Below are 273,079 nucleotides of genomic sequence, written 5' to 3'. Positions count from 1 at the left end.
AAATGTACTGTAGCTAATTTAAACTGCATAAAATAGACACAACTAAGGGAAGGATGGAATGCACCTTTTACAGTAAATCATCACTTTTCCCTGCTCCCTCTTTGCCCACATCTCAAAGATTTCATCTTTCAAAGTATGCATAGTCATGGTCTGACTTCTGAGGGACACTATGGACAGTTATTCATATTAATGGCATCATTACACCTTCAGCCTTTGCTAATCTTGTGTTGTATACAGCAGTAAGAATGCTCTTCAAGAACAGGCTAACTACACAATCAAATGCACAAGCAAGAATGTGAAGCTCAAGAATGTACCTCCAAATGCATCAATAATTCAGCTGTTACAAGTCACAAATGCACTACCCCATCATGGATATTTCCTTGAGTTTATTCAGTCTTTCTCAATCGCTCTGCTTTAAACACCATCAGTTTTGGCCAGCACTTAAAAAACCATCTGGTGTGTAAATATTCTTAAATTAATTTATGAGAAATACAGTCTCCTTTCACTGCTTCTCAGGTAAACATCAGGTGCAGCTTTAAAGAAGCAGCAGCAGTACAGTTTTAAAGCAGCAAGAACTGTGTATGTGCTTTAAGATTTGACAACTGATTAGCAATAGTATTTCTAATGCTGATTATACCTTAAAGCAGGAAGGAGGCAGGTGTTAAGTAACTAAACACAGTACAACAAACAAACACTTTGGTGTTTAACAATTTAGTGGATTTAGTCTTTCCAGAGGTTTAATGTTGTTGTAGAAGTCTTTTCTCTTTGCCATATGTTTGCAGAGCCATCATTAAAACTGTAATTTTATTATTGGAATGAGCCTCAAAAATACTGTGTCTCAGCATTACCTTCTGGAACCAAAGGTCACACCAGCATTTTGTTCATGGTATTAAGCTCAGATATGCCTCAAGGAAGACAAAGTGGTCCATTAATTCTGGAAGGCCAAAACCCCATCAACCTGTTAGAAGAATAATTAGTAGGTTGAATTCTACAGTCCATAATAATGCTAGTGACCACAAAGTTTTAAAGGATAAAACTCACTGATATTTCACAAGAGGTAAAATTTAAAAAATACACAAAGCTTAATTATGGAATATTAAAGCATTTTTTGACACCTGACACATTCATATGTTCCTATTGCCAAAATGACTGCATTGAAATCTGAAAGCTTTCAACTGCATTTTCTGTGTTTAGAGATCACTGTGAAAGCTATTTCTATAACCTGTCCATTTATCCCTGCTAGCTCATTCATTTACTGATAGGACTGTCATTTGTTGACAGACAGTAATGAAGGTATTAGTAGCTGGTTTATTCTGCTTTGTACATTTTACATACCTTTCCTCATTAAAGAATATTTTGACACATTAGAACAAGACAACATTATTCTTTATGCTTCATGCACAGGTAGCATCTTTTTATTAGCATGTGCCTATGTTAAAAAAGAGCAAAGATTTTTATCATTAGAAACTGCACTCTCTGCTTTTAAGTTATGTCAGTAAAGGGCTTTAGATGAGATCTGGTTATTCATATATGCAAATATGACTTTTATACCATGAAAAATAATAACAAGATTCAAAACCTACCTTTGTTACTCAAGCAAAGTATGTTGCAGATTTTTTTTTTTTTTTGCAACTCCGAAGTTGTCTGTACTGTTTTAAAGTAAATCCTCTGTTCTATATGACTATTGTTTCTCCTTGTATTTTGAGTATTATGCTTTGGTCACTTGCTCAGGAACAGCCTTGTAAATGAAAACACTGGAATGGAAATTAGGAAATACTTTGTTTCTACAAAAGATACTATATATTCTCTGATTAATCTGATGTTCATTGTGGGCTAATTTTAGCCAGTTGCTTATTCTCCATATTTCAGACTTGGATCCATTAAAATCCTTCCTTTCTCCAATCTCCCACTGTCAACTTCCTACACGATTTTTTGTTAACTAGGTAAGAAAAAAGTATACCATGGTATACTCTTTTCTTACCTAGTTAACTCATCTATACTGGGTTGGGCTTCTGCATGCAGCTGTGAAGTGAAAAATGACAATAAGGGGGGTTGGAACTGAGTCCCACTGTCAACTTCCTACACGATTTTTTGTTAACTAGGTAAGAAAAAAGTATACCACGGTATACTCTTTTCTTACCTAGTTAACCCATGTATACTGAAAGGCCAAAGTTGCACAGTTAAAACAGCAGTGTTAATTACCAGTTCTCTAAGTAGCTAAAATAAAGCCAGGGCAGACTAGAAGTGATTTTGCTCAGATGAAGTATTTTACATCTTTTACTTGCATTACTGTTTTTTTACCCACAAAACCATAGATCAGTTACTAAACTATGGAAGTCTATCCCTGTCTTTGTCAACATCCAAGTGCTTAAGTACCACTTCATCACAAAAAGGGAGCCATGACTGATGAGAAAGCAGCCTCTCTCATATCCAGGCTGTAAAATCAATTATTATCATGGAATCATAGAATAGTTTGGGTAGGAAGGAACCTTATGGATCATCCAGCTCCAGCCCCCTGCATTGGGGGAACACCTTCCATGAGCCCAGGCTGCCCAAAGCCCCAGCCAGCCCAGCTGTGGCAGTGACAATGCTGCTCGGTTTCACAGCTCAGTGGGACTGTTCAGCCACCCCTCCTCAGCCTTCCCACCATCTCACCTGAGCCATCTGGAGCTCACTCACGTGCAAACACAAGGCTGGCATCCTGAGCTGCCTGCACTGGAGATGAACCAAGGCAGGCAAGACTGGTTCAATAGGAATCTCAATCAGACATAAGGTGAAAATATTCATTTGCACATCTATTTCCTCATAATTTGCAGAACAAAGGCCCTGGCATTAGTGATCCTTAAAGCAATACAATATTAGCCCAATATCTGGCTAAACCCTCCAGGAAAATACAATTATCAAAATGCAATTCCAAACAAATATAAATCCAAAGAGAGGAACTGGAAGGTCAGGGGAGGAGCCCATGACTGGTAGAAAAACACCAGAAGTATAAATAGCATTAATTCCTCCATTCCTAGAACACAGCTCAGTGATGAGGGGATAGGGAAGATGAAAATCTCAGGAGGAGCTTCAACAAGCTGCACCTTCCTGGCCACATAAGAGAAAATGTCTTTTGTTTTAAATAAATGTACAAGGATTATAGTCCTGTATTTATCTTTGTCCATCTTCTTAATCACATGCAAAATATCATGCTCTGTTCTTCTGGGACAAACATATGTGTGTTCATGTATCTGGGTATTTTAGTAATATATATAGAACTAATCCAGTGGTCTGATGAGAAATGCACATTACATTTAAATGAGCAAAGGGAATAACAAAGAAAACAGATAAATCCCATTACAGGTGTCTGTGAGGAAGAGAATACTGATGTGAAGCTCCAGTTTGAGAATTTTAACAGCTGTCAACATTAAAATACCCCAGTGGGAATTAGAACAGTAAAGCCTTTAACAAATCTTTCAGGTTACTGATGTTTGGCCTGTGCATCCACAGAGGGCTGAAATTAATGGAGCACGGTTTAAACTCAGTGGTTTAGGATAATTTTGTATTCTGGTAAAACTCATCTTTATCAACCAGAATGAATGCCTGTCTTTTACAAAGAGAAATCTAGTAAATGTAGCATTTTCAACCTTCTGAATGCTCAGACCAATACAGGCAACCAGAGGACTAAAAGTATTGTGTCACTCTTAAATGCAGCAAGATTTAAATTGTAAGTTACTGGTAGCTTGCTATTCACTTGCTTTGGTTACCCCACTAGAAATGTGAGCTTGGCTCAACAATAGAGCATACAATAATGTTCAATGAACTTAATTTCTGTTCATAATAAAACAAACAAACAAAACAACAAAAAGAGAGACCCTCCTTAAGGAGAGATATTTGTAAAGAACTATGCAAAGAACTAGATGGTTTCTGAATGCTCACACCATTACAGGCAATCAGAGGACTAAAAGTATTGTGTCACTCTTAAATGCAGCAAGATTTAAATTGTAAGTTACTGGTAGCTTGCTATTCACTTGCTTTGGTTACCCCACTAGAAATGTGAGCTTGGCTCAACAATAGAGCATACAATAATGTTCAATGAACTTAATTTCTGTTCATAATAAAACAAACAAACAAAACAACAAAAAAAAAAGAGAGACCCTCCTTAAGGAGAGATATTTGTAAAGAACTACATGGCTTTCTGCAATATGAAGCAGTACAATCAATATTCAAACAGAAAATAAACACTACAGGATCCAAACCACAGCAGGATTTGGCTTTCAAGATTCAGAGATGCTTGAATTTTAATGCTTGGTGCTTTACTGAATTCACTTCAGTATTTTAAACTATACACTATTCTCAAAACTTGTGTAAATAATGGACAGCTGAGACTGAGAGTTTCCATCTGCTCCGATAACAAAGAAAATTCTTTCTAGTCACTTGGTAAAAAAGGATTCTGATATTGTGTTCTTCTTCTATTCATTGATATATCCAGGTAATTTTCAATTAGTAACAAATAATTACAGGTTCCAAGAAGACAATGCTTATTAACAGTTTGCAACCCATTAGAATACTCACTGTAGAACAAAATGAGCTCCTCGTATGCTCATTTGTCCTTAAAAATTATAGAAATAAAAATAACAATTTAAAAAATTTAAAACAGTTGTTGTTAATGTGTTTGTGACAGAAAGAAAGAAAGAGTAGCTTTAGCTTTCTGTGCCAAAGGTGACAAACTAATCCACTAGTGAAGTCAAGTCTGTTAATTGTTATTTCGAAGGTAATAACCACAACTATTGCAAATGTAGGGTCATTTTTAATCACTTGTGTTTTAGACATCCCTTTTACTACATGTCCAGAAACAGGTTAAGAACCATCATACAAATGAAAGGTAATTTGCACACACAAAATCTCACATTTGAGTCCAGAAATATCAGTGTTGTAAACTGATATTTAAAATTGAGAATATTTAAAACATAACAAAACTTTTACAAAGTAAATGTTTTCCCAATTGTCAACCATCTAAGTGAGCAAGGAAAACTGAATCCAAGAGAGACTCTCTTCCTAGAGTCCACCTTCTGCAGTGAAATCTAAACTATGGTTAAACCCACAACACAACAGTATTTGGCTAAGCCTGCAGATCTCCCAGCATTATTAACCCCTTGCTAGTAAATGTAACTATTAAATTAATTTTTTGCAGACTGAGGAAAGCAGAAAATATTAAATTGAAGATCTAAGGTGAATAGAGCACTAGTCTAATTTCTTAAACAAGCTAAACCTATCCAGTGGCTGGAGCACAGGGAGCACATGCTACTCATCCCAGAGCTGTCTGAAGGTTAAGTGAAAACAGGCTACATCCTGCAGCACTAACTCATCAGCTGCCATGGAGAAATTTGCTTAAGTACAGAGTGCTGGGAGTGGTCTGCAGTGTGTACTCTTCAGAATGTTGCTAGAGAAATGAGGGAGTTACAAATGTATTTGAAAGAGAAAGGACCTGACTGTAATTAGGCAAGAAGTGAGCATTAAAGGCTTTTAAAATTTAATTTGGATACCAAATTACATCTTATTTCTCCTTCCTTAAAAAACAACAAAAATCTCATTATCTAAAATAAGCTTCTTTTAAAACTTATAACAGCAGCTATTACTCTGTGGCTGTATTGTACTATCACCCTGAAAATATCACCCAATAAGGTCTTGCTACACTTGCCCTACAAATACATGAACCAATCCCTATCCTAAAGAGTTTGTAGTTTGCATGTTATAAAGTCTAATTATAGTGTGAGCATAAACCACAAAACCTCCTACAAGTGGCAAAAATCCGAAAAATCAAGATAATTACAACCCTTGCTCATCCTGATTTTTGAGGCTATTTTTAGAACAGCATAGGCTGATGTGCTCTGAGCTTTTTTATATTTGCATTAAGTCCTCTGTGATTCCTCCTCTGAAATGTGTGCATATGCTGAGTCCATGTGAGATGCTACCACTGGCGCTTGTCATAAGAATTAAATCCCTCTCAAGCTTGTTTACAGCTCAGCACTTGTCATACTGCTCCCCTGAGCTTCATGCCTGGTTGGGTTTTTTCTTTCTCTTTGGCTTTGTGAAAGATTTAATTTCTTTTTTGTTTATGTGTGTACTTACACTTGCAGGTGCAGAAAAGAAAAAAATCACTGTACCCAGATGTTCTGAAGCTGCAGTAGCATACATACAGCTGAAATTAAGGAGAAAAACTGTAGCTGATAAAACCAACTTTCTCATACATTCTATAGCATATTTAATAAAATTATCATGTTTCATTGACAAGAAGACTCTCAAATCCATTTCAGGAAGACCAGAATATTTTACAGTTGTTTTCTTTGCCCTTTTGCAAAGAGGTTTTAACATTTGAACATGGTCCAATTACTTCTATTTTCAGTTTCACTAATATCCTCTTGCAATAGTTAGACTCCATCACCACCACAGCAAACCAAGCTGTCTTAGCTCACTACTGAGTTTGCTGAAGCTCACAGTTACACCCAAATTTTCACTCATAATTTGAAAATTATATTATATTGTTAAAAACCCCAACAAACACAAAACAAAAAAACCAAAACAAAAAAAAAAACCCCTAACAACCCTCTTGCTTCTTAGTAATAGGAGAAGTCATTGTCTGGATGGCCCATAGGGACTGCAGATGTGATCTCTCATATCATGTCTAGGTAAGCATGTCTCCATTTCACAACTGGCACTGCCTAACCCTGCCATTCCTGTACCCACCACATACTGCACCAGCCCATGAAAGGGTGAAAATACCAGCAAGCTGTGGCTGCACAGCTACTGCAGCCACCCCTGTACACACAGAGCAATGGCTTGTCTGCTCCACCTTCCCAGCAGCTGCAGGCACAGCCCTTCCCAGGCAGTGATCTGGCTCCACCTCAGCACCTGCATGGAGAACCTTTCCACACGCATGTTCCCAGGCAGTCCAGTTTATTCACACAACTATGCGTGGAACAAAAGAAATCTTCTGTGGATTTTTTCTGATCAACTTTTACCTTTTGACTTTTCTAGTCATGCACAATTTGCAGCACAGAACTTGCTGACAATGGGAATAACAAAAATACAAGCATCTGATGCAGAACCCACTGGAATTTTAAAGGGCACTCTTGTGAAACCTAAAGAGATGAATCTGCATTTTTTTTAGCTGTTTTCAGCTTCAGTAACCTCCTTTAGAGCTTTACTGGACACTGTGGAAGAGCCTGATCAATGGTTCTGTGACATGACCTCTACAATCACAGCATTCTGCCTGCTGGCACAGTGGGAAAGTCAATTTTTTTACTTTCATACCCAAGTATTTGCTGGGTTTTCTCTGGATTTCCAACAAGCATAAACATTTTCTGCTCTACATGTTCAGCAGGGTAAATAAAACATAAGAGACCCTAGTGGATAATACAGGTGAGGTCCAGAAAGTGCTTTTCACCTCCCCACAGCCAGATACATTGCAATGATATATATTTCACATGATGGACAGGATCTGTGTTTGGACCAAGTAAACTTCATCATTGATCTTTAACTAATTGATGTACATTAAACTCAAGAATATCAGTTTACAGTCAGGTCAAGTCTTTGTGCTGTGAAGTGACTGGTAACAGTTTTGTCTGATGCTGCACAGAATCTCATGTTTCCTAATAGAGATGTCTACTCTCATTAACCAAACCCTTATTAAATAAAAGACTAAAAGCAGAAGCATTTTGCTTGTACATGATCTATATTCCACTCACAGTAAAGTTCTCATTTTCTGCTGCTTCTTATTGATCTTTTATTGCAATGAGGCATCTTGGTAATCCAATAACATCTCTGTTTGCTGCTTTCTTTTTTCTCTGGAGATTCTGTCCAGAATTCCTATCACCTTTAGCATGACCTATAAAGAAGAGAATACAGCTATTATGACAGGGAGTCAGTTCAGAGTGGATATATTTTACCCACTCTAATTAAGGATAAGCAAAAGACTGACCTTCTAAACATTTTTTTCATACTTCGCTCTCCTCATTCCCTCTATGTTTTGTACATCACAAGAGATGTGACCAAGAAATTCTCACAACAGTGCAAGTAGATTGTAAGCTCTCTCAAGCAATAGCCTTTTTTGATGTAAAGAACCAACACATTTGTAAAGACTGTGTAAACACATTAAATAAAGAATACGTTAATATAAACCAAAAATTATGTGAGAGGACAACAGGTAATTTTAGCACTGTCAAAATATGAATAGCAATTAATTGGCAACAATATGTTTAAAGCTTACAAGATAGCTGAGTAGCTCACCTAGTCAAGAAGTATGCTTGGATTAGTAAAATGCTCTAATTCAAGTATAATGGCAATTTTAGAACAAACTCTTTAGACAACTTTATGCTCAAAACAGCCTAAGGAGTGCTGCTGAACTCTCGTTTTTAACATGATAAAAACAAGATCCTCTTTGTGTTTTATTACTCCATTCAGGTACATCAGGGAAAATAAAATCAAGTTATATTGTCATTATAGATGCACATAACTCCGTGTGTGTGTGCACAAAGGAATGAAGGAACAGTCCAATGCAGCTAAGGCTTCACCTGACTTCCTACACTACCACCATTTATCTATCAAGTTCTATGTTTCTAAAGTTTTCCTTTAGGGATGAATTATTCCTAATTACTCAAAATACTGGGATTCATTTTGACTGCCTCTAGTCTGTCCCACTTAAATGATATCTAACAAATATACTGGATTTCATTAAATAACCTGGGAAATGATACTATGTGCCTTCAACTTGCTAACCTCAAGAAGCAGTGAAGTCTTTCCAAAATTAGTTGGAAAGACAACTCTTATCTGAAAACCCAATAAACTGGTATACAAAATTCAATCCTCATTTCAGACAGTAAATACACAGGTAATTAAAATATATACAATTTAAAAACTATTAAGCATTCATGTTCCAATTTTACAGCATTAAAAGAGAGGAAAACAAGGGCTTCAATTTGTTGCTAGACTATCATGACAGATCCATATGAAAAACTCCCAAGAGGTTGTGGAACAGACCCACAGGTGATCTTCCTTTAATCAAAAGGACTAATTCTTAACTACACTATTTATGAGCAAACCATAGGTTACATTTTCAAGGCTACCACACTATTAATATGAGACAACTTCCTTCTTAAAGAAACTACTTTATTCACAAAAATTTTGGGAGAAACCAGCTCTTTTGACTTAAATGCCCAAAATTGAGACTTTAGTGAACTAAAGTAGGAAATGCAGTTTATTTACATTGGATTCATAACATAAGCAACCTAGCAATGCTGCTTAAAAATGGAAATTGCTTGCTGAAAAGCTACTGGTTGTGATCATGGACTTGATCTTATTTTGGCCTGAATACAGCCCACGCATGTAATTTGAGCAGTCAGTTTTCCTAATATGAAGATAAATTTGCCCAAACAAACGCAAATACAGATATAACATCAGAGTTATCTTTCTGGTTGGCAGAAAACACTCAGCCACTCTGATGTAATGGTTTCACGAGGAAAGAGCCTCTCAACAAACCCAGCACATTTTGATGCCAACAAACACATTAGCTTTATGGCACCTTGAAGGCACAACCACATTCACCTCCCTCAAAGTATTCACAGAAAAAACACTTTCCACTTTTTTGTATTCTTTAATCTGGTGCAAAAAGGAAATATCAACTTTCCAAGGTTAATTTGGGTCAATGAAATGACTGGGTACAAAATTTTAATTAGCTGTCTTAGAGCTATAATAGTGATACAAATCTCAAAGAACCCTGCATAGAGCCCATGAACTTGTAAACTAATATGAAATACCAGACAACATGCTTTCCCTTTTAGCACAGAATTAACTGGGAAGATAATCAAAATCCTGCATAAAAACAATGTTCAAAAGAGATAACATGCCATCCTTCATTGGCGGACTGAGAACTGTCCTTCTGAACTACATTAAAACTGGAATAAACATTTGCTTCAAAGCAAAAATCATTCAGTGTAATCATAAAACATACTTACCTTTTTCCTTTATTAAGGGCATATGAAGCATATATCAAAATATACAGGATACAACTAGACAAACTAAGTTCACAAGCTGCAAAAACCAACACTAACGAAAACAAAAAGAGAACAATTAGGTAAATATTTCCCAACCCCAAAAAAATCTCTGGTCTGTAACAAAATTCTGCTGTCATAGCCTATGGTCACAGTCTTTAGTGGAATATTTGTGTATCTGATAATATAATAAAGCCTTTTCTGCATGCCAGCATATAAATAACAATGCTTAATGCCTGCAGAAAAGCTTTAAGATCTTTTATTTAAGATGCTGGAGAACACAAGCATTTCTCAAGATTCTTTAGCCTGACAACATTTAGTTTCTGATTCCTTCCAGAAGTAGTACAACAGAAATGAGATTTAACACGTATTGCCCAAGGTTCTTCTCTCTCTCTGCCCAAGGAAAAGTAGGCAAAGTTTTTTATAAAAACTGTTTTCTTTAAAATGCATCAGCCAATATGTAGAATTCAGTGTGTGCTGCAACTCAATTTTTTTTTTTTTTTGTATTTACTCAGCCATTCCATTTAGAAAATCTGAACCACAGGTGAACCAAAGCTTCTCTCCCAAGCTGCACAAAGCAAACAGACACTGACTGCATTTGAGGACAATCCAAGTGACTGAATGTTCCCTGATCATCATGATGACTGCAGTTTTCTAGTAAATGTCAATAATGTACACAGCATACACGTGGGACACGACTTCCTTAAAAATTAGCACTGTGTAAACAAGCTGCAGTGATTATTCAAGCCAATATGATAAAGCTCTTGACACAAGAGAAAGGGTGATTTTACTATGGACACCAAGAATTAAATGACTGGTTTTTGGTAAGGCAATAAATGAAAACTGGAGGTGAAATGTTTTCTCCAGGACTAAGAGAGGTGACACACTGTAAGAACTACTGATGGCTAGATGGAAAAAACAACTTTTAAATGACTCAGAAACAACAAACTGAATCATGTGCAATTATGTTCAATGAACTGAAAATGCATTAATGAAACTGGATCCTCCACAGCAGCTTCTCCCAAAGTACCAATTCAACTTATCTTTTCTTTGGGAAACCTCCCAAACAACATTGTTGAAATTTATCTTTGTACTTGTGCAGTTTCCTGCAGTGTTTATGAGCAAATCTATTACTTCATATAGGAAAAATAGTAATGAGTTTAATTTTCCTCCTTCACAAAAATACCATGCCAGTGTTTTCATATTCATTCCCTGCATAAGAAAAGCTGATGTTTTTGCTAGAACAATCAAGTTCTTTCACCTCTTTCAGAAAGACTGGAAGATATTTGAGTAGTTTTTACCTAATGTTACTTTTTGCATAAGCATTGTCAACATGGTTTGAAACAAATGACATTTTATGTAATAAGCAGCTGAGATGACATGGATATAATTCTGTCATACAGGCAGGTCTTTGAGTTCTATTTACCACCTTTTCTCAACAGTATGTGGCCAAATCCTTCAAAATTCTTATTAAAATGGTAGATGTTTTAAAAGTTTAAATGCATAATAAAAGACACATGTGGAACTTTCAAGTATTGCAACTGGTTCCAGTTGTACTTTATCTTTTCTAACACCACACATCAAAGTACTACTCAAAATATACAATTTGCATAGAAGATCACCAACCAGATGAAAAACACTACAGATTTCCCTGGGTTCCAACACAGATGCATTCAGAACTCCCTTGGTAACACACACATCCAGTTTTGTAGTTGATTATCTGCTTTAAACTGCATAAAATAAAGCATCACATTGAGTAACCTTGCATGTGTAAAAGCATGAAGACAGACTGGTTAACCAAAGCACTATTTAATGATTTCACTAAAATTCTTAAAGAACAAAGGAATAATGCAACTTATTCTTCTCTGCTTTTTCATGTATTGTGGTATCTGAAGTTCTTCAAGAGGCAGATCTCAAAGAGCTGTGAGTACATAACCTGTTGCACTTCTATTTTTTAAAAGTCTTCTACATGTGCATGGATGACAACAAAGATGCAGTCCAAAATTTAAATTATACATCTCTTTAGAGCTTGAAGGAACTTTTGAGGCTGTTGTGATCTGTCTTATTTAGAGATTCCAATAGTAAGCAGGATGGTCTCTAGATTTTAATACTGTTACACTCACTTAGCAGCTGAGCTCAGTGAACTTAAGAGGACAGAGGAAACTTAACCTGCAGGCTGATGGGCCAGAAAAATACCTGTATAGTCTGGAAAGGTTAGCACATCATATCACAATATGCAGGTACAAAAAAATGTTTATGCATAGGCACTTGCTCATTTAATTCTAAAATAAAACAAACAAACAAACCAACGAAAACCTAACAAAAATTCCCGATGAAACATAGGTCTAAAATTCACAATAAAGAAGTTATTTTTTGGGAACTGTCACTAATTTTTTTTTTAAAAATAGGAGAAGACTATGCCCAAAGCTTCAAGTTGAGCATAAAATTATACACAAAGACAAATTTTTGTTGCAAATATTTACTCAAAAAGTAATAATTTACAGCAGTACTTTAACAGCTGTTCAAAACATGTAACATTCATTAAAAACAAAACTGTAAGTCAAAAGCACATTCTGAATGTTTCAAATGGAGCAATGAAATCAAAGGAGCAAGCTACTGTTAATCATATGCATTCCTAAATCTAGCTAATTAGAAGACAAAAATAACCCCCAAAACCAAAAAACCAAACCAAAACAGCAGCCATCTTTCTGTACATAACTTAGACTACAAAAAGTCCTGAAATTGAACTGTACAATTCTACTTTATATGCCCTTGTATCCTATTAAGTTAGCAAGTAGCAGCTGCAAAATGGCAAAATGCATGCCAGGTGGTGTTTCCAGTTTGGAGTTTTCCTTATTTTTGCTTAAAACCATTTTTACATCAAACCATACTTTGGTGTGACTTACAGACCATTCCTACAGGTCTACAGCTAAGAGTAATTAAACCAATGGTAAAAGCCTAAGAGCTACAGTACTTTCAGCATTATGTCCTACTTTATACAGCTATGTTCGGTATTTCTGCACAGCCTGCACAGTGAAAACTCCACAAATATATTTTTTATTGTAATAATTTCACTTTCACTGAAAGTTTATTAAGGTAAGTTTACAGCCTGGCAGGATTACACCTGTACAGAGGTGCACAAATTCATATACTTCTGTTTACGTGCTTTTACAGACAGGAATGTGACACCAAGTTCCAAGGGTTATATTCACCTAAACTATCAGCAGACCAATAACCTTCATTGTAAGTGTGCTCCATATCAGCATCAGAAGCAAATTCCTACTCAATCCCCAACCACACTAAAGAATTTAGAAAAATACTTTCTGGGCGAACAAATCACCTTATCCTGGGCTAGTTAACTATAAAAAAATTAGAATTTATACCTCTTTTCAAGTATCAATCTAATAATATATCACATCCAAAAGACAGGAAGATATATTTTAACATGTTACCTTTTTGAAGCTTAATGAATTCAGTCATACATACACATACATGCTACCTCCATATGCAAACTTCCCTTTGGTGTCTCTTTCTCTTCTCCTCCCTTTTAAAATTTTTAGTCTTTAGCATCCATGAGCACACTCATCAGGAATGGTCCATGGTACTCTTACCATAGTTTAAAATAAACAATAAAATTAACACAGTTTCAGCTTGCTTCATTCTCATCTGTCTTGTTTGCAGTTGTTTCCATTCTGCTGGGATTGCTTTCTCTAGAAGTCTCATCTGTTTGTTCAGCGAGCTGTCCCGCCTTCTTTGATGAAGGTGCGACATTACCTTTTTGGAGAATTTCAGTAGCTTCATGCTCCAGTACTTCTGATGGAGTTAAAGGCTCCAAATGAATACTGCCTTGCTCACTTATGTCTGAACTAACAGATTCAGGTTCATCCCTCTTTCTCAGGAACTGCTCAAAACTGACATCTTCACCCAGCGTCAGCTTTAAGTCCCTCACGTTCTTGGCTGAAAGCGCAGTTTCGTCCCAGGAACGCACTTCAGTCTGCTCATTCAGAACAACGTCAGTGGAACTTTGGCACATTTTCATCTCACTTTCATCATGAGTACATTTTTGTTTCTCATCTACTAACTGTTTCCTGCTAGCTGAATCACAGTATGCTCTTTTCTCATGCAAAGAATTCTTTGAGCTGTTGCCAGGGAGTTCCAAACTACGATCGTTTTCTGTATTTGACAGTGATGAGTCTTCCCTCTTTTCAATGGATGCAACTCTTTTAGTTTGATTTCTATTGTGTTCTTTTGTTTCATCTGAAGAGTCATGCTCTTGTTTGCTGAAAAAAACCAAAACAAGTTACTTTTAGATATGATTTTTATAATTTTATGTCATAAATGAAATAAAGCAATGCTCAGCTATATTCTGCAAAGTGACACTCGGAGGGGTATTAAAGATTTCCTCTTTGGGATTTGTCATGAGGCTTCATAGCAAGAAAGGCAGAATTTAACTAACAGCTACATTTTCCTCAACTCTTTACAAACTCAGCTTTGTATTTAGCAGTCAATTAATACTCTAGGTTCTTGCATTTCAGCTTCAGAAAGGAAGGCTGTCTTTGTGTGACACATGGAATTTCCCAAAATAACACCTGTAGCTCCTCTACCTGCACAGCCTCTTTGACACAGATGAAGATAAAATTGCTTTATACTTTTATACCACTAACTGATTCTGCAATACTCATGAGCATAAAGCTAACAGCTGGAAACCTAAAATTAAAAATCCAAAATTTATTTGAGCAATCACAATCTGGATTCACTGAAAAAGTAAATCTGTGAAGCAGCATTTTCAGTCACCTTTCAGAGTAAAGCTGTGTGTTTATAAAAAGGAAACACAAATAGAAAAGCTCAGAGTCTGTCTGAAATCAGGACTTACAACCAGACCAAGGGAGCAGCTGAAGCCACAGCTCTGAATGCAAGACATGAGTCTATAGAGTACAAACACCCCTACCTCAGGACACAGAAGCTGAAAAATTAAAGCAATTTAGTTTTCTTTTTTCTCATTGTACAGAAAAAGTAAGATTTAGGTGCCAAGTGAGGCAGAGGAAAGCTAGGCTCTTATCACTTGGTGTTTCAAAATCCTACTAGCTCAAGCTCTTTTGCTGCATTATTTAGAATATTTTATTATTTTGTATTGGTTATTTCATATTAGGATTTTAAAAACATTTCAGGGAAAAATTCTACAGGAAGAAAGAAAAAACCCCAATCCTATTAAACAAGTGACATTTACACATCTGCATACAGAGTAGTTGCAAAGTGTGTGCAAACACTCCCTTAGACTGTGGAAGAGGATTCTCCAGGTAACAAAACTTGTATTACAGCTGCATTTACATTAACAGTTCGGTGTGATCCACTCCTGGTTGCTCCCACATAACTAGTGGGATGATCTCCACACCAGAAAGGCCTTTTAAACCATGACTGAAGTATTTTAAGATCTGAAATGCTAAATTAAGTTCATAAAGCTACCTGACAATATAAGCTCAGATTTCTTTCATTTGCCTGCCATAACCCAAACACCCAGAAGAGAGCTGTAGTTTATTTTAGGACAACAGTAAAACATTTCAGCTGACCTCCAACTACTATCTGGAGGGGGTGCTTCCTGCAAAATACCTTTAGTCCATACATTAGATGAGCTATAAATTATTTAAATTTATTGACTCTGAAAACCACATTAATTAAATAGCTTATCACAACATCACCAAAATTGATTTTCTGTGTTTCTGTAAGAAAATGTTATCGCACAGATAGCAAGAAGTATCTCCTACAAACTTGTTAAGTCATCAGTTCTAACAAAATCTAACCTTTCAAAGGTTTCTTACAGAAAAAAAGAAAAAGCAAACAAACCCCTCAAAACTGCTTATGCCTAAATCTTCTTTGTCGATGTTGCATTAAAGGCAAATTTAATCTGCTGAAGTATGGTGCTGCCTCTATTATATTTAGATAATGTTATTAATCATAAATTAAATTATTCACAACCTCAGCGAGTCTTAATGGTTGTCTACAGGGTGCAAAGTACTTGACATAAAAAACAGCCTTACCACTTAAATTTTATGAAAACTATATACTAATATTAGATTGATCAACCACATGTATTCTCCTAAATCCAAAAAAGCAGTCTAACCTCAAAACTTTAAAAAAATTTAAGCACATAGTATCAGAAGCACACCATGAATACTTTCTAACATTCATGTTCTAGCAGCTAACCAGCATCTTAACCTGTAGTATAAACAATCACACATTATTAATTACATCTTAATCTGCAAATAGATGGCAAAAATATCTACAAAAAAGGATTGATTTCAGTAGCACTGTAAAAATACTCTTCTAATTAACAGAGAAATAATCAGGATAAATCAAATGAGAACACATTTTTTGGGTCAGGACTTCAAATACTCTGAAGTATTTAATCAAGAGAAGCCACACCAGTGTAAGATGATGCAACACCAAATATTTAGCATTACTGATTTATATGCAAGAACTTAAAACAAGTATGTTGGAAATAGCCATTTGTCATAAAACAGTCACTCCTGTTAGATTCACCGACTTAGACATGAAGAGATCAGATATTGCACATCTAAGGACAAAATATACTGCTCTTCTTGTCTCAATAATTAAAGTTGTGCCACTAAATTAAATGTGTGTGAATTGGATCCAATATTATTTTAAATCCATTATAAATGTTATTTTACATGATCAAATTTGAGAGATTTTTGTGTTCATGTTTTATATCTTATAAAGCAGATACCAACTGGCTCATTTATCTTGGTTTGGAAATGAGCAGAGTTTGTAATATTTTGTTGCAACCACATCTTTGCTATTTTGGTTTACTTTGGATTCATGATGTACACTCTCAACCTTCATTTTGCTCAGGTGTAGTTTTAGAAAGCAGTCCCTTCTAATTTGTGATTGGCAGAAGTTGCATGAATAGACAGTAAACCACAGAAAATTATCACCTTGTGATGTTCCCCACACTTCTATGATGCAAGAAATCTTAAATCCCATACATCTCAAACATCAACAAAGGCAATACTTTCTCACATCTCTGAAGTCAGAGTGCTTCTGGATGCAAATACACCAAAGATTGTGACCACCTCCAGGAAGTACAGCCTGTTGGTCCAATAGCTTGAGCAACTCTGAAACCTTTCTAGAACTCCCCAAAAATTCTTCACTCAACATGAACTTCTAGTTAGGAAGAATGAAAAAATGCCCTTTTATTGTCAATCCTTAAAAAAAAATTGCCCATAAAAAAGGAGCAGCTGAGCACAAAATTTCACCTTGAGATAGCCAACAGAATGGATCAGCCATAAAACCAAAGTGACTCAGAGTAAAAGTGAAGTAAGAACATTAATTCAGACACCTTGAAGTCTACATTCAGGTTTATCTGAAACTTTGATAGATGCAGACACCTAGGACTAATGGAAGAGCTCTGGAGTCAGTAACAAAAGCTAGACTCTAAAAAGCCGTTAAGCACAAATAGGAGTATCCTCATTCCTGAAATTCAGTCTCATTGCTTGTGCTGCTCTCACACAATAAAACTGTACATATTTGCACACATACACAAAGCTCAAACCATGAGCCACTGTCTTCCCAGCAATCTCTCATGTTTTCTTATAATCAAAGGCTCACTGGGTAAGCAGAACGAACTCAGCTGGAATTTTTTGCCAAACATTTCTTTTTTGTCCACACCTAACCAAAAGTGACTTTTTCTGGGATGACTGCAGTTTTAAGAATTTCTAGAAATCAACTTTAAGTGGCTCACGGTATCTTCCAGATACTCAACTGAATCACAGGCAGCATTAAGAAATTTAAATTTATTTACATCCAAAAGAATGGAAAGGTCATTGGATTTGGGATTTTTAGGTGTTGGTTTGTTTTTTTTTTAATTAATCCCATCTTCTTGCAAAAATTCCCTATTTTGACAGATGTAACTTTAAATGCTGCACAGTTACATTTAACAGAAAACCAGGAACAAACATTTACTTTGTTTGTATGACTTTCCAAACAAAGATAAAACATAACTGGCTAGTCAAACAGTGACACTCTACGTCCTAAAAATAAAAAAAGATAGGTTAAGCTACATGCAAATGAAATTTCAATTCTCTGACCATAAGCTAAACTGGTTATATCATGCATATTCATGCTCTGCCCTTGCAGGTATGGTCCAATATGTTGTATTATTCATATAAATTGTTGAGATCATAAGAGAGATTTAATACTAAGGCAGGCAGGTTTATTTTATTGATTTAGGTGTGCTTTTATGAGTTTTCCACAAGAGTAACTTTTCCAAGATCCTCACACAAATGGAAACAGCATGTCACAAGGCAAATTGAGTCTACATGAACCATTTCCACAAATCTCTTGTATAAGTAAGTACCCTGAGAAGCATTTAAAATGCAAGTTTGAAACTTAAATTTCTGTAGCAAAGCTGCAAAAGAACAGAAGGACAATATTCCAAATAAGCATTTAAAAGACATAGAATTCACATAACTTCAAATCCAAGTTTCTATCTAGTGTCACCTCTGGGAAATTCTTAGAAAATGTTTCTGAAAGCCACAAAAACCTGCAATCACATTGCATTCTTCTTGTTGTCAGAAACCTGAATGAAAGCGAAGTAAGAATTCAACTTCCTCTGAAATGAACAGCATGCTCACAATGAAAACACAAAACCACTATGCTTTTTTGAATGCTGCTGTGTCAAAACAAAATCAAGTCCTGCAAGAAAAGCCTGTAGTAGGTAAGTGATGCTTGAAGCTGAACAGCAGCATTCAAGATGGAACACAGCTTCTGTCAGAAGGAAAAAAAGTAGCAAAAAGAGTAAGACTTTAGGGTACTGAGTAAGTGTGCAGATGCTCAGTCACAAAATATGTGGAAGAGACCATGGATGACAGGATCCTTGTCATTATTAGCAATACTAAACAGCTGCAGAAGCTCACTATCACCAGACCTGTGATTGAGTACTAAAAGTCAAGAGGACAAAAAAACTGGTCAAAATGAATTAATCTCAAAGAATTTGATTATTCAGAAAAAGGAAGTGCTGCAAATCAAGAAGCTTGCATTCACCAAAACCAAACTCTTACAATTAGGAAGTTGTATCAGTGAAGGATCCTTAACTGAGGTAAGCTTTATCTATTATGCTGTTTTCAGGCTAAGAAATGAGAGATTTAATCAAAACATATCCACTGTAAACAGGAGACTGGGTTTGGAGGAACATTACAAGTTGACCATGGCAAAAGCAAAGCTCATCAAATATCCTGATGGATAAATTTGCCATAGATAATCTAGAACTGAAGATGAAATCAGAAGCAGTAAAATCAAAAGCAGCCAATGTCCCAGCAGCTTGAGTAGAGCATCCTTGAAGATGAGAGATGATCCCAAAAGAACAAGGTGTGAAATCAACTGGAACTGTAGCTGCTCCACCCTCAGAATCAAGGCTCAATAAATGTATGTACTTCCATTACATGCTTTCCTCCTCTCACAGTATTTTGGAGCAAAAAGCAGCTTAGCTACCAGAGAGCAAAACAGCTAAAAAATTTCTTTGGCCAAGACTCAGTTTATGTAGTTACATGCAACAGAAGACATTGAAAGCATATTTTGCCACTATATACCATAAAGTCACTGGCAGAAAAAAAAAAGTAACTTACTTGAATATTAAATTGATCAGGACTCTTGTATGTTTTAGTGAACACCCAAAAAACAACAAAGCCTTTTAATTTCAGAAGGGATCAAGTTCAGAACAAAACGGGCTTTGATGTCAGCCCATATACATCACCATTTACTCACTACTCTAGCCTGGGATGATACTGACAGACTGGAGCAGGGAAGAAAGGCTGCACATGAGCAGCAAGGGAACACTGCACCACGTAAGTGACACTCCTGGTAAGCCTCTCTTCAACAGAGCACAGCCCCCAAAAAGCTGCCAATCAATGCTGTAAAGCAGAGAACATTATCAAAAAAGGCCTTTGACTACAGTATTTGGAGAAAAGACCAGACGTGCTGTCTAAAAGATGCAAGAAGAGAATACCACAGCTTCAATGCATGAAGAAAAAGGAAAAGGTCTGGTCAGATCCTTGTTTGCTTACATACCAAAATAATCCCAAGCTGGACTGGGTTCAATTTTCTGGTCCACAATGATGTATCAGTGAGCCAAGGCAGTATAGGATACCTGCTCACTTTCAACTGCCCTGCAACAAAAATGTCTTCTGTCAGTTCATTTAAAAATATGTTAATGGTTGTGCAAAGCAGAGAGTTGAGCAATTAGAAGAGTACTCGCATAGTTATTAAATCTTACTTCCTCAGCACAAGGTGGATCACCAAATAAACAAGGAGACTTATGTAGAATAAAAATTTAGAGAACAAATTCTGCTGGAACATCCCCAGCTAGGTTATCTGTATTACTAATGGCAGGATTCTGGTCCAAAGACAGGCTCTGTGTAACAGTACACAGAGTTCATGGAACACATCTGATCATTAGCAATAAAGATGAGTTTTAAAACGCATACAGACAATCCAATATATAATAAAAGACACCCAAAGACACCACCTGAGAGATGCAAGAGAAGATCCAAAAGTGTTCAAGATCATAACTGAGTCATTGTTTCCAATGATGAAGTGATTCTGAAGAGTCCCATTAAAAAGTCATTGAATTATAGGTCAAAGAATTGGAAGAAACATTCAGAGATCATTGAGAAACTACACAGCAGAAGTTATGAATATTGTCTGCAAGTTCCTCTTTCTCCAAAGCAAAGAGTACCACTAAGAACCAGCCCACAGAAAGATCAACTATTTTTTTGTACTCTGTACAGCAAATTATTAATTAAAATATCTGCTACAGAGGCATACTCTTCAGTTTTGCAATGATAATTCTTGTCCAAGTATCAGAGAACTAGCATAGGGAACAGGACAAGATTCACTGAAATTAATGAGGTCTGTGTGTCTAACGGCTTCAAAAAGCACTATCATTGATTTTCTATCACTTCTTATGGTACCACTAACTAATTTTATGTCAGCATCAGAACTCTCAAAAATAATGGCTATCTGCATCTGTCCTACTCTAACATCTTGCAGAAACAAACCTGCATATAGTCTTGACTTTACTTCAAATCTTTTCAGTGCTCACCCATCTGCTTCTGAGTAATACATCTATGTATCCATACATTCAACATTGCTACATATTTCCATCTGTCCCTGTAATGCATTCAAGACAGCAAGATCCTTTTGCAGTAGTGATGACAGCCTGCCACAGCTGTATTAGTGGATCAGCTGTACATCTTCAGCCACCATTCAACATATCTATAACCCTTCCTTCCATACATTTCAGCAGGCATTTATTCCCAACACCTAGTGCCAGTTCCAAATACAAAAGTTAACATTTCCACAAGTATCATAGCTCAACGCTTGATTTTGTCATTGTTTGAGTTTCACTGAAAACTAGACTACTAGAGGACCCCCTCTTACCAGCCACTTTATGGAAACCAAGAAAGAAAATACTAAATAAATATTAAATAATCTATTTGGGAAATCTCCAAAACTCAATGAAGGTTGTTTTATGCTTATAGGCCTAAGAAATTATCACTCTGTTGGAAGAGATCTCACCATGCATGAGACTATCTAAACTTCTTTTACAAGCCTGCTAAAGGCTAGATGGGTTGTCAGGATTAAACCATTTTGTTTTATCTTGTAATGTATTTCTTTGCAGTCAGACTGACATTTTTCATTCTGTATCTATTCTGAAATGGTATGAAGAAAACACAAGTGTTTGATTTAACTGACACACCTTTAAACCTTGAATTAAGGCATAAACTACACTATAAGGCCTCAGAAGCTGTTCCAGGACAATCAGGGAGAGCTTGGCACCTCTGATTCTTCCAAGGTTTAAAAAACCCCAAACTAACAGAACCTGAAACACAATCTCCACAATACTGCAGGTTTTTCTTCAAATCATTAAAAAACCCTGATTAATACATACTAATTCCTCTGTGAAAGTCAGAATAAAAAATCTAATACAAAGCAATATGCCTTGGTCATATGAAGAACATAATATTTAAAATAATTCCTAAGTATTTTTAAATATTAAGACTGAACTTGTCCTACTTCAGTAAAGGACATTGCTTTTTGTATTCATAGTCATATTACATAAAGAATATAAACCACTAATTTGATAAACCTAGTGCTAAGCAGAAGGTAACAATCTCATTGTATATAGACAGGTCAGAATTGAGAAGTTCCAACATCACAACAATTATTTATCTTTCTTCAAACTGATTTTGTTTTAGCTGCAATAGGTACTTGTTTTATCTCTTCATTCTTGCAGTTGTGGACATGGTAAGATGAAAAAGCACTAGTACAGTAAAGGCCTGTGTTCATCCATACATTTCAAATTCTACGGAATTCAAAAGAAACCCAAGTTCAAAGTGTAAATTTTGGCCATCACCAAACTAATAGAAAGAAAACATTAAGCAGTAAAATAAAACTTACTGAGACACTTGTGCAGCAGTTGCATTATCTGTGGAAACTGAAAATAAAAACAAAGGATTTAATTAAGACTATTTTAAAATGTGGAAATACAGAAATACTCACTGTTAAATGCATGTACAGAAATAATGCAACTCAAAATAGGACTGTGATAACACAAGAGACATCCACACGTAAATATTTATATACTGTATAAAGAAGACACCACATGTACTCACCTTTCTCTACAATAACTTGACAAGTATGAGTCTGGTTCTCACTCAAATGTGTGGCCATGTTATCCAAGCCAGAAACATCAGCCAGGAAATCACAGTTAAGACACACTACAGTCACACCTCTAGGAAATAAAAATCAAAAAGGAAGTGAAATTACAACACAGTCATAGAAACACTTTTCTTAACTTACAGCAACTGGACAGACTATAAAAAAAAAACAACGTCAGATGATTCACAAAAACATAATCTTACTTTTTCTACTGCAATTAGTATCGGGAAATTCCCATCAATGAGCAGGGCATCTCCATGCTGGATATAGTACAAAGAACATGACTTTAGACAGAAATTTATCTGTAGAGCATGAGTTTCTCTGATTGGATGGTTGTTTTTTTTTCTTTCCCTGAACCCCTCCCCATTTTGCATTTTATAAACAATCAAAGAATACTACTAATAAAAAAATTAAAACTGCTCAGAATTAAGTTCATAAATGTGGACAAATAAGTATTTGTCACTGACCAGAACACTGCTATTGGAAAACCTAAGAGTTTCATTTCTCAACTCTAAATTGTGGAAATGCAAGAGGTTATAATCTCAACCTAAGTTATCAGTTCAACATCAGAAAGTAAAACCATAATGATCTGTAAGTGAAAAAAGCTGAATTACCGTAGCTTTTCTGAATGCTTCTTGAAGATCCAAAACCTTTTACTTGGACAGGCACTGTGAAAACTGAATATATGAAAACGTGACCACTGAGACTGGTTTTCTTGAATACATTATTCTGCATAACCTCTTCACTAGTCATGGTACTGCAATTTGCTTAAGACAAAACATGAAAATAGAAGCCTAATACTGAACTGCATTATTCTTAAATGTTAATTTGCTTACAGCTTACGAACTTGTGAATCTCAGCTTTAGTTTAAACCACTGGCTCCCTTGTAAATCAGCTTGGGAGGTGAAAAGCTAAACTTTACTGGCACAGTCCTGGAAGAACATACTTTTATTGTTTCCACCAGCAATTCAGCTTTTGAAGAACCATGGCTGTAGCTACAGAGTGCACCCTAAAAGAGCTAAAACTTAGCTGCATTTGTACTTCCTAAAGAGATGGCTTTCAACAAGACATGAAACTTTTAGATAACCTGTAAGTTGTCTCTTATGCAGCTTAAGTATGTGCCAACACTGTTCTCTGCCATGGAACAACGTGCAGGCAGCCAAGTACAGGGGCTGCTGCTCCACAAACACCCTCCCTCCCTCCAAGTCCTCTTCACCATCACTTTTTCCTTACACTCACCAAAGAGTGTATGGTAGGTGCTGCAAAGGATCACAGTAGGAGATGCACTAGTGCATCAAGGGGACAAAGGACAAAAGATTGGCTATGTTATTGCACAGATGAATTTGGCCTGCTACCCAGGCCACTGGCAACAGGAACCATTTACCTTAGATCACTCTTTCAGTAATTTTTTTAATTGTACAGTTGGAATTAAGCACATTATTTCATTGGTTTTTTAAGCATGCCAACAATAGATTACACACATAAAAGCACACAAACTATTTCAGCCTAGGACTTCTACAAGCATTGAAATTGGTATAGGTCAATACAGAGTGTATCTAAAAACTTGGATCACAGATTCAAGAATCCTAGTGTTTACAAATGCCAAGGAATTTCCTATGTATATGAATTCAGACAGAAAATCACATTCACTATTTGCCACAATACAAGTGGCTTCTTCAGGCCACAGGAGTAACAAGCAGGTTTTTAAAATTTTGTTTTACTGTCATCTGTATCTAATTATTGTACAGTATAATTCTATGGCTCTGAAAACGATGCATTTGTTTTCTTAACAGGCTTTTTTACAGCTATCACCACTAATGCCCTATGCTGCCCCAAAACTGCTGACAAAATGAAATGTTATTTCTATGGATGAGCAGAAGTAGTGTAAGAAAAAGTATCCACTTCAGTTTGCTATTTGAGATATCCTTCAAATCTGAGCACAGACTTCACTAGTGAAGCTGTGGCCTGTATGTATTCAGCACTTGTAAAATCAGATCAGAGTCATTCAATCTGAAACCCAGAAAACAGGAAAGTCATTATTTGCCAAGTCAGGCTGAAGTGACTATGGAATATACCACAGAAACTAACGTGAAGCAAAGGTGCAATACTGCCTGAACCATTGGATTTTTACAGCAAAACAAGCATGTGGAGTCTATGCCTTTGCTAAGAAATAAAAAATCCAACCTTATGCATTTCCCACCAGTCTGAGGACCCAGTTGAAAATTCACCTGACAAACACTTCACACCTTACACGAACTTGAGAAGTATTTACTAAGCCAATAAAAACTTTGAAGAGTTCTTACCTCATCATGTGATTCACATAGGCTTTGCTACAGCTGGTGTTGTATCTGCATAAACTACAGTGGACGTAAGCATGGAAGTGATTCGCAAAATCTTTTATTTCTGAGAAACACTCAATGCATTTGTGAGTTCCCCCATGATACCTAATAGCAACAAGAAAAATTTATCAGTTAATAGCAACACTTTCAGAAGAGATAACTATTAAAAACTTTTTGCTCTAAGTAAGCAGCCAGCTTGTCTATACTAGGGAGAAATGAGGAACTTAAAAATGCATCAGCTAAATACTTAAAGTTACACTATCTCTTGGAAACCAGAGATAATGCAATGGATGAGAGCCTCCATCTTCAGCTGCTGCTGTTGTCTCTGTGTACTTGACAAGTATTTCCAATAATTATTTCCATCCATCACAATGCATAGAAAAAGACTTTGGCTTTTCTATCACCCCAATATTACCCACAAGCTTTGAAACATCTACAAAGCAAGAATATAATCCTGCTCTTCCCCAGTTTCGCTGTCTGGTTTTGGATCTCTCCCAGAGCTACACACTGAGAAAGTTAGAAACTGGAGGGGTAACATCTTCCATCTCTTGACAAAAAAAAAAAAGTTAACTCATCATAACCAAAGAAACTACACTCCAGTGTAATAAACAGTCCATAAAACACCCATGAAAATTTTAACAAAAGGATAGCAAACCCCAATAAGTTGTCAAGATAAGGACAGCATTCACCCAACAGCTTGCTTTTACTTCCTTGATTTATTTTAATTAGCCCCCCAAAATGCTCTCCTAGGACAGACAGGATTTCTCTTTTAACTAACAGGTTCAAATCAATAAAAGAAAATTAAAAAATTTTAAAAAATTAAAAATAAAAATAAAGGCTCCATGCAGTGAAAATTTCTAAATATGACACAGAGAAGTTCGCAAAACACTTGTTCTTCCATCTTAAAGTAGTCTGCCATCACCACAATCAGTGAATGAAGATTCAGAATTACAACCACAGTAATAGTATGTGGAAAGTTTATGCATCTGCTTTCTTGGCAAACCTGAGGTGCCAGAGCTTCTATATTAAAGCATTAAAGTTACTGAAAGACCATTAAATGATCAGTTATGTTCAAAGTGCACTTAAAGACAATTTTAATGCTAGCATTTTACCTTAGATTATGAAAAGCTACATTTGTAGGTTCTTTTTTTTTCCTGCTGTTCGTCCATGCATTTTGTTTCCTTGATGTAGATTGTTTTGATTTTCCTCTTGATTTACTTGTATTAGATTTGTTATTATTTTTAGTGGTTGTATTTTTAGCTTTAGGTGATAACTGAAATGTGGAACTGCTTGTACTAACAGAAGATGTAGCTGATGATCCTGACTGATGAGATCCCAAAGATGCTCGAATAGTCACCTACAAATGAAATTTTTAAAAATTGTTTAGATAGAAGTTCTCCAAGTTCATACTTCTATTTGTCTCAAAGTTTAAGCCACTTTACAGCACAAATCATAGCATAAGAAAGTCAACTTATTAAAGATTACTTTGAAAACTACAAAACACTGGATTAGAGTCAACCTTTAATAGCCAACTGGATGGTTAAAAAGATCACTTTGGTTGAAATAGTTAGTCATGGCAAAACACATTTTCTTTCCAGAGCTGCAACTGGCTAGATCCTGCTTTCTTAAACGCAAAAAATGTAGCAAAAGTGTCAGGCCAAATCAGCCCTGCTAGGAAGAATATCAAACACTCACCTTTGTTCCAGGAGGCAAGCCTTCTAATTGCTTGGGTTTCCTAAATGTTCGGTGATGCTGAGTCTTGTGATCCATTTTTTCTTTGCATGTTAAAAACTGCAGTCTGCATTTAGTGCAACGGTATATTCCCTTTTTCTTTTAAAGACAAATGACAATCTATAGTAAGCATGGATGGCATGACAAAACTCTAGCCTAGGTTGTCTCAAGCAATGCTCATGCAGTTCCTAAAACATTAACAAACAACCTCCTAATATTATACAAAGATAAGATACCCTGTAGGAATTAGGTACTTGCAAGTGCAAGGCACTACAGCTGCTAAGAGGAGGAGGAATCAGATTCCCAGTTACAAGACACTTCATTATGTTTTTATTTACTTGAACTAGTGGCAGGTTTGCTAGTAACCTCAAGAAAAGCAGAATCAAATCACTAAAATGTAATGAAGAAACAGCAAGAAGATTCTTCCAAGGATATTCAGAGATTACTTTAAACAGGAAGCTGCTATCACACAAAAACAAGACAATTCCCTTAAAGATTTCTGAAATTCTTCTAATGCATTCTTACCAACTACTCTTACCCAGTAACAACCATACAAATCAGTAATGTTTGTTTTTTCAGAGGGAGATGCCTTAAATTGTTTAGCATTTTTCTAGCATTAAGGATTGAAAAGATCTGCTTACCTGATGCCTCATGTAATGATGCATATATGGTGCTCCAATTTTAATAACTTTGAGGCAAAACGGGCATAGTAAATGTTTTGTGTTCTCGTGAACCGTTCTAAAATGTGTTTCTACATCTGAAAAAGCTGAGGATCTGTAGCTGCACACCTAAAATAAGAAGTTGGGCTTTTTTGTTACAAGTTTACTGATAGGGAAGACAGGGGAGTGGTGTAATCTAAATACAAAAGTCACTCTGAGATACCTGGCAAACATACGGCATTTCACCTGGCTTATGATTGTCCTTCATATGCTGCAAAAGAACTTGCTCTGTTTCAAATGATAATTCACAGATTTTACAAATCGCTAGAGAAAATGAAAAACAAGAAAAAAGTAAAAATTTTATAGGGATCATATGTACATAAATTATAATACATATATATAAAAATATATACATACATACATGAAACGTATATATCATTAAAGATAAAGAAATCAATTGATTATTCTACTCTTTAGAAGAAATTCCCTGTACAGTTTCAGAAAGCCAGGAAGGCAAGGGCCTTAAACATGAGGTCTTAAAGTAAATGTTTCAATTAAAAATAAATAAACAAAAAATGCAAGGAAAAAACCTAAAGGCTTTTAAAAATACTTTTTTACATATATATTGCTCTCAAAACAAAAAAAAGTGTTCTGTTTCTACATTAAATCTCATGATTATTGTTATTCAAATACAATAGATTTATTCTGAAATTACAATCCAGGAAATAAAAGTTGGGAATTTTAAAAATTTTTGGCTTAGAAAAAAATTCAACTCACTGGACGACTCGTAAGGCGTGTGTGTGCTCTCGATGTGGCACTGCAGCTGGAACGGCGTGGGGAACTGCCGGTAGCAGTGCTGGCAGGTGGTGTGGCTTTCCCAGCTTTCATTGCTCTGCTTCTCAAGCTCCAAGTGATGCTTCATGTGGTTCATAAACCTTTAAATTACAGTGAGCAGGTGCAAAAAACTACATTTGAACATTCCCTATACACATCATATGCAAGATGTATGGGATTCTTTAGAAATTTTACTCTGTAAGGACTTCTCAATTAAAAAGAAAAGTAGTGTTTGCTAAAAAAACCAGGCAACAAACTTAAAGCTGACGAGAAATCTTGACTTCAAGGAACACACATTAAATCTAAAACATGTTCTAAGACTAAATCTATTACATTTCTCATGTTTGCATAGACAAAATATTTGCCTTGAAATATAGGGAAATAAAGACAACAAGAACACAGCAACTGTTCACACTTTGTTCCCCACCAGCAATCTCGAAACCCCATTCTGAAACACATGTAACTTTAGCTCTGCTGAAAACTATTACATAGCAAGAATGTATCTGAATTTGGACACACAGCTTTATGTGAAACCATGGCAGGAATTCCAGGAACATTCTTTGTCTAACACATTTAGGCCTGACATTGAATTATGAAGGACGGTTATCAAAAATGCCTCTGTGCAGCCAACATTAAGACTGGCAGAAACTGGTATGGTACTACTTTAAGTTACCAGCTTTTCCTCATTGATCTGCCCACCTGTCTGAAGTAGGAACCTATTCTGGCTGAGAAGTCCAGGCACCCATGACAGCATCAGCAGATCACTGTTGCTGGTGGAGCAGCACAAGGACAGGTTACTGCAAACCCACTACAGCTCAACTTCCAAAATTCCTGTTCTGAATTGATTTCAGTATAGCCAGAGGAACTATTAAACCTAAGTCACATTCACAAAAGGAATGCAGACCTTGGAATTGGATAAAACAAATGAGCAAAGAGAACAGTCTCTTGAGCTCAAGCTTGTACTATCATTCAATTGCTTAAAAAACAGAAACAAGAAAACCAGAAAAAGCCAACTGAGTCTCCCCAGTTTTCTAAGCAGACAAAAAACTGACACTATTCCTGCATAATGCCTTAAGAGAAAATTATTGCAATGGTATGTCCAACCACAAATCTTTTAAAGAAAGCAGTGGATTACCATGATGAATCTCTCTTCTGCTTTTCTGAACATAAGTCAAAAAAGTTATACTTTAATTAGGATGGTAAGATGTATTTATTTTGTCCACTATACATAAAAGTGCAAAATAGACCATGGAATAAAAATTCTTAAGTTATAGAACTATGGAATAAAGCTACAAGGTTAGAGTCAAAAATTAATATGGTTAAAGTCAATGCTACAGAAATTAAACAAAAAAAAAAAAGGCTTGTACATTTTTAATGGCTTGCTGTGGAACACATAGGCACCACAGCACCAATTGCTTACTATATAATGCTGAGTAGAAAACAGTGCCTATTTAATGATTAATAGCAAATGTCATTGTTTTAATTACAGAAAACTTGTTTTTTTCAATAATATGTGTCTAATGTTAGCATAACCCTGCTCATTTTAACTTGCAGACTGTGCCCTTTGAAACAATAGTCCATTTTTCAATTTTACATTCTGCTATTTCAGCTTCCCTTGAAGAGTGCATGTAAAAAAAAGTTCAGTGACCTTAACTTCCAAAGGAACGATGACACAAACTTGTCTACCTACTAAAACAGCTTACTGGGGTTTTATCAGCATTTGGAAGTAAAATTACTCCAACAAAATAACAGATGTTACATAAGTGAACTACTGACTATTAGTCATTGTGTGTCCCTAAAGGGAATTAACACTCGCATCTACCAATATCGCCATCAATCCAGATGGCAAACTGAAAAATCCTTTGTGTTGCCCTTTCTAACCCCGAAGTCCTACAACTGCTCTTAGTAAAACTCTGTGTTTATGTTAAATACCACTAAAATTTACACTCTAATCTCTAAAAACTTCTAAGTTATGGCCATACATGCAAAGTAAAAATTAATTCAATTTCTGTTTAGTCACGCAATATTATCAGTTTTCAGTACAAAAGGAACTCTGCTCCAGAAACACAAAATTTTAATACATGAGACTACTATGGACTGTGATTAACGAATAATTAAGGAAATGAGTTCAAATACCTTATGTTATTTTTAAGAACTTTGAGACAACTGATGCATTTAAATGTCGTGTGAGTCTTCTGCTCCTGTTGTACCTGCTGGAGGTCACCTTCATCCTTCCCATAATAAAAGTCATTAACTAACATAATCAGCTTTCCTTTCTCAGATTCAATGGTCTTGCTTGTTGTGCTCAAACACTCTGTTTTGACCATTTCCGAGAAAAAGTTATTTACCATGTCTGGACAGCAATACTGGATGCAAAGAGGGAGAAGAGATGAGACACAGAAACAAAGGTATCAGTCTCACCAAACCACATCAATGACAACAGCACTTTAAAAAATGAAAGCACTAATGAGAGATGCAAAGCTTAATTCTCTGACACACTGAACTAAGTCATATTCAATTTTGAACAGTGTTTAACTAGTGTTTACGTAATAAAACACTATATATTATAAAACTGAAGAAGATTCTCATAGGTTCATGTAAGATAAATTTAATCAAGAAAACAATACCAGTGTTGCCTTATTCTGGCAAAAAAAATTCTATTTCACTTACATTTAATAAAACAAACGAAAAAAACAGCTTTCATGCAAGTATTTTGCTGACAAGCATAAATTTAGTGAGAACTTAATGGGAAGTTTTGTCCTTTATTTCTTAGGGAAGAATGTATGTTGAAACCTTCAAAAATTCTTTCCAGCATTATTAAAAAATTCAGAATTCTGAGTCATATAATAGACAATGTTCAAGCTTCTTTATGTTGAAGTATACATAAAGAATGCTAAGCCCAAGAGCCATTTCATGAAACTTATCACTTAAAGAAGTACAGCATACTTGAAAAAGAAGATGCTAGGAAGTTTCCAACAAAATTAGCATGTTTCAGAGGACAATTTTTTCTCCTGCCAAATAATGGTTCTTACCATGCAGGACTACTTTCCGTAAGCCTACTAGTAAGGAGCAATTTCCTGCTGTGGAATTGTAACTCAGTATCCTAAGTAAACACACTTCTTCAAAGGTTCCTTCATTCAGTTGATGTACTCAGTGCAAAAGCTATTCTGTACAAATAATGATTAGAAAAAGTTAAAACCCTTGGGGTTTTTTCCACTACTATATGTATTTCTTAATTATGTTTGAGAACCAAAGAAGACAGCAATTACTGTTTAGGGTATTGTAACCCTGTAAATCAGAACCATCTGTGAGAACAGTAACTCAGATCCTCACAAATTTGTGGCATACAGTAGCTTTTTGTTGTTGTTGTTGTTTTGGATATTCACATTGCAAAGCCATTTCTCTGTCCTTGAAATGAAATACATATGCCTGAGAATTGTGAGGATCTTTGCCAAATGATAAATATTTTCCAGGAAACAATATTTCCAGAAATAGTAGTAAGTAGTTTCCCAATCAAATTAAGTGATGCTCAGTTTCTGAGTTTTGTTTATCACAGTGTTTGAGTATGAACTACAAATGAAATTCTTCCCCACAGCTTAAAAATTCTTATCTGTTAAGTATAAAGTATTTTTATCTTGCTCTACCAAGTGATACATCAAGATAAAACAGGAAGTTTACATTGTCATCTTTGTGTCAGCTACAATCTTAGACAGATGTGGGTCACCTGGCTGCCAATTCTCATAGACACTTACCTTCAGCACATGGAAACATGAGGCAAAAAGTAGCAAGATTAAGAACTCCTCTGCTCCTATCTTGCTCTCCATGACTGCAAGACCTTGAGCATTTGGCTCTGGTTGACAGCAGACAGAAGCCAAACCAGCTTCCTATCAAACCATGACACTCTTCCATAACCAAAGTGAAGCCCACAAAGTTTGTTCTAATGCTTAGAACATTTTTTTATTTTCCCCAATTATTCCCCAAAATATTTTACCTTCATATGATTTTTTAGAGGATCCATAAGATTGAAATGTATATTACACTTTGGACAAGCTCGTGGAAAAGGTCCTCCATTTTTAATGGTGCTGGAGGCAGCATTTGTTCCTGTAAAATTTAAAACACATAAATAAAGACTCAGAATTCACAAGCAGAATACTCAATTTAGTAGCAGTGACAGTATTCTGGTGAAATATGCTCCTTCAAATAAAAACTATTACCATCAACGAAGCTGTAGTAACCACAAGCAAGGCTTTACAAATATCTTTTAACTATTCTTCCTTTTTCCCAAAATAACTTGGGAGTTTGCTCTGCTTGACTCAGAGTGATAAACATATGTTACAAAATCTTATCAACAAACAAAGAAAAAACACATGAGGAGATGAAGGCAGCTTGATAGGAAGAAAGCATTTCTTCTGTGCACTACAAGCCCACCCCATGCTGGATAGGATGGATTTTTGATGTTTTTGTTTCACAAACTTTTCAAACGAACATGTAAAGCCTGTATTCTGCCACAATCTGATCATCATCACAAGAGGGCTCAGATAAAATCCTATTGGTTTGGAGAGGAATTTCACCATTTGGTTCTCAATGATGAGGCTATTTCTCTCTGGAGATTTGTTGGAATCTTGGCTTATTCAAATGCATTATTTCTGTTAAGCAAAGGTGTCTTTGGAGAACCTAGAGAATAAATCCTCTAAATTAATAATTACTCCCAGTTATTAAAGGAAATAATGCTACTCTGATCAACATAAGTGATTAATACCTTCTGAGCAAAAGGGATATTAAAGCTTTGCATTAGCTTAAACTTTAATGATAAACTAAGCTTTGAATTTTCTTCAAACTGTCAAAAAACATCAGAGCAAGAGCTACTTTTCCAAATGAAATTCTCTGGCATTCTCAAGTCATTTGGAGGACAGATTTGGAGGACTACACTAAGCAAGTAGTTTAGAAGTTAAACACACGAAACAACACCTCAACAGTAGAGTCAACTGTTCCCTGCCAGGACGATGAAATGATGTATAAAAACAAAAACATAAATACAAGGGAATGAATAGGTGTACGACTTAAGAGATGACCATGCAATAGTGTTTTACATTTTTACATTAAAATAGTCCTGCCTAGACCATAAATAAACAGTAATTTTCTTTAAGATAACAGTTTTGCTAAGAACCATTATTAAGCAGAAAGTCTTTCACGGATGGCCATGTAAAAGATGTACCACAAAACAGTGCTGCAAGTCTTCACTATTACAGGTGGTAAAACATTTTGACACATCACAGCTAAGTGCAAACTGAGTTGAAGAAAGCCAGTTCTGCAGCAAAACCTTGTGTTCTGCAGTGCTTCAGTGCTGGATTCTGTGACAGATTAGAAATTGCTATGCTAGCATGGGATGGCTTAGAGACAAACTCAGCAAAATAAGGTTCTCAGTGAGTATGATCTACTTTTTTAACTGAATTTAGCAAGATCCTTCAGTTATCTTCTTTTATTATAGGCTGCAGCACAGTATCTATTTCACTCGAAAGAGGGTGGAGGAATTTTTTTTGCTGAAATGTTCCTGTTACAGCCACATCCTTCTGGTAGCTGGGAAGAGCAAACAACTCTAAACAAGAAATGCAAAAAACCCAAATCTGAAATTACTCCAAACAATCATTTTAACATTATAGGACAAAGCATGTCTTGGAAATGTCTCAAAACTCAAGAATAAATCCTGGCCTACTGCAATCACTAGAATGCATCTTTTAGCTCAGGACAAAAATGCACCTAGTAGTTGATACTCTGAAACAGCCAGACCAGCTCTCTTCTTGCAGGGAAGGAAAAAATCTTTCCAATAACATGGTCTATTTCAAAGAAACATTCTCCATTCCCACTACTATTTCAAACTGTATCAGAAACACTGATGGGAAAAAAAAAGGGGCACAACTGCAAAACACACTTTGCAATAATTACTCAAAGTACAGAATCACAAATTTAGGTTGGATCTTTGGAGGTGGTTTTCTGCAACTTCCCAGTCAAAGCAAGTCTAATCTTATGCTCAGAGCATAAGAGTTCAGTCAACTTCTGAGTATCTCCAAGGTCGGGGATTCCACAATCTAATTTGTTACTGCCTTGCCTGGCATTGCTAAAATGATTTTTTCCTTCATCTAATCAGAATTTGTTCATAAATTCAGCAGTCATAGAATTAAGTCAAGAATTCTTGCAATCTTGATTTTCTGGTTGATTGCGTTTTGAAGTTTCAACCCCCTACTCCCTTCTTTGACCATAGAAAATCTGAGCAAAAAGAATGAGGTCAGGGGCATTTATTTTTATCATCTGTCTTCAAATGACTAATTACTGCTCTACAGAATTCAAACCTACCTACTAAATAATAAAGGTCTAAAATCTGAATGGGGTAATAACCTCAGGTAAATTAATTTGTGAAGGTATATAAATCCTTGCATAGAATACCTATTTTTATTTTACAGCATAAGAACAGTTACTTACTGTTACTTACACTGCCTTAAGAGCATTAAAAACAACTGAAACACTACAGATGTGTTAGGTTTTTCCATGACACAGAGCCAGGACTGCCAGCTAGACCATTCCATCTTCCTACTGTTTGAAGATGCATTTTGTGCCTGTGCAACTGTTGGACAGTTAACTATAGGTGAAGCAGCCAAATTGCTTCTAGCACTGACCTCAATAAGCTTGGCCTGTTTTGGAGCTACACTGTCACCTTCAGAAGTAGCAGGTGGTTTAGATACAAAACCACTGTCATTTAGACCTACAGTACTGTAAATTAAAGAACCTCAGTTTTTTCCCATAGTAATTAGAACACACTAATGATGACTGCAATTTAGAGTCCAAACAAAGCAGTTTAGATACTTTGCTAAACTAATATGCCATAGTGAAGTTAAGAAAATATCAAACTCAGACTGAAGGTCCAGGCCAGTGAAGCAGGCAAGGGTAAACACAAGAGATACAGACCCATCTCTGAAACCCCAGTAAATCATACTGTGGCCACCTGAATCCATTTGATCTACTTTTCACATTTGACCCACTCCAATCTGAGACAAGGTGAGTTCACAGTAATAAAGTTAAGCTAAGCAGCTGGTTTCTGCAATGCCTGCTATCTGGAACAAGCTCTGCACTTCTGATGGAAAACACCTCTCCTTTTTCTCTGGTTCTGCCTCAGTGCTGTTTTAGTTTCTTATATAACTCTGTAAACTTCAGTTTGCAAGTACACCTCTCCTTTTTCTCTGGTTCTGCCTCAGGGCTGTTTTAGTTTCTTCTGTAAACTTCAGTTTGCAAGCAAAATGAAAAAAGTGTTGTAACTTCTAATGATTAAGCACAGCACATCTATCTGCTCTCTTCTTCTGAAAGAACATTACATGTCCTTATGGTTTGCAGTATTTCTTCAGAAGAAAATCAGTAAAACCAAACAAACAACAACAAAAAAAAAAAACCCCAACACCCCACAACAAAAAAAAAAAAATCCACCAGCAACTTGGAAATTTGGGAGTTTTGGTGGCTGATTAACATGCCCATAAACACTCAGCTCCATCTGGTCAGAAACCCATGTTTCTGTCACTGGAAGATGACCCTTGATGATATGAACTCAACAGAGATCAGTCCTCAAGCAGACCTGAAAGACACAGCTACAAACCAAGAAGTCTGAAGCTCCAGCATGTCTTGTAACCTCTCACAATGACAGAATGCAAATAATCTTAAGACTATAATAAAATATGTCAAAGGCTTCGGTTCTGAACACAATGGGAAAACATAATTCACTTGATATATAGATACCTAAACATCCAAACATTCTCCATTGTAGTACACCTTTCCTTCTTTTTGGCATAAATAAACATATTAAGGTCAAATATCTCGCTCTATGCATTGTTTGCCTAAGGTTCATTCATTCACACATTCACAAAATGATCAGGTTATTAATTAGCTACTACTACTTCCTATGGGGTGCAATTTACTTACACTGTGTTCAGTATATGAGCTGCTTACATGGACATATGTCCTGTTCAGCAAAGGCTTCCATAGAGCTGGCATGACCTTAGCATTCATCTGCATCACTTGAGGCCATCTGAGCATCTAACCATCAACCTACAGCAGGAGCTGCTGCTGCTGTGAATTAAACTATGTGTAGCTCTGCAATGAGGGCTAAGGAAAAGACACACAGTCTGACTGAGTTTACAAGGATCTTCAGTGAAATATTTTATTTGACTGCAGAAAAGCCTATTTGGAAACAAGGACTACTTTCATATGTTAAAAATACTGTTCATAATTCCCATTTTAAAAGCTTAACACATCTGTGATAAAAATTTTGAGGATTCATATTTATAAAGGCGATTAGTCTTAGTCCATACAACTCTGACTAGTAAATTCTATTTCAGAAGAACTATAATAATACACAGGTTTGCATTTTAGTTCTGTTGGTCTGTTCATGTAAAAAAAAATTAGGCCCATTTAAAAAACTAATCACACCATCTCAAAGTATTATTTAATATCTTGTTGGTATAAATCAGATTGACACCTCTTATCATAGAAGTGCCTCTCTCGGCTGGAGTGTGGACACAAGAATTCCTTGAATTAACCACATTCCAGGCTTGTTTGTCCAATTCTCTACACAGCAGGTTAGAGGGATTCCAAGTACTCGGGACAGCAGGGAAAAGCAGTAGCCAAATTATTTTTTGGTCACTTTGTGCTATTAGTGAACACTTCTGTAGCTATTACCCAGGAGTTGGCTGTGCTCATACACACAAAATTCCTGTGCCATGATGGCAAGGAAGGAGCAAAGTCTACTGGCTGCAGCACCTTGCTGACAGGTTTCTGTTGAGCCCACAATACCACTGTAAACACCTTAGTGCTGCTCTGTGCATCTGTGCTGGCTGGGCCTGATTTTATACATGATGGAAAAAGACATCAGAAATAGTAACCTAGAGTAAAAGCACCAAATGTACTGTGATACCAGAATAGGCATGGAAATGAAATACAGGAAAGGAAAATTGCTTCAGGCCTTTTTAGTTTGTCCAATTCTCTACACAGCAGGTTAGAGGGATTCCAAGTACTCGGGACAGCAGGGAAAAGCAGTAGCCAAATTATTTTTTGGTCACTTTGTGCTATTAGTGAACACTTCTGTAGCTATTACCCAGGAGTTGGCTGTGCTCATACACACAAAATTCCTGTGCCATGATGGCAAGGAAGGAGCAAAGTCTACTGGCTGCAGCACCTTGCTGACAGGTTTCTGTGCCCACAATACCACTGTAAACACCTTAGTGCTGCTCTGTGCATCTGTGCTGGCTGGGCCTGATTTTATACATGATGGAAAAAGACATCAGAAATAGTAACCTAGAGTAAAAGCACCAAATGTACTGTGATACCAGAATAGGCACAGGAAAGGAACATTGCTTCAGGCCTTTTAATGCAGTGTCCTGCAGCAACACCTCCCTTTAATCTGGAGCTATGGATTTGTGGATGCAGTCCAGTCAACTCCACACAACAGGTCTTTCATGGTCACAGCAATGTCTCGTTCCTCCAAGTGAGTGAACTTTGTGGGACAATGTTCTCACAATATTCTCAGAAAGCAAGCTACATTTTACACACATGCCCAGTGCCATCCTACCTGCATGCAAGAGTTACCAATGCCATTTACCCAAACACCACCATCTATTCAGCAGCCTACGAATATGCTTGGTTAGTGTCCATTAGCAACCTGCCATTTCCCTGCTTAGACCTCAGAAATAAATATTGATGCTATACTGAGCTAAAAAATGTCTTTCATGATCCACTTGCATAAGTTATATTGTCCTGCAGAGCATCAAAGGCCAGTTCCCAAAAGGATTCTGCTTTTAAATACCATATTCCAGAATGTCTTGTGCCCGGTGTATATGAATTAGGGAAGCATAGCACCAACACAGGCTTTGGCATACATGAACATGAATTTAATTTCATTACTGGCCTCACCAAGGAAGCCAAACCACACAATACACAGACACTTCCTTTCTGCAAACTGAAATTTATGCTAAATTTGCCTTGCGTGTCAAAAATATTAATGTTTCAAGCTGCAATAATAAAACTTTTATTTTAACTTTCAAACCCTATTGTCATCTTACAGAAATAAACATAGACTAAGTATGGCACATTTAAAATGCTTTGAATTGCAAACCTCAGTGCTTTAAAGCATTTTAGGTTTTCTCAATGAGAGACTAATACAAGTGATTTTCAAGTATGCAAGCAAGTCTCTGAAGTTCAAAAAACCAAACCCACAAGCAATTAAACTCTAATAACCTGTCCTTTGGACAAGGGCTGGAATACTGAGCCATTTGCAAAAAACCAAACCATTTTCTTATTTGACAAAAACTATTTAACCCAAGATAAGAATGATGCCAACAGAATGGCTGGACACAAGCAAGATAATACACTGCTAACCCTTCACTGATATATTTCTGGAGTGAATACCTAAACTAAAAATGCAAAATCATCATGTGAAGCTGAGCAAACTAGCTACCTCTCTGTCCTACGTAACTTCTTTACATGACCAGTCAGGCCATTCACTGTACTGAACCTGTAACCTCAGGGAAGGATCAGAAGTCATTGTCACCCATAACTTATAGACAGAATAATGGCATTCTGGTCAGTTATTACAAAAGTACAATCCTTCAAAAAGGAGGAGGAAAACCCCAAGTTGTAGTCTTCTTAAGACTGAGTACACTGCATGCTTCAAATCTACTTCATCTGCTGTGACACACACACACAAAAAGGAGCTTTTTGGCTTCATTTTAAATTAAAAACTTACTGCTGAAAAGCTAGTTCAAAAAAAAAAGGCTTTTGTTGTCAAATTACATACTCTCTCCCTTCCCCTCCTTTTCAGGAATGAACCTTTTGATCCCATCTACTCCAACTCCTGCACACAGCAGTCAGAAAGCCAAGATCATCATTACAGGGAATCCATCCAGCAGACTCAGTTCTTCAGGTACTGTTCACAGCCCCTCTTTTGCTAACAGTCTTTTCCTATTCCCACAGGCCAAAGAGTGATTAGTATATTGAAAACAAACCTTTACCTGTCAATAAAGATACCGTGGATCTGGCAATGCTTTTTCCCATATAAATGAACATTATAAGAAGACATCAGTTGATTTTATAGTCAGTCTAATGCACTGAAAAGCAAAGTCTGACAACACAAGACTCCAAAGTTTATTTTATTAAACATTATACAGTGTTATGTAGAGGGGAAGAAAAAAGTAGCTACACTATATTCTAGAAATCCTATTTAAAGTTATAACCCACAGATCTGCACTAGAGTTAAATGACATTAGCTTGATTGTTTCTCTTATCAACTACTACAGTTATACCCACCTGTTACATTCACTGCTGGCCCAGTCTGGTACTGTGGAACTCCCGAGTTCTGTCTCACACCAAACAGTATACCAGATGGATCATCTGGTGCATCTGGTGGAGAATCCATAATATAATCCTGATAAGATATTTTCAAGAGGGAAAAGAAATTTGAGATTTAATTTTTTTTTACTTGCAGGCTTCAAAGGGTTTATTTTAAAAACATAAGATTGCTTTAAAAAATACTCAGCTGAAAATCAAGTTCATTACAATCTCCCCAAAATAATTTCTTTTGACATTTTAATAAGGCTGCAATTCTCATCAGTGCTCGTTAGTTTTTATAGCTATGTATTCAGAATAGTAAAAACAATCATAGGACCTGGGAAAGACCATTTAATGAAACATCACTAATCTGTTTGAACTGCTAATTGTAAAGGCTTTTGCTCCAAAAAGTCTGATGATGTTTCAAATTATACTTGATTATTTTTCAAAAAACCCAAATGCTTTCTTCCTTCAACCTAAACTCGGGCATTTGCCTGTTACCCCTGCATAACATCTTGCTGCATTTCAAAAGATCAAAAACCAGAACTCAAAAGCAGTACAAACTTGTAGTAGAGTAGAAGAACAAGTAGAAGCTTCTCAAAGCAACAGTAAGGTAGAAATGGAAAAGTATTGGCAATTTCAACTCTGAAATAATTCAAATGGTTACACTTCATCAAGCTGTACTGCGAAACAAAAAACTGACAAAAGTAGGGCTATCTTCCTAAAATAAAAAAATAAACAAATTTTAAAAACCATCCAATACACAGAGACCTTGTCATCAGCAAATCCATGAGACAAAGGCCAAAATACATTTGCTGAAAAAACCCAAAAAACCACCAAGCTCATAAACTGCTTCCCATTCACAACTGTGCTACTTATTTGAAAACATCCTTGTGCGAGTTATCGCATCTTTGACTACTATGATGTAACCCAAACTTAATGGAAAGAAATCTAAAGAAGCACAAGTACATAAACAGGTAAAATAATCTGGTTTAGGACTCCTAAATACCAGAACAAAAAGGAAGATCCTGGTCCCCATCCTACCTTTTTATTGTACATCTCCTTAAATGAAGACCCTTCAGGACCTTAATAAAGAGCCACTCATTCTTCTGGTGAGTGACCTAATCCACTCTAACCAAATTAAACACAGATGTTCAGGAGTAGCTGTGGAAATAGTTACTGAATTTCTGTGCTCTATTTGCTAAAAGTAACAGCCACATGAGCTGCAGTCAGAACAGGGCAGGTGTCACCAGAGTCAACAGTTTCAGAAGAGCCAGTGAAAGGACAGCAAAGCAGTGCTCTATTTGCTAAAAGTAACAGCCACATGAGCTGCAGTCAGAATAGGGCAGGTGTCACTGGAGTCACAACAGTTTCAGAAGAGCCAGCGAAAGGACAGCAAAGCACCTCAGCCTGCAGGCCACACCTCAAGCACAACTAATGCTCAGGGGAAAAACCTGTGACAGGCTCTGAGTGCAGAGCCCTGTGCACACCATTCACATTTGAAATATGACCAACACAACAGCTACATGCAAACACTGCATCTCTTACTAGTCTGTAGTTTCTATGTTTTTATGTCCTGCCAATATTTTAATTTTCAACAAAGTCATAGTTTGGATATTTTGATGGCATGGATACATGTCCCCAGTATATACTAAACATATCCAGCAAGCGAAAAAAACCCCATAAAAATAGACACACTGATAGTTTCATTGCCTAATTTTCAAAAAGTCCTTTTCTGCTAACAGGTATCATTATTTTAACATAATTTGGCTGTATCATTTTACATACAAATCCCCGAATGTTGTTCAATGCTTTAGAAAACAAAATTGTTTAAAAAACCAAAACAAAACAGCTTTACCACATTGGTGAAACAAAACAAAAACAAACAAACAAACAAAAAAAACCAAAACAAAACAAAAAATCAAACTAACGTGTATAGGTGCTCTCACATGCAGAAAGGAAAAACCCTACATCTTTGCAAGGCCTCAAGTGTGGTAAAAAAAAAAAAAAAAAAAAAAAAAAAAAAAAAAAAAAAAAAACAAAAAACAAAAAATCAAACTAACGTGTAGAGGTGCTCTCACATGCAGAAAGGAAAAACCCTACATCTTTGCAAGGCCTCAAGTGAAGAGAAGCATTACACACAACTTTTAGTAGTGTTGTCTACTACTACTAAATACTACTACTGTTTGTCACTACTACTAGTGACAATATTGGGTTCATAATCTGCATCCTAGATTTTCAACTGTGGAAGCCTATATGGCAACTGGTAACTAAACCCACCCTGAAAAATTAAAATGTATCATACTGGACCTTTGTTCTCTCAAAATTACCTAGGAACAACCAGAACCTGAGTCACACTGACTGAGAAAAGTGCCTAGTAAGTAAGAGAAAGACAGAATTGGTTGTGGCTTAGTGGAGGGCATTCTGAACACTGAATCACAGAACATCATCACTGCTAAGAACAAATGTTTCTTTAAGAAAAGGATAGTTCTATGCTATGAAATGCAACAGTAGCTCTGACTGAATTAAAATTGTTGCAAACTGTATGACTGAAATAAAAATCAGCTCTGAACTTCTATCTGGAACTGCACAGCAGTTAGCAGTACACAGCATGTAGTAGAGTAACAACACGAAAACCAGACTGTCTTACTTAGGAAGTCAGCAAATCAAGCTCATGATTGGAAACGTGAAAAATGTTTTTGTGATCCTTGTCAATTGGCAATGGAATCAGCAAATGCTTCTATCTGCTGTGCTGAGAGTGGACGTGTTCCCTGGGATAACCACAAAGAAGGGTTTTGAAACTTTCTGACTGAATGGCCAAATAAAGCATGGAACAAGAAAATAGAAGTAAAGAGATGAGGTAGCAAAATGACTGATGATTAGAATACAATAGAGGAAGTTGTGGTAAAGCTAAGGGATATTGCAACAAAATGACTAATGCTTATATATAATAAAATGGTTGATGCACTTGTACCAGACTAAAATTATTTAGCGGACACTGGTGAAGGGCCTCCCTCCAGACAGCACAAGAAGGACAGGAAGCCAGTGACCACCTGGAAAGATGATGAAATTGCTGATCCCAGCTTATTGATATTTGCTGATTTGGACTAACACAAGCACACTGGAAAATACTTTGTAGGCTTAAAACCAGTATATATACTTTGCCAAATTTGTAAGTGGTGTGTGCCATGAGTGGAGCAGTGACTCCCCGGCCACCCAGCACTTCTTGCTTGCTTTCTTTAAAATAAAAGATATAAAAATGAAATTCAGTTTGGCTATCGAAATTTTCTATCAGAAAGAGGTATTTCAATGATAAAACTGGAATACTAAACATTGACAACAGGCAAATTTATTCAAAAGTAATTATACCTTTTACATTTTAAATTAATAAAGATTTACCTGATTGAGTATTACAGGCTGTGCTGCTGCAGGAGTCTCTGGCCTGGACACAGGTTGAGCCACTACAGGAACTGTAATATTTCTTGATACTGGCTGTGTTGTCACTGGAATGGTTACAGGTCTGCTAACAGGCTGTGCTATTCCAGAACTTGACCCAGGCACTTGCTGTGTCGACAAACATCCAGCAATTGGTCTCTGCAGTGTTTGTGCAGTTCCTGAAACATTCACTGCTACAGCCAATGGCTGAACTGCCACCGAGCTGCTCGCAGGTCTGGGCACAGCCTGAAACACTGACGGGGCAGGCAGGGCACCGGGGCTGGAGGCAGGTGTCGCGTAATGCTGACTCTCAGACTTGAATGTAGTGACTGGACCTGTTGCAAAGGATTCCAAAGTTATCTTTATGTAATTTTACAGTCAAATGTTTCAGAAGTGTTGTGGATTTTTTTTTGTAATTACCATATTAGGACAATAAAGTACCTCTACTGGGTGCACCATTCTGTATCCCCCTTCGTGGTGAGCTGAGGTTGACTCTGTTCAATATATCTGTCAAAAGTTACATTTATCTTAATTGCAAATAAATTAATAGCTTCATTGCTTTTGAAATTTAAAAGCTGCATTTATATACACTTATTATGCCAATTAGGATTTGGCTTCTAAATGAAAATATTATTTCTAAAACAAAAACCTGGCAAACCAAGTGTCATTTGTACAAAATTATGATATGTTCTTCCACTCCTCTTTGGTTAAGCTAGTTCACTTAACAATCTTAATGTTTATTCTCTTGGAGACAGGTGAACACATATGAAGAATACAAACAACAACAAAAAAAGGACATGGCATTAACATTTCAATTTGCTGATTATAGTGCATTCATTGACATCTCTTTCTCACATATACATAATGTTTCCCAAATACTAGAACTGCCCTATATTAAAGGAAGCATTTTCTCTAAACCAATAATGATATATTTGGCTTCTGTATTAGCAAAACACAGCACTTACAAACTGGATTTTAGACTTCACGATATCAGTTTTCCAATGTGAAAGGAAAATCAACAGATCAGCAACCAAAGGAGCTGTATTAGAATTGCATTACAAGAGCACTGAATTTCTTACATATCCTGCATGGTAATCTGTGTCCTGAGTTCTAGCTCAGCAGGAGCACATGCAATTTCTTAAATTACATTTACTCCCTAACTAACGCCACTCATATTCCTCGACCTTTTGTCTTAGTCTGGGATTTCTGGCAATTTCAGAAAGTTTCAAAAATATTCATCGAATCAAAATACTCTTCTACTCCCAGATTCTCAGTTCCATTAGTGTCGCTGACAAGTTGCTTGCTCTGACCTGTGAAAATATGCATATGAAATTAGATTGATTCTCCTAATATCTAACCCACAAGGCTTGAAGTAACTTCTCAAACCAGGGTCAAATGACATCAAGTTCTCAAACAGCAGATCTCAGAGTATCTACACACTGTGTTTAATAACCTTAAGGCTTTAATAACCTTTCCACCAACAATGGCTCATTAGTATACACTTCACCAGTTGATAAATATATCAAATACCAGTAGAGCTCATAACACCACAGCTTTCAACCTGCCACCTGCATTTAAATCACACTAATAAAAAAAGCAGCTGCAACCAACATATTCAAACAGGTTTGCATTTTTTAAGGTATGACGAAATTTGGTCCTGTAATAGTAATACTATTTTTACTTCAACATAACAGTTACTACAAACCAGGATTAAATTAGTATTTAGCTGAATACATACATTTTGTGAGTGTTAACAAATCTATACCTCATACATGAATTCCAGAGTGAAATTAAAGTAAAGCATCATCTATATACAAAAGAAAAACTTTTATACAAGTTACGTCTTACAAAGCATAGTCAAGATATCTGATGTGCACACATTCTAAATTACAAAGGTAGATTTTATTGCTTTTAAAAAGAACATTTCAGAAAGCCAGTTAATTGAAATATAAACTACATTTACAGGACTCAACTGATTCATCACAGACTTGATGCGCGCTTTCCCCTCTTCCATCAAAGCGTTACTTGCCCCGTTTAGGTAAAACAGCCCTGAAGCACAAGCATGCTGACATGCAGAGGAACATTTTAAAACAGTAACAAATTACAGGTTTGTATCATTACGAAACAGGAAGCAAGAACAAGCGGTAACTGTAGGAAAAATGAGCAGTTGCAGAAAAAGGTAAAGTGTGAATTACTTTTCATCTCAGCCAAAACAATCCTCCAGTACATCAGAAGGGACACTTGATACCACACAGCTCTCTGACAGCAGGTCAAAGGTGGGGTATTTACCATTTCCTTCGAGTTTTCCACACAGTCTGTACAAAAACTAGTAACTGTACTGTCAGGAAAAGGCTAAGAAAATGCAATGCATTGTAGAAACTACACCTTTCAGAAAAATTAAGACCTATATGTGAGTTTCTATTTGTCATCCATTTTTCATCTGATCAGGTGCAAACTAAACAGTGATAAGCAAAGCTGGGCTCACCGTGTCTTGCCTATCACCAATAACAAACTGAAGCCTGACTAGTGCCAGGTAGTACTACTTACAAGCCAGAGAAGAACTGAGGTCATTCTTCCATAGCTGTTTTTGATAGTGAAGTAGAAGATTAAAAAGAGAAAAGTTGAGGAAAAGGAAGGAAAAAAGATAAAGTAACAAGTTACAGTATAAGTGATTTTACTTGTGTCAGGACCGAGTATGGACAGCACCAGAATAAGAAGCCAACATTTTAAGTCTCTATCTTTTACCAAAGTTCTTGAAGTTCACAGAATCATATCAAAATCATAGTTTTCACCTGAATTATTTCTATCCTTTCTCTACAAAAAACTTGGAGGCTACAACAACTGCAATCAAACTTGCATGTTTATTGTTCCAACACATGCTAGTGCCTTAATAGTTGTTGTATGCCATGACCTACTGCCAATGGCCAACAGCAATCCAGAGGTCTCTGGACCTTCCAAGAAACAGGCTATTTTCAGACATTCCATATGCTTGTAGCTGCAGAAAACTTAGGAATAACTTTTAAATATTCTTCAAATTTTTCAGAGTATCCAGAGTATTTTTTAAATATTCACTCTTAAAAAAATTTCTGTTGAGAGTACTTAAAAAGCAGATTCTGTATTATTCTCATACTTGAAATCAGTTTTTCACTTTTTTAACCTTGTGTAAGAAGCCTTAAACTTGCTATCCTAGTGAGCAAAAAAGTAATAGATGCAAGATGAAAGTATTGTGAACTAAAATGACTGAACAGCTAGTAACAGCTCTGAAATCCACGCAGCAGAGTGTGACAAACAGCCTCATGTAACATTTTGTCTTGAGATCTTTTACTGCAAATTATACACCTTCAGAAAACTACTATGGAAATCTTAGCTACAAGCATTAGTAGCGATAAGGCACAAACTGTGAGGAGTAAACCTCACCACGCAAATCTTAGGTATGAGACTGCTAGGGAGACCTTAGGTCACAGCTCTTAAATACACACTACAAGATGGATACACAAAAAAGTATCATTACTAAAGTTAATTAAAATAACAAAAAAGTCTGCTTTACTTACCTGCCAAAGCCCAAGTATAGGACAAACATGGAATCCTGACACATCTGTCATCACAATCACCTAACCTCACTCACTCCCTGCACTTAGGAGAAAACTAAGGAACTTGATGAAAAAACTCAATTTCACAAAGGATTGGTAAATTTATCAATAAAAATCTTGTACTTCACAGACAGGCTTTCAGTATTTTCACATTAGTCACTTTCCAGATTGTGCTTTTATTACAGACACTGAAGGCAGTTACCTCGATTTTCTCAGAATGATGTTCACCAACATATGAAATGAGGGGTGGAGAAAAAAAAAAAAAGGAGCGTAACAGGAAGACTTCAATTCATGCACATTCTTTTAGGAGGGAGACACTCCCAAATACATAATTAAATTTTAACTGTATTGTAAGCAACTGCATGCATGATTTCAACATTGTATATACTGGCTGTTAAACTCTGTCGCTAATGCTAAAAACTTCAAATGTCCTTATTTTGACCTCAGAGATTTAAGGTTAGAAGTAACCAGAGCTGTGCATAACCTAGAATTTAAGACAGAATTTCTTAAGAATTCTGATTTTCAGTAAGACAGAGAACTACAGTTTTAAGGTGTGGAATATCTTAAGTCATACTATTAAGAATTCTATACTTCCAAACTAAGTTGAACTTTCTATACCTTGAAAGATCTGTTTTAAATTATGGAAAAGTGTTGTCTTACATGTAGTGGCTGGCTTTGAGCTGGAGATTTCCCCAACAAAGATTGGCTCATCATCATCGTCCTCATCATCCTCTTCCACTTCTCTCACTCTCTTTTGCCAGGGTTCTAGCTCCTCTTCTTCACATTCCATAAATAATTCTGCCATCTCGAGACTAGACAGTAAAAAAACCCAAAAAACACACATACAAAAACATTCAGTACTTTCATGAAATACTTCACTGTTCAATAAGGAAAACTGCAGTTGTCTTTAATTCCCACAGAATGGTCTCCCTCCCTCCATGTTCTTCACAGACTGAACATGATCTGACACAGGAGATCTTCAAAGACTGATGCACATCACCATTCTGACAATTACTTGGATGCTCATCTTTGCTATTAAAGAGAAAAGACCAAAGATATCCTCCACAGAATTTAAGCTATTTTTGTATAAAACACCAGTAACTATCAGAGGAAGCCTCTGACACCACAGTGAAAGAAAGGTATCTTTTAAAAAATACTCCTATTCCAGGTAAGTGATTCACAAGAAACATGAAGGGCCTTCTACAAAGCACATAACTGAGTTAGTAAAATACTGATTACAGCTTTACTCTCTTTGCATCTTAAAAAACCCAACACAAACAAAACAAAACCCCACCCAAACCCAAATTTTCTAAGATTTTGCCAGGGCTTCCCATAAGGTCACATTTTCTTTAAACCGCAACAAAACCTACACAAAATTCCCTAAAACCCACAAAACAACATCAACAAAAACAAGCAAACCACCCACAAAAAACACTTCAAACAAAGAACTCCACAACAGCAAAACCCCCATGCCCACCTACAATGCATTGCTTACTGTTTCCATTAGCAATTAAGACATGATAAAAATTTTGCACAGATCTCATTAGATGGAGTCCCTCACGCCTGTAAGAGGTTTTCTTGCATTAAAAAAGTCCTGTATAAAACTAGTTATGAAAAATATGTACTTTTTGGAACTAACCAAATTTACATCAGCATACCTTATCACACCTGATTTTCTTTTTTAAATAAACAGAGATGGCCAATAAAGTTTTCTTCTTTTAACTTTCTTTAACATAACCTTGTGTGTATTTCTGATCAACAAAACAAGTAAGAAGGTTTGCTATTTCTTTACATGGAGTACCAATAATCTAAAAAGACTGCAGAAATAATTAGTCTGTAACAGCTTATCACAGGGGAGCAGACAACCATCCTCTACTTGTATGAGAATGGGGCTGCTGGTGTCACCGCCTGTTAAGACCTGAGATGAAATAAAGTAGCAAAGTGCCCTAGGGTGACTTTATGGAACTTGTATCCCCAACTGTCTGCTCTGTTTATGCTGGATTTATGCCTTTGGCCAGCGCCAGACCCACTACACAGAGCTCAACTCCTCCTTTGCTTCCTCCATCAGCTGAAGTCAGACATGGTGCTAGGAAAGAGAACTGGACACTAAACTAAATTATTGTATGGGGGGAAAGAGGTACACTCCAAAGTGAATTTCCACTTGACAGAGACAACACGGGCCACATGCCAGGTCTTGGAAACAGAATCACACCTAACCGTAACTTTTTCTTCTCTGTACCACATTCTTTAGAACACTGTTTTTGGGGTTTTTTTTAATAACATTGAGGCAAAGTTTAAAGGCAAAATAAATTACTATTTCAGAGACTTCTTTTATAGAACAGACAACACAAATGATCAGTGTTAAGATTTTAAGAATTTAGTATTACTAGACCTGAGGGGGGGAAAAAGGAATAAATTATAAAATGTGCTCAGAGGATGCAATGCAATTTATACTAAAAACACAAAATAGGCACAAGCAATGATATGTTAGCAGAATCCTGACAAGATACCTGTGATAACCTCACCTACACTATAAAACAGCAAATTTTTTTCTTAACTGCAGTTAAAAGAAATTTGATAACATAGCTATGGGCTTTTAGAAAGTGACACCAACTGGTGATACCTCTTATGGATATTTCATTTTATGCATCAGGATATACACATTAAGTCACTCTTAAAGGTGACTCAAAATGCAGAGCATCTTTTAGAAGACAAGTATCATGATTAATTTCACAACTTAATTTTTTTTTTTTTTTATTTCAGTGCTATGATTTGAAGCCAAGCTTTCACTTCTTTTTTCCTGGGAAGAAAGCTGGCCTAATGAGTTCCTGCCCTGCTCCTGCACTGTGTTCTCAGTTGTGCCAGCCCAACTTTGCACAGAACTATGGTGTGAAGCAGGGCAGGTTAAAAATAATCTGGCCTAGTAACAGCTTTATCTGCACAACTGAGAGGTCAAAAATCTGTAGCCTGAACAATGAAAATTGCAGTAAGGGGTAATGGACTGGATTAGAGGAGATGGGCAGGAACAGCCCCTGCAAGTGGACTCCACTGCCAAAGGAAACATCTACATCCATTTTTAGAGTACAAACAGCTTCCAAATTTTTAGCTTATTTAACTACATTAACACACAAAATGTATTCTAGGAATCCCACTCCAGTGCTCTCAAAGACAAAACCAACTGCGAATCTTTCCCCCACTCTGCTGAAATATTTCCCAGTGGTCATGCAGACACCAGTGGAAAAAAAAGTAAACCTACTGACAACAGACCTTATCTTCCTCATTTTTCAATGTGCATAAGCATATAAATTCATGTTTATACACACATTTCCTTAAAGGTAGTCCATGGAACTGAGAGGTCCAGAACTCCAATGCAATGCTCTATGCATAGACTCAAACAAAGTGTTGAAACCAGTGTTGTAAGGTAAAGCATCGAAATTGTGAACAAGTTCTTTAAAACACTTTAAAAACAGCATTACAGACTATATCAAGATATTGCTTTAAAAATCAACTGCCCATCTAAAACTAAGCATAGCTACGGAAATTCATTAGGCAGGCACAAATAACCAACAACCTGCAAAAACACAAGTCCCTGGAACACTATTATACTTACTAGAAAAGTGATGAACTAAAAACCTGATACAGGACAGATTACAAAATGAGAGTTCATTGCCCTAAACAGCAATACGCCTTTGATGAAATAACTGTGTTAAAAGCTCTATTTTAGCCATCTTTATCATGGCAGTAAGGATTAAAAATACTATATTAAAAAACTTTATTAAAAGCCAGCTGTATTTGTAACCTCTTTTTCTTGAAAGCTAGGATTTAAAAGGACTTGCATAGAAATAACAAAAATTATCTAACTTAAGTAAATGTATCAAGAGTGTAACAACTGGAGTGAAAACAGCAGAATGATTTGTAGAAGAGCACCATAAGGATGGACGGAAATTGGCACTATAGAAAATCAAGGTAGATGCAGCCACAGTAAGACTTAAGAGTTATTGAAAATCCAGTTATCACTTCAAATGGGAATGTTGTTCCACTGTTAATCACAAGTGAGCCTTCCAATACTCAAAATTTCCTTGGGCTGGCTTAAAATCAAATAACTAAAATGAAATTGGTAGTGAGCAAGAGTGAGGACATTTACATTAACCAGAAATTTTTCAGACTAGCCTTGTCACCTTTTCGTAATAGAATCACAGAATATTCTGAGTTGGAAGGGTTCCACAAAGATGACAGTGTCCAACTCTTAGTCCTGCACATGACATTCCTAACAATCCCACCACGTGCCTGTGAGCATTGACAAAACTCTTCTGGAACTGTATGGTGTGGTGCTATAACCACTTCCCTGAGGAGCCTCTTAAGAGTGCCCAACCACTCTGTGGGTGAAGAATCTCTTTCCAATGTCTAGCCTAAATCTCCCCTCACACATTGAAACCATTCCCTCGGGTCCTGTCACTGGTCACCACAGAGTTCAGTGTCCTCCTCCTCCCCTAATGAGGACTGCCATGAGGGCTCTCCTCAGTCTCCTCTTCTCTAGGCTGAACAGACCAGGTGACCTCAGCCACATCTTGTATGGTTAAATTATAATTTTTCCCCCACTTTAAGAGCTGCATTTCAAATGCCCAGAGAAGTCATCTTATTTACAACACACATCACACAATGGACTACATGATGTATTTCTCAGATAACATCCCATACAGGCTTATATCTTTCCACCATATTAGTTGATGATGGGTGTACAAAACACAGCTCCTCCAGGACTGGGGACAAGCGGATTTTAATTGAGGGCTGCATTTGTTTAGTAGCAAAGAAACAATGATCAAGCTGAAAATGCACCTGAAAATTGTAAAAAAACCAAAGCGTAAACCCCCTTCCCTCAAACACAAACCTCAGCAGCCAACGCTGCCCTCTGTGCCATGAGAAGGGACAAGCTCCGCCTAGGGAAGGGCAATATCGGCGGTGCCAGCCCGCCAGCAGCTCACGCCGCCGAGCCGCGGCGGTACCAGGCCGCGGGAGCAGCCGAGTGCCGAGGGCGGCCGAGCAGCTGCCGCTGCAGCCCGGCCGCCCCGCGCCGAGTGACCGCCGCCACCCGGCTCGAGCTGGGGGCTCCGCTGCGGGCGAGGCCCGCACGGCAGAACCGCGGCCGGCGGGGAGGAGGCCGGGCTGAGCCGCGCCGCCAGCACCGCTCTCGCTGTGAACGCCCGGGGCCCACGGAGGGCCCCACGCGGCCAAGTGCGGGCGGAGCGAGCCCTGCCCGGGCCGCCCTCGAAGGCAGAGCCATCCGGTGCCAGCGGGGCGCGCGGGGGCCCTCACAGCGCGGGGGCCCCGCTCGGGGACGCCAGGCCACGCTCCGACCTAAGATGGCGCCGGTCTCGCCGGCGACAATCCCCCCGCGTCCGTCCCCGCCGAGCGCCGCTCCCGCCACCCAGGGAGCGCGGCGGGGCGCGGCGGGGGCACGGAGCGGGCTGACCTTACCGTGCCTCGCGTCCGTAGGGGCCGCGGCGGGACCGCCACTCCCTGCCGCCCGGGCCGGCGGGGGATGGGGCAGCGCCGGCTGAAGCGCCTCGCTCACCTCACCGGGGCGCGGCGCCACCTCAGCGCCGCCGCTGCCGCCGAGGGAACGCGCGGGGGCAGCCGCGGCCCCGCGCGCTGCCTGCCGGGAACCGCGGGTCGGACACATCGCGGTGCCCGCGATCGGGGCGGGGCCGGGCCGGGCCGGGGCGGGGCCTGCGCCATGTGCTGGGCCTCACACCCCGGGACGGCGCCGCCGCCATGTGCCGGCCTCACAGGGCGGGGCCGGGCCGGGCCGGGGCGGGGCCTGCGCCATGTGCTGGGCCTCACACCCCGGGACGGCACCGCCGCCATGTGCCGGCCTCACAGCCTGCTATAACATCGCCTGGTATAACACCACCACCAGGTACCGGGCCTCACAGCCTGCTATAACATCGCCTGGTATAACACCACCGCCATGTGCCGCGCCTCACAGCCCGGTATAGTGCCACCGCCACTTGCTGCACCTCACAGTCCTGCTGCCAGGAACTGGTGCTGGTTTTGGGCCTCATGACCCGGTACTCTCCTGCTGCTGTGGGCTAGGCCTCATGCCTAGCAGCCCCAGCCCAGCCTCACGCTGCTTGCTCTCTGCTTTGGTGAGGGCACACAGGGCCACTGCCATGCTGTTAGGTAAAGCAGCCAGTGTCAACAGATGCTGGGGACTGAGCAGATCGAGCAGCCCTGCCAAGAAGGACTTGGAAGTTCTGGTGGACGCGAGACTTAACATGAGCCATCAGTGCTCACTTAAAGGCCAGAAAGCCAATCGTGGCCTGGGCTGCATCCAAAGCAGCATGGGAGGGAGAGGATTCTGCTCCTCCACTGTGGTGAGGCTCCACCTCCAGTACTGCATCTCTTTCTGGGGTCCCAGCACAGGAAGGACCGGTTGGAGCAAGTCCAGAGAAGGCCACCAAATTGATCAGAGGTATGGAGACCTCTCCGATGAGGAAAGGCTGTAGAGATTTGGGATTGTTCAGCCTGGAAAAGACAAGATTTCATAGTAACCTAATTCCAGCCTTTCAGTAGGTGAAGGGCCAAACTATTTACCATGAGCATGCAGTGACAGGGCAAGGGGGAATGGGTTCAAATTGAAAGAGAGTAGGTTTGGATTGGATATTAACGAAAAAATTATTTACCGTGAGGGTGGTGCAGCTCTCTAACAGGTTGCCGGGGGAAATTGTGGCTGTCCCATCTCTAGACATGTTCAAGGCTAGGTTGGATGGGTCTCTGAGCAACTTGGTCTCATTTTACATGTCCCTGCTCACAGCAGGAGGTTTGGAACTAGATGATCTTTAAGATCCCTTCCAACCCAAACCATTCTAAGATTGTATCCTCCACTACCTAGGAACCACTCTAGCTGTCACATTCCCACCGCTTGAGCTGGGACCAAAGCCCCCTTGCAGCTGCACCTCCCACTGACACAGACCAGATTTCCTTACAGGTTTCACATAGCAATGCTTCAGATGTCCCAATCCTTAAAATAATGTCATCATGGTGTAGTAACTAAACAATAAAATAGCAGCTTGAGCAGGACGCCTCTCAGGAGGGCGCCCTGGGTTTTTATATCCTCACAGTCCAAGGGTATGAAACTGGGGTGGTTGGCTGCTGCCACGTCTGTGCGTGTCCCTCAGCTGGCCGGGCCGCTGCTCCGGAGCCCTTGGTTGTGCCAAGGGTCGGCAGTTTGTGCCTTCTTGCCAGAGCTCTCCTGCGCGCCCAGGGCTGAGCCTGCAGCTGCCCCCGGAGCTGCCAGCTCTGCACGGGCTCCTCACAAGCGCGTCCCGGTGGCGGGCGGGCCCCAGGGCCCAGCACGGCTCCCTCAGCGGGACCCCGCTCGCCGAGCCGCGGGGCAGCCGGGCGCCAGCACCGGGAACTCCGCACAGCCCTGTGGGCGAACAGAGCCGGGGACAACTGTGCCCGCAGTTCACATCGAGTGCAGGCAGCGGAGAACACAGCACACAGCGTGCTGCTGCAGCCAGTGGAGCAGCACGGATACTAAATGCTGTTCGGACTGAAGGCTCGTTGTGCACCTGTGTTCTCAATTACCCGCTGGGTTAAATATCAGTCAAATATATGATCAACTCTTCTAAAGCTTTATTGAGTAAAACATTGCTATTGCTTTCAGTGGGATGTGGCAGAACTGCTGGACACAGCCTGACAGTTGCTGGAGAAAAGCCCTGGAGCACAGGACCTGCAAGAGCTGCGGTTTCACTCGCCTCAGAATTTGCATATGAAAATCTCTGAATTGAAAGGTGACATAACGTAATGAAAAGTAATGCAGTTTTCTCATGCCTTTTTGTCTATAGTGCGGTCTCACCCTGGCCAATAACTAAGAATGCTCCTGAGTTTGAATTTGGGGTTTTTTCTCGGGTTTTCTGTCCATTATTCCCTTAATTTAAAAACTCCAAAAAGGCCCGACCATCCAACCAAACAAAATTTAAAAAAACAAAACACAACACCAAAGAAAACCCAACCAAAAAAAGATTTTAAACCCCCCCCTAAGAAAAACAAACCCACAAAAAAAAAAAACCACAAAAAAACCCCAAAAAACAAAAAAAAACCAAAACAAAAAAACCAAGCAAACCCCCAAAAAAACCCAAAACCACAAAAAAACAAAAACCATAAAAACCCCACCAAAGTATGATCGTTTGGTAAAATATGAAAATATTTCTGGAGATTTTTGGAAATAAATAACAGGAAAGTAATCTAAACATGTAATCTATATTGTAATATAGGTGTAAGTAAACATGTAATCTATATCTCAGCTTTTTCAGGCCATACTTCTCACAACTTATTGTACTATCTGCCATAACAACATTCAGAAATACAAAGTTTATTTAGTGTAAATTCCCTCTCAAATATAGGTATTTTTTTCAGATGAATGAATGAAGTCTCCCTATCCTTGTGAGCTTAAGCACTAAAGTTTTGAGTACTGTGTTTATCCTGGAAAATATTCTGTTCATTTTAACTAGTAACTTTAGCCTTGAGATGCTTACAGAGTAGATTGGAATCTTAGAGAAGTGGAGAAAAAATTCATTAGTAATTAAATAATTTCTGTTTAGTGATTATGTCATTAAATCATTTGGTTATTACAGTTTAGTAGTTAAACAATTACTAAACTGTGCCCTTCTGCCAAAGAAGGATGAAAAAAAAAGAAAGAAAGAAATATTAATATTAGGCAGAAAACAGAGCTAAGGAATAGGAACCAGAGTTGAACTTATTTGAAGCAAAGTGACTGGGAAATAGTCCATTTACTTGAAACACACATTTTCAACTACTAATTTACCTAATGAGAAATCATTGCAGGTGTTTATGTTCCTTCTCAAGCAAGATAAACATAAAGAGACTATGAAGATTGCAAGGTAAAATATTGAAAAATTGTGAAATAACAAAACCACAATGCACTCTGTACATTTTTGTAATTAAATTTGTGCATTCCAATGGTGCACAATTGCATACTGTCTGTTCTGCAAAGCCTTGAGTCCTTGGACAAATTGGACAAATACACTCTGAAGAAAAAGTTGAAGCTGATAGAACAATTGAATTTCATGCAGTTGGGCAGCATTCATGTACTGTAGACTGTAGCAGTGCAGCTAAGCTTGCAAGTTAACTAGTCTGAATTACTCCATCTGTTATTACAGTCTACTGGCCTGGGACTCAGTTGCTAAATGTCTCAGTTGCTAAAGAGACATTCCTTCACCTAGAAAGGTATTGACAGCAATCTCTCATCAGTTTCTGGGTTTTGCCTTAAAAAGCACAATCTGTGCCAGAGAAATTGATTGATTGCCATATCCTTCAATGGACCAAACTGCTTCTATTGCTTGTTGCGGGTTAAAAAAACTGGGGGAAGCACTACTAAATTACTGTGACAAATACACCTAATTATGTTTTTTTTATTATTATTTTTATTTTAAACTCTCCTAAACTCCATCTTGTGTCTAGTCACTATTTGAATGTGATCTGGGAGTGAGAAGCAATTGTCTAGTCCTGATTTTGTACGTCAGTAAAACACCTGGAGCAGAGTGGGGAGGTCTTGCTCATTAGCACTGAAGTTTGGGTTTGTTTAATATTGTTTGTTATTCTTTGAGGTTCTAGACGCAGACAGCAAGTACCAACCCGTATGACATTGCAACTGGAGCTGCTGCCAAAGCTTCATTAGAATAGATGTGTTCAGATGGGAAGCCTGTAACTATGAATGCACAAACAGATACTAAATGAACATCTGCAACACAAACACTATTCAACACATGTATGCTTTACTCATTTATTCCATAAGGTACACTTGTAAAATTGATTGCATTTGGTCTGCTGTGGTTTGTTCTTACAGGATCATACCTTCAGGAATTTGGCACAAGTATAAACACTGAGGGGTGATCTAATGTGTTTATAAGATTATTTTGTAATGCTTGTTAGGCACATGGAACATGTTTATAGTGTCCTTTTCAAGACAATATGAAAAGTCTCGAGTATGCAACCCTGAGGAAAGCATAAGCTTCCAGTCTTTGGAAGTATGCTTCTGTAAATGAAGAAGAAAATGCCAACCCAAACTATAATCTGCCTTTTTAAACACTTCCAACATATCATTATGCAGAATAATAATAAAAAATTAGCATCTAGGAGAGCCAGTGCCTCATCAGCATGTGTATATTTCTCCTGTCAACGTTACCCTAGCTCACCAGCTGAAAACACAGTCTAAACTGCTTGAAGTTACAAGAAATGTGTGAGTTGGATGAGCTGTATCAGAGTGAAAATGGCTACAGAGCCATCACTATTAAAAATCCAGTTTGTTAATTTGGAAGCAAAATATTTTTTTTTCCCCAAAACAGTTTTTCATGGCAGCTTTGGTTAAAAGAAGTTCAGTAGATTAACATAAATTGACATAATTTAGTTTTTATTTAAGAAATTGATCTTGAAAAAATGATGCTATGTACATCTACTTACTGCAGCTGCTCACCCAGTTCTTAGAGCAGAGGCACAGGGCATACACCTTGTCTATTGGATTTTTATCCTTCCTATTCAAAGAAATTAAATCCAAAACGTCTACTGCTGTATGTAATCCACATAGTAAAGAATATCCAAGGAAACGGCTCTTTGGTTTATCCTCTGCATCCACTTCTACTCAATGAAGTAATTCAGCAGTAAAGAACATTGTTCCACTGAGGTGGTTCCAGACTGTCTTATATTGACAGAGTCTTAAAGAGCATGAAAGGTGACATAACACCAAGTGAACAAATGATCTGGACGTCTTGTTGAAAAATTACACTACTGGGTAATGTTTGCAGTCATATTTACTGCTTTAAAAAAAAAAAAAGTGAGTAATATATATTTATTGGAGCAGTTGTCTTATTGACAGCAATTGTCATACTGACAGCAGCTATACTGCAAAAATCCTTCAGCTAGATTGGTTTCCTCTCTCACAAGCCTTGTCAGAGAAAGAAAGGGTGTTGTCTGTTACTTTGCCAAGATACTGTAGTTCATTAAAATATGGTGAACAGATATTCAACAGCATGTGCCCTTGTTAACAGGAAGTGAAAATTTCTTCTATGATGCTTCCTTTTGTTGTGATTTGTAAAAATTAATTAACTCATGCAAAATATTAACCATTGCTTATATAGGATTGCATAAGCAAACCACATCCTTTTGAGCAGACAACAGCAGGATAATTCCTTACAGAAGGGAAGGGAAGGGAACCGCACTCCAAAGAACCAGTGCCAGTGCTGGAACTGCCAAAGATCTGGAGAAAAGGAAAAGAGAAAAGAGAAAAGAGAAAAGAGAAGAAAGAGAAAGGGAAGGGAAGGGAAGGGAAGGGAAGGGAAGGGAAGGGAAGGGAAGGGAAGGGAAAAGGGGCAAAAGGAAAAAAGAAAAAAGACAACTCCAAAAAAGCAAGATAAAACTTGTAGAAGTGCTGTGTTCCAATGCAGCTTTTAAACAGATAGTACCAGAAGTGATAATTGATGAGGCTACTTTGAAATCATAAAAATAACTCACATTGTCTCACAATGAGTTGCGATTAGGACAAATTTGAAAATACCTGACAAATACACAGAGAAACACATTACTAAGCTTCTAAGCAGAATTTTCTCATCATCCAAAACCCCCAAGCTTATAATAAGAAATAAAGACAGAAAATCTGTTACATGTAATATTCCTTTAGCACAATATTGTTCAAAACCTGCTGAGGTATCAGGAACTCTGGATCAATCACTGTAAGAAGAAAGTGACACACCTTTAGATTGTTAAATTTCTTTATGTTTTTTAAAAGTAATCATGTGTTTGCTTAGGAGTTTCTGTTAAGAAAACTAGAACTGAAGCTAATTTCTTGCCATTATCATCACATCTGTAAAACTCGTCAATGAATTCTGAGAAAGTCTGTGCCAGTAACTGGTTTTTATTTATCAGACTGGCTGCCTAACTGAAAGAAAATATTAGGATAACAAAACAGAAAACAATGGGAGTTGCTGTTTTATCCAGTAGCCAATCAGTTACAGTTAAGGGGATGTGTCTTATATTTCATAAGCTCAACACTTCCCACAGATCTGATCTAACCAGAGTTTCACAGGGTGTTTGGGGTGCTCTTCTCTGATTTATCTGTTTTACTTCAAGAATGTTAAATGTCTATCTGAACTGAGATTAGAAGTCTAGAATGTCCCATCTCCCCAATGTGTGGTTTACATATCAGACTTGAGTCATTCTGACTCAGTGTACACTTAGATGAAACAAAACAAGGAGGTTTATTTCAAAATCCCTTCTGAAAGTCTCCTCAAACAGGCACGGGTCTTCTCTGCCTAGTGCCTTCTCCCAGATGAGTGCATTAGTGACTGGACTTTTGGATGAAAGGTGGCATCACTTCCAGTTTTCTTGCCTATGAATCTAGCCAGTCGTGTCCTGGGGTTTTACATTAGTGCTGCTTTATGAAGTTTAGGAACCAGCAGAAGTATTGCCCTCTTAAATACTTTATTTCATTTGACTACTGTATTGTTGCCTTTCTTTGAACAGCTTTTTTTACCAGGCTCTACTAAGAACAGTCTCTAGAATACAAACATATTTCAGTTTTAGAAACTTCTTCTGTAGCACATGAATGATAACTTTAAAATAGTAGAATTATATATTTTAAAAAAACTTAGTAAAATAAAGATTGTGCTGTTTTGTTTGGGGGTTTTTTTGTGATCCACTGACTTCTATTTATAAAGCTGTCCAACAGGCCTCGTATCTACACAGCTGTTTCCTTTTTGCCTCAGTATTCAGCAGCCAACTTGTTTATCTTTACTTCAGGCTCCTTTCTTTGGGCATACAGTGTTTTTAGGAGAAGTTTTTGTATTCTTCAAGAAAACCTACAAAACAAAATTGTAAGCAGCAACTCTGAAACAGAGTTGATATTGTCAAGGCTCTCCATCATCTCCAGATTCTTGAATATTTGGTCCTCAACTAAAATTTAGCCAGTTTGGAATTCTCTTGCCAAAGTACAAAGCAGAATGCATGCATCCTACCTGGGCTTCGTGTGTCTGACAGCCTGGAGTGGTTTGTTCTTCAGTCAAAATGCAAAATGCATCTGAATGTCATGGTGATGCATGCCTCATTGGTGTCAGTATTGACTGGGCTCAGACAAGGCAGTCATTTGTTGGGGAATATCTCAGGTGTTCTAAACAGCTTGATTGAAAGTTACTTGTCATGTAGAAGCATAAAGGAAGAGTCAAAAATTCATGTAAAGAATATAATTTCTTGTTTATTACTGCACATTTGAATAGCAGGATTAGCATGATACTAAATTCAGTAGAATTGTCTAAAGTTTTTTTTTAATGTCATTTCTAAAAGATTAAACTTTCATTTGGCTTCTAAGAGGTATTTGGCCTAGTTTACTAAGGAAAGGAGATTTAACATAGCACACATGTCCTGTTAATAGTTTTTGAGCACATAGGCTGATTTGAGATAAATTTAATAAAACAGTAGATACTCCTTTAAAGTAATTAAGAACTTCAAATTTTTGTTGAAGAAAATATCCAGGATGAGACTCAAAATGAAGAGATGCACATTCTCTCCAGGAGAGGTCTGAGAAATGTTACAAATGTGGCTTCCATCAGTTTATATACAAGAGTCTAGTTCAATTTGTTGTGATTCACAACACTCACAGACCTGAGGTAAGAAAAAGAAAGCACTGTTCTATCCCAGTAACTCCTGAACTGAGGGCATGGGATGGCACGTGAGTGATCAGTCTGAGCTGGCTCCCAAATGACAGCTGAAGTTCCAATGACACTCTGTGTGTCATTCTGTCAGTTCTAACATTTCTTAGCTGTTTTCCACAAACAGAACTATTTTGCTGAATATCTGTGTATTACTTTTCTGAGTCCTACAAGTATTCTTAAAATAATAATAGTCTTAAGTTTCAAACTAGGAATGACATCTCTTTCTTTTTCTGAGAATTTCTGTGCTAACCTCACTTCAAGCTCAGTATCTTTGCTCTGTTTTCTTTATCTCAACACTCCATAGTTCTCCATTTCCCCTCAATATGCCCTATTATTATCCCAGTTTCCAGGGTTGCATAAATGCATAAAATTAGGTAAAATATCCTTTAATTTCTGTCTTCAAATTCTGTGTCTGGCTGGCCAATGTAACTTTTCAGCCCAGCTACAGTAAAGTTGTGTGTAGTAGACTCACATAATGGGCTAGTAGCAATGGAGGCCAACCTGGCATCAGAGCCTGTGGCAATAAAAGATTGTAGAGCTACATCTTAAACAGTAGAGTTCCAGGAGAACAAAGTTTGGCAGATGCTTGTTTGATCTCTGAGTAAGGATCTGCAGAGAGAAACTGGAATTTCATATGGCATTAACAATTGATAGTATTGCATAGGCACTGGCTGAGAATTCTTGTGGCTGAGGGCAGCAAAAATGCCATTCTGGTGTTAAAACAGCTATAGATTAACTTTGCATTTTATGAAAAAGCAGCATTAAATCACAACAATGCAATCATAATAAAATTCATCCTGACAAAAAAATACAGGTGAACAGAATCTGCACAGAATTCTTTAAGGGATCTTGATCATAACATTCTGCATGCCACAGATTTCAAATGTTTTTCATGTGCCTGCAGCAGACATTTGCAGGGTGATTTCCTTAATTATGCTACTGTATTAGTACAAATCTGTATGCAGTAAAAAATATTTTTTTCTAGACCTTGAATATCTATCAACACACTGAAGCCCTAAACAATTTGCGGTTTGTGGTTAATTTTGTTGTCACAAACAGAAGATGTCAGACTAGCTGTTTTCTCCAGTGTCCCACTTCTAGTATACAGGTTCCTTGGGAAGCATTAACCATGAATCAGTCAACTCCTCTGCTTGTTTAGACAGGTGGAGTACAGATATTAAACTTCTACAATAAACAAGATACCTATGTGAATATGACAGAATTTTAGAAAGCAGTATTTTGGCATGTTTTCTAAACCACTGTAAACACTGTGCATATGCTTTGCTGTAAGCCAGAATTACTCACCAGGTCTGCCAGTCCCCAGAATCAGTGTTTTAAAAGGCCGTGTACAAGTCAGTGAAAAACAGCTCATCACTTTGGTGGTTCAAGAGAGGGTAATATATTTTCAGGAAAGAGAAGTATGAGTTGCCAAGAAGAATATCAAGAAGTGGTATATATGAAGCAATGATACTTAGCCTTCTGTTCAGAGCTGTTATTATAGAGAAGACTTATTGGCATTGACAAAAGGTTAATTTTTAAATAAAATAATCTTTCTGGAAGTTAACCAAGTGGAATTCACTTACAGATTTAACATCACACCTTGCTTCTATCAGTATGTGCTGTGTGGACCAAAGCTGCAACTTTCAGACAAAATGCCAATACCCTGACAAAATATATAAAAAATGCACCTGTGAAAAACTGGGCATTAATTATAAACTGTCTCTAGTGGCTTAAACTACAGGAATGCTCTTGTTCAGTGGCAAAGTGCTCGCATGGGAAACCTGTGTTATTATTTTAGGCCAGTTTCTCAGATGAGTTTTCTATTTCAACAGCTAATTGAAAATGATTTGCAGAAGCAGCCACATTCATTCATTCACATTGTTAACCTCCTAATGATCTGTAATAGGGGAAGAGATACTGTTCTCAAGGAATCATGTAGTCATCTAATTCTTCTAAGCTACTTTCAATTTGGTATTATTTTGGAGAGGAATAAAATGTACCCACATCATAAACTGATCATTTTAAACATTAACCTCCAGATATTCTTTTATCCATTAACACAGCTTCCTCACAATCTAGAAATATAATATTGTGCTGATTTGCATAACAGTTATTTAACTTTACTGATTTCTAGTGTAGCTTGTTAAAATAAAATGTTTTTAAGTTAGAAAGGCTTCTGCAGTGTCTTTGGTCAGATATTTATTGCTTTGGTTCCATTTCTTATGAATTTTAGAGAATACTAAGGAAATTATAACAGATAACATAAATTTTAATTTCCTGTTTGAAGAGGAGTTAAACAACTAAATTAAGCAACTGGAAATTAGGCAGATGCAGAATAGCAATAGTTGTTATGACATCAGTTTTAAGTTATGCTTTTCTTCTGTGATCTATCCCATACAGATAGGACACAGCATCTTCAAAGTTTTTTCATAGCAAAAAACCAACCCAAATTTATTTGACACTCTTTGTACCTAACGGGTTTTTTCTTTTCATGAGTCATTAAGAAGTCTAACACCCATGTGCAACCTAATTCCATTTCCTAATTCCCAATAGTTGGTCAGTGCTAAAACCACCCTGCACCTGATTTCCCAACACCCATGTGCAACCTAATTCCATTTCCTAATTCCCAATAGTTGAAGTCAGTGCTAAAATCACCCTGCACCTGATTTCCATGTTTTTATGAGAAGCCAGATCTTAGACTTCATGCTCACCATTTGAAAAATACATTAATTCATTCGCCATTTTCAGAGAAACCACCTCTCCAATGCAAGTATTATGCTTGATTTCTGATTATTCTTGTTGGACTTTTTTATAAGGTAAAGTGAGAAAGTGGGCATTATGAGAATATTAAGGAATTGTCTGAATAAGTCTTCTTTTTAACTAATGGAAGGGTTAGATACTATCCTGGCTGTCTCCTGGACACAGCCTCAATGTGAGGCTGAAGTGAGGAGGAAGGACTTCAGTTAATGAGAAAAAAGCTTTTTAAAAAGCCTCTGATTTGCTTTATATTTGCAGTAGTCAGGATCCAGAAGAATGGGAGCTGGCGAGATGGCTGAATAAGTGGACATGTGGGCACAGGAGACAGCCTGGTCTGTGACAGTGCCTCACAGAAATGAGAAGAGACCCAAGAGAGATGAAAATTAACTTTTGCATCAGCAGACTCAGGTGGGACTGCTGTGACTTACAGTGCAATGAAAGCAGCAGGAACCAGTGACTGACACGGGCCTGATCGTTGTCTGTGGTGGCCCTGAGATCATTTGGCAGCAGAAAAGAAGGTGGGTAATTTATTGCTGTTTTGGCAGAACTCTTGCTTTTACTACATGAGATGAACCATGTATCTCACTGCACTACAGCATCTCAGAAATAATGCCATTTTGTGTTCTGCTTGGCCACTGTATAACAAATTTTAGTTCTTAATGCAGCCTATATCAATGGCTGCTGCAATTTCTCTGTTGTATGAGTAACTCTGTTGGTCTCACCAGGTGTTCTATAAAGGAAATCTGACTTTGTCATGACTTTCCTCTTCCCACAACTGATTTAACATTGGTAGAGCTTGACCTGTAGCACAGCCCAAAGTACTTTGAAAGCTTGTCTCTGTATGTCTTCCTACAAGCAGTGAATGTTTTGGTCTGCTGTTCCATATTTATGTCTTGCTTATATCAAAATCTGACACAAATTTTCTACATTTTTGAAGTAAGATTTTAATTTCAACCATTGCAGAGACACTGCCAACCTAGAATTAGTTCTTTTGGAGGGAAAGGTTTACCACAGAAGCTGTAAAGCACTTGTCTTACTTTTTGCTATATCCCCTTTAAACAAAAATCTGTTTTTCTGACAACATGGGTTTCTCTTACAAAAAGCACCAATACCAAGTGAATAATCAGGGCTTTCCACACCAAAGTTCTTCCACTGACTACAAGATATTATATTCATTTTCATTCTGTGGGTTAACACATGAACCAGAGGTCTCACTACATGATTCTCAGTGTAAAACCATAATGTTTTGTACTATTCCACTTTAAATGACAGTATTGCTCTATAGACCTTTGTGTGAATCTGACCTTTCTCAAAGAATAGTAGAAGAAATTAAAATGTGAACAAGAACCAAAATAACCTGAGGGTCATTGTAATCTGCAAGAAATACATCCCATACAGTAAAATATTGGATTATAAACTTACCATACGTTGCACACATCCAAACATCCAGGGTGCAATCAAACTGATAATTTTGTACCAGTGTATCTTTGAATAATATGTGACTTACTGTATTAAAAGAAGATGGGCAAAGCCTTTTTTCACCAATGCTCATGTATAATAATCTGAAGAACCTGTACGGAGGCCTTGAGAATAACACTTGCAAACCTATGACTGCTTTAGGAATTCAATTCCATCTGTATGCTCTACTAAGGTCTCTTTTCTACAGGTACATCATCTATTTTACAATACTAAAGAGGATAACAATGCAGCATGCAACAAGGGCACATTGGTAATAATCCCATTCCCATTAAATATTTAGAATTCTGTCATATTTCATAATTGGAACGTAGAAGTAACAAATTACAACAACTCCATGCTGATGAAAATGACTAGTTAAGAATTAAAAGCTATTAGAGGAAGCCATTGCTTGAAAACAAAATCCTCAAAGGGCAAAAAAAAATTGTAGTTACAATAATTTCTAAATGCTTTCTCCCCTTGATTTTTTGTTTTCCTGTTGCAGTGTTAGGGCAAGAACATAAATCTCTGGATGTCCTGGACATATCTGTAATATCAAAAGAAATAATTTCATCTCTCTCATCTATAAAATTGAAATATTACAGCTTGTATAGGCTCGGGATGTTCTCATGAGAAATGGAAAACCTCAGTTTGCAGTGATGCTCCTTAAGTTTTGCACTGAGTCAGACCCTGACACAAATCATAGCAGCTCTGATGCTGTTCCTATTGAAGCAATGGCTACAAGTCTCTGGCTCTGTAGCTGTTACCACATAATGAGATTGGAACTACTAATGAAAAATTGGAAAATACAAACAGGGAGAGCTGCAGCCTCAGCAGGTTCCAACAAAGTATTTGAGCTTCCCTCAGCTCTCAGACAGTTTTTGAAGGTTTAGGCAGAGACCCTGACAAGCAGTGCAGAGCTACAAAGCTACGTACACTGGCAGCACCTGGATGGGAGAAGGGCAGCAGGGCCTCAAACTCACACAGCAATGCCAGAGATTTCTGCTTCCTGTAACCCACCCAGATTTGTGTTTGCTCTGTGCAGTCAGATCAGAGCAAAGCAGATGGGCTGAGGCTGGTTCCCACCAGTACTGAGTAATACTGGTTATAGCTTTGGATGACAAAACATTGTCCATTTTTCTTTTAGGGAAAACATAGGAAGAGAAGCACCCACAATTTCACATTAAGGATGCTTTCTTGTCATCTTCTCATTAAAAGGTAAGTCTTCAGTAATCATGTTTGCACTATTTCCTTACAAAGTAATTACACCAAAATCTGTCACAGTTCATCTATGCCTTTGTAGGAGTTTATAAATTCAATGAAAGTAAAACATCTCCAAGTATAGTAGTTGGATATTCTAAAAGTTTAGGAATATTCTAGCACTTACATTTTAAATCTTATTACAGAAAATTCATATTTCCAAAGGACAGCACAATTTTTATTATCAGATATCCAATGGATTTCACACTGTATTAGCAAGTTGTGGACAATTAACGAGATTCAGAATTTAGCCTTTTTCAGTCTGGAATACCAGTGTTTTAAGATTAGTATTTTGTATCTGAACATGAACAGTAGAACTAAAAACTTAATTTAAAACCTGTTAATATCCTTTAAATTAAATCACAAATCATACCCAATGTTAAGTTGATATGGTGCAACACAGAGAAGTCTGTGGGGAGTGACTCAGTAATATTCATAACATGGTTTTATCATAAGCTTCCTTAGTCTGCATATGTAGATGGCATGGATTTCCTGGAATTTTGATGTACACATTAAGAGTTTGGTCTAGAGTAACTTTCAGAATGTTTACTTGCTTTGCTTAATATGATGGGAAACATTTTGAATTTAAGATTTTCTGAATAAGGCTCTAAATGTCACACTCTCAAACAAAAATGACAACTGTCTTAGTCACTCATGTCATGTAAAATACCTACTAGATGATGATCCTCAGGAACAACCCAAGACATCCCCTCCTTAGCAATACGTTCAAGTCCCACCAGCCCCTGAGTAGTGTAGGAATTTCAAATATGGACTCTGAGCATTTGTTCTATTGGTTGATCTGGTTATGCCTGTGGATGGCATATATAGTGATGGAAGATTTATAAATGCTTGTATAACATAGGAAAAAGGCTTCTGAGAAACAGGGAATCTCTGGGCCAGCATAGGCAAAGCTCCAATAACATGGCCAAGAAACTGCCAATTAGTTGTGGTTGCTAATCAACTGAATTATATTAGCTGTAGGTGCTAAAACTAGAACCTTTGCTAGAAAAATGTAGATAAAAAACAAGAATGCATCATAGAGCCTTTTTTTAAAGTAGGTATTTCAAAATATCTGCAAGATGTTATATCTTTCTTTATCACCTGCTCAGTGCAAGAAAGAAATGTGTTTCATGCTGGGATTTATAATCTCTGTGGACTGTACCATGGTATCAAAGATTAAGTCAGCTACCATCTGCTTCATTTTATGCAAAATGGATGTGGCCCTTGAACTTCTGGCAGTTTTCTAATTCAATCCTCCACGCAGATTTCTAACACTCCTGCCTTACAGGGTATCCTATTATTCATCTCAGACAGTAAATTTTACCAGTCAAGGTCAACTCTTTGCTGACCACGTAGACAGTGAGAGAGTGGGAGGGCAGAAAGACTTCTACTCTTGTTTTTCATAAAAGCCCTAAAAGAATGCTCTGAAACAGTATGTATATGTACACTTTTCACTATAATTACCCAGACTCATTCTTTACCACAAAATTTCTGCAAGTGGCACAGAAGTACTTGATTACTAGGTTTTACTCTTTTGAACTTTTTTCTTGAATACACAAATTCTGTTAAAATTCAAGATTAAAGACTGAAAAAGATCACAATTCAAGAAGCCTCATGCAAGCAAATATTTTAGGAAATTCAGCCATGCCATTGCAGTAAACATTTTGATTTTGAGGAAAACTTGCAGAATCCGAGATCTTTCTTGAGGTATCATTCATCTTCAATAACATAAAAGTAAAATTTTTCTGCATTGTCAATACCTTTTAAAAATCTTTGTTCAGTGGTTAGATTTTTTACATTTATCTTCAAGATAGCATTTTATTACATGAGGCTGAACTAATCCTTTGTAGTTACTATTAGAAAGAAACCTAAAATGTTTCTATCTTCAAGGATTCCAGATTTGGTGGAATACTGTGGTTCTCTGTTCAGAATACACTGCAAATTAACACTGTAATTGTTACATTTCATGTGTGAAATTGCTATGACATTTCCCTTCTTTTAAAAAAATTCACTCTTGCTTAGTTTTTCATTTATTAAAAATGAAATAAATTTTTCTATTTTTCCAAAAGTCACACCCGGATCTGCCTGTAAAATATTTCCTTTTTTAATTTTAAGATGTTGAAACAGGAAGTATAGCTCCAAAAAGCAATAATTGTTTTCAAAGTGCATTTTGAAATTTTACTATTTATTATTAGGAAAAATAGAAATCAAGAATACCAATTGCACGAAGGTGAAATTAATTCACCTTTTGAACTGTCAAGGTACACATATCTAGGATTTGATCCTCATAGTCCTAAAGTTTATCAAATCCAGGGACCCATTCATATTCAGATAAAGGCTGTGATAGCAGGGATTTCTTATCTTCAAAGAAGGAGAAAATTCAGAATCTCAATAGAAAGAAAACCTCCATGCTGCTGATAAGAACTGTAGCTGTTTCCTTTGAAAACTGACACTATGAAGGATTCCTGTTCAGAGAAACCTGAGTGATATCTTTAAGTAATAATGTCTGGACTTAGATGTCACACACTGCAAAATGCAAACATTTTGACAAGATACCATGCTAGAAGTTGGAGCTTACAGGAGCTGCAGTGGGTACAGTAGCAGACTGAACTAGAGCAGTAGCATCCTGGAAGTGGCAGTCTAAACAGAGCTCCCATGGTTACCAGCATTTTCCATTTGTTGTCATTTCACTCTCATCAGAGAGACATTTATGTCACAGTGACTACTGATAAAGGAGTCTGTGGCACGCCTGCAATAGTGACTCCAGGTTTCAAGGACTGATGGCTTTTCAGAGACATTCCTAGTTTAGCTCCTTATGATGGATTTTGGCATGATGCCAAGACTTTTAATTTTGCATTGCATTAAATAAAAATCCAACCAAATAAAAAGAGCAAAGTATTAACTATAGTACAGATAAGACCTCTCTTCTCTATGCAATATTTTGGCAGAATGTTTATTTTTCAGGCTATTATCTTGACCAACAAGAGAAATCTAAGGCTCAGGTAGGTCCAGGTGCATATTCACTGTCACATCCCTCAAAAGCTGTTAGTCTATTGTTCCTTTGTTAAATGTTAAGTCAAGAAATCTCTAAATGCCATGGGGCATGGAATGTATATAAACTGTCTTCAGGGCCAGAAGGAGATTATGTGCTTCCTATGTGTTACCTGGTAGATTCTGGGACAGAAAAGGATGCAGCAGAAAGCATTTGGGAACTTTTGAAGGAGGCTATATAATTTTCCTCAAATGTTATTCTCATGCTATCTCATTTACTTCCAAATTGTGCAGTTTTGACCTTCTAAATTTTCCCCAACTTCCTTCCAAGAAATGTTTGAGCCCACAGGACAATTTTGAAGATGTTTGTCTTCAAAACTTACTAAATGAACTTACTTTGAAGGGGAACAAGGCTGGCAAACACAACAGAGAAGTTATTTTTCCTCTATAATGATTTAGCCTTTGATGCATAGACAGATGGTCATGATCTCGTCCTCCTCCACCCATGGATTTTTCTAAAATGACACCCAAGTTTTTCTTGGCAGCAGTTAGAAAGTCTGGCAAACAGCTCACTTCAGCTCCAATTATATTGACCACATTAATGCAGAAGATCAGCAAATGAAATGTTCCATATTCATTTGGAAGAGATGAACTAGAATTTGCAATGAAATAAAATAAACATGAATTAGAAACAAATGCCAGCTACTTACCTCCACCCTTATATTTAAGGATTTCCTGTGGCTTGTTTTTTTTACAGAACGAATGCTCCTTAAGGCAGTAGCATTTAATAGAATTAGATTTCTGAGAATGTCTTCATGGACAGAATAAAACCACTTGCTCTGAGTGTTTTAAGGAATATTAGAGAATAACACTTTCCCTTCATTCTCCAGGGACACCAACTCTTCAGATGAATGTTATCTCTAGATTTAATATCAAAGCTTTTCACACTTCTCTGTGCCTGTCACAAACTCTCTGGAGCATGGGAAAAGCAACCAGGAATGTGACTAATTCCCACTTGAAGGCTTCTAGCTGAATATTTTTTTCAAGGCAGTACCTACCATCCAAGACACATTTCTTTAGCAAGGCAAAAATGAGGAAACCATGCTGACAATTCTTTTTACATGCAGTTACAAGTTAACTTCTTGCTGATAATGTATGCTGTAACAAGTGTAGGTTACCTCCTTCCTGCTTGTAACTGCTGGTCAGGTTAGTACTTTTCTACCAGTATATGGCCCTCACAGAGAGCTTTACCTGTGGCAGCTAAATAATATGGACAAGGTATATCTTAAGATAGTTATATTGTAATTATTTATTCACCATCTCTTTAGGAGGGACAGTAGGTAGAGCTGTGCAATATCTGGTAGGTAGACAGATAGATAGATAGAGATATGAATGTAAATATACATATATATAGATATAGATATGTAAATATAAAGAAATCCCATTTATAAAAATCCTGTTTTTTTTTAAACAAAACTTTAAATACTAGCAAGTTACATCAGTGAAGATAGCTTTAAGATACCTGATGATAATTTGTTATTCCACCCAGACCATCTCCGAGTCTGATTCATTGGCATGAATAATATAAAATTAATTGTACTCAAGGTGTTCACAGTCCCATGCTATCGAAAATAAGTTTCTAATTCTTAGATACTAAATTATCAAAACCTTCTGATCATTCTACTTAGCAGGAAATCTCTTGTGCCTGTGTAACTATGTTTATAAGAATACCTGGGCAATTGTATACTAATTCCCAGCATTGTATTTACACACACTAAAGCAAGTTTGTGAATCAAATCTCTTCTTTCGGGTCTGAATATTTTAAGGAAATGTCCAGTATTGAATCACAGACACCAGGATTTGAAATGCCATCTTAAACCTCAAGCACGTACAGTCCTACTTTTTCATCAGTTCTTATCTTTGCCATAAATCACACCCTTCTCTGCTGTAAATATTCATTACACAGCTGCAGCTCCTCCTTTAAGCTTGCTAGCACAGCTGGAGCTGGAGCGTGCAGACCAGATGGCCAGTCACACCCCTGCTTCCTATTGTCTGCAAAACACAAGAACTGTTGCCAATAATCTCTGCTTCTGGGCCCATATCTTGTGTGTTTTAACTAATCATTCTTCCCTCAGTTAAAAACTGGCCTGTATCACACATTCAACACCATCATACTTCCTTAAGGGCTTCTTCTACTATTTTATTAGCATCCTCAACTCATTTTTTTCTTTTTTTTTTATTAGAAAAGTCTACTTCTAAAACAGAGGCTTTTCCCCCTGGTTTAACCATTTTGTGCAATGGAATTCTATTGTGCATTAACTCCAATATTTGTCTACTTCAGCAAAAGAGCAAAAAAGAAAACAGCTTTTTTTTTTTTGCACCACACTTGACACATCATTTCCACAATAACATATACATAATGAAATATCTGTGTATGTTGAGAGCAAATTCACAAGGAGTTAGAGAAAGCACCAGACTTACAGTAGGAAACAGGTCTGGCAGTTCCTCTACAGCAGTTTGTGGAAGTGTGGCCATCAGCTTGAGTCAACTGTCAAGACTCCTCAGGGAGAACAGTGGCAACAGCAGCTTGTAAAAGAAATGGATGAAAAAGCTTGCTATACTGGAAATAACAAATGAGATCATCTTTCTGGTGGTATAGGGAAGCTAGGTCTTTGTATATTAACATCTCAGTAACGTTATACTGAAAGGGCTGGCTAAATATATATACAGTTTTTATTAAGGCTTTAACATCCAAAATGGACAATACTTACCAATAGTTCCAATAATATAGAAACAATATTTAAAATTACTAATTATTTGTTTGTGTGGATGTTTGGGATTTTGTGCAGTTTTGTTTGCGTTTTTTTTTAATTACTGTCATCTGAAAGGAGTTTGAAAAGCATAAATAAAATTTTTTAAAAACCAAAAAAAAACCCAGCAAAAACCCAAAACCAAAAACCCTCAAAAAGCCAATCTGCTCACCTTGGGAAGTATAGCATCAAAATCTCTAGTTTTATTCATCAGCCTTTTTAAGTGAGCCATTTTGATGGCAAATTTTTTGTTAAACAAGTACACTCCTCCAAGCCAGTACAGCTTTCTCAACAAATATGAAGTCTCTCTGCAAATATGTTTAACTCCATGTGTGCAAGTTTTATTGCTAATAATCTGGTCACAATTCATGAGTCCAGCCTTTCTGCTGTACCTGTTGTTCCATTTTCACAAGTATAAACCCAGTCCCCCACTCATTTTAAAGTATCAATCATTTTCAAGTGCAACTGTTGCTAATCCCCGTGCTCAGCAGTTCTTTCTTTTTGAACTGTTCCATTTGAAGGGAAGCCAAACATTTCTCTATGGGTTGCTTTTGAAAAGGGGGGAAATATTCCAGCACATTTGAATGGCACTTAATGTCTAACAGTTAGGGGGAGAAAACAGAGCCTGAAGAAGCTGAATTTTAAACTGTTTATTCGGAACATAGAAAGACAAAGAATGTTTTCAACCAAAATACTCATGATCTTTCTCATTCTTTAAAATTACCCTTTCATAAACCAGTGATGCCTACAAGCTTGGTGCACTAAACAGCAGATAGTGTTTGTCCTCAGAACGTTTGAAAGAGTGAACCCACTTCTAATTCCGAAGAGAATCTACTCAGCAACATCTCTCTGCTGTGAAATTCCTGCAGCTTTCTAGATTTGCTTGAGTTAGCAACACCTGCCAGTTAAAGATGAGAGAGGAGGATGTGCCAGTGGGGAGATGCTGGCAGACAATCCTGCCAGTGCAAGGCAGCTCCCTCTGTCACCTCTGCTGCTCACTGTGGAGCTAAGAGCAAGAGATGAAGTCCCTCATTTAGGGCAAATCCAGGATGGTAACATGTAGTTAGCCCAATTCTTTTAAGACTCCTCCCCAAACACAACCAAGTCGGGATAAACATGTGATTGGTTTGATTTTTGGTCTCTCGTTTGCACTGTTAGGTTTTAACAGCTCTAACAGCTTCATTCTCTCAGAGGTCACGAGCCCTTGCCTTGTTCAATCAATTACAGTATTCCAGTTTCAAAGTAAAAGGCATCAGTCATGGTCACTGCATTAAGGAAGGTAGTCTGCAGAATCACAGAACAGTTGAGGTTATACCTAAATAGTGTCATGAGTTACACTTAAATTCTATAGTCAAATATCCCTGCTCAAGGGGCAGCAGCTAGAGCAGGTTGTTCAGGGCCATGTCTCCAAGACTGGGGACTCCACAACCCTCCCAACAACCTATTCTAGCATTCAGTCACCCTCAAGGTGTTTTCTTATTTTTAGATGGAATTTAACGTGTTTCAGTTTATGATTATTGCCTCTTATCCTGTCATGAGCACCACTGAGGAGAGTCTGGTTATGCTCTCCTTGTTAAAAAAGGAAAAATATATTCCTAATAATTTTAAATTGTAATTGTTTAGTAGCACCTGGAAATCAAATCTACCTCCAAAATCATATAAACATGGGTATGAAATGATGTGGTAAGCCTTCAGTCATGATTACAGGAAACATCTTCATGCTCACCATCCTGAGCACTGTTTAGTAGTGTCTATCAACAACTCATGAAGGACAGTGTGAAAGACACTGTGAGCCCTGAGAGGAACCTTCTCATAGCCAGGATAGAGGCATTCCTTAGTGCAGGAACTGCAAGAAATCTTGTTCAATAGGTACATAATTCTTTGCTGTAGCAAGTTACTGCTCAGTGGGGAGGCAAGAGAAACTAGTACAAATTATCTACTAGTTGTAGTTATGTTTAGACTATAACAGATGTCAGCATCCTGGGAAATGCTCTAGTCCTTTCTACTTACCAGTAGGACTGGGGTCACCCTCACCACTGCTCCCAAGGGTGCTGTGGTTTTTTCCCCTGTGAAGACTGGCAGCTGTAGTTGGTGAGCTGTTGCATCCTGTTTCCCTCATTCTGTCCTCACTGTCAGCCCTGCATCTGCCCTTTCCTTACTGACTGAGGAGCACAAAATTCAGAAACACAGAAAGTCTGTCCCTTTGAACTAGTTCCCTATACTCAGTGAGATGTGATTTTTAAGCCATAGCTTTATTTTACCATTATATAATATAAAGAGAAGGTATGTGTAGAGAAGACAGGAGAATATTTACATGCAATTTCCATCCCCAGTTTCATTGTTACCAGAACAGCCTTTAGATATATTTCACTGTTCTATAGGATACCCAGGATCATTCTCCTCCTTTTGTAATGTTTGGTGAGTCACTTATGAACTTTCTGATACATGGTGCCCCACATGCTCATAAGCTTTTGAAGACCCTTCATAAGTGATAAATTGTCTTACAGCTGCCTCCAGAATGTGACAGAATCAATTTCCTTGATTTCTCTTGCTTTTGTGTCTGTGGGTGTCTTTAGGAAGCTCATTAAACTAGAGCTGTATCTAAATCTATAGTAAAGAGACTGTACTCAAATAAATACTTCAGATATCGGTTGAAAACAAGCATTGGTTTAATTAATAATATTTTACAATATGTCTTTTCAAATACCTTGTGTTGGAGTTAACATATGTGTATGTAGATAAATACGTATTTAAATAATTGACAAGTACAGTTACATTCTCATGTATAAGTGGTCTGCCACAAAAATTTTTGTTTGATGATGAAGACTAAACAATTCTAAGAACTAAAAGTCTATTGTAATCACAACACACTATGAAAAAAGAAGGAAAAAATATGTAGAAATGTGAGAAGATGATAATAGTTATCTCTATATACACAAAATATGGATTATTTTCACATCCTCTCATGCACACATGCCTAAAGCTTTAAACATATTCAAATTGTGAATTCTGACAGCCTTCCTGCACACAGTGATAGCTGTTGAGTCCAGCAATGGCTGAAAGCAGAGGGAATCCTGTCTGCATCAAAATGGTCACCTGTTAGAAATACTGTGTACTGATACTGAATGTGCTCCAGTGCAAACTTGGTACCTGCAGTCAGAGCCAGTGCAGCTCTAGAGACCATTCATGAAATGCTCTCTGGTGCTGAGACAGCTTGGCCTTGTGCTCCTTGAGGCTTCTCACTGCACAGAAGAATATTCTGTTGTGATTATCATAGGAACTTACATGGTCAGTAGTCGTGTATCAAGTGTAGTGTGCCTTTCTGTACAGATTACTAGAAAGATGCAAAAGCCACTGGAAATAATGTTTCAGAGATAATCATAGACTTGCTCAGTGTGGGTTGAAATGACGAATTCTTCTGGAGCTGGTGCCTCTAGAAGCAATTGACAGACAGGTAACCTTAAATAAAGTGGGCAACAGTGGGAGCCGGTTTGTCAGTTCTTGAAGAGCTAACAGATATCATTAAGAAAATTAAATCCTACAGTACAGGAAATATGTCTCTGAATGCTTAGCTTCAAAATTGGAAAATATTTTTGCTCAGTGCCTCATCTGTTTCATGTCAAACTTCACTGACTTTGTAAAATGTATTCAGCCTTGTGAATTGTTCTGTGATGAAATTTGTATACAATATTTATGCTGTAATACTGATAAAAGTTCAGTGAGTGGGATCTCCTGTTCTGCAGAATTAAACTATAACTTTACAGTGATTCTCGATGTAGTTTCTCTAAAGAAACAACTCCTTTTAATCTTCACAGAATACATACATCATGCCCATAGGAATAATGCATAAAAATAAATCACATTGACACATTACATGATATTTTGTAAAACCCTGCAGGGTGGCAGTGGCAGCAGCCACTTTTATTTAGCATGTGTCTATTCCCCCAAAAGCTTTTTGTCCTACTTTTAATTTGGCTTTACATCCTGCTAAACAGTCTCTCCAATGTAGAAAAAAACTCAAAACAAATTATCTCATATTTCCTTGCTAACCTTCCTAAAGGCTGACTGTAGGTCAGAGACATCAGTCCATCCTCTGTGGTGAAGTTTTGCCTATAGAAGTTTTTCATGTGCAGTTTCTCTGCTGGTCTGAGGTTTTAACAGAAATGTTAAACCAATTAATATGAAGAATCATGGGATCACAAGGTCATGGGGTGATTCACATTGGAAGGGACCTCAGAAGGTCAGTGAATCAAATGGTATGTGGGGATGGCCAGCTAGCCGGATAAGCAGAGCTGAGTCAGACCCAAAAGGTGGCACTGAGCCGCTCTCAAGCCCAGTATCATGACAGCCATGAGATAAATGTAACAGTTCTGTTATTACCTTGTTCCACTGCAGTTGTAGTCCCTTATGTACCAAAGTATCACTGCTTATCCTTCACTGGTAGTTTGAAAAGCAATGCCACTGGAAATGGTTCTTGTCTCAAGAAATCTCTTCAAGCTTCTTAAGACTGTTTTCTTATTGATCAAAATTAAGTCTGTACCATAGGGAAAAAAATTGGGGGTGTACCTCTTTTTAGGAAAAAAAAACCCAAAAACTGTTTAGGTATTATGTATTCTGTAGTGGAGAGGTAGAAAATATGCTCTGAAAATGTGAGATGCAAGTAAGTAATAACTCACAGCAAAGAGCTAAGTTTTATTTTATTTCTAAGCTACAATTGCCTAAATAGCTGTAAAATGTATATGAAAAAAAAAATCCTGCTTGTTTGGAGTTGCTCAAGGAATGGTCTTATCTCATAGACTAAGGAGTAAAACATTTTTATTTTTAGATATATATACCTCATGCTATTTTATCATTTCAGTTATCATTTCAGTTTTATCATTTCAGTTTAACCACCACAAATGCAATATAAACTTACATAGCTGCAGCTTAAACCAAAAAGTACCTAACAAACACCACCTCTTCCCAGCAAGCAAATGATACTCTAATAGTTTATCTTCTGTTATTTAAGGACAGTTTAAAGGCTATATTGATATAGAGTTGCAACCTGTTTGACAATGTTTTTATAATATCAGGTAGAAGGTGGAAACATGGAAACTGTTTCCTATTGAAATAAATACATATTTTAAAATTTGATGAGTGAAATTGGGTGAGTGAAATTCTGCATAGAAAAAGAAAGTTAAATTCATGATCTCTGCATTAAAAGAATTTAGAAAATAATTGCTTTCACAGGTAACAGAAACTTAAGTATTCTTTAGCTATTGCATGGGTGATAGGAAGTGCAGATCATATGTATAAATTTTAATAACACATCTAAAGGCAGTAATTTTTAAATGTATTTCTCATAAAGTTTGAAAAGATATTTAAATTAAGTGTAGGACAGAATGTCTTTAAATATTTGTGTATCAAATAGCAATAATGAGGGGGTTTTAGATTAACATTATTAGCTTTTCTAAATGAAGGTAGTATATCCCTAGTGGTAAAATGTATAAATTATCTAATATTTTGCTTGATGTACATCCACCCTATAATCCAAAATTAAAATACAGTCTTACAGGTATGTAGAATGTTACCCAGTTCTAGTTTTAAATGTCAAATTACGTAAAATCTTTTTTATTATGTGTTTCATTTGAAGATCTTATAGTTTGGTTCTTCTTGGCAAGCCTTTAAGGGAGGTTATTATCTACTCTTATGTTACATGTGAGGCAGCTGAGATAAAGAAAATTAAACTGACCTATATGAAGTTACTTGATTATTGACTGAGTTGAAAGCCCAGAAAGAAAATCATAGCTTCCCTGAGGAGAAACCTAAAACTTTGATATGGTTCAGGAGGGCAAGATTCTGCTGCAAATCTTCTATTTGTGCTGCTAAAATGTTTCCCTTAACATTAAAAATAAGATCAAAGATCATAATATTTAAAATTATGAAGTGGAAGGCAGTATTCAAAATTATTTATACAACAGTAGCCTTTCAGAAACCTTAAACTGAGTCTGACATTGAAAAAAAAAATTGCAAACTGTACAATAATTCTTGCCTCCCAGAGATAAAAGTATGTTCTGAACTTGAGCTTGGGCTCAGCAACCCCTCAATTTTCAGTTCTGAGCAGTACCCTGATAACAATGCAGCTGCTTAGGTCTCTAATAACCATCACTTCAATCACCATCAGCAATGAATGTAAACTTTGGAATTGCCTTGAGCTATATGATCAATTTAAATTTTTTGTGCAGTTTGAAAAAGAAGGGATTAATACAAAACAATGTTAGAAGAAAAATCTCTTGACTTTGAAATAACCATTTTTCTTAGAGAACATAATGAAAAATTTCCACATGTAATATGAATTATTTTGACAGGCTGTGACATTTCTGCTGGAAATAGTTCTGAAGGGACAGTGGATGGGCTATACTTTGGTCCTCCTTTGAAGCCAATTGCTTCATATCCATTGACTTCAATCAGAACAGAATTATGGCAAGTACCTTTTATAACTGCTTTATTCTGGTTTTTGTTTACAGAAGATAAATTTCTGCAATTGCACTACCAGTTTATCTGTTTGTCTTTCCATTAACTTTTAAAATGTATTTTCCAATTTTTATTCAGTTTAACAGAGAGTACATGTCTCCAACATAGTAAATCTCTACAAGTTTCATGAACATAAGAATTTGGGTAGAAGACCCCGAGCCCTACTAAGGCAAATGCAGAGGGACACTGACCTTTAACCATTTGGCTTGGTCTGCCCAACAACCAAGAGGCAACAGCTTGTATATAGCAGCAAACTAACCATGACATCCTGGGCTAATCACAGTATGTTCCATACTGGAAAACCTCGACTTTACAACTAAAGATAAGGTGATATAGGGAATGTAAAACAACTGACTAAAAGTTCATATTTTAACTTGGCACTTACAGCTTTCAATGGCAATATATTGATGCTGTATTTGTTGCAGAACAATCACAAGTCTTCACCATCAAGACTTGGATCTCCTTTAATGATTTTCAAAGAGTCTTCCTTATGGTGCATATTTACCCTATTGACAGTATTAAAGAGTTTCACTACTTGATGACTCTTTTGTCACAATTTCTATAAATATGACTACTGAGTAGTTAAAATAATTCAACATGAACCAAAGAAATTAATGAAGGATGAGCTCTCAATAGCCACTAAAACCAATAATCAAATGCAACTTCTTGCTTGAGAAATTATTAATTTTCTTATTGGCAGGAAGGGGAATATGTCAGGTACAGGATTACTCTGCTCGTGCCTGATTCTTACATGCTTCCCTGAGTATTCTGTACTGGGTAATGATTGATCTTTCTCATTAGTCTGGAAATGATGCAATACCAAGAACGGGCACTGGGCCAAACCCTTTTCTGTTTTCCAGAATCCCACTGATTAGTCACTGCACTGAGAACATATGAGAGACTAAACTGAAAAGAGTAACTCTATACTGGGCTGTTATTTTGCAAATAGGTTACTGGGATAGGTGGACATTTGGTCTGAGCAGCATGGTTTTCTTATGTTCCCTATTCTTAAAAGCTGTTGAATCTTGATTTAAGGTTGTATTTCATTCAGAAGCCTCTTTGCTATAAGCCAGCTCTCCAGGACCTGCAGCTGTGGTAGAATTATGGCTCTGGAGGTGATAACTACTACTGCATAAGCAGAGAGGAACAGAAAGCATAAATAGGCTGTTTAGAAAGTAAACTGCTCTTAAAAAAAAGAAAGTAAAATCTCAAAAATTAATTTTCTTTGAAGTGTCCTTTAGCTCTAGACTTGAGACCTGTATACCTGTATAGAACAACCCTCTACATGGTATAACATTCACATTTTCCATGTTAGTTTCTAGTTTAAGATCAGACTCATAAAATTTCTGGACATAATCTTGAATGGGATGCTGTACTGTTCTGTGGCATCTGGAAACTAGGTAGTTGCAATACGTATCTGAATGTGACAATGTCAAAATCATGTGAATGTATAAGACAGTTAATCTGCATATGATAAAAGAGGGGTTCAGATGAAAGAATAACCATGATAACCAAGTATCTTCAGTAACTGAGACAACTCCCCCAGATTTTCCTATGTTAAGAGCCATATAAGGGCAAATTATGCAGGACAAGATATATTTTATGAAGCTTAATCTTAAATGGTTCATGTAAAAAGAACATTAAATGTAGTTAATCAATATTCTCTGGGCAGAGCACTTGCAGTACTGTCTTTTATTTCTAACAGAAATATTTATGTTAATTACAAGGAAATTATAAATATGACAAGGAGACTGCCTACAATTGCATTCCCAAATGAAAATTAATCTGATGTATGCTGCAGATATTATTGGAAACAATAATATTGATTATATATGAGGAGGGAAATACTTTATATTGTCTTCATACCAGGGTCCACCTATGATGTGGCTGCAACAATGTTCAAAATAGAACTTCAACTCTGAACTTTGTTTTTCTTCCTAAAGCCTTAAAAACTCCACATTATCACTGTACTTACTTAAGAAATGAAGCTTCTTTCAGTGTAGTTTGAAGTGTAGTTCTATATGTGCTTGCTGTAAAGAGTTCCTACTATTCTTCCAAGTTCTGATTTTCCTCTGTAAATGTGTTCCTTTCTGTTATCCATTAGTTCCCCAAAGTGCATCATCTGATGGTCCATTAGGTGTGTGAAGGACAGAAACTCTTCCCATCAGTGCCAAGCAGGGAATTAGTTTTGGGTAGGAATCTCATGCATGAGGGACCCATCTGGGACTGGCTGATGAACGGCTGTAGCCAGACTTCAGTTAAATTCTTCCAAGCAATTTGAGAATGTAAAACATTATCTATGGGTTATATGGCTTTTGATTACATTAAAGCAATTATTTCCTGGCTCCTGTGAAACTTTCGAGATGAGGAAATGTTCATAAAGTTCTGTGTAAAACAGATGGATGATTCCACTTCCTGTGGTACACAAAATACCAGAATTTTGTCTGTTGGAAGGGAACTGCCTGAAGTTACCTTTCCCTGGGTTTGCATCCCTGGCTTCTTTGGTCACTAACAAGGATTGACCTTAACTACTCATTTCTTCAGTAGGTGTGCTAAGAGTCTCCTGTTTTCCTCTCCTTTAGTCCTTGTTTCCATGACATGCATGAATGTGATCTAATTTTCCTTGGTTGAAATTAGCAAGTGAATTTGTGATTTATTAAAAAAACTCATTCATCCCCATGAACACGGTGTGCAAGTGATTTCTCCAGGAAACAAGGCTAAAAGTGGTGATACTCATGTTTTATCCTTTCTGCAAATTAGCTGTATCCTGACTACCCAGCCAACATCGTTCATGGTGAGAACTTCCTAGTGGAAGACACTTTGCCCAATGGCTTTCACCAGTAATGATCATCCTGGAGGTCTTTCAAAACTGTTCACGTTGAACTGTGTGGTGTGATCATCATAAAGAATGTGTAGTGAAAGGCATATAGTTCACATAGCAAACTTCAAACATTGTATTATTTCCTCACTGAAAATAAGTCCCCTTTTTAACCTCAGTTACAGGACTCTGTTGTAATCTGTGTTTTCTGACTTTATAAATGGCTTCTCTTAAAATGAAGTGCTGCAGCTGCCCAGCCCCTGGACTGCTGTTGCCGGCAGTCTGTCCCTCTGGTGCGGGGCCGTGCTGCATCCCTCGGGCCGGCAGGACTGGCTGGCTGCGACACCCGCTGCTGCCCGCGGTGCCGGTGTCACCTCCCGGGAGCCGTAGGCAGGGCCGTGCTGAGAGCTCCTGAACACCAAGGTTGAGATACGCTGAAAAAACGCAGCTTTCTCCAGGGATATCAATCTGCTTTCAATGTAATGGATGCTTTAATTAAACATCTAAACACGTTTCTATTAAGCTTTAGATCATACTGATTTTTAAAGCCACCTTTAAAGACAATGTAATTTAGATTAATTTTATTAAGCTTGTGTAAATCTCTCGTGACTACTTACTTCTCTGTAAGTAGCAAAGTACTGTAAAAGCAAGTAAACATTATGTTGCTTTTAGCATAAACTTGTTGATTGTTAGAGTTAATTTAAGAAATATTGGCTTAAAACGAGTACCCAAGCCAGAGCCTGTGTGAATTTAATTTCACGTCGTTTATTTATTTAAACTGCTTATTTCTTCACTGGTGGTGTTCAGGTTCGTTTCTTGAGCTAGGGGAAGATGAGGAGTGTTCCAGGCGCTGATGGCCACGAGCAGCGCCGCGCTCGTACGGAGCCCTCGTGCTGGTGCGTAACTCCCGCAGGAAGCGCGGAGCGCCGGGCTTGGAGCGGCAGCAGGGACTGCGGGAATTCAGACTTTCCTCTCGGCCGAGCCGCTCGGAGTTCTGCTGCCCCGCCAGCCCCTCAGTGGCAGCCAAGCCGGCAGGCGCAGGGCGGCAGGGACGGGACGGGACGGGACAGACAGGGCAGAACGCGGCGCTGCTCCGAGCGCGGCTCTCGCAAAGGCCCGCGGCGTGCTACAGTCCCAGCCAGCCTGCCCCGGCATGGGCGGGACGGGATGGGGCCGGGCTCCCCGGCATTTCGTAACCGGCCCCGGGGAGGGCTCAGCCGGCCCTGCCCGCCCCGGGACCTGCGGCGAGGAGCGGCCCCCGACCCTCCCCCGCGGCCGCCGCTCCCCTCCCCCGGCCGCGGAAGGACAAATAGTCCTCGCCGCATTGTTCGGCCCCGCACAACTTCGGGCCGCTCTCGGCCGGTGGGTGTTGGGGCGGCCCCGCGGAGGGGCAGCGGCCGGGCGGGCACGGGCACGGGCACTCCGGTCCCCCGCGGCGGCCTGGTCGCGGTCACGGTTGGCGAGTGGCCCCGCTGTGTCCGGCCCGGTTCTGCTGCAGGGAGGGGGACCAGGAGGAACCATCTCTGATGGGGCCTTCCCGCCGCGATTTCTCCTTTCAGCCGCCTTTTTTTTTTTTTTTAACCTTCTTCCCCCGACAACTTTTGTAGGAATTCCTCTTGAGAGGCGGTCCCTTACGGAGAGCTAAAGCTTTTACTCACCCCCTCCTCAACCACAAGCACTTTGTCAGCGGCAGAAAACAAGTGAAGTGTAGCTGTCAGTGCCCCACAGAAATAGGTTTTGACTTAACAATGGTCACTCTGCATATTTTCTCTGGTCACCTCCTAAGTAGTACTCTTTAGCGACAGGTTTCACCATTGTAGCCTCCTGCAAATGTTCTAAATCTTTCTGATTGTAGAATATGTTACATAATATATATGTTATATAATTTTAATTACTGCGAGGTAAATATAGCAGGCAGCAAATTCGGTTATCTGTAAGATGGGCTGTACTGATAACAGCAAGCACTGCGTAATCGTGAGGCTTGGGCATAGGAACACAGCTCTGCTCTTTCGTAGGATACTTTTCCAGTCTGTTTTGTAAGATGTAAGAAGAACAGAATGCCTCTCCAAGAATTCCATCCAAAAGTTTCATGCATTACAACAAAGATATTTTAATTTTTTATTGGCTCAAATCAGTTTCCAGGTGAAGGAACATATCAGTGAGAAAATGGAATTGCTGTGTCCATCTGAGTGCAGGAAACAATGTTGTCATCTCCTTATTGCTGACTCCAAATGAGCATTGCTCTCTGTACAGGGATGTTTACTAGGAGCAGTAGAAAGAATTCAGTGATTTAGGTAAGGGTGGGAACTAGTTGTAAGAAACCAAACAAGAACAACAACAAACTGGAGCAGGGAAGAAGGTTTGCTGACTTTTCTTCAGGGCTACGGATTTGCTGAGCAATAGCATTTATCATTAATAAATTGTTGGCTGTGGATGCAAGCTGACCACATGCATGTTGATTTAAAAGAGCCATTCCAGTGAAAACTCCTTCCTTGGTCAAGTTCTCTGTCAGGGATCACCCTAGGAGTTGGTAGAGTTTGGGTAGTGATGGTGAATTAATTCAGCATCTGTAAATTTGAGATTAAATAAGCCAAAAGGAGACATGCAAGCTTAATGATTCTATTCACACAGGCATGATACATTAAATAGTAATACAGAATACATTTTCTCACATCCCTGAATGCACAACAGCTGTCTGCTGTATCAAATATTTTTCCTTTAAGGAGTGGGTGGAAAGCAATTCATGAAGGCTGTGAAAACTGCATATGAGTGTGATTATTTTCAGGGAGTTGTGCTCAAGTGATTTGGGTTTTATATTCCTCTTAATTTTTTTATTATGTTCTGTATGTAATTCTTCATTTTCATGGTCACGTTGAAGCATGTGGAAGAACGCTGCCATCACCATCTGGCAAGTAGCAATTCCCTGATAGCTCTGGTTGGTCGCTGACCATATTGATGTTGGTAGCTCAGCTGTCAGGGCAGTTACCATAAAGATTTACAGTTGTATTGTGTGTTCTGTCAGCGTCTGGAGTACAGCGATGACTTTGTGTGCAGAGGTTTTCCTTCCTATTACTTGCACTACTCCATGACAGACCGAAGATTTCTCTAAGGGAAGGGTATTTATCTACAACACTGATACTTTTCTTGGTAGAAAATTCATTGATGAAAATATTTTTGGGAAAGCATCTACAGAAATACAGTCCTGATTGCTGGAGTCCTAGCTTGTCAAATCACCAGTAAAATTATTAGTGCTTATGATTGCTCCTGTATTTTCCTTCCATCCATCTGAATTGTTGCTCCTTACATAGTGAAGGCCTTTTATTTTTAATGAAGTGAAAGAAAAGAGGGTGTAACAGTAACAAAAGGGGGTAGCATTTTAACCTGCTACATAATGTACAAGAAAGTTACAGTCATGTCACAGAGCAGTTGGAAGTTTTTGATTTTTGTGTGATTTATATACGAACTGCATTTGCACATGTGCAAGAAAAGAACCATATCTAGGAGCTGCAGCAGGAATGAGACTGAAAGTATTTTCTTTCTTGCAAATGGGAAACCATTGTACCTGTTTGAACCAGGTTTCAGATGCTAGTTTCTTCAGATCTTTAAAAGTGTTTACAATGTATACTGTCTTGGGTTTAGGTTTTGTTCTTTTTAATGTTGACAACATTGGTTTTTGTTTTATTTTCTGTGTGTGGCTATGACAGAATAGGGATATGAAATGCATTTTTAAAAAACCCTTTGCAGTAAACAGGAATAATTTATAGGTAGTGGCAGAGCTGAAAGGATTCTAACACCTTGAGCATGGGGTTGGAGATCCTGAGAATAGGTAGAAGTATTGCATAGACACAGAATATCATGCCTTAATGTTTTGAGTGTACATGTTAGTTCTGGGCAGTGTTACATGGTAAGGGGTTAAAAACTGAATACATTAAAGATTCCAAATCTCACAAATGTGGAAGAATATGTTCAGTACCTAGGAAACATGAGATTAATTATCTTTTGAATTTTACTGTAACAGAGGATGTGATAGTTACTGATCTTCCACAACAGTTTTAGTTGAGCTACCTGCAGAAGTATGTTCTGGAATTTCTAACTTGGGCAGCTCACTACAATTTTGTGTTCCCCAGCAATCTTCTTTAGATCAGACTCACAGTGTATTTTTGGTCAAAGCATACCTTCACTGAGGCCTTGTGTACTTGCTAAATTGTCAGGCATAATTTCTGGAAAGTTCATTTATATTCTGATAATTTTTCTCTAAGTGCCTTGAAATTTTTTTCAGAGGGCCGCCAGGGCATGGAGGTGTAACGCAGGAGAATAGCTGCTACAATGCGACTTTTGGCAATGAACGTGTTTACTCAGCATATGCATGAGAAAGTGGCATGTCATTGTGGAGCAAATAAAACATTTTATGGTGTTTTGTGTAACTTAAAACCCTGTGCCATGGATTATGTGGCTATATCATCTTCCACTCAAAGCTTCTAGCTGCAAATAAAAGCCTGTAGATGTGAACCTTAAAATCTGATGTCAGAGGGCAAATACAAAGTATTTGTATTAACGAAGAATCTATAATTATCTCTATCTTAACAAAAATAAGTTATAATTTGAATCCAGTTACACATCAGTACAAATAATTGTTAGCATTATTACTTCCACTTTCTTTACATTTAGCCAGCTTTCTAATCAATGCTTATCAGGGTTGCAGCTGTACTGACTGGTACTGAGTGCCACTACTGGTTAAAAGTAGTGCTTCCAGAGAAACAATATCTTCTCAGTAGGTATATGAGGGATCTTTTAATAAAAATATGTTAAAGAATGTTGCTCATGAAATGTATAATGATCTGTGTCAATGGGCACTTTCCTCTAAAGTGTAGTATTATTTATACTTCAAAGAGAAAAAGTACATACTTATATCCCTCAGGGGCACAGAGAATGGAAGTCATTGTGTTAGTATTTTAATACAAATTGCTTCCTGCATTTCTAAGTGGCAAATATATGAATATTCATAGAATCACGAGGCCAAATGATCATCCAGCACAAGGCATGGAACGGAGAAAAATGGAGGAGCATCTCCAGAATCTCCAGTCTGTCTTTGCCTGGGGGTGGTAAGTTTGTTACCACATTCCCGTTCCTCCGGAAGATGTCACAGGCAGGGCCTGGCTGGGAAGAGCTGATTTGAACGGGAAGGGTGTGTGGCTGGAGAGCCCTCGGTACAGCCTGCTGCTTTCCAGAGCTGGGGGACTGCCAAGCAGCAGCCTGGGAGGGATGCGAGCTCCTCCACACTGCGAGCCCTTCCTCCCTGCGCTTACCGGCTCCCTGGTGCCTTTTAGGTTCTCCGCGATTTTAATGTCCTTTTTCATTCTCTTTGTGTTTCCTAAAACTCTTGCTCCAAAAGAATAATCTGCCCGTAGCTGCATAGATTATTGCTTTATAACTCTCACTTTCGGAGAGAATGGTAGCCGGCCCTCGGTAGTGGGGTCAGCAAGGAGCAGGCCCAGGCCCAGGTGGTGGCAAGTAGGTGCCACCTGGGGGCTCTGCAGGCTCGAGAGACGGGTGCGCTCCGGAGCAGCGGCTCCGCTGCGGCTCCGCGCGGGCTCCGCTCCGCTCGGCGGCGGGAGAGCCGTGCGCTCGCCTCAGGCCCGTTCGCTGCTGCGTGGGGCGGCTCTGCAGACACGGAATAAACTTCCCAGCAGGACGGGCTGGCAGTGCGGTTTTGTGAGAAGGAGCACAAAAGAGTGGTTTGTCTGTAGCAGTGGCAGGACCCAAATGAGGGCGCAGGTTCTTCGCAAGCTGCTTCCCATTCCTGCAGGGAAGCCGTTGGGCTGGTTCACATTCAGCATCACCTGTTTCAGAGAGCTGCAGAGTTTATTTGAATGTGTGTTCTTGTAGTAACAGCCATGTTCTTGTGCTTTGACACGTTACATTTTTTAGGAAGCTGCTAATGAATGCTTAAAGATTTATGTAATTTATATGCCATTTTATTTTGAGCAGTAAGACTTTGTATTGATATATTGAAAGTATTAAGACGTATTTTAGGGTATATGAATTCAGGGTGAGCGCGATAATGTCTTTTGGGGCACGTGCATTGCCGGCAGTGCTGCATGTCGAGGTTTGCTCTCGGTTTGGCTGAGTTGGGGAGCGGTGGGGAGGGGTCTGTTCCCGCGGGGCGCGTGTTTCCCTGAGCGGCCCGAGGGGACTCGCTTCTCCCCATCTGCTGGGGCGTCCCGGCGCTGCGTCCGGGGCGAGGCGGGTGCCGGGGCGGCTCCCGGGGTGCCCGTGGATCCCCGCCCGCCCCGGCCGGGAGCGGCGCGGCGCGGCAAGGGTTAAGGCGGCGGCGCTCGGCGCGGAGGGATACGGAGCCGGAGCCGTGAACGTGGTGCTGAGGCTCTGTAAGCAAAAAAATGTCCGCCTGAGGGAACCCACAAGTTCCTTCCAGCGGGGGGGGAGCGCTCGGCTCGTCGCCTCCCACCCAGCCCGCGGCCCGCGCGCCGCCGCCGGCCCGGCCCTGGTCACCGGAGCGTACACGGGCAACGGGTAAGTGCGGGCGGCCGCGAGAAGTTGGGAGAAAGCGGCGGGGGGAGGGAAGCGGCGGCCGGGCGCTCGCAGGGGCAGAGGCGGCGGCGAGGGGACGGGGCCGCGGGCGCGCGGGCGGGAGGCCCGCCGCGGTCCCGAGCGCGGAGCGGCGGCCGCGGCCCCCGGTGGGTGGGTCGGGAGAGAGGGGGAGGGGGAGCCGGCACCGGCGGCGGGCGGTAATGCCGGGGCAGAGATGGCTCTGCTGAGGCTCGTCCGGCCCCGCTCGCCAGCCCCATTGTTGCGGGGACAGTGAGTCACTTAATCTCTCGCTAATTCTCCGGACCTCGCCGGGCCGCGGCTGTTTATTTGCTTTCCCTTGCCTGGGGGGGACTTAATTCCCGGCGGCCGCCCTTCTGCGGCGTGACCGTGCCTTGCTGGAGGTTGGGGGAGAAGTGGAATGAGGGAGAGGAGGGAGCCCGAGGAAACTTGACGAGAGTTGGGCAGTTCGGGGGAGCTGCGGCTGCCGATCCCCTGAGCCCGCCCGGCCCAGCGCGGCTCCCCGCGAGTCCCGGCGCGCAGGGACCCGAGGCCGCTCTGCGCCTGGGCCGGGGTCGCGCCGGGAAGTGCTGCCCGTGCCTCTCTCCCTGTGCCTAGAAAGGTGATCGCAGGAGCGGAGGAAGATGAATTCCCAGCAGCAGAGGATGGCCGCTATAGGAACTGACAAGGAATTGAGCGACTTGCTGGACTTCAGTGCGGTAGGATATTCTCTGAGGTCTTCTCGTGACTTACTCCGTGGTCGTGCGAAGTGAGGAGCAGGGGCAGCAGCGTGCAGGGCTTGGCTGGGTCTGCCTCAGCCAAGTTGGACACCTGAACTTTGATGTAATGTCTAGACTTCCAGATTTAATACTGTAATACCAGCTGGGTCAATTGGTTTAACTGGTTAAAATCAGGCTGACCCAGTGGTGGCATAATCTAATAATTAACATTGGTTAAGCTGGCATGTGGCACTGGTACCTTGGCTCTTGGGTGGGTTTTTTTTCCTTATTTAAACAAAAGAAAAATTATTTCCCATGATTAAAAGAAGTTATTAATTGATGGTCTTGGCTAAGAAAATTGTAGGTATTTTCTGTGTGTTGCTTTTACCATACCAAATAGGCTCCTGATTTTAAATATAATGGAAAACTACTGCATCTTAAGTGCTTTGTGCAGTGACTTTATACTTGCAGATCAGTAAGAAATATAATTTGAGTAAAAAAATGTGAGTCATGTAAGTATTTGAAATAGTCACAGTAGTAGTAGGTGTCCTTTTAGTTTGAAGTTGTTTGTGTTCATGTAGAAATGAGGTTTTGGTCCTATTAATAAATTGCAAGGAGTACTTCAGCTTATTGGTTTGGTGTGTCTAAACATGCATCTTGCATTGTTTTCAAGCAGAAATAGAAAAAAATTGTTTCCTATTAACCTTTTTTTCTGTTTGCATTAATAATTCAGCACAGACTTTGAAAGCCAACTAAAACATGTCTCTTTTTTCTTGTTTTGCAGATGTTTTCCCCACCTGTAAATAGTGGAAAAACCAGACCAACTACACTAGGAAGCAGCCAGTTCAGTGGATCAGGTAGGATGCATCCGAGATACAGTGTTCATCTCATGGCTCTAAATGTTTCAGTGTAGTCTCCATGTTCTCAGAGAATTGTAATCTCTTATTGGTGCATATTCTCATGAGATATTCAGATCAGTTAGAGATGTGCTGTTTTGATCTTTGTAGTGCGTTTTGTGAACTTTAACCATGGTTTTCCTCTCTGTCTTAGGCTATTAGCCACAGTACAGTGAGGTGTTGAGTGTCTCTAGCCATACTGATGTGCAAATTGTATATTTGTTGTATTAAAAATGAATGACTGTGTTGTTTTTGTTTAAGAAAATCAAGCCTAGATATTCAGTTGAAGAATTTCCTAGCCCCCCTGTATGAAGGGAGAAAACTTCTGTAAAATGCCAAATAGTTAAATACTCCTGACTCAAGGACATACTGTTTTTAAATGTAGTACTTAAGGAAAATGTGAGTTTAATACCATTTTCTAGTACTGTGTACCTCTCAAAGATTTGACAACTGGAGTTTTTTTGTGTTGAAACTTTATCCATCTGGAAAGCAAGTAACTGTATATTTACATGTTGCATGTGTTTTGTGACTTCAGTGTATTATTACATTATCACAGGGTCCACCTAATAGCTGTGTCAGAGACCTTTAAGCTAAGACTGTAATAGGAAATAAGTGCAATTTTAAAACAGATGCTTTGTGTCATTCCCTGAAGAGAGTACTTAGTACAAAAGACAAACCAAAGTAAGTTTTTTGATAAAACTTTTTATGTAGGTTCATCTTGTTTGAATACAGGTAAATGATATTTGCGATCCTATGGATACAACAAAGTGATGTTTGTGTTTTAGTTAATTAAAATAAGTGTTTAGAATGCCAGTAGAGAAGTGAAGTGTAGTGGCTTCAAGTGTTGCAGTGACATCCCCTGTTAGCCTTTAGGTTGTCAGGGCTGTTACTTTGAGAGTCCAAATGACACTGCATTTTAGTAACACTCAAGGATTTTTATTTTTAAAAGCATCCTAAAACTTCTCCATTGAGTAATTTTTCAAACTTTCCAGAGACTATCACAATTAATTTAATGAATGAAACTGTGTAGCAAATGTAATTGTTACATACTTGAAAAAGTCTTAGGTTTTCTCCTGAAATAAGTGATTCTCTTCCTCAGTGAAAGTACATCAGGTGTAAGTTAATGGCAATAGTAAGACAGCAAATCTGTCTTACAATGTAGTTAGTATTTAAATTTTTAAAAATAGAAATATTTAAGATAGTTGTTTCCCTGAAGCTTGTCTTAAAAGACATTTAGGCACCTAAAACTTAATTGTGGAGAGCACAGCCTGGGCATCTCATCCCACTTTGTCCTTGCTTTTCCTGAATGTGTAGAATGATTTTCTGTTGAATAATAAAGCTTTCATTTTTATGTAAGGTCTTAGAGCACTGCTAAGTAATGTGGCATGTCCTATTTGTAGTTAGTGCTTCCCTTTCTTCCCTTGGATATTTTAGAAAAAGAGAGAATGCCAGAATAGTTATTTCTTTGAGAGAAACAGTGTGACTCCTCGGATTTCTTTACCAATATGGTGTATCCTTGTATAAATACCAATCCTCAGTAGAACACTGCAACTGTCAGACAAGCTACAACCTCAGCTGAGTTCCCCTTGGAATGATAGTAGTATATATTTGTGGATTTTCATTAAAAACATTTCTACTTGTAGAAATTTACTAGATAGTGGATTATATGCCCTAATTCTGGTAATGTTATGAGCTGAGACTTGACCTAGGGTGATTACTCTGCAGGAGTGAGAGGTGACAAATTTCTTTATTAGTTGTTCTGGGACAGTGTTAAGTATTGTAGAAAAACTATGTCAAGATCAGTGATGAAGTACAGGCATTTAATTTCTAAGTACTTTGATTTAATTGTGGTCTTGGTATAATTTCAAATGTTTTGTGACTTCTAGGACAAACAAAACTTAAAGCTTTTTTTTTTTAGCTGACCAGAGATTGCCTTGTAAAGGGAAACGTGGAAAGAGGAGGTACTTATTCCTTTGAGCTATCTAGGACTGAAAATCACACAGTGTCCAGATTCCTAAAAAGTAGTTCTTTTTTCCTTTGGGCGTTGCTGCCTCTTACAGAGATTTTCAGTGGTTTTGGTGGCAATTAGAGAAGTGAAGCTTGCTTTAATATCTTTCCCATTAAGCTCAGTTTTATTTTTGTGATGTTTTTACAAGCATGCTAAAGGAAAGTGCTTTTTTTTTCTTAGATGGAGTAAGACTGTTTCATTGTTTTTTATTTTAGAGCCCCCTCTTTCAAATTTAAACTTAAAATAAACATCTGCAAAAACCTCCCCTCCCCCTCCAACCTGTCAGTGATTTGAGATTCAGCCTAATGGCCCCCATAAGTAGGTGAAGATCAATTGTATGTCTGCATGGCTCTTAACACTGTATATATCTGGGAAATCTGATTTAGAAGGAAGGAATGCTCATGATGCTTTTTTTCTCACCACCCAATGGTCCCTAGTTTAAAAGGACAAATTAGTTGCTGTTAAAGAATGGATAAGTTTTGGTTGTTTTTCGGGTGTGGCGTTGTGAAGCGTTGGAAATACTGGGGTGCATATTATTAATCCTGATGTAACAAGCTTGATTTGCTATAATTCTGCAAGACTTCTGTTGATTTATATTTTAGAAATATATGTGTAGTTGGATTGCATGAATAAAACAGCTAATACAACTGATCTGTAATTTGTCAGAAATTGCTGTCTTGGATTAACAGATGAACATTGTGTTTTGATTAAAAGATAGCTGGGGCAGGCTTGCTTTCTGCAGGTCAATCAGTTATGAATGAAAGCTGCAGATAAAATAAGTGAACTAATCTGATATATTGTAGTATATTATGACAGTAAGTCGTGTAAGCTGCTGATAAAGTCAAATAACTTGGTCAGACTGCTGGTGAAAATAAGCATATTGGAAAAGTAACCTGATATGTGAGCCAGTGAGTTAACCCACAAAACCCCTTGTCATACCTGCTGTACTTAATTCTTGTTTGAAACAGAACTTGTTATTCTTTTCTCCTCCCAAATCAACTTCTGAAGATGAAGCCATTTCTGTCTTAAAAACTGTAGTAGAAGGTGGCAAAGGTCCGAGATTTGATCTATTGGACTTTTTAATCAGGTAGTTTTCTTTTCTTTAGATTTTATATAAATTCCAAATCTTCTGTTGCTGCTGTGGCTGAAGGTAGTGTTTGTGATTTACAGTGACATTTTGTTGTTTTGCCTTTGTCTAAGCTACAACACATATACCAATACAAACCTGGATGGTTACTGATTTTTCCCATCACCCTTTATTTAATACAGTAATTCTATTAACAACCAGTCACAATATGCATGTGCCCACCATAGGCAATGGTAGTGCAATTTTCTTATGTTTTTTAGTAGATTTGATCTCAATCTCAGTTTTTCCTGTAACTGATTTTTTTTTTTTTAATCTCAGGTGTGGTACCTGAAAATAACTCCCTTTGGTGTTTTTTTTTTGTCTTTGGCAAAGAAGAGTAACTCCGAGGCAGTATTTTTCTGTGGCCTACCATTTTCAATTTAGTACCTTTTTTTCAGTGTACTAATAGCATTATTTATTGTTTTTGCACGTGGCTGTGCACAAGCATCAGTGAGGTATCAGTCAAAGAGATGAAGTAAGGTATTGTGGATGTATAGCAGAAAAGAGAGGTAAGAGTTCAAAGTAAGAGGTACAGTTTAGGAGCTAAGTTGTCAAAATATGACACCTCTCTTGCCTGTAAGATTCTTCTGAAGTTCATGAAAACTAAGTATGCACAATTGGGAGTGAACAGCTTGGGGCACAAATCTTGTGTCTACCCAGACGTTCCTCATACATGCAAAAACTTCTGAAGGTATCTATTTAGGTACTGTTTGTATTGGTTTGGTCCCTTTCATACAAATTCAAGAGACTGGCTGCCCTTTCCACGTGTCTCTGCTAATGTACTGAGTTTGTAAGGGGTGCACTGGATTGGGAGAGGCTGCTAATTAGTGACTTGATGCAAAGACCATTTAAGTTGATAGCCTGCCATTAACCTGAGTGTCCTTAAATTAGGGCCATGTGTCTTGAGAATGGACACAATGGGCAATTCTTGAGCAGGTCTCTTAACACCAAACAGTGTTTCCAAAATTAACAAAACCTGACTTTGTCAATCCTCTGTGCTGGTTAGTCTTCTGTTTAGAGATACATTTGACACCATTAGTAAGGGAAACTGAGTTTTGCTGTGTTTGCATGTAGAAAGGATTCTTTGAAAAAGTTAATCCTGTATTTCCAGCAACTTTTTCCTTAGATGAGAGCAGCAGTGGTCACTGTTACAGGCACAGCATCCAACCTCCAATCCCCATATAAATATTACTGGTTTGGGATGCAAGGAAGATCCTTGCTATGTTATTTCTGGATGGCTTCAGAAGATCTGGGATTGCAGTAGTGCCTTGTCCTTTCCTGATGTGGACCTAAGGATGGGGTACCTTCCACCATCAGCCTCCCCTCAGCCAGTAACTCTGGGTCTTGCCAAATTTTTCTGATCTACTCTGAGTGATGAGGAGTATTCAGATGCTTTGGATAGTGGTCTTAATGGCATGTGGAAGGAGCAGGATTTGAAATTTTGTATTTAGCCAGAAAGCAGATTTGATAGAAATGGAAATGTGAGGACTAAGGGTTTGGGAAAAGAGGAGGAAGAGCAGTATGAAGGGGATTCTTATGTATTTCTATGTCCTTTAATGTCAGCTGAGCTTGCAGTCTCCTCCTGTAAAACTTTAGTGTCTGCAGCTTTTGCTAAGTTTTAGCTTTTTTTGGGTTTATTTGTTTATGGTCTCTTTTTGATCTTTAGCAAAGGAATTTCATGTTAAAAGCTTATCATTCATACATGCTTGCCAAAGTTCCCCTTCCCCTCACTTCTTTCCAGCTGTCACACAAAGAGGATTTAACCCCTTAGGTGTTTTGCTGTCAAGTTGCTGTGACAGCTGTTTGTCTCAGGTAATTCTGCTTTATCCATAGCTGAGCCTGCAGATACCATTATATGAGTTTTTGTTAATCTACCCTATACTCTACCATTAACTTGGTAAACTATATTTTCCTGAAATTGCTAAAGGTATAGTGTAATTTTTTCAGGGCTGAGCATTATATGTATTTATGAAGAGAAGGTTGTTTAAGGCAGTAATATAATACCATACCACTTAGTAGGACTGAAGTTCGTGGAGGCTGTTTTTAAAATCAAAGCTGCACATAAACTGAAATAGTTTGCTAGGCTTCTTGAGCTGACCTCTCTTGACCATGGAGATGCAGTTCTGTTTGTTGCTCTATTGTGGAAGGTTTATCTTTTCAGGGAAATAGCATTGAGCATTTTCAGAACCACATAAAATTTATTTAAGTACCCGCAGAGTCAGATGTGATCTATGGGATATAATAAGTCTTCTATCTTAAATTTATTTCAAAGTAAATACTAATTTTCATACTTAAAAATGCAGTTTCAATAAATGACCGTATGAAATAAAGTATCTTCTCTGAAAACCTTTTTTTGCAGGAATTATCCAGTTCAACGTGTTAGCACTTCTTCAGGAAAATGTAGCAAAACTTGATTGGTTTTGTACAGTCTTCTGTGAGGAAGTCACTAGATTTGAAATAAAGAAATAAGCAAAGGCAGTATTTTTCTTTTGCATGTGAATTATTTGGAGATTGTTATTGAATATGCATAATTAATTCTAAATATTGTATTCACCTTTATCACTTTTCGCTATTGAAAATTATAGGAAAAGGCAGGAAATATTATCATTCTAAGGATAGGAATTTTATTTTTAATATCTGAGTTGTTTTTTTTTTCCCCTACATTAGATTGTAATGGGTACTCCTGCATTTTGTGGGTTTTGTTTACTTTTTGTTTATTTTTAATTAATTTGAAAATTTAGCAGTCCCCAGATCTATTGTATACCTCAACCTGATGATTTGGAGGTACTTTGTGGTACTTGATGGACTTTTAAAATGCTACAATGCATTATTTACTAGTTGTTGCAGGGCAAAGTTGTTTGTTTTTATATTTTTTTGTATTATGAGTCGAAGATGAGATAATGATAATTTTTTTTAATGTCTTGAATGAATGCCTTGTTTTTTCATCTGTAAAACAAAACTGTGTTTGTAAACACAACATTCAAAAACATAAAGGACGTACTTCTTTGGTGAAGATGTTAACTGAATACCAAGAATGACCAGAAAGAGTAGCTTTTGTTATATTTATAATATCTCACTGTTTTCAGAGGATAATCAGGCTAAAAAGTACCAAATCAATCTTCAGGACTTTGTTAGATTCTTGTGTACTAGAGATGTGATTTCTTATTTTTTTTAAGTAAAGGGCTGAAATTGGTTTGAAATACATAAACTTCATGTAATGCAGAAAAATCTTGCTTGACCACACCAGAGTAATTGTTGCTGGTGTGTTAAAGTAGTATTTGGAATGGAGGGGTGAAAAAGACTTGACTAAAAGTGTTTACTTTGCAGCCCTGACAAATGCTGTCTGTGAATGGTAGTAAAGCCTTAGCATAAAACTAAGGAAAGTTTATCTTGGACAGAAAAGTTGTACATTTCATATTAGCGCTATGGAAGTGCCTTTTAAAAATGGTCCAAAAAATGTACATTTTTATTACAGTAGCAATTTCTTGCTAAGTGGAATACAAGTGTTTTGTTGTTTTGGTTTTTTTTTAATGTAGAGCTGACAATTTGCATTTATTTTTTTCCAGAAGTAACTTTTGTTTATTGCAGTGGATTTCTTGCTCCTGATCTTCTAGAGAGGTTGTCTATATTTGTAAGCATGTGAGGTATTGGGTACACTATTCAAGTTTGCTTTGTTTTGGTAGCAGATTTTGTTGGTTTTCTTTCTGTGCCAATTGTAGTTACAGAGCCGGTGGTGTCTCTGTGTCTTGATCAGGTTGTTAGTTGTGTGGACTTCTAGTAAAAGCTGAACCACTTCTACTTTGCTTTTCACGAGCAAAACTGTAACACACATTTTGTGGTTAGGTTGTCTCTGGAGGAGATCTTTGCTGTTGCTGAAGCAGTGGTAACACAACAAAACTTATGTTAGGCTGAGCTGGACTTTTATGTTGAAGTGTGTTCTCAGCCATATTTGTGAAAGTTACATTTTAGGTGGTGTATTCTTTTCCTCCTTTTTAAATATAAAGATGAGTATGCTGTGCTAATGGTTAGAAAAACGTACCTAGTTAATCAAAATCCAAATTTGGCTGTTTCTAGTTGTGTACATTTTGCAGGTGAAATGCAATGACTATTGGACCATAAATGTGTAAGTTCTGTGTGTTAAATTAAATTGAGTTTAAAACGTATTTTACCCTTAATTCAGTATAAACAAAAATCCAGAGGTATTTTTAGTCTTCTGTAGGAGAATGGAATTCACTGTGTATATTTTTATTTTTGTTTACTTGAATGCAAAATACTATTGTCTTGGTTGTTATCCCAAGAGCGATTGTGGCTACCCTATGAAATGATTAAATCAGACAGCTTTGCTTGTAGGACAAACATTTTTCATATTGTGGTGTTGCGACCATTTCCAATGCGACACCTATCCCGTTGCAGTTCTTTATGCAGCAACTTCATGAGTCATAATCCTTGCAAAAGAACACAGCTTAAAATAATCACTGATTGTTTCTTTGCAATTCTATTCACTGCCCATTGCAAATAAATAAGAGCGGAAACTACAATATCATTTAATCCTTCAGTGTTTGCTTTTGACGTGCAAAGTATTCTCTTGTAATAGAGAAGTAATCCATGAGGAGGGTAGCTGCTCTTTCATCTTCCTGAATGCTAAATGAAGCCAAGGCTTTTATGAAGAGATGGTGATTTAATGAAGATGACCGAGTTTTTGAGTAATGAAAAGCTTTTGTGTATTTCTAAAAATGATGTCTGGTGCTTACTACTGTAGAGCTCAAATGGCTGTATTTTGTAGTATGTCTTTGCAAGATTAGTGCTTGTGATGCTTAATGCAAGGGGATTGAATAGAATGGTAATGCAAAATTTTTTCCCTTAGCTGGATTTTATAAAACAAATGCACATTTCTGCCAATTTGTATATAAATGCATGTCATGTCTGGCATGTGTTCTCTACTCTGTGCAATACTTTTATTTTGGTAACCTTGAAAATATCTCTGATATCATATTCCCTTGCCAGAGGACCGTAATAAGCACACCAAAAAAAATGGAGCATAAACTTTGTCAATGCTACTTATGACAGGAACATCTGAATTAGATACTTGTATTTGTAAGATGTTGAATTTAAAAGCTCCTCAATTAAAAAACTCCCTCCAAAAATACCCAAACAAAACTGCAACAACAACATGAAAAAATACAAACCAAAAAACCCAATACAAAAGCCTAAAAAACCTCACAAAAATGCAAACCCCTATAAATGACAAACTAAACTAAACCTCCCCATATTTCTTCCTCTTTCAGCTGTTTATTTTATTAGTTTATTTGCAATACTTTTTTAACAATCTGCAATATTATGACTTGCAAAGCAAGTCAGATAATGCTCGATACTTCAAAAGAAAGAAGAGAGCGGCTCTAAAGAATGCAAGACCATATCTTCTCCAGCATATACACCCAACAGTCTTACCAGGCCTTCAGGATGTAAGTGCTGCACAGTACAACCAGAAGGAATCTTAAAAGGGGCTAAACTATTTTAGGCATTGTCAGAAACATAGAGAATGCAGCCATGTTACAGTTTTCATTGTGTACGGGAAAGATAGAGCTGATCACCTGGGGTGAATGAACTTAGGTGAGCAACAACAGGCAGGGTTTTGTCTGTTTATGCAGACAAAGTGTATGTAACTGTCACAATAGGTTTTGAAAACAAACGTTATAAAAGTGCAGAAATAGATAAATAACTTACATTTCCTTCTGGTGTTTTTTAATGGCTTGAATTAGTGGCTGGTCCCGGTGTAGTAGTATACAAATGCTCACAAGTGTAAGAGTGATGTGTATGGGGTGTTTAAAACTCGACGTGTTTGGTGATTAAAACTCAAGATGTCAAGGATAGTCTTATGAATACTTTTCTGGGTAGGAGGTGAAGCATTGTAAGAGATTGTTTGGGTTTTTTTGTAGAGCAATGTAGTAAAACCAGAGTTTGTAGCCACTTGTGTCTGTTATACTTATTAAACTCACTTTATTTCAAGATACTTGCTGCGTACTGAATAATAGTTTCAATAATTTGCTTCTTTGCTATGTGCTGACCTTTCCCTTTTCCTTTATCCTCATCCTGTTAGGGGAACTTTGCACCAGAAAAGGGGTAAATGCCTGAATACAGGAGATGGTGTTTAATGCAGTTCATATTCTATGCTAATGACAATACACTTTTTGGCCTTTGAATAGTCTAAATTTGTTTAATAAGGTGAATGGTAATTTTTCTCCCAGAGGCACCAGTTTATAAGCAGGGAACTTAAGTGAACTATCATGAACCCCCCCTGCTTTGTACCTTGCATTCCTGCAAGTGCTAACTGGCATGTGTGTGACAGTGCCACTTGTGCTGCAGCGAGCGCTCCGGCGGAGTTTGGCCATCTCTCATGAGTGTGTCACAGGTTGTCTCTGAATTGGATCCTGGAGAACATGCTGTTGCCATAGCAATGGAAGTCCTTCTGAAGGCAGGATTCCTGGCAGAGCTTTTGCATCTCCTGAAGTGCTTGGTGCATTGATCTGAAAGTACCTTGTCAGTATTAGCACATGGCTGGAGTAAAAAGAGCGGGAAGCAGAGATTTCCTTGAAATACATTATTTGCTTCTTTGGTTGGTTGACCCCAATATTCATAAAGCTACAGCTTTTTAAAATCTTATTCTGTGAACTTTTTGTGTATTTAACATATGTAGCTTGAATGCACTAAGAGATTGAATGGTTCTAACAGCTAACCAGTGTTTATTGCCAAAGTATCACTGTCTGAGTTTCCCACACTACTCCTCCCTTTTTGTACCTGGAAGAAATATTTTTTGAAATTTCCTCTGTTGGTTTGGGTAGTGCAAAACAGTTAGGAAATTACACTGCTTCATTCATCATCCTTTTCTCATTAATGTTTTTGTTTTTTATAAGTAAAATGGTTGTCTTGCTACCATATTATTTATAAATGTGACACTAATGGGGGAAAATCACTTACAGAGGTGTAAAGTTCTGTACTTATTCAGAAAATATACCTTACATACGATCCCCTTTTCAGCAAATTTAGCTATATCTTTGTATATAAATACTTCCTCCCCAGACTGTAGTTACCAAATGTTGTTTTCAAATTAAGAAAAGTTATTAATTTCTTGTGTCACCTTAGATAATACAGTTTTTGGGTTTTTTTAATATGTGAAGTTTTCCATCAAGATGAAATGTGGGAAATCAGAGACAATTTTTAGAGCTCTAGGCAGCCATAATATCAATTTCTGCGTGTGCTGTCAGGATGGAGTTCATTAATTTTTTGCTTATTTAAGAAGATAAAAAAAAATTAAATCTGAAGAATTGAAAAAAGTGGATTTTTTAAAGTTTGGAGACAATGTGATTAACACCGTACAGCGTATTATTTTATGTGGACTGGGACTTCCATGTGTAAGTATTTCTTTTTTACTGAAAGAGCTTCTAGAGGAGATGAGTTCTGAAGTTATCCATTTAGCTTGCTCCATCCTTTACATCTGTTTATGTAACATAGTCTTTAGCTGCATCACTTTCTCTGAAATAGATAAAAGTGAAAATTAAGCAGAAACTTCATTCTTCTTTTTTCTCCTTCCAAGTGAAATTAAGGAAGAATGAAATAAAGAATACTTGTACTTGAGAAGAACTTTCTGCCGCTGCAGCAGATGTTTGCATGTGCCATACTCAAGATCCCTAGACTGGGTCTTGTTTTTCAGTCCCTGTCTGGCCTTGCCCCTTTGTCAGAGCAGGAAAGCAGCATAGCTCCAGGTTGGCTTGGCCTTGGGAAGCGTTGCTGAGCTCTGAGCAGTTCAGGCAGGACTTGTTACTTACAGTTTCTACATGGGTTTGCCTAAGCTGCATAGACAAGCTGTGGTGTGAGTGGCCTTGGCGTGGGGACCAGGTACTGTACCAAGGAGAGGTCAGCACTGATCACAAGGAGAGCATGAACCAAGGGAATCAGACTCTGCAAGGTGTCTGCTCGTTGTTGTTTTCCCCTTTTAAGCAAATTTAATGCTGCCTCAGCAGATGTGTGTCCTAAAGCTCTGCACTATCCTGGGGAACGCACATAGCATTAATGACCCAAGTATCCTCTGACTGTTGTGCCAGTTGGTCTCAAGTCACGTTTGGGAATAAAAGATCTTTCACAGCTCCAACAAATGTTCTATTTGTGTGTCCTTTTAGCCTTTGAGTCAGTACTGATTGAGTAGGCACTGTTTTTGGGATTGTGGCAGTAGGGTCACTGGCATACATTGAGATAAGCTCATTGTGTTCTGCTCATATGTAAGTGTGTATAAATACTGGCCTGATTTTGTCAGGCTTAACAAAGATAGCATTTTAAATGAGTTTAGTATGAGAAGTTAGGTATTTATCTTTTTTAGTTCTGAATCTGAAATAGTTTTATACTTGTGTGACTAATCCTTGAATGAAAGGCACAAATAATTTAATTAATATAACAAGCTTCCATATTGAAATATTAAATGCTTTTCAATATTCTGTGGTTTTATAATCTATGCTATTGTTGTATTGGATCTGTTAGATTATAGCAGCATGATATACTGAATAATGAACAAAACACATAAATTCTTGAAAAGTGATTTTATTTTTGTCTAAATGACTTTTAATTAATATCTAAAAATTCAATAAGAATAGCAGAATCCTAGGAAATGTTATTACTCACCTTCTACTTAGTGCTGTTATTTTTGTAAAATTTTGTAAAAAGTTAAAGCAGGCTTTTAATCTCCATTAAAAGCTTTTGTCAAGGTTTTATCATTGCATAGTGAAGAGAAGATATTCTTGAGTTTTAGAGGATGTAACAAAGAGGCAGAATTTCTGTTCCTGTTTTGCTACATCGTTGAGGAACTGGCTTTTTTCCGATTTCCTCAGCTCTAAAATGAGGGCTAGTGTTTACACTGTAGTGCAGACAAGAAATGTTTTTGAACTTACTCAGTTAATGCAAATGGTGGTCTTGGAATGGGTTAATATCAGTAACCTCATATGACCTAAGCAGAGTTAAATTAGCTTGCACTGTTTTCAGTGTCAATATTCACTCCCTACTTTTGTTTTTAGTTTGATGTCTCTGCTTGTTTAATTCAATCTTTTACTTATGTTGTTCAAATTTTGGTTGGCGGTTTTTTTTTTTCAATTCAGTTCTTGCTGTGTCTACTATACAGCTTCTTTAATGTAGACTCTGTTATTTAAAAATGTGGAAATGCAAATTTCAGTCTGGGGCTCATATCAGCATTACAGAAACTGTTTCAGCACACCTTCACAGATTACATATACGTCTCATTTCTGTAAATTTTATTTGAATCTTTTCCAAATAAGAAAACACAGATACATTTGCCGAAATTTCTTCAAGGAAGAAAATTTCTGGTCTAAAAAGGTTTCCTGATACATAAACAGAAAACAACCCTGTCCATAGCTATCCTTTGCATTTAATGGATTAAATTCACTTTGACAGCTGGATATATGTACCAGTGTCTAGCCTATGGCCATGATCTAATAATCATGGATATGGTAACAAGTCGTCGAAAAAGATTCAGTAATCAAGTGGGTTTTTTGACAAAACCTACTCTGACTGAAACAAGAGATGAGGCTGTGTTAAATGTGGCTGCATTTGCTACCCTGTCTGGATTCTAAGTACTTAAAAAATATCCTTTGTGTTGTTGTAGACAGAACCTATGCTCTAACAGCAATGGAAAAGCTGATTGTGCTACAACAGATTGTGTCTTAAAGTTAGGAAACAAATTTGATTTAACCGAATGATCATGAAGAACTTAGTTTCAAAACAATAATTTCTGCTTCCCCTGAAGTGCTTTTTAACTTGTTTGCTTCTTCTGCCATAAAAATGGTTGTATATCATTAAATGATATATGGAGCCTTTTGTGAAATAGATGATTTTTATATCATAATTCTGGTATGTGAGGGTAAGTTTAAGAAGTACTGATGAGTAAATACATGTCAAAGGGAAAGACTTCAAGCGCTACAGATATTTTAGAAACAAATACTTCACATATTAACAGTGTACTTTGGTCTCAGTACCATTTGATTAGTGAAACCTGTTTTGTAAATAAATACTCTTTAAGAGCAAAACAGTGTCTTGGCCCTCAAACAATTCTTTGAAACTCAAAATTCAACTACCATGTTTTGCCAAAGTAGTCTGTTGTGACTCTTGTTTATATTTGATTCTAGCTTTCGGGGGAAAAAAAAAAAAGCTGCTTTACATCCTGTGAACCTCATGAAAATCAACCAGGTTGGGACAAAAGCAAGTGATCCAAATATTGTAGCTTTGTTACCCCTTCTTTTAATCTTAAATGGAATTTCTGATACAGCTAGTCGTAACAATATTTTAGAAAACACTGAAAGGGGAAAGAGTGCACATGAATTTAAGGAATTAAAAATTTCTTTAAGAAGGTGAACTAAGTGTTGACCCCAATTTATGGATTTAATTTCAGCAGCTTCTGAATGTGATACTGTGTGGGTTTTGGTGTGTTTTTTTTTTTTTTGTTTGTTTGTTTGTTGTAATTAATGTAATTAATCCCATCTCTTTGTAATTCAAGAAATTTGAGGTACTTATTTTAAAACTTCACTTTTTTTTTTTTTTGTTTGTTTGTTTGTTGTAATTAATGTCTGGTTTCCCATCTCTTTGTAATTCAAGAAATTTGAGGTACTTATTTTAAAACTTCACAGCAGCCTTTATGAGAAGTAGGATGTTTACACTGAAGCAAGTATTTATGGAGACACAGAAAGCTGGGGAAATCAGGAAGCACAGGTATTTTTCAGGGAAGCCCATAATATTATCTGGTTGAAACTTAGTGTGGGAAGGTTATTTGCTTTGTGCCTGATGCCCAAGAAACTTTGGAGTTTCTTATCTTTTCAGTTCTTGCTAGTGTGCAAATTATACATTTGATTCCTGCCTGTTATTATTGTAGATAGGATTTTTTTTTCTCCAACTTGTTTTTGAAGAATATGTGTCTTTAAGTGGTAGTGAAACAGAATATGAAGTCAGCTTTCATGTTTATTTTGGTATGATTGTGTTATCCAAAAATGGAAAACAAATCTTAAGAGCATCAGCATGTGTAAAGAGGAGTGTCCACCTTTGAAGCTGGGAATAAAGAACTACTGTGCTCTCAGGTTCTTCATGCAGATGGCCACATCCACTCCATGTGATTACTTTTGTCCACAAACAGATTTTGTAACTGGTTAAGGTCGTTGAGGATGTCTTTCTTCTGAACTTGATGTGAGTACTTCTTAATTTCTGAATTAATTATTTTAAAAACAAACTTACTTTTAAATTCAAAGGCAAAAATAAAGAGGAGGTGTAAGAATTACTGAGTTTCATAGCAGTTTGGTGGTGGTGCTGCTTCTGCTGGTGTTAGTATTGATAAAATGGCTAATCTAATTGCCATGGGGTAGCAAGGAAAACAGCTTGCTTTACTTGGGGTAGATTGGAATTTGGATGTTCAGCTGAAGTTTGTTAATTTTTAGATTTTATTTGGTCATTTTCATTATCCAGGGTTTAGTTTCATCCATATGGATAATACAATTAGCTGTTTCTAGGTGTGTGTGATTCCTCCAGGCGTTTGTAGGGGATGAACCAAAGGAATGCCAGTCCTGAGCACTGTGTTTTGTGTTGGTTTCCAGTTAGGCTTTCTGACATCTGTTGATAGAGAAATGCCCAGGGACAATTCAGTAATTTTCTCATTCATTGCTGTTGCTGGTGGTGTAACTTTAATTTTTTTTTTTTTAAATGGAGATGTCTTGAACAAGGGAAGAAAGTGGGAAGAAAAAAAAGAAAGTATGGGGACATAAATATTAAGAATAATGTCTGTGTTCTGGAGTACAGTTTAATTCACTTTTACTGTAAGGACATTCTTCAAGAATCCCTCAAGATTGTTGTAATCACCTTTGAGTTTTAAATAGTTTTCCTTTTAAAAATCACTTGTCTTAAAGTTTCTTCTCACACACATGTATTTCTGGAAATGTTTGACTGAAAATGTGAGTTGGAGGCACAGCAGTGTCTGCAATCACCCCTGAACCAGTAACAGATTTAGTGTTTTGAGACTTTGCATTCCCATGGGACTAGGAATAGGCTTTTGAGTTGTTTTAGCCTGATTTTTCCTCTGAAACCTCATGATGGATTAAATTTCAATGCAGACAGATTAAAAAAAAAAGATATTTTTTGTCCAGTCCTTTTGGAAATGATCTTTGAAATATACAATACATAGGACTAATTGGTGTGCATCTGGGATGAAACTCTTGAGATTTATATTATTATTTCTTCAGAGGAAGTTTGTTGAACTTATTCAGATAAAATTTAGGACTACATGGAAGGACTTAATTTCTCAGCAGTCTGATAACTTCTTTGGAAGTATGGGCCACCATTATGATGAAATAGGAATTTGGTATCTGTACCTTTCTTGTGAAGACTGTGCCTTTGTTGGTTTCCTTTATGCATTTTCTGTTTTCCTTTAAATGAAGCAAAGCTAACAACCAACTTAATGTAAAGCATTACTTACACATGTGAAATTATGTTCTGTAGCAGCAGTAGTAATGAACATGGTGCTAATAATGCCAATAATGCAGGTTAGATTCCCATATGGACCATTCACTTAAGAGTTGGGCTTGATGATCCTTTTGGGTCCCTTCCAACTCAGAATATTCTGTGAGTCTCTGAAAAAGCACTAGAACTATCTGATATTCTACTTCTGTCAGCACTGGAATATCTGGCTATTTTTTGAATTCTTTATTCTTGGTTACTTTTTTCTTTGATCTTAAGGAATCAATGGAATATGTTCAGTTAGTACTTTCTTTGTTAGTTTTCCCAGATTTTAGATAATTTGCATTTCTCCCAGTTCAGTTAAAGATGTAGGTTTCAATTAGTGAACATGTCAGTGATATCTAAGTCAAGCACTTGTATACCTGGTCTACTTGGAGGAGTTCATCTTAGTCCTGTAGAGTGCAAGGGAAATATTGATATTGTAAAGTTCCTGTGAGATGAAGTATTTTATTCCTGATATAATAAAGTTGTGTCACTACCTTTATTATGACACTCTTTTGCTATTGAAATGTAGTTTGTATGCTGGTTTAATAATCCTGTGCTACTGAAGTCACTTGCATGCTGGTAGCTTTTACTCTTCACTTTGTATGTAAATTCACATAGTCTCAGACATTTTGGGACTATTGTGAATTCTAGTTATCTCTGTGCTGTAACTTTTCCCTTTCAGGATCTCTGTGAAGGGTGTTAGTGAACAGAAGTTATTGGCATAATGGCTCCAATTGTGCAAATAAATCTTCTGTTGCTGTCCCACAGTGAACAGGCCTTTGCTTAAGTGGCCTGTCTGGTTTTCTTCCTGCCTGTGAGTGATAGGAGTCAAGCTGGCTGGGAGCCATTTGTGCATACAGCCAGCATGCACATGTGGTGGGGTTTGGTTGTGGTTTATGTTCTGCAGTGAAATTCGTTCTGTGCTTACTGCCAGCCCGTGCTGGAGAGCAGAAAGAGGCTGTTAGCATTTGTCTGTTTGGAAGCAAAGAGCTCAACAAGGATGCTAAGGTCTTCTGAGGTGTGCCAAGTAGGGTTCAGAAACTGTTATCTGCCTATCCATAACTGTTGTAACAGCTTGGGGCAATGCCAGCCATTTGGAAGTTGTCTCTGACCTTTTAGTGTTTGTCAAGTAGTTATTCACTCCTTTACAAGATTATTTGTAGGGAAGTAGAAGTCCAGAGCAGGTGTGCTTTCATAGCCTGTAAAATCTCTGCTGGGTTTTGGATGTGAATGTGGCCTGATACTGGAAGTGCCTTGCAGAGGAGAGAGCTGCTCTGTGCTTTCTTCTCAACATGCCTCTAACTTAGGACTTCAGACTGGAGCTCTGTTTTGATATGACTGTTCAAGTATTTCTGTCCTGGATATGACACATTTTGGCCTTTTTGTATTTGGCTTTTCTAATTTGACTTTCTCTTTGGGGATTTTGATGATTTGTCTTAGCGCTTTCCTCTTGTTCTCCTTAGTATTAGAGTTTGACAAAGTAGTCCTAAGAAGGGCTGTATGCTCATTTGTTTCACATAAAATTTGGTGTTGCACGTCCTTAAGACATATTTCCTGTAATATGTGTCTGGAGCTGAGAATGGAAAACTTTTGAAGCAAATGTCATGGTAACACAGGGTGCTCTGCAATGAAGGAAGTGCCTTGGTAAGTGTGGAGAGCTGGCTGAGTGTGCCTACGTCTCTGTGAGCATCAATTCCCTTTCCTATGGCCAGTGCTGACAGTGGAGGTACTGACAGGAGGTCAGTTGCTTCATATTATTAAAAAAACCCAGTAACAACCCCTCCTTTTTTCTTGCACATCTTCTGATTCAGCTGGATATGTCTGGATGTCTGTTATTAATCTGTATTCTTTAGGAGTGGCAAATTAAGAAGTTTGTCCTTTGGTTTTATATCGTGGCTTGCAACCAAGTTAGTTTTTAAGGAAAAAAAATCCTCTCTCAGAAAGGACCTCTACTTAAAACTCTGCTTTTATTATGAGGACTATTAGAAATGGACATGTGGCTGTAAGCTGTTATCTACTCAAAGGCTTGCATGTATTTTGATCAAAATTAATTTATTTTTTTTTTTAGAATTGAGTTTTCCTTGTAGCAAACAGAAAAAATCTTTTAGGTGCTTCAGTTAACAGAAGGGTTTAAAACAATATATTTTTAGTAAATGATGGCAAGAATGGGTGACTGGCTTGTGTAAGAGTATCCTTATTTTAGTTCTTCCTCCTCAGCACACTCTATGCATTGTGCATGCACAATGAGCTCCTGGTAACTCTTAGAAATAAAATGCAATTTATCTGTGTGTCTGTGGTTTGAGATGTCATGTACAGAAATAAAGACCTTGACTGGTATTGACTTTACTGAGGTTTTGATTGGACAGACAATGAGGTATGAAGTAAAAGGACGTTGACTTCTATGTTTTATACTTCAATATTTTTTTCCCCTGGTCCTGGGAATGGCTCATAGTGACATACTAAGGAACATGGCTTATTGAATGCTGAAGTACCATTCTGCAGTTTTTAAAATATAAATTCAGTTACTGAATCTAGTAAGGGTGAAAAGGTAAGTAGATACTGGTAGAACAATTTACATGCTGTTTAACATTGCTGTTGACAAATCTGCTTAGGCAAATTTCTATCATTACTAGTCTAGGACTGTAGGAGTGTTTTCTGAAGGCATACAGATGATAGAAGAATAGCTGTGTCTGTGTGTGCTGGACATGGGATTAAGCGTGCTCAAAACTGCAAAGGTGAGGAAACAAAACCAAGTCTGCCTGATGCTGTAGTACTTATTTCTGTGTGCTGGTAGAGGACAGATGTGATTGGAGTGCAGGGGTGATGGGTTTTGATTTCTTGACTATTTTTACTTAATGAATTAATGCTTATAGTTCTTGATACTTATTCAGTCTGACAGCCTGCTTTTCCCACAGAAGATCATAATATCCCTCTTTCTCTGCATTTGAAAAAGAAACTGTTGTGTACTGAGTTAAATGTACATATATTTTTACTGATTTCTTTAAGTTTGTTGGAAAACGTGGTCTTTAAATTTTCCAAACATGTGCCATTACACTGTAAATATACTGTTATTTTGAGAAGTGAGATTAGCAGGAAGGAGTAATACACTAGGTAAACTCATTATTATCTGCCTTAAAATTGTTACATGGATCATAGAAAGTAGAACAGTACTACCCTAAAACTGGCCACTGTAACACGGCTGCTTTATAATCGGTGTGAAATTTTCAACCACATCAAAAATGCTCCATTCTGTTGGTGTTTCAGATGCTAAGCTTTGTCACAATGCCTTCATTATGAGCTTAGGTTGGTCTTCCGGCTCGTATGGAGTCATCAGGCTTTACATTTCATTTATAGAAAATGCTTATGAGCACCTTTTACTGTACTGTAATCTTATTAAGCCAAGTTGCTGATGTTTTGCATTAGGTTTGTGCTTTGTATATCCCTTCATGCTGAAGGATAGAGTTGATCATAAATACAGCCTTGACTATTCCCTGTTAGCAAAAAAAAGCTTTATAACTACTATGAATGTATACTGGTATTACATTTGCTTGTGTACTAAAAAAAGCAGTAGCTCTGCTTTGTTATTGCAATTCTTTAGCATTTGGCACTAAATTCTATTTACTTTTGAGTCAAATATTTTGGGGAATGTTTCATTTTCCTCTAAAAATGTTGTTTTAAGTGAAATATCACTGTGTGTTGTTCAGAGGTGCAAACCAAGTAGTTGAGTGATTTCCATTAGAATGCTTCTCACTTAAATCCATGAGACTGCTCTGTAAATCCTTAACAGTTCTTGACATTGCTACCTCAAGGCACAGAGCCAGCATGTGCAGTCCCAAGGGAGCAGACCCAAGCACCAATCCCAGACTGCTCGCTCCAGGAGGCGTTTTGCTCAAATCCTTAGGGGAACGTTGACCTTCTCCTTCTCAAAAAAGTGGCACCTGCTGGCTAAGCAGGACGGGCTTTGAGGGAATTTGGAAGAGGATGATTTGGTCTTGGTAGGCTGTGAGACAAAACTTGGGTCAGGGCTAAAGAAGTACTTGGCTTGAGGAATGGATGGATAGAAAAAAAAGAGAAATTAAGATTCTTGAGAGAGAAGCACTGTTTTTGATCCATGCCTGATGCTCTTTATGCAGATCTTTGCACTCACTCATAATGTGATTTTCCTTGGTGTTCACTGTTTCTCAGTTATTTGGATTGTGCTACAAAATGTGCAAAGTAGTGCCTCAAGTATGTGGTCTTAATTAAAACAAAATAAAACAAAAATTAAAACAAAATGTTTACTTGGTCATTTCAAAATAAATAATTAGGTTCTTATAGACCAGCCTAATGCTGAGGGATCTCAACAATCTTCCAGATTCGTGATTTTTAGTTTGGTAGAATGACAACAGACTGAGGAGAAAGTCTGTTTTCTATTTGCGAGGTCAGTACATAAAATGCTATTCACAGCTTTTTAATCTCATTTTGTAGTTTTATGGTCTGTGTATTTAATGAAAAGTAATATATTTGGTAGGGAGCAATGAGATTTCGTGCTGTTATTTTCAGAAAATGGCTAATACAATACAAACTAAATGTTTGTCTTTTTTGTTAGATTTACATAGACTTAATCACAGTAATTGTGCAGTTTTGAGCTGAGAGTTAAATGTAAAGAATTCTGTTTAAGCAGAGGTTTTTTCTGTTCACCTCTTCACTAAATTAAAAAAAAAAAATCTTCAGATGCAAGAAAGTGAGCGGTGTTGGGAGAAAAAAAAATACAATTGGTATGATATCTAAGTCCAAATTGGCATTTTTTTAAAACTAGCTATTGAGTTATTGAGTGTTAAATTCTAGACTGCATTTAGTAGGGTAAATTGCTTATAATTCTGGAAGCACTGATCCTGATAGGAAAGGGTGATAATTAGTTTCTAATATGGACAGAATTGCTGTTATTAGCTGTGCTCCACATGTTTGCTTCCCCTGTGGCATTCCTTGAGGTGCAGCAGATGGATGAACCAGGGGCAGAGGTAATGTGTGCCTTGATCGGCTGCTGCTTTCCCCTGGGCATACTTCTGGAATGCTGATCTCTTCTTTTTCCTTTTTTTCCCCCTCCTCTTTTCTTTTTCAGCAACTTTGCTGGGATGTATCAGAATTAATTTATGGTATTACTCCTTTATAATCCATTAATCCAAGTGTTTAATACCAATATGTTAATGGGATGGAAAAGGATGGGCTGTTTGTGTGCTAGTATCTTAAATCTTACCAAGTCAATAGCATGCTTAAATACTTTTCTCCATTCTGTAGGGTTGTGTCATTAATAGTCTGATGTTGCCTGATACTGTTATCTAATCTTTTGGAACATGGTCATATTGAGAAATGGAGCCTGCTATTGAAAAGGATTGTCCTTTGCCTTTAAATCTAGCCAAGTAATATCTGCTTGCATTTTCTTTTCTTTCTGTTCTTGATTAAAATGTAGGCAATAGGTTGTGCGTGGGCTTTTGTATTTGAACTTTTTGAATGTTATTTTATTTATTTTTAAAACCACATCTATTTGAGGTAGGTTGCCTTACCTTTTTGTCACCCAAACAGTGTAGCCTTGCTTGGGTGAGCACAGGGAGCCTGCCTTGCCGTGCTGCAGGGGAGAGGGAGCCCTGCACGGGAGCTGCAGCTCCTGCAGCTGTCCCAGCTGCAGCTTTGGGGAGCCCGGGGAGCCCCTGGGCGGGCAGAGGACAGCACACGTGTTGGATATTAGGAAATCCTTCCACCAAACAGTGTAGCCTTGCTTGGGTGAGCACAGGGAGCCTGCCTTGCCGTGCTGCAGGGGAGAGGGAGCCCTGCACGGGAGCTGCAGCTCCTGCAGCTGTCCCAGCTGCAGCTTTGGGGTGCCCGGGGAGCCCCTGGGCGGGGCAGAGGACAGCACACGTGTTGGTTATTAGGAAATCCTTCCGTGGGTGCTTTGCAAATGTTTTCATTTTGTTTATGTTTTTATCTTCTTTTTCCTTGTCCTTTACTTATTTACTCTCCCTCCCAGACCGTTTCACTCCCTGTTGGGACTTTGCTGGAATCCACAGTATTTTCAGACAAATTAGTGATTTTAAACGAAGTGACTTTGAAGGTGAGGCTCCATGGTTAACTGCAAGTTTGCCACCAGGGACATAAAATTTGCTGAAACTCTCTGGCTCATATTTTTGTGAATTTTTGCTGTGTAATAGCTATAGAAAAAATACCTTCCTCTGCATTTTAAAGATGACCTGCAAATGTCAAATTTTTTTTTTTCTTTTAATTTTTTTTTGCCTTTTGGTTTTGTCCTGGAGTCTTGATCTGGAATGCCTAAAGGAAACTTCCATAAATATACATTTTTATACATGTTCCTGTATATATCTATATATATGTATGTATGTATTTGTTTTCTTGGCTGTGGAACCATTTCATTGTTTTTTCTTCTCTGCTTTTGCTACTACGTATTGCAGATGTGGTAGCAAATAAAAAAAGGTATGGAATAGAAAACTACTGACAAGGAAGTTGCACCTTCTGTTTGAGGTTTGCAATGTTTCTAGCACAGTGGCTGCTAGTCTTTTTTGTTTGCAGACTTAGAGAGGACATCCTTTATAAGACAGGATTTTAAGTGAGTTTTTAAATAAATGCTAATCCACTTAAGGCTTTCAGAAATGGCTGAGTACTTGAGTGCTTCCTAAAATTAGGTGAAGTTGTAGGGGACAGTATCTGTCACTGCATCCAGTGGCTCTGGCAGTGCTAGTGGAAGATCATGCTTGCCAGCTGTGGCAGTGTTTTCTCCAAACTGTGATAGATAATTTAGAGTAGTGCATAAGTGGGCATGGACATGTGTGGATGCTGCTGTTGTTGGTACTACTGATGTATGTAGTCAGCAAAAACATTTTGCTCTGAGGTAGTTACTCTGTTATTTGATAGGCTCACTGTGAATCTGGACAGTGTGAGATGTTAATATTCTGGTTATGCACTCAGGTAATTCCTTCACACTCAGGCTGCTTAAATAGGCTGAGGGTGCAGAGCTCCTTGATGCAGGGAGTTCTGCTGCTAGGATTTCTCAAAGGTCGTGTTATTCAAAGACCTTTGTGCTTGCTTTGTCTGCTTACTTGGATAACATGAGTGTTCTGGATTAGTAGATGGATTCCTTGTTTTTAATGCAAAAAATAGGGAACAGCCAAGACTCTGGCTTGTCATAAAGAGGCTCCTAACCCAGGAGGCCTTGTCAGATCCAGCTATTGACCACTGCTGCCAGGCTCTGCCTCGTCAGTGATTGTCTGGAGATGGATTGTTTGTACAATCCACAGCCAAATACTGGAAATGGAAGTGTATTGAGGAGGATGGAAACTGGAGACCCTTGCACAAAAAGGGAAGCATTGGCAGTCAGAAAATAAATAATCATCTGTAGCATGTCCTAAAGACCAAATAAAAGGGTAAGCTAAATAAGAGAATGAGGTTAAAGTTTTTAAAAAACAATAAGTTAGTGCTGCACAATGAGACACAATTTTGTTTTAATCCTCTCTGTTCGTAGTGACCTGTTTCAAGCAGCAGAACCTTCTCCTCCTTCATAGTGATGATGTTTGACTGTTTTTTGGAAACTCCTTTGAATTGCCTTGGTTTTATTGCTGGAAGCTCATTTTATTTATATATATGTGTGTGTGTATGTATATATACACATTTTAATTTTTTTCCTCTGAAAAAGACTAACTACTTTTTTTTTGTGAACCTTTCTTGTTTTACTTTTATAACTCCAAGTCAGGTTGCTTCTCTCTTCATGCAAGGAACAACCTCACCAGAAATGCCTGGGAAAACACAGAAGAATTACATGTAACCAAAAGAAACAAATCAGAGATTTTCTGTAGCAGGTGTTTTTATGCTACTTTCCTGCTGAAATCGACAGGAAATTTAGATTAAACCTGGTATCTTGCCACACACTCAGAGGAAAAAAAAAAATGAAATTATCAGAATTCTTATGGTTCTTTTCACCCTCTACCATAATAATAAAACAGGTATTCTTTTATATCTAAAGGATTTTCATGATCTAGTAAAATGTATTGAATTGTTACACAGTATTTTAAATTTTTGAACTGTCTGAGCAAGTATTTCTCAGTCTTCCAGAAAGACCCTTTACTATACTATATTCATTTTACGATATGAGCTGAGCAAAACTCTTTGCTCTAGGAAGGAATTTTGCCATTGATATACTATGGAAATCTTTTAATGTGAATTTAAAGTTGCCTGTGCCACCTATATATTAATTTTTGTATTTAATTCTCTATAAAATTTCTTGATATTAAATTCATGAAATATTTAATCACACTGGTGGCTCTATTCTGCTTTAGGAAACTGGTTTTATTCAAGTGTTACTCCTGTGATGTACCAGTTCAGGAATTTTATTTTCATCTTCTTCCACATTTTATTAACCAGAGCAAAATTATTTCCATGCCGTTTATGTAGAGGACAGAGGATACATGCATGTGTGTAGATGCATTGGATTATCATTATTCAACACACATAGTATCAAGTTTCTCCTAAACAGGGAATTTGACAATTTGTTACATTTTTGCTGATACACTTTTAAAATGCTGACCTCTACAGGTGGTTCATTCTTACTCAAGCTGTTGGTGGCTTTGTTACTTCAGTTGCTTTGAAAAGAAAACAAAATAAATCCTGCAGAGGTAGTTTTACTTTCCAGTGAGCTGACAACATCAAGGGACGAAGGAGAAGCTGGTAAAAACCTCACTAGAGCAGTTAGCTCTTATTTCCCCTTATCTCTCCTCAATAGCATGTTGTCTTCCACCCCCAATAACATTTTGGTGCTGTAACCATCTTTGCAGTCACTAACTTCAGACAGTGTTCCATCACTTAGCAGTGTTCATGAAGTTGATTTTGGGACTTTCTAGACCTTTTTTTGGTTGAAATATATGGTATTTGTGGAAAGGTATGATAGAGTTTTAGTTAACCCATGAGCTTGTTCAGGTTATCCATTCTCTTTATGTTAGTATACACAAGGCTTTGAGGATAAAGTACTTTTGCCTGTGTTTTTAGTAGCTTGCTGTGATTTAGATTCAGTTTGGGGCTCTCAACTGCTGTTAGGAAGATGCTGTGATTGAGCTGATCAGCCCTGCTATGAACTGGCTGTGGTCTGGAAGCTTAACAGCCTTAAGATTGCTGCAGGTACATGGTTCTATTTTTGGATCTGTTTTAAAAATGGCTTTGAGTGGATTTTCTTGTGTGAAAGATGGCATACACATAATCATGACACTGTTGTAATTTTAGTCAGTATTTTTTGTAGGCCTAATGTTAAGACTGCCAGATCTTTTTAAAATACAGATGTTCCCTTTTATAATTTCTATATTTTCTTTAGCATAAAATTTCTTGTGATGTAAAAAACTTGGCAAACTTTGTGTTAGAATGAGAGATGTGGGTGTGGAGGAGACGTAATTGACTCTCAATAGAAAAGTGTTCAGTACAAGACTAGATCAATACAGGCACCACAGCAGATTCTTCTATTACTTCTCTGTAAGTAGCATTATAGATGGCATTACTCTGGATTAAATCAAGCACAGCAAGTATGGAATTTTGATTTCAACTGTACTTCATTTCATACTTAATGGAAAATACGATAAAGTGGCTTAGCTTCATCTGTATTTTTGCACTCTCTTATAAACTGCTAGACTCGGGTTTTACAATGAAAGAGTTAAGAATCCATATTCAATTGAAATTCAGTAGGAATAGGGTGTATTAGATTTTAAGACTTCTTGAAAACCTAATTAGTCCTTGGATGACTTAGGGGCTTCACAGGTCTTAAGAGGTTCCACCATGTGTGAAGTTCTTGTTCACTTTGAACCTTTTTTAATAAAAGCAGGTATTGATTGTTTTTCTGTGCTCTTCTTACTCTGTTATTTCTCCTCTTTTTAGTGTAATATTTCATAGGATTTTTTTCTCTTGTTTGTCCCATAATACACTCAACATTAAAATAATGATTGCTCTGAGTCCTTAAGGAGAATAAAAACTAAAGAGGTCTTAGAGGCTAAAGTGTGTACAATATTCTAGTTTCTTGATAATTGGTTAAGAATATATATCTTACTCAGGGCAAGTTCTGCTCTGATGTTTAAAAATTCAACAGTAAACTTTAAAGTGTAGAAGGAAGTGGCTTCCTTTGTTTTTTTCTTTAAAAAGGCAAGAAATAAAATCCAAACAAATATTTTATTCCTGCAAATTTTTATCATTTGATGATGCAGTTGGTAACATACACAGTTTTTTTAAAGGCCAAATTGCAGATATACACCTGAGCCATGCACATGTTTATTTCCTTTGTGTGACCTTTTAAATAGTAGCTTTACATGTTAAGTAAATGGAGTAGAAAAAAATTGTTACTGGAGCTCTTGTACTTGAATTTTTACATTTACATTACATTCACATGATTCTTGCCTGGTGCCTTAAAATGGTTTTGTTTAATTCACTCGGCTTTCATGTCACTTGTGGAAATTCAGTCAGGAGCTTGTGTTGGTTTGGCTGCCAGGAAATCCTGTGTGTGTCTGTGGAATGGGCACAAAAGGACACCAATGGCATCTTGTCCAGCCTTTCAGTTATGGGAGCATGTCACCTTTGTTTGAGTTTAGGTGAAGAGTGTTAAGTATGAATTCACTTCAGTGTACAGGAATTTCTTAATTTTCTTAAAAGTATGTGGGCCAGCCTTGTCCAAAGGAATAAGTTTTGCATTTTTAGCTCACGTGAACATATGTTGTGGAGCTGTATGTGATGTTTATTCTGAGTTGCCCTATTACATGTGTGAATCTTCAGATCTCCAGAATGCTCTCATGCATCTGGGAGGGAGGGCTGATATTTTTCTTCTGAACCTTCTTCAGTAATCTTTCCCTTATAAACTGGGATGTGAAGATATTTAATGCCTTATTACCCTTTCACAAAGTGTGATCTGAAAAATACTTAAATTATATTATATTGAAAAGTAATAATATTCTTTGTGACTGGAATATAAGAAATTCTTTCCCAAATATCAAGTCACAGTTGTTTTTTTCAAAAAAGCAGAAACTCTGTTCTCATTTTTGTTATTTTATGTATTTAATAGAACAGGAAAAGTCTGTCTTGTGTTAAAATTATTTGATAACCCTTATAAATGGTAACATTTTTATTTTTAGTGGTTGAGCGAATCTGGGCACTTATACAAATTTCTTTGTATTGGAGTGTTGCAGTATGAGCAAGTTAAGTACAAAATAAAAATAAAGCAAAGTCGGAAAGCTGTTGTTAGAGATAAAAGCCACCTATATGGAGAACTGAATACAGGATCTAAGACAAACAAAGTTGCCACCCAAAGAGGCAATATGGTTAAATTGACTTGTTTTGGCAATGCTTAAGATTTTCAAATGAGTAAGAGAAAATGGGAGATCATAATTTGTAGATGCAGCTTATTTGGCACATAGAACCCAAGGCTCATTTTGGCTAAATTTCAAAATGTGCTTTGAAATTTTAAAATCAAATTATTACTTTTTTCTTTTTCATTACAGAAGAAACAGAGGGAAGAAAAATTGACATTTGTTGCCATTTACTTTGAAGTAGTTTACTCTTCTAACTTTTGGCTAAAATTCTAGTAAGAGCACAATGAAGTATGTGTGGGAGTTTTCTGGCAGTGTTGAACTTCCTGGTAACCTGTTTCTACCCTAACATGCAGCAGATTCGATCTTTTAAAGATTTTTAAATGAGATTATTGGTGTTTAATGCAATTGAAATGTGCATTTATTCAGTTATGTTTCTCACATACTGGCATAGTACCTACCAATGGTTCCATAAAGCCAGTAGTCCCAAAGTAGACTGCAAGGTTTTATGCATTATAGTGGTGGCTGGGTTCTTTTCTTTTATTATTTTTTCCCCTGAAAAAATTACAGGGTGGTTTTTTTTTTCCCCCCCCTCTTTTTTTCTTTTTAAATACAGCCAGTCTCAGAGGTAGTAAATGCTTCAGAAGTGATGGGCTGGCTTCCCTGGCCCTTCACACAACCCTGACTTTGGCTTTCTCTGATTCTTGTGCTCTCCTTTTCCTCTCTGCCAGCACTGGTGCTGTTCTGGCCCGGCAGTGAAATACTTCTGTGAGCAAGTCTGGCCAGAAACCAGTGAGGGTTTGTTATTTTTATGGGTCTGTTTTCTACTAGTTTCATTCTGAACAGGTTTACTGCAGGTCCCTAGAACCCTGGTGCTAGTGTGAGGGAAGATGTGAGGCAGGCTGTGGGCAGTGGGGACAGCGAAGTGTTAAGGGAAGCAGGATGGCCTCCTTTGGGTGGCAGCCAGCCCTTAGCTGTTGGGAAGATAGGCTGTGTTTGCATACATAAACCTTGACTCATAAGCTGTTGTTTGGCAGTGGTTCCTGCATCAGAATCCCTTGCTGGAGTTGGGAAGTGCTGCTTGCCTGTGTGAAGGCTCACTCTGCACAGGAGCTTTTGTGGGGCTGTGCTTGCAGGCTGCTTGATGCCATGGGTCTGTTGGACCAGCAGTGCTGGGGTCTTGGAGGTTGTAGAATCCTTCCACTTTTTATTCTTGGTCACCTGTAATATTAAAATTAGAGTATTTGTCCTATTTTTAATGTAAAATCATTCACTCCAGTGTTCTGGTTAAATAGTCCTAGAAATTGGTTCCTAAAACTAAGGTAATTTTTATAGGAATGACATTAGGAGACTACTTTGTGCTTTTGTAAAAGGAGAGACTGCTGAAACATCCTGGGAGGAGGAATTAAAGAAAAATAATTAATTATTGATTACCACTTGCTTTCTGACTACTTAGGTAAATGTTTTAAAGTCTTTAATACCGTATTGTTATTCTAAGAAGGGTAATTACTAGGTAAGGGTGCTTTTGTCCTCAGAAAGACTGTCTGCCATATTTTATTGGCTTTCAGCATTTTGTGGCTGTAACCTACAGAACTGCTGTGACAGCATACTTGGAGAAACAGTGACAGCAAATTTATTTTGTATTCAAAGTGCAACTTGTTCTCATTTAAAAAAAAATAAACAACCAAAGGCACAAGTGCACTTTAACAGCAACAGGTATGTCTGTTCTGGCTGTTAGAGTATGGAGGCAATTTAAAATAGGGTTACTTGACTATAAATTCCAATTCTAACTTTTTTGTCAAAGTTCTGCTTCTGGAGTGTGCATGGTTTCTAAGTGCATTTTATTAAGAGTGTTTTAACTCATGTAACACTTGTTACCAGAAAAGCATTGAAAACTCAGATTTCTATAAAAAGTGTGATATTTAGGATTTAAGCCAAGGAGAAATGTTATGCAGTTGAACCAGACTATGGAGTATTAAATGAAAAGCTAGCAGAAGAAATAAAAGGAAGATCAGTAAAGTCTTCAAACAGGAAAAAAGTCTTTGGTTAAGAAGTAAAGTTGGAGAAATGTCAACATCTTCACTGCAGATGCAGATATTTCTGGATTCACTTCCACCAGAGCCAGAGTCTGTCAGATTTAGTAGTTATTTTCTAGAATAGAAAAGTAAGTGATTTTTTTTTTTTTTAGCTAGTGGGATACTGCTTTAAATTATTTTCATGATAGTTGCATATTTCTGCTAAACTAGCAAATTTAAACTATTTTAATTACTCTTTAGCATTTAAAGACCACAACGACGAGCACAGCATTGGTTATTCTAGAAATTGTTACTTCTGCCCTGCTGATCCTCTAACAGTGTAATTTTGTTGTTCAAAGATAGTCTTTCCAGACTTAAAGCACTAACAATATGGATATGTTAACAGAAGAATGTTAAAATGTGGGTTGTTCCTGAAGGGAGGCAGAAATCAGTAGATCAGCTGATACCAGTGAACATGGATGTCACAGGACTTAGTCCTGCCATGAGCCCTTAGTTCAAGGGGAAGCACAGCCTTTCTTTTAAACAAAGGGAAAGAGTGGAAAGAAGAAAAACAAATGTTTTTGGGGATGGAAGGTGAACCAGGCTCCCTCAGACATCTCAGTTGCTGCAGTGCTGCTGTGCATTAGCACAAGGCCCATTAACATCAGGCCCCAGTCCTCCTTCCACCTCGTTTGTTGATGTAGGAGACTGAACTGTATCATATCAGCTTTCCAGCATTGTGGGCACACCATCATTTACTGCCACTCACACTAAAGGAGCTGTCAACACAAAGCCTGCCTGCCTGCTTCAGGAGGCAGCTAACAGCCCAGGCAGCAAGGAGCTTGATTCAGCAAATATTTGAGCAGATGTAATGATACCTGGCACATTCAAAACCAGATTTCTCTCCTTTGTCAGAGAACATGTTTTTTTCTTAATTTGAGAATGAGATTTAACAATGCCAGTAAAATCTCTGTCTAATAGGCTCTTGGAAGAAATGTCTCAGTGTTGAGAAAATAAAGGTTTCTTGGGGTGGGGTTTTTTTAAGGTGTCTCAGGGCCCTGCTAGCAGCACAGGCTGTGCCAGATCTCCGTTTGTTCAGACTGGATTCTGGCTTTGACTTTTGGAAGTAATGGAATTAATGAGAACTGTTGGTTTTGGACCTCTGCAGAAGGAGAACATCTGGCAAGAGCCTTACCACATTCCAACTCGCTTATGGAGGGGGAAGCACTTGTTGGTGCAAAATACATACTGGAAAAAGTAGTCCTTGACACTGCAGGCTGATGCTAACTTCCATCAGCTCAAATTATCAGTTATGTAAATGCAAGTAGAGATGCTTCTAGAAATGTTTTAATAGTTTGCTGTAATCCTTTTTTCCCCCGTCTGTGCCTAAAATAATAGAAGAAAACACATTTTGCCCTTGGCAGCTCTTATACTTACTTCCCTTGGACAAACTGGAAGGCACTTCATTGTGCTGCAGGGCAAATAGTGGAGCCCTAATCTTACAAAAGCTACTTTCTTGATTGAAGATGAAGTATGGAGGATTTCTTCTTGATTTTTGGCAAAAGAGGAGAGAAATAAGTGAGCCAGGTTGTAATAAGTCAATATTGACTATATTTCTTCTATTGTTTTTTCCACATCTAACTTAGATCTGTCCTACCACAGCTCTGGTATAGGTGAGCAGATGTGCAGTGCTTGCATTTATCCATTAAGCATTCTTCCCTGTTTAAATACTGAGCAGATAAGCTTTGTTTTCAGACTTAGAAGAGGGTGTTTAATGCTGAAATTTTCATGCAATAGGCACTTCCCCCCAGCTGTATTGAAAGAACAAGAATTCTCTCATGACAGACTTAAGTTCACACAACCCTGATGTGTAATTTCAGTTTTGTTTAGTAATGAGAATTAACTCCTGCAGCTGACTTAGATGTGCTCTTTAGAACAAGAAAGTATAAGAAATCATCTCATTGAGGATGTGCCTGTCTAGAGGCAAACTTAAAAACCTTTCAGACTTCTTTGTATTCTACATGCTTTGTTTTATGAAAAATGTAAGATGTTAGTGGATTGCTGTTTTAATGTGAGAGGCTGAGATGCCATGCTGCTCGTAATAGACTTGATTTTCAGTATTGTAGGGTTGCCAAAAATCAGATACAGAGGTACTGTGTACCTTGGCAAAGTCTAGGTTTTCTTCCACATGCTTCTCTGAAGTGGTTTGATCTAGATCTTCTCAAGTTCAGACTCAGGCTTCTGTGATCTTGACAGTCTATCTGTAAGTGTCTTGGTTTCCAGTCACATTATTGTAAACATGGAGTTACGCTTGCATTCTCTACCTATACTGTATAGTATATTTGCCTTTATGCTTAAGGCTCAAAATTCTGCCTCACTAAATTCCAAGGTTTTTGTCTGATGCTTGATCTCTCCACTGGTTCACTGTCATGAACTTGGAAAGTCAAAATATATGCTGTTTCTCAAAAACACTTTCAGTTGTTTTTCCTCCCCCCACCCCCCGCTTGATGTGATACGTCAGAGGGTCTCTTTTCCCTTGAAAGATTTTAGTGTTAAGGTATTAATGATCTTCTAAATATCCTCAAAGTAATTGTAATTTGTCACAATTGGGTTATCTTAATTGTATGTGTATAAAGATACATGGCAATCATCAACACCATGAAAGGACACTGATCTCAGGTTGATCTTGGAATTTGTTTTTCAAGAAGGTCAAAATTTGCTGGACACCTTGTGATATCTTAATTGTATGTGTATAAAGATACATGGCAATCATCAATACCATGAAAGGACACTGACCTGTTTGATCTTGGAATTTGTTTTTCAAGAGGGTCAAAATTTGCTGGACACCTTGTGATGCAGTTCATGGTTAAAAATACTATTTCTTAATATTTTTAGACGTGTTCTTGGGAAAGCTGTCATGCTTGCCATGTTTTCTTTGCTCACGAGAGTTAGAACCTCAGTTACACGCTGTAACTCACATTAATTGTGTTCTGGTGCCTGAATTGGCAGTTTTCTGTACAATTGTCTTGTAATACAGTTGGTAACAGTAGCTGTTGCCTGTGAGGCTGTATTAGAATATTTTTGGCCTGGTGTGTGCAGTCTTGTGACACTGGCCTTGATTTGGTGTGTATATATAAATATATATGTGTATATATGTATTTGAAAGTGTGTGGTTATATAAAGCAGTTGAGTCATAACTGAAGTAACCACAGGAACATTTGCCAGTAGAAAGGATTATTATGGTAGCTGGTACTGTAGGGCTGTGCCTTGCATGTTAGAGCTGTTCAGCCTGATCCTGCATGGCTCAGCACAGAGAGGGGAATAAGCAGCATGATGCAATTTAATAGCAGTTTAACTGTGTGTGTTTGTGTGTGAATAAAAGCTCTGGCTTGTACCCTGCTAAAGGCTTCATCTCTAAGCTGGTGTACTTTATTCACATTTGTAACCAGGGAGGCTTCAAAATATACTGTGTGGGCACACATGTAAATATTATTTATATACAGGATAATTTATGAATATTAGCATTTTAATTTTTTAAAATTAACCTTAAATTGGATCAAAGAGTAATATTAAAACTTGTATTAATATAGGGAATTTGGGGTGTGTGTGTGTGAAAAATAGCTTTACTGTGTAGTGCTTTGAGACCTCAGTGGAAAAATAGTTTAAAATAGTTTAAAGGCTTTTTTTTATAGTTTTTGTCGTTAGCTTATGCTTGATGTGTCTGAATATCTATACACAACTAACAAATGCTTGTTACATACAGTATTACAAATATGCTCTCCTCTTTGAACAGTACCTGATGTACCTTTTCTGGCAAGATTCATGTAGCAATGTGCAGTTTTCTGGTTTAGTGCAGTTTGTGTGGGAAATGCCAGTTCCAGTTTGATTTTGAGTGGGTTGTATTGTATTTAAAGTGTCCGGGTCATGCCAGGTCACTTGGTGTGTTTGGGGACATGATTTAGAGTCTAGGAAGCAGAGAATACGAGGAAAGAGAAGCAGGTAGTTTCTGATATTTCTGTAATGGCAGTGCTCTTACAGGAATTAATAACCCAGTGTTGTTCTTAGGGAATACATAGGTCTTATTGCAAGAAATGAATAGGATTATTTGTGAAATCATGTTAAAAGTAGTAATTGCATTTTTTTTTAATGGCAAATTATATTTAGCTAATGAGTTGAAACAAATCTAGAACATACTTGATAGTTCTACAGGAACTGTATTGCCAGTACTGACTTTTGATGCTAATAGACACTTGTAAAACAAATTCAAGCTTTTCTTAAATTTTCCTGAACCAGCATGCTTCCCCACCCCTTTTCTTCTGAATCATACAATGTCTTTTGTTGTTTTAGAAAAAGTTCTTTGAGCATACACTCCGAAGTTTTTGTCTTCTGGAGAAAATACTGTTCTTGCAAATAATTTTCCATATGCAAGTATAGGTTTTAAACAGCTTTACATACAGGGAGAATTCAATTTGGTGATATATTAAGTTACAACTATTTTTAATACCTGCCAATGCCAGTATTGGTCTAAGTTTTGCTTATTGTCCAGGTAAATTGTGTACTTGCTGTACCTTTCTCCAGCTTTAATAATTTTTTTCTTCTGAAGTTTTAATTGTGATTGCCTGTTCTGTAAATGGAAATTAACTTTGGTTAGCATATCTTCTGACTATTATTCAAATACTTTCCACAATTACTGGCATAGTGGATATTTATTCTTTGCTATGTCAAATGATCATGCTTTGGGAATCTCCAGGTTAAACAATGTTTCAAAAATGAAAATGAATTTATTTACCACTATTAATAATCACAGTTGATATTTCAAACAGATCTTAAAAACTGATCTTTGCAAAGATTAATATTCAAATGGAAGCCAGTGTTTTATGGGTACTAATTGAGGTAACCATTGTCCCTTCAAGGGGTCTTCAGTCTCTGCAGGCTTCCTTGGACTCTTTAAATCCCTGCCATTACAGGCTGGTAGTTAAGATCTCAGCTCCCATGGCCATGAACCTGGCTGGGCAGGTGGGGAAAGATATGAAAACTAGTAGGTAAGCCCAGGAGACATCTCACTTTTACACTCTGCAATGGGTTAAGGGTTCAGTCTGTGACACCATGGCTCAATACAGGGAGCAGAGTGAGCAGCATTGTGCAATTTAATAAAATTATCTTGGGAAGTTTCCTGAAGTAATTGTCAAGTTCAGAGGTGGTACCAGATGACAACTCAAGATGGTGTAGCTCTTCCATACATTTTCTCTGGAGCAAAGGTACACAAAAGGATGCTCTGCTGCTCCCACTGGTGCCTCTAATAAGCAACTCTGTTACTAGGGAGGAACTTTGCCTTTAGATCTGAAGGGATTGGGGGGAACTTGGTACCTGTATGCTGGAAGACAATTAGTACATTCTTCAAGAAACGGTCTGCATTGAGATTTGAATTTTTCCCCCCCTCCATGCTTGCACTTCCCCTTTCTTTTCCTTTATTGTGGAAGGTGGATGGAAAGTTCTTTATTTACGTAGTTTGAAATGAAAGTGATTTGTCTTTTACCTAATTAAAATGTTGCATTTCAGTTTATCCCAATGGCACTTAAGTGCTTAGACTATTGATAGGTTGCCTGCCTTTCATTTCTCTTCTCAATTTGATTAATGTTCTCAGCTTTGGATATTTTAAGCCTACCACGTTGTATCTATTGTCAAAGCTGCTTTTGGTTTTGAGTGTTATTCTGGTTCTCTTGTTGTCTCTGTTTTCTCCCACTCCCTGAGTAATAAATGAGTGGAACTTTGTCTTGTCTTTATTTATTAATTTATCTGACTTGTGAATTTTGAGTTCTTTGTTAGAAAATAAATGGTTTTATTATATTCTAGAAAATATTACATCTAGTATAAAAAGAGAAATAGTTTTAATTGAAAACAGCAAGAAGATGTTGAGAACCAGTCTTAATCTATTGAAAGTTAAAATATTTGAGTATAGAATATCTCCATCAAATATTATTACTATTTTCATCCCCTTATGAGAAAGTCTAGACCTAAAATATAATTTTGGATTATAATTGGAATCATGCTTCACAATAGACTTTTGCAATATCTAGCTTAATGGTAGATTGATATGTTTGTGTGTCTGACATGCAAAACACAATCAGCATTGTTATGGTTTGTGCTGTAGGTTTTTCGTAATTGATTTCTGATGTTGAATCTTATCTGAAGGAATATCATTACTCTGAAACAAAATTGGATAAAGAAGCTATAAAATATAGAAACTCATACCTTGAGTACCTAGTGTAACAATCTACAATGTGATTTTTTTTGTCAAATCATTTATTTGATCAACATCATAGCAGATGGTAACCCTATAAAGTATATTATAGTGTTTACACGAACATTAGAGCCTGTGTCTCTTGAAATAAGTTTTAAATATAGTCTTCTTTGTCTTATGCCAGCAAGAACAACCTTCATTTCAGTTTGATTGTAAGATCCAATTTTTTTTTATTAGATGAATGTTTGGATCTGTTTCTTCAGAATGAACACATATGTTGAAATAATGAGGCAACAGGTTTCTTCAGGTTTTCTTCTAGAATAGCTTGAAAAGCTCACATTTCAAGCATCATAAAAGTGATGTTAAGCAGGGCCTTTAATAACCCGATGCACAAAGCCAGAAAGCACCCTCATGGTTTGGTTGGGTCTCCCCGAGGTGCGTGAGGACAGGCAGCCTTTCCTGCGGGCAGGCCGCGCTCCGGCCTTTGGGCTGTGCTACGTGTCCTTGTCAGGCCAAGGTCGGGGGCGTCCCCGCTGGGACACACAGCCAGTGCTGTGGAGGTGCCCTGTGAGCCAGCCCAGCCCCAGTCAGCTGAACCAACCCGCTGGAACAAACATCACACTTAGAGAGTTACTCCCTAATTAAACTGCAGCATATGTGCTATAGAAGTAGTCAGTTTTGGTTGAGAACTATGAAATCATGAGTAATTGAAATTACTTTCCGTCCTCAATGCCTACTGAAAAAGGAAGTGGGGGTAGAACCTTGTTTTACTCCTGTCTGCCTGACTGCATGTGTCTGTGTTTTTGGACCTTTATAACAACACAGTTCAGTTTCCACCTTTTTTGCTTTACCTACAGAGGCTGAGATACTGCAGCCTTGCCCTACAGAGTTTTCAGTGCTCTGCTAACTGTCGCAGCTTTCCTGTGCTCTTTAACATCCATGATTAACTAATGATGAATTCATCCATGATGGAATTGGTCAGTGCATTGCCTTGTGGAAGGGGTTATACAAAGGTGATGATCCCCCTAGTTCGTCTGTTTTCTTTTGCCTTTTCCAAGGAAATACCCAGAACTCTTTTCATGACACTTTTGCTTTGAGACTTTATTGAATTTATTACCATAGATGACTCCTCTGTTCTTTCTTACCAAGTGTTCCCCACTTCAGGGCTTTACATTTAAAAGTGAATCTGATGGTCCTGGCTCAGTCGAGTAGAGTTCCTTTTGGCTTGTTAAAGTAAGCGTTGTTTGTTTGTTTGTGCCCATCCTGCTAGGAATGGTCTGGGTCTTTCTCATCCAACATTTGGGTGGTTTTCATCTGTCACCCATGGAAAAAAATTAGCATATGAAGCAGAACAGATTCCTTGAGCACCAGGGTAGACACACATTTGATTTCTTGGTTGAGTGTTGCTGGCTACCTGGGGCAGCACTTGTTTGGTGTCTCATTTGATGGAGACCAAGGGCAGCAGAAGTATCATTCCAAATCAAATCCAGATGTCAAGCATGGTATTCTGTGTGCAATACGTGATTCTTTTTTTCTTGTAGCCTTCACAGAGCATTTAAAATATGAAAGCACCTTCCTTGTGTGAAAATCTTGTGTAAGAGAGAGGTCTACGTGTAAGCCTGTTTGGGGCTTATGAGAAGGATAAAAGCTGCATGAAAAGGAGGAAAAAGACACCTGGCAGGAAGAAGGAAGTTAGCTAGAATAGTAAACTGTATTGGGCCTTTTTAGAAAAAAAGAATTCTGGGAAGTAGTCAGAAATTAGTTTTCTTCCCTATCTGAAGCAGTTACATTTTGGTTTAGAGCAGTTTCTTTAAACAATTTATTTGCATAATTCAAATGGTAGAATTAAAATACTAGAATTTTTAGCTGTACATGTGCTGATTAAGCAGAACAATGACATTAAGTTCTTATGTCCCACTGACTCAAATTTTCAAGTGAATAGCATGTTTTACTGATTAGCATCTGAACACTCTATGTATAACTGTTATCTAGTCACATATTTCCTGAAATGGGTTGGTATAACCTACTGTATCTTCAATTTTCCCAAGGACTTTGTCTTGCAGTAGGATATTTTTCTTTTCTCACCCCGCATACATCTCTTTTGAAATGAAGGCAATGGAAGACTTGTTATGATAATGACTGGATTACTGGCACTGTTGTTTCTGGCAGAAAAGAGTCAATTGTGCCAAAAGATTACTTTTGCCTTTGTCAGTGCCAGCCACGACTCTTTACTCAGCTCCTGGACCAGTTACAATGAAACAACAACAATACTGTCAGCTGCAAAATGCAGTAAACTTCCCCAAACTGCTGGCTCAAGATAGTGGTGGTTTTGCATTTTCAAAGAGCCTTCTTCAACCTTGAGGATCTTTCCTGCTGTACACAAAGAGTGTCTGTAGTTTTTATTTGAGTGATTTACTGTACTTTCAGTTTAACGTTCCTTTTTGCAGGCTGTCTTTGTAAAAATGTTGTTTTATAGCTTCATAAAGCATATTTCTTAAGGAAATAATGATTAGAACTGTAATGGTCCATAGGTAGTTATTTACAATATTGGTTTACATTCAATTTTGCAGTATGGCCATATGAGAAATATGCATGAAAATTTTATAGTTGCAATATAAAAAAAGGTTCATTCAATATTCAAGTTAGGGTTTAGAGATGGTTGTATGGAGTAGCTTGAACTCTACTCTTATTTATAAATTGGGACACTTAGTTCTTATTTATAAATTATGACATAAAACTTCATAAATAGTTTATAGTATATATCACATAAAGAATTTATGCTTTATATCAAAACTCTTTATGAGAAAAGTTTGTGTGACAGGGAAATAATGAGTTGCATTTTGTTGGCCAGAGTGCTTCGAAGCCTGCAGTTCAGGATGGAAATGTTCCACATGTGACAAAAAATGTCTTGTGAAGCAGATAATCAGGAACCTAATTGTTAGGACAGTAGCAGCAGTTACGATAGCATTATCCTGTATGAAGGAATTTGCTATAGGAATTTAGGTGCTTTTGCAGTTAGCTGTTTGGGAATGTCGTTTGACCAATTAAATTTGGATAGAAATTGGACAATAGGGTATATATTCTGATACAGTGTTTAAAGATCTTCTCCTTCCCTTTTCTCTTGTGAGCTACAACCTGGATTTGCATAAAGGGAACTGATTCTAAAAGAACCGTTACAGAGTGTAGAAAATATTACTGTTTTAGTAGTGCAGAGACCATGATTCTCTGTGGGTTTTTTAAGCCATTGAAATATAACCAGTCTGTCTTGCCTTTTTTCCCCATTATGCTAAAATATCTTGCGTGTCACATAAAGGCCAACCAGGGGAAATAATTTTGCACATTTTACAATACTTAAGCAAGACACAAGAGCAAAGAGGAGATAACAAGTATGTGTTTCACAGTATGTGCTGCAATATTTCAGTGCTTGCTTGAGATGCAGATAAATCGGGCTGCTCTAAAAGCCATGATGTTCACATCGTTGTGCTTGTTTTCTTACTCATGCTAATTTCTTACGGATTGGGTTGGGCAGACAGCAGATTGGCAAATTTTTTGGCTTTTTATGCTCCTGTTTTCAGCAGCTGCAGGTGTCCAAATGAACAGGTTCCTCTGTAGCCAGCTTAATTAATAAGGAAGCTTCAGATGAAGTTTTGCTTTTAGAAACACTCCTTTAATGTATGAAAGCAGATGAATTTACTTAGAGTGTATGGAAGCAGATGAATATTTTTTCAGGTAGCATCAGAGACCATTGTTTTTGCTATCATTTCTTACAGGTTTTTATTTTTCTTTTTATTGCTAGGTATGGATGAACGAACAGGTGCCACATCCTGGGGAACAAGCGGTCAGCCAAGTCCTTCATATGAATCTTCAAGGGTAAGATACCCACCTAAGAATTCATAATGAAAGTTTAGGGGAATGTACAGCATAAATCAGCAGATGATTTGGCAAAGTTTTTGAAAGGAAACTCCTTTAAATATATAGATTAGCTTCTTTTAGGGACTTGAATGACTTTGGGAAGCTACAGCATCAATTTAGATTTCTAAGACTAAAAAATATATAGGCTTAGAATTCATGAAAGTAAACCATATGTATACTTGAATGATGAGCATGTATTTTATTTAACATATAGTCAGAAATTGGAAATAGAAGTCATGTAACTTAGGAGCAGATTTATTGGCAAAGTGTAGGGAACACTTGCCTCTCTGTTAACATTAACCAGCTATAGTATGTGCTGTGTCATGATGTTGAAGAGAGGCTTTTCTTTTTAAATACCTTCCTCCTGTTCTTGTTCCAGCCTCATCCATCCCACTTAGTGAGCTGAAGGATCTTGCTAGTATCTGATATCCTAAAATAACATGACCCTTTTCAAACTAAATGCAGTGGTCAAACCAAGCTTGCCCCTAGTTACTCACGTTCCCTTTAATCTACTCCATTTTCTTTTTATGAATATTTACTCCCTAAAAGGACAATGAGCTAAGTACGTGACTTAGATATACAGAACATACCTGATGTTCTAATTTCAGTGCCTTTGAGGCAGAGCTGTGCTAGCACTTGCACCTTTGCAGCTTTCTGGTGCTGTGCAATGAAATGAGCAGGCTGCAAGATCAGCTTCAGCTCACTGGGTATTATTATGGACTCTGCCTTACTCTGGAAGACAGCAGTAGAACGTTTCTCGTGAAGTCCTGATTTTTTCATTGATCATTAGTAAATAAATTATAATAAATGTGGAAGTACTTTATGTGTGAAAGAAATATTTCTGTGCAACATGGAAATTCCACTTTCTTTTAAAACTTCCTGCATAACCTGGGACATGGAGCTGAACCTTCCAATGCCTCCTCTACATTTGAAATGCAATCTTACTATGCAGCTTTGTGTAACTCCTATTTTTATAATGTGTTTGGTGTTTTGACTCTTATTTTTTTATGTTGCTGATCAATTTTAATCGATTATGTGTTAAGCTGACTTAACTGGAATTTGAGCTTGTGATTCATTGGCTGTATTCATCACAATTTTTTGTATGGTGGAGGATCAGCCAGCTAATATTTGAATAGTGTAAAGTCAGTGAGCCTTGTGTGTTAGTTTGTTAGTTGTGGGTTTTTGTTTTTTTGGTTGGTTGGTTGGTGGTTTTTTTTTTTGTTGTTGTTTTTTTTTTTAAATGAGGCAATAAAGAATGGTAATCTGGAATGTCATTTCGGTGACAAGAGTTTTCTTTTAAAGAAAACTCAATTCCTTTTCACAAGAAAATTTAATTCCTGTGGTCTCCCCAGAAAAGTGAACACTAGAAATATATATTCTCTGTATATAGAATTGCTAAAGATGAAGACCCACAAATTAATTTGTCCTGTGGCTGGTATCTTGTGTAAAAAAATGTAGAACACAGGAATTTAACTTCTGAAATCACTGAAAAAGCACTGGACTTTGTTTACCAGTTTAAATCAAGCTTGCATGCATAAATTTTGGCTATGATGTATGGTCTTTAGTTTTTGGTTTTCTTTCAACTAATGAGGCAAATTACTGATTCAGGATTTTGAATAACGATAACTTCTGTCTACTCCTACATGTGCTGCTAGACCAGATGTCTCTGAGAAAGAGCAAAAATGAGTGTGTGGGTCTGTATTGTGAGAGTATAGATTGGTTTCTCAGAAGGCAGGGCAAATCATACACAGCCTTTTACATTTCTAGGTTATTTCTTGTGTTAATTAACACAGAGTTTAAGTAAGATGTAATTGTCTTAAATGTTCAACTTTTTAATCCAGTGCTTTCCCCATTATTTCAATACAGAATGTTCTTCTTGTCCTAATTGTTCATATTACTTGTTTGTCTGTTTACAGGAAAATGGCAGTCTTCATGGAAAAAGCTCAGATCTCTCCGCAGACATAGAAAAGTTGAAATCTCAAGAGGTACCACTTATTCTTTTTATATTGTGTGTCATTTTCAACTTTTTTTTTAAGTCCATATGCAGCCTACTACTTGAGTTTTCTGTTAAAGGTCACAATATAGTGTTACAGTTATTAAAAATTTAAAGTGTTGGCTCACTCTTGCCTGGAATTTCCAAAGACATGGAAAGAGAAGCAGTTTTCAAGTGAATAGAATTGGAATTTGGTGATAGTTTAGTGCATACCTGTTGAAAGCTAATTAAAAAAGATGGAATACAGCCTAAAGGATATTTTTCATTCCCAAATCCTGCTGGAGGTTCAGGTCAGTTAAAATGGTCTGACTGTGGCCAGCAATGGTGCATAAGGAAAGAGTATAAGAATAGAGCAAATATTTTGCCACCTTTACTGTGTACTGTCCTAGCAAAACCCCAGCTCTTTACTTAGATTTCCTGGACAGAGCCAACCTTTTGGACACGATTCCTATAGCTGTTGGTGGGCTTGCTCTCTGCTGTTTGTGAATTTCTCTTGCTTTGGTTACAGTTTTGGCAACAATTACAAGGATTTTGTGCAGAAACTTAGGGATTTTTTGTCTTATGTGTGCTGCCCAGTGATGCAACTGAATTGCCACCGTGTTCCTGTGTTCCAAATGGTTACTGGTACACTTGATAATTTTCATCTCTTCCCTGCAAACACCTTTATTTTACAGGCCACTTCTATGTTCAGCCAAGCTGAAGAATGTTAATCTATTGGTATCTGCTTTTACAGTAACTGCTCCTAACCTGTGGTTAGTTCTTGGTGCTGTTCCCTGAATCTTTCTGCTCCTTCTGTATGACTTCTGAGTTAGGGTGATTTTGACTGCATGCACTAGTTAAGAGGAGGGTATACCATAAATTCTGCCTCACATCATGATACATTCTTTCTCTGTTCCTTTCTTGTTGCCAAGTCATGCATTTTTTGTTTGCCACTGAGCTGCGATGTGATAATGTTCTAAAAACTGTGTAGAAAAGTAATATTTTGTCTTACATTGCACCATAGTTACTACATTGTTATGACATTAAGTTATTTTTGAACTCTGCATTAACTTTTAGTTAGGACTTTTTAAAAAAAATTTTGCTATCAGCAAACTTTACTGTATTTGTTTGTCCACTCTTTGATTTATTCATGGAATTATTGAAGAGTGTTTGTGTGGGTATGGTTTTTTTGGGGAATTGGGGAAAACATACTGGTAATTTCTCTTCACTGTGAAAACGAGATGTATGTTCCTGTGCTTGGGGTTGGGTGTTTGTCATGGGTTTTAATCTTTTCATCAATAATTAATTCAGACAAGAACCGTCTCTCATATGTAATAGCAGTTTATTTTATTTTGAGAGTCTCTGGTAATATTTTATTGAAAGCTAAAACATTCTTTCTTCAATAGTGTCTTGAAGTAACATTAAAGGCTAGGAATCCCAGCAGGCTTGAGAAAACCTCATATAGGAGCCTTGTCTTTCCATTACCTAATGCTAAATAGTTCTAACAGTGAAAGAACAGCAGGTATTCATGTTTGAATTTGCTGTGATGGTCTTAGATTTGTGAAAAGGTACAGACTGAGACATTAGTGACTTCTGTGAGCAAAATCTCTTTCTGCATACACCAGCTGTTTTGTTAGAAAAAGGAATAATATGAGAAGATACTCTTGCAGGGGGTGAAGACAAAAGTAGCTTTTGTTTATAGGAAAGCTTTGTTTCTAGGAATAATTCAGGAATGACAGTTAGCAGGCACTGGAATGCTGTGACGTGCTGATGGCCTCCCTTATTCTTGTTGTACTGAAGTCCATGTGCAATACTGTGTACCACGTTTGTCTCCTGTGGGGTTTGTTTTTCTTCCTGGCCTCCAATCTTGCTTTTGCCTTTCTGTGTGCAGCAGTGGTGGGTTTTCAGTGAATATCTTTGGTTGATGTATGCACGTCTCTTCCTTACCTGAGCGATATAGAACTACAGATAGTTTTGCACATGTTCATAATGCCTTGCACTGGAAGAGGAGCTCTTAGAGTGTTTTGCAGAGGATGGTAAAGCTGCTTTTTCATAGTCTTGCTCTCCTGAGCTCTTTGAAGTGTATTCTGAGGTACTTGACTGGAGTACCATGTCTTCTGCACAATAATATATTGTACAATAATATAGTGCTCTACAGCACTTGAAAGTTTTGTCTTCCTGTTGTGAGATAGTCCTGAACTTTTTAGCTTTCCTGGGTGTTTGTGAGTTGTAATTTGTAATGTAGCAGCATAATCACTTTTTTGGAGTAATTAAACTTTTTTATTATTATTTTGGTTCTTGTGGTGTGGCTAATGATTGCTGTTTCATGAAGAATAATGCTCTGCGAGATTTTTTTTTTGTTGTTTTGGTTTTGTCCTAACATAAAAGAAGCAAATCAGTTTTTGATCTGCTCAGATTGCTGTCTCCAAATTAAGCACATCTGAAATATTTTTCATAAGCCATTTCCTTGATGGATTTCCTTTTTATATATACACACATAATAATTGTAACTGTTAAAAATTTAGCATAAATTAGCTGAGGCATTTTTCTTCCACAATCTGAACTGCGGGTGTTTCAAATAATCTGCAACATGTACATTGCACTAAAAGCTGTGAATGTACATTTTGACCTGATTTAACATGAATCTAGCTTCAGTGCTGAGGATGCAGTTTATCCTCTTGTTCCTTTACATAACTCTATGTATTTAATTGAAGCCAGAATGGAACTGATCAAGATAGCACTGTTAGATTAGATGGTTTTGCAGCATTAGGCAACAGGTTGTTCCCTCTACTGTAGCTAAAATACTCAGACAGGAGCTGCAATCTGAAATACTTCATGACCAAACTATACTCCCCTCACCTCAAGCAGTACTTGTAATTTGCCAAGAAGTAAAAAAATAGTAATGAGATAGCAGGTTTTGAAATAGTATTTTATACCTCTTAATCTCAGGTACATAACAAGAAGGGAAGCTGTTAAATAGCAAAACAAGACAAGAGGGACATAGAAACACAGTAAGTGTTATCAAGTCTGTTGTATTTGTGTCCTTTTTGTCCTCTGATTTTTTAAATTTATTTTTTTGGCGGGGGAGGGACGTTGTTTGGTGGTTCTGCTGCTGGTTATTTGCTTTTCCTGATGTATTTTACAAGGTAGCAGATGATTCACAGTGGAATTAAAGCCCAAATTAAATATTCCATATTCAGTGCTCAGGACACTTGCAAATGCAGCTTACTTTATAATTTGATTCATGAGCAGCATTTTTCCAAGCAAGTTCAGTTTTCTAAATTCTGAATGCTTTAGTCAGGTTTTCAAGTATCTTCTTTAAGCATTTGTTGTTATTCTGTTGGCTATACTTGTATCATTTTATCTTCTGCTTTATAGCTTAGATAAGAGCTAGAAAAATCTGGTTTCCATCATATGAATTTTTCATTTCATCTATATTGGAGAAGTGGATCTTTTGGTTGTGGTTTTTGTTTTGTTTTTTATTGCCACTACCTACCACATTGGAATTAGCATTGGAATCCGTTCACAAATTAGTTTTCCATGTGGCCAGGGAATTGTCCTATTGCATATCATGTTGATTTTGTCTCATAGGAGTTTAGAGAGGTGTAACGGGCTATTGGGTTTAGCTGTTTAAAATCAGATTTGTCACCCAGTAACTTAACTTCTTGGAAATGGATTTAGAGCTGGAGAAAATGATGTTTATTAAAAAATAAATAACATTCAAAATAAATTTGAAAAAAGAAATAAACTGTGTTTTCAATTGTTCTCCATTCCTGCACACACAGTTTTCATATGTTTCAACTTGATATGGGAAAGGAAGCTAATGAATAGTTTTAGAACTCTGTTACAAAGCATGTTACTCAGGGTGTCACTTAGGGGATACTTGTGAAAGCTCTCTTGACTTTTCCCAATAACATGTACAATTTGGGGTAGTGATACCTGCTTTTGCCCCACCATGTTGTAGCAGGTGATCAAATTACACAGAAAGCTGCATTTCTGTCTTTAGGATATTGTAGTTGAATGTTAACACTTGCTGATGGCTGCAGAAAGGGAATCATAATTAAAGGTAGAAAGTGGAGCTAGAAAGCTCCTTGTTTCTGGTGTGATTGGATGGTCTCCATCAGCAAACTGCATTCATTCCTCTGGTTAAGGAGTATTGTCCAAGCTTCTTGTGCAGCTAAAGGAGATGGGGTTGGAGTCCTGGCTGTTGCCAGGGGGCTGGGAGGTGGCAGACATGGGGCCTGCAGAAGGAGAGGTGTTTGTTTCCTGGCACATCAGACAGGTCTCAGCGTGGTCCCTTAGCTTTTGGATTGTAGTGGGCAAATGAGAGCAACGTGGATGAAACAGTGTAAGGAGTGTGGGGAGGCTCCCATCATCATCCATCTGCTCCACACTTTGTGAGATGATTCTGGTCATTTCTTGGAAACAACATTGTTCCCACTGATAGTTTGCTGCAGGATTGTTCATGATTTAAATGGAGTAATGGCCACGACCTGTGACAATGTGATGTTTCTGGATGTTCTGTTAAAATCAATGAATATAGTGCAAGTGATCCTCAAGGCAAAAAGGAAGAGTACTCTTCTCTGGATTTATTTTTAACTTACTCTTTGCAACATTCTTCCTGATCTTTGTGTTCAGTAGACCAAGCCAGGTTTTTGGCTTTCTAGCCTTTCCTCTGAGAGCTGTTGACAGATACATCGATTCAATGACTAAAAATACTCTTCTTTTTCTCTTTTTTAAAGGTTGTGTATTTCTGGAATTATTCAGAATCATAGAATCCATAATCTTTTAAATTCACTAGGACATGTTGGTGTGGCTGTTGTACTGAGCCTCTTGTCTAACCTTCAGTCAGTGACTCAGCACAGTGTTCCTGGATGTAGTCAGTCTCTCTGGTCTGTCCGTCTGTCTCTCACCGCCTCTGCATCTTGCTTTCTTTCCTCACTTCCCTCCCTCTTCTTGTATTTTTTCCCTTCTTGTTTGTCTGTAGAACTTTCAGATTAGTTTGGAGTGCCAGATAATCCAAAATAAAGTGGATTTTAGCAGTAGCTCCACTCGTTCATTTACACATTAGTCATTTGGATGACTGTTGCCTGATTCATAAGTTCATTGCCAAATTTAGCTTGCAAGGGACCTCAGTATTCCTGAGCTTTAAACAATTAATATTTGTTATTTAAAGTCAGCCAAACTATAAAACTCAAGGAATTGAAAGCAGCATTCATTAAACTTAATCTTTTGGTCTGCAGCCACGTCAAACTGTGAACTCAACCATTCATTTTAGTGGAATTTTAATGTCTTAAGTTTAAAGGCAGTAATTGAGCTATATTGTAAATTGCTAAAATGCAAATACGTGCTTAGTGATCTGGCAGCTTGGTTACGAGCCTTAGATTTTGGTCTGTTCCCAGGGACTTGTGTAGGAGAGGCTTGGGGCTAAGGGAGGAGAAACAAACAAAACCCCTGTTATCTCTAGTCTAGTGGACTTGAGCAAATGAAATGCTGTGGGTAGTAAATTGTATGGGGAGGACAACTCAATGAGTCGAGTATGAACTCAATAAATGCATAGGAAAATGGTGTGCCATAGTAGCAGTGTCTTCTCCATTTTTCATATTTTACCCTGAAGTGGAAACAAGTTGTTGTGGTTATTTAAAAACAAAACCAAAAACCCTACAACTTGATTTAGGGTCAGGAGTACAATTTTGCTTATGCATGGACAAATGCTGATGTGACTTCAGAAAATAATTGCTAAGGGACAATAGTTTTTTGTTTTAGAAGGGGAAGTAAATGGGAGAGGATTTATCCCACAGAAAACCTGGAACCAGGGCAGTGAAAAAGGGTAGGGACAGTGAACTGGGAAGGGTCTTTGACTTGTTCATAGGTGACTTCTGTCACTAAATTTAACCAAAATGACAGGACTTTCATGGTCATTAAAAGACATGGAGTTTTAGGAGGTTAATTACCACTGTGTTTGTAAAATGGGGCATAGATTCATTGTGTCAGGCCTTCTCTCATGATTTAGTAGGATAAACATGCCTGGTAAGCAATGTGTTTACTCTGGGTGTATGGGTTGGGGATTTTTCCATTTTGTCTTCTGAGTTTTCTAGAATAATGCAGTATGTAAGATGATTTTCAGGTGTCCTGTGTACAAGTATTAATGATTTTGTAAATAGTGTCAGATTTTTAATTGGTTTGGCTGTGCTGGCATCCCTGTGCTAGGAAAATCCTGATGCAGATAGAGCCTAAATCACTTGGGCACTTGGGGCATCTTACCCAGAAGAGGTAGGAATGAATGTTACAACTGTGGGATTTTTAAATTGATGCACTTTATTAATTGGAATGATTAGAGAACATCACTCTAATCCAGTGAAATCCTGGAAAAACTAATAAAGTTAGAGCATGCAGTGTTGAGAGTGCCTTCGCGACTCAGTTAAATTGCAGTGCTAATTAGCAATTGTCTTTCTGCTGCATTTCATCACAGGTATTATTAGTAGACAATACCTGTTGCTTTTATTTGTAGATGTATCTGTCTTGGTCTTTCTGATCACAAACATTCAGTCAGACAGATCCAGGGAGAGGCCTGTGCAAAGTGAACAGTGAGAACATTAGAAAATGTTGTAAGGGAGCAGTTAACTCAAATTGCACTTTCTTTGGGCTATAACAGTACAGAAGGAAGTTTTGTCTTCCTCTGGGAATGTTAAAACTTGCTTTTGTAATAGCTATGTAAAGGTTGGAACAAGCAAGACAGTTTTGAGTTTACAGCTATGTCATCTAATCATATTCAAAAATCAGTTTGCTTTCTGCAAGCAACAAATGCCCTGTTATCTACAGTCCCTTCAGAACTAAGTGCTTAAAACAGGCAATACTTTTGTCCAGTAACTCCTGCTTTGTAGACTTTTTGCCAGTTATTTGCTAAACACTCCAAGTGCGCACTCTGATGTTTACTAATCCGTTGGTAGGTTTGCTGAGGAGGCACAGAGGCAGAAATGGGCATGTGTATTCAGCATGGAATGTCTCTTTCCAGCCTTTCTATGTTAAACGTGCCTTGCAGGTAACAGAAGGTAAAAATGCTCCAAAGGGCTTTGGAAGCCCACCTGTGGTCCAAAGAATGACCTCACCAGCCAGAATATGTACCATCAAATAGCTCTTCCCAAGAGAGGAGAGGAACTTTTGGCATGACTCATTAGTTCCTTTTTCTGCTTGCAGTCTGTATCAATCCAGCTATATTTAAGTGAGCTTCAGTAGATTAGTCTTCAAATTGTCAGGAACTGAGATTTCCTGCCTTTCTGAGAAAGGAAGAATGAAATTTGGCAGTATGTATTATTGAGTCCTGCTTAAAACATGGATTTGCAAAGGGCCTCTGATAGAATGTCATGTAAATCCCTCCCCGCCATCTTCTGCTGCTTTTGCCATGAGGGATGAGTTCATGTGCCAGCTGATTGTGTCTTCTCTTCATTACTCAGTCACACAAGAGGGGTGTGTCCTAAAAACCACTATCCTTCATTGGTATTCCAGACCTTAAGGTTTTCAACTGTGTTCTCCTTGAGCAATAAGCATATGTTGTCGATTTGCACTATTGTATTCGTTAAATACATTTTTTGAGCTTTCACTGTATTACTAGAAGCTTCCAGTAGCTTTTCAGAAGCTATTCAAAGCTTCTAAAGTTTTATCTATGATTGGTTACAGCTCTTCTCAGTAGTAGTACTTTCCTGTTTACTCTGTAGGTTAACAATACAGAGGGGAAAGCAAGGAATGGTAAGAGGAGTGCAATTTTATTTCAAGTACAGTTTAAATGTGAAGAATGCTCTGAAAATACTGTGTAATTTAAATCAGTGTCCTTAGAGCTCTTCTGATTTTTCTTCGTTTGTTTTTGTGAATTCCAAAAGTTGTTAAATCAAAACTGCACGTGTTTGTGGTTATTTTGTATTCATTTAGAGTGGGTGAGTTATTTGTAGGCATCAGCCCTAGGTTTCTAATCCCAAACAGAGCTCTGTGGCCTGAGTTGATAATCCCTAACTGAATACTGAGTAACTGGTGTCAGGCATGCTGGCCAAGGTAAGACCTCTTTACATTGGTCCACTGTAGGTGAAGGCATAGGTTACAATTCACACAAGTGTGAATTCTCTAGTGGCAAATAATGAAATGCCTGATACAATTAATTTTAGGAATTGTGTTAAAGTACAGAAAAAACCAATTCTACTTAAAGGGCTTGTGTGCATTATGCATTAGTGCATTTCCACCCTGTATACCAAATGTTTTGTTTTCAATGGCTTTGGTGTTGTGAAGGATAACCCCGACTATTTTCCAGGTAGATGAAGTAATTGATCTGTCTGGTAGTGTAGAAGTACAGCTTGGATGCTATGGTAATTGGTTGCAAGTGCATTCTGTGAAACTGAGAGGGTATATGAGAAGAACATGATGTCAAGTATTCTTCACAGGAATTTTGATGATGGAAGGAAGAATATTCATTTTTGTCTGAACCACCACCCAGTTCTCCAGTTCCTCTATTTTGTGAGGGGATATGCAATATTAACATGGGGAGGACCATTAAGAGTCCTGTGCATTAGGTAGATTGTGTTGCATTATGTGCAGCCATATATGAAATGAGTCTTACACATGTTATATTTTCAGTATTTATCTTAGTTACTCTGTAAATATAGATGTCTTAAAGATTGCAGTTTCTGGGCCTCATTTGGACACCGCTTGCTGAATGTCTGAGATATGGATCCTCTTTTATCACTGATAGTGTCCTTTATAGTTTTTTTCTTTTAAAAATAAAGTATAGCTAAAATCTTAGGGAAAAAGGTTTTTTTAAAAACAACCATGATAAGGATTAAAAGCAGAGACACAAATACAAAGCTAACTACTTAGGAGCTTTGTTTTTTGTCCTGTATTTGCAAATTTTTGTTTCTTTATTCAGCAGATTTAATTTCTTTCTTGTTTCATTTCAGCATAAAAATAAACCACATGTGGTGACCTTAGCTAGGAGCCACTCCATTTCCTCAGCAGCTGCTGTTCCACGCTGCTTGTCTGACAGACGGGGCGAGGTCATGCTTTCCAGAGGACACCCTTGTGGTCATAACCAAGTTGTAAATGTCACTAAGATTGTTTCTGGATGCCTATCACAAGTGTATCGGCCATTCTGAAGCAGATGAAGTCAGCCAAAGATTCAGTGGGGAGCTGGGTCTCGGGAAGGATTGCTGTGCAGCCCAGCAGCAGCAGGAGTGTGACACGCATCCATAAGCAGCAGCAGTGCTGTGACAGTTCTTTAGCCCTCACTTAGCAGCCCTTTGGTAGAACTGACAGCACGCCTGCAAAGATAGGGAGGCCTGTTTCAGCCCCATTAATGTTGTCTTGAATGTGAGCCTGCGGTCTGGAGAAATGATAAATGTTCAGTGATTGATGATTTTATAGTCCCAAGGCACTTGGGATGGTTTCTGGTAGCTGTGAACAATTTTCCCTCCTCTCTTAATTAGGCCTGAGCTTTAGGTTTCTGAACAAGAAGTGACTAAGTGTGAATTGTAAGATAAGGTTTGCACAATATTTTTCACAACTTTGGCTACAAAGGAAGTACAATTTTGAGTGCCAGGTCTTTCAGGTTTTGTACAGAATAAGTGATTCTGTGTGCATTTGGTAACTCTGAAGGGCAAATGACATATTCATACCTGTATACGGAAAAGCTGATGGGATTTCAAAATGTCTTGAGAGCATTACGTAAGTGGGTTAATTAAAGAATATCTACATCCAAGAACTTCTTTGTTTTTGATCTCCTCCTTTCAATAAGCCAGTACTTCCTGACTGTGTAAGGGGCGCTCCAAGCCTGGTGAGCTGGCTGTGCTAATGGTAGAAAAATGCAAAAAAGTATTTCAGTGCGCGCTTGCAAATTGGGTGACAAAGTTGTTAATTTAATCGCTATATGGAAGTAAACCTTTTGTCAGTGGGCTATGCTGGTTAGTAATGTGATAGTGTCAAAATGCCTATTAATCTGTAACTTTAATACCAGGCTGCAAGAAGAAGTGGAATTTGTTCTTCTCATCTGCACCAACATTTTTTCTTAACATTAGTGACTCTTCCTGAACTTTTTACTGTCTTTTATTAATGCAAACAGAAAGCTTAGGAAAAAAAATTAGTTGCAAGTTCTTCAGACTAATTTTACTCTCTGTGGTTAGTGACTTTTAGCACTAAGAGGATTCAAATATCAAAATATCTCTGTATTATTCAATTTTTAGACATCTTGTCCATGAGGACACAGCTTATTAAGAAACTATGTGGTTTCTTTTTGATGGGGAGAAAGTAATATGTGGGCAGAGAGTAATTTCTGTGAGATAGACCTGAAAGCCAACTTTTGTGATTAATGACCAATTGTGACTCTGCACATTTAATTAGGAAAGTGTCATTACACTCAATTAGCAGGGCTGCCAAATAATCTGTTTAATACTCTGGTCTTTTTTTTCTCTAGGGTTTTGCAGACAGTCCTCATTACAGTGATCACTTGAATGACAGTCGATTAGGGCCTCATGAAGGATTGTCCCCGACACCTTTCATGAACTCAAATCTGATGGGTAAGTAGGTAATTCTTTACGAGTATCCCCTCAAAGCCTCTTTGGTCAGAAAGAGACATTTTTCATTCCCTTGTCTAGGCCTGACATGTCAAGCATCTGGAAGTTGCTCTGTTTCTCATAGCAACACTGACTTTCCTATTCAAATCTTTTCATGTTGGGTGAGTTCCTCAGAAAGGCTATTACCCAGGACTTTTTAGGAGAAGGAAATAGATTTTCTTAAGTTGATCTAGAAAGCTGATATATTTTGATTTGATGTAAATTCTAAATTATTTTAAAGGTTATTTTTCCTTATTTTTGTTTGAGAAGACATTTATACCAATTTTTTATTTGTGCATTTAAAGTTTTTTTCCCCCCAATATTCAGTTCTTGAACTACCTACCCATTTACTGTAGGCTTCCCTTCAGGTAATAATTTGAGGGCTTGCTTCTTATTTTTAATTTTCAAATTTCTTTGATATTTGTTGTATTAGAAACGCTGTCACTTCTAAGACATAGATGGAACCTCCTGCTTTAACATTTAAACTCTGTTTAACATTTTCTGCTTTTGAAACTGGAAAAAAAGCAAGCAAATGGTGTATTATATTGTGGCCTTTAAAACCCTTTTTTCATTGTCTGCACTTTATGTTACCTGAAACATGCTAATGTGTTGATGGCATTGGTTGAAAAATCTCCTTTTGTGGGTCCAGTTTGGAACATAAAACTGTTGATTTCAAAATATTTAATTTGGCAATACATGGTCTTGGGATCATTTTTGTTTCATATCTTCGATTTCAGGATGACTCTGAATATTTGTTCTGAATTTCTACATTTCACATTGTTTCACTTCTAAATTCCCCATCTTGTAGACATGACCTATTTTGTGATCTCAGTATTGTCCTTTTAAGACACAGCCATGGTAATCTAAGTGGATTACCTAAATCCAAATCCTGGTGGTCTGCAATTTCTTTTGGAAATCTTTCTACTTTGCTCAGTCTTTGTTTACTACTTTAATTTTCTCTGAAACAGAGACAGACAAAGCTCATCTATTGCTGATAACAATTTTTTGTTTAAAGAAAGCATTCTGTTTAAAATTCATATATGAAGCTGGAAACAGGCAATTTTAAGATGCCCATCTCTATAGACTTTGCTTAGAGAGAGGACATGCCAGTTGGTCAGTGACACTTCTTCTGGAGACAGCAAAGCTAAAATGTAGCAGTTATTTTGATAAAGCAGATTTTCCCTGAATACTCTTCAAATATGTTGTCTTCTTTCTTTTTTAGCAGAAAGCTAAAAACACAAGTTACTTCAATTGCTTCTCCAGTATTTTGATCAGTAGCATGTGTGGAATGTCTCTAGGCTTTGTAGCTGATACTGATTTTATTTTATAAGAGTATATATAGCAAAGTTTGATTTCTTTTTTAATTCATATTACCAGAGGCAAATTAATTGCTCGTGTTTTTAATTTAAGCCTTTCAATTTCTAAACAATATATGCCTTTAAATATATGAAAAAATAATTGGTGCAACTATATCTTCTTGGCTTTTCATTTTTATTGAACAGATGATTCTATTAGACATAATAGAATTACATCATTAATACAGATTTGAGAAGAAGCCTCCATTTAGATGGTCTTGTAGACAGGATTAACAAATAGCACGATATATATGTCAGTCACCCAAAGCTGCTGAGAACTGAAATAGTTTTGTAAAGCTGTGTGGCTAAGAGTTATTAGGATTTTATTTCCTTGGAGCAAAGGTACGTAATTTCCTTCTATATGTAGCCAAGAATTATAGAAAGCTTTCAGTATGTATCTCTAAGATATGTTCACATTAAAATTCTAAAAGTATGCTTTAAAAGTAGTCTGCTTGTGGCTTTTGGCTTGTCATAACAAAAAATTATGTTCATTTTACTTATGTTACTGTATTGGATACAGCTTTGTATATTACACCTTCACATCATTCATTTTTGCATTGTATTTTAATTGATGGTGAAAGTTTGAAGAGAAGAATGATAAAGGCTACATGAAAACATAGAGTACTACTTTTCTGTGTGGTACTACTATCTGTGTTTATAGTTTCTTTATTATTGAAAAGAAAAGTTATAATTATTCTAAAGTTTTTTAGACTAAAAGATGTTATATGCTTTTCATAATATTAAATTATGGACATGTTCCCACAAACAGAATGAACACATTTATTTCATTAGCTACTGTAGACATATGATATTTAAGGCATTGGTTCATTATTGTGGGATCTCTGGAGTTTAAAAGGAGATGGAGGGAGTCTAAGAACAGGAACTTGATGAGCTTATGGGAAATATCTCACTAGCTAATAGCAGTGATGGAGCATCTGGGGTTCCACAACCAAGATCTAAGATATACATCCCTTCCCAAAATTTTATCATGACTGAAATACATTTCTGAAATAGTTAAAAACTATTAAAGAAGAAGAAGAGAGAGCGACAACATATTTCACCATTGCTGTCAACACTTAAGAGTACCATTAAAAGAAAGAATTGTGTGTCAAGGGGATGTTGTTGTTTTGTGTATTATGTTCAGCCGTAAGCATATTTGCCTGAAGAGATAGTGGATTATAAAGTGCCTCTGTCTTTCATGATGGAGCTCTCAAACATTTTAATGATCTTGTACATTGCAAAAGAGAGAAATTTTGTCTAACAAGAGTTGATAATGATTCAATAATGAACAATTTACCACAGAAAGATGCATTTCCATATTCATTTAGATATTTTTTGAAGTGTTTTGCAGAGGAAGTAAAGCTATTATGCTGGATTGGTTAGTGTTCTTCACTAATGAATTCCAGAATTATCGTGTTGATTTGGTAGTATAAAAAAAGGAAGGGCCGTTACTTATATTTTGAGTAAAACCACTGAATCCTCTTGGGACCAGCATATCTGTTGGTATCCATAGAGATATGTAGAAAATCAGGCAAAGATATATTGGTGGTATTGTAGCTCCATTTAGACTTGGTAATCTTTGCTTATTCAACACTTCTCTTTTAATTACATTCTAGAAAACTATTCACAAGGATATGAGAATCTTTTCTCTGTAATTATGCTGCCTTTTAGTACTCTGCACTTGCAAGGAGAGGTCAGTTTTTGCTAGGACCCTTCAAGCATGTGGTATTGTATCGTCTGTTGTACTGTTCCTGGACTTTATTCTCCTGAGCTTTTTTACTACTACTTACTGGGAAGAAAGAAAGCAGATTATTCTTGAATATAGCTTAAAGGGGTTTTTGTTGGTCTGTCTTGAAAATTTGAAGTGGGTGAATTACTTTCTTTTGTGTGCCTGTCTTTCCACAAGAGGTAGAAAGGATAACAGCCAAACTTTTGTGCTCCATGTTCGTCGTCTGTGTACTGCACAGTTCCAGGTTGTATGTGACAAAAAGTCATTAAAAATATAGTCAATAGTGAGTGAAAAACAGTGGTTGATATCAGCTTACCGTGTTGAAATCAGTCCCTTGATGTAGGAAGAGAGATTATTCTTCCAAGTGTTCTTTCTAATATATTTCCTTGTTTTCTCATTATTTCTTTAACTATCTCCTTTAAAGTTTAATTTGGTTACATTTTAGGTGTTTCTGTTTCTGAGCTAGCAGCAGGGTTTGAAGACCAGAAATCATAGATTCTGAATGTATGAAATCAGAGGCTTTTAGATGATCTGCCTTATTTATTCAGTGACTCCAATAGATCAGCTGCAGGTTGCAGTTACTAGTTTAGTTCATGCCATCTGGTGATTTTGTAATGCTCACCTCTGTTAGCATCCTGGTGCCTTTGCTTCTCTTCCTAACAAGTTTCTGCTGGGTAATGCTGTGGTGCTTTCTTATGGCCAGCATTAAGAGATGGACGGACTGACCATGCAGAGAACTCAAGACACAGAGTTGGTATTTACAAGGTGGGAGTAGAAACTTGTTACAGTAATTAGAGCTATAAATTATTCAGATTGCTGATAAAAATATAGCTTCTTTTACTGTTTATAATGGTGAATGTAAAGGGTAAGTCTGATTTTTCTTATGTTTAAAATAAGTAGGGGAAAGAAGCAAAGTTAGTACTGGCAAAGGGAAATAGAGTAATACATTTCGGGGTTTTGCAGTGAACTTCTTTCCCATTAGCTGTACTTGATGCACTTGGGTGGTTTGTCATCAGGCATCACAAAACAGGGTTCCTGAATAAATGGCATCTACATACACCATGAATTTTACTTTCTCTTACTGTTTAGCAGACTTGTTCCAGTGCAGCAGGCATTAATAGGTGTCTGCTGGGTAGAAAGTATTGGGTGAAGGGTGGCAGGAGCAGAGAGGTGCTTCATGGGTGGAAGCCAAATTTTAAGAATTTTCAAAGGTAATTTTCAGGTTACTGTGAAACTCACAGTGGATTTCGTATATTAATAATGTCAACGAGAGATCAATATCTGAATTGGGGTACCTCCTGGTTTTAGAGCTACTATTCATTTAATTGACTTGATTGCCTGATTGTGCAGGTTTCTAAGAATGCCTGGGCTTCTGCCAGTGCACCTTTCAAAATGAAATTGCTGCCTTAATTTTTATTGTAAAATTTATTATTTGGCTTGTAATTTAAGCCTTCCAGGTAGCTTGGATAGAGTAGTAAGTATTTTTAAAGTTGAACACTGGAGGGACATTTTTTGAAGCAACATGGTAAATAGCTGAAGCCTCTGTAAACCTCCAGTACTGATACAGTTCTTGCACAGCTAATGTAAGTCTTTAAAACCATAATTTGTGAAAGGTTATTCTCAGTGAAAGGAGAGGCTTTTGAACTTTAAAATACAATTAAAAGAAGATGTACATCTGAATTGGTACTCAGTTAAGAATCTAACTAATCTTCAGGAAAATGGCTAGTTCGCTTCCTCAGTAACCCTTCAATAAAAGAATTTTGAAATTGAAGAGAGACATCTTGTTATCAAATGACTTTATAATGGTGAAGGCAATAGTAGCAAACCAGCAAGGGTAAATAGTTATTAAAATGGCACACATTAAGAATGATGCCATTATAGTTTTTGCTAGGAATCTTGTCTTAATTACCTTTTAGGAAAGGAGAGGGCAGATGCAGGCAGGGAGCTGGCAGACTCTCTATTTGTCCAAAATAATAGTTAAATTTCCTTGAATTGCTGTCTATAGTCATTAATATTTCAACACATGAAAAAAACCCGGGCATCACAATGGAAATTATCTCCAGAGATATGAGTAATACCAAGATTGATCTGAAATAATTTATATGCAGTTACATTGTTATTAACTTGGAGAATGGTAGGGACAGAGTATTTTATATCCTTTGGAGAATTCATTAGGAAGAAAGAGGAAAATGTTAAAAGAAGAAAATGACAAAACAGTGACAACAAAGATTATGACAAGTCTTTAGTCCATCTCATTTTACAGGGCAGGAAGTTGGGAGAAAATTGTAAAAGGATACCTGATAAGCTTCCATTCTGCATAGTTATCTGTCAAATATTAGTGAGTTCAGGAAAACTTTCCTTAGTAAAAAACCCATGAGTATAAGATCATCCACAGTCAGAATAAATACTAGCGGTATTGGTACTGGGTCCACCACAAGGCATGGACTGTAAACTTCCCATGCTGAAAAAGTTCCTTAACATTCATTTTACATAACTGTAAACTGTGCAGTTTCACAGTATTATGTTTGTGTATCATTGAATCACTTATTGTTTTGATTACTAAAGCTAAAAATACCAAGATACTGGCTAATCTCATCCATGATGTAACACATCATGGCTACTTTTCCCAAAGTAAGTGTTGCTGTTGCTTTACACCAGTAATGCTTCTTGTCTTCTTGCTTCTGATGGGCTTATTTTCTTTTAATAATTAGCATGTTTCAAATCATTGTATATAATGAATCTGGCAAATGGATGATTTCTGTTTAAGCTCCCTCCTAAGATGGTTCCTTTTCCTTTTGGGGTATGTCACTGTTGAATTGATGCTGGTTTTATGTGATATAGATTGACTAAAAGCCTATTTCATTATAAAAGCCAAAATACTTTTTATAATGAAATTTCAAACCCAGAGTAAAGTTTTAAGTTAAATTTCATTTATTTCTTCCTCTCTTCCAGATAATTATTTGAATAATTTACTTCACATATGAATATATAAAACCACCATAAGTAAATGGAGGTTCCTTTTTGTTTGTTTGTTTCTGTTTTGAATGCCAGCAGTCCTTTTGTTCTGGGCTGTTTGTGCTGTGTCTGGCTGTGTCCCAGCTCTGGCGTGGTGTGTTGTGCAGAGGCAGCTCTCAGACTTGGGCTGACACACTGGTTACTGCCAGCACACAGCCGCTGCTCTGTGGGCTGAAGCTTTCTAGAGTTGCAGTGTTTTCTATCTGTTCATACAGTTTCAGATTTATCTTTTTTTTTTCCCCAGGTATTACATTAAATAAATTCCACTCACACCAAAGAATTGCTCTCATCTGCTCTTAATTTTCCTTTTGTGAAAGCTAATGGGTTTCTGGGAAATTAAATTACACAGTCATTTAGTGAAAGTGCTAAGTGCGGGGCATTTTTACCCTTGGGTTTTTGCTCGCAAGAGCGTGTGTTAAGCTTAGTTTTCCCTTCTGTTTACGGTAATATTTCAATCAAATCGCTTTCTTAACATTTCTTTACCTTCGGTAATACACGGAGGCTTCTCCAGCCGTGTCCTTGGTGGCGTTCGGCTGTAGCAGGTGTCTGCCTGTGCTCTCTGCCCCTGCAGACTTTGATCCCTCTCCTGGCGAGCAGCTGCGGCAGAGGGGCCCTGGCAGCGCGGCTCAGGTGGGGCTCAGGTGGGGCTGTGCCAGGTACGTGCGTGGGCACAGCTGCCTGCTCTGCTGCCCCGGGCAGCTCCGGGCAGGGGAGCTGAGCAGGGGACAGCAGGTGTGTGGCCTTGCCCCCTCCCCTCACTGCAGGAGTGCACTGCAGTGTTGAGGCACTTCACCCTAAACCATTCCAGCGTGTTGTGCACCTCTAGATGACTTTTGTGTCTCTGGATCAGTGTAGGAGTCGTTAGCAGGCTTAGTCTGTAGTGCTGTGGTTCAAGGAAGAAACCAGAAAGGTTTTCTTTCTGTCAAGTAAGGAAGAGCATAAAGTTGTTCTTTTGTTTTTTTTCATCTGTACAATTACACATTGTGCTAGGAAGAGGTGACGATTCCTTTTCACTGGATGCTACCAGTGCCACAGGTACCTTACAATCCACAGTGTGTCCCACAAGCAGAGCTTGCAGCTCTGGTGGTCTGTGGACAGTGGTGGTGCTTGCACAGGAGAAAATAATGGGACCTAGTACTAATTGTGTTGGAAGAAGATGAAATGTTGCCTCCTTCAAAATGGTCTCACAATTGAACGCAGATTTTTTTGTCATACGAATTGCTACGAATTTTTGTCATACTTTTGAATTGCCCGTCTGGGAATAAATATGCAAAGTCTGTGGCTTTTACATTTTGAAATATTTTAGTTCTGATAAAATTTGTTCTGCCAAGCTTGGGTTTTAGTTAATGCAGTCTGATACATTTGAGTGTTGATTTATTCACAGTGTACTCTGTCTCTGAAAAGGGGAATAAATAGTAATCTGATGAAATTTTTAAGTCTTGTATTTCCTCTTTGTTATAACATGTCAGTTTAGCTGCTGCAGGGTATGTTTATCTGTTACAAGGCTCATCAGTGCATGAAATGCTGAAAGGGCATATTTCTCTCCTGTGGTTCCTGCCATCCCTGGGCACTTGTAGATGTGTTCCAGTGGATGGGATCAGCTGGGTGAAGCTGTAGGATTTTAAATTTGAGTCTGTCTGAAGGCGCCAAGCTCCCTTCTAGGGAGGAGGGGGTGATTTTTTCCCATTCTGGTGATGTAACTTCCCCATGAGGCAGTTGCTTAGGGATCTACATAATACCTATTATCCTGTTCAAATAGGAGGCTGTAGAAAGCTCACTGGTGATTAAAAGATAATTTTGTAATTTTTCATGGCTTGTCTTTGTTTTGTAATAAAGATGTTTGCTTATCGCCAGGTGCATAAAAATCATTTACTTAATCTCTATTTCATTCCATTAATTTTTTTTTTTCATTCTTGCATGCATGTAGCTGTAGCCTGTGAGTTGCTAGCAGTCCAGTTTTTAATAAATACGGCAGTCTGTATCCAGTGATTAAATTCTGAACTGATCAACCAAAGTGTTCTAACTAGGCTGCTCGTGCCAAAACAAGTGGCTTTTGTGATTTGGGGCATTATAGTATTTGCATTAATATGATTTGAAGTTCTAATAGTTTTCTTTAGAGATTGGGTTTTAGTGAGTCAAATGTTTGTTGCTGCTAGAAACCTGACTTTGTTTAGATAACAGACATCTTGGAGGGAAAACAAACCAGATGAAAATAAAAGGTGCAGTTTTATTTTTCAGGTGCTTGGGGCCGTTGGACCTCTAATACTGTGATTTTTATGAGCTGCTTGAGCACTTGCTGCATTTTCCATAGACCTGTAAGATGCTGTAGGTCTGCATTGCTTCAGCTACATAATAGATGAATGGGACAAGTATCATCAAAAGAAAACAAAATTTTTAAATTTGATTTTGGCAATAATGTCTGGACACTTTCAGTTCAATCTAATATTGCACCAAAGTTTTGTTTTGGAAAAGTGGATGAAAAACTTTGATGTAACACAAAATGTGCAAAGACCAGAGGAACAGCAACACATTCTCTTAAGAGATGGTTATAACTCGCTTTATTTGCAAAGCTTTCTTGGTTGCTGGCTTTTAATGTTTTTCCTGGAGGCTGTCAGCATTGCAGCTTTCACACAGGTGTGCAGCTTCTGTTGCTCTGTAAATCGGGTCAGATGAAAATTCTGCAGTTATTTCCTTGGCATCCCCGTGGAGGGTCACTTGGACAAACAGTGTGTGTGACAGCTTCACCAGGATGGCATTTGGTGGAGGGAGGGTGCTGCTTGGTTGGGTTTTTTTGGAAGGTGCTCACATGGGTCCTCCATCTCAGGATGAAATATGAGGGAGAGTTGATGCATAATTTTATGTGATGATGTGTTGCTTACACAATTAAAGAATCTCACACTATTTGGGTTTGCTGTTACTGATTCTTTTAAAAAAAGCAATAACCATAAATTAAGAGATAAAAAAGGTTCATTGAAGTGAGAATAAGAAAGAAGCACAGTGGTTACTGTTGAGATGAGTTGACCAATTTACAAGTTTTTTTAAAACTGGCAAAGTCTGGCCGTGAGACTTAAAGGTTCCCTACTAGGGAAACAAAGGCAATAAAATATGTAATGTGTAAATTCAAATTGGAATTGTACAGACCATGGGCAAAACTAGTGCAATGGTCACAATAACTGCAGTGAAATTTTAATTTACTTCCCATTGTAATAAGGACATCTAAAACAATCCTGGCCTTTAGGATACGTGCAATACCAATAAGGCATCTTGCAGTGTCTTCTTTTACAATGGGACATAGAAAGCAGAAGTCTTGAGAGTAATGTGTGACTTGTTAACAGCCTTGTAAGCTTCAAGGCTGATCCCTGGGGTTTGTGTTGAATACCTAAGTGCATGACTGTATCATAAATAACTTGTATCATGTTTAAAAAATGTTCTGCAGTGATAGGAAGGAGTGTACTTGTATGCTCTTTATCAGGATACTGCAGTTTTAAGTATGTTTGCTCCCTGGTAGGAGCAAAGAGAAGTTTGTTGTACTATTTTGATGTGCTAAATAATACTTCTGTTTCTGATGGAATTAACTTTCCAAATACATCATTTATTTATTTCACATTCCTGGTCCATTACAAGCTGTCACCTCAGATTTAATTAATTTATATATTTATTTGAAGCCTTGAGGTACTTCCCAACTTAAACTGATTGATCTGCTAGAATCAAGATTTACAAAAATAAACTTACAGAACCATATTTCTTCAATTATGCCTTACCTGTCTTAAAAGTTGCATTGCATTATGAAATACTGTAGAGAATTTTCTGATAATATAATTCTAACTTCAAAGGAGTTTTCAGAAGCTCCTATGTGAGCTATTCTGTAGAAAATATTTGTCACACCTTAATATTCTACCTATCAGTCAAAAAATGAAACCTTCTCCCCCATATTTGTAAGTCTGTTTTGCTGTAATTTTAGAGGGGATCTAATTTCCTGATGGATGTGCTTTATCATTATACAGCTTCAAGTCTGAAAGGTGCTGGGATTGGTACAGATATGCCAGATCAGAATCTGAGCTCTTGCTTATTTTCCAGGATACAGTAATGTCGTAGGCTAAGAAGGAAGTGAGTTTATTGGGAGCTTTTGGTCAGGCCAATCAGTGCTTGGATTTGAATATTGGCACATGACAACACGACAAGTTTTTACTTTACATTTAGAGAAATATCATCCTTTCACCTGGCATGAATTAGATCTTTTTTCTCAATGATAGGTGGGGTGATTTTTATTTCAGCAGTGCTGTGTTCTGTAGTGAAAGATCAGTTAATATATTTTACCATCACTGAAAAAAATTTTCTTTGCATCTTCTGGGATTGATATTTTTAAGATTAAGATAAATTTCACTAGCATTAATAGTGTACAAAAAAGATTTTAGATATAACAAAGCTGAGAAATCCACATGCCTTTGTGTGTGTGTCTGAATCCTGTCCCTTTGCTGGGTGCTTTGCAGGTTGAGCTGTGGGAGCACGGCCTGAAGTCACTTGTTCATGCAATGCTGTTTACCTTGCACCACTAGGTTCTTCTTGCCCAGCATAGTGGGGGCTCGAGGGTTATTTTGTTTTGTTTGATTACAGAGCGGTGGGAGGAGGAGCGATGATTGCCTTGTCTTTCTGAGGCTTGGCTGCATTTTTAAAATTTTTTTGTTCACTGCTTTTATTCATCAGTGACAATTTATAAACAGTGCATGTTTCACAATGATTTCAGCCTTGAGTGCCAAACAACTGTATGATTTTGTTCCTTTGTTTGACAGCTATCTGGCACTCAGCCCTGGGCACAATTATAACAAATAGTTTTGTCCAGTATACTTGCATGTTCTTTTTTTCAATTACATTTTTGCTATTACATTAGAAACGTATCTTCCTAGAAATGTGGCTCAAAAGGCACATGGTAAAAAAGCCAATCCAAACCCTTTTAAAATCTGATAAAGGAATTGAGTATAAATTTGTTCTATCAGTATTTTTGAGTTAAGGGGAGGAGGGGGCAGCAGGGTAAACCAAGAGAGGCCAGTAGAAAAATACTGCTGGGTTTAGTTGGTTCAGTTGCACAGTTACAAACTATGAAAAAGAATATAGTTTGTTGGCAGGAGGAAAAAGCCCATGTGTTTCTCCAGTTGGTAACCATTTTATCTAGGGTAGTTTGTGTATATATAGACAATAAGCAGTGGGTTTTCAGCTATTTATTTAGAACAAAGTAAAGCTAAGTAGTACTTTTAAAATATGAAATATTTTCTTATTGATTTATCTCATTTTACCTACATAGAAGAAAATTTAGGGCCCAAATGTCTTGAATTCAAGGTACTGCATTTAGTTGGCTTGGTTGACATTCTCCAGTACGAAGGAGGAGCTCTTCCCTGTTACTGTGCCTCGAGTTTCTGTTTTGTGTGCCTCCCCCTCTCCCCAGCTCTGACACAGCTTGGTCTCATGATAGAGACATAGTGCAAATGCCAGTAAACCAATGTGAAATAAAACACCAAATGGAAGGCAGTGATTCATCAGGAGAAAATGTTATCCAGACCCCAGTAACTTTTTTTTCTTCTTTTAACCTGTGCTCTCAAGCATTGTTATTCCCTCGATAATCAGTTTCAGCACTGTTATTGAACTCAAAGCTGTGTTTTTAAAGTTGCCATTATCCTTCTACTGATCTCTCCTACTTTCTTGATGGTACTTTTATGCTGCTTTCATGTTTGTTAATGCAATGTGATTGTGTCATTAGTCCAGTTTATTATCTTCAAAAAACGCCAAAGCCTCAGAGGTAGAAAATTTTTTCCTTTCCACTAAAATCATTAATAGAATCATCTGTCCTCAAATCTGTAGAGTATTATTTTACTGTAGTCTTACTTTGTGGTTAAACTTGTATTTTTGTCCCTTGAATGCACCCATCTGGATCAGTACACTGTTCCACCTGACCACTTTCAGAAGGCATGTTGGGATTTTTCCTGTCTTTACCTGGCTTGTCTGTCTGCCTTGGTCTGTTGACTTGTTTTGCCTCTCTTATGAAAAGACCATTTTTATGTGGTTTTGTGCAGATGTGTTGCTCTTTAAGATTTTTTTTTGCCTCTCTTATGAAAAGACCATTTTTATGTGGTTTTGTGCAGATGTGTTGCTCTTTGTTAAGATTTTTCTTTTTGTTTCCTTCATCTTAAATGTGAAGAAAAGGTAAATTCTAAAACTGCTTATGCTCTGTAACTTGCCCTGTGGTACGCACCTGGCTATAATGCCTGACTGTTCAAGTCCAGACCATATAATTTTTTCACATTCTCTCTGGGTTTTTGTGGTTCTTTCTTTGTGCACCTTTTAGTGGCCAGTGCTGTTGGTGGGGCACCATGGGAGAGGAGTCTTTCTCCAACATGGGTTTTTTGTTTGTTTGTGAGATGTTTGTATACTCAAAACTGGCATCTTCTAAGAGTTCTTTAAGTGCAGAGTCTGAACAGGGGTGCTGTGTAGTAGTGTAAATTTTCCCCTTCACAGGACAGATTATTGGGCAATAGATTTGGAAGATGAAAACTTCATATTGCAATGAGGTATAGTAATGCATTCACTACTACTCTGTTAGAAATGCTAGAAGTTGTGGTGAATGAACCAGAGAATAATAAAAACCAATATAGGTAAATACATTTTAAAGTGGAAAAATAATAATTCATTGATGGCCAACTTCTAAAGAATATCATAGCAGAACTAAAGCTTAGTTACATTGGAGGAAAGAATATGAGCCAGATGATAAAATTAGACCTGAAATAATTTGAGTGCAAAATTAGTAAAAATTTGCTTATTTCTGTGTTAGGTCAGCAGCATGGCTTGAAGGGGAACAGTTTTCCACTGCAAAAAACAAATTCACTTACACATGATTAGTGCCCAGTATTTTGTTATTTGAAACATGTCCTTTTTACTGCAGCTTCTGAGATGTGTGTGGATGTTTTTCAGAATGCTTGATCCCTTGTAGCGTGTACCAGGCTGCTCAAGGCAAGAATCTTTAGATGTCACAGTCGTCTTGCCACACATGATGAATCACTTTGCCTAAAGATTTTCTGCCCTCGGAGCCTCTGGGGTGGCTCTGTCTCCCTAAGGATGTTCTGTTCAACTGGCCATCTGAGCTAACTGTGCTGTGACCACTTTGAGAAGTACTAAATCCAAACTTTTTCACTTTTTTGTTTCTGTTTGTACATTATAAAATGGGTTGTATGCAGAGAAATAGTTTAGCTTTAAAAAGACAGTATTGCCTTGAACTTGTTTTGCTTGAATTTATTTTTTTAAATTTAACTTGCTCGAGAATCACGTCAAGTGATTGTAACTGCAGGATAGCATCCAAAATGTGTTTTCCTACATTTTTCATTTCTAATTTATTTTTTTTTAATATTGCCAAAAATGAATTTCATGGCTTTCCTGATTGTGTCCCTCTTTGGATACATTCTTTGATTATATTGGCCTGTGAGACAGGATTAGTGGCAGCTGGTAATAAAACCTGAAGTTTCAAGATATTGAACAGATATCTGATTGATTGTTTCCTTTCAGAGGTCCATAAATTTGCTGTGGGGAGCTTGGGGGACCACTCCAAGAAGAACATTTAAAATATATATGTTTTAAATGTTTTTAGGATTTAAAGAGCAATTCCTGCTTTTTAAATAATTCAAATTTTGTGGTAGGTAAACTTAAATTCATATCTGGTTATTCATTTTTCATATTCAGTGGACTAAAACAACATGCATTGAACACTTTGTTGTGACAAATCTGTAGAAGTAATATATCAACAATAAGACATAGGAAGTGACAAATTACAGCAAGTAAATTTTATTTTTAGCTTTTAAAAAAATATTATTAATTATTTATATTCTTACCCTTCCTGCCTTTTTACCTTTGGTGTCTTTATGATATTATATATTCCTGTGTTCTCCCCTTCCCATGTGATCAGTGGAGTCCCTAAGTCCCTTTGTAGCCTGTTCAAGGTCTGTTGTTGTGAGGAGGAGGAGATGGCCCTTCGCCCACTCTACTCCTTCCCCCTGAGAAAATTCATGAGCAGATCTCAGCAGTGATTTAAAAAAGGGGTGGCAATGTAACTACCAACTATTAGATGCCATATTTCATCTTCTGCAGTTGTACAAAAAACCACCTTTTCTAACTTATACCTCCTTTCTCCTTTCTGTCCTGTTTACCCTTTTCAAATAGTTGCTTAAATAAGCATTGATGGGAGAACTGCTCATCTGTTTTCTTTTTCCGGTGACAAATATAAATAAAAAAAATTCTACAGACTTCCCTTTTCCCCCCTGTGGATACTTATTTATTTTTTTTAATAACTGTCCATCTTGCAGAAGATATTTTCACTACAAAGAACATTCTTTAAATACAAAATAGCTCTGAGCAGTGTATATGTTCTCTCTATCATAACTTAGAAATCCTTTTTATTGAAAATGTAGAAGAAACCAACTCTTTAAGAACCAGCTCAGTAACTACCGAAAAGTGCCCAAAATATTCTTCATAGCTTGTTCAAAAAAAGGGAAAACAAACCCACCCTCAGCCTCCATGTTATTCCAACACTTCTTTGCAAGGAAATTTTTACCTATAGAAGATAAATTCTTGGTTCTTGTCCTGGTTCTTTTTTTCTCATGAAAGATTTTGGTTCTGTTAGCTTCTTTACATTTGCAGCTCTTCAATAGATGCAGTCTGTGTCACATTGAAAAAAAATTGCATTGGAATGAATGTCTTATTTAATACCTGAAAGTATAGCATGATTAGTTAGAAAAATGCTTATTTGGAAGTCAAAGCCAGCTACGCTTGCCCAAGGTTTAATATTCGGGTTTTTTATGATGAATCCAGCTGTGAAGCCTGAATGGAAATCAGACAGCTTGACGCTAACAGCTGATCATAAGGAGTCCAGTTAGGCAAAACACAAAATGAATCATTTCTGTTGACCCTGGATAAAGCTGAGTAACGTCAGTATAGCTGATTAGATAGAAGGGAGCACTTAGGCAGTAAACTTTGGAGCATTCAATGTAGCTGCGTTTGAATGTTCCTGCAGTAGTTAAAGGAAATTCTTAGTAGCACTGAAGATTTTCTTTGGATTTGAATTCTTTTAAGAACTGCTTTCATGGAGGGAAGTAGGTTCTTAATTTGAGCTGTGCTTTCAGTTTTAAGTTTCATTCATGGAATGAATCTTTTAAGGCTTCTTTTAATATTGGGTAAATGCGTGTCTCTTGTTAGGGTAACATTTGCATTGCCTCCCTGCCATTTAGCCATTTTCACTCAAAAAATTGCACAACTCACTCAGTCTCAGCTATCAACTGTCATGAGCTTCAACACACTCTTGCTTATGATTATTGTAAATATTAATTTTGCCTTCTTTTTCATGCTGTGAGTAGTTTTTAAAGAAATCCATTTCAGGATACTGCACTGATGAGGTTGTTTTTGATTTTTTATAACTGTTTTGTTCATTAAATTCTAGCTCCCTCTTTCCAAACACTGGTGCTTGTCTGAGTTTTAGTGAATGAATTAATCAAATCTACTTTTTGCAAGATAAATTTCCTAATTTATACATTATATACTTTTGAATTACATATAATGTTTCATTGATAACTTTGCTTCTGCATATTTTGGGGATAAGAATTGTAATATAACTACATCTTCACTGGAGTCTTTTGTTGTAGAAAATGCTTCAGGAGTTATATATTGTCTTCTTTATGGATTGAAATTTGTGTCACTGTTGTCATGATTCCTTTGCTGATTTAAACAAACTGATTAAAATCTGTTCATGTTCATCCTGGGGTCCTTACAGCCCGTATAACTTGTATAACACTTAGAGCCCTGATTCCTGTGCATGCACTTTTAAAAAACTCTCCTCAGAAGTTCACTGAAATGTGTGTCTGGTGCATTTCATCTTGTCTTTGTGGAAATCCCCTGCTCACAAGCAGCACCACCTTTTGCCATCTTGGAATACTCTTTCTTTTGAAGTGTCTTTGATGAATCTTAATCCTGTTGTGCTCTAGTTCCCGTGTGTTGAGCTGAGCCTTTTAAAGGTGTAATTATGGCACAAGAAAGTGCAAGCCAAGCCCCATTGCTTTCCCTTTCCCATCCTGGTCGATGAGGGGCTGATTTTGTCTGAGGACTAGAAGAGGTTTAGTGACTGGTTCATGCTGCCCACCAGAGTTTCCTGTGGTTTTGGCTTCACTCAGGCAGAATTTTAGCACAGGGAAGGGAAGAGAGATGCTCAGATGCTCCTGGAAACATGAGCTGTCCCCTTGTTCTCCATCTTATTAAATGCTCCCAGGTAAGGCTAAGCTTTACTGAGGCACTTGGATTTTGGATGACATTCTTTGTCAAACCCCTCCCAGCGCTTTCCATTGGGAATGTCACCAGCTGTTAGTTTTTTGGCTCTTAAGAGATGTCAAGTCTGTAGCATAGCCATCAACTTGCCCTGTGTTGCATATGAAGTGTAGTGAATATTAGTACTTAATTCATTATATGACATTTTCATTTCTTTTCAAGAGCTTTCAAAATAAAAGGAGCTGAATTTAATCTAAAAAATGGATCTTATTAAAGGAGAAATTCTGATTTTAACACTATAGGTTCCCCAAACACTGCAGTAATTAGCATTCTGTAAGTGCCCGGAATAGAACCAGTCATCAGGCCCTTAATTTAATAATTTATTGATTAATGATTTTTGTATTCTAATGAGGGAGAACACTTCCTCTGCTTCTGGCCAACATAATTCTGCAAAAGGATGTGAATATTCCTTTGATAATACTCATGTTTGTTCTTTTAACCCTTTCATGTTCCTCTGTAACACCAAGTGTGCCACCTTTTTATTGTGTGTGGGTTTTGGATTACAGGACTCAGATTTGGCCCTGTGAATCAGACTCAGACTCTGAATTGTTAACAAAATATAAATGTATTTGTGCATTTCCTTGAGATCTTTGAAATAGAGAAGGGAGGAAGTCAAGGAAAGATTAGAAGGCCTTTAGCACCACAAATCACCAGATTGCCTGGATGCTAACTAGAAAAAAGTATGCTTTTTGCTTCTGACATTTCCCCCGCTCCTTGTATGAATGAATTAAATTATGGTGTAGTTCCTTTGTGTAGCCTCCCAGATAGGCTAGGGGGAATTGCCATCGACCTAAAGCAACATGTAGTGCTGCAGAGTGCAACCTAAGAACTGTACTCTTATCATGCCTACATACTTATTTTTTCAAGTTCTCAGGAATTTACGCCCAAAAGCAAAACTGAGTTGGTTCAGTAGATGTTACATTTGCATAATTTTAAACTGTAAAATTTAGAGGTGTCTGCTCTTCATATAATGAGTTTAAGAAATACATAAGTAAAACTAAGCTCTTTGCCTTAGTACCAAATAGGGGAGTCCTACCTACCTGGGCACTTACAGCATTCTCAACATTACATGTTTGTATTAGTAGTTTGCTTAGTCTTTTATATTTCAGTTGCAACTCATTTGACTTTTGGCCCCAAGGCATAATGTAATTCCAAGAGAAGATGTGCTCCTTGTCACATTTGTTTCCTGAGTATCTTTTTAACAGCGTGAATACTTAACAGTATAGTGTGATATGCTCTGGAAAAAATGTCACCTTATGTCCATAATGTTTATTATACTCCTGAGTCATCAATAACACAAACATAAATTACCATTTGTAGTTGACCTTTTTTGTGAGCTAGTCAAAAGCAGCTAGTGCTCTGATCCAAATCTTGGTGTGTCGGGATCACATCGCATTGTGTACTTTTTATCTGCTTGTTTTTAAAACTAATCTGTGATACTTGGCCTAAAAGAAATAAAATTATTTCTTTCCCTGAGAGCATTGGTAAGTATATCAATAATTTTTAAAATAGTTTTTCTTATTTTGTTGTTGTTACCGGTGTTCCTGTTTGTTTCAGAATTTTGTCTTGCATATCACCAGGTCCAGCAGCACATTCTTCCATTGATTTTTCATCCTGCTTTGTCCTTTATCTCTGCTTGCTTGCTATTGTTCAAGGGTCGCTTGGTGAAAGGTGCGAGCGTCATGCAGAGTTTATTTTGGCAAAATGAATAATGTTGCCATTGATCTGGTCTGAGCCGACTCCTTCCTCGGGCAGAAGTTCTTAGCTTCAGGTTGTTTCCTTCTTGCAGGCTCTGCTCGAATTGCAGCGTGGAGCCGGTGGTTGAGCTCTACCCAGCACTCTATTAATATGCACAACATGACCGGTTTCGGGGGAAGGTTATTAGAATGCTGGTTTGTATCCTCCAGTGAATGAAATGATGTGTGATTATGAAGTCATCAGGCATGGACCAGTAAGGCTCGAGAGAGCCTCCCCCCCAGGTCCTGGGGGTGCCATTGATTGGTGACCATGTGTTTGTGCCCGATAGACTGTGAAATGGTGTGTTGCTACACGGCTGTGTTGCACCTGCGCCCCACCGAGGTGATTGATTGGTTTGGTCATGTGGAATGTTCCCATCTGGTCTGCAGTAATGTGTTTTTTTTGTTAGGTTTTTTTTTTTCCTTCCTTCCTCTTCTCTCCCATTTCCCCTTCATCCGCAAGCCGCGAGTGCTGGCTGGGGAGTCGGAGCAGGCAGCGCTCAGCTTCGCCTTGGGAACAAAGTGGGGCTGCTGCAAGCACGGCTCAGCCCTGCTCAGAGATCAGACAGGCTGAGGGGGGTCATGAGCAGCTCTCCTAAAAAATACCAACTGGAGGAGGGATGGGATACAACAAGCGAACCCCGAAACCTACGTGTCACTGCAGATTTCTTACTGATTTTACAAAAGCGCTCTGCTATTGTAATTAGATTACCCAAGTAGCAGTGCATGTGGAAGATCTTATTTAACCTCAGGAAAGTAGTAGTTTATTTATTGAAAACTACTGATGTTGCACTTTAAATGCCAAGAAATTATTTTAGTTCCTTTAAAAAAAATTCTATGGTTACATTGGGCGGTCTTGTTTGATATTTCTTAATCTCACTCCTTTTTCATAATTGATCTATTCATTCCACTTAATGACTAATTACATATCAGAGCACATCATCAGCAGCATTCATCATTGTAGAATGTAATAATCAATGACATTTCAACAAAGGAAAAAATAAATATGCAAATAAGGACTCATTAACATTTGCATGAGCTGTTTGAATAATCACGTTGCTGACAAGGCTGTAATTAACAGAAATTGATGCTGAGTTCAGTATTTGATAGTGTGTTTTCTCAGCGTTTTATTGTTGTCACTGCGGGGGCTGGAATGAAGTTCTGCTCTACTTGTACCTTGACTTAGGCTTGATGTGATGGGTTGTGCCAGGTAGCAGAGGCTTCTGGGAGTCCTTAATTCATCTGTGACCTACACTTAATGCACAGAAAGATATTTACTTAAATTGCCATATTGCTAATGAAGGATTGTTAAATTCTTGATAATTGTATAACAACTGAAGGCCAACCTTTTTTTCCCAAGTCAGGAAAACTAAAAATTATTCACTTTTAAAAAAAATATATAATCTTTTGCATGAGTCAGGCACTTTGAAACTATAGAATGTATTTATTTACATTGAAAATAAGGTATTGATGTAGGGTTTTTGGGGTTTTTTGTCTCTTCTTAATCGGAATCAGTTTCAGGAGTCTTGAGCTTTATTGTAATTGAAAATCACTTGGTAAGGAAAATGTTGTGTAATTATGAAATGTACAGTCTCTGTCCTTCCCCTCCCTTTTTATTATTGCAACTTTACTGCCTCCTCCCTCTTTTTTTTTTCTTTTTTTTTTCTTTTTTTTTTTTCCTCCCCCTGAAGCTTCCTCTTTTTGTCATGGATATCAACTGAAATGCACAAAACACAATAAAGCTGTTTATGTCAGTTTTTTTGGATGACTGTAAGTGCTGATTATAACAAGTTTAAGGAATTTCCTTTGTTGAGTGTGTACCCACGCCATATGGCTCAACATGGAACATTAACTTGACAGGGATAATGGATTGTGGTATATGGAGACAATTTTGCCTGCAGCTTCACTATAACTCATTCTGGTTGGGGATCACAAGTTTATAATATAGGATGCAGCAAACATCCAGATGGATTTACTTTACATAAAAGAGTTGCGTTTCTTTTTATTTCCTGCCTGTAATTGGGCGGGGGGGGAAAGACTTTTAAAAAAAGAATTAAAAAGTGGTAAAGAATGGGTCTTATTCAGGGAAGAAAAATCTTAGCATGAATGTAGCTGAAGTGTTTTGGATATACTGAAATGTGCATAGGTGAAGTGTTGTTACTTATTATACATATGTGCACACAATTGTTGAAATAATATCTCAAGTGCTTTCACTTTTCAGAATACTTCAGTATAGCTCCAGTTCTTGAAATACAGAATGTTCCAGGATAGTGTGAAAAAAGCTATTTAAAACATATCTCTGATTTTCACTTAAAGGCTGTTTTTGTCATAAGCGAAGTGACCACTTAATTAGCATTTCTGGTGCTTTGGTAATGCTCCGATAGTACCCTGTTTTCTCTTAGGAAAATAATAATCCTTCTAAGCTTTTTGTGATACATGCAAAGAAAATACTGCTGAAATAATTCCACTTCAGTGTTTACCTCATATAACAGAAGTGTCCAAATGTCTTACAAATATAACAAAAGTCAGTGTAAATCTAATGTGTCCTACTGATCTACATGCCCAAGGTAAGTCCTAATTTTATGAATACTTCTGCATCTAAGAGACTTTAAGCACACATAATCCCATTAAGCATGTATGTAGCTGTTTGAAGGATCAGGGTCATAAATCCATATTTAGGGTTTCAAATAGAGCTACATGACATGGCTTCAGCATTCCTGTGCACTTGTGATTGAGTTATACTTCAAATAAAATTGGGCACTTTACTATCTGAAAAGCAGCCATCTTTTATCTATCAGTTTTGGAGATGATTTTAAAACACTGGGTTTTTTAGACACTGAATTTTGGCCTTCTGTATCCAGTATAGCTGCTGTAATATTTTTTTTTTAACCACTTTCTCATGGATAAGAATTTTTTTTCAATTATCTCTTGGAAAAGAGATAAGCACCTGAGCAGATGGACAAGACATGGTTCATGGTTGGGCAAGAGAGATGCTGGTAGTGATTATAATAGGTGCTGTTTGTCTGTCCAGTCTTCCTCCCCTGTCACTGACTTAATATGTTGATATTACAGTTTAGCATTTTTAGACATTATCCAAAGTTTCAGAAAATAGACAGCTATAAAGAATCTGCATTTGAGAAGGGAGCAATAAAAGGGATCACTAACTATTGACCTATAAAGAACCTATGAAGAATCTGTGGTAGCTTAAGATGTGGGGTTTCTTTCAGGTTTCCATGCTGCAAATTATACTTGAAAAAGCTTCTCTATGTTCATTCATCTTCCCCCTGCATGCCTGGCTCTGTGTGTGATAATCACAAACAGGTGGGATTTTACTATGGACTTAGACATAGCTGCTTGTGTTCTTTCTGTGAAGTCCCTTATTTGCTGCTGCCACTACAGCTACAAAAAGTCTCAGGAAAACACATGGCTTTATCTTTAATATTTTTAATAAAACTGGCACCATATTTCATGTAAAGGAGCAAAAACATCATCAATGTACCAGTAGATGGTGGATCTTCAATTTATTGTCTGCTGTTTGGGAAACACTAGGATAGGGAAATGTGCATGAGTGTTGCAATAAACTAGAAGAATTTAAATCTATAGATAAGAAAATTCTTTCCAGGAACTGTAAGGGGAGTTGACTATTTCTGCCAGATTCTGGACTTCTTGTCTCCTTTTAAGCTTCAGAAGGAAAAAAGAAGGGAAAAAAGAGTCAAACCCTCAGCAAATACTTGATAAAATTGAAATTCTGCAATAGTATTTGTATGCTGTATCAGCATTTACCTACCCACCCAAGAACTTCTGCAGGACTCTCTTTGCAGAAGCACATGAGTGTTCCTCCTGGGTTGCAGTGGTGGCTGCCTGCAGTGGTTGCACAGATTGCGCTCCAGTCGCTGGAGTGCTGCGAAGGTGGAAGTGCTGTTGGCAATAGCAATGTTGCACTCTGTGCGTGTGTTTCTTACTCAGGTCCTGGAATAGCTGCAAAAGCAAGCTGCACTTCTTTTCTGGTCTTGTAATGTGTAGTAGCCTGTGGGGAGTGCACTTATGATCCAGTCTTGTTAATGGTTAGTGCAGGGATGTGATAAAAGTCCAGTAAGTTGTCAGTAGAAAGGCCATCAGTAGAAATTTATGAAGAGTAATGCCTGAAAGTGAATTCCACGGGCCTCTGACAGTAAGCTGCCGTAACCCTCTTTGATCCTGAAGGGCCTGCTGAATCTCAAGCTGAAGTCAATGGTTTGGGTATCAAGAGCAATGATTTAATTTTTGTTTGGCTAATGATTTATTGCTAAATATTGCTGCAGCCTTTGGACCACTGTGTTTCTTTACTGAGCTGCCCTTTGAAGGGACCCGCTCGGGACGGGAGTCTCGGCCCACGCCGCTGCAAGGCCGCGCTCCCGGCGGCATTTCCGTGCGCTGCGGGCCCGGCGCCGGGAGGGGGCGCTGCGGGCACACCCCCCCTGAGGGCACTGCCAGCCCCCCAGAGGCACTGACACCCCCCCTGAGGGCACTGCCATCCCACCCCTTCCCCAGGACGGCACCGCCACCCCCAGCCCCGGATGGCATTGTCACAGCCACCCGGCGCTGCTGCTGGCTCCCCTCTGCTCCAAACACAGCGTGCTGCGAGCCATCACTTTGTTTCTGCCCTTAGAGAAGGTGGGCTGCATTTTATAGCAAAACCAGAAATTAATGTCCAGCTTAAAATAGCGCTGCCGTTAAGTTGCTAACGGGTTAGTATTAACTTAGTACTTTTTCGATGTTTCCAGTAGTTTTGATAGAATTTCTTAAGAACTCCATTAAGAGTTGGCTGAGATGCTGCGTTTGCCTTTGTCAGATTTCTCTGTGAGCAGCCTGCAGTCCCCTATCAGTTTCCCGAGTGTGTAGTTCGTATGAGAAGTCCCTGCTGAATTTAGAACATTTGAATACTTGGAAGTAGATATGCGCTTAGTTACTTTACGGAATTCGTGCCTAAACCTACTCCTAATAAATGTGGAGTATTGATTAGGTCCTGTTTTCAATGAGACCTTCAGAATGAGACCAACGTGATTAAGTTTCAGTGTTTAACAGTGGTGTGCTGACCAGTGTGAAAAGGGGATTGACCATATACCTAAACTGGATCTCAAACAGATGCAAAGTTAGCTAATATGGGGCAGGATTAACTTACTAGCAAGTGGAAGTGTTGTATCTTGCCCTAAACCAGAAGACTGTCTTTGTTCTACAGAGACATGCACACTTTAGTGCTCCCTTTTGGGGAAGGAAGCAATTCTGAAAGCTCAGTGCCATTCCGTGTCTCTGGACTGCCATGTGACTTTCTCCATTTACCAGTTTTAAAATTGCCCCTGAAATTTATTTTCAACAGCTTTCTTGAAGCAAGTGAGTTGGAATTGTATCAAGGCGCAAAGTTTGAAATTCTTTGGCCAAAAAATTTCTTTTTAACTGTAGGGGCAGATGCTACTGTCACCGAAGCTGTGTTTCTGGTTATGTACTTTGTTCGGTAATTTGGAAGACTTAGCATTAGTATCATTACTTACAGAATTGAATAACTTTTCATTTCAAGACAGAACAGCAGCAGGATTTGAAATGTTTGAGTTTGGCAAGAAAAGGCTTGTCTGTAAAACAATGAAATTGCGTTGGGGAAATACAGTGCCTCTGTTCAGCTGTGGCAGGCTGAGGTACACTGCGAGCTGTTGTGAGCTGCAGCTGCATTTACCATCAAACACTGAGCTGCTGCCGATGAATGTTTTGTTTTTAGTGTCATGGAAACTGTGAGCCAAAGAATGGATATTCTATTCATCTGGGAAAATAGCAGTTCACTGCATAAAACATCAGTTGCTTCCAAAGCAGTTCTTAAAATAGACTTTGTGAATATAACCCTAGAAGTAAAAGTGCAGCAATTTAAATGACCTCGGTACTGCTTTGGGTTTTTAAAATTAGAATATATGTGTGAATTAAATAAACACAGTGGTAGTGAAAGTTTCAAGATACAGCTGTGGCATGGAACTCCTACAATGATTTAATGTTTTACTTAACTATGCAATTTTTAATTTAAAGAAATTGAGAAACCCAGATATTTCAATAACAGTCTTAACCCTTTTTTTGACTCTTCTTCCAATGGCTTGCTCAAAGAAGGATAGTTTTGGTCATCATTCAGAATCATTTGCTGTTTTGTACAGCAGAGTGCAAATCATAAACTCATTACAGAGACCGGATATCCAAGAGAGTGATCTCATGGGCAAAGAAGGAAGGAGGTACAGATCAGTGTTGTGTGCGTTTTTAAATGCATGAGCATTTTTGCAGAACCAGTATGTAATGAATAATTAAGGGACTTAATTCAGTTGAATTGGAAAGCTTAAACTTAGTGAAATAAGTTTTGGTGTTGAGGGAAAAATAAATGTAAGCGGTAAAGAGAAACCAATACAGAAAAATAGATATACAAAGTCATTGCAAAAGGAAGCTGAAGAAATTGGAAGTAATATGACCTGATGGAAGTTGGGGGCAGACTTGCCAGTTTCAGGATTTCAGAAGCCAGGATTCTGGAATGGCTGTGCTACTGGTAAAAAGAAAGAAACCTTTGCATCCAGTGAAAGCAGTGGGATTCTTTCTGTTAGTTGCTCTTTAGCTTAGGGTTGGTTGGTTGGTGTTTGTGGGCTGTTGGGGTTTTCTTTTGTTTTAGTTGAGGGTTTGGAGATCAGGTGCAATATTTTGATGTGGTGTAAGGTGTGCTGAGCAGAGGTGGATGGTCACTGCCCTGCCCATGCTGCCTCACCTGCAGCTGCCCCTCCAGACCCCAGCCTGCACTGCTGCAAGGGGCTGCTCCAGCCAGGTGCAGAACTTTACATTTGTTATGGTTGAATTTTATGAGGTTCCTCTTGGCCCATTCCTCTAGATTGTTTCTGTTCCTCTGAATGGTGGTCTTGCCTTCAAGTATACCAACTGCATCTCCAAATTTGCAGTCTGTGCAAAGTCTTTTAAGGTGCGTTCTGTGTTTTCCTCTAGGCTACTAAAGACATTAAGAAAAAAAAAAGGTTCCATATACACTGTATAGTTGGTAATAACAGAATTATAGATGCACGGAGAGTGATAAAAAAGGTAAATTTAAGTTGAGAAAACTGCATGAAAAGTAAAATAGGTGCTTCAGATGCTGAGACTTAGATGAGTTACTCAGAACAGGATCAAGAAAAGTGTTTTATAAGTGTTTATGACTGTTTGATATCAAGAGCGAATGTGAGGTTGAAAGCTTACAGCAGAGATAACAGCTAGGTATGAAATGGGAAATGTCTTTGAAATTAATTCTTGTGTGTGTATAAAAGGCTTGCACAATAATATCCAAGCTCCACAGTACCTGTTCTGTAGTCCAGGGAGCTGAACTACAAGCAGGTAAAATAGATAAAAAGATACAAAGCCCATGTGGTTTTACTTTCACTCATTAATACTTTTAAGGCTTGGAAGGAAGATTTTCACTCTGCAATACTTTCAGGGACCATAACCACATAACACCAGGGTGGACATTTGGCCTTTTCTAGTCAACACCTCAGGAGGTTCCCTGTGGGATTTGCCAAGGCCACAATGCCTTTTGCAGAGGTGCTGAGGCAGGCCAACAGGAAAGGTTGGGATAATGGAGGAATGTGGAAAGTTCCTATAGCTCCTGCCTCCCCCTGAAGGGTAAATGCAGTTCCAGACTGCAGGGCCTGGTCTCAGTCCTGCAGGCATCCTTCTGCACGTGGCTGAATAAGGGCAGTTTGCTTCCCAAAGTGCAATTCAGAGCACTCCACTGACCTGTCTTCATTTGTTTCAGTCTGCCAGCAAGTCCTGAATTTCCAGCAACACATTTGGATTGACAAGCTGAAGCTGATGCTTAAAAAAAAAAAAGAAAGAAAAAAAAAAAGAAAAAAGACTAAATGTAGGGGCGAGGTTTCAGTTATGTTGGTGTTTCCAGTTGCATTAAAAACATTATCTGATGCCTAACTTTCATTCCCTTAATGTATTATTATTTTAATAGAGTAATAAGGTGATTACTTTAAGCCATTATTTTAAAATGTAGCCTTTTATTGTCAAACAGTTTGTTATCAATGCACATAGCTTGATACAGGTACGTTGATAGTGTACTGTGCCAGCCTACAGTGAAAAAAACCACACCTTTCCCACAAAATCAGATTGAAGAGTATTGCCATGAGTCTAGTAATCCTTTATTAATAAATTCCATTTTGGTGATGTAATTATTTACGATTTGCTATCAGGGGAATAAATTGTTTAGGTAATGCTATTTACTTATTTTAAATAGTGTACAAAATGAACTTTCTTCCAGAGATCTTGCACTTTATGAATATTCTAAGGCTTAGTAAAACACAGCCTTAATATCTGAGATAACCCCTCAGTTTATATATATTTGAAAAAAAAATCCTTTTGGAGTCAGGATACCTTGACCTGCTGATACAGATGTGCAGAACATTAGTAATTGCTTTTACATTCATCTTGCTGTTGTAATAGAAAGTATTTCATCATTCTTACTCATGTCACCATTTCTATAAAATAATTACCAATATTGCAATGAGCATTCCTTTTATTCTTAACATGCTGAGGAAAAGTGTTTTCCTTATCTGCTTTATGTCATTTAAAGCCTCTGTAAAGCATGTGTAGGCAAGCAGAGAGGTAGGATTTGTTGATATATGAAGTTTTAGTCTTTAGTTCATTGAGCAGCTCCCCATGTTCCATGGTGTTTTTAAACCTGAGCCTTATGGTAACCTTGACTATGTCTGGACTTGGGTTATTATTCTTTGTGTTTCTTCAGTTGCATTCCCACACCTTTTATGATCTCTTTGTACATAATCTGTGACTTAAAATTCCAGTGCTCATCCTGGAGGTGCCTTGGCAGTAAGGCATTAGTGTTTTCATAAATACATGGAGATGTGAGGTGCCCACAGATGAAGGATGGTTTAGAGAGATCTGTGGTTTTGAGTGGTTAAAAGTTCATTCTCTGTGTAGCTGCAGTTTACATTTCTGCACACAGTGATGTTCTCTCGTGCAGTCATCATCAGTAGTTCAGGGCTTAGGAGGATTGCTTTCAATTTTTGGACATTCCAAAGTCCCATACTGTAAATATTGCTTTTATACTAAAAGAGGAACACCTATTTTAAGCTTCTAGCATTTTAAGTACTTTGCATTAATCTAGACTATGTAATTATTCTTTCTGGGGTTTTTGTTTCATGTTCTTTTGCCTTGATGTGCCTTCATATAATGCATGTGAATAGTCAGGAGTTTCCAGCCCCTAACCAGGACATGGTTCCTTTCAGGCACCATCTCCTCAGGATTTCCCCTCTTGTTTTAACAGGTAACTTGGTTATTCTGTGGTACCTGTGGGGATTTTTTCTAGAAGAAGTAATACCCAGAAAACACTTAACATGTCATTTTGTCTTCCAAAATGTGTTTTAGCATCTAATGTGTGTTTGGGGTTTGATTTTCTATATTGTTTTCCTGTGTTGTTTGGTTCTTTGGGTGGTTTGGTGGGGTTTTTTATTTGGCTGGTTTTTTTTTTTTTTTGTTTGGGTTTTTTTTTTTCTGTTGTGGGGAGCTTTTTTTCCTTCAGGCTAGCAGCTGCTGCTAGTCTTGAGCCCACAGCTGGAGAATTCCTGTTCTCTAAACCTCTGTCTCTGCAATTGAGATGGCTGTGAGGGGTGAAGTTAGAAAAGGTTATGCAAGTAATTCAAGTAAGAACTGTCAAAAGTGTTGTACAGCAGAGCATCGTTTGCAGTTGCCTTGTGGAAGATGGTTAAAAATGTTTGTTGTGTTTGTTCCTGTGTTTATACATTAAATGGGCAAGGGGGAAATCTTTCTTTGTTGACAAGCTGACTTTTCATATTAAATGAGAATCAATAGATCTTGGATAGTAAGAGAAGCTGTAGATACCTGCAGAACTTATATATGTATATACACATATGAAGTGATCCAGTAATTTGTAGTAAGTAGTGTCACCAAAATAATCTTTTAATTGGAAACAGGTGTAGCATTTTGTTGTAAAGTGTGGATTCTCTATTCATTTCCAATTAAAAAATCCTCTTGACTTTAGACTTAAGAATGTAATTGATGTTCAAAGTAATTTTTGTCCTTAGATCTGGGACAAATTCCACACCAGGAGAGCAAGGGATGCTTTTCAAGTTAACTATAAGTAGCAGCTTTGCTAGTTACTTAAGAATTTGAGTTAATTCCCTTGGGGATGAGGTGGGAAAGATAACAAAAGAAAAATATTTTAATTGACAAAGTGAAGACTCTTGGATACTGTAGAAAAACATGGGATGGATAGGTGAGTTAAGTAAATGTAGATAGCAAATGCCACCAGTGTGCAATGGGTGTGTGTTCACATGCAAACTCACTTTGGCTATTGTTTTCTGGATATTGGATATCCCTGATCTCCTTCATTTTTAGTGTATTTTTAATCTGTGTCTCACTGGGTGTTCTCTCTGTGTGCAGCACACATAATGGGTTAATAGTCTGTTAACATTGTTAATGGTGAGGCTAGCCTGGGGTAGACATAGCAGTGGAGGATTTGAAAGTGCATGAAACAGCTCTTCAGGAATTATTTGGTTGGCAGATACTTGCCCACATATGCTTGGGGGAGGAAGAGAAGAAAGTTCTTTCTTCAGGTTTGTCCTCCCTCTTCCCTCAGTTACTGCTGTACATTCTTCCTGCCAGCGACTTCAGTGCCTTTTAGCCTTGCAAACATTTGATTTGTTATTCAGCTCAGAGTAAACCTGCTAAGTGGAGGGACAGGAATAGTACCGAGGAAGGAGCCCTCATGGATCAGCCTCTGTTGGAATAGAAATGTTCCTGGTTGACATGAGCATATAAATTACAAGTTCATAGGGTCAATCCAAATATAATGTGGAATTTAGTCCACCCTTACCTCCTGTGTATTTGAAGTACACAAGAACATTAATAAATTGTTTTTATAGCACAAGATCTGTGCAGTGATCTGCAAACTGACAAAATACTCCATCTTTTCTTAGATGTACTTACAAATCAATGGGATGGAAGTGTCAAAGGCATGTCTTTGAGAAGCAGGTTCTTTAATACCTCTTCACACACTGACATTATATTTTAAAAAAACATTGTGTTAAAGAAGTTGTGAGAAATCCCTTGACTTCTGTGTTTAACATCTTTATAAATATACTCGGAGATTTATTGCCTGGTTGGTTCAATCAGTAGAATTTTCACAGTGAAAGACATCTGCAAAAGCCGACACAACTGTAAGTATAAAAGCTTCTGATCTTTTTAGTCTTTGGAAAGCAAGCTGAATTTTTTTTCCAGATTATCTTGTGCAAATGTTAACAAAAGCAATAATTCAGTATCTGTTCCTAAATTGCAGAAGTTATAATGGGAAGTTGATTACAGGTAATTCAGCTTCAGTTTTTACACATTTTGGATTATTTGGATGTGAAAAGCAGTTCTTGCTCCAAATAAGTAATTGGACTAGATAACAAAAGTATGATGCTGTCTTCTTACAAATGAGAATTTATGGCGTGGAGAATCCTAGGAGATTACTGGCAGACCTGAGATTGGACTGTTAAATCCCATAAATCTCATTTAGAATCATAGTTCTTACTTCTTGATAATCATTAGTTTAGTAGGATCTCAGTCTTTCAAAATTTTGGCCAGAAAAGGAGGAGGGAGCAAATCTGTAGTGTTAAACCCAAGTTTTCCTAAAACATTTACTTCTGCTGTCTGGGAAAATTGGTCTTACGAGATGTCACAGTATGGGGGAAAAACCTCCTACATTTTTTCACTACTTGCAGTCTGTACATGCCATTTTTATCATGAGCCATATTGATCATTGTATTTATCGTGAGACTGCATTGCTGATCAACACTTGGGCATAGCATGGCTATGGCTTAAATGTGTTTGTAGTTTTTCTTCAGTTCTGTTACTTTATTATAATTTCTCCAGTAATAGGATTTTATTGTATTAATTACTTATTAAACTTCAGGTTAAAAATGTGTCCTAAAAGTTTGCAGACGTTCTGTATTGTGTAGATTTGACTGCTTTATTAAAAGGTGTGTGAGAGTGTGGATGAGTTTGCAGGACTTGGAGGGATATTGACTGGAGAAGCTGCTCGCAGTCAGAAGACTGAGCTAAGATGGAGCAGTGATGAGATAAAGGCTGGGTTAGGAAAGTGATTACGGCTGGGGACCTGCTAATCACTGACCTCTGTAGGGATCCTGTAGTTTATCACTAATCTCACTTGCACTTGGCATTTTTCTGTGTTGCTGCTTCATTGTTCATAGCTGAGTGAGTAATTTGGCTTGGAATGAACAGGAGGAGGGTGCTGCAAGTCCAGCAGCTGCACTTGTTGGCACTGGCTTGCTAAACATCCTTAGTGCAGCCAGCAGCATGCTTGGCACACATCAGCCAATAATGCTTAAACATTGTCATGAAGAGAATAGGAGGTCATTTGTTTTAAACCATTTCTTCTAATTGTGTTGCTCCAGATCTCCGTTTCATTTCCAGGAGTTCTGGGGCTCAAATATCAAAAGGAAAAATGTATTTTGTTATGTATTCACAATATATACATCTGTGCATTATAGATCTTTAAAATGCTAGAGAGAAGATACTAAAACTGTGACAGCCTCTATTTATGAGTAGGCTATATAGCAGTAGAAAAGGAAGAAATTATTCTTCTGCTGCTGTGGGAAATGCATAGATACGTAGTAAAAAATTTTATGGCTGCATGTGTCAGTCTTGCCTCCAAGAAGGCAACACACAAAGTCCTGTGGGCAGAGATGGATTTGTGTTTTAAGCAAACATATTTTTTCAATGTACTGAATAATTGCTGAATAAGAATTTTTAATGCCAACAAAATTTTAAAAAATAAAGAGTGGACCTACAAGAATCTTATTTTAGAAACTTTGTGTACTTTCTACCTCATGGTAATTTGGAAAGCAATATTCATTAGTAGAAAAATGTCTACTTTGTTGAAGGTTTTTCTTGCATCTTTTGTATTCACCAGTGTACCTTGTGCAGCTTGTTCCTTTTTACGTTAGATCTGCATATGAAAAATTATTTGAATGTATCCATTCTGTCGGTAACAAAGACACATACTTTGCTGAATGTAGAGTGGGAGAAAGCAGTCCAGTAATTGATTTCGAACTGAATAGAAATATTAAACTGAAAACACCACTTCAATAACTGGAAAAGAAAAAGAAATTCTCAAACTTGTCAACAGTGTTTATAAGCTGATTTTTGGGTAGGCTATCTGTGGGGACCAGTTTAAAGTGTTAGGAACTGTAAAAACGTGCTTCAGTATTCACTTAGAGCAGATTCTCTGTACAAGTAGGGCAGACATACTTCATGTCTGACAAACAGAGCAGCTGCCAGCTGTGGTCACTGTGGCATTCATACTGGATGATAAACATTGCTCATTAAAAGACGTTGTTGCTTTCCATACTGCCAACCAAACAAATTCTTAGCAATGCACAGAAATATTTCAGTCTGTAAAGGGTTAATTCTGTGGGAATTGAAATAATTATTTGAGAGTTCTGCCATCTTCTCATAAGCCAAGCATTTTCTAGAAGCAGTGGGAAAAGGCTGTTTTGTACTGGCAGGCATTTATAGCACAATCACTGAAGTAGTCCTCAGCTGAGTGAATGCAGTGCTGTTTTCAGCTCACTATCACTTTGCATCTTGCTGTTTCAGTTCCTTCTGTGTTCAGAGTATTTAGGCTGCACAGCTGTTATACGTATAGATGTATTGTGGAAGACAATTCCTCATGTGGTATTCAAAGGCTGTGTTAAGTTGTGAGCATATCACATTTAGACAAGTGATTGCAAGAGAAAAAAATTATTTACTAAATGCCTATTAGTGTTCAAATTGGTAGAGAATGTGTCAGGGTTTTAAATTTATGCAGTTGGGAAATATTTGTGGTTCAAAGTGCATAGTGGGATTTTCTTGGTTGGGTTTCTGTTAACTCCATAGTCCCTGAACTTTAGGCCTGTTAGGTGGTGACTAGGTCCTTGAAATTTTTCCTTATAAAAACACATGAAACTTTAAAAACCAAACCAAAACAAAAAAAAAACCCGCAAAACACCCAAGAATCAATAAAACACATTAATTCCAAGTTATTAAGAGAGTCAAATGCCTTGTGAATTGACCTGTGCAAATGTAAAATTTTTGCATATAACCAGCTCAATTGTTTTAAATATCTATTTCTTTATTCCAAGTCTGCTTGGAATGCACAACTCTGGTATGTACAGCCACTAGGATGGACCTGAAGAAGAGTTTACCATGATGCTACTTCGTAAGCAAGGCATAGATTTTGCTTTTAAAATGGCAGCATCTAACTTTTTTGTTGTGTGAAAATAAAATCAAATCTGAAGAGGAAAGAAACTTCATCTGGGCATCTGCTTTATCTTCCCAGCTGATAGGTCTGCACATTACCTTACCTCCATCTCTACACAAACCTGTGCAAATGAAAGTGTTCAGTAAGGATTTTGTCATTTATAGTGGTTTTTGCTCTCCTTCTGCTAATTAATGTTCAACAAGGATTTTGTCATTTATAGTGTTTTTTGCTCTCCTTCTTCTAATTAATGTCGGGTGCCACAGTGAGTTTCCTACATCCCCGAAGTGCTGAGCATTGGTGTTTCTGAATTTCCAGCTGCAATGGAAAAGAGGCCATTGCTGTCTGTGTAGTGGGCACTGATGAGACAAGACCTGAGAGAGGGCGTAACAGTCTCAGCTGCAAATCTTGTGGGGTAAGCCTGCAAGTCATGTCAGGGTCTGCTTTGGCTCTCACTCACTGTATTTTTAGAGTTTGCATTCTCATAAGCACTGGGACTCCAGTAATTTGGGGTTTTACTGTAACCTCTATGTTTTTATTCTCTTCTGTCAATTTGTAGAGAGTATGAGTAAGTAAGAAAGGTATTTCATAAGCTGAAAACCACCAAAGGGATTCTGCTTTGATATGTTTGGCCATGTGTATGAATTTTATTGGATGCTAGAGACTGCCCATGCACTGATCACAGAGTGATCTGTTTGTGGACCTGTTTGTGAACCATGGAGGAAGTGTCATGTTCTCAAACCTGACATTACCCACCTTTCAAGTACTTGGGAAGTAGTGCTAAATAGTAGTGCTATTTTCTGTTTCTATTGATAAGTAAACATCACCTGTGGCATTAGGTTACAAAGGTTTAAATAGTGAGAGTAGCACTGTGCCTGGACTGGAGCAGCCGAAATGTGCTGAGAAGGCAATGGGCAGTTTGAAGTCTGTATCCATCACCTTTGCATTGTGTTGGAAATGAAGCTGTGATAGGGCCAGGCTGAGAAACCTTGGTGTTTTCTCACTGATCTTCAGAGGCTTCACTGCCCTCCGTGGTGTGCTCCGATGGTGCCCAGGATCACCCACCTCTGTCTGTCCTTGTGCTGTGCCAGTGTGGAGGTGAAGCTGCTGACCTGCTCCAGTCCCACACGAGGGGCACAGGGTGCAGCTCCATGGTTTGAGAGGGACCCAGGGGCAGGACTTGAGTGTGGGCTCAGTGTGTGTTGCTACAGTGTGTGACTGCTAATTTTGGGTGTTCAAAAAATGTGTACCTTTAGTATTATGACACTATTGCAAGTTTGAGTCCTGTCTAAGTGCTTGAAAGGGGAGTGTGTTTGGGAGACTGTGAAAGGCACCCTCACTTGGGTGATCCAGGGTTGTTTTCCAAACCCTTCATTGAAAAGCCAGGGCATTTGAACACAGGTTAAATGCTAATTTGCTCCAGCTGATTTTTGATAAATATTTAGGCCCTGTGGCACTAGAAGGCTTTGACTTTTCCTGGTCACTTCTTGAAACCAAATTTACTATAGATTGGGCTGTTGGAGTAAGCTTTTCTCCTTTAATATGAATCTGCCATACCTTAAAAATTATAACATTTAACTAACACGATTTTATGCATTCTTATCTAACAATTTCTTGCTTGCTACACAAACCATAATTTAAATCATAATTTTTCTAGCCTCTGTAATTGACTCTTGTACAAATATTTGTTTTAAAGCCTGCCTGGAATACTGCATACTTCAGTCAAAGTTGTTTATCATGTGATATGAGATTCTCATTTTCTGGAAAGAAAGTGCTGAGTCTGGTTTAAAATGAACAGCATGATTCATCCTGCTACTTATAATTTTGCATGCTAGGTATTTTATTTGCTTGGTGCTTGATAGATTGTTACAGGCAAATTGCTTCAGCAGAAAATGTTAACTTTTTTTCTCCCTTTGTTACAGCAGAGCAGCCATTTTTCAAGCAAACTATTGTTGACCATACCATTGGTAGCTATCATGATGATAATCTTGCAGAGATGTTGTTCCAAGAGATGCAGCCTTCCTCATCCTCCCTGCTTACACAAGATGCACTTTTAAAATGAACAGAAAGCATACTTTAGATTTTCCTCTTATGAAATTATATTTAGGGATTTCTGGTAGTAAGAGAGAAAAATCAGAAAAAGCAAAGTAAGTCCTATTCTTGAAGTGCAATTGCAATAACATGGAGCTATTTATCACTGAAATGGGAATGTGAAAGAGAGGCTACTTTTTCTTCTTATTAGGACAGGATAACACACACATCATTTGCAAAGGGAATGCCTAGTTGGGTGAGATAGCATTCATTTACAAATGGGTAGATCTGGTTAATTAATGCTTGCCTTTGGATAAGGCTCTGAGTGGTGGTACAGGGTTTTTCTGAGCCCTAACTGTGCCGTAATTAGGGCAGGCACATGCCCTTGGTGGTTTTTGTTACACACAAACTTGATGAGTGTCTGATGCTTGGCATTGTTCAGTGGGCTTCTATTCTAGATTTTTTTTCAATGTGTAGATTGATAAACTTCTGAGCTCTACTGGAGAAGTTGCACACTGAGTTTTCATATACAAACAAGCCTTTTTGGTGGCATACCTAACAAATACAGCACTAAGTAGATTTTCTGGAGCTGGCAAACCCATTGCTAATGTCTTGTGACCTGAGGCAGCAACATCAGAAGGCAGCCGCTCTGCACCGTGTTCTCTGTGTGCTGCTTACCCACAAAAATTGCATTTGCTGTCTTGCCCAGTTGTATTGCTTGAGTTTTGTGCCTGCTGATCTGTACATTAAACAAAAAGAGATTTAGGGGTGAGTGTCAAGAGCTGAATGAATCAGTGGTTGAAGGGTGGCATGAGTTTTAGTGTTTTGAACGAAGTTTTTGTTTGCTTTTCATGAGGTTTCATTTTATTGCTCAGTATATTCGTTGTCTAAGATGGATACCAGCTAAGTGTTACTTTCCTGTAGGAAGGAGAAATGTCTAAAATTGTCTCTACCTTTGCTTGTTAACAATGGAAATAAAAATGGACTTTAGCCTTTTGTATTTAAACACTGAATAGGAATATTTTATAGTATCTGACTGGTTACAAAAGGAATTTAATTGGGTAAATATGTCATCTATTACTGTACTGTTGTTTGAGCATGTTAAACACATATACAAAAACCTGATTTTATTCATGCAACTTAATGTTTGTAAATTTTTTATGATGCTAATATGTTTTCTGAATTGCATAAAAGGACATAAACTGATGTGGATGTCTAAGGGATTTTAAAAATAACCTAATTTTAAATTTCTTTCTTTTATAGGAAAAACCTCTGACAGAGGTCCATTTCCACTGTATGGTAGAGATACAGGCTTACCTGGCTGTCAAGTAAGTACAGAGTTTCTTCATTTTACAATGATGATTTTCTTCGGGTTATTTCTAATGAGCCAGATTAAGAATGCTTTGATCATTGTTTAAAAGTTTGTTTTGAATGCACAGGAAGTTTGACTGTTTAAAAAGTATAATTAGCATGTGATTACTTTGTGTCTGTTGATAAAGATTTAAATAACTAATATGTTTATAATTCTAAGAAATTAATTTATGTTTATTTTCTCAAAGAGGAAGAATTTTTTTATTTTACTGTAGGTTGTCTATTTCCTTTGAGCAGATATTTTCAGAAGTGTTTTTTATTCTGGAGGATAACATCTAGCATATGAGTTTGACATCTTGGTTTTCAGTGTTTAACTAGTAGCTTGGGAAGTGTGAATGGGCAGCACCATGTGGCAATGCTTCCCCTATTAAGAAAGGATCATTCTCACAGCCTTTACTACTTCTCTGCAACGCAGATGTGGCAAACAAAGACCCATTTGTAGCTGTATGGGTGAGCTTTCAGCAACATTCTCCCAAAAAGCAGTATAGCTCTTTACCTGAGAGTTATGGGCTTCACATTATTGCCAGTCTAGACAGTAAAACATTGTATTAGTGTAGTTACTATTGTTGAAATAACTCTGTATGTTCTGTATTTAAATATAATAACTTAATTTTGACATTAGTTTGGAATCAAATTAATATCCACGTTACTCTTTCATTAAATTAATGCTTTGTATTGGAAAATGATTTTAGGTGAACTTTGCATAAAATTCCTTTCTGCTTTGCAGTAATGAGTGTAATTTCTGTTGTTCAGTGTCTCAGTGAGGAAAATCATTGTATATTTAGGATTGTTTCTATCTAGTACAGTTTAATAATAATTTTTTACATATAGCTATTTAACCCTGCAGTCCTATACATATTTATTTCTATTAACATCACTTTTTGTTGTGTGTCCCTTTGATAAGCTTCTGACTATTTAATCTCCCTCAGTTTCTTTTTCCTTAAATTTTTTAGTGTGTGGGGAAAATGTTACTGTAGGTAAATCTGTATTAGTTATATATTAAGGAAAATAAAAAATGAACATAGAGTTAACTTTCAATTAAATTTTAATTCCATTTAAATTCATGTGATAAGTTACAGTTTGTACTTTATTTTGGTCTTTGTCAGATAAATCTGAAAGCATTTGAATTCATTTAACTTGGACTGTGCTGGGATTTCTGAATCTTTTTGATTTGTGTGTTTGAATGCATGGTAGTGCTTGAAATACAGCTCTCATTGCAGCTACAGTGTTTGAAATCTGTCATAGAGAAGGTCCAAAGTGATTGTGAGAGGTCGTTGCAATCTAAATGAAGAATCAGATGCCTTGTCCCTGACAGAGGCTTCAGTTCTCAAAAAAGTTAGAGATGGAAGAGGCTGCATGGGCACCCCGGGTTTTGTTTTCAACTACTGAAGTGTAATTACTTTAAGAAAGTTTCCCTGGTCCCTTATCTAAACATCATTGTAATTAAAGTAGCTAACTCTTGTCTTACAGACAGTGGACATGGATCTACTCTCTGTAGGGGCTGGAAAAACCATTAGATGATGAAGGTGATAAGGAGTCCTTAGAAAAGATAAGCTATAACTGGAGTTAATTTTGACCTGGGTGTGTGGAGTGCAGGTATATTTTAACAGTGGCTATGTGACAGGATCTATCTCAGACTGAAATATTTGTAGAAAAGCTTATGCTCTGCTCTGCATCTACTCCAGTAGGTTCACAACTCTAGGGAATTCCAGTGCTTTAAATGAGGTCAAGTACCTCAGCTAGGGCCTTACCACCATGGCAAAAAGAAATTTCCTCCATCCTTCACACAGTACTGTGAATGTTTTGCTGGCTAGTATTTGCCTATTTTCCTAACAAATACCCAGTTTCTGATATATATTTGAATCGTGGTGATCTAACATTTCCCAATACCTTTTTATGGTAATGGGAAATTAGCTTGCTATTCCTCACCCTGTGTTTTGCAGTTTACAGGTTCCATGTACAAAAATGTATTTACTTTTTAAACATATTGCTTCTACCATCTCTAAATTTGTCTGTGCAGTTTTGAATTCCAGGCTTGCACTGCATTTGTAGATCCTTATGGGTTATTTGCTTTGTTAGTTTAGTAAATGTAGTCTTCATTTTTCATCCAAGTCACTAATTAAGAGGTGGAATGATGCCCAAAACAGACGCCTGCAAAGTCTCAGTTAATACATTCACCCACTGTTGATCATAAACTCTTAGCTGTTTTTTATCAGCTCCTCTCTGTATTCAGCACTAGTTTTAGTTGTCCTTGGTTCCTTAGTTCACCTGTGAAATGTGGAAGTGGTAAAAGCCTTATTAAAGCATCTATTTGCAATCTGAGAAGGAAATTAATTTTATATATTCCAACTGAACCAGTATCACATCTTCATTCTCTTCTGACATTTGCAGTCTATTTCTTCCAGTATTATTAAAAAAAATAAACAAAAGCATTAGGTTGTTGTGAAATTACATGCCACTGCTTTTCTTCCTCTCTGAAACCAACCAACCCCACTCTTTTCTAGTCTCTGCTCTGAACCATGAGTTCTTCAAGGACAGTGGCTAAGGTGTCTGAAATGGTAAAATGGCAATAGCTCATCAGTCTCCTGAGTTTGTCATTGGCATAAGATGAATTGAAAATATCAAACTTCTCCAAATACTCTTGAATCTGTCCTTCTCCTACCTCCTTTCCTTATGTTACTGGTGTAAAAGGTATTAATAACCTAGTATGGAAGTGTGAGGAGTTTTAATTTTTACTTTCTGAGTTTACAGAAGGCTGCAATGAAAATTCTCAAGATTTTACTGTAAACTGCAATGTTTCAGAGTCTTAGTATCATTCTCACCTTTTACTGAAAATAATCTAAGCAGTGATTTGTAGGGACTGTTTGCTACCTACAGGCTTTATATTTAGGCTGTAGGAGTTGAAGTGTGATTGATTTTCAATGTAGCTTAGGAACCTGAGTGACTTAGGTAATAGAATCTGATTCAGCTGTAACATTTAGTCACAAGAGTGTAAATATGGCTAATTTACAAATATTTTATTAGCAAGAAATGCAGGTTCTCAGGTTTTGTCTTCATCAGGTTTCAAACAAGCCAAAAAGGAACATCCAAAAGTATACAGACTCTCAAGTGGATGGTAAGATGGCAAATTAAGGCTTATGCAGAGCTGATTTAGATGAATGTCAAAAATTTTTACCTGGAGGAAGAATTGACAGCTTTTAGAAGAAATACTGAAAACTCTGTTTAGCTGTCGGAATGAAATGCAATGCTACATGACTTGACACAAAGTCTCTTTTTGTGTATTTGAATTGAAGGGAGGGTGGTGGTTTGTGGTTTTTGTGGGGAGCTCCACCATTCTTGTTGGCCATATATTTGCAGTTTTGGGAATGGCAACTTTTCACAATTTATAAATCAGGTAAAGGTTAAATTTTCAGAAAGCTTCTTGTAATAAAAGGGATTTTCTTCACATTTGTGTGATTTTGTAGTGAAAACAGTAGTTTATGTGAAAGAAACAAGATTAGACTTCAGATATTGAATTCACTACTCCCATTTCCAATATCATCAAAAAGGTCCCCAGCTGTCACTGCACATTGGTTTGACAGGTCTGAGCTCAAACAAAGCCAGGGGTCTGCACTATTTTTAAAGTGAAATTGAGATAAATGTGCAGTACATGTGGAGCTGTTAGACTAATTCTTCTAATTGTTTGTGTGGGTCTTCCCAGAAGGTAACTTTATCCCGAGGAGCCTGAGAGTGCCCTGGGTAATGGGTGGGGGATGCTCCTTCAGCCTCCCAGTGCCTGTTCTCGTTGCCTGGCACAGGCTCTCCCCACTGGCATCACCAGGCTCAGCAGAGTAAATTGTTGGTGACTATCCCCTTTCATGTTCTATTTTCATTCTAACAATCATGCATGAAAAATAGACATGATGGATTTTTTGACACGTGGAGATAACACATTTTCCCTCTCTTCATAATAATTTGAAGTCTGCACTCTATCCTGTGTGTGGGAAAGGAATGGAATCAAGTGCTGAATGTAATGGATGCTGGGCAGGAACTAAAGAGGCATCCAGCACTTGTGGTTTAAAGCGTAGCCTTTTATAAAGAGTCATATCTTAATTTACTCCAGTTTTGTTACTCATTAATCTCTGTGGTCTACATGATGATGGGACACTTCAGAACTTATAAAACCCATTTTGAAAAAACTGCTGCTGGTAAAACTGTAGATTATATGAGTGCTGGAAGGAGATATGAATTGAATTTAGTAATTACATTTCACTTAGACTATGTACAATCATATATATATGTATGTATATAATAATTCATTAAATATACACCATGGTACATTATGTATATACATATTGCATGAAATGTATAGCACTACACAGACAGCATAGAGATGATCTATATGATACTGTGTACACTACATATATTTTATTTAGTGGCAGATGGATTTCTAACTCATTTTTGCTGCTATTATTATATAGGTTTTGTGTATGTTGGTAATACACAATAAATAAGGCAGCTTTATCTTGGATGAAAAAAATCCAATAGAAAGCTGGTCCATCAATATTTGCAGTAATATTTCTACCCCATTTTCCCTTCAGTAGCCATCAGCTCTGCTGTTGCCATGAAGCTAATGTGAGGTGACTCATTTAGCAGCATATTATTGCATCATTGCAACATGATGTAAGGCACATCAGGCTTTATTAAATTAGCCTGAATTTTGCAGTATCTCAGTAACATTTTATGCACATTAGCACCACACTTAGTGCTCCTTATGGGGATATAGTTCAAGTAAACATGTTAAGACATGATTTCAGACAACTTTTAAGAATTTATCAATTTCTCCTTTCTTCACAGTTTAACATGGAACTTTAAAGGTTTGCATCTTGTTGCCTGCAAATTTAGCTATTTGTTAAAGAATAAAATGGCAGCATTTATTAGCTGTATTTGTTAGCTGTTACATCCTTAACGGACTAAAAAGTTTGTTTTATTTTTGTGTAAAAAAAATTTGTTTCTTAACAAACACTATAAGAACTTTTGAAATAAACCCAAAAAATGCCTTTAGCATCAATTTCTTGGGCAATTTAACAGATGATCACTTCAGCAAAAGAAATGACTGCAAGTATATGTTACTTTGTCTTTGCATAGTCAGTAATTTGCCTCTTTAAAATTTAAAGAGACTTTAAAGCAGCTTGAGCAGAATTCAAACCTAAAGAGCAATCCTGCACTGTTGGGGCAAGTAGTTATCTCAGAGCTCACTCTCTAACAGCTGAGGTATGTGTAATGGTGCAGCTCCAGAAATTTGAGCTGTCTTGGGATACATAAAAGCTCATTCGTATTGTGCATAAGCAAAAATGCCAACTTTTGTGTATTACTGGCTGGGTGGTAAGGATCAAGCAAGCAAAAGTTAAAACAAGAGTATAGATACCAGACAATATCACCAACTTAAATGTGTTTTTCATATGTTCCTAAACACATTAATTAATATTAATAAATTATATCTAACAATAAATTAATAAATTCATATTAAAATTTATTTTGCTAAAAGAAATATTAATTTATATATCAAACAATTCTATAAATTATTGTTATATTGTAATTTTGATTTGTACAGTTATATAAATTATATAACTGTAAGATGTATATTTGGTGTGATGGAGAAAATTGATTTTAATGTTTTTAATAAATCATCAGGTAATATTAAATAGCTGTAATATTAAGCATACAGACAAAATTGTGAATGTTAGGTGATAAGAATGTGCAAAATGTATGTGGGAGGCAGAAATGAGATTTACTGACAAAAATGGAAAAGTAGAGAAGAATCTGAGGAATGTAATTGGAAATACAAGTTTTGTACAAAAAACTCAGAAGTGACAACAGCGAAAGAAATGAGTGACTGTGAATAGTGGGGTAGAGCAGGATTTTAGTGGCATTTGACAGCTGAAATGTCCCTTAAAATGTGAGAGTTGGACTAGCGAAGGTCGCTGAGCTGGTGTTTGCCGGCTGCTGCCGTTCGGGTGGGCGCGAAGGCTGGCCATGGAATCCTGCTCAGGCTGCAGGTGTGCTCCCGAGGAGCAGCCTGGCAGCCTGGCACTGCACTTGCTCCTAGGATGCTTTGCCAGGGTTTCTGCCAACCAGTGTCCATTAAACAACCAGCAAGCTCTTCCTGCTCTCTGCTGGTGTGTGTCTGAGGATGCTGTCGATGGATCTTTCTAATGAGGCAGAAAATTACATCGTTTTCTGCACCTTTCTGATGAGTGGGCCCTAGAAAGGCTACAAACAGTGGCACCAGTTGCTTTTCTTCCTTCCTCACATAGTTTAAAAGCAGTACAGAGAACATGATGTCTCCTTAAATCCAAATAACACTGAGTTATGGAAGTATAAAAAAATGTAAGGCTTGTACATGTGTGGGGATTTTAGTACCAATATAACTTTAAAGCTGAAAAATTGGTTTTATTTTGTAAATTCTCTCTTTTTAATCTCCCCTTCTCTGACACTTTTGATATCAGGTGTCTCCCTGAAGCAGATTTTTACAGCTGAGCTATCAATCTCTAAGAAATGCAGCTGCTGAAGGAAAGGCTGACACAATGTTAACTGAAGCAGTGACTCTGGATTCTGCCAGCTGATACCATCCTGAAAGATTGGGATGGGGAGAAGGATATATAGTTTAAGGGCAGATGGAATGCCTGAACTTTAGTTTATTTTGCTTTATTTTACTTCTCAAGTAGAATCAAGCAATATTAACTTTCTTTTCATCATGATTTATTAGAAGTGAATTACTTATTGTGCTATTGGGAAAATATCTCCTGTCACTCAGCAGATAAGGAGTCTGCAGAACCTTTTTAGAAAGTAAAAATGTATGGGGCACAGGCTAGATTTCTTTTTCCAGTGCTGGAGGTGACCACCTGAAGTTAATCAGGGAAGACATTCCCCCTGGAATGAAGTGGGTAGCAGGTGTTAGGAATTTGTTATCGTTGGAGGAGGCATGCTATTTATAAAGGGGGAGCAGCTCTGTAAGGAATAATTTTCAATGCCTTTACCAAGCAAACAGTTTCTTGTCTTTGCCCTTCTCTTTCTCACACTGTTCAGGGTTGGCAAATTTCCTTGCCACCTTTCTTTTGAGGTTTATTTTTGATTATATTTAAGGTTATGGATATTCTGTAAATAATATACATATTATCTTGCATATTGCTACAGAAGGAAGGAAAAATAATGCTACAACACAGAGTGCAGGTAAAACTTCTTTGGTGAATTGCTATTTGTGTCTAGCACTGCCTCAGAGCTGGGTGGTTCTCAGTTACAAATTTATGGTATTAGTGGAGGATGGGGAAAATATTAGCTCAGCTCTGTACTCCCAGCCATGCCTGCTTATCTGAATGAGCTGGATTGCCCTTTGGATTTTCTTGAAGTGTGCATTCCTTTTGTCTGTAATTACTCTGGTGTGTTAAGCCTCCATTTACCTTCCTTTTTGAATTAATAGGTAGAGCAAGTCCCTTCCCAGGCTTCACACACGCACAAATAACTGGTGTCAAGAAGAACAGAGGCCCCGAGTCGGAGTTGAGTGGTGTAGGCAACCTGGTACTGAGCTCTGCTCCTGGGCTGGGTGCAGAGCAGAGCTGGGCACTCAGGCCGTGCTGGGAGGAAGCACAAGGTTTGTCATTTACATTCCTCCTTCATGGAACCAAACCATCCAACTTGTTTTGGTTTCAGCTGTGTTCTGGAGTGCTTTTCCAGACACTGGTGCCCCTGCTGGCACAGGTTTTTGAGGAGCAGGGAGAGAAGGATGACATTTATTCAGGAGGGAGGATTGTAGCCTAAGATATCTCTTGGCCATTTCCTAGCACCCTAGTATTGAACTGAGCTCTCCCTTGATCATATGTGAGAACATATGGGTTCTCCTTGTTAAGTCCTAACAATTAACTGGTTGTTTTATTAACATACCCTCATCATGTTAATAATTTTCTGATTTGGTTCTTAGAGCAAGATTTTTCTCTTGGTTGTGTGGGAGAGGAGATGTACAGCTTTCATATTATATACATGATATGATCTAGTAATGGTCTGAAATATTTTAAAATAATTTTGCTGAAGATGCAGAGGATAGTTTGAGAACTAAGGAACAGATGCAAAGATGGTTTGAGTTCTACAATATCCTTTATAATCTAACTTCTGTAAATAAGACTCAGAAATAAAATCCTTTATTATAATATTGACTCCTCATGCTAGTATCTTGTAATCATAAAGGAAAGCAAGGAGGGTGGTACCATAAAAATTAAAAAATAGATGAATAACCACTCAGCAACTTCTCTTGTAAAATTCTAGAATTTTCCAGAAAGCGGCTTTTGTATAATCACAGAAAGGAAGCTGTTCAAATTACTGTTTTCATAATGTAGCAAAAAGATTCAAAGGCAAAGGGAGGGGTGCCTGACCTGTAATCACAATGCTTAGTAATGCCTTCCTAGAATTCAGTCAGCAAGGCAAAAATACCTTGCCTGGGGGGATGAAGGAAGACAAGCTGAGGCAGCATAACCTCCGGGATTGGACACAACATCAGCAGGGTGCTGCTTTAGAAGCATAAAACTGAATTTGTAGTCTTGCCAATATGCAGCATCAGTGCAGGGAAGACAATATTGCGAAAGAGAAGAGAGGGACTCTTCAAAATATTTGTGTTAATCAGGGTCTTTAAAGACATCTAGATGCATAAAGGATACAAAATGATTTCTTCCCTTTGCATTTAATCTTTGCTCTCCTCGCTGCTAAAGAACCCCCATATATGTAATTCTGAATAAACTCCTTTCTTCTCTCTCCTCTGCCCCTGTGCTCAGTCCCAGTATATTTACACATGAACAGAATTTGCCACAGTAGCAGCAGCCTCTGCTTAGGTGCACACATGAATAAGCAGCTCGTGGTGATCCGGAAAAGCTTTGGCATAAAAAGAGAATATATTGATAACCTGATCTTCACTGGTGTTACCATTAATTGGAAAGACAGTAAAGCTAAATGTAATTTTGTTTATGATGTTGCATCACTTCAGTATTTAGTACCCTAGGTAGCTGGTTTTAAATCCAGTGAGCAAGATTAGCCTGATTACACTGGCAGGATGCAGTTGATGGATGACTGTCATTATCTTCTCAAACCTGCATGATACTTTAGGTATAGGAGATGATAATTAAATTTTCAAGAGACTACACTGAGATTATAAGACCTAAGTATTTTTTTTTAAATGAGGAATATGTTTGCAATTATCAACATGTTGTTAGAGGATCCTCTCCTGAGATGTTTTATTGGCAACCCCTGATTTCCTTTAAATTGATCAAGAAAAAAAAGCTCAAGTTATCATATAACACTTTAGATGTTGTTTTGGTTTTCTAATTCTGATATTTTCCTCCTCCTGATACAGACCAAAAATGTATCTGATCAAATCTATTGGTAATGGCTTGAAGATGTACAGGTTAGCACAATATATTTAATGAAATGTTGTTTGAGACAAAACACTAGAGAGGATCATAATTAATGCCTCATTTTCTGCCAGTTGCTATTGATTACTCATTCAGAGTCCCTTTGTTCTCAAAATGGTAACACTGTATTTCACATTACTATTTGATGATATTCTCAGGATGAGATTCTTTAACAACATGCTGATAATTGCAAACATATCTCTAAAATTTAAATTTAAAATGAATTTACATCATATGTCAGTGTTTTTTCCAAATTCCGCTCCTATTTTGGAGTGCATATTCATTACAGTTTCCAAAGACTGGAGACTTGAGTAAAGTGAAATTCAACCCTTTATATCTTAGCTATATTTTTGGCTTGAACTGCATACGTGGAACTCAAGTGAATGGTCTTTTTGCAGCCCTAACCTCTCTACTGGACTAGGATTTCAGAGCCATTGTTAGTCAATGTTTTAGTGTTGTGCTGGGTTTTCCTTTGGAAACACCATAACAAAATTTACAACTTTGCTGGGGGATTTTGCAAGTTTACCAGAGTTTGACTTTTTTGTTTTGTTATGTTCTTTTAAGCCAGTTTATGCAAATTGTCAGGTTTATCTATAAGGCAAGACATGCAATACTGAGACACATTATATCCATGCTGTAAGTCATCCAAATAGCTCACTGAGTAAAAAGGACATGCACATGAAACTTGTGCTCTACCCAGGGCAACATTTCAAGTTTACAGTAAGGCAAGGAATGCACTTGCCATCTGCTCTGTGTAATTCTGAGAAATAGAGAGATGCCAAGTGAGTTTGTCAGTGACTGTGGCGGGATAATGGAGGGATTTGATTGAGATGAATGGTGTTGCATTACATTATTTTGTAAAAGTAAAGTACTCAAGCTTATAATTTTTAACTAAAAATTCAAGTACTTTTTTTTTTTTTGCCTCTAGACAGTTTTCCTTCTTTAAATAGGTACAGCCTGACTGCTAGGATTGAAAGTATAAATTTTGTGAAAAGGAAGCTAATGCAAAAATATAGAAAAAATAAAATCTAGTTGAATCTAGTTGACTGTTGGGGAGGTTTTCAAGATCTAAGTTTGCAGTTGGTGAGTTGCAGCTCTCATTTCACTGCCAAAGCAGACTGCCTTATTATGCCAGCATAATAGGCCTGTCATAATCAGTTGCATATAATGGGCTAATGCTTTTATTCTCAACCATATTATTCTTTTGATAGAAAATAATGAATAATGTAAAGGCACACAGTTGTATTTGGATGAAACTATTGCATAGTTTGGCTATGGCTATGCTGGGAAAATTTGAATTCTTTAAAGTGTTTGCCAGTGTTTGTATTTAAGAAGAGAATGTGAACAAGATTTAGACCAAGATGCACGAGGCTACCTGCCTATGGCAAATACATTTTTGAATAAGTAATACTGTATATAGGTAGTGTATGGGTGGAGTGTGTTTGTTAAAACTGTTTGTGTGCTTTTCAGAACAGCTTGGCTTTCCTGTTTGCATAGAGCCTAAGCATTAGAGAGCTGCAAGGAATATTACGTAAGGACATCTGTAGACTTTAATTATCCACAGGTTTTGTTTTTTTTTTCCTTTTTAATATCAAAATAAAATCAAAGAAATGTTTATCAACGTATTAGAATTCTGCTGGCTGGTGTCCTAGAAGTTCATTGAAGGCAGAGCAGTGTTTTGACATCAAATTGTACCTGAAGAGTCATAGAGCTGGGCTGGAGAGAAGAAAACTTAGGAATTAGTCAAACTCTTTTTTACTTAAATTATTTGAAAGGATCAATTAAGAAGTCATTTTAAGATAGGTTGACTGAGAAGCTTCTTTTTATCTCAGGCTTATAATTTTGATATAAGCATATATTTGATTGGCTTGTTTGAATGGAAACAAACTTTGCCTGCACGAAAATGCAGCTAGATGCAGTGCAAAGTTACTTGTTTCCTGTGAGAAAGGTGCATAAATCCACCCCCAGTATGTAGATATGATTCTTTTCACCACACCTCATCCTTGCAGTACTTGAATAGATACCTCCCCTGCATTTCATTTTTATGAGAATACTCTTTAGGAAAGTAACCCCTTTAAAGCATTTGTTGAGATAGTGGCCCTTGTGAAAGCCTTTCCTATTTGGGTCAGGCCATGCCATTTCCCCTGAGGCTGTCAAAACTGTTCTTGGTTTCTCTGAAAGGGATAAATCTCAAAAGTAAAGCAGTCATCTTCACATCTTTTTCTCTTTTCTCTTCTGAATCAGGCTTGCTGTATTCTTAGTTGATTGTAATAAAAGCAATTTTTTTTCCTTTTTTTAAAAATTTGTTGAAAACTTATTCCTTAGGGAAAACATTGCATTAAATAACTTTTTTGTATAGCTTGAAACTGGATATATGCATTGTAAAATCCAAAGAGGCAAATTTTTAGGAGTAATGCCTGTTTATTTACAATGGGAATACTGACGAGGACTTGGACAAGCATTCAGGAGAATAACCAGTCATTGATTATTCTTTGGTAATTGGGTGCCTGCTTGGCAGATGAGGTTCAGCGTGAGGGTGCAGGTTCTCTGTGGAGAATGCCCCTAACCACGTGTGTAAGTGATCTGCCTCTGTGCAGGGACCTCGGGCACTGGGGCAGGAGAAGCTTGATGCTGATAATACAAAGCTTTTTGCTATCCTCAGTGGTATTTTTGTATTCCTTTCTTTATCAGATGCCCTTAGGAAAGGATCAGTCCTAATCAATATTTTTTCTCAATTGGTTCAAACAGGCAGAAAAATCAATGAGCTGAACTAATGACATCTATTTTTATTTTCTTTTGGAAGACTGAGGAACAATTATAAAATTCTAAACAGATGTTACATTTGATTGGGCCAATAGTAGAAGAGGGTTGTGGTTTTTTGTTGCTTTGGTTTTTAAGTCCTTTTTTTTATAAATAAAAAAATGCTTGCCCAAACACAGTATAGATCAGAAAACTTCTTCAGAGTGTGTTGCACAGCTTGAGATTTACTATAGCTTGAGTATCTACTATAGTGCTTACACACTAACTTTGTTATTGTAGAAGCCAGGCTGCTTTGAAATTCAGGGTCTGGTGAAAATGTCGAACACTGGAATACTTAGCACAAGAGCAAGAGTGGCAAATGTCATGAAGTAAAGGTTGGAGGTTAAGTCTGGAAAAGACATAGATTCATACCTTTTGGAATGACTTTGTAGAAATGAATTTTAGAGTTTTTACTGGTCAGTTCTTTTAATTCATTTTTTAAAAAAATCTTTCCCCATCTCCTAAAGAGTGGAGGAACCCTCCCACCTTTTTTTTTTTTTTGGAAGCATCTGTATGGATCCCATTGCATTTCCAAAATCCCTCCAGTGGTCGGGGGAGATGCTGGGGTAGCAGGGAGGGCTGTCTTTTATGTGGCTGGGCCGCGGTTCCTAATTGTGTTTGGCAGCTGCTCTGAGCGAGCAGGGCTGTGCTGCTGACCCCCAGAGTCCCTGCCAGCCTCGGCGCTTCTGCCGTTCTGGGAGGGGGCCCTCGCCTCAGCCCCTTGAAATGACAGCTAGCACAGTGCTTCCCCCTTCCCCACAGGCTATGGAAAGAAATTTGCCTTCAGTCCTCTCGGTCAAGAAGGTCAAGTGTTGGCCGAAGTGAGAACTGGTTTCATTTCTTCTTCTGGCTAGTGTTGGTTTTGCTTTTCACAAAACGTTGCCGAGGTTTCTTGCGCAGTGTTCACCTCTTAAACTGTAGTAAATGTTTAGAATAGGATCTTTGCTAAATTGAGGTTTATACTGAGTAAGCCAGATATTCTGATTTTCATGTTTTCTGCGAAACAATAAAATCTTAACTATTTGACCAAAGTAAAAATTAGAAGACATTGGAACAGCCCACCAGTAGATTTCCCCCTGCATGTATTTGCTATATACTTTTGTCACCCTATCAGAGTATCTCATTTCAGTATGAGTTTCAGATTAAGAATTCTGTTTCAAAGACTGTTGTAAGAATAACAGAGAAGAAGTGAAGCTGAGAGGAAGCTATTTCTATGCAGTAACATTTTTAATAAATTTTGATCTTCACACTTTTGTATAAAATACTTAACACTTTTGGGCCTTCCTTTAGTTTGTGATGTGGCAATTCTTTCACATCCCACTCTATTCAATTAAAATATAAGATTTTTATGCTCAGATTAGTCATCAAACAAGAAAAGAGAAATTTCAATGATGATACAATGCAAAAAAAGAGCTTATTTTATATATATTCTCTAACTGTCTGAAGTCTTAATTTTCTGCTAATCCCAGTGCACAGTAAGGTAGAAGGCATTTAGTACCTTACTGTGGGCTGTATGAGTGAACCTCACCTTTCACATCTCCTCACACCAGACAGATCCGTTTCGATGGTCTACTATAGTCCAAAAATACATTTATTTATGAATGAGCTATTTGGGCCTCAGAAGGGAAGTGAGGAGAGGCAGGAGCAATGAGTGGCCTGTGCTGCTGTATCCCAAGCACTGGAGTCATTCCTGCCATAATCCAGCCCACAGCAGCTTTGGGGAAACCTCTGGAACCTGTGTGGGGACAAGGGCTCCTCCTGGAGAGCAGCTGCATGGGACAAGGAATGTTGGCTTGGGAGCAGCGAGGCTGAAGGAGGAATTAGGTGGGGTTTTGGTATAAAAGTTACTCCAGTTAGCAGTTCCTGTCTTAGCATCACCTGACAGTGAAATGTCAGTGCAGATGAGTCTAAGCAAGACATGCCCGTTGTCCTGCCAGCTGTGTTTACCCCCTTGTCTGGGAAGGCTGCACCATGTACTGCCCATGGCTGAAGAAATCCAATTCCTTCTGAGGCTGCTGCTTCCACGTGGCCTTAAACCACTGGCAAACATTAAGAGCAGTGTGTCTTTAGCTGTGTGCAGTGTGGAGTGGATGCTGTTCCATGAGGAATGCTGTATGCACCAGCCAGGAGTGAAACACGATGAATTTTTACCACCTGGTACCAAGAACATTTTCTGTACAGACAGTTCTATGGGTTTCTCTCCATGGCAGGATTTTCAGACTAAAGCTAAGCGTAAGATCACCCGTGGAAAAACTGTGTTGTTCTAAATCACCAACATTCATTTCAGTTTTACAGAGGAAATCCAAATAATCTGAGGTCAAACAATATACAATGCACTTGTTAAGTGTTTAGAATGTTTTTGTTTGTACTGCATGGGAAGGGAAGAAAAAGGGTAGGGGTTCAGCCACCTTGTTAGCTTGAAGTGTTTAAAATGTCAATTTTTCATGTTCTGTTCATTAATCTACTCTGTTATCTCTTGTGTGCATTTGATTTTTTTGGACAATTTTATTCCATGTTTTTATGAATGTAATCTAAGTCTTGATTTCTAAGTATGTGCTAAAACTTAATGTCATGCTATAAACTCTTAGCAGTTTTTATCAATTATGTTTATATTGTGTAATAGAAGAAGTGTTATATTGCAAACTAAACAAAGGATTATGATTTTTGTTTAAAATTTAAATATGAATTAATTATTTCAGATGTTTTCAGCTGAAATGGTTATGGCTTTCTGGAGGCTCACAGCTAAACTTGCTCTGCCTTTCTGTGTTATGCTATAGTACATACTCTGAACATTGATTTTAAAAAGTCTACATTTTTTTGAACTTTAGAACCTTTACTGAATCCCAGTAAATTCCTATAAATGCCAAGAGCAGTAAGTGTGGTTAATAGTTTGTCAGCCTGGCATATTAACAGCTGCATTGTTATAGAGCTTAATTTGACTTTTCTCTGTGTACTTTTGTAGTCTAGTCTGCTTCGGTCTGACATGGGGCTTGGCAGTGCAGGCCAGCTGTCATCCTCTGCAAAGCCTGGAACACCCTACTACCCATTTTCTGGCACAAATCAGCGCCGACGGCCACTTCATGACTCATCAGCTCTTGGTAAGTAATACAGACAGATTTAAACTTTTGTTCATGATGCTTCTCTGCAGACTTTTTTTTTTTAACAGTTCATTTAATATACAGGAGATTGCTCTGTGCTGAGCAAGTGAAATTACATCAAACTGCTATGTAGGAGAAAAACTGGAATTATTAACATTTTCTTTGAGATGCTAGCTTCGATTCAACACTGGTCAGTCTGGCTTACAAAACAAACAAGAAACTCTAATAAAACCCTTAATTGCAAAAGCAATAATGACAGATGGATAGGAGCTGATGACCAGCTGAGTGCCCTTAACCCGTGCCATCATTAACTCCTGGAAATGCCTGACCTTGAGGTCATTACCATTATTTAGTAGGGGAAGGACACAAAGGGGAAACAATTATCCTTTTATATGCTAAAAGTAACTTTATTCAGGGCAATATATAGTTCATTGTAATTGGTTCAACATGCCTTTAAAGATCTTAGCAATTGGAGGCTAGTAGTTTATCCTAAAATCAAACTACCTTACAAAATATGCAGGCAGGAACTTGCTTAAAAATTGTTATAATCCTGTGACAGTATTAGTATTTTAATCTGGGGATAGTTGGAGGTGAATGGAATTTTCATACTTGGTCATAGACAGTGGTAATATTTTATAGCTTTCTAATTCTGTTGAATCAGAATCAAGAATGAGCCAGCTCTTCTATAGTATCTGCTATAAGATTATTGTGAATAATTGGGTGTACAAATTTAAAAAAAATCTTTTTGGTATAAAAAGAGAGACTGTAACCTTATATTCTAGTTTACCATTATATTCTAGTTATATAATCTTATATTCTAGTTACCATATATTTAGGTGTTAGTATGATAGGTCATTAGAATTTCTCTAATTATGTAGTTGAGTCTTTAATGCCCCTCATTCTGTATAGGACTTCTATTCCATAGTAAAAATCTTGTTTGTTGGAACCATGTAACTCCAACCATACTTTGCCCAAAATAAAATTGTCAAATGCAAATTGCTTTATGAAGTAACTTTAATATTAACTACAACTGCAAACAACTTGGACACTAAAATAGTCCTGAACATGTTTGAAATTGTTTTTTAAATATTTGTTATTAAAATATACTACTTTAGAACATAATCTTATGTATCATAGGATCATTTAGTCTGAAAAAGCCCTCTAAAACCATCGAGTCCAACCTTTACCCCAGCACTTCCCAGTCCACCACTAACCATGTCCCCAGGTGCCACATGTACACATCTTTTAAATCCCTTCAGGGATGGTGTCCCCCACGTCCTGGGCAGTCTGTTCCAGTGCCCAACAGTCCTTTGAGTGAAGAAATTTTTCCTGACATCCAACCTAAATCTCCCTTGGTGCAACTTAAGGCCATTTTCTCTTCTCCTAATGTATGTCTGTATATATGTGTTTTAAAATACCGTATTTGTATGATCTTTTTACTTGTTGTCAAACCAACTGCTGTTTAACTTGGGGTTGGCTGTCTTTATGGAGATGGTTGTAAGTATTCCTGTTGCTCAGAATACCAGAACAAACACAGCAGTTCCTCACACCTGTTTCAGAAAAGGAACTCTCTTAGAAAAGTTCAGTGGAATTGTTTACAGCTTGAAAGGGTGGTTGAGCTTCAAGAGAAAAGAATTGTGTTTTAAGCTGCTGCTGATGGAGTTTTAGCCCACACTAAATTGGTTTTGGTGAGAAGCTGCTTACAGTAGTAACCTGCTCTGGGTTTGAGGGGGGTGTTGGAGCTGGGCACAGGGTTCTCCAGAGGTGCAGGGAGGTCACTGTGCTGTGCAAAGGAATAGAGCCTGGGAAGTTCCTGATATTATTAAGTGAAACAAATGGAAGTGAAGTGTGGAGATTTCAGAGTATATTTAGATTTTTCTTTGAAAGAGAAGCTCAGAGGGTATAAATGTGTTCAAAATGGTGATATTCCTCTTTCTGTCATGATTGAATTTGAGGCTTGTAGGGATATGGCAGGTGGTGGTTACAAATTCATGGAAATGTTTTTCAAGGAATGTCAGGAGGAGGAAGTAATCTTTTATCTCAAGTCTTTTCCAATAGCTTGAGAAAGTCTGAGTTTTCTTTTTTTTTTTTTTTTTAATGGACTTGTTAAGTGCTACAAATCTTCTGCCTGAGAATTTCTAACAAAGTCAAATTATGCCCATTTTATCCCCGAGAAGGAGTTGTCTGACCAGGATTATAACAAGCTCTTGTTAAATTTCATGTTAAATTGCATTGAAACCAACCAGTGTTCTCTTCCAGGTGACATTCTGAATCCAATGTAAATATGTTTTCCAAAAGTCCTTTTCTTTGTGAGCCCTATGGGAAATGATGAGAGTAAAGATATCCAGCAGATATTTCACCTTATCTCACTTTTATCATGTCATCATAAAAGTTCTGAATGAAAACAGAAAAATAAGAATTTTGTGGTTTGATTAAAGACTTTATTGGTTGACTGTTGAACTGGTAATCTTGCCAGATACTCATCTTCAAAAATCAGTTGATTTGTAATTTGCATGCAGAGTTTTCAGATTAATTGTATTAGCATCTGAATTAAATTGGTTCAGATTCTTGGTTTAGGTAGAGGAATTGCTGGGTACTTCTGTTATAATGCAATACCTACTGGAAGAAAGAAGTAGGTATCATACCTCCAACTTTACAGTTACATGCAAATTTGAGATGTATTGACTTTGTTACTTAAGGAAAGTAATTAGGTCATTAAATTTGCTGTTTATTTACAACCTTGGTTGACTCTAAAAACTATAGAATGTATATCACATTAGTATTCGTAGAGTATCAATCATGTCAAATTCCTTTTGGATAGTTCTGTCTTTACTCTGATCTGCAGAAAAGAAAACATTTCTCTTGCTAATAAGTCCCATTCTCCTCCTTGTATATCTCAAAACCATATTTGTTTCTTAGCAAGTGTATAAGGTCATAAGTATACCCTTCAGAGTAACTGTTCTTAGGAATAACTGTTTTCCTTAGGAAAAGAATTTAAAGTAACTATTTAGCAAAGCTGTATTTTAGAGGAGAACATGGTTATGTTACATTTTTATATTGATGTGAAAGACAAATCTCTTTGCCAGGGAATAAAAAAAAAACCAAAACAAACAGAAATTGGAAAATAAGACATTCATCATGGAAGGAAAAAACTGAGCAGTGTAGCTATTTATTCTTTTCCACCTGTAATGTAGATACTTGATGAAATGCTATTTTTCTTGTACAGATCCTCTACAGACAAAGAAAGTAAGAAAGGTGCCCCCTGGTTTGCCTTCTTCTGTAAGTACTACATTTTTTACTTGTAGTGATAAAAAATTGGCTCAAATAGCATTCTTTTTACCTGCCATACATACAAATTACTTAACTTCAGCACTAGGAGGGCTGTCTGCTGGACATGAGCAGCTAGGCTAGGTAATTGGGAGTGGTTCTGCAGGACTAAATACACATTTGATGTGGAATTTTTAGATTTCATAGCAGTGATTTGTAGCTCGCTCATATGCTCCTACCCACTTGTCCCTGTCATTTGAATTCCTCTCTTGGGAAGAGAGCTGGGCCAGGAGCTGTCAAAGAAGATCTCCTGTACAGGTCTTTTGATGTTTAATTAGTCATTATGTTGCTGAACAGGAGGACAGACAGAGATTAATAGCTGAGAATCTTAGAAATTTACATTTGTAATAATCCCAGTGGAGCTGAAGACATTAAGATTCGGAGGACATGTACAGCTCAGCTTGCCTCAGTAGGACTGAGGTTATTAATATGCATAAATCACCGAGTCAGATGTTCATTGTGAAGTCCTGGTGGATTTTAAAGCCTTCATTAAGCCTTTCCTAACTTCAGCCTAGCATCAGGAAAGCTTTCAAGCAACTAGTTTGTTGATCCCTCTTTGCTTGAAAATTTATCCTTCGAGAATAAAGGGCTTTGATAAAAAAGGTTGGAAGGGTTTTGGTGGAAAAATCATTAATGGCTGTGATAATCTAATGCTATAGGGGTGTTTTGTGGTATTAAATATGCTTTATTCTTAAAAGGAAGAAAATTGTTTATAAATGAATCTGCATTTAAAAATCCACGTGAAGTGAAAAATCCCCAGTGAAGTGAAGGACAGAATTATTTTTTCCCTTGCTCAGAACAAACAGGAGGGGAGGGGGAAGCTCCGCTGCCTTGCGGGATACATCTCTTTGTTGTGTAAATGGATGTTGGGCTTTTATTTGGCAGTACTTAACACATGGGCGCAGGTGCACTTGGATGAGTCATAACTCAAAGCCGGATAGGCTGAATAGAGCGCACTGCACAGGAGCAGAAATACAGCGGGAGCAAAATGGGGCTGAGCTTTTCATTTCGTACTGAGCCTGAACTACGCATGGTGTCTTCTCGTCCTCGCATCTCCCCTGTTCTCTCCTCCCTCTCTTTCCCTTCTTCCTCCCCCGGCTCACGATGACACAGACAGAACCCGGGATCTGAAATGCTATTTTAACAGTACTTCCAGATGGAGCTGAGATAGTGTGGATAGCCTGGGGCAGCTGTGCTCTGAACCTGCAGCCTACCTGGAAGCCAGGATTGCAGCTGCAGGCACTCTTAAAAGCTTTTGCTTGCATAAGCACTTGGGCCCCACTAGAGGCTGAATAGCTGCTTGATAAACAAAATGAACACAATGCCTCAAATCATTATTCCCGAGGCCAGGAATATTCTTCTTTCCCCCCTCCCTTTTTTTTCCCCCCCCTTCAGCAGCAGCTAAAAATAGTTTGGCAATTTACATTTTAACAGTTGCGTGTTATGTAGGGTGGCTTTACAGTCTAGCAGATGATTTCTGCTAGATTAACAAAAATATATTTAAAATGTCAGAGAAGCTGAAACACATAGCTGTGCAATTTTCGTGAAATTTATTACAGTAATTCTAGGCAGTAATAAAGCTTACGCTACATGTTTAATATTTAGTAGCATCAGCCAGGTAAAGAGATCATTTTGGAGAACGAAAGATTTCTCTCATTTGTCTTACCAGGCTTTAATTTTAACAAGCAGTATTTTTCAAATGGTTTTCATGTAATTCTTCTTCTGTACGAGTGGAGACAATGAAATGCTGATAGATTTTATTTGTATTAACATTGTACCAATCTGTGCAATTAAGTGCAGATTCTGCGAATAATCAATGATTGTGATGCTGCAGGTTTTAAGCACTGTTTCTCTGTATTTCAATGCTTTCACTGCTGAATAGAGCCTTGAAGTAAATGACACGTCATTAAAAAAATTGAGATACTGCGTATATGGAAGATGATACAAAACTAAATTTCACTGAGCATCATGAGAAATTTTAATTGAGTAGATCATTATAAGTGTAAGTGTAGTCTTTATTTTAAATATACCTTCCTAAGAAGTTGGAATGTATTGTGGGAAAAAGTTGCTTTAATGCAGAGAAGTTTAATTATAATATGAAAAGTCAGAGGAAAGATGATACTTAATTTTGTTATACAAATCTGTATTTTTTAATTTTTCAGTTCCTAAAATATTGGTTTCAGCAATGTTTTTGTTAGTATAAGACTGCCATGTCAACGGATACTCAGCAGTAATTTAATTTCCTAGATAACCGTAATTTAATAACAGTCTTGTAAGTAATAATGATTCAAAAAACCCCAAACAACCCTTCCTCTAGTTTGTTTCTTTCTCCCTTGGTTTTATGTGGTATTTTCTGAAATTATTTGTTTTGAGGTTTATCTTTTTTAATGTGTTCTTATCGGGGCCTAAAGTAAAAACAGTTACAGAGAAAAGTGCTGGTGAATTGCTTGGCTTCTTTCTGGAATGCAACTCAATCTGAATTTGTCCTCTTACTGTAAAAATTAAATGTTCCAGGCAAATGCATTTTTAAGTTTTTGTGTTGTAACTTGTTATGTGGTGACTCACTGCCCAAAACATTTTGGATGTTGACTTGCAAGCATTTATGTTAAACTACAACTACTAAATTTAAAGCACTCTGAGGAGGATACAAATTAAAAACCGTATTTTTTTTAAAGCCAGGTTTGAGTGAACAGCAAGGTTGCTATGTTGTTGATACTGTAGGGGGGGGCAATACTGTTCAGAGAGTTATATTGTCTTCAGAGATTGAAAACTGTTGTATTTCTGGGAATTCTTCTGATTGTAGGAGTTAACTAAGGCAGACACTAATAACATCATGTGACCTGAAAGCAGCAGCTCCTCGGCCAGGCAGAGCAGAGTGTCAGGGCTTCCAGAGAGCTGCTCCGGCTGCACAGGGAGAAGACAAACAAGTGAGGCTCTCTCAAATGCCCAGGGAGATCATCGCCCAAAAATGGATGGGCTGTGAGCAGAAATCTCCTCTTTACATGTGGAGTCAGGGAATATTTCAAACTAACATTTGTTATTAGTACCATAATCAGTGGCTATCACACGGTCATAATTCTAAGTAAAATAGTGTGAATATCTATCATCATTCTTTTGCTATTTAATTAGTGTCATATCAGCGAAATAACTGGAATACATTGTATCTGTTGATTTTTGTTAGAGAAAATGAGCTGTGACGTACGGACATAAATGGCTGCTTGTTTTCTGTGTAGTTTCTAATAAGTATTTTGAGTATATTAGGCTTTCCATAGTACCTGAGATGATCAGTTAATATTAAACTTGGAATTGCACTTATTTAATAAGAGATTGTCAAATGAGTATTTTCTGATACCAGGGATTCCTTTCTAAATTTAAACTTGTATTTTTCAATACATGTAAGACAACTTGTACTTTCATTATAGGGATTCCTCACATGTCACGCTCTGTGATGTGTATAGTCCATGGGTGGTAATTTCTTGCAAGAACTATTTACGGTGCAAAGACACAGCAAACGATGTTTGCATGCATAGAACTACCTCCCATTTAAGGTGCTTTTCTTTCTGCTTTTCTGCCCGTCTTTTAAGACTGAGCTTGTAGAGATGTTTCAAAACATGTTACATAAATATACTAATGGTACAAGAAGAAAAATAATAGATGTTACTCCCTTCTGTGTTCTCTCCTTCCTCTACCCATCCTAAAGGGTAAAAGGAGATTATTTGAAATGGTAGAATGGGAAGTATCTTCTGAATGATTATCTGAAACCAAGTTTTTGAGAGTTTAAAGTTTAGACTGTATTAGAAATAATATGTTCACCACACTGAATGGTCTCTGTCAGTATTAGCAATTTCCATGTCTATTGAAGTAGCCTGGTGTAAAGCAACACCATTGGAATACTTTATGAACTGTGTGGCTCTGAGTCAAAACTTCAGAGCATCCTGGGTAGATACTTCGTGTGATGTTGAACTGACTGTGATGTTGTGTTTAACTGACTTACTAGGGAGACATTTTTTGCTAAGATTTTTTTTCCCACTGTCCACAAACAGTGCCCAAATGTGAAAAGCAGGATTTAGTCTGTTCAGATCTGTTCTGAGCCGCCTTGCACAGTCAAGTGATACATTCAACTGTCACTTGTCTTTAATAGCGAGAGCTCTCAAAGCCAGCAGGAACTCTCCTGACCCTCTCCTCTCTGCACTGCTGTGTTTTGGAAAGCAAGTTAAATAATGAAACTGAGTAAATAAATCTTTATGGATAATGCCACACAGAACTTAGGATTTCTTCCTCAGTACACAGTCTTCCATCTTCTGCTTTATGCTTGTTCTTTGGTCGCTTGATTTATAGAATAAAGTTTTTAGGGACTTGCTAAGTACTGCTTTTTAAACACTGTACCTGAACAAAATGCAAATGTATAAAACATTCAACCTCTAAATTTATGTTACAAACCAAGTAAAAATATTTGAGATTTTATGTTTAACAAGAAAAAGGTCTGTTTTTCTGGTTAGATTATTGTAGGGGTTTTTTTCAACATGGCCTTTATTTGATATCTATCTGAAAACTGCAGTAGCCTCAGATTATAGCATCCCACCTGCTCTTTGCTACATGAGAACATTTAGCTGTCATTAAACAACCAGGCAGCCCATTGCAAAGTCTTGCTATGAGAGTTCAGCTCGAGTTCTCATTGAATTAGGGTGAAGGTACTTGAGCAACCCTCTCTTAAAAGCTTTTTTAAAAAATTGCAATCAGATTATTTTTCCAAACTAACTGTCCTATCATCTGACTGTAGTAAACTAATGTAAGGTTGCTTAATTGAGAGATCTTCTCTGAAGATCTGAAAATCCCGTGTATATATAAATCCATGATGGATATATAATGATGTCAAGTAATTTCTCTGTGTTTGAATTTACTGCAGGTATTTATTTTTGAAGTTTTCATAACATATCAAAATGAGTGTATTGGATGCTCTTAAATTAGAGTGTAGATTTGCATAAAAGAACCTTAAATTTTGTGTATAGTTAAAAAAGATGTTATTAAAAAATACTGAGTTGCAGCTCATGTTATTTAGGGAGAAGTTAGATGGAATTTCTGCAACTCTGCTTTTCCTCAAAGATGAATGTGTCCATTACCACAAATTGGTGTGGTGTTTTATAACAATAGATAAGGATGGAAGCTTTTCTGAAGACTATTTCTTACTATCTTTTGCTTGGTAATACTTGTGGCTTTGGTGGGAAGATGTTTATAATGCTGGAAGTGAGCTGGGAAAGTAGTGAGGAATGTTGTGTTGCTGCACTTCCATGGGCTGTTGAGTGGTTTCCCTTCGCTTGCTTGCTCAGCCCCAAAGTGGGGCTGGCTGCTTTGTCAGAAATGGCCAATACAAAACCAAAACAAATGCTTTTTCAAAAGAATGGTACTGAAAGTAAAGCACTGCATCATTTTCAAGTGAAATTTCAGATGTAGATGTGACTTTACACAATAAAGCAAAGAAACTGAATGACCTCCTATTTTAGTGCCACAGTTGCTCGTGACATCAGGTTTTAAAACCAAGCAAGTTGTTCCCATCATTTTCAAGTGAAATTTCAGATGTAGATGTGACTTTACACAATAAAGCAAAGAAACTGAATTAAATGACCTCCTATTTTAGTGCCACAGTTGCTTGTGACATCAGGTATTATAAAGTAAGCAAGTTGTTCAGTCTTGGAGATATAGTTGTGGGATTTCATTCCACTTGAACCGATAGCTAGGATTAGTTGTTAGTTCTTCCTTTCTGCAGGGCAGGGGCGAGTTCCCGATTCCGGATGACAGAAGGGCTGTTTGGCTTGTGGGAGCTCTCGGCTTCATTCGCAGAGCAGTTCAGCCGAGCAGCGAGCTGGAGGGCGGCAGGGCGCTCCGTGCCAGGGCGCAGCTAGCGCTCAGCGTTCGGCCTCGCCATGTTCCAGAGCCCCTCAGAGCCAATTTCTGCCTCGGCCTCGCAGGCGTGCGCGGGCCGGGCCGGGCCGGCCGCAGGTCGGGCCTCTGGAGCCCCCTGCAGGCCGAGGGCGCCAGCGCAGGGCCGGGCACGGCCGGGAGGGAGGGAGCTCCGGGCCGGGCAGGAGCAGGGACCCCGCAGGCACTCGGACATCGCCCCGGCCCGCTGCTGTTGGTGTGCAGGGATCTGTGCTTCAGGTAGTCTCGTGCGAGTTCCAGTAACAGGAACTATCCACGGAACTGCCGTGCTGATTTATCTCAGGGTTTAAAACTCTTTGAAGGTCTGCATAGGTTTCTAGGTTGGAGAGGTTTTTAGCACGTTTTGCGGTGATTATCTGGCTTCTGATAGGATAGTTTATTGCCTCAGGATAGTAAACATGTTTGTTTATTTTTAATGCAGATATGGGTGGCTAAGAACTTCCTATAGGGGCTTTCAAACTGTAAGTGCTTTGTATTTCCCGAAAAATAGAACTTTCTGAACTTGAGCAATATCCTGTCAAAGTTAAATTTGAATGGTTTTGAAACAAATTTTAAAATTCCTCTAAGAAATTATTTTGTGGTTTATTCTGAAGAATAGGATATGCAACATTTTTTTCCTCATTCTTCCCATTCCAAAGAAATATTTCTTAAATAAGTTAAATATCTCATAAAATTGGATAAATTCAACTTGAATATTGAATAAATTCATTATTATGTAGAGAATTACTGAAACAGAAAAGTCCTAGCTGCAGTTTCCTATTAAAAAAATAGTGTTTTTTTTACTCATATCTGCCACAGCTAACTGGAGTTTTTTGCAAGGGAAAAAAAAGAGCCCAAATCAACAACAAAATCCCCAACAACTACCGCTCAACCTTATAATATTGCAAGGTGAAAGTAGTGGATAGCAATTAATATCCTTTTAATTAGTATTTACTGTCTATTTGCTATCCCTTCAAACTCTTTCTTTTTCCCTGGTTATAGTAACATGAATGTTAAATCTGCAGTTAAACACAAACCCTTTGAAAAGGAAAACCACCAAACTACTTTAGCTCTTGTGTAGATTAGCAAATTAATTTGCATAAAACACCAGCCTTTGGATATTGGCAGGAGGGATTGCCTATAAAATTTAGTCTACTGGGTTATTTTAAATTGCCTTCCATACAGCTCATCTGCTCCATCTCTGTTGAGCAGCATGCTTAGTGGCTGGTTAACACAGAAGGCTATCCTTCCAGGATTTTAAAATAAATTAACATTTACTTAGCTGATGAATTACATAGAGGACAGTATAATAAGCATTGTGTTTTCCCCTGAAAACAGCCAGGTTTCTTTCTTACAGCTTGAAATCTTGTCTGTCCTGACAGCTACATTATGCAGCAAATTCAATGCATGGCTTAGCAATGGTCCTAACTCTGGCTTGCTATAGTTAATCATCATAAATGTTTGGCTTTAAAATAAATTATATTGGGAATCCAAAGATGTATAGAATTTTTTTTTCTGAATTTTTGCTGGACAAACAGCTCAAAATTACTATGTATATTTTAGATAGCAACAGGTTGTTCTGTATTGGTTCCAGTCTGTCTCCTGTTCAGGTTCCCATTTTCTTAGAACTGATAAGAACTTTATCACTTGTGAAACTTCTGTTCCTCTGTTGAACGTGGTCGAAATTGATAAGAAGTTCCAGCCTTGGACAGTGTGGGGTAGAAGAGAGAGTTCTAGGACAGTTACCTTTGCCTTATTTCCAAAGCTAGAAGGTTAGCCTAACCCCTAAGAAAATAATGGAAGCTGGTAAGAACAGAAGATTTGGTTTCCCCATGGAAAGCAGGCTTGGGCTCTCACCACGTTACTGGTTTTTCCAACAAGACTGAAGCTAGCTCTCCACAAGGAGATACTTGATACTGGGGTTTGCACATCACAGTTGCTTTTGTTGGTGAAAGAAGAGCTTTAATTTCTAGTAGCACGTAATTGAAAAAGATTGGGTGCTTTTTGTGTTAGAACAGACACATCTAAAATAACAAAACTGATCAAAGGCATTAACCTTTTTAAAGCATTTTAATATTTCAGTTTTGTGGAATATGTTTGACTACAGAATGGCTCATCTGTTGAGACAGTTATGTAACTATCTTTCATATGGTATACCATTCAGTAATCTGTGGAAATTGTGTTTATTTTTTATAAATTCAAGTGATGAATTACATATGCTTTATGGTATATTTGCTTTGTGACTCTGACAAATGGAACAAAAATGTATTTCACATACAAGTTTGTTTTCAGGGAGAGTGTGTGGTTCATTCACAAAATCTCTTAATGTTAAGATCGTCTTTGAAAATATTCTTTTACAGGTAGCATCATTTATTTTTAGGTCAGTATTTCACTCTGCATCAGCTTTCATAATCTCTTTACATACTTTAGGAACAGGCAGTTTATTGTTTTTGACACACACTACAGGGTCATGAGTGGAAACAATTCGGGCTACAAAGTGCATGTCAGTTCAGTGCTCCTCTGCTGACGGCATGTCTGTCTGAAATCAAGTTTAAAAAATTGGCCCTGTCTCCAGCTGACTTGTTTTGTCAGGCTGAGTCATAAGATTAACCCTTGACTTGTCACCAAGGAAAAATGGAGTAAACAACTGTACCCGGTACAGTACCACTTATCCAGCTATGATTCATTTCACTGTAACATGATTCTCTTAAGAAAACAAATTTCAGAGCAGCTGTTGCTTGGCTTAAATGAGGATTAGAAAAATTGCAACCACAAAACAAAAACTTGCTTTGGACTTCGGGAGCTTTTGGAATAGTTACCTGGTAGCAGTTCCTGCAAATACAGAGTTATTGCTAACAACATAGTATTTTTTTCAGCAGTCTTTCAAATTCTTCCATTTTAGGTTCATATTTTATCCTGGTGAAAGTGAATTTACATGGTTTCAAGTTTGATATGCTGATGCAGTTATGGGCTGATCCTGTATGGTCAGTCAGTGTACCAAATGTGAGAAACAATGTTTCCATACAGTAAATGTAGAGCAGATACAGTGATACCTTTCAAGCATTGGGCACTCAAGATTTTATTCCCAATGATGTAAATGAGTGTAGGACAAATAATTTCCTTTTCAGTAAAATGCAGTTGTTATCCTTTTGATTTGTAGGGAAGTAAGCCAGGAGCAAATTCATTTAGTGACTCATTATGGAGGGACCAGTTTGTCTCCAAACAGACGTTTGCAGTGGCGTTCCTCAGTTTTATTGATCATATTGTTGCTTTTGTCTTACCCATGTGCTGGTGAGCAAGGTTAATGATTTACTTCTGCTGATAAATGTTAATAGTGTTAGTAAACATTACTAGTTAATATTACCTATGTATTTTTTGTTACATTGCTCTGTACAAGTATAGGGCAGCTGAACACAGAGCAGCCTCCCACCAATGCTACACAGTCAAGTTAGGTTTCTCTGCTTGATGTTTTTAACATTTTTCCAGTTGCTTATATAGAGGTGGATAATGGTTATTATCTGAAGGGGGCTTGATTATGCTCTTCATCTCTAATACAACTATTTTGAAAAAACTGGGAATGTGTGCATGGAGGTGCAGTAGCAATTACAGCTATGTTGGTGATAGTCTTCAAAGAATTGACTGCAGTTACCCTGGAAGTACTTCCAATGTTTCAAAAGTTTGCATGCTAAAATTATTTTTAAAGGGTTCTCTTACTACTTCAAGTCTGCAAGCTAAAAGTATCTTTTGCAACTTTTCTAAGTTGTACATTATTCTGAAGTAGTGTTTTTAATCTAGTGCACTATAAGAAGTAGCACATGCAAAGATCTGAAGATCTTTTAGCATGTCTCATCTGTAGACTCCTGAACATTAGTGAGAAGCTTTAAGGAACAGCATTGTTAGCTGCGAATCAAAGGTTCTTAGGGACTCTCTGGGGACTGAAATGGGTCTTTGTGGTCCCTAGGGAAGAAGGAAGCCGCCAGTCACTCTGCAGGCCTGGCAATTTAACAGTCTGCAGTATAGTGATGTTCTTTTTTGCAGCTGCTGCTGCTACGCCTTTTGTATTGGAGAGGAGTTTGGTTCAGATATCATTAGCTTTGCTGCATAGTTAAACAGTTCTGGATGCGTAGTTTGACTTGCAGTAAAAATGCAAGTGTTCTTCAGCAGATGGAAACTTCAGGATGTATTTGCCAACATACTCTGAGCACAGTAGTCTAATTGACTGGAAGAGTTCACTGAAAAAACATTTGAAGCTTGAGATGGGAATATTTTTTGTCAGTGTGTATGTATTCTGTATATTTATAGACACTACAGTAGTTATGTCTGAGATAATGGACATTACACAGAGATTTTTATCTGATTGTAGTATTCAGCTGCAGTCAGTTTATCACCCTTGTGGATCTTTTTAGTTCAGAGGGTTTCACTGACACACAAGGTGCTTGGCAGAATGAACCAGACTTCTGCAACTTGGTTTCTCTCCCTGCAAATGGCTGAATTGAACTTTACCCATTTTTTTCCTTATCCTGAAATATTTTCCTGCTTTTGTCAGGAGGAAGGCAGGGAGAATTCACAGCATTGGCAGTAGACACAACTAGAGGTGGAGAAACGTGGTTGTGTGTTAACCTTTTTTTCCCTGGATTAAAGTCAGTATCTGACTTAGCAGAAGCTCAGTTAATAACCAGCTGTGTTCACTTGTAGAAAATAAAAAACTGTACGCCTCATTAAGAGTTAATGTTAGATGATGCCCCTGCTCAATGAAGAAAGCAAAAAGGCCTACCAGGCATTGATAGGGTGCAAATATTGAGGGATCTCTGTGCTGGAAGTTGCAGTCTGTGTGCTGTATTGAATAATTCACGTTTTTGTGATGCCATAAAGTTTCTGAGGTCCTCTCCCCTTCTCTGCCCTGTCTTGTATGGCACCTATGTGTGCTTTGTTCATACAAAACTGTATTATACAATATAAGGGGACCCTGGACTTGTGTTTCCAAGAGAATCCTTCCTTATAGTTTGTATACCCCATCTTAAAGATGGATTTTGGATTATTCCATACCGTGAAAATATTTACATGATTTTTATTTTTTTTTAAACCCAAGCACCTTGTGTAGGTGTTGTCTGTGTCCCTGCCCCAGGCTGCCCGGCTCGGAGGGGCCCGGGAGCGCGGGGTGCTCGGGCTCTCCCCGGGGACTCGCTCCCAGCAGCTCCCCGCGCCTTTGGGAAGCGTTTGCCAAAGTTGGAAGCAACTTTAGACAGAGCCAGATGGCCGTGTGGCTGGAGCTGCATCGAGCAGCGTCTGCACGGCCACAAGTGCTCTAATTTAATTAAAACAAAAAGCAGACGATTATCTCGGGGCTCAGGACGTGCCCATGTGCGGGTTCCCTGCGGCCCCCGGCGCGTAGGGCTGCGTGTGCCGAGCCCTCAGCGCCCGCGGGCCCGAGCGCGCCTCCTCCCGGGGCCGGGGCCGGGGCGCGGAGCGGGGGCTGGCGCGCCCCCCGCGCCCAACCCCCGCGCCGGCCGGAGATGGTTCAGTCCTGCTTTGCATAAGCCGCCTTTGAGCGCTCCATGTGCGCGGCGGCGGGTGGATGCCGTGGGGAGCGGGAGGCGGCGCGCTGAGCCCGGCCCGCGCCAGCCGCGCCATGTACTGCGCCTACCCCGTGCCCGGCGTGGGCAGCAGCTCCCTCATGTACTACTACAACGGCAAGACGGTGAGGGGCCGCCTTTGTCCGGGGCCGCCGCGCCGGGCTCGCGCAAGTTCGCTCCGGAGCCCCGGCAGCCCGGCTGCGCTGGGGCGGGAGCTCCCCGGGGGCGCACGGCGGCTCGGGCTCTGAGGGGAGCGGGCTGGGCCGGGGGGCAGCTTTGTGCGGCGGGGCACGGGCGGCCGCGCAAGACCCGCCGGCCGAAGTTTGTGTTCCTGCGTGCCCGCGCCTTTTCTTTGGGGGTTGCGGGTTCGGCCGGGGCTGTTTTGGGTTTGTTTTGAAGCAGGGCCCTGCCCGAGCGCTGCGGGGCTGCCCTGCCCTGTGCAGCGCTGCGCGGCCCCCGAGCCCCGGGCCGGCCGCCAGCGCTGCCCTGCCCGCCCGGGCGCTCGCCGCGGGAGTTCGGAATCATCAAATGCTCCTGCAAACGCGCCAGGGGGGGAATGCGGATCCCGCAGGGGGGGAAAAAAACCTGTGTGGATTTAACTTAGTGGAAGTTGAACGAGGTATTTCTGTTTCGTGGTAGATACTTCTGTTTTTTTAAATAAGAACAGCAGTTCTGATTTTTGTGTGTAAAAATTAGCATACGATGGTAAATTAAGAACGGTGTGTTTCTTCCAGTCTGTTTATCTTGTATGTGGTTTTGGCTTTCTTCTGTTATAAAAATAGTATTAAGTAGGAAAAGGGGAGATGCTGATACTGATCTTTGTTTGTGGCTTTTTTTTTTTTTGTTTTGTTTTGTTGCTTTATTGCTGGTCCACGTCCCGTGGGCCTGTGTGAGTTTTGCTTTCATTAGTAAACTTCTTTTTGCCAAGATTTTTGCTCAATGGTAATTAAATTATGAATCTTTATATTCCTAAAAGACGCTGTGTAAGAGCTTCTTGAATAACAGCGAAGACACTGGAGGAGAGGTTGAGGAATCAGTAAAATCGCTCGGTCTCTATTTCATTTCCTTTGGTATAAATGCCAGCTGTCTTTCAAATATGAAATGATTTTTCTTTCATGTCTGCTCCTAGGCTAAAACAATCTGTTTGAAGTTTTATGTGAAGATATATATAAGACTTAAGTAAAATTAACTATACAATACCCCTGAAGCAAAGGGAATATAACTTGCATGGAGTTTTGATTTTATTCTTTCTAGAGCACAGATCACTCTATTACAACATTTCTCTTTGTTCTTGTAGCAGGAAAAAAGGCTTTGATCTTATTAAGTATTTCCAGGCATATAGTGGATGGAAGTGCTGGTACTGTAGGAGGGCATGGCTTGAAAATTGATAGCATGTGCCTGTTATGGGTCAGAGGTGACCTTTATGAGCTTGAAAACTTAGTAAATAGATGACAAATCATATGATCATCCTATATCATGTTGCCCAAGGTTTTATTTAATTTTTTTAAACATCTTACTAACTTTTACCACTGTTTCTCCGAGGAATACTTCAAGTTTGCCTAAATTACTAATTTAAATATACATAAGGAGGTTATGTGGAGTTGTGGGATTGGTTTTTGTGTTAGTTTTTTTGTGTTAGAAGCATGCCTTTTGGTGTGTATGCCAAATCTTTGTATGAACCTTTCTACAGTGAGAGAACAGTACATACTCTAATTTTGATGTCTTAGTGCTTTTATTTGTATTGTGTGATAAATTAGTAGTTGCTAGCATGAACCTCATTGTTCAAGTTGATGATTTTTATTTAGATTATTGTACTACATTTTGGGTGCTGGCATTCCTCGGTACCTGCTAATGTATATAAAATCTGACCTATTTACTCACAAAATAAGTGAGAAATCACATGTAGAATACATGTAAACTTTTTATTAAAATTGTTTTCTTCTTTTCAATTTCTTTAATTTGTAAGCCAAAACAAAGCTTAATATTATGCCTAAAACCAGGCATATGAGCAGCCCAATAGATGATTCGATGGGGACTGACACATCTATTTAAGCCTGAAATATAAATCTGAGGCTTTTAGTTTTAGAAGAAGTTCAGTTTTTTAATTTTTTTTGTTTTGGGAAGTACCCATCAAAGTAAAAAGTCGTGGTTTAATACAAGAATCTTGCTGAGGAGTGAAATTTTACTGTTATGTGTAATAGGTGCTCTAGGAAAAAATATGTATTTCAAGGATCCCCTTCAAATCAAAAAGAAAAAACACCTTATCTGTTTCATAAAGAAAATTAAGCACTTGCACTGCACTAGACATAGCCTAAGCTTTTTTATTGTTGTTGTTTGGGTTTTTTTTTTGGTTTTGGTTTTTTTTGCCCTTCACCTGTTGACATATAGAAAATACTCTCAGTTTAAGGAAATCTTAGAACATTTTCATATACAGCTTCAGGAAAAAAAATTAAAACGATACTTAAAAATTGTTTCTATCAATGAAATTTTATCTTCTCTTTCACTCAAGAGCCATGCTGCAGACCTCAGCCCCCAGATATTCAAGATACCTAATCTCCATTAAAAATAAAGCTGCAGAAATATTTAGGTAGAGGTAATTGTGCAAATGTAAAATATGCCTTTTTGTGGGTTTATTTTATTGTTTTTTTAAACTAATGCACAATTAAGCAAAGTTTGTCATTCACTGTTGCCTTTTCATTTTGATTTTAGGAAGTGCAACAGTACCAAAATGATATTTAATAGAAGTCTGATACAATCTTTGTGTTTAAAAGAAAAATAGACTTGCATGATTTTCACTGTTTTCAGTTCACCTACAAGTATAGAAATAAGTTGGTTATTTTCTAAATGCAATGTAGAATTATTTTAATATAGATGACAGTGCAGTAATGTGTCAGTTATCACCAAAATTAATAATTTTTGAAAAAAAATTATTTTATTTTATATCACCTATTACTACTATTTCATATGAGAATAGATTTGTGAGTATAGTTACTTATTATTTTATTTTGTGCATTTTATGGGTTGATTTAATATACCAGTCTATGTACATGTATATTTTATTATTAAATAAATATTTATTTTTCTCATCATAGGCTGAGATTGAGCCCTTCTCCAAGGTGGAGAGCCTGCATCTTTTACAGTAGATTTCTACAATGCCTATTTAAAAAGGACAAAAAAAGTCAGGAGATATAGGTATTTTGCATATATGCAGTGTGCTGTGATTTGCTTTTTGGTGAACTAGCTTATCTTGGGATTTTTTTTGAGAAAATATTCTTTTCCTTGAGAATTTCGAGAGTGTAAGAAGCCTTTTATAAACACGTTGCTGATGAGCACATGTGTACAGATGAGCAGATACAGAGTGTGGGGAGAGCTGGGGGTGTTTGGGGTTTTAGGGCCGCAGTTGCCGCTCTCGCGGCCGGCACTGAGCGTTAGGGCAGAGCGCACGTTCGTGGTCCTGCGTGATGCTCGGATGCACGACAGCGTGCCTTGCTGTGCCTGGCATGCAGTAAATAATGCTCTAAGGCTTCCAACGTCCATGGAAAATGTTTTCGGTTTGTAAATTTTGGAGCAACCAGGTGCTAAGATTCAATTTCGCTTTTATTAGTATTGGGCCAGCTAGTACACAGGGAGGAAGGTACAATTAAAGCTGTTCTGTACCATATGCTGCCCACAGCAACTTACACAAGGTCAAAGCTAACATTTGTGAGTCAGGACAAATATAAGATCATCTGGAAAATCTCTAGGGGCAGGCGGCTGTGGACATTGAATAAAGAGAGGTAGTAAACACTGGTCAGCTGGATTTTTATTTCTTTCTGTTTCTCGCTCTTTTCTTTCCCCTCCCCATCCCACTGAAAAACGATGAGTTACGATTCATCAGCCCAGGAGAGTTTTCCCTGCTCCACTCCATTGGGCTGAGCTGCCAATCTGCTGAGCAGCGGTCCCCTGCCAGAAGGGTGTCTTGTCTGCAACAAGCTTTATGAATGCTTTCAAGTGAAGGTTATGTCCGTTTCCTTGGGCACATGACAGCAGCCAGGATGGGCTCAGGTGCTGCATGGGCAGATCTGTATTTCTCAGAAGCACCAAGGAGGAGCACGCCCCGTTTGCTCCCTGCCTTGGCTCCCATTAGCACGTGCACAGCAAGGTCTGCCTGGAGAAATACAATAGTCTGTGTTGGAGGTGCAGAACCAGAGGGAAGAGAGGGGCAAACAGAGAAGATGGGCTGTACCCACTGCTGCGTGTTTCTGGGGGCACTGCTGCTGCTGGGGATTCCTCCCCCAGCTCGGGCGGCCTGCTGAAATACGGGAAACAGGTTAAGAAACAGGCAGAGTAGCTTCAACTGTTCTGGTTTTTGTTTCCTGAAAATCTGAATTCAATCAGGAATTTTTGAAGACATAGTTGCATGTGTCCCTTAGTGACAGCATGATTTGAAGAGTGTGGTGAAGAGATTTTGCTTAGGAAATAAAATATAAAAAGAATCTTAAAGCACTATATAAACACATATTTCTTCCTAATGTTGTTTTTGCTGTCTTACCTTCTTTTTCTTCCCCTCTCTAGTTCACACTACAATAAAAATAAAAACTAATACTACTACTAATAATAAAAAAACAAAGCAGGCCAAAAGGTTTCTCATTACTGAATTTGAGATTTTTGCTAAGTTCGTCTCTCGCTTTTTAACATGACTTTAAAATTGTCATTCCCTAGGGAAGAAGCTAGGAAGTGCTTGTGCTGTGTATCATTACAGTGGGATTCTGCATTTCAAAAATACCCAAATAGGCATGTATAGCATGCCTAAACTGCATAAACATTTATTTAAGATGGAATTCAGTTTAGCTACTCTAAGAAGTTTGAATTTTATATAATCCTTAAAAAATATGGTTTGATTTGCAGACAGGACTGTTCTCTTAAAGGAGTCTTTTATTTTCGTTTTGGATGGTGAGAAAGGTTTTTTAAAAACATGGACCTTTACACCTGGTGTTGGAAACAAAAGTATCTTTGAAGATGTGGTGATACTGATTTAGTACACTAGGGCTCTTCATTTTATCATCTTGCTTAGATATCAGTCAGACAAGGCTTTAGACTGGATCTTGCGTTTGGTTGCGTTTTTGAAGCTTCTGTCTTGCTGTAAAGATGAGTATAGAAAACTGTAGTTAATATTCTACATTCCTGAAGTTTTAGTGCATGATTTTGTCAGAAATACAATAAACATGAAAACAAGTTTCCTTTTCCTAGAACTGCCTTTCAGCAAAATTAGCTTTTGCTGCAAAACCTGCAGATAATACTCTGTAAAGTTCTGCCACATGTACAAATCATTCATCAGTGCGCACTTGCATGACTGATGCTGATGGAATGCAGATAGGCTACTTAGCAGAGTTTACAAGCTACAGAATAGGTTATTCATCTTTACTGGTTTCAAAAAATTCTGTCTCAAGCAGCTTGACAAATATTTTCCTGAACTTCCAAGAATTGCTAATAACTATGCTTAAATGAGTAACATAATTCATAATTTCATAAACACTGTGTGTGATGGAAGCCTTGGTCTTGAGATAGCATGAGCTCATCGGAAGTAAGTTTGGTTGCTTCACTGCTGGTTTTTTAATCTGCTTTTAACATTAATATTAAACATTGATAAATATTTAAGAATTTGAAACAGGAAAATTGCCTGAGAGGATGGATGCCAACAGGACTCCAAGTGTTATATTTATTAAATGCATTTATAGAACAAAACTTGGAAGTTTTATGTAGCATAAAATTTGGTGAATCCAGATCTTCAAATTACTGTTGAAGTTACTGGCACTCGTATTAGTAAATAGAAGCAACAGTGAGTAATGTTTTAGATATATTAGGTCAATATAAGTTTCATGGTAGTGTTCATTACCTGTGGTAATCACCAAGGCAGATTTCAGAACTGGGATGGTGCTTTTGTTTTGGTTAAACAAATCAAACACATTTTTAAAAAAACCCAAATCAAAAATCTGATGTCGTACATCTAATATCTCTTCAGCTCTGAATCAGACCCCATCACTACCCCAGATAAAAGAAATCTGAGTTGTCATCCTTCTTTTCCTGCTGGAGAGACATAAACCAATTCAGGGTGCAGGAGAGACTGATGTGGGTCTCTGACTTGTCATCCTCTGCAACTCGTTTGTCCTGCTTGCCTCAGCGGAGGCTATCAACCCTTCAGGAGCACTGCAGTGTTAGGGTTGATGTATATATTAGCACAGCTCCAGAAAAGTCGAGTCCAAGACTTGATAAGTCATGTAAAAAAACTGGTTTTGGCTTGCGTTTATCGGAAGGGAATTTCCCATTCATAATGGGAGAGTGTTTTGCTTGTCAGCATGGAGGCACGTTCGGTGCCTTTGGGCACAGTGCTTTTGAGGGGATTGAAGATGGGCTCCTCTTCTACCTGCTGGAGACAGCCCTCTTCAAGGAGACTGCAAACAGGCTGACCTTTTAACAGTATTCCTTCCTTGTCTTAGTGGGAATGTCAGCCAGGAAAAACTGGTTTGATGCCTCCTGGATGTCAGTGTTATCAGTTTAATAGCTAAAAGAGGCCGTCTTGATCAGCCACGTCATATTTTTAACTGCCTTACTCAGCTGTTGCAGAAGAGAAAGCCCTTTAAGTAGGACACCAAATCCTACTGGGGAGCTGCTGCACAGCCATGCCAGCAGCCACAGGGGTACAGTTGGCTGGGTGGGGGTCCCACTGCTTGTGTGCCTTTCAGAGTGAGCAGGCTGCTTTCCTGATGCATTGCTTCCCCGCTTAAAAATAAAATTTCATCCTTTTTGTCAACTTTCTTGTTGAAAACCTTTGTATTTTACATCTCATAGACTTTGGGTTAATTTTAGTAAAATTTCTCCTTTGCTTTTAGATTTTGTTTGTAGTAACGCAGCACAAAAATTATGATTAGGTCATTAATCAGAAAAAACCCGGCGCTCATCTGCAGGTGATCAGATGACATCAGAGGCCTGGTTTTAATTTGTGGGTAGTTCTGATTGTAACTAAAAGAGACTCGCTCCTTTTGTGGAATTGGCTGGCTATTTCCCCACATCTGGAGTTAATGAAGTCTTTGAGACCACATCAGTTGTGTTTCGCCGCAAGAACCCTTTGATCTGAAAAATCTAGACTGGCACAAGTGCAGCTTCATAACATTGCAGCTATGTTTTTGCAAGCTATAGTTAAGATACCAAAACAAGCAGAAACTATATGAAGTTATGTGTCTGTGCTAAGACTTTCATGTAGCTGTTTGGAAGGGCCTCTTTTACGTTTATATAATTCATAACATTTTTATTATGTTAATGGCTTGTACATACATATTTGTAAATTATACATTAGTTGGAGTTCTTAATTCCCCTTTTGAGATAGCATTTAATCAGTTTTTATAAATCACCCAATTATGTAAAATGCTAAAATTTCAGTCTGAAGCTTATATTTACAAATCTCATAGATAACGTTGCAGTTTAAAAGAAGTAGAATTCGTCACTGTAGGTGACTTCGCATTAATCAGTGTACATCTCCATGGCAGTGCTAAATGTCATAAAGCTTTGTTTCCACTGCTGTCCTGTGACAGTGATAGATTATCCATCAGCTATAGCATATGCTGTGTTATTCTGCACAACAGAGAACTTGTAAATTAAGCCCAGTTTTACCTAATATGTTTGCAGTCTTATGAGTGCGAGTATTTACAATTTGACAGAGTGACATTTCTGTTAAAATATGTCCCAGGCATGGAATATACATGCATTCATCATATAGAGTAAATACATATGTACTGTGAACATTGCTCAGGATGTATTGTCATTCTGTCACTCAGGTCTGGTAAGCATCTCTATTTTACGTCTATTTCATAAACTGAAAAATTTCGAGTAAAATATTGAGCAGCTTTCCGAAAAGCTTCCTTTCAGAAAAAAAAATTCATTTGTTTTCAATAAAAACCAAAGGTAAACAAGCATGTAACTTAAAGTTGTGAGTTTTGCACTTGACTCCTCCTAACCAGGTGTCTGTTTACCTGCTGCCCTTTCCATTACAGGGCTCATCCCGACAGCTGTGCCCTGTGCCCGTGCCCTGTGCCCTTGTCCCGGTTCCACCACTGTGGAATTGCCGCGATTTTGCTGCGATGGTGTTGCTGTGGAGCGAGGCCGAGAGCGCAGTGCCCGGGTGCGGGTGATGTCAGAGGCGCTGGCTCGGGCACATCCCGGCCATTTGTTCCCACAACAGCAGGGCTGCAAAAGCCTTCGGCAGCGGGAGGAGGGGGATTGGGATGCAAATGGAGCGGGACTTGCCCACTTCACTATCCTCAATGTCCCTATGAGAACAGTCAGCCTCTGGGAGGACAATGGTTCTTTTTTAGGGGAACTTAGGCTTTTTTGTTGGTTGGCTTGGTTTTCCTGGCCCTTCTCTTGCTTGGTAAACAACATCTCAGAAAGAGCAGGGAGAGTTGTGAATGCCGTAGAAACATATGTGTGTCTGTACGTGCATAGGAGGGGATCAAAATAATCACTTTTGAATGTTAGGGCACAGTGCTCTTTTTAACTTGCATTATATAAGCTTTGAAGTTGTGAAATTATTCATCATATAGGTTTCTATTAAATCATCTGTATTTAACAAATAAGATAAACAGTTAAAAATACCACATTTTTTACTTCATAGCAAAAAGATGCTCCGGTTTTGATGTTAGATTTTTTTATATTTTTTGCTGTTCTATATGTTGGTTTGCTTTTTATTTAATTTATCTTCTAACACACACTAATCATTGCAATATTCAACATAGAACAACTAATTATGGGTAAAATCCTCGACTGTGTGAATACTGGGCCTTGTTCATTTTACTGAACTTATTCCTGAATACACTTTATATTTCTTCTTGGAGTTGCTGCAGTGAAGGACTTTGAGCCATTATGTTTATTTGGCATCTTATGTTTTTAACTTGAAAAGAATATTTGTTGCTCCCAAGTTGAGAACGGGCATTCCACTGGTGTGTTAACACTAAGAAAACAATAGTATTGCTTTTCTTTAATGCTAGGCCAGTGTGAAAATTACAAGCTTGCTGTTGCAGTTTTAAGATTATTCCTGAGGACATGCATGCGTGTATTTCTGATGGCTCTCCAAAGGCGTGCGAGTTTCTGAATGGATGATAAAACGGCTGCATTAAAACCTTCCCATTTGTCACTAGATGTTCTTTTCTTTCTGATTGTTGGGATGCCAGCTAATTAAATATTCAAATAGGCATACAGTTGTTTTAAAATAAAATTTGTTTGGGGCCCAGTTGTTTTATCTTGCTTTTTTATCTTGAGCAACAAGTCTGTGCGAGTCATGTACTTAGAAAGCGAAATCAGCATTCAGGCTTTTATCAGGCCACCTGGCTGAGTTGGCACACCAGAAAGTGTGTTGTTAGGATCATTCTACTGTAGTTCCTCTGTACTGTGGCAACTTGCTAAAAAGCAAATAAAACAAGGGCAACAAATGCTGCGGCTTGCTACACTGTTCTTTTTTTATTTGTGCTTTCTCTCTCTATATCTGTATGCTGTTGTGGTTTTTTTTATGCACGACACCCAGTTATTGCTAACCTGCTTTTATTGCCCTCCAATATGTAGGTGTATGCACCATCCCCAAGTTCTGATGATTTCAACAGAGAATCTCCAAGTTACCCATCTCCTAAGCCACCGAGCAGTATGTTTGCTAGCACTTTCTTTATGCAAGGTGGGTAAAATGTCACTTGTCCTTCAGGCAGAAATCTGCAGTCACTGTTTTACTGGGTGAACAGAGAAGTGTAAAGAGAGCATATTGTGCTAGAGCCTATGGTTAAGTTTTATATACTTTTGAAACAGTTAGATGAAGGGAACTGTCTGTTGATGTAAAGTTTTTCTCATGACATTAACTGCTGACTGAAATTTAAAGGGATTACACACCAGGCCAGATGGACAGAATTCCCATCCTTTGATTTGTAGAGGCTTCAGAGCAGCACACTGGAGTGATAGAGAAAAATGAGGTGGGGGCTTATTGACTCTTCTGGAATTTGACTGTACAATATCAGCTAACAGTCTTATGTTCTCAAATGCTTGTATATCTAGCATGCCAGAAAAAAGGGAGTTGCACTGAACGAAACAAGAGCAGAATCCATTTCCTCAGCCTCACGTCACACAATTAGCTTGTGCTGCAGTCTGGTGAGGGTTTGGAGCACACTGAGCTCAGTGTCTCAGTACGGGAATTCACAGAGCACTTCAGTTTGTGCTGCAGAGGGGAAACTGCACTGACACACAGGCTGAGGCTTATGTAATGTAGTCATTTCAGCTACTTAAATCTGCTGTTTTGAAATGTTTTTATATTTTTGTGGTGCTACGGTATCTTAGACTATAAATTGCTTGTTTTAGGTAAATAGATGTTTTGCAGTGTATGTTTATAATGAGTTCTGTTTGGCCAAACTTCTTATCCCTCCACCTCCTTTTTTATTATTTCTTTCAGTCTGGACTTTTTATCAACACTCTTGATTTAAATCTGGCCTTACTGAAGGTCTGTGTAATTAGCAGAAGTGCGTGGTATTTTCTCAGCTGTGGTTGGATTGTATTTCAGCTATAAAGCCTGTGTTGTTTCTTTGGTTTTTTAAAAATAAATATAGCAACAGTGTGGTGGTATGAAAATAGAAGATGCAGTATAAACTGGTCACCATTTCCCCACTGATATTAGTCTCAGTAACTGAATTCTGTATTTGTTTAAAATAATCTTGTAAAGGAACAGAGAAATTAGTGTTCTTCAGTAAATGCATTTTTCTTGTTTTCTTTTCTACTGAAAAAATACTACAAAAAAAGATGGGACCCACAATTCTTCTGACCTCTGGAGTTCATCCAATGGCATGAGCCAGCCTGGCTATGGTGGGATGCTTGGAGGCTCCTCTTCCCACATGTCCCAGTCCGGCAGTTACGGCAGCCTGCACACACACGACCGTTTGGTAAGCCTCAGCACACATTCATCTCTTTGGAGTTGTGTATGGAGATCTGACTTAGGAGAATTAACTTCTCGTTTGCTGCTCATGTATGTCATTTAAAAACCCAGTTAGAAATCACAAACTTTGTGTATTATTAGATTTATGTCGTTTTAGTTATGTCTGTTGTATAAATAAAAATCTGTGGCTGTGTAGTGGTCTGTTCAGAGGTTGGATGAGTCCCTTTCTTCTGTAATAAAGAGCTAGGTGTTACATGTTTGGTATTTTAAAATATCAACATTTATTTAAGGACTACTTAATGTCTTACGTCTGCTTCTCTTCTCTCCAGAGCTATCCCCCGCATTCAGTCTCACCTACAGATATAAATGCCAGTCTTCCTCCAATGTCCAGCTTCCATCGTGGCAGTACCAGCAGTTCACCTTATGTAGCTGCCTCACACACTCCACCTGTCAATGGATCAGATAATATCCTGGGTAAAAAGTTCTTCCTGATTTTTTTTTTCATTTTACAAGAAAATGAAATTTAGAGCTGCATGACGCACAAAATTAGCAAGATTTAATTTATGGCATGCTTGTAGATCAGGAAAAATTCACCACTGTGATATTTCTGTCCTCAATATGGCTGAGATAAGGCAAATTGTTTTTCAGTCAGCTTAAGACTTCGCCATTTATTTGCTTTCACAGTCAAGCCTGTGCTCAGGGACTGGATGTGTGTGACTTAAAGGCCACTGTCCCTCCGTAGTTCAGTACATGTGTGTGTCTGTGTAGGCAGTTCTGGCACTGAAGTTTTCAGAGCTGCTGTGTCACCAAAGCACTGCTCTGGAGAAAGGCAGGAAGGCTGATAAAGTGCATCGTAAATTCCTCTCTTAACAGTTTCAGAGATTACAGAGTAGCCAGTATGGTGGCTGGTTTAGTCTCCTCTGTGCTCACCTAGGAAGCAAGAACTGCAGGATGGTCTTCTGTTCCTTGCACATATTTGCTCGACTTGAGATACAGCTGTAGAAGTTAAATGCCTGTAGATGCTCCTTGTTGGTTTGATAGGATTTGCACTTAGCTTCATTTTAAGGAAGTGGAATTTAAAAGTTAGGGTAACTATGTTAGCTTTGATCTGGGAACATGTTTTACACCAAGATCTTTAAACAGAACCCGGTTAGTGAATCTGCATGGGAAATTCAGACTGGAAAATCCAAGTTTGTCACAAATTTGGAAAGAGTGAACACTGCATTATTTAGATTTCTGATGTGAATGACTTACATTCACATTCAATACATTTTTTGGCTTTAGAAGTTGATAATTGGAGAAAGAAGATATGCTTTTGAAGGGTCTGTCTTCTACAGCAAAGCAGATATTTCTGAGGATTCAGTTCCTCTCTGTGTTTCCAATTGGCAGGGCTTCAGACTTCCTCTTGGCTTAATGGTGTGTGGAGCAAAAGGGCACGCAAAGCTGCTGACATGCAACTGAGAGCAGGGGTGACAGAAAGCTCCGTGCATCAGAGCTTTTCAGGGACTTTTTCAACTAAAGATGAGAGTACAACACAGAGAATTAGAGCAGGGGGAGCAAGGAGACACACAAGGAGCTATCCTGTGAATTTGGTTTTAAGAATTAATTAAATGTGCAGCACTTCAGTGATAGCAGTTTAGAAATAAGCTGCAATAATGTAATTTCCTGATTATGATTTTCTTTTTCATATTTCATTAAAATTAGACTATGATCCTAGAAAATAATTTGTCTTTTTCTAGCTACTTTCACTTGTTGGCCCTTAAGTTATCATGGTGATACTATGTTTGACTTTTAAGAGGAGAACATCTAAATGTAAATCTAATTGTTTTAATTAAATTTTTAAGTCTAATGATAACTGATTCTATTGACACTGACTTCCTCAGAAAATCCATTTAAAAAGTGGTTGCTCAACTCTATGTGATGAATAAAATAATAAAAGTAAATAAAATTTCAGCTTTAAAAATAAGTGTTGGCTTTACTTTCCACATTACAGGAAACAGAGGAAATGGTGCTGGAAGCTCACAGACAGGTGATGCACTTGGAAAGGCATTGGCATCTGTAAGTAGCAGTTAGAATATTCAGGTCTGAAACACATATTTTAATCCCTTATTTATATGTCATTCATTTGATAATATCAAATTAGGAATTTCCAGATATGAAGTCAAAACAATGTACAATTTCTTATACTAGAAAAATGTCCTTTTTAAATGCAAGTGAAAATGCTTTTATTTGAAGAAGACTCATTCTGAATTCCTTTTTCTTCAGGTGATCAAAAGATTTAAGGCAGATCTGGTTTAAAAAGCTGGTTAGACAAAGTGAAAGATAATCACAAAAAGTTAATTTTAATTTTTTTTCTGTAAGATTTTAAGTAAAGTCAAATATTTTTAACATGAGTCTTAGAGCAGATCCTGCCTCTAGGTTTAAAATGTTTTCTCAGTGGTCTTACAAAACTGAGAGGTTTTGAGTGCTGTATTGTATAGCTATAATCTATGGAACAGCCTTTAGAATGTTGTATATGCATAAATTTAAACTTTAAACTCCTGTTGGAATAATGTAAAACATGGCAAATATCTTCGATCTACTGTAAGTTCTGTTTCCATATGCATGCATACAGTAATTATTTTTTCATTAGTACAATCAGATGTACTTTTTATAAAAGTGTAATTGATACACAGCAGCAGAAATTTCAGAATTGGGAATGGTGGCTGGGGAAACTCTTTGTATTTCTTGTATGGAGCAAACTTTGCAGCCCTAAATGACCATCCGTGTGTTGGGTTCTGCATCCCTCACCTCATACCAGTGAATGCAAATGTCTATGTTCATGCAGATCCTGTTACCCTTGCATCCCTCAAAGGGTCATATGTTAAAAGATTACCAGATCTGATAATGTCTGTAATGTCCATATTGGGAAGGAGAACTCTGACCTACTGGCTTTGAGGAGAAAAATGGCCCTGTTGCTTTCGGGGATTCAGCAAGTAGATAACAATTTGGGAGTCCAGAGGGCAGTTAACGCTCTCTTTTGGTCTGTTTGAGACCTGTCAGAAAAGAAGGGGGATGGCTTTGCCTCCTGGAAATGGCAGTGCTCACATACTCCAGGCTGTTCACTGCTCTGCAGATGTATTTGGGTGTCTGCAGTTCTGCAGCCGGAACAAGATTTCGTTGTTAAGTCTGACACGCTGGCCAGTTAGACCTGCGGGACTTAGTGACATTTTCCACTGCTCTCCTTTTCTAAATGATTTTCTCATCCTTTCAGGTATTTTTGTCCAAGTCACTAGCTGAGAAAGCCAGGCTGATGTTTTGAGGAAAAACTAAATATATTGCGAGTGGAAGTCAGGGCAGAAATGTTTAATCTAACTGGTGGGTGGGCTCTGGTTGTCATAGAAACTTGTTTCTGTCATCCCGTGTTGTTGCTTGGCAGGAGCAGCCAGGTCATTCCATAAATCATTTCTGTCATAGCTGATGGTGATGCATTCCATCTGCTCTATCAGTGCATGCCATAGTCTGCACACTTCAAATCCCTCGCCTCATCCATCTGCTTCCCCCGCACCCCGCACCACGCGCACCCAGCACACTCCCCGCGCTCCTCAGCGCGAGCGAGCGCTGCGCCTGGGCGAGAGGGAGCTGGGCTCTCCTGCAGGTGAAGCTGACACACATGAATTTTGACAGCTAGGAAATCAAGAGTATTTTTCTGTTTGAACAAAGTTTTATTCAAATACTGCGATTGTCGTGCCTTTTTTTCCCCCCCTAAGATGCCACTGTATTCCTTTCTGTTTTGGCTTTAAATGCTGCTGCTGCAACTGTTGAGAGGAATTTCTAGTTCTAAAATTCTGTTGATGTACATCTCACAATAGGCCTTTCATGTGTGAAACATCAGAGGATACGACATTTGTTCTTCAGTTTAGGTATTAAAGACCATACAGAATAGTATGTGATTAAACATGTAAGGCCAGATAATACATTTGCAAAGGTTCTTTTATTTTAGGTTTAAGCCTGGATAATTGTGGTCTTAATCTCAGGGTAGGCAAGAAAGAGAATTGTACATGAAAGTATTTACACAAAGTTCCCAAAGCCCTGTGGATTATGCATTAGTTTGGATAATGAACTAGTATAGATAGAAAGAAAAGAAAATCTGGGTATTCGTGCCATTTCTAATGTGTTTCCCTGAACATTTGCCAAACAATAACCCTTTAAGATTGTGCCCATGGAGGGTTATATGGCAGGAGAAACATCTGGTTTATTTCATTGCCTAATGCCAAATCAAAACACTTGGTCTTTAATTTAGAGGAGATCAAACAGGAGGACTGTTTAACTTTGTTGATTATATCAGACCTCTTTGTGATAACTTATGTTTTGATTCCTACCTCAGCGCTAGGGTAAAGGCCTTTGTACCGTCTCGGTAGTTAAATAGCCACTGGTCCCTCCACAAAAGAAAAGAAAATGTAGGGAAGTTGACTTCTAAAAGTAATTCATGAATTAAGTTTCTTTGTTGCTTTAGACTCAATAACATTAACATAACAAAGCCTAACTGAAATGTACACTGTAGTGTTTAAAAAATTGGACTAACAGCTCCGAGGTTTGGCTCTGCAGGCTCTCAATTGTGCAGCTTTTGTCTAAGAGCCTTTTCATTAGACCCTGGCATATTGGCACCCCACTGATTGGAATGGACCATGACTGATAGGAGGAGGAGTCTCATTTGTTGCAGTAAAATGAGTCATGTTACCGTTTAAGCCTGGCAGAAGGTGTCAGGGTTGTTCATCATTGGTCATTTAACAGCACAGCAGCCAGGGACTGCATGCAGAATGAATCCTGACCTCGTATTTTAGTTGGGGCTTTGCTGTATTGTAGATTTTCCCTGTTATAAAATACAGCAAAATAAAATCGGCAGGTATGCCTGTGGAAAATGAGCAGTTTCAAAGAAAACTTTGTGGCCTTTATTTTAATTTTCTGTATCTTATCTGTCTGAAACTCTCTGCAGTTCTTTTACTGACACCCAGGATTTATTTTTATGCTGATGTACAATGCATGAATTTCCTCCGGTAGTATGAGGTAGTTTGTTCTAAATATATTTCCTTTCTAGCATGTATGAAAAGGAGGAAGCTTTTCCATTAGGGAACTGATGGTCTTTTCTAATGGAAAAGTACGATATACCAGGAAGGAGCATGTGGTCTATCAGGTCCTGGTTTTGTCAGTTCAGAAAATACAATATGGAACTTAATGAAGTTATTGTCAGCTAAATGCTGAAATGTCATATTGTCTGTGAGAAGAGACATCAACCACACTGCCAGTGAAGATTTTTTTAACTGCCATCTGATGACTAACAAATCCTGGTCTCTGCTCAAGTAAAACAGGTTTGAACCGTTGACCTATAAAAATATGTTCTGAAGTCCATAGTCAGCCTCTAAATCTATTCATTTCCCTTCATAAAATGAATTTTCCCAGTGTCTTGAGATTTTAATTTTTAATTAAAGCTTTAAGCATTATGTCTTCTTTTTCTACCAATAGTTTTTTATTTCATTATTAGCAAGAAAAGAATTGTTGTAAGTTGAAGTTTAGTATCTCAGGAGGCCAGTTGATACTAAAATAAGAGAGAAGCATGTTATGTGCTGCAATACAGTGCAAGAGGAACAAAATTTCAAGTGTTTTCTGTTCGGTAGGTACTAATAATAAAAGAGCCTGAATGCTTTCTTGGTATTTTGTTAAGGATTAATTTTTAGCAGATAACATGTGTTGACTGCTAAAAATCTCTCTCTAAAGTTTGGAAAGTCATTATTCATTGGCATTTTCCTGAAGTTTTGTTTGATATAATTAGCTGTGTACTGTGAACTCTTATGTGAATCGTTCCCCTGCAGAGACAAAAAGGCTGTAATTTCTGCTGGTCTTAAATGAGCAGGAAGGTCAGTTATACTTGTGTCACTATGAAATACAGACTGTGCTTATTTGGACAGCTGCTTGAAAATGAAAGTTCTTGAGTGTAATAAAGCAGAGCTGTGATTGAAGGATCAAATTGCATTTTTTATCAATCCAGAATCAAGAGTGACAATTAAAACATGAAAAAGAATCCTAATAGCTTTTTTTCCTGTATTATAACATATATTGATATATAATCTCTTTGTCTGTCATCAGATTTATTCTCCTGATCATACCAGCAGTAGTTTTCCATCGAATCCATCAACACCAGTTGGGTCACCATCGCCCCTTACAGGTACAGACTGGCCATTTGTCAATACCTTGTTTGTGGTTTCGAAAATGTCCTGTTGGGAATCATAATGAAATCAGCATTAACTTCCTTGCATAACTGCTTGTGCATTTTGGTTATTTTTTCATTGCACAAAAGAAGATTTATAAATCCAGGTTATTAGACATTTTGTTAGGGGCATTCACTTGAGTCCTGGCAACTTGCTTTGAAAATTACCTAATTAAAATAATGTTTGGAAGCATTAACTAACCATACATTTAAGGCCTATAAAGATATCTGTACAGATTTGCACTGTTTGAGAGGAAGAAGAGTGTGATTTGATTTGGGTTTTTTTAAAGCTATATGTTAAAGCTCTGCGGCAGCTTTCAGTGACAAACACAGCAGATGTGTGTTCCCTCTAATGAAAATATAGTAGGCTATGAGACTATCCAACTTGTACACAAGATAGCTTTTCATTCATATATTTCATGAATGTTTGCATTCTATGGGAGAAGAATTTCTGGCATTTTTTAAAATAAATGCTGTGTGTTGCAGCCACCTCTGTCACCTGTGCTTTGTGTGTTTGTAGTATGAATGTGGGAAGAAGCATTCCAGTGTGGAGATGAACTGTGGGCAGCTGCCTACAGCTATTAGTGGTAGTGCAGCTTTCACAGACACTGTGGCCTCAGCTGTCTAGTAAAAGTTGAACAGCTGTTCTCCATATAGAGAGGACTGTGAAAGCTCCATTGACTTAAATTTGTTGTTTAACAAAGAACTAGAATTACAAGTAAGATGATGTAACTTTAACCCTGTTCTTTCCTATAGTGCAATTTGTTAAATTATTTAACATTTATACAACAGTCTGTTTCCCTGTTCTCTGTTGTTTAATATATCCCTGCAGGCTTCTGGCCATTGGTCACTTTTTTGTAAATGATGTGCTTCTTATAAAACAATAAAATTACCTTTAGGTGAAAAGGGTACAGAATGAGCTTAGCTGAATGCTTTTGTCATCTAGAAGAATAAATTAGTAAAGGTATTGCCTGCAAAATGCAGTCATAATCATATGGCTGTGAATATGCATATCTCTGTATGCAGTGTCACTCAAAGCCTCCATCATTCATGCTTCACTCCTGTTTAATGGACACTGCTCTGCTTTTCTGTGGATGTAATGGATTAATGAATATCTGACATGGCTTACCTGAGCAGCTGCTTTGGGCATTTCTTTTCTATTACTGAATAATCCATGTTGAATTGAGTAATGATGGGATTAATGGGATTTTTGATTTAGTGATTACAGTTGACAAAAATGTTTTGTGTATTTTGTTGTACTGAAAGGGCAGATCAGACCAGAAAATTATTTTTATTTTCTTTTTAACATCAAAGCAAGTATTGAAAATGTTTTGTGGCTGGAAGAAAGAAGTTCTGACATTTCAAAGTATTTAAAATTTTAAAGATCCCAAAGAGGTTTTTTTCAAGAGTTGCCTAATGAGATGCTGCACCTCGTGTTGTAAGCATGAAAACACTAGCTGATTTCTGAGTTTAGAATACAAATTTGAGGTCACTAAAATTTGTGTTTTTCTTTTGCTGTTGTTGTCTTTGCCTGTTGCAACCTGTATGAGATGTACAAAATTGGCACTTTATGTTCCTTATTCTGGATTCTGTTGGTTAAGACAGTAGTAGACATAAGCAAATAATAGTGAAATCCTTTTCAGGCTCAAACTTAGCATCTGCTTCACATTTATACCCTCCCACCCCCTTTAATTTCAGTGATACAGAATTTATCAAGCCTTTGGTAAATTGCTCCAGTAGTTAATTACCTTCATTTATGAATCTGGACTTTTATCTTTATTCCCAGATGAGTCACTAAGAACACGGTGAAGCACAATGTGAAGTAATTACTACTGCATTTATTACTATTTATACTCCTGGTAGCCATTTTCTGTCTTGACCCAAAAAGTTATTGCAGATAAAACAAATGTTTTATGTGTACTGAAATAATATATTTTGGAGCATTTTAGCCTTCCTTGTCATTTTCCCCTTTTGCAGTTGGGTTTTTGTTTAGTTAGCATTCATGGTGTTACAGATTGCTTAAGTCATAATTTGCCCGTGCTTTAATTGTGAATTACGGTAGGAGTACTCTGTTTACCAGGGAAGGCACTGACAGATACCAACGTCATGAGACCTTGGGGTTCATAAGCTCATGACTGACTCTTTGGCTCTTATGCTGCTGAATGAGGATTAATGACGTTTTTTAATTCAGTTAAGTAAAAGCTTGGAGAACAACTTGATGAAAACCCCCAAGTATTATGAGACAATAGTGCGTGTCTCGCCTGCCCTGCCCTCATTTAATTTCTAATTTTACATAAACATGCCCAGAGCTGAGCATCTTGCATAGTTTTAATGATTGTGTACACGCATGTGAAGTTTATATAGGGATCTGAATGGTGGGAGCCTCGGTATTTTAAGAATCCTTCTGCAGGATCAGAGGCATTCAGGAGGTTTGGTGGGTTCTGAGGATGCAAAGCCAGCCCTCTGCAGCTCTGAGTGTGTTTGAAAGGGGAGCCAGAGGATTAGTGTTGGGGAGACTGGGGGTAAGAACAATACTGCAGTGATTGCTGTCGGTGACCCCTGTAAATCCTAACACTTGCCTGGCTTATTTGTTTTTTAATGCTGCTGTGTTGATGCTGCCCTAAAAGCTGCAGTTGTTAATTGCAGGGCTTGTGGTGCCAGGATGCTTTTTAACATAATTGGTGGATTTCATGCACAAACTTCTAGGAGGGGGAGTGGAATGAGGCAAGCAGGAAATCGGTGCCATCTGGCAACCTGCAGCCATGGAGGCAGAGTGCCACCGCTCGGGAAGAGCCCCGGCGGCGCGAGGTGTCACTGAAAGCTGCAGGTCACACTTGGGTTGGGCATTGCACAGGAGGAGTTGGATGTTCCCCCCCTTCCTTTCTTTTTGTCTCCTTCGTGAGATGCCCCACTCACAGTTTTGTTCTGGGCTTACACTATAGAAATAGGACCCTCTTCAGTTAAAGCCCCCAGACGTGTTGGAAGAGGTGCACAGGCTCTCAGTCTGTGTGCTGCTCACCTGGCCACCCTCCTGCTTAATCCTGAGCTGCTGCTGTGCTGCAGGGAGTGGTATCTGAGTTCTGATACCAGGAGTGCTCCTGACCACAGTCCTGGCTCTAAAAATGGATCTCTGAGCCGGGAAAAATTTGAACATTATGCCGAACCACAATGCTCCATAGTTTTTTCATTAATGGTTGTGCAAAAATAAATGGGACTCTGAGCATTATTCCCAAGTTCAGGAATGACAGCAATGCAGACGGAGACTACAGGTCCAGACCCAGAGTAGCTGTTGTGTGAAGTGAAAATCGGTAATTATAAACTTACTCACTGAATTCTTTGTATTTTAAAAGAGAATTCCAACACAATTATGGCAGCTCTGGACTTTCATGAAATAGGAGATTTTTATTATTTTTTAATTAGAAAGGAAATATTTGGGTATTTTAATAATTTTAATAGCTATGCAAGCTGTACTCTTTTTGTTAAATAAAACCTTGTCTTTAAAAGGTAACTACTTGCAGCTCTCTGAACAAAGGAACTGTAATGTTATTAAACCTTTTCCCAGTTTTCCAGACGCACAGCTCTGGCTGTTATTGAAAGAACAAGCCCACAGGCTCTTCCTTTAATGAGCTGCGTTGGATTGTATATCCATAATTTATTAATGTAATTGCTTTATTATTACATTTGTATGGCTGAAAGGAAGCTGTCTCTAATGGCCATAGAATTTCATGTAGTATCTTTATAAAAGATGCATTATTAGTTGGTGAGAAAAATGCATGTTGTACTACTTCAGGCTTTGTGTTAAAAGTACTGCTTTATTAGTTATTGCATTTCATGTCTAATTATTTTTTAAATTTACATGATAATTAGGTATATTTATGTCAAATTAGAATGGCTGTGTTTTTGAATTTGAAGTGTATAGGTAATATGAATTTAATTGTCAATTTGTTGCACAATCGATGATTTCTTCTGCTGTGATTTACCTTAAGTATATCTGAAATACCAAATGGGAATGACTTAGATGTCTTTTTACTCTTCTAAATTTGGAATGCGTTGTAATCTAAAATGGTATGGTACATAACTAGACTAGATAAAGCTTTTAGATCCAGTTTTAAAGTTTTGTGTTTAGTAGAGGGGTGTCATAAAAATGGTTCTCCGGTTATTCTTAACTTGGTGCCTATTTGATGACTTTAAATATTTTTGTTGTGTATTTTAACAATATAAAAAAATGCACCTTCATATACTGAACAGAATCTGAAGAAGAATTGAGCAGATCTTTTATGGTGACACAGGCAGAAGCAGGTATTTCAAATATGGGATGTGTGTGTGTACTTAGTTCACTTTTTAATGTTGAAGTACTTAGACGATGTCACCACTTTTGTCACTGACAGTGATCTAACCCTACAGATGCCAGAATATGAAAATTATCCCTCAATAAGGCAGAATGAAGGAATTTGTCCTCCTTTGTATACCCATATGTTAGCTTACCTTTATGCAGAATATGCTGGGTTTAATTATGTTGAGAAATACAGTCTCTGCTTCCCACTTCTGCTGTGTAAATCTGTGCACTAACCTAGACAATTTTGACAGGTGCCAGTCAGTGGTCGAGGAGTGGAGGACAAGCCCCCTCATCTCCCAGCTATGAAAACTCTCTACACTCCTTGGTAAGAATTGTTGAAAGCAACATAGTACTTTTTACTTAGGAGTTGAAGGCTTGGTTTTGTATAAATCCTGCATATCATTAAAGGAAACAGTAGGATAGCATTACAAATGAATTCTTTGCTAACAAATGGCCTGTTCAGTTGAACAATATAAGACGTGCAGGGTGTGTCTTTCACCATCTGTTCCTTGGGCATCAGGCTTCTGTGCTGAGGACAGCTGGTGCTAAAGCGCTGTTATGAGATTCTGGTACCTTTTCACAAATCCATAGCTAATTCTTATCTAAAGTTCAGTCTGGAGAAAGATAAAGACTTCATGCCTCCGCATTTACTTGTCCTTCCCCCTCTCTCCCTCAAATGGCTGTCTCTAGGGCTTGTTTGCATTACACTGTTATTAAAGTATTAATACATTTTATTTGTAATTATTATTTGTTGTTGGGAATGTTCATTTATTAATTAAACATTTTACAGAAAAACACACAGGCAGTAATCTACAGCATTGTAAATTCTCTTCTTTTGAGGATTCAGCAGAGGATTTCAGTTACTGACTTCCTTCTTACATTTCCGATACAATATTGGGAAGGAAACAGGGAAAATTTGAGGGAAGGTTTTGATTACTTGCTTAATATTTCTAGTTTCCACAGATGTAATTTCTATTTTTTTCTGTCTAACAAGAATAAATTAAAAGTTAAATCAGATTTCTTTTCTTCAATATTTTTGCAATTAAATATAATTGTTATGTACATCTTAGAATCCTAACATAACTGCAGTATTAAATATTAGCCTTTTCTTATCTTAATATAATCAGATCTCTGTTGCATTAACTTGACTAACAATTTATTGCTGACATGCACATCAGCTGTTTCCTCACCTCTTTTTTGAATTAATCTTAACCTGTGCTTTGCTTCCTGTTCTGTCTTGACTTTGCCAGAAAAATCGAGTTGAACAGCAACTTCACGAGCATTTGCAAGATGCAATGTCCTTCTTAAAGGATGTCTGTGAGGTACTATTTCACTTTAGATGGTGCCTTTTTGTGTTTCAATTAATGCTTCCTTCGGATTCCCCATTAAAAACTTAAATTAGTGTAGTGTATGACCCATCTTTTGACTCCAACATCCTGCTATTTCAGTTTCTAGAGCTGCAATGTCAGATTTGGTTTTTCTTTGGGTTTTTTTTATTCCTTTTAATACAAGAAAGTAATTAAAAGAAAGTAATTTTAAGACAGACTTCGACAGTAACACAAATAACTCACTTTTACTTCTGAAATACCTAATCTGTTTGAAGGTCCATTTTATAAAATGGTAACTTGAAATTTTGTCCAGTTTTTTTTTTTTTTTTGTAATGCAGATTCTCAAAAAAACACTGCCTCTCTTAATTGTTTCCAGCATGGTGAGGCTGATTTTATGATCATTCTTTCTTGTCCTGCATTAGCTTATTTTGTAGCAATTCCTTTTTTTTCTTTTCATTCAGTACAATAGCAGCTGAGTAACATTAACCTTATAATAAGCTTCACTTTCAAAGCTGCCACCTATTTGTGGAATGAATGCTATCTTGAACAAAATCTCCAGATAATATTTTCTTTTTCCTGTTTGTTTGTAGTGCTGGTAGGTGCTCTCAAAGTCTTTTGATACTATTTTGATACAACATTTCATCTTCTGTCTTTAATACCTCCGAGATAGGCTGTTGTGGTGAGAGAGCCTGGGGATTTGTTCAGTGATGGGTGTTCCTGTCCCTCTTGCATCCCGCAGCAGTCCCGGATGGAGGATCGCTTGGACAGGCTCGACGATGCCATCCACGTGCTGCGGAACCACGCCGTGGGGCCCTCCACCAGCCTGTCAGCTGCCCACGGAGACATCCATAGCTTGTTGGGACCATCCCACAACGGGCCAATTGGAAGCCTGAACTCCAACTATGGAGCATCCAGCCTTGTGACAGCCAGCAGACAAGCATCCATGGTAATGATGTTATAAAACACGAGTATGTTTGTGCAGAGCAGCTACAGCTCATGCGTTGAAACTATTGTAGAGCCTACTGAGGCAGAGCTGGGCTGTAAGACTAATATTTATCAGGAAGAAACCACTTGAGATTCTTGTGGAGGAAAAGATGGCAGACAGCTTGCACCTGCTATGGGTTTCCAATTAGAATGTTGGAGTGGGGGTGGGCAGAAATGAGGGGGAGGAAAAAGATGGGAAAACTTAGACTTTGGCCTGGTCAGTGGCCCATAAAATCCTGCTGTGACCATATGCAGAAAGCTGAAACTTTCTGCTGAGAGCGTTTCAGCTTATACATGCATTTTTTCCAGATGTGTAATAATTGGCAGAACCATTTTCTCCTTGAAATGGTGAATAGGGAGATTGAATGGGAAAAGCAGTCGAGAAGGACTGAATTTCAAGTGTTCTGGTCTGGAAAAGCTGTTTATTGTAAATTGGAACTAGTCTTCAATAGCAGATGCTGGCAGAGGACTGGGAGGAAGCTGTTGGAATGTGGAACCATAGTGTGCGCAGGCTCAAAATTTAAACTTTTTTTCTAAACGAAAAGGAGTTTGAGCACAGCTGTAGTGTAAGTAACAATGAAAAGGAAACTACTTTCAGATTAATCCCCAAGAAGGGTGAAATAATTCAATCCATCTCTTAGTTTCTTTAAAAATGTGAACTGTTCTGAAAAAATGTAGTTGAGCTTTTTATAGATCAGAAATATGCTAAAAGCATTACACAGTAAACAAATCTATTTGTAGCATTGCTCACTTCCCTTTTTCTTCCTTTTCATTCCCCCCTTCTCAAAAATGCTTAAAGGAAAAAGAGCTTTTAAAAACATGCTTGTTTTAGTGGTGCCATGTGTTTGCATGTTTACAGCGTAATTTTAAAGACCAGTTACATGCTGTGAAATTTTCTGTTATAAAACAGATTCACAGCTGGGTACTGTGTGATCAAGGCAAAATTTCACCTATCATCAAAATAATTAGGTACCCCAATTGCTGAAGGGTTTGTATTCTATAAAACAGAATTAGTTCCAGGCTCTCCCATTCGCACGTCACACATCCATTTATATTAATTTCAGGACCACTGCAGTAAACATCAAAAAGAACTGGTTGCTTTCTATAAGCTGCGTGTGTTTGGGGGCTTTGGGGAGGGGGTACTTTCCAAATGCACATCCAACTTCAGCTTTCTATACAAGTTCACAGTTACTTTTAGTAATGAAAGAAGTGGTGCATAACTACTTTCGAATTTTTTCTTGTACCTACAGAGATTTAATATTTAAAGAATGTTGTTAAAGTTCTACCATGTTGTAGGGTAGACTCAAATTTAGTCCTACAAATGAAAACTTTTTTCCCTCTGCTCATGATGTGGTGTAAAGCAAGTAACTGAAACTGCAGTGACAATTTTTTTTCTGTGACTTGAGGAACCTTCTGATATTGCTAAGCCAGACAGAGCAGTGCCAAAATTTACCTAAAAATCTCAGTTTCACTTTTAAATAAGCTATAATAAATATTTTATCAACTCAGTTTTTATTAAAATAGGGGCCAGTGGAAAACGACTCTCCAAAATGAAGAGAAGTTCCTTGATCTTCTCTAGTTTAATGTACTTGTGTAATTTAAATGTAATACAGATCTAATTTATCATCTAATTATTTGACTGACAGAAGCTTGTCCGTTAGAAATAAACTTAAATTAAGAAAACAACAAAAAAAAATTGCCTGTACATTTCATCCTCACTTGGTGAAACAAGCTTGCAGATCAGTTTTGGCTTGTAAAGTGAGTCAGCTAAAGAATGTCTTGGATTAACCTTAATTTTGTTACATCAGAATAATTGGCTCCAACAGAAGGCATCCAGTTGTGGTCTTGCCCAGTCCCCAAAGAGCGCCCTTTGACATCATTGGCAATTGCAGGAGCTCAGCGTGCCTCATGGAGTCCTGGGATAGGTGCAGAGCGGGGGCTGGCACATCTGGCTGTGCTGCACACTCAGTGCTTCATTAGTGATGACTGCACTTCAGTAGTGCCCCCCAAGCATCAGGGGTGATTCTTCTTCAATAACCAGTTCATTTCAAGCTCTTATTTACTATTAGGTTGGCATTCTTTTTAAATAGTAAGTAGGAGAGCCGAGGATTTGACACGCGACCTAGACTGTAAGATCCAGCCTTCATTCTGGATTTAAATACTGCTTTACTTGAGATGACATCCAGTAAATTTTAAGAAAATAATGAGTATTGGGCTAACATAGTGAGAAATGTCAACATTGATAACAGTGATTACCTATTTTTGAAGTTTTGTTTGACATAGGGTCAAGAAATGTTCATTGGAATTCAGCACTAAATGAAACTTCCTTGTTGAAGGAGGGTGGGATCTTTGCACAAAACATTTTTGCTCTTTAAAAAAAGTAGGAAAAAAAATAAATTTAATTTCCCTTGAAGATGATGATCTTGGCAGAAGGAGCTAGGAAATGAGTAATTTAACTCCTTTTTATGTAATTAGTGTAACCAGGCATGGTTTTATTTTAACATTTGCTTAATTTTTGAGCCAGATTTATTTTACAACTCTAGTTGACTTCATTTCCTGCTTGCTCTGAATGGTCTTGTTTTCTTTTTAGCTGGGCTGGCCATTAGACTTATCCAAATAGATTTTTAATATCTCAAACTCATCAAATATTTGCTAACTGGCCTTTGAAGTTGATTTGTATTTTATTTCATGTATTATTGAAAAGTTAAGAAGTAATACTTTTTGTTCTTATTCAAGCTGCTTTTTATTTGTCATTGTAATACAATGGAAAAAGAACAGCCTGAACTGATTAAAAATAAATAAATAAAGGCCTGGAAACTCAGTTAAGGATGAAACTCAATCTTTAAGTCAGGGGTTTTTTTCAGGTATAACAGGAATCTAAGAAAATTGGTGATCTCCCTCTGTGCCCTGTGCCTGCTCCAGCAGAAGCATGAAAGGCCAGTTCAGCAGCTTTGCCAACACCAACCTCTGCTCTTGCTCAAACCCTTCCAGAGTTGCTATTTCCCTGCAGAGATTATGCTCCCACTGAACAACTCTGAGCTGTCTGAAGTGTAAAATTCTTGATTACAAAGCTCTTTTCTTTGCCTTAATTACGCACACCTTGGCTGAAGTGGTTTTAATGACCATAGCCAAACTGACCAGCTAGTAGGGCTTGAAAACTTCAAAGACTCAGACCAACAGTGGTATTTTTGTTTTCCAGTTCTCAAAAGCTTTCCGTGCTAAGTGCTCAAAATGAATAACCAAACTAAAGTGTGAGATGCAGAACCAGTATTAACAGGACAGAGATGTCCTTTCCCCACGTGTCACTCTCGGTTCTCCTGCATGCATTTGTGTGTCGTCACTGCCCATGATTTGTCTAGTTTTTGTTTAGTTGCCTAAAATACTTAACTGGTTTTCTGGTTTCAGATCCCAAATGTTACCACTTAAATCAACCGAAATATGTTCTGCCCTCAGGTTTGGAGTTTTTTTTAATTTGCAAGTGTCAGTGAGGCTGCAGATAGTCCTGTGTACAATTCCTGAAATGCATAAAAATGAATACATTGACCTGGTAAATTACAACAACGTACAGTCTTGTAACAGGACTATTGTTTTTCTCAACCTGGGGTTACTGAGGGGTAAGATTTTTGTGATTGCACTGGATGCCAGACCTCTGTTGGGCTGGCCCTGTGTGGAGGAGCAGGCAAAGGGCAGTGATGGGAACGCGTTGCGGTGTGTGCTCTGGTCACTGCTCACAGCAGATCCGAGCGCGGTGCCTGCGCTGGTCGCTCCTCACCGCTGTGTTTCTCTCCCCACACTGTGTGTGTGCTCTGCCTGCCTGCGGTGTGGCAGAGCCCGGCCTTCCGTTTGTCTCCCATTTTGTGTGCCTGGGAATCTGTGAGCTTTGCTTGGGAGGAGAGACCGTGGAAACAAGGCTGGATTAGCGCGGCAGAGGGTGAATTAGCTGGAGTTAGTTTCTCTCGGGCTGAGCTGCCGCGAGCCCCGCGCTGCGGGGCAGCTGTATGGAAATGGGAGCGCCCGGCAGCCGCCGCAGCGCCGCGCTCCCCGCGCCGGGGCACCGCCGGCGGCTCGCTGCCCCCGGAGCTGGCCCTTGGCGCTAGGAAAGCGCCTGACTGCGAATCGCTCACAAATAATAGCGATAAAACACGTCGAGAGCTCGTTTGTTCCGAGCGCCGCCGAGCTAATGGCCCCGGACGCTTTTCAGAAGACTTAAAGGAAGCCCGAGGTTGTGCTCCATTGAAATGCAGATGGGCAGAGCCCTTTCTCTATGCAGTGCGAGCCCAGGGAAAGGAAAGCAAACCAAATTTTCCAACTCAGTGTTTAAGATACTTGAATCTTGGGTAGCTTGAAGTAGCCACCGCACAATTGTAACTGTAGCAAACAGAGCTTTTGGCCTCCACATGGGATGCGGTGACTTTCAGCAAGTCATGTTGTTTGGGGTTTTTTGTTTGCCAGATCGGATTTTCTGGTATATCATAGATCACAGATAAAAATCACTGTTATGGTCAGTTTGGTAACATTTTAGCTCTTAAGATTCTCTGTAAATCCTGTTAATCTAAATTGTGTGCTTTTAATTTGTAGATTTTGCTTTCAAAGGTTTGGAACATGGACTTGAATTCAGGTTTTATTTCTCATCTGTTCTCTGCCTTTATCAGAACTGATTTGCTAATCTCTTGCCTTCAGATTAGCTCTAGATTTGAAAGTTGCCAGGGTTCTGACAGCTGCTGTGTTTGTACACAGCTTTAAGAAATTTTTGCCTTTTTTAAGAAGTAGATTTTGGAACAAACCTGGCCCTGAAACAATTAATGGTCTGTAGCTTGAATAAAAGCACCCTCAAGTGTTAGGACTAAGCATGACCAGAAGAAAATAAAACACACAACCTGCAAGGCATAATTAGGAAAAGACTCAGTTTTGAGAAGCTGAGAGGGAGACTGAGCTTCATGTTGCAGTTGTAAAGAGTGTTGTCTCTTAGGCTGAAAGACCCGGGCCCAGCCCCTTCCTCCCAGCGAGTTCATGACTCTTGCAGGAGCTCGCAGGGCCGACTCTATCCAGAGTAGAACTTCTCACAAACAAAGCTATTACATGCAGAGGAAGATAAAATATACTTGAAATAGCAACAGATATTCCACAGTATACAAGAGGAGATTTTCTGCAGAACAATGGATACAAATAGCAGCCCGGAATGACCTGATATAGTTGTGGGTTGTTGGGGAGGGGGGGTTCCCCCTTTCTTTTTTTGTTCCTGTGCATTAGCTTACAGGAACAAGTGTATATTAAACAAAGGATAAACTTGCATAAGGGTATTTATCTCTCTCTGGGTAAAACCCATACTAAGACATGAAAGGTAAAAGCTGCATTAATTACTCAAGAGGGATTCAAAGCTCAGCAGTTTACTAGGATTGAAGGATTTATTGAAAAACAGTGGTTCTCATGTGTAACTCCAGGCAATAAACCTATTTAATTAAAGGCTTAATCTTCTAGTTGACATGTTTGCTACTGTTCCAATAAAAAGCTTCATCTGTAGCCAGTTTTTGTAACTATACAAATGATAGTAGAATCCCTCGTCTTTGTTCATTTTTAACTGTTTAATTGTACTATGTTGGTTATGTTATAAATGTTTAAGAACTTTTGTGCCTTTAGAAATCAGAAGCTTTAAATGGAAATTGTTGAAATACAGGCAGTGTACCTTTACCCCTTTTTTCTCTACCAAATATTTTTTAATAGAAGTTGATGACAGTATTCTGTATTGAGGAGCAGTTTTTTAACAAGTTGCCTCTTCAGGTTAGGTATGCACACTCAAAGCTGTCTCACATAAGTATCATTAATTCAAGTTTATGCAAAATTAGAATTTTTCAAGACTCTTCATCTCAATGCTTGCTGCTCAGAAATTAAATCATGATGTATTATGAAGGAGTAGATGAAAAAATAGGTGGTAAGAATAGTTAGATACCTGACTCATTTTATTCCACATAGGGTTGGTCACTGCTTGAGACACGGCCCCGTCCAGTAAGGTCTAATCAAGTGTTTCAGTGTAACAGCATCTGTCAACTAAATCTTTCCTTTATTCAACAAGAGTTTTAATCTTGTTGAATAAAGGGTCTCTAACCCAGCAAATACTTTCAGTGTTTTAAACTTTTCTTTTTGGACTATTTCTTTGAATCACATCTTTAATAGAAATCTTTGCTTTGTCTTGCTTTAGGTTGGGACTCACCGGGAAGAAGGTGTCAGCCTCAACAGCAACCATTCAGTTCTTCCCAGTACAGTTTCTGCTCAGAGCACAGAACTAAATCATAAAACACAAGACAGCTACAGAGGTAACTTCCCAGGCTTAAATGCTGGACAGGGTCTGCAGTGGTTCAGAGCCAGTGAGGCCGTAGATCTTGGTAAAATGTCATCAGTGCAAGGGATAGGGGCATAGATAATGTTGAAAAATAAAAATTAATAACAAGTCTGATATAGCACCATTGTTAGGGACTCCTGCAACAATTTTGAGGGCATCCCTCAATTATCCCAGTATAATTTCAAGAGAAGGCTGCCTTAGAGCCATGTTCCTCCAGCTCAAGGGGCCATGATGCACTTGCAGAGCTGCAGCCATTTCCCAGTTTCCCATTTGCCAGGAGAGCTGTGGAGTGGGCTGAGACCAGAGTTCAGAACTGCCAAAGGAAGGAGGTCATTCCACACTCCTGTTTACAGTTCCTTCCATTTTTAGCTGAAGAAGTAAACTGCAGAAAAGAGAAGTCAGCTCCTTTATTGGCATGCTAGCACCATTTAGGGGGTGTTGCACATTCAGCCTAAACCAAGCCTTGATGTCAGTGCAGCTTTGCCCTTAAATTTGCAGCTGAGACATCAGGTGCAAATTTCCTTCTTCACTCAATGTCCTTTTGTCTTAAACAGTGTTTTCCTTAGACTGAGCTGTTACCAATCAAGCTGTTCTGTGAGCTGTGATTGCTTTATAACCCATGACACATGTCCAAGTACAGCAGTGTCACCAGGATTTCTTGTTTCTGTTAGTCCTTCCTGTTGTCCCGGCTCTGGCCCCTCACTGCCATTCTCTGCTGAGGTCCTGGGCAGTGTTTCAGTGCTGTGACACTCACTCTGCTCTCTGGTTGCTTGCAGCACTGTCGGGTGGCTTACAGAGCCAGTCTGTGGCTATAGGTCCAACAGAAATCAAGTCTGAACATAAGGAGAAGGATGAAAATATCCATGAACCTCCCTCATCAGACGACATGAAATCAGATGATGAGTCCTCCCAGAAGGATATCAAGGTCTCCTCCAGAGGCAGAACAAGGTGTGTTGCTGACATAATGTGGAGAATCTGTGCTTTGATAATGCTCAGTAGCACGTTGGCCTTACATTTGATAAAGTTATTGCAAGGCCCAACAGGCAGCTGAAAGGGAGAAAAAGTTTATACTATCTGCTTATATTGAAATACAAAGTAGAGGATTAGCTGGGAAAAATCTCACACTAGTGCCATGCCTGATGTCTGCCTGTGCATGCAAGCGGCAGAAGGTTGAGGGCCCTGCCCAGCACAGAGGATGGGACAATGTCAGAAATGACTGATACTTTGTACCTGGGCCTGGGCTGCCTGTCCAGATGTGAGTCTGTGGCAGTGGAGAGCTCCAGCTCCTCAGCTAACACTGGCTAAATATCCTCCTGAAACACTTTGTCCTTCCCAAGCCACAGACACAAAACTGGGTAAGTGCTTCAGGATCTGCCTGACAGGCCTGATATAACCATTGAAATTTGAGGTAACAGTAAACAATCAGAATTTTGCAACCACAGGTAGCATAATCTGTACTAAGGCATGCTCAATGGCATTTAGTGTGTTAGTTTTAGTAGAACAGAGGTTTTGCATGGTTTTAGACTAAATTGGATGAACCTATATTAAAAAAGGTGCAACTTGATATCATTTGAGGCAGTTCAAGAATTCGGAACATAGCTGTTTAGCTCTACAGTGAATAGAAGAAAAATAGTTCTAGAATTTGCCAGTGTGGTCTTTAACAAAAGTAAAACTTTTAAATAAGCGCATGAAATTGAAAATTCCTTGAATGTGTTTTTATATAAGCTGATGCATTAGAAAATAGCAAAAACTTTGTTGGAAGTTATTTACTCTTCATCTATTTGGAGTCAGCACCAGGATCACTTGTTTGAAATACCAGTGTTATTTCAATACCCTGTTACGTTTCCTTTCTCGCAGCAGTACTAACGAAGATGAGGATTTAAACCCAGAGCAGAAAATAGAAAGAGAGAAGGAGAGGAGAATGGCCAACAACGCCCGGGAGCGTTTGCGCGTGCGAGACATCAACGAGGCCTTCAAGGAGCTGGGCCGCATGTGCCAGCTGCACCTGAAGAGCGAGAAGCCGCAGACGAAGCTGCTGATCCTCCACCAGGCCGTGGCAGTGATCCTCAGCCTGGAGCAGCAAGTGAGAGGTCAGTGGTCTCGGGGCTGGGGCACGCCTGGGGCAGCTTTGTCCATGCAGCAGTGTCTTGAGACCCGCTCAGCCAAATGCACGAGCCACTGAAAGTGTGTTTGCTGTTCTGTAGTGATGCTGAAGTTCTTTAGAAAAAACAAAGCATCACTTTTTTTTTTTAAGGGGAACAAAGTATAAGGTTTATAATTTGACTTTTCTTTTTCCTGTTCAATTAGTCATCATTTAAGTTTTCAAGGTAAATTCTGTAATTAAACTATTGATACATCTTGCTTTAAATTGTAACAAGCACTTGTTTAGTACTAGAAAATATTTAGCAACAATTAGAGATCTGTTTTAGGATGAACTCCACATAATTGAAATATTAAAATGCAATGAATTTATTTGTGTTTTCATAAGATTTTGCATTAAACATGTACTGGGGAGGGAGGAAGCTTGTACTCTAATTGAATCAGAGCTGGGTTTGCATGAATCTTCTTTCTTTGATTCCTTCAAATTTTTCCAAGAAAGAAACAATAGGCTTGCTGGTAGGTGCAGAAGGAAAACTACTTTTTGCCATTCATTCTCATAAGGAGAGATGGTTCTAGGAATTAACATTTGGTTCTTCAACTCTTCTGTTCTTGTGAGTTGGTGAAGCCACAGTTGACTTTAAATCTCCATGTTTATTTTTGCCAAAGATAAGTTGAAGTTCTGGGGCACCTTGCCCTAACTTTTGGTCAGCCCTGAGTCAGACTGGATGGTGGCTGGGAGTCCCTTCCAACAGAAATAGTCTCGTTCTGTGGAGGTGGCACTTCCCAAATGAGTGTCCTCATGCTTTGCTGTTTGGGACTCATGGGCAGCCATCTTCCTCAGCGTGTCACTGATGGAAGTGTGTCAAGTGAAAAGTCTGAGATGTGCATATGTCAGTGGTTGTATTTGCTCAGTGCACTACATCTTTGAATCACTGATGTCAACAAGTGATAACAATGTTTTATTTTTGCATAACTCATTTTTACTTCCTTTTTCTCATTTGTTGCTTGCATTTTACACAGAAGATCCAAGCAAAAGTTAGAAGTTTATTGAAAGGGGCTAAATAACTACCTTAACACAAACTTATGTACTTCATGCAGTAAGGATGAGATGCTGTGTTTTCAGACACTTTTACTGATCCAGTTGTAAGTAAGGAAACACACAGTCTCCAGCCAGAGCTCTTCCAAGGCACAGAGCAACTGTTCTGCAGAGCAGCTGGGGCCTTTGTAAAACCCAGTTTAGCATCTCTGAGAGGTCTCAGGCACTGTTTTGGTCTGAAAATGGTTGTCGTGGTGTAGAAGATAAGGTTGAGCATTAGGAAGTCAGAGGGACGTTAATCAGGCATGGCTTTTGTGTTTAAAAAGCATCAAGTCTATCTCCCTGCTCTCACAGATTCTGTAATTCACAGGAAGCTCCATGTTAACAAATTCATTCTGCCTTGGTCAGAGGACTTCCAGCCCTGGTGTCTGTGGTAGAAAATTTTAGTGCTCAGAGCTCAATGGGCCCCTCTGCACAGGCAGTGTGAATGGAGCAGTTCCTTCCTCCCGTCCCCTGTGCTCCGCGCGGAGGGGCCCTGGCTCCCGTTTGCCTTCCCTCCCCTCTGCACCTGTTCCTCCATGAGTGACCGGAGCTGTGTGACACCCACAGGAGCTTGCACAGTGCTTTGTGTAATTGCATCAACAATTTCCTCTCTCTGCTGGTAAAGACGCTTCTCATTTTGTGATTGGTGCTATTCAAAATGAACCGTTTCAGATTTAAGCTCCCAGTGTAGGCCAGGGATTTTTATCTCCATTTCCTAAATCACTGTAAATTAACTTCCTTTCAAAGTTTCCACGCAATTAAATATTTAAAACTTCAAGGCAAGCCACATTTAGACAAAGAGAACTGTGATTAAGGAAAGTTAGCAGTTTTGGGTTTTTTCCGGTAGGCTCTTTAGGAGTGCTCATCCTTAAGGAAATGCAGTAGGAGGCTGCTGATAATGACTTTGGTGACAGCAGAACTATCAAGTCCATCCAAAATAGTCTCTGTCAGATGAGCTAAAATGCACAGGGGTCACTAAACTGCAGTTACTAGAGGGGTGCCTGTGCAGTGCAAGAAAAGGGCTTGTGCTGTCTGTTCAGTTTTGGCAGACTTCTTGCAGTTATAATTGTATCTGCTATCTCCAACTGCAAAACAGAATGTACTGACAGCTAGAAAATACCTTAAAATGTTGATTAAATTCCACAGTGGAATATATTACATGTTTTTTGTGTGTCTTTTGGACCCCTGTGATTGACATCTTCTGTATTTGATTCATGAAAAGCCATTTTGAAGAACAGAAACAGTTGACTTTTAGAAACTGTCATTATTTGGAAATGAGATCCAAATCTGCATCTATTGAAGCTAAGTGGGGAAGTGGAAACACACCGATGAGAATACCTTGATAGCTGGTCCACAGCTGGTTATTATAAAGTATTGGCTTTAATGTGAGAGGAAATAGGGTTGGGAAAAAAATAATGCTCCTGCCGTATGTGACTGTCATCACAGTCTTCTGATTGAACCAAGATGGGCACAAGGTGATTTCACAGATTGAGGCTGATGAGAACTATCCATTGAGGGTGTGCTGCCTCCCCTGCCCTAACAGCTGGCTAATACTGGGAAGGAAGAAGCAGCAACATTATTAAAACTGGTGTGATGTCAGCAAGGTTGGTAAGAATTCAGCCTACCAACAAAATGGATACATTCAATTTTATTGTATTGTAAATTATAGACAGTTCTCATTTAGCACTTAAGTGTCTTATGCTGATAAAGAAGGTGCTTTTTAAAAGTTTCTGAAGGTGTATGTAGGCTGCTGAAAGGGTTTGGGCTTGGCTTTTTGTCTCTTTGGTTGTTTTTAAATAGCAGTTTAGGAGCTGTCTGGCAGGACTTTCAGTGGTGATTGTCTGCAGCTTTGGACACCTGTGGGTGAGCAGGGAACACAGCAGCTGAAGAAGGAAGCTGCAGAGCTATTTTTACTCCAGGGTTCTTGTATCGATATTGCCCGTGGTGTCGGTGTATGGGATATTGAGAACTCTGATTCTTCTGTTACAGAACGAAACCTAAACCCTAAAGCAGCCTGCCTTAAGAGAAGGGAAGAAGAAAAAGTTTCTGCCGTATCGGCAGAGCCACCAACAGCACACCCAGGAAGCCACCCTGGCCTGAGTGAAACTACCAACCCTATGGGTCATATGTGAACACCAGCCAGGTACGTCACGCTGCCTCCTGTGCTTTCTGCTGGCCCAGGGGGGGACACCTGGATGTGGAGGGCTGAGTTCTGAGCTGCCAGCAGCACCGAACTTCTCTGTGCTTTCACGTCTCTCAGCAGAAGCAGAAGGCTGCAGATTTGTTTGGGTTTATAATAAAACCCCAAGAAATTGTCGTCAGTGTCTATTTTCTTGCCTTGTTGCCAATGGCTACGTCTCTTGGCTCAGGTGGCCTTCTTGGCATGACATCAGAGGAACAGTGAACAGCTTGCTAGATAAGCCAAGCTTATTAGAGATGAATTATACATCTTTAAATGGTCCAAATATCACATTAGTTGATTTAAAAATCCACGTATTGTTTCCCAGTGCTGATACAGTCTCAGGGACTCCTCACCCCAGAGAGATTTGCTCTCTGGCTCAAGGCCAGTCATTCTAACTCCTCTCATTTGCCCAACAGAGACTGGGAGCTGTCTTAAGTCACAGCCTGTATTCGTGAAGGTAGTTAAAATTTAAAAGTAATGTTTGCAGCTTTGCAGGGTAGCCCAGTATGTAACATCTCATTGAAACACACTTGTGGGGAGCCCTCCAGGAATATCAGTCTTTTGGGTTTATTCGTGTTGTTGGTTGGTATTCTGCATAGTTGGGAAACCTTGATTTGAAAAGGAAAAAAAATTTAGTATTCTGGTAGACCTGTTCCAAAAAGAATAAAAAACTGGGTTCAGTGACTTGTTTTAATCCAGAACTTTACTGAATTTTATGTTTTGGGAGGTTTCTTGTTGTGTCTATTCTAATTCTTAAAGCTTTGAATTCCTCTAATTTGTTTTATTTCCTACAAGAGCAATTGGCTACATTGGAATTGTCAGATAATTTTAAATTTACAGCCAACTTAGTCTGTTCTTGCCATATAAATATAAAGAACCACTTTCAAAAGTTTGGTGTCTTTGCTTTTTTTAATAGCAGTAACTTTGTGGTTGACTGAAGTGCAGCGTTGACAGAAAGGGCTGTACAGCAACATGGAAATTTACCTTCAGGAGGGAGTGAGCTTGGCACTGCTTGATTTGGAGAGCAAAGTCAGGCACCAACTGAAGGTCTGAGATGTGCAGATTATTCTTTCTGCCTTATCCAGAGGGGCCCAGCAGAAGGTTCTTTGTAGTAATCTCTTCCATATATCATGTGTAAGACAGACATCTCTGGAATGGCGGATTGCAGGGGCTCTCAATGTGATCTTCTTTTGCACCTAAATGACTGAAAATGCCACCAAATCCAGTTCAGATTAGGGCTCTAGTGTTGATACTAAGCTTTTTAATTATTCTTTTCCTAATAACCTCTTTCTTCTCCTAAATTTCCTTCTAGAATTCCAGAATTATTGGTAGGATACACAGAAGGTGACCTTTCTTCACAAGGACACAGACAACTAACATTATATGAAGACACAAACCTGACAGGAGAAAACACTTGAAGCAAGAAAACCCAAATGCAATCTTATGATCAAAGCTACTGGTCAACACCTGCATCAGGAGTGAAGATACAAGATCTTCAGACAGAATTTCAGCCCATGAGATACTCTGAACATATCATTCTGTTGCAAGCAGTGTGTCGCTTCTGCACAATCAGAGACTGTTGTGATCTCTCCACTCATTGTGGAAGTTGCCTTGTGCCTAAACTGAATTGACAAATGCATTGTAACTACAAATTTTATTTATTGTTATGGAACTGTAAAGGTCTACATATAAAGGGAAAAGTTAACATGTTAAAAGCTGATAAAATTTCAGCTGAATGCCAGCATTTACTAGAGCTGTTCACATTCAGAGAACAAAGCAGTGACAACCGTCGACCCGTAGCATTCCCAGCATACCTATTAGTGTCTTAAAAAAGGAAGGGAAAAGTCTTTTGTTGTCCTTTCCTCTCCTTTTGCCATATGACTAGTGTTTTCCATGCAATAGGAAACTATTCCTTGGTATAGCTTTTTTTATGTTATTTTTGATCTCTGGTAATCTGAACAGTTATGGTCACAGTTCCCCTTCCATACTGAGCTCTGTGCCTCAAGCCACTCAGAGGCCTCATGAAGGCTGCAGGCTGGAGCAATACTGTGACCATAACATTTCTTGGATTTAAAAAGTGATTTTTATTTTCCCTCAGACTTTCTTCAAACATTTTTTTTTTCTAATTATAAACAAAACCTTTTTAGGCTTCTAGGCTTCATAGTAAAGCTTGTAACGTGAAGTGTAAATTGGGTGGGGAGAATCTACTTTGTTAGAGTTGCTTTGTTTTCCGAGCAGTAAGTACTACATATAGTACATGTAAAGTGTTAGCTGTATGTAAGCACAAAATGCATTAAAATACAAAGGAGATTTTTTTCAGGCTGTAACTTTGGTGAATAGTAAAATCCTAAATTCACCGTGGCAGGTAGTGTGATGATATAACCACCAGCAGGGTGGGCTTATTATGTAATGGAATCTTAAGAGCAATGGTCACCAGTTTTTCCTTCCTGTACACGTTAACTATCATGTCATGTTGTATGGCTTGTCAGTGGAGAAGAAATAGTGTGAATCAAATGCAAATACCCCCGTCCCAAGCCATATTAGCATTAAACCTTTAAATGTTTCTCCACCAGAATAGTGTCCATAAGTATTCCTTTGTCACAGATGTGTTGAAATGGTTAAAATCCCTTTGAACTTCCATGGAAACTGTCTTCCACTGCAATGACCATGGGAGGAAATTTCCTAAGCCAAGGTTGTCTGAGCTATTGTTTATATAGTGCATCTTTCATCACTGGCAATTGGTTCACACACAAAACAGGAACAAAACTATAATTTTTATGAAGTCATTTAATTTGAAAGAACAAAAGATGGATTGATAAAATAAACTAATGAATTTAAGCTCATGTTCTGGATGGTTCCTAACAAAACAGTTTGTGGAATTAGTGGACTCATTTCTATTACTTTAATTTGCATATATCATCAAATAACACCTGATTATATCTGTGGCCTTGTTCTTCATTTCAGTGTTTATCAGCTAAACGGAATTTGTTGCTTATGACGTGTGAAAGTGATCACGTGCCACTGCCTGGCCTTTTTCCTTCTAAGCTTGTTGTCTTTTTGGCTATATTAGACTTTGCAGTATGCCCAGAAGCTTTCCTTCATAAAATAGAAAGAAAAAAACATTTGGCTTATTTTTCACTGTAGCTAGTCTTTTATACAATAATCTTGTAAGAAAATTTCTTGAATTCTAAATATTACTCTTTCTAGATTTTTGAAATCAAAAAAAGTTTTCAGTAAAAAGTTTCTTACTTTATTTTACTATATTAGGTAGTAAAAATGTAGGGTTATTTACCATAACCTGTTCATTAATATCAGAAATTTACAATAGCATTGTAAGACCATAGTAGGGTTCTAGCATACCGTGTAGTACCTATGGAGTATTGTAAGAGCTAATTGTCCGAGATGAATTGCTTCTCATCTTGTTCTCCAGTTTCCATTGTTGGTTTATTGCAGATTTGTACCCTGTGTCAAATTTCAAGGTATTGCTGATAAACCTTTCCAACCAGCAGCAAGAAGTTCAAAAAATTTCTGTCAATGTAACAGAAAACACTATGTATATAACATTTATGTAGCAATAAATGTGCCATCTTTTTTTAACATGGTAAATCAGTGAGTTTTTTAAATTTCTCTCTCCTCATAGGCAATGTGCTGCTTGAAAAACAGAGGCAGAACTCTTCTGCCTTTATCAGAACAAAGCCTGACACTTTCTCAAGGAGCAGAGCATGCTGCAGGCACAAGTGTTGTTGCTCCTGTGAAGCCAGGCCAGAAGTGCCCAGTGCCTGAGGAGCAGCAGTGCCTGAGCTGCATTTGCTGCTGCAGAGCAGGAAGGGCATTGCACAGGCAGACAGCAAACCTGGGGCTGCTGGTCCCACAGGCACAGCCTCGTGTACAGCTCCCTCCTGTCACAGGCTGCCTGGACCTGAGCCCTTTGTGCAGGGAACTTCAGTGCCAAGCTCCTGAACTGACTGATGCATCTGTGTAGGTTTTGTGGCACTTCAGGGGGGACAGTGCTTAGTCCAAGCCCAGGAAAGATGCAGCTCCTCTGTCTGTGTGCAGTGCTGGTGTCTGAGTGTGGGGTGTCAGCACAGCTGCTGTGCTGGGTGTCCTTGGTGACCTCGGAGCCCGGGGTGCAGCCAGGCACGAGCTGGTTACAGACAAAGCTGTGGCCAAACGGGGCTCAGCCCCAGCCGTGCCCGCTGCCTCTCGGAATGGCTTTAGCAGCAGCAGTGGGAGGGATGCCCAGAGCCTTCCCCAGCACACATTCCCAATCTGAACTTCACTCCAGTAACAATTCTAAATCCAGCCTTTGAACATCCATCAATGCTCCCCTTCCCTTTTCTGAATCAGACTTTCAGACTTACAAGTTTGTCACTTCTTTCAGAGAGCGTAAAAATGGCCATTGCCCATCTTTTTCTTTCTTTTACCACACACTGTCCTGTTTGCATGTACTTTCTGATCACAAGTCTTTCATCTTTTTTTTTTCCATGTTTCTTTTCCATTTGATTTGTGTGTGTGTGTAAGAGATGCATGTTGGGATACCTTTGTTAAATACAGTTCTTCTATAAATGAGCATTTGGAATATTGCAGAAAAGCTCTCCTGTAAATCTGAAGCATTGGGAGGTCTTAAAATGGACTTTACCTTTTTTCCCTTCAGCTACTGAGTAGTTGCTGCAAAAAAGATTCTGGATTCTTCATTAATTAAAATTTTCCCAAGAATTAAACATTTTTCCCCAACATCTGGAAACCATGGCAGACCAAAAGTAAAACGGAACCATGTGTAGAAGACAACCAAGGCAGTGGGTGGTAAACTTTGCTGTTTGTTTGTAACACCAATACCTTCTGCATCCCCCTCGCCTGTGGATACTAAAATGTCCTGTGAAAGGAAGAAACTTTGAAGCCTGGCAGCGTATCAAGAGCGGGGCTCCAGCAGGGATGGAGGAGCAGGCTGGCACCTTCCTGCCCCTGCACACAGGCTGTGCCTCCCTGCTCCCAGGGCTGCACGGAGGGCCCAGCTCCTGCCCTCCTGCTGCTCCCCTGCCCAGAGCAAGGGGGTGAAACTCTCCCAGGCTGGGGGAGAAGGTGCTGAGAGGAGGCTGCTGCAATCCTTCCTCCTCTTCCCCTCAGTCTGTGCTGCCACAGAGCAGATAAGTCAGGTGCCATTTGGGGGTTGTTTTGTTACTGTTTAACCTTCATTTGTTTTACTGAAGTTAATCCCTCTGTCAACCTGGGTGCCTTGGCAAAACAGGGAGAGTTTATTTCTTGGTGAAGATACAAATACACTGCTCAACTCCTACCACAGCCACGGCGTGTGCACGTTCAGTGCTTCAGCTGCTCGCTGCAGTCAGCTCAGGGTGTTTGTGTCTGTCAGAAACTGTCCAGACCAGGCTCTGAAAATGCAAATTGTCTGGGCTGTAAACAGAACCCCTTTCAATTCTCTCCTAATCCTGACTTCTAAAATATTTTGATGCAATTAATAATATCTGTTAAATAGAACCTGATTTAAAAAAAAAAAAAACAAACAAAATTATACCGGCTGAGATAAAAATATTTCTCAAAATAGTGACTAACGTATCCTGGAGGGCAGAAAGGAAAAATAAATACTTGTGATGGTCCAATACAATTTAAAAAATATTTATGACCTTGAATGTGTGTGTATCAATTATAAAAATAAATTCTCCAAACTTAAAGTTATGAACTCATCTGTAGAATGAAATATCTGAGGAGCTATGGCTCCATATTTTACCTCCCAGCACCAATAAAGCAGCAGAGATTATCAGAATCATTAGTTTATCACAGAAGTGGAATTTATCACCAGCCCTCGTTGTGTGTTTGCTGGGAAGACAACACACAGCCAATTGTTTGCTGCACAGCCAGATCAGGTGCTCCAGACTGCTCCCACATGGCTTTCTCTGCCTGCTGAAATAGCTGCTTTCCAGTCAGGTGAGTTCTTTAGGACATTTGTGGGCTTAATATTTCCTCATGAGCTTTATTTGCTCAGCCTAGAACCTGGATGTGCCACAATGAGAATCCACTTCTCAAGATGCTGAATGGCCACTCTGGAAGAGGAATCTCCGGTGTAAATATGAAATGACAAGGTAGGGGAATGTTTTGGATGATGTTTTGAATGTTCAGTTCACACCTGCAAAAGCCAAATAATCAGTATTTCCTTTTCAAGTGACAAAGTCTTGCAGATGCACCTCCCATCCTGTTTGTACAATACATAGCAGGAGAGAGCTCCCATCTGAACTCATCTTCTGTGTGCCACAAAGACACAAAATGCTAATGCATCTGATTATGAATAGAACAGTTAAAGTTCATTAATCCCTAACACTACCTGACTAATTAAGATAAATGCACACAATATTGGTTTTAAAGTCGATGGACTCTGCTTCCAGTTTACCCGTTTAAATGGGTAACATTTAATTAAATGTACATTTAATTTGTTTATGTGTCTAATTAATAGCTGAAAATGTAATTAAATATAAAGCTTTTAAAATGTTTATTCATTCCCTAGCACACTAGAATAGTAAATGTGAGCATCATAAAATGCAAGTACAGCAGAGGGTGAGAACACTGAAAATTTAAAGGAAAAAAAAGTAACAGCCTCCAGAATCTGAAGGTAGTAACCCAATATAAATTAGTGCCTGTCATTATCTGTAGCCAGCTGTTCATCATTATCCTGTTACATAGAAGTAGAACAAATGTGTCAATAAAGCACTCATTAAAAAGTGTTTTGGATATAAATGCAGATTCTGCATTTACAGGAGCATCAGGGAAAAGAGTGTGAATGACACCAAAATTGACACGTCAGGCTTTGCCGTCTGTTTTTCTGGTGTGGCTGTTCTTCCTGTCTGGGATAACTGATGAAAATTAACTGCACACAGGTCCATTCCCCTGTTTCTGTACCCTCAGCTCTCCAGCTGGAAGGCTCTGTAAGCTGAGCTGGTTGTGTGTCCTTCCACAGGCCTTCCTGAACCTCCTTCCCTGCCCCACCCCATCCCTGTTTCTGTTGCATGGGATGCAGTCTCCAGACTGTAAAGGAACAGAAGTTTAAAGCTTCTGTTCCTCCCAGGCCCAGGGCTGGGGCTGCCTCCATCAGCTCCAGCAGCAGCTGCCTCTGGACAGGGGGAAGAGCTGGAGCTGCTCTCCAGGCCCAGAGAGCTGGGCTGGCTCAGCCTGGAGAGGAGAAGGCTCTGGGGAGACCCCACAGCCCCTTCCAGGGCCCAAAGGGGCCACAGGAGAGCTGCAGAGGGTGCAGAGGGATTTTTGCAAGGACATGAGACAAAGGGTAATGGGTTTAAACTGACAGAGGGCAGGTTATGTTACATAGGAGGAGGAAATTCTTCCCTGTGAGGCTGGCTGAGCACTGGCACAGGCTGCCCAGGGAAGCTGTGGCTGCCCCATCCCTGGAAGTGCTCAAGGCCAGCCTGGATGAGACTGAGCCACCTGGTCTAGTGGAAGGTGTCCTTGTCCATAATAGGGGGCTTGGAAGTCAGTCCCTTCCAACCCAAACCACTCCATGATTCTATGATTGACAATAATCTGTTCATTGGGAAAAACTTCATAATCTATCCCACATTTGCTTTTAATTTATTTCATATTATTTAGTAATATTTTAAGCTCCATATGGAATAAGGAGGAAATCTGAAGGAATTTTCATCTGAGAGCTGAACTGCTACATTATAACCATACAACTTTTCTGCACATTTGCTAGAGTAATTTTTTCCTCCCTAGCCTATTAAAATTCCCTCTGTCCAAGGGCCTTGATCTCACAAACACATATGCACAGTTTATGCACAGGATAGCCCTTCTCATTTCAGTGGGCACACTTCTGTACCTCATACTGGGTTTGTATTATTTCTTCACAGGTCATGAGTCTGATGCTTGCAGATCTTTCTGGGTTTTCTACAGCACCCAAGGTAGGAATCTGTGCAGCAAAAGCTTCAATGCTTCTTTTCTGTTAGAGGCCTGAAGACAAAACCATCAATACAGCTTCTTTCTCTACTTCCCTGCAAGTGAGGCAAACCCAGTATTTCAGAGCAGGAGGCTGGGTGTGGAACATAGGTACATATTTTATCTGTGCCTTTATAAAGAGATTTGGAGACATCTATTTTGCAATAATTGAGAAGAAACTGGGTGGGTGGTGTAGAAGAGGGGAACTGTGAAGACCAAATGTTTAGCTGTATTCAACTGTAAACAGAGTGATAGTCAGTAAACAGTTCCTCTGAGGAGAGTAATTAATAGGCACATGTGAAGAGATGGAAAAGAAGATGTATCCTTCTTCAGCAGACATCAAAGGCAGGCTGGACAGTGAGGAATTGTGCATAGCCTGAGGAGGCCACACAGCTGTATGTACATTCAGCTAGGAAATGTAATGCAGTGTCATGAGCTAGGGAAAAGAGGAGAGAGGGATAAGACAGGCAGAGAAAAAGGAGCCCTGCAGTAACAAAGGAGGGAGCAACACGCTCTGTGGGCATGGGAGCAGGAGTGGAGAAGAACAGAGGTCTAAGCAGGTCAGCTCTTTCTGCAGAGGGGTCAAGTTGCAGAGAAGTTTTGCAGGATTAGAAAGAGTGATAAGACAGCACAGTAGGTAGTCTCAAAATAAGATAAGGAAACAGAGGAGGAGCCATTGAAATGAATGGTTCTTCGTTGTGATTCTCCTGCCTCTTGCTACATCTGAAAGCAGAACCCTGTGGCAGTTGGCCAGTTTGACAGGGAAGGCGATAAAAATAAATTACATCCTCTGTTTCCAATACAGACTGAGATGTTTCCAAAAGAATGGGGGAAGGGAACTTATCTGCAGGGAGAAAAGGTACTCACAAGATCCAAAACTCTTTGTCTGTTCTCTATAAAGTGGTGTCATGACTGACTCCGTAACGTACGCGCTTGGCTCCAAAATGGGATTGTGGAACATTCCACCTCCAGGACCAGCTGCTTTCACGAATGTTTCACTGGGAGACAAATATTAGTTCAAAATGAAGGAAATGCTCTTTTCTGTCTCAAAGAGCACACATGAAGCTGGGAAGAACAAATCAGAGAAACTGAGGCCAAGAAGTTTGAAATTCCCAGCGTCCTGGGTGGTCTTTGTTGTTTAATTCTGCTTGTGTCATCAGTGGAGAATGTTTCTCTTCAAAACCTGACTAACACTTGGACAAGATAGATTTTCCCAATGAATTTGATTCACAGTTGAGCAGAATACATGCATGTCAGCAGTGTGGTTTTGGCCTACTTTTTCAAATCAGGTTTTGTGCCCCAAACAGAGTCTAAGGAAACAGGTTGTCTTCAAATGTCTTGGCACAAGCAGACAGGCATTTTTGCTGTAAAAGCAGCTTTAGCAAGGACAAATAATCTCTCTTGGACACAGCACTTAGAGGAGTGCTTTTGTACAAAACAAAACCAAAAAACAATGAGAAGGCTGGACCCCGTAGAATTGAAGGTGAAATGTTCGTAGGTCCTGTTGTGATAGGGCAAGGGAATGGTTTTAAACTAAAAGAGGCTACATTCAGACCAGATATAAGCAAGAATTTTTTTACAATGATGGTGGTGAAACACTGGAACAGGTTGCCCAGAGAGGTGATAGATGCTCCATCCCTGGAAATCTTCAGGGTCAGGTAGGATGGGGTACTGAGCAGCCTTATGTAGCTGAAGATGTCTCTGCTCACAGCCAGGAGGGTTGGACTAGATGGCCTTTAAAGGGCTTGTCCAATCCCAACTATTCTGTGATCCTAAAAAACCCTGTCCTCTTGCATGTACTTTGCTTTTGGGCTGTTCTCTGTGCAAAGGGAGGACTGCCCTGCCTTCTCTGATGTGTCAGGTGACACGTGGAGGGGAAATGTGTCTTCCAGGGACAGTAACTGTGGGTCACACAAGGCAGGGAATACTTTGCACTCCATCTGTGCTTAGGCCCAGGCAATTGCGCTATTAGTAATCTACCATCACTCTCCCATTAAGAAAGCAGTCCAAGTTCTTTGTTTAACCACTTATTGTGGAACAAGCCATCAGCTCCCCATGAACTGGAAATTAAAAGTAGATCTCTCCTTAAAGATCCAGAACAAATATATTATTCATCTTACCTGGAGATTTGTCCCATACCACTAGTGATTTTCCCAGAGAAAGACGCTGCATACAGCTAATGGCATTTTTTGAGAGTTAGACATTCCAAAGATGTCTACTCAAGGGAAGAAATTTCATGTTCCAGAAACTTAGAAACATTGGCTGCAGTTACTGCTAAGAATGGAATTGCAATTAGTCTTCTACAATCTTTATAGGCATGCCTGAAAAACAGAGATGTCAATATTGCAAATCTGAGAGGTCAGTGAGGCAGTGTCCTTTGCTGATAGACAACAGACCATTCCTCAAAACTCCCCTTTGCTGGGCTGGTGGAGATAACATTTAGTGTGAGACAGAGCAGCTTTAGTTTTAGGGCAGGGGTGCTGCCTCTGTGGTTCTTTGGAATCCTCTTTGCTGGAAAACAACGTTGTATTATCCTCCAGAGATCAGCCAGGGCTGGTCTCCCATCTGTTCATGGATCTGCACCTGTTTTTCATTTCACCAACAGTGGCCACATGGCCCAAGATTGTGGGGGAATACAGAGAAGAAAATGAATGTGTGGCTCAGGCACTGGGGTTGTATTCAGAAGTTCTGAGTTTAAATCCTGACTGTGTAACATAACCTTGGAAAGTCTTTTCATTTTTGTCTACCTTACCCTGATCTGTAACGGACACAAAGAAGTGAATATTATTTTGGAGCCTTCTCCTTAACCTTTTTTTAACAAGAAATTGGAGAAAAATTTCTTTTTCTTCTTTGCTTCTTTCTCTCCCATCACAGAAGTCTTCACAGAAGTAGGTCTCTATAAAACATGTCACTTATGATTAGGAATACCAAACACAACTCCATCCATTTCCTTTGCACTCTGAAAAGCCGAGGGGAAGTTCCTTAAAGAAATTGCTCAGTTTCTGCCTGTGTGAATGGCAATGCTGCATGGAGATTGCTCAGCAGCAGAGAACTAGTGTATAGGTATTTTGAGTTTCTCTTACAACTGGTGCATGGGAATCAGAGTAGCCACTGTTTGCTGATCTGGGACTGAATCACATTCTAGCTGCAGCCCGTGTCAGAGACATACAGAGGCAGATGTGTATCTACTCCCTGCCCCTCTCATGTCTTGCACTGGCCATGCCACAGATGTGACTACATTCTGCTACATGTTTAGAAAAAAGAGGCAAAGTTGTTGCCCCTGCTCTGCCCACTCATTTTATTTATTGCTTCATCAGCCACGTTCTGTGTGTTTATGCTCCAGTACAACAGTTTGGCTGCAGCCTCTGTTGACAGTCTGGAGATTGCTTGGGGCTAAATAAAGAGGGTAACTGCTGTCAGGTTCCATGTAAGTGCACACTGGGCATGGCAATACCAGGCTAACTGGGGACATGCTGACCTTGCCAAATCCTATCAGTTTCTGCAAGGGTCCCTTAAAATTCTGTGTTACAGATCCTTGCAACTCACTCTTTGTGAATTCTCAACTTGGGCACGGCTCGCCAAGAAAATCCTCTCACATTTCTTCTGTCCTAACTGGGGACTGAGTTGATTACAACTGTTCTCCGAGCTGTTTCTCACCTTGAGCCTCACTCAACCTCTATTGAAATCTGCTGGGGTTTGTCATTGACTTCAACAGAATTAGGCTTAGGCCTTTATCAGAAAGTTTGCTGCTTGCTGCAAGTCTGATTTCCATGTGATACATCTGTAAGCTTTTAGTTATCATGATGCCTTTGAAATGGAAAATTGACAAACTGTTATCTCTGGGAGCTTGTTGGGTTCAGATTGGTTCCGTCAGATCACAAGTAAATTGGCACCAAGCAAGGCTGCTATTGAGTTCTTTGTGTTTGATCCTCAAATGAAAAGCTACCTGCCTCGTTGGTGTGCACTTGAGACTATCAAGTGCACTTGAGACTACCTGGTTTTGTCTGAATTTTGCAACAATGGAAAGGGAAGGTGTTTTGCAGGACCTGTGGATTAGGAGTTTTGTGTCAGCTTCAGAAAACCTCTGGAGGACAGGGATACAATGTTATGCTGAACACTACAAATTTGCAGGTGCTGTGGCCAGAAGAGATAATTAGAAGAGACAATTATGATCATTCATCTCGACTTCCTGCAAACTACAAATGCCTCATAGTTTTTATAAAGGGCCATACTTCTCAATTTAACTAGTCCTAAGAATTCTAGCTGATTTAATTTCCTCCAGTCATGGAAAGTTTGTTGCAATCTAAGGTTTCTTTTCCTCAGTTTTTAAAATTTGTTCCTCATCTCTCATCTAAACCTGTTAACTTTCATTTCATGTCTCTGGATGTTGTTCTGCTTTCACCTGTGCCTACTGTGGGACTCCAGCTCTGTAATACCCCATGTACACCCTGATGCAGGGCAGTCAATCAACTGTTTGCTTTTTCTTCTCAACTATCTTCAGAGTCGGGTTTATATTTCAGGTCTCCATTTGCTCCTAACTCTAGTATATATGTTTCCAGAATTCAGATTATACCAATTTATCCAGCTTCTGGTGATCCAAACCACTATATTATTTTAAAATATTATCATTGAAACTCTGTGGTTCACACTCTCTCAGAGTTTTGTAAGGCCTACTTATAAAATCAGTTCTTTCACATTCAGGTGTTCAATTTACATTGGACTCAATGGAAACATCCTTTTTGGAATTTTTTTTTTTTTGAATGGCAAGACCAAACCTTAAACTAGCAGGCAATGCCAATACAGTGCTAACAATTAAGATGTTAATGTTGAAAGAGCCAACTTCTGAGATTTTTCCTCTGTTTCATGACTCAGCTTTCTTTTATGGCCTACCTTTAAGTTATTTCAATTATATCAGTTTTTTTCATAAAATGCTATAAATGCATTTGCTGAAACGTAAACTGGTTTGGACCCAGTGCTCTCAAGCATGGAGTAACTGAAGTGGAAAGGGACTTTTGGAGGTAATCCTGAATAAAACCCCATTGAGAGCAAAGTGAACTCTAAAGTTAGATCCAAGTGTACTCATAAGTAGAATTGCAACTACAGGAAAAGGCTGAATTCACTGCATAAAATTAACCATTCATAAAGGATGGCACTTACAAATATTATGACAGATTATTGCAACACGGATTCTGCTATTGTATTTTGCTAGGCACCTTCTCACTGTGCATCCTTAACATAAATTATGGAGGAAAACTCTACTAATGACTCTAGAGTCAACATAATCTCTCATGGAAGTGTACAAATTACTTTGAAGTCTTCTGTCTCATCAGTGGCCCAAGAACTAATGCTTACTTTAACCCTATAATGTGCAACAAGTTGACTTAAATTTTTTTCACTATCTATATGCATTTGTATTTTAATTCTACCTTGTAAAAAAAATAGTCTTCCCACTTATGGAATGATCTTAGTAAAAATAGATATTTGACAGAAATCTGTAAAGTTGTTTTTTTTTCTTTTTCAAATATAAAATACTGTTGTAACATTTGCTCTTCTGGTCTTATTCTTCATTTACTGCAGTTTTTCGACATCTGTTCCTGTCTCTTTTCATCAAATATTTATCTGCAACAGCTGAAAGAGCCTCATTTGTTTTAATTAAGAATAAGACCACCAAGCTGGGATCACTTCCTTGGCTCTTCCATGGCTTGCACAGACAGACAGTAGATCTTGTGAGGTTTCCTGAGGGTGGCCCAGTGACAGGCTTCCCCCCCCATATCCTTTTTTTTTTTGCTCCATGTTTATTTTGGGATGGAGAAATGTAATCAGAGCCACATTCCGACCACAGAAACTTTTTACAGTTACATGCATGAGAAAGGAGGATGATCTTGTTGTGTTTCATTTGCTGTTTCATTGGAAGAAGCTATTTTCTGATTTGTGACTTCTGGGATGGAATTATCATTGCCACAGAAACAGAAATAGCAGTGAGGCCTCTGGTTCAGCATGTCAGTACTGACAGAGGCAGCAAGTGCTTAAGGAAAAATTGTAGAAATTCAGCTGAAGAATATGCTACTGACTGAAAACATTTCTTGTGCTTTTTCTCACTAGCTAATATCTATTTCATCTCTTTTCTTTTCCCCCCTCTCGACTTAAGAAGAGGAAAAAGCAAAGAAGCAACATAAAATAAGTCCTCTGTACAAAGTCAGTATTCTAAGGCAGTGGTAGAGGCTCATGCCTGTTGCTACTAGAACTGTTCTGAAGAGTGTTTGGGACATGCTATTTGCAGTTTTATGTACTCTAGAGAAATACTTCTGGAGTGCATAGACTGCTCATGACTTCTAGAGATGCTGAGATGTCTCCTGGCCTTGGGATCCCAATTAAGTTGCATATGTAACTGACCTTTCTCAGCCATCTTAATTATCTTAGGTCTTGCTAATGAGACAGATTTTTAAATTAATCTTTTACATTTATTTAAGGTGAAGGAGACTAATAAGCAAATCTTGGTTTTTTCATAACCCATTTTCACTTCAAGCTTCATCTTACAAGAAAAATAAACAAGCCATTCCTGGGAATCAGCAAATTAAGGCTGTAATATCCTCACCTAGCAAAAATTACCTTCAAAAAAGATCCTACTTCAGTGTCCCTTGGCAGTACATTACAGCAGGGCCATTAATGCTTACACAGATACTTACAGTTGTTAGATACAAAACACTGATTACCTTCAAAATGAGAAGATCTCCTTTCTTTGTAGATTTAATCAGTTTAGAGCTTTACAATCTGGAAGTTGGAATTTTCTCAATTCTGCAAAAACCCTCAGACTCAAAGCCTGACAGTAATTTGTGCACCTCTCAGTTTATTTAGCAGGCAAAGTAGAAAGAAAGGTAGGTTGATGTGATCTTACATATCAAAAATTAGCTCATTACAGCTAATTTTTTTTCTTGTAATACACATATGCAAGAGGCATCTATATAGCACATTTCATTACACTTACATAAAAGTTGTTGACTTACCAAGAGGTCAAAGAAGATTTTATCTCAGCATCTTTTCCAGTTCACAGTATTATCTCCTATTCCACAGGACATGGTAACGTGGCTGCATAAGGTTCTCATGAAGATTGGTTCTGCATTTCAGACATATGGGTAAAACTGACACAGAATTTTAAAGGCAAGGTTTTCAGAAGTATATTAAGAGCTTAAAATTAAATAAGAAGTTGTTCCCTATGTTGTCCTATACTAATACTTATTATTTAAGTAACTTTTACAATGACTCACTATATTATATTTACAGTACTATACTGTAGCTTTCTAAGATCTTGATATTGGCATAAAGGAAAAGAATCAATTATTTAACTTGGAATCAGAATTTAATCCTTTCCTTGCAAGATACTGAGACAGGAGACAGCACCATTACTTAATCAATTGCACAACAGAAGGGCATGCAGGAACCTAGATTTTCTTTCCAGCACTGCCACTGGATTGAGGGTGACCTTCATCAAATACTCTTTCTACTCTGTAAAATCTAACTATAACTTCTCCTTCTGCAGACATGTGAAATGAGAAAGTACTGTTAAGTACCCTAGACTTGATGCCGATTCCTTACAACAGTAAGTGAAATAAGAGTTAAACTAATTTAAGGGAGACTTTATTAACTAGAAAGATTATGAGCTTGTCAAAGAGATATTAATTAAAGTCTGGGGACTGCTTGCCAGTGTCATTCTAAATTAATTGCTAATAGGTTAGTCTTAAAAGTGGAGTGCAGCTGCAAGAACATCAGGCTCAAAGGAAATTTGATTTTGTTTATCATTCATTTTTACTTTGTTTAGCAAAGGATTTCTAAATACCAAAGAAACCTGAAACTGTTTCTGGCAAGGATATTTTTGATTACAAAAGTATTTCTGTAATACAAATGGCAGGATTCACACAGGTACTATAGAACTTTCTACAATTTCTCTCTTTTTGTAAATTTCTGATAATATAAAAACTTTTAGGACTGTATCTTGTGTGTCTTTTGAGAGACAAAGAAGCCAACAAATCTAACATAAAGTTAGAAGTAGTTCTAGTGACCCCCAGATCATGTGTAGTTGGTATCATGCTCTTTGGGGAAAATATTACCCATGAGAGCAATTCAGAAGAGGCCAGGGATGTCAAGGCCTCCAGTTTATAGTTAATGTGTACAGTTAATAGGGTGGGCATGGGGTGGGAAGTGGTTCATGCCCACTTCTGTCGCTATTTACAGGCTGTGTGTTGTAGCTCTCTGTGTAGGAGTTCTGCTGCTTTGTCTCACAGAAACAGGTGCCTCAGGAGGACAGGTAGTTCAAGGCTGTATTCTGATCTGAATTCTCTGAAGGCAGTACAGCTACACTGGGGGAAAATGTGGGAAAATAGAACCTGAAGAGTGCAATCCCTGCCAGCAGGCTGAGGCCATGCTGGCAAAAGGCCTGCCCCACACAGAGTTCCCTTCTTTGCCTGTGATTGAGACTCCTCTGCTGCTGATCTTGGACAAGGCTGAGCCAGGCTCCCCTTCCACTCTGGGCATGCAGCACAGGGCTTCTGCAGGTTCTTGCTTTTCCATTCAATGCTAGTGAGCTGCCACCCATGATATAGAAAAAATGTACCCCACTGAATATCTGTTGAGCCATTTATTTTGTTATTTTATGCTATCTCATAATATAAGCATTTTCATCAGTCCCTGGGTTAAACAAAACCAGAGATCATTATTTTAAAGGAAGTTGGAGAGCTCTGTGCTACCTCATACAGAAATTTTTGGAAGAGTGGGAATTCAGTGAAAGCACTTATCTTTTGTAGAGCTCTGTTACCAAAGAAGGAAGTGACAAACTATTATCTTTTTTACTCCTACAGTTTCAATTTGAAAACATAAAAGCCATGACTACATATAATTCTGCTTATTCAGGTATGTTATATCCTGACAAGACTGTCAGACTCAAAAAGCACAGTGGAAATCAGGTTTTGTGGAAATCAGTGACAAAAATTACCACTGATCACAAAATATGCCAAAATTGTGCCAAAGTGTTATGGGTTTGACCCCAGAAAATATGAATATGATTTACACCTTCCCATATTGATCCTTCTGTTCAGACAGTCATGATCTTCATCATACTGGGACACTTCAGTGCCTTGGCTTTTATTTTGGATGTTGTGATTTTAGCAGTGTAAACATGAAGTGATATGGATATATGGTACTTTGAAGGTATATGGAACTTTGAAATACTGTTTAATGGCTTGAGAATACAGCTAACACAGCTGCCTCCATATTGCTTGTGAACACAAGTCCTCTTCTGTTTGCTTGACAAAATTACATGACAAAGTACTACTATTAACTTTCAAAACTCTTAAATATCCTAATTAAAAGTCAACTTCCTAATACTTACAAAACCATCTCAGGAAAGAGGGACATAGTACTGTTACATTAATTGTCCCATTTGAAACATCCAGACTCTAAACCTATGGCTTCAAAACCCCAAGCAGAATTTACCAGACAGGCCTGTTCAATACTGACATGACCAATTTCATAGCATTTTTCTTAAGGGGCATTTGAACCATGCCCTGAAGTTTCCCTTCCTGTCTGGTCATCTATTTATCCCTGAGCCACTACTTTTCTACTTGTACACACATATACTTGTAGTTTTCATAGCTTCTATGTGCAGAATGTGACATGTGCAACCAAGGAGGGGGAGCACCAGCAGCTGGAGAAGTCTTGGTGACAGAAACTTTAAGGAGTGTAGTACAAAGTGTTCACTGGAAACGAGATAAACTGGCATGATGGAATAACTTTCTTTGTGCCACGTTTGAAGACTCCACACTTGATATTGCAAAGGAAGAGCACCTCTAGTGCACCATGTTGCGACTCTTGTTTGCTGCTTAGTGATCACAATGTAATTAAGCAATAGAAGAAAGGAAGAGCACCTCTAGTGCACCATGGTGTGATCTTGTTTGTTGTTTACTGATCACAATGTAATTAAGCAATATGCACACACTGCAAGGTGGATGCCATGCAGTGTCTGGTTGGCATCAGGATTCCTTTAGATCCTATGGACAAGGAAGTGGCATGATTCACAGACTGAGATCAGAGCAGCTCTAGCACCCTGGCTACATGGAAGCTGGCAATTGTCATGGAGAAAAGTTACCAACTTCCTTAATATTAAAAGCATGTTTAAAATGAAGGGTCAGAGAAAACACAGGTAATATGTCCATATTGTTCTACAAGGAAAGTATTTTGAACAATTGCTAAAAGAAGCTATAAAAATTGTGAGATTTATACATACATCATAACTCAGACTCGTGCTAAGTCTTACTTTACTGGATGCTCCAATTCAAGATTTCCAGGCATTCCATCTAATCTTCTAATCCAATAATCCTAAAATCCAGCAATTAAAGAATGTTTTGACAAAGCAACCTGAGGCTCAATCCTCTAATTATGGCACACAGTTTAGGCTCACTGACTTAGGTTTACTCATGTAAAATATGCATTCATTGTGTCTGGATTCACTGGAATCACAGACGCTTCTGCAGAACTTAGCCTATTAACAGCTTCCTCCAAACTGAGACTAAATCAAGAAAAAGGAAATTCTGTTTCCTTGTTGAGAGTTAATGCAATTATGCTTCTAACACAAAGTCATAACCAAGACCCAACAATCTTTCCAAAAACCCCAGAATGTAATAAGCAGCATTTAGAAATCCCTCTTATTCTGCCATGTGTATTGGATTTCTCCTTAGTATCTGCAATTTTGCTGGTGTTTCCTATCAGAAGGTGCAGGTGATTCAGTGAGACTGTAGGTGCACAGTTTGTGGTAATTGGGAATGGGGCTGCAGCTCATCTCTAATGGTCAGGTGAGCACTGACCAGGGGCACTGACCAACCCCAAAGGGAGCAGAGGGCACACAGGTGCAGGGCATCAACATGAGGGGATAAAAGGCTGGGCTGAAGAACAAGAAGGGCAATGTTTGCAGCCTTCTGAAGTGATGTGATGGTGCTCTGTGTGGGCAGGGTACTGAAGCCTTCTGGTGTGGTGAGGTGCTACTGGGTGTGGGTGAGTGCTTAAAGCCTGCTGAAACTGTATGGGGATGCTCTGTGTTGTGGCCATCTCCACTGTGACCCATGCTGTGACAAGAGACATTAAATGTACTAAAGTCATAGAGAAACTTCAGCAATGCAGGGAATTCATATAATGTGTTGTTTAAAATAATGGAGTGTATGGGGTTTGCCCCAGAAGCTGGAAGAGAAATTAAATGATACACTAAATCTGTTGTAGCAGAAACACAGAATCATAGAGTCATTTAACTTGGAAAAGACCTTTGAGATCATTGGGTCCAACAAAGCTGTCTTTTCAGAATTCTAAACAGCCATGGAGTGCCCAGGGGCACTGACCAACCCCAAAGGGAGCAGAGGGCACACAGGTGCAATGCATCAACATGAGGGGATAAATTTGGGCTGAAGAACAAGACAGACAATGCTTGCAGCCTTCTGAAGTGATGTGGTGTCACTCTTTATGGGCAGACTCCTGGAGCCTTCTGATGAGGTAAGGTGTTATTCTGTGTGGGTGAGTGCTTAAAGCCTGCTGAAACTGTATGGGGATGCTCTGTGTCGTGGCCATCTCAACTGTGACCCATGCTGTGACAAGAGATATTAAATGTACTAAAGTCATGGAGAAACTTCAGCAATGCAGGGAATTCATATAATGTGTTGTTTAAAATAATGGAGTGTATGGGGTTTGCCCCAGAAGCTGGAAGAGAAATTAAATGATACACTAAATCTGTTGTAGCAGAAACACAGAATCATGGAGTCATTTAACTTGGAAAAGAACTTTGAGATCATTGGGTCCAACCAAGCTGTCTTTTCAGAATTCTAAATTGAACTCAGGTTAAATATGAAGTCTGCACTATCAGTCTGATACAGCATGTGTCTCCAGTAAAGTACTGGTTTGCTAGCAAAACAAATTACAATATTTTCTTTGTGAGTTCTGTTGACCTTCAACCCGGTAAGAGGATAAAATGTTAAAAAAGCACAGAAATAGACAAGAGTGGTTTATACAAGTGGAACCTTTGTAATATCTGTATCTGTGTGAAGGGAAGGCTACGATTGTTTATTGTTTGTTTTGGGGATTTAGGAGGGTAATGAACAAAGCAATTAGAAGAGACAAAGATATGCAGCTTTTTCCTTCTCCCAATGATCTCCAGAACTGAATCCACTGGCTGCCTGGAGTTCATTCTTATAATCCCTCCCTTAACCCTTTCACTTAGTGAGCCCTCAATTTTCCTTTGGATGCATCTACAGTTTGCTTGTGTCTGTGCCCAGATTTTTGTTTCATTTTTATACTGGGCAAGAGTCCTTCTCTGTAGTGTTTGGTTCCTTCTACATGCATTAGTCTATTCTCAGACCACACCCAGCTTTTCCAGTGTGGGCAGCATTATTACCAAAAATACAGAGTACAGTGACATTAGTCAACAGATCACATTGAATCATTCTTATTTTCTGAATGATCTCCCATAACTTTCTGGATTTATAATTTTTCTATTGATATGGTACATGGTTTTCACAATCCTTAAGCCAGAAACTAACAGGTTAAGTGGTTTCTCATCATATGTATACATGGTACAGGCTGAGATGAAAGCCATGGCTCAGCAAAGTCTTGCTGAACATGGTTATTAGCATCAAACACTCATTCTAAAGAGGTGTTGCTATGCACCTGCTATTTTAATTCGTATTAGGTTTATTAAAATTAAAACAAAGTGTCAGACTAGAAACAGAGCATTGCTATGATCTGTTAGAAGACATAAAATATAGACAGATGATGGAGTCTGATATGGCTACTGAGTGATGTCTTCATTTAGACTATTCTTTCTGTGTAAAATTTTAGGTAACATCCTCAGCAGAGATAACTGGTACTGAAGCCACACTGTTCTTATCAGCAAGATTTGGATCCCTTTTATCTTGCATAAAACATTAATTACTAGCTTTTATGCAGCTGTCTTGCCCACTGTGGTTCTCTAAAGAAGAGGTGTGAAGGAAATAGTATTTGTAAGCAAAAAGTGAAAAGTATTTCCCTCTTGCAAGGCACCCACCCTCAAGCACTCTTCACAACAGGACACTGAGCTGGATGGGCTTTTGGGCTGACCCAGCCCTTAACTTCTAATTCCCTCCTGTCTCCTGGAACAAAGCTGTTGTTACTCATTTGCTTCCAGTCCTGGTCAGACAGCACCAGGGAAGCAAATGACTGCTGCAGTAACTACTAAACAGTTTGCTGGGCTCAAACCTTTTGTATGAGGCACCGAAATGGATCCTGTCTGCCAGAATTCTCACTACCAAGTGAGAAGCTGGTAGACATTGGTATGCTTTGGATCTCTCTGCCAACAGGAGAATCATGCATTTTTTAATTATAGAGTGGGGTACACAGTTTGCCAACTGCACACTTAAAATACTGATCAGGAGTTATTCCAAGAAGTACAGACTGCCTTTTGGAATTGTATCTTGCAATGCTGCTGATATCCTGCTTCGTGTCCTAGAATATGAGATAAGATTATGTATTACCTCAGCTAAGAAAGATGAAAAAGAAAACATTGCTTGTCAATAGACATGGATGAAACTGTTTCTCAGAAATCAGGTGGCCTGAAACTCTGCTATAGCAACTCTAAGTCTTCAAGATTGAATTAATTTTCATAATTTGAACAGCACATGAATATAGAACTTTAAAGACTTAAGAAGAGTAAAGAAGATATTTAGAAAGTACAGAAGTATCAACAAAGCCGGGTGATCCCAGAAAGGCTTAATTGCAATGAGAAAAGGAATAAAATATAAATGTCAAAGTATACATACAGAATACTCTGGTAGTATCTGTAACTACTTAGTGAAAAAACTGAATAGATCAGATCTTCTTTCCAAGTGTAGAGATTTTTTAGTACACAGATGGCCTAGAATTCAGTGGAAACAAAAGTATCACATCATAAGTCAGTTGTTTAACATATTCTGTGTTTATATAAACTATGAGTAGACCAGCATTACTGTAATACCATGGTTGAGCAATCAGGCACTCAGGGGTCAGAAAACGCAGCACAGGTCAAACCACAATCATAATTCTCCTCTTTTCTTGCTTGTGCATGAAAATATGAGTCTGGATGTTCCACTGACTTATATCAGAGGGCCTGAGTGAACCAATAGGGTTGAACAGCCCTGACCAGCCTCACCTGGGACCTCTACCCACACCCCTGCTCTGGGGCTTCCTTTAAGCTCAGCCATGGATGTTTAGCCTCTGTCTGAGCTACATCTTAGGTGTGCCTGTGCTTGGCCATCGGCCCTGCTGATCAGATCATGAGCTGAGCTGATTTCCCAGCTTCCTTTTACATGTATAGTCCTGCCTGATGACTCCTGGGCACCCTCCCTGTAGGCTGCCTGCCTTGATGCTGCACCTGCTTTGCCACTGCAAACTTTCCTGGTTCTTGGACTTTGCTAAACCCCTGCTGCCTTCCCTAGTTTCTTGCTGTGGTGTTGTGGGAGGGAGCTCTGGTTGATAAGGCCTCTACCATGCTGGCTGCAATATCATGTTTTGCTTCTTTGGTGGGAGCCAGCCCTTGCTGTTATCTGATCACTTTATCTTACCATTTCTATTTCTTAAGAGGGAGAGTGTGACTTTCCTATAAAGTCCTACTTCTCCAGTAAGACTTGAAGGCTGAGTCTGAATTCAGATGTAGCAGCTACAGACTACTGGTTAAAAGATGAAATTCAGTTAGTAAAATCTTGCAACTACTGCAATAGTATGGTAACATAATACTAATGAATTGTATATTTAAACAAATTTAGGTGCAATTTTCTCAAATCCTTGAAGACTACTTGAGTGACATTCCGTAAGAGATTTTACAAAACCATTTTTATTGGCCTACTAAAATTTGTCTCTCTTTTTGAATGTTTTCAAAAACTTCTAGATTTCAGTTATGAAAACTGGGATTTCCTTTAACAAAAGAAAATTAATTATTTGGAGGTTGTTTGTGAAGTTGTGTCAAAAATACAGAAGTGTTCCACCTCTGCTATTAGTACCAGCAGTTCCACAGAAAATATTGAGAGAAGGCTGGAGCTGTCTCAAACTGGTGAAGTGTTGCACGTTTCTGGACTTCACTGGTTTTAAAGAGAAGAGGTGAAAACTTCTGGCATCTTAGAATTTGGTGGCTCCTGTTGATTTCAGGGGGAACAACATCTTGCCCAATGGCTGAAATAGTGAGACTATTCTGTGGAATGAAACATTTCCAGAGACAAAATAAAATAAATAATAAGAAGAAAAAAAGTTAGGAGATGGCTCTTGGAAAGATTTACAATGCACAAGAGAAACCTAACTGACAAAAGAGATACTGCTCAAAGGCATTCTCATGGACAAAATATGTGCTTGCTTTTCCAAGCCAAGGAAACTTCAAGTACTTAAGGGTGGGGGTGTGTGCATGTGTGGAGATCTTAACCTGTTGCACGTTAGCAAAGTATGGTGAGAAAACAACAATCGGTGGCTTTGGAACTGCAAAAACTAAGGCCAGTGTCTAAGCAGTCTCTAGTCTGTTAAAGTTCATTTGCCAGTTTCAAGATGAAATTGCAAGGACTTTTTCAGAGTTGGAGAAATTTGAAGTCAGAAGAGACTGGGGGGGAGAGGAGGGGGGAGCATTAGATGGGGGAAAACAGTCTTTTGAAGTTTTGTATGCAAGGCAAGATCTGGATTTGTGCCTTTAAAGCAAACCTTCCTGATGTTACGAATTCAAAAAAAAAACTCATTGTGGCCAAAAGCCACATGGCATGCACTTATCTTTGAGAGGAAGGGGGAGGGAGAACAGTTCACAAGCAGGAAATGGCTTCCAGGTGTCTCCCTACTCCAGTGCACAACTTGATCACTACAAACCAGCGGTGCCAGGTTTAGTAGTCCCAGCTGTCTTGCTTCTTCTCAGGGATTTGGACTAATCATGCATTATCACAGCCTTTCTGCTGGTGACACAGCATAAGCCTGGCTCTGGAGCTATGCTTGAACAGCTTACAGGCTGTGGGTGATTGAAAAAGTTGCAGGTAGTCCTTCTCAATCAAGTATGAGCATGTGGAAATAAGCAGGGTACGTATACCTCAGTCTGCGTAGGCACTCAGGCCCATGTGTGCAGAAATTCAAACCACATCTGTTCCTGGAACTGGACAACAAAATCAGTTACTCTGCTGCTTGCTGTGTTGTGGGAGGAAGTAACTGAATGTGGCACTCTCCATCACTGAGCTCTGTACAGCTGGTAAAGAGGGAGGAAAAGATACATTCAATTTCTTTTACCTCCATGTTGGTTTCATTTTTTTTCCCTCCCTTCTTTCAACAGCAGAAACACTTCTTTGTTGGGAATTATTCTTTCATTGTACAAAAGTGGTAGGAGGAGCTTTACAAAGCCTCATCCCACCTTGTTAGTTTAGAATATAGCCAAAAATTAATTAGCTTATGTCTAACGGAAAGGAAAGCTAGTTTTAAGGAGCATTGTTTAACATTCTTTTGGCCTTTTCCTCAGGCAGAAATTTCAAGTTGTAGCATTAAGCTGACAGAAGAGTGCTGCTATCTATTCTACCCTATTATTTACATCAGTAGGAGATCATGGTGAGTGGAGCAGTGTCCTTTTATTTGGCAATGCAGAGTTTTTCCCAGCTGGCTAACTCTACTGTTTTCTGGTTAACCAGAATATATTTAATATTCAACAGGGAACGTGACTTCTTGAGGAGGAAAAAGGAATAATAAAGAAAACTAACAGTAATTTTATTGTGATTGAGTATATTGTGTCACAAAATAGTGATAATTTACTTGGCTATAGAAGCAATGAATGTTTGCATTCTCAGTTCTGGTGAAAGCTTCTCCATTGCTCCCCCAAGAGATACTGTTTTCACTGTGCTCTCTGGAGGACCACTTTGAACACAACTCTTGAAGTTTGCATTCAAATATAAAATTTTTTGTGACTATTTCCCTTTTAAAGATGAGTGAAAATATAGCAAGCAGTTCCTTGGTGTGGAAAAGACTGTACATAATGGCAATTTTCTCAAGGTACAAGAGCAGTTTCCCCAAGCCAACGGAAGAACTGATTAGTGAAAAGCTTAATGAAGTAAACATTTTTAGCCAAAAGCAGTCTGAAGGGCAAGAATTAGCACAGTATTTTCATGGGAGTGCAAAAGGTGAGATGGATGGCATGACAGCAGCCAGCAGCAGCCACCCTCACACTCTGCCTTAGCAGTGCACTGGCAGCTGTTACAAGCCTGCACTGTAGTTCATGAACAACCTGAAATGTGACAGGTTGCATTATACTGGGCACATAAGGAGCCAAGCCTCCACCTTCCCTCCTTCTCTGTCTTTGTTTTCTGGCAGTAACAAACACCCTGATGATAAATGCTCCTGTGTCATGGTGTGCTGGGTCTATCAGCACTCAATATTCAGTTGATGATTTCATGAAGCCCTGAGATATTTCCACAGAGGTGTAGGGTCATGCTTTTGTTTTTCTTGTCCCACTATTTAATACTGTAAGTTTTAAACTCTATTTCTCAGTGTGTGAGAAACCCTAAAAAGCTTTAAGCTGTAGTCCACAAATTCTATTGTCAAAACAGGAAAACTCTGTATATCCAAGGTTTTATTACCTATTTTTTTGTCTAACTGCCTAGTTTCTTCCCAGATTAGTCTGTTTCAAAATTAAGCAGACTACTCCTGCACCAGATGTCCAGATGCTCCTCGGGAGAACAGAGTTGTTTTTCAATTGGCTCACTGTCTTTTAATGAGGCAGGGGACTTGTGACCTCAGTGCATTGTGGCTGATAAATGGTACGATGTACCCACACATACTCACAGAAAACCTGCAAACACAAATGAGTTGTTGGTAATCTCTAGACTTTCCTAGGGAAAGGCAATCTTGTGGGCAAACACTTAAGCAGAAAGCCAATGCTTAATATGTGATTTTAAACTGCCAGTGCATAAGCCTGTCAACATTTATTTCCAGGTTCTCTGATCCTTTTTATTAGTTTCCTGTCTTGTTTTCATCTTAACCAAGTCACAGAAAGGAATGATTTTCTTTTGTTAACAAATATTCAATGTTTTTCTTCAAATATGCTTGCATTTTTCCAGGATTTGAACAGGTTAAAAATGTTGTTTGTGCTGCTTGAAAGTAAAGCATGCTCTTAAACAAAAAGTTATGTAACTTTTACAAAATAATATCACATGTTAGACCATTATGCTAAAATCTGATCAGATAAGTAAGCTTTGCCTTCATTAAGGGCTTTAATCTTGACTATACTCAGGGCAGCTTCTAAACAACAGCTTTGGAGTTTTCCTCCAAAAGATCTTTCATGCTCTAGTCTGGAATTTTTTAAGTAACTAACACAACGTTTTTAGAAATCAAAAGCAACACTTTTCCCCCTTTGTTTTTAAAAGTAACAGGGTGATGACAGAAAAACTTCCCTTTGGCTACAAACTGGGTGTTATAAATACCCAAAAGCTAAATCCTAGTTTGGGTTGAAAAATTATTTTATTTTAATTTCTTTCTCCAAGACCTCTTTTCTGAGATGCATTTGAGCCTTAGATCTCTGCTTGCATTGCCACAAAACTGATGAAAGTCTGAGATCTCAATCAAAGGCTTAACAAAACAATAATCCTCTATTGCCCTAATTCTTCTCGGAAGCATCTCTCTGACAAGAACAGTCCCTAAGCTTTTACATCTTTTTTTTCTGCTTAAAATTACTTTCCTAATTAGAAGGAATTGTTTCCTTCCCAAGCCTTTGTGCCTGAAGAACACTGTATTTATGGAAAAGATCTCTCAGACTCTTTAGTTCCCTGCCCTCAAATACTAGGATAGTGATTGCACTCTATATTCTCCAAAAATTCCAACTTCTTTTATAAATAAGCAAAATAATTCAGTAACATTCTTCATACTCTACCCGATTTCATTTGAAGCAAAAATCAGAAATAGCAGGAGCAATCATGAATCACAGACTTCATGTACAGTGTAAACACTAACTTTCAAGTACAACTTTACAATTTAAAATTAATTTTCTTTCCCAGATATTTTTATTTTTTACACTTCCATATTAACCCTGAGTTTTCACACATCATACTAAACAGGAATTTGAATCAGAATGTGTGAACACAGTATAGGTAGAAAGTAACTAAGATCATGAGGTTATGTAAAGCAATGAGTATCAGTACCAATGTTTCCACTGCTGTCATATTGAATAAGAAGACAACATACAATAAAAAAGATCAGATATTAAAATAAGGTTTTACAAACATTGCTGTCCCTCATCTAGGTAGCTAAATACAACAGGATATTAATCTGATGAGACTAAAAATATTACCAAATAGTTAAATGAATTACAATATCATCTTATGTTCACTAGGTCAAGTACCTTTACTTTTCAGAAAAAGACTTTATTATTTGGGAATAGAAAGTACTGTAGGTCTACAGTTTGTGGTAACTGGGAGTGGGGCTGTGGCTGAGCTTCCTCCCCATTGGGCACAGCTGTGAGCAGCAGGTGAGCAGCACTGACAGCAATGAGCCATGGAGTGCCCAGGGGCACTGACCAACCACAAGGGAGCAGAGGGCACACAGGTGCAGGGCATGAGTTGCAATGCACATCATGTCTGATGTGACATGATGTTACTCTGTATGGGTGAATGCTTAAAGCCTGCTCCTGCTCAAATGGCATGGGGATACTCTGTGTATCGTGGCCATCTCGACTGTGGCGTGTGCTGTGGTGTATGCTGCAACAAATGCTGCATACTTTGGGTATACATAATGTTTTAATTTAAAAAAATGTTCTAGAAAATATTTTTTTATTCTGAAGGTACTCTCCTTAATTAATGCTGAAATTGCCTCTGAAAATCCTTGAACACATGGATTTACACCCTAGAATTTAAAATTCTGTTTCTATGGCAGATGCTATTAATGCTCTTCTTTTGACATCTCAGAGGAGGAATATGGAAGAGGTTGCTTTTGTTTGCATTGTTCCTGCTCACAGCTCCATGAGGGAGTTATATTTCTGAGTAAAGTCTGAGATGTGTCATTAATGAGGAACACGCACATCTATGCTGTAACGAGATATTCTAAATGAAGGGTCACCCTATAGCTTGCATATAGTTTCACAGGTATGCAGCTGGAATATAAGAGAAAGTAGAGGAAGGACTTGTCTTTCTCATAGTCTGAGTCTGCTCTGGGCCAAAACCTGGCAGACTGCAAAAAGAAACTTGTGCATCTGGACAAGCCATATCAGAACAGAGAAGGCTGAACTGACTCAAAAACATTCAAAATCTGTGAAACAGATCTGATCTTTTGAAGAGCCAGTGCAGAGCAACAGAAGTGACAGAGTAGAGGGGCCATGCTGAAAACTGACTGCATCATCAGCACTCATGGCAATGGGAGAACTCTCTGGATTGACAACAAATAAGCCGATCAGGCAAAATACACTCAGCTGCTCCACAGGTCCACATGCAGACTTGGAGGAAGCTGAACTGCACAGCAGAGCCAGCTGGCTGTTCCCGAGGGTGGGCCCACTGCCAGGCAGCTGTGACAGGGGGAGCCAGACTCAGTAGCCACCCCCTGATGACCCGGGCTACCCTGGGATTCACTGATACTCTTTATTAGGAAGGGAGAAGTTGATGACACTTTGTGAAAATAGCCATAGATTTTGTTAGTTATTATTTAAAGATACCTATACAGCCCATGTCCTACAGTCTGCTGTTTGCATTACAAAATAATGAAGAGCAGAAGAACATCTCAGTAAGAGTACAAGAAAAGGTTTAATTCATTTTTTCCCCAGATGGAAGTTAGAAATGAAACTCTAAGCAAGAGCTCTGAGACATGGCTATCTTGTCAAAAAGAACTGTAGATATTGAAACTGAACCTCTTTGCTACCAATTTAGAAATTTAGCTTTTGAGCCTCTTCTATGATTTTTTAAAAAAATTTTTCTAGTGTGATTCATTGTTTATTTTCTAAACATTCAGTGCCTCTGTTAATCCCCTAGTTTCACATATGTAAAAGTGTCTGCCTGGATGTGGCTGTGCAAGGACACATTTCAAAGAGAGTGTAACACTGATCACAGAAGGAGGCTGCAAAAGCCACTGCATAAGCACAGGTCAGCACATTTGTAAAATAAGGTATTTATCTGTCTTCAAGAATTAGGGGATCCCTTCAGTGAGGTACTAGAAGATGTACAAGTGCAAACACTGCCAGCTGCCCCTGCTAATGCAACAAAAGGAAACAAATATTTTGACTGCACCTCAGAAAAGAAACAGCAATGACACCCCCTACCACTCTTGTGTTTTGCTATAGAGTATTAAAAACAGGAAAACACAATATATGTATTAGGATGCCACCCCTTCTTACCTTCATGGATTTCAGAGAGGAAATGATCAGTGTTTCCATATATTGTTTTTTCACTCCAGAAAAAAGAACGAAAATAATTTTCTGTACCCAGTTTCTGCACCTGGGGCCTAAATGAAGGGAAGTAGGTAAATAGTTCCAAGTAATTAATGTAATGACTCAGAGGGGCCACAGAAGGAAAGAGGAGTTTCTCCAGTTTAAATGTTTGCATTCATGCTTTGCCTAAAGCAAAACAAACTATCTGTCTTCTGGTTTGTATTTTTCCAATGAAAACTTCCATTTGTCTTATTGTCACTCCAGCATGTGCATCATTTACAGCTTTCACTGCTTGAAACATGCAAGTATTCTACATTGCAAGATTTTTTTTTCCTGAGCTTTTAAGATTTTCTAGAATTGTAGAATGTGCTGTAAGAAGTGAACCAGTAAAGGCAGACTCAATGTAGGATATGTTGGGTAATTTCTGTAAGTGGCTGCAGCTTAGAGGTACTGTGATGTTTGCTGTGTAGTGAAGTCTCCAACCCCAAATGAAATGCATTGGTCTTTTCACACTTCAGGAAAAAAGAATCCACTACAGGAATGACTAAGGTTGATAAGTTACATCCTGACTGGCCATTATAAAGAAAAGATGATGGGTATTGAGTTCCATCTGTTTCTGATGTTCTGGTCCTTTAATGTGAGCTGCAGAGGTGTGAAAATCTACAAAATACATTCTTGAACTCTCTCCTACAGTTAGAATTTTAAGTCAACCTGTTCTTACAAAATGGGAGGAAAAGTATAATCTGTTTTATCTAATAGCTCAGTGAAGAGATTAGTTCTCAGAGAAGTCTGTGTTTAGGTCTTGACTCTGAGAGTATAAGATTTGCATTTCTACCTTTCCATTTTAAGAGCCTCAGTATAAGGGATGTTTAGGGGAAACCCTTGTAGTTTCTCCTAGGGAAGTGAGAACACTGCCCACCAGAAATACCATGAATGGAAAGAACTAAGCATGGCTATTTGTCTTAATAGTTTGTGTACTTAAGGTTGGATGAAGCCTAGGTTTTGTTTGGTCAAATCTGTACTAAATCCTGAGGAGGAAAGCTCTATGAGACAAAATCCTTGTCTCTGGCCAATCATTGTGTTCATGACTTGCAACAGAAATATTTTCCACAATCAGACCTCAGGCAGACCTCTTCTGTTGAAGAGACTTGCCTGATGAGTGGCAACAGTTAATTTTTGCCAGCTCTCACAAAGAATTTCATTTGACTATGGCAAGCCTGCAGTCACTGTGCTAGGTAACATC

The 273,079-nt window shown here is 38.3% G+C and overlaps 2 protein-coding genes across 20 annotated transcripts; one reads left to right on the top strand and one right to left on the bottom strand.

Moving 5' to 3' along the window:
* Positions 1-12,494: 12,494 nt before the first annotated feature.
* On the bottom strand, positions 12,495-52,351 carry ZNF280D (zinc finger protein 280D). Of its 8 annotated transcripts, XR_005629148.1 has the most exons (18): positions 52,285-52,349; positions 47,373-47,524; positions 43,564-43,629; positions 43,087-43,457; positions 39,667-39,784; positions 32,318-32,427; positions 30,463-30,692; positions 28,270-28,427; positions 27,716-27,816; positions 27,475-27,621; positions 26,798-26,932; positions 26,215-26,459; positions 25,067-25,207; positions 23,378-23,440; positions 22,718-22,836; positions 22,503-22,539; positions 20,112-20,209; positions 14,175-14,311 (listed from the first exon to the last, which is right to left on the bottom strand). XR_005629148.1 is itself a non-coding variant. In XM_039723271.1 (17 exons), exons 2-17 carry the CDS (start codon positions 47,515-47,517, stop codon positions 13,678-13,680), a joined length of 2,820 nt encoding a protein of 939 aa, XP_039579205.1. In that variant the 5' UTR covers positions 47,518-47,524; positions 52,188-52,351; the 3' UTR covers positions 12,495-13,677. The 8 variants fall into 8 exon arrangements, 7 of the variants coding, with proteins under 7 accessions (XP_039579205.1, XP_039579202.1, XP_039579207.1 ...); XM_039723271.1 differs by lacking the exon at positions 20,112-20,209 and having other exon boundaries at positions 12,495-14,311; positions 52,188-52,351; XM_039723268.1 differs by lacking the exon at positions 20,112-20,209 and having other exon boundaries at positions 12,495-14,311; positions 52,285-52,346.
* Positions 52,352-87,429: 35,078 nt separating this feature from the next.
* On the top strand, positions 87,430-246,101 carry TCF12 (transcription factor 12). Of its 12 annotated transcripts, none has more exons than XM_039723404.1 (22): positions 87,430-87,571; positions 88,205-88,305; positions 89,090-89,162; positions 128,240-128,313; positions 130,272-130,340; positions 140,778-140,880; positions 176,716-176,780; positions 192,019-192,154; positions 195,381-195,433; positions 216,562-216,667; positions 217,774-217,913; positions 218,236-218,380; positions 219,900-219,964; positions 224,030-224,108; positions 228,738-228,811; positions 229,737-229,808; positions 230,485-230,760; positions 236,995-237,109; positions 237,912-238,083; positions 238,996-239,225; positions 242,303-242,456; positions 243,808-246,101. In XM_039723404.1, the coding sequence occupies exons 2-21, from the start codon at positions 88,231-88,233 to the stop codon at positions 242,443-242,445; spliced, it is 2,265 nt and encodes a 754-aa protein (XP_039579338.1). In that variant the 5' UTR covers positions 87,430-87,571; positions 88,205-88,230; the 3' UTR covers positions 242,446-242,456; positions 243,808-246,101. The 12 variants fall into 12 exon arrangements, with proteins under 12 accessions (XP_039579338.1, XP_039579342.1, XP_039579336.1 ...); XM_039723408.1 differs by having other exon boundaries at positions 87,431-87,571; positions 230,554-230,760; XM_039723402.1 differs by having other exon boundaries at positions 87,431-87,571; positions 238,993-239,225.
* The last annotated feature ends 26,978 nt before the right edge of the window (positions 246,102-273,079 follow it).

Source organism: Passer montanus, unplaced genomic scaffold (assembly GCF_014805655.1).
Source record: "Passer montanus isolate IOZ18808 unplaced genomic scaffold, ASM1480565v1 scaffold5, whole genome shotgun sequence".
In the NCBI taxonomy this organism is placed as follows: domain Eukaryota; kingdom Metazoa; phylum Chordata; class Aves; order Passeriformes; family Passeridae; genus Passer; species Passer montanus.
This window is presented reverse-complemented; position numbering and strand designations above follow the sequence as displayed.

Coding starts and splice junctions, on each gene's coding strand:
- ZNF280D (XM_039723271.1), bottom strand. CDS start 47,517: ATGGCAGAATTATTTATGGAATGTGAAGAAGAGGAGCTAGAACCCTGG. Junction 39,785..43,086: donor AGCCTGTAATACTCAATCAG/GTAAATCTTTAT, acceptor ATATCTTATCAG/GATTATATTATGGATTCTCC. Junction 25,208..26,214: donor GTAGCTTTTCATAATCTAAG/GTAAAATGCTAG, acceptor TGTTGCTATTAG/GTATCATGGGGGAACTCACA.
- TCF12 (XM_039723402.1), top strand. CDS start 88,231: ATGAATTCCCAGCAGCAGAGGATGGCCGCTATAGGAACTGACAAGGAA. Junction 219,965..224,029: donor TTGGAAAGGCATTGGCATCT/GTAAGTAGCAGT, acceptor GTCTGTCATCAG/ATTTATTCTCCTGATCATAC. Junction 229,809..230,484: donor TCTTAAAGGATGTCTGTGAG/GTACTATTTCAC, acceptor CCTCCGAGATAG/GCTGTTGTGGTGAGAGAGCC.